Source organism: Eschrichtius robustus, chromosome 10 (assembly GCF_028021215.1).
Source record: "Eschrichtius robustus isolate mEscRob2 chromosome 10, mEscRob2.pri, whole genome shotgun sequence".
NCBI classification, from domain to species: Eukaryota; Metazoa; Chordata; class Mammalia; order Artiodactyla; family Eschrichtiidae; genus Eschrichtius; species Eschrichtius robustus.
Window position 1 is genome coordinate 37,314,911 of NC_090833.1, and position 247,359 is coordinate 37,562,269.

Genomic DNA, 247,359 nt, shown 5'->3' on the forward strand with positions numbered 1-247,359 from the left:
CAGATGCCCCAAAGATGATGTCCTTACTATGAGCTCCCTTACTATGAGCTTCTATGTTCACTTGTATCTTAACATTCATACTTTAAGTTGAAGTCATCTGTCTCCTTTAAAGACCACATTATCCTTGAGGGTAGGGACTATATATCAATGCCCCTCCAGTGCCTAAAACAGTATCCAGCATGTGGTATATTCTAAATAAATATTTTTGAATGAAGAAGTGATGCCCTAGTGAATAATAGGAACCCTGATATCAGAAGTCACACAACTTTCCAATGACTTCCTACCTTACTCTGTTAAAAGCCAAAGTCATTACCATGGGCTCTGACTTTATCTCCTACTATTCTCCCCTTCATTCACTCAGTTCCAGCCATACTTTGAAACCATGACTGGAAAAATATTTCAACCAAGGAGCCATTTAAGCATGTGCAAGAAGGAAGGAACTAAAATATACTGAGCCTCCAGCATGTATCATGCCCTGTGCCAGGCACTTTCACGTGTCATATCATAGAATCCTCACAATCACTCCGGGACAAAGGCATTGCTATTGCCATTTCACAACTAAGGAGACTACGTCTTACAGTAGATTTTTGAATTTGAACAGAGGGAAAACTGTATTGGAAAGAGTCCATAGTGGTGACTTTTCCTTCCCTAGATACCTTTTATGCTGGTTATTCTGTTTGCTGTGCCTCCGCCCAGCCAACTCCCTCTGCCCTGTTCTGAGAAGCTGACCTCTATGAACTACATTACCCAGACTACCTTGCCCCTGGGCTTCTTGAAGGTAGTAGCTGGAGACCAGAGGGCAAGAGGAGAAAGGTTAGGGTATTTATTTCTCTACTTCCATGCTGCCTTGTCTAAGTTCTTGCTCTTGTCAGGCAGTCCGTCTTTCAGATTGTAGTTCTAACTGGGCCCTGGTAACAACACTTCCCTTTCTTTCCCTTGAGGCCTAGGAGTGCTACTGACTCACCACTTTTGGGTTTCACCATTTCTTTCTAGTTTCTGTTAACACTGACCATACCTCTGTAAATCATCCTTTGGTTAAACTCTCTTCAATTAAATTCTTTTGAATGCACAAACTTTTTCTGCAAGGACTCTGACAGATAAACTAGGAAAACAATAAATGGCATGTTATTCTTCTCCTTTGTTCTTACATTCATTCAATATCCAGTATCTACAGTCAAGTTTCCTTCCTCTCCTCTGAATCTTCCCATACTTCCATGTCTACATGGCCTTCTAAGAAGTCTCTCTAAATACTCTATTACCTACAGAGCAACACTGCTATTACTGTTATTATGCTGAATCTAGTGTGACATTAGCACTCTGTTGTCCTTGTAGTTCTAAGACTGTTTAGCTTTGTTAGTCTGACCTTCCTGGCAGGGCAATAAGCTCATTAGGGGTAGGGAACTTTAGCAATTATAATCTCCAAACAAACATATTTTAGCTCGAAAGAACCTTAGAGTTTACCTTGTCTAACCACCTTATTTTACAGATGGGAAGGTTCAGGCTCACATAGGGAAAGACTCTCTCACAGCTGTACAGTGGCAGACTTAAGTTCATCATCTAGATTCTCCCTATTACTTCACCATGCTGTGATACTGTGCTGGGTACTTAGTAGGCACTCAACATGCTGATAACCCACTCCTAAATTCATACAAGGGTTTTTGTTTTGTTCAGTGCTAGGCTCCGTGCCTAGATGAGTACCTGGCACATATTATGCGTTCAGCAAATATTTATTGATTTTGAACCCAGGACACAGCAAGACAAGTTCCTTGTAAGTTATCAGAGCTCAGAGGATCATTTGTAATAATGACAACAATCCCTTATACATGTATAGTATAGTTTTCAAAGTGTTTTCACATTTAAATAAGCCCATTTGATCCCTCTGAAGTATATATGGCAGGAATTCATAGTCCATTTAACAGATGCAAGCAACAGCCTCTGAAAAGGTAAAAGTCAAGGTCCCCTGAGAAGTATGTAGCAGAGCTGAGACTACTGTTCATGTTTTCTGACTCCCACTTCAATACCATCTTCACTACTCCATGTTGCTTCTTCAGCTTAGCCATTCTGCTTCAAGATATGCGAGGTTCATTCACGGAGCTAGTCCAAATATTCACAATGACTAGGTGAGTTATATACTTATGCCGACAGAAACGATTTTGCTTTTTAAAAAATCCACTATTAAAGGTACGTCTGTTCTACTTCTGATTAGATACAGCCTGCAGAATACCCCCAACTCTTGACACTACGAGGCCTGTTATTTCCCACAGAGAGGAGGGTTACGATCTAGGCGTTCTGGAGTGAAGGAGACGGCACTTTTGAGACATCACTTCTGGTACTGACCAGAGCCAGGCCCTTTTAAAACCAGCTGTTCAAAGAGAAACAACGCCTTGTTCTTGGCCTGATCCCGCCAGAGAGGAGTTGGCACACGATTTCTTCAAGATCAAATGCACCAGGAAGCTAACTGCAGATATTTTGATTGAATTCTCTTATAAAAAACACTTTAATACAGATTTCACCCTGGGTTTTAGCTACTAGTATGATCTCTGATCCTAATCAGGGCATCACAGAAACCAAAGATAACCTAAACATATATAACATATATCCAACGTCTTTGAATTTCAGTTTCCATTAAGAGCTCAAAGTACTGGCACAGAAAATTACCAAAAGTCTTATATCAGGGATCACAAACTCAAGTGTCTACCACATACCAGGGAAATAACGTAAAGCCCAGAATGACAAAATAAGGAGTAATGGAGTCTATAATGAACTACAAAAAACTAATTTGCTACTTGCTTCTCAGCTCCAACCACCTGTCACTTTGTGGGAATGTCAGCTAAGAGTTAATAGTTCTTCTGATTTTTTCCTCAAAAGCTAGAAATACTCATTTTTAAAACGTAAAATCTGGTTTTAAAAAGTTAGCTACTAATTCAAATCTGCAAGCCTTTTGTAAGCTAGTCAGCCAGAGTTTGACTTTTCCTTATGAAGTAGGTTTCCTGCTCCATATGACAGAGGAATGAGAGCAAATGTGCCACTTTCAAGTCAAATATGGTATAGGATTCATGGCTTCCCTCTCAGACAATCTGGATAGTGCTGGAAAAGTGGACAAAACTCCCTGAGTTAATAGGAATGTACCTTAGCTGGAGGTTTTGGGGGTATCTGCTTTATGAGGTAACCAGATAAATGGATGCCCTCTGGGAGGTATTTGGGGGATAAAGATCCCCTTTGCTAGGTATCTGGGCAGGTAAGTCTTCTCTGGAGCATCTAGGAAACCCGTATACTCGAGTATGGGGATGGGGAGTACTGGGAGAACAGTTTACACGAAAGTATGAAGACGGACAGCTGTTGGGACGTACACAGAGTGCTAGGAATGCGAGATAGTATGGGGGTACAGTCTCTCTTCAGTGTTGGGAGGGAAGAGGCGATACCCTCTCCTCGGGCGCCACCTTCGGGCGCCTCTTGCTCACCATCGCTCCGCAGACGCCGACTCCAACGACCGCCATCTTAACGCACCTTTGTGCGCAGGTGCCCCGGAGCCACACGATCCGGCCAGAGTAGAGCCCCGCCTCCGGCCACGCCCCTCCTCCCCAAGCCCGCCTCCAACCACGTCCCCTTTCTCAGAAATCTGTCCCCACTCACCCAGCGGTTTGAGGCTCCACCACTTGGGGGTGGGCGGTGGTGGGTGGAGAGCAGGAAAGGACCACTTGTCTAAAACCTATCATTATATAAGGAAGTCATTTCTACAGCTTTCCACACTTTAACAGAATTATCAGACCCCAAAGGCTGCTATAAGATAATTTATTACAGACTAGCCAATAATCTCTTGTAACAATGGCACATACAATAATTTAAAACAGCAAAGATTCCTAGTTTCTTATTTCATGTAATGGCCAGTGGACAATGCAGAGTCCTCAGGAAGTCCAAGAGGCTGCTACTGAGGTTATCGAAGGCCCTTCTCTGAGCAACGGGCCTGGGAAGTCCACATGACCCTCTGGAAAAAGTTTTGTCTCTGACCTCCCAGGGAGTGTTGAGGCCCCCCTTCATCCAGCCGGTACAGAGGGATCACAGTCAAAGTTCCTCCTGTAGGGTTGAACGTCTATGAGGGGAACTGCAGCTGACCTAGATGAAAGGGAGTGAGGACAAAGGCTGGATTCTTTCTGCAAGGGGGAGGACCGCCAGAAGGCAGTGGCCATAGGTGAAGAGGACTCTTTCTAGATTGATTTCCACAACTTTTGGCTTTGTTCAGGGCTTATTCACGAAGAAAACAGTCCTCTCTCCTGGATCCTTCAACTAGCTCTCAGGTGCATACACTTAAGAAGAGCCTCTCATGTCCTGAAGAATCACTCCTCTTCCTAAAGGAGTGAGGCAGGGGGACTCCTGGGCAGGTGGCCCCTGGTGCTTGGGTTCCAAAGAAATTCTGCTCAGGGCTCTGAAGCACCATGGGAACCTGGTTCTACTCATGACAGATAATCTGGGCAAGGGATTAGCAGAGCTCATTTCTGAAAGGTTTCTGGTTCACTTTCAATGCCTTGTACTCACTTGAGCTACTCTACACCAGTAGATTCTGCTCAAGGGACAGGCTGAATTCCATTCTGTGTGCTCCTGCCCTGGCCATACTCCAATCCAGACCACAGGGCTCAGCAATACCTGTAGACTCAAATGATTACTTACCTAATTAGGCACAAGCTCCAGGCCTTCTAAACTTGTTCTTCTAATGACTGGTATGTTCGGATCTAACTGGATAAGGTGTGGTATGGAGAGGGGTAGAGAAGGGGTGTGGGAGTGGAAGAACCTCTGCCAAGAATGGCTGACACTCTCAGAAACGTCTGCCCCTCTGTGGAAAATCTCCCTGCCTGGTAACCCCCACAGCCTAGCTCCCAGCATCACAGACCTGCCGGTCAGGGACTCATGACCCTTTCTGTGCAAAGCCATACTCGCACCACCCCAAACTTTTCCTTAAACGTCCTTAACGGAATGAGTCAGCCTCTTGACTACGAGGACCCTAAGATACACAGTAACTCCCATTAGCCCTGACTTGTGGAACTGGTACCATCTGGTTGGCACAGGAGCCTAGGTGCTCAGCTCCCCTCCTCCACGGAACGAGACTCCGATTTGAGCTTCACAAACTCTCGGGCCACTTCGTCATTGCTCCTCTGAGACAGAATCCGGAGAATGGTCACGCCTGTCTCATCCATGTGGATCTTCCGGCCCAAGGGGCACCAACAGGCACAGCTGCCCTTGGCTGCCACGTCCCTCAGAGGCATCACAGCCAGCCCCAGAACACGATCCTCCCGGGCAAAGCAGTAATCCTTCACACAGATTTGCAACTCATAGGCTTCTGGCCCCTCTTCATTTCCCAGGAGGCTGTGAGCACAGGGTAGATGGAAGGTGGGAGACCAGAGCTGAGGGCGTCCTCAAATGAATTCACCCCAGCTGCCATCCAGCCCATCCCTTCTCTCCCCTCTCAATTCTTACCCCCCAGATCACCCCCATCCCAGAGTCCTTCAGGCCCCCAGCCCATAACTTACAAGTGAAATGTCTCATTGTACTTGGGGGCCCAGTTGTTGCTTTTTGACTTGGTTGTGAACTTCCTCTTCTTATCACTTTGGTGAGGGCCAACCATGGTTACTTCCACAAAGGGCCGGAACATACCGGCTGTCTGCCACTTGAGGTCATTGGCAGCCACCACTGCACAAACATGGGAAAACTGTGAGGGATCCCATCAAGCATTCCCAGTTCTTGAGCCCCTGGTGGCATTCCCCTTGGAGGAGGGCTAAGCTGAAAGGCTGGGATAAGCAGTCCCTGCCTTTGACTGATGAGGCCACTGGGCAAGAAAACGTCTGAGGTCTGTAAGTCCATGCCACTCACCTTTCACTGTGACCTTGTGCTCCCCAGTTCCAGGATGTGTAAACAAGTCCACCTGAATAGAGACTTCTCCCACAGGATCATCCACACCGGACCCTGAGGGACAGACGGACAGATGATTCCCCCATTGGAGAACTTTAAGACTTTAGGCCTAATTATTCCAGGTAAAACCGTGGAGTTGGGAGGCTACTATCCTACATCCTAAAGCAAGAAGTATCACCCACAGAAGCTACGGGGAAGTAAGTAATGGGAGAAGGAAAAGAACGGGGATAAAGAATGAGACTATATATTAAAATACAAATCAGGGTGACAACATCTTAGGCGAAACCTCTTCCAAAACTGCACCTGGAATCTCTCAGGTTCCCCAAACCTCTCCTAGCCTGCAGAATTTTTCATTGAAAGATGCTGGGAAAGGACAGTGTTGCCACCCTGTATTTTTGTCTGAGAATTATGTCCACCCCATGGTGTCTCAGCAGAACAATGCGGGTCCCGTCTAGCCAAAAGCAGCACCTTCCCGCCTGCGGAGGCCCCCTTCTTGGGAGGCTGCCCTGTACAGAATGACTTTTTCCTGCTCAAACTTGGACCTCTCTGCAAACAGCTCCCCAGCCCCTCTGGCCGATTTTCAGCCTCCCCTCAGCAGAGGCCTCACTCTGTTTTGGGAAAACACCAGTACCCTACACCCCAGATAAAACTTCTTTGTCCTAAGATGGAGGGGTGGGGGAATTCTGAGGACAACTATTGTTAACCCTGTCTCAGACTGTATGAATACACTGCCCATCTCTGGAACTTGGGATAGAGCCTCTGAACTTTGACACCTGGTTCCCCCAGCCCCAACATAAGCAGTTCATTCTAGTTCACAGGGGACAGTGTTAGCCCATATTAGATTCACATCTCCATGGTATATAACGTACCCTTTTCCGGCTGAATGTCCTCATTAGCAGTAAACCTAATACCTTTCCCATCATGCACTGAGTGAGGACAGGCAAGTCAAGAGGTAGCAGCAGTAGGACAGAGAAAGAAGAATCAGTTAGAGGTCTAAGGAGTTAACAGCCATTCAGAGCAGCTCTACACATATTCTGAGGGAGCACGGAGATGGGGTAGTGTGGAGAGAGAGGTCAAAGAACTGGGGTCAATGCTCGAATGCTCCAAATTATACTTAACAGTTTGAAGATCAACCAAATCATGGACAGAAGCAGTAGAACATACAGAGAGAAGGCTTCTGAGAGCCACAGGGTACAAAAGAGAAAGTTGTAGGCTCTAATTTCCTAGGCCCTTAAATGATAAAGCAGTGGGTAGAAAACGTACACTCACAGTTGCATCCTCCCTGCAGTCGCCACCCCTGCCTGCTGTTACTTCATGTGTGCCCATTCCAGCCCCTCCTCATCTTTATATCCAGCTTAAAGCTCAATGTTTCCAAAAGGCCTTTTGGATTAACTCCTATCCTCCCTGTTACAGGCCTTTACATGTACTCAGCTCTGTGAAAGATCCCCGTCTCCTTGAGCAAGGCTCATAACTTCTTCTGCTCTGTCTTCTTCTCACTCTGGACTTGAAATAAGAACATACGTGGAAAATGGAGCAGTACTGCAGGTCCCTTGTATTTTTCACCTTCCATCAACTCTATTCTAACTGCTTAGATCCCTCTTCCCCTCTGGGTCAGCTCTGTGCACCAGATCCACAGCTCAGTAAGGCCTAAGCCTTCCCACTCTCCCCTCCACCAGGTTCACTCCTCCAGGCAGCATGCCCAGGTTTCCCTGGAAGGAGCAACAACAACTGCGCCTTGAAGGTCCTTTCCAGGAGGACCTTCCCAGGGTGAGGGTCAGAATTTCAGTCTGAGCCATGTCTAGGCAGATGTGTTTTGTTATGAATGGGCCTGCCTGGAGGCAGGGAGGGGTTCTGAGAACTGGAAGTCACTGGGAGAAAATCAGCTGCCTGGGTTCCCTGTGCACTAGCATCACCCATGAGGCCGGAGTCTCAGCTCTGCAGAGCCCCATGATCCGCACCCTCCCTTCAACTGTTCCCGTGGTTTGCCTCTCTTAGTCTTCTCCTCACCCACACTGGAGAATCTGGAAAGTCTTTTGCTTTCTCTCCCCTGGACAGCTTCCAACTTAGGCTCCCAAAGCTGAGCCTTCATGAGCGTCTCAGCCACTCATTCTCAAGGCTTCCTCACAGATTTTTCCTACCAAACAGGGTATACGCCCTGAGCTCAACACACATGCACTGGCCAGGTGATGTCTGGGAAAAGAAAGCTCAGGCACATTTCCCAGGTCTGTGTGATTCCCCTATCTGGTATGAGTGTGGGGTGGGGGTAAGTACTGGGATCCATCAAGAAATCCTGGTGTCTGAGTTTGAAGGGCTTTCTGAAGAAGTACTTGGATCCTCCCTGAGGGCTACAGGATACCGACTCCCTAGGGACAGAGATGTATCAGGGAGGGGAGGCGGGGACCCAAAGCCCTTAGGCCTTACCCTGGGCAATCTGTGAGCGCACAAAGGTCTTGATGAGTGTGTCTGTGGTCTGTGTGTACAGAGACAGGGCATAGCGTAGGGACTGCAGATCTGGGCTCTTCTCCAGGAAGGTTTTCTTCAGCCCATTGCCTCCTGCATGAAAGTATTGCTGAAAGACAAGAATAACTGCTAACTGCTACTGCCTCATCCCCTTACACAGAGGCAGCTCTCCAACAATGTAACTCAGAGAAATGACATCTGAGCAGAGGCTCAGCGAAGATGCTGGAAGAGGATGGTGAGGCATTCAATAAACAACAATATCAGGAACACCACACAGAGCCAGAGTCATAGTCTCTCAGGTTAAGAGTATTATTTGAATATCTGGCAGGAGTGGTAAGGGAATGGCCACGTTTCTGGACGTGATGCTTGAAGGATGAATCTATCTGGACAAAGATATGCGACAGAAGCATTTCAGGAAGAGAGTAGTCAGAAGTGTTGCTTTACCCCTGGGAATCCTTAGAGCACTTTATACCTATGACATACCTCTCCGAAGTGCCCTAAATCACAGCCCACATGTACCCGCCTTATTTATCACTTTACCAGGTTATAAGTATCTTGATGCTAGGAACCATATCTGATTCTCTGCATCCTTCATAGTGTTTAGTGCCCGGAACACATGTTGCCTGGTTGAATAAATGAATGTGTAATAGGAAAAAAAATCCTTCGAAAACCCAAATGATTTTAAACATAAGTGAAGAGGTCAGCCAGATGTCGGGTATTAGGATCTGGAAGATTAATTCCCAGTGGAAAATATTCATGAACGACAATGAGGTACAAAGTGAACTAAACTGTCTGCAGAACCCAAGAATAATGTTCTAGGTCCGTGGCGATTCACCTGAGACCACACAGGAGGTACCTTTTTGGTTGGTCCCCAGCAGGAATATGGAATAGCAGAGAAAGATATGGACACAAAAATCACTCTCTTCTGGATGTGGGGTGGCAAGAGCCCGAGGGACACCTAATCTGGCAGAATGGAATGCCAGGACCAAGAGGGTGTGGTAGTAAGATTGTCTGGAGGAGGGGGAGGTCTCCACCTTGATGGTGTCCAGGGCGAGGTCAAGGACAGCACACTGCTTTGGAGTGAGACTCCGGGTTTCCTCTCGCGCCATGTGGTCCTAGAACCCCAGAGAAAGCAACAGCATCAGGACAGCTTATGGCTGTCATCAAAGTCTTTCCCCCACCTGTCAGCCACAGCTACATGTTCCTCTCCTTCCCCTCTGCTTCAGTCTTCAAAGCTCAAATTTCCTTCCTTCCAGGCAACCCCCAGCCTCAGAAGGACCCCACACATCCAGAGTACCTTGAGTTTGGAAAGGTGGCTCAGCTCCTTGGCAGCAGTGAAGATCAACTGGGTGCCCTGGGCAGAGAGCGAATCAGTCAAAAGCAGAGAACTCCAAACTCAATCAGGAAGCGTGGAGCAGGTTTAGGGAGACACAGCAGGATGAAGTGGAAGGGAGGTGTCCTTACCGTCTGGTCAGTAAGTGGGGGCAGAACAATCATCCTCTCCATTGTATTCATTACCACCCGCCAGAGCTCCTTCAGTACCCGCTTCAGGACCGTCTTCTCACACACAGTGGCAAAAAGTGTGAGGCTGCAGGACCAGGCAACAGGTAAGGATGGGGTGAGTGCTTGAGAGCTCCCCCTCCCTGAGAGGCTCCTCTGTCTGACTGCTTCTGCCCTGTCCGTCCCTACAGGACAGTCCTCAGCGCTGTACTCACTTGCCATCCAGGAAGTCCATGAGGGGCCGGAGCACACTATCTGCATCTTGAGTCACTGAGGCCCGGGCGCTGGGGGATGCATTCCCTGGGCCCCGCACCTGGCCCAGGATGTCGGCCATTTGTCGAACACACTCATCAATCCGCACCTGGAAACTACACATGTGCCCACAGTGCAGCCCTCCCTGCCCCAAATGCACACTGTCCCTAAAGCAGCACCAGCTATTTGGTTCCACTCCAGCATACTCAGGGTGTGGCTCCAACAGGGACAGCCGGCAGGAAGAGGGGGAAGATCCACATATGTGCGGCTGGATGGATGAGTGTGGGGCAGGGGATCTGGGATTGGCCAGGCACCACACCTGGCTCTGAGGGCCGTGTGTTCTGGGGCCACCGACCTGTTTCCAAACACCATGCTGAGCTCATCCAGAACCGTATTCAGTTTCACCTGCAGCTCCTTCAGACTGTCTGCAGCTTCAGGGTCCAACTGTATCCACAGGAGGCAGGCTTGGCTAAGTTGGTTCTCTTATGCTTTCCTCCCTTCCTGTGCCCCCACTCCTCCCTCCTAGGGCCTCTACCCCAATGCCTACTCAAATCTTTCAGCTCAAACCACTCCAGACCCCAAGCTAAACTCCTGGTCTATACCCAGTCAGGAGAGGGTGGAGTTCTGTGGCCAGGGAGCTCAGGAACAAAGGAAAAGTGCAGCAACCCCAAACCTTAAGACTTACCTCCTTGCCTCCCATGGCCTCAAACATTTTCTCCAGCTGGACCCTCAGTTGTTGCATGTTGTTCATCAGGATGCAAGGCTTTGGGGACAGAGGGAGGTGTTGAGTTTGGCTCTATTCAGCACAGAACTCATCAGTCTACAGTTCCTCCCTCTCTCACATTACTCCAAAAGCCACAGGGAATTTACAACACATATTACATGTGTCTCTCCCTAAGCACTGAGATCTGGAACCAATGCAGACAGCTCTCCTTGAATGAAGACTAGAAGCAAATGTTTCTGCTTTTAAGCCGGGTGGTGGGCCCCAGGTGTTCATGGGATTACCCTTTATAACTCTCTGAATGTATTAAAAAGAGAGAAAGAAAGACTAAGCAAAGGCCTAGCTCAGTAGAGAATAAACTACCAAATGGAGGCACAAAGGAACTCCTCATCAGGTTCTTATTATTTTGTGGCATAATCTCAAGCCCAGCCCTGCTGGGAATCACAAGTCAGGAGAATCACCCCACCCTCAGCTCTGAGGATAGCTTCAAAAGCAAAAAGCCTAACCCTCACCATTTTCTCCTTTGTGCAATAAGCTGGGAAGTTCTTTGATAAGATGTCTGCATATTCCATCAGCACCTTCCCGATGGTCTGAGAAAAGAGGAGAAAAGGAAAGGAGAAGGAACCCTTAGCTCTACCCACAAGGATCTTACCTGAGGTTGCACTTCTCATCCCAGAACAGTAACAACAGGTATGTAAAGGGGAATGTCAAAGTAAGGGACAAATCACCCTCTCAACCCCAGAACAGCACTGAAACAAACCCACCTGTCTGCCCCAGACTCAAGTAAAGGAGAATGGGTTAACGCCAGGCTTAACCCAAAGGCCATCACAAAGAGGGGTTGAGCTCAGGCCTGTGGCTAGGCTGTGAGTGTGATGGAGGTAAGAGGGGAGGGGTAGGGAAGGTCATGGTCACCTTAGCAAATCTCCTCATGTAGTGGGCAAGGATGTTGGGGTCTGGGCATTCCAACTTCCGGATGATCTCAAAGCTCTGATTGAGCTGTGTGAAGACGTCCACCACAGAGCAGGAAAAGAGTGCGTGCTCTGATGTCTGCTGGAACTAAGGAAGGCCACACACAGGGTCATCTTCAGCTGCTACCTTTTCCCAAGTCTGTAAGGTTCTAAAGGGCTCTCTGCCCAGCAGGGGTGGCTCAGTGGCCCTCGACAGCCCTCCTTACGGACTCCACAAGGCAGGGACAGCCATCCTGGCTAGAGCCCAGGAACTTCTGCTGATAGCCAATTGCTGGGAGACCTGGCCTGACCCCTGTGAAGCCCAAGCCCCCGACTTACCCCATCCTTCTTATCTCGTTCCAAGGCCCCACGCAGAAATTCCAGGGACACATCCTCATTCTCATCCAGCCACTGTAGGACAAACTGCTCAAACCACCTGCAGCCAGGCAGGAAAATTGGGGGTTGGAGCTAGTGGTTGGCATATACCATGTACCTGACTGTAAGGATACTGGCCTTGTCCAACCCCTAAGCGCCCCTCTTCCCTCGGTAGCCCCCACATGATGACTCACGCTGGGTACTCAGGCACCTGCCCCTGGAGGGCAGGCAGATCCCGCATGTATTCATTGTGGAGCCACTTCACCTTGAAGTGCAGGTTCATGTAGTCAGCACTCTTACACAGCCGGTCTTTCTCATGCTCTAGTGGTGGGGAGGAAGGCTGGGTCAGGTCCTGGCAGTAGAGGCCATGGTTCCTGAGCTTTCCCAAGGCGGCAGATCTAGTCAGGTGGCTCTATCAAATGTCTGAGAACAAGGGTGACTCCCAAGCACCTCCTCACAGCCATCTCCCTCTAACAGTGGGTACTCTGCTAAAAGCCTGGCCCAAATCTTTCTTTAGAGACTAAGCCAGACACCCAGATAAGGCCCACAGTCCTTCCTGTGCTGGCTTTTGGAAGTGCAAGTGAGGTACTGGCCTCTGGTGAAGAAGAGGAGAAAAGGATGTAGGTGCTAAGGCTGATTAGTGGGGGAACTGCCCAGGACTGGAGAGGCATGATGGTTTTCCAGGGCTTTTCTAATCCTAGTACCTGAGCCATTTCCTCAGATGGATTTAAATGAGATGAGCAGTCGTATATGACATAAATGGGTCACTGACAACCACACAGACACAGGGAAAACCAAAATGGGCCCGAGCTGACAGAACGAGCAGTTGAGCAGCCATGGTGTAACAGAACCTTGAAGTAAACTGAAGGGTCCCAGAGCAGAGCTGGGACACTGAAAAATGAACTCTCAAAGAAGTATGCAAATAAGTCAGTTTGGAAAGACAGCCAGGTGAAAGGGCCATCCTGCTACAGAAAATGGGATGCTTATGGACTTGAAAGGTTATACAGCTGAATCTGCAGAGCCTTCTGGGAAATCTAGGATAACGATCACCCACAGCTTGCCCAGAGAGTCTAGCACTGGCCACACCCACAGGCTTTCTTCATCTACCCCCTTTAGAGATGAAGCATTAATTTGGACAATAAAAGCCAACTGTGTGCTTACATATAACAATGGTGAAAGCAAGCAAACTGGGGAGCGTACTGAGCAACAGAGAAGGGAAGGTCATTGTCCTTGGGAACTCTACTGCTCAACTCAGAGTTGCCACGGCTGATGCTCCTCCTTGTCAAGGCAGAACAGCCAGTCTGGGGCCGCTGGCCCTTGTGAATGAGTACAGCAGACACTCAAGGAGGAAATGGGAGCCCGGGATTCAGCCTCAAAAGGCTCCCTCGTCCCAGGAATTTCATCTCCCGGCATTGTAGGCAGCACCATCGCAACCCGGAGTGGCATTTGCAGTCTCTTCTAAGAAGCAGTGAGCAAGAGAAGAGGAAACAGGAGTAAGACTAGAGGCAAAGGGACACCAACCAGAAGTTCTTACCACCCAGAAAGAGGACTTTTCGGATACGAATGGCAGTGGACGCTTGTGACAGAGCAGAGACACCAATGAGCGATAAAGAAAGTGAAACCATCAGGGACATCAGAGAGACTCTCTCAGGGCTTGCCCCTTCTCTCCCGCCCTGCTGTCCTTAAACCAGGCTAAGAACCTAGAAATGTAACACGGTTCCACCAGGAGGGCCCTTCCTCCTCCCTGTTCGACAACCCACTGGAAGTGAGGCAGTGCTGCTCCATCACTCCAGAGCTCCCTAACTGCCTTCTTCTAGGGACCTTCAAGTTACTGTATTTACAGAGAATTCTCCATCATCTGCACTCTGGTCCAAAACCCCAACTTCTAATTAACTTCCGTGGTACAAAAACTAACAGGACGATTGCTGAAACACTGGGCACACTTTAAACTATTCTAACAAGTCCCATGGAGTCAGGCTCCAGTAGTCGCTTGAGGTTGTTGGCGGTGGGGTGTGGTGATCAGGGCGTGGTTAATCTGTCAAAAGGGGCAGAAGGGTACCTAAACCTTCTCCTGCCCGTGACTGCCACAATCCTCCCTCCATTCATCTTTTATCCTTGGAGAGTTCTTTCAACCTCATGATTTCAACTTTCCAGCTTGCTGATATCTCCCCGGTTCTGGTAATGTCTATACAAGGCTTTGATGGAACATCTCACTTTGCCTGGGTTTAACTCCAGTCACCACCTTTTGCCATTTTAACATCTCCAGCTGAAGCTGAACAGGGTATACACACTAATCGTACCCTCTTGTTCAATGCTGAGCATCACCCTCAAGTCTTCCTTCTTCCTCTTTATTCACATCCAATTAACTCATCAATCGCTGTTGATTTCATCTCCAAAACTTCTCTGGGATTTATCCATTTCTTTCTAGTTACGCTTTTACCTGTCTAGGTCTCATTACCACCATCGCTAACCGGGATTACCACAACAGTCTCCAAACTGGTCTTTCCTCCTCCAACCTATTCTCCATACTGTAGCCACAGTGAGTGGCCTTTCTATATTAAAAATCTAGTTATGTTAATCCCTTTCTTAACATGGGATTGTTGTTCAATGCCTCTCAACTGCCTCAGGATAGAGTCCAAAATCCTAAACATGGCTTAAAACCTCCTGTATGATCTAGCTCTGTCCTACTTCTCTATCTTCACCTCTCACTCCTCTCTTCCCCTACACTCTAAAGTGCTAGTCACACTGAACTACTGCTTCCAGTTCCCCAAGCATGCCAGCTCTGTCTAGACCCCAGGTCTCTGAACATACTGTGTCCTCTGCCAAAAATGCCTGTCTCTCCCTTCCCTGTCACTAATGCCCTCCCTCCCCACCAGCTAAGATTTATCATCCTTCAGGTGTCAGTTTGTACATCACCTCCTCCAGAAAGCCTTCCCAGGTGCTCTTCCCAGGTCCAGGTTACATGGGTCTCCTCTCGGCACCCTATGCTTATTCCTTTGGTAGCACTTAACAACTTTAAATTGTAACTGCCAGCTTATAGGTCTGTTGTCTTGACTAATCTGGGAGCTTCTCAAGGGCTGGGGCTATGCCTCATTCATCTCAACTAGCACAGTGCGTGGCACAAAGAAAATACTCAGTACGCTTGGTGAATGGGGTGGGGATTTACTGCAAAGGGGCATGAAGAAACTTTCTGTTTATATTTTAATTGGGACAGTAGTTACACAGGTGTACTTATTTGTCAAAACTCATCAAATAGTACTCTTAAAGTGTTTTTATTTTATTGTATGTATATTATACCTCAATAAAGTTGACTTTAAAAATACTGGGTGAATGATAGCATTTTCACAGTTGGAGTCAACACTATCCTTTTATTAAACAGGTCTCCCTTTCTCTTGCCCTCCACCATTCTGACAATCACTCAGCCCTGTCACAACTTCCTTCCAATGTCTATCAAATCGCATTCTTCCTCTAATTCCTCTGCTCTAATCCCAGCCCCATCCCCTCAGCCCTAAATGATTACATTATCTGCACTCTGCTTCCAGTCTGTCCCTGTTCCATCTGCCCCCATTTTCCATTGACGTAAAATCTTATAAAAATACTACTTTGTTAAAATTGCATCTCTGCTCATCAGCCTTTAATAAATGCCGGGCAGTATGCTAAGTATGTCACATACATCTCAGTTACTTCATTAGCTCAATGAAATAGATGCTATCATCACTCCCATTTTACAGATGAGAAAACGGGAGCTCACAAAAGTTAAGTAGCTCAGTCTAAGAACACACTGTTGAGTAGGTGGTTAAACTGAGATTTGAAACCAGGTCAACATTAGTTCTTTCTCTTGAAGCAGTTCAAACCTTTTGAGTTTGTTTTAAACATATATATGTTTATTTATATATAAACATATATATGTTTTAACATATATAAACAGATAGGAAATGCAGCTAAATAAGTGAGCACAGATGGGTACTGGAAGGTCTGATACAGGTAGGGAGTGATATCTTTGTGGACCAAAGTGGGAAATGAATAAAAGAATAAGCTGGATGAACAAGATGAGTAATAATTGGTCTGTGACCCTGTTCTATAGGAGAAATGAGGGAAGAAGTATCTTTCTGGCTTTGTCACACCAATCCAGAACAACTTTCAAGGGAAGTCAGGCCAGGCAGTCTACAGCGTGAGAAAATAATCCTTACCTATCTATGTATTTAAGGTTCTGAGATTCTGTAAAACTGTAAAGATAAGTTTCATAAGACCATTCTCTAGGGAGCGGGCCACTTGAGAACACCCAGCATGGGAAGGGTTGATCTCTGGGAAAGGAAAGGGCTGGGAAAGTTTTAAATAGGCACTTGCTCTAAAGCAGGAAGGAGGAACCTACATCCACACAGCAATTTCCATTACTCCTTCGGCTGAAGCTTTGCCTACCCAACGCCTCCTGAGGCCTATCACCCACCAGGCCTAAAATCACTCTAGTTTCTCACTGTATTATTCACCCAGAACTTCTAGTTGTCTGGGAGAAGAAAGGGACAGCAAACAAGGTGCTTGGACTAGGGGTCTGCAGCCCACTGCCTTGGGCACACCCTTACCCTCCAGTGCATATTTCATGTCTTGGGCAAAGAGTTGCCACATCACTTCTGCGCTGACTTTTCCCACATTCAACTCCTGAGGAAACCTGGATGATGGAAGAAGCCACAGTCAGAGAACATGGCAAGAGCCATTTGATTTGATTGATTCCAAGGCTAACATGCCAAGTTCTTGGAGGTCAGATCGAAGAGAGGAGAAGCCTAGGAAACAGGGCTACTAGGCTCAAACTGCAGAAAAGGGACCCAGGGGCCAGTGGTAGGACAAGTGGGGGCAGAGGATCCCCTCAGGCAAGGTGGCCCTAGGGGAGATGATGCCTAGAAGGCAGGGAATTGTGGCCAAGAGGAGAAGTGTTGAGGTTGGAAGACAGGCCCAGGCTAAATAAGCAGGAGGAGAAAGGGCAAGGAGGTGGGTATAAGAAGGCCCACTTTATCCATAGCAGACAGACACATACACATATGCTCTCTGGATCCCCTGGGACTCCTATGGCAGCCATTCCCAGAGGTCTCTCACTCGAGGGAGGCTGGCTCAGTCTGGGCAGGGCCCCCCATTATGTTTCCACACATGTCTCCAGAAACAGTTACCCAGACAGATACAAGGGACAGAGGGACAGATGGACGAACAGGAGGAAGAGGTGGCACTGCAAACACATAGAGGTAGGAAAGAAAGAGGCTGTTAGACAGATGGACAAACCAACCACCAAACAGATAGGGCCAAGTGAGGTGATACTTACTGGTTCAGAACGAGTGTGTAGGAATTCTTATCTTCCTCTATGATTGACACAACAAGCGTGATGAGTTTGGGCCAGAAATCCAGGTTCCTAATGCTGGGCCCTTGTTCCTCTGGAGGTAGCTCCTGATTCTTGTTCCCAAGGAGATAGTGATAGACAGTGAGAGTCAGAGTAGAATATGGAGAGTCTTCCTCTCTCTCTTCCCCACTCCATGCCCCTTCCTTGAGAATCAGGGACCCTTCCTCTCCTACAGCCTGTCTTCCACAAGACCACACCTGTTCTATCAGAGGGGTGACCACTGGGAGGTCTTTGGACACGAAGAGTCTGTCCTTGAGAACTTCTCTCCCCAGCTCCAGGGCACTGTTCTGATAAGTTTGGTCAGGCATAAAGATGCCTGTCCCCCTTCCTCCTTCTCCCAGTAGCTATGGATATAGTGACTTCTTGGCTGAAGTACGCAGCCCCTCCAGTCTAAGTAGGTCTAGTTCCATGTGACCCCCACTGGCAGTCCTTCTCTTCTAGTGATGGCCCTCCTCTAATATCACCCCCTGCCCCACCACACACATGTACGTCGCAACTCTGAAAAGCTCCTTCAATTTCTGCAGGAGCTACGTAACAGACCTAGCATGCAGGTTGGCCCAGCCTTCAGTGAAGCAAAACTTCCCTTAACTTTCCTGAATGTTATTAGGGGGAAGAATTGCAACTAGAAAGTTATTTGCTTAGCTGGATAAGAAAAGACCATGGGGAGCCAAGAATACTCAATGGGGAAAGGATAGTCTCTTCAATAAATGGTAATGGGAAGACTGGATATTCACAGGGAAAAGAATGAAATTGGATCCCTATCTCACACCACCCACAAAAATTAACTCAAAATGGATTAAGGACTTAAATGTAAGACCTGAAACCATAAAACTCCTAGAAAAAAACATAGGGAAAAAGCTCATTGATATTGGTCTTGGCAATGATTTTTTGGATATGACAACAAAAGCAAAAATCAGTAAGTGGGACTACATCAAACTAAAAGGTTTCTACACAGCAAAAGAAACAATCAAAATAAAAAGACAACCTACAGAATGGTGGAAAATATTTGTAAACCATGTATCTGATAAGGGGTTAATTTCCAAAATATTAATATATAAGGAACTCATACAACTCAATAGCAAAAAAAAATCTGATTAAAAAATGGGCAGAGGACTTAGACATTTATCCAAAGGAAATATACAAATGCCCAACAAGTATATGGAGAGATGTTCAACATCACCAATCATCAGGGAAATGCAAATCAATACCCCAATGAGATATCACCTCACACCTGTTAGAATAGCTATTATCAAAAAGAGAAGAGAGGGACTTCTCTGGTGGCACAGTGGTTAAGAATCCTCCTGCCAATGCAGGGGACATGGATTTGAGCCCTGGTCCGGGAAGATCCCACATGCCATGGAGCAACTAAGTCCGTGCGCCACAACTACTGAGCCTGCACTCTAGAGGCTCATGAGCCACAACTACTGATCCCGCATGCCACAACTACTGAAGCCTGTGTGCCTAGAGCCCATGCTCCACAACAAGAGAAGCCACTGCAATGAGAAGCCCATGCACCACAACGAAGAGTAGCCCCCACTCGCTGCAACTAGAGAAAGCCCGCGTGCAGCAACGAAGACCCAACGCAGCCAAAGATAAATAAACAAATAAATTAATTAATTTTTTTTAAAAAAAGAGATAAATGCTGGCAAGGATGTAGAGAAAAGGGATCCCTGGTGCACTGTTGGTGAGACTATAAGTTGGTATAGCTACTACCAAGAACACTATGGAGGTTCCTCAAAAAATTAAAAATATCACTACCATGTGATCCAGCAATCCCACGTCTAGGTATATACCCAAAGGAAGTGAAACCACTATCCTGAAGAGATGCCTTGTACTCCCATGTTCATTGCTGCATTATTCACAATAGCCAAGACACATAAACGACCTAAGTGTTCATTGATAGAGGAATGGGTAAAGAAAATGTGGCACATAGACACAGTGAAATATTATTCAGTCATAAAAAAGAAGGAAATCCCACCATTTGTGACAACATGGATGAGACTGAAGGGCATTATGCTAAGTGAAATAAGTCAGACAGAGAAAGACATATACTGTATGATCTCACTTATATGTGGAATCTGAAAACATCAGACTCATAGAAACAGAGAGGAGAAAGTTGTTGCCAGAGGCTGAGGGGGTGGAGGAAATGGGGAGATGTTGGTCAAAGGGTACAAACTTTCAATTACAAGATGAATTAAGTTCCAGGAATCACAGGTACAGCATGATGACTATAGATAACAATATATACTGTACTGTATACTTGAAAGATGCTATGAGAATAAAGCTTTAATGTTCTTACCATAACAGAAACAAAATGGTATTTATGTGAGTGAAGGATGTGTTAACTAACCTTATTGTGGTAGACATTTCACAATATACACGTGTATCAAATCAACACATTTTATGCCTTAAACTTACACAATATTATATGACAATTATATCTCAATAAAGCTGGGAAAAAAGAAGGAAAAGGCCTTGGGTGGGAAGAAACAAAGGAATACAATGGTGGATGGCAAATCCCAGACAGGACAAGTAAAGGTCACCACTGACAGACTGGAATGGACATTATTTCCCACTGAGATAAGAGCAAAATTGGAATTGCCCAGGAGCACAGGAATAGGGCTTTTATGTAGGATGCCATATATCATCACAAATCTCCACAGTCCTTAATATACCTGCATTACCAGGAAATGACTAGAAACCAGGACAGAATCCACATTTGGTTGATTCTGCCTCCTTAATATCACTGAAATACATCTTTTGCTTTTCCTTTTTCTGCCAATATCCTGGCTCAGGCTCTTATCATTCAAGGATCTCCTAACTGGTCTTTGATCGTCAATCCAATCCTTCTACCACTCAGTTGTCAGTGATCTTTCTGGAAGGAATCTCATAGTGTTACTCGTCCACCCTTCAAAAAAGGTCCAGCTCCATAGCTTGAAATAAAGGTCCTTCCGAATACAACCTCTCTCTCAACCTCATGCCTAACCACTCCCTTCTGTTGCAGCCATCACCATACCACTACCACCAATTATTTGGTGCTTACTATATGCCAGGGACTCTGCTAAGAACTTTGCATGAATTATCTCATTTAATCCTCATAACAACTCCATTGGGTAGAAATCATTATCACCTTCATTTTACAGATGAGGAGACTGAAGAACAGTGAGGTTCCATGACTTGACCAAGGTCATGTAGCTATAAACAGCAGAACCAAGATTTGACCCCAGACAGCTGAACTCTAAAGCCTGACACTGTAACTAGCATAATTAAATTGCTTATACTCCTTCGAATTAATAAACTCATTTACAATTCTGTGCCTCCAAACATTCCGTTTCCTATATATGGTATCTCCCTCTTCCCCAGACCCTTTCTTTAGCTAATTCATACTCATTGCTCAAAATTTATGTTGAGCTCTACCTTTTCTGAGAAGTATTCCCTGACACCCCTGGTCTGGTTAGATGCCTCTCTCTGGGCTCCCAGAGCACCCTCTGTGAACCTCTCATATAGATGTAACAGACAACTACAACTACAATAGAATATAGTAACAATAAAATAACAAAAACCAATAAATGTAGTAATTTGCTCCCCACCTCCACCAAACAATGAGCTCCCCCAAAGCAGAAATGTGTCTTAATCATCTTTACATCCCTAGTGCTCGACCTGTTAAAAGAATGGATAGATGAATGAACCAATGACTGAAGGTCAGTAGAGGGAAATAAAAGACACCAAGGGTCTACTTCAGTACAAATAATGAGAAAATGAGAGTGAGAGAAAGTAAAAAACAGTTAGCAAAATACAAAGGCTAAAGAAAGTCCCTGAATGGTTTGTAAGGCCTCTTTCAAAGTCTAGGTTCATCTCATGCTAGGGAATAGAGACCAAGTATTCAGACAGACCGCTGCATACTTGAAAGAGAAAAGCTGAGAACAGTGTCTTTCCTCAACCAGAGAGAATCCACAGATGGATGACAGAGCCTCGAGTGTGGCAAGCTAAACAAAGACCCCAGGAAAACCTCCCATGGACTTCAGAACCAGCGGGAGGTTTTACAGACCTTAAAAGGAGAAAGTTGTGGGACTTCCCTGGTGACTCAGTGGTTAAGAAGCCGCCTGTCAATGCAGGGGACACAGGTTCGAGCCCTGGTCTGGGAAGATCCCACATGCCACGGAGCAACAAAGCCCGTGCGCCACAACTACTGAGCCCGTGAACCACAACTACTGAAGCCCGCGCGCCTAGAGCCCATGCTCCGCAACAAGAGAAGCCACCACAATGAGAAGCCCGCACACTGCAACGAAGACCCAATGCAGCCAAAAGTAAATAAAGGAAGAAGTTGTAAAGATAGTACCTGCACAAAAAGCAAATTTGACAATGCAAGGGGGGAGTATGAACAAGATTTTAGTCTCTACTAAGGCGCTCCTGGGAAGAATTACAAATTGGATGTCTTCACCAAAGGGTAAATGTCCCAGAGATTTAGGTTGTCCTCCCATCATTTGCTATCCAAATCCTACTGCCTTTCAAGGTCTATCTCAAATACCCTTGTTTTATGTAGCTTTTCCCAATATCTCATCAAGAGTGACTTCTTCCTCCTTCAATTTTATCTCTCTTTCAAGTCCCTTCTAACAGACTTTGGTTGGAGTTATACATATGCTTATGGGACTGTGAACTAACTGAAGGAGCACTATGCTTCCTCAGACCTGGCCTAGAACAAACATTCAACACATACTCGTTGGACTGAAGGGAATCTACTCTGCAAATGTGTGCTCAGCAAGACATTCCTAAAACAGCAACTGTAACTGAGTAATTAGACCCAGAAGGAAGTCCTGGCTTTGAAATAAGAAAAAAAAGGATACCACTGGAAGGATTTAGAAAAACATACAAAGTCACCAGGTACTGAGTTAGGATGCCAGCCTAAACCAGATGAAGTAGCTCAGCCTCCCAGAAGGACAGGGTTAGCCTTGATAGTCAGCTAATGAGTATGTCTCAGAAGACCATGCAGTGCAGAGAAAAGTGGTCAGAGGGAAAAGTTAAACAGCCACAAGCCAGTAGCTTAGATCTCAGGGGAAGGGAGCCTGGAACATAGAGGGGTTCACATGAGTCAGAATAAAATTAACCTCGGGGGAAACCAAAGACCCTGGGAAGGACTAAGAATTCACCTACTCACCCCCTGAACTGTTCTCAAATGTAGGTCACTTTTCTTCAATACCAAAGTGAAACTTATTGTTGCCACTTCTGTTCAACTCAGTTATGTCACATCTTGTCCAGTGGTTCCTGTCCATCCACAGATGTCTCACATGGTCTAGATGGTCCCCACTCCACAATTCACTCACTCTCGAGAACATCAAGGACTTTATCCTGAACTCCCTTCCACCATGGCCACAGCAAAGGGAAGCTGAGGCTCCAAGAACGACTGACAGGTGGCCCCACCTGATTCCGAACCTCTTACCAGCTGGTACTGGCGGCTGTACAAGTCATGGCAGTTGTTGAAGATATACTCATATGTGGAATTCAAACAGGCCTTCACACAATCCTTTACCACCTGGCTGGCTCTTGGAGGGCTCTGAAGTTCTTGCACCTGCCAATTAATAAAAAGAAATATGGGTCCAGGGTCCTGCTCACCCGAGTGGTTTCTCCTCCTAGAACTGCCCCCAAATTATTCCAGATTCCTTCACCCCTCTGTAGGTCCCTGGACCTTGCCCTGGGATGAAATTGTCAGGACAGCTGACGGGGAGAACTGCCTAGCCCATCCTCCTTGACCCGTGGTCTTCTTAGAAGTAACTCAGGAACAGATACATGGAAATGTGGGCTTAAAGGTGATAAATCCTATAGCCGTAGACTATGCCCAGTGATTCTGATTCTCCATGTCCCTGTGGCCAGGTCCCCAGCCTAGCACTGCCCAGCCCAGTTCATCTCTTACCTTCATTCTGAAGAAAGTAATGCTGGTCAGCAAATCCACTGTGGACTTTAAGTCCTGAAGTCGCTCAGGGCTCCCAGCAGGGAAATTATTCTATTGCAAATCAAGCAAATGTAAGAAAGGAACAGAAGAATATGAAAGCCTTCCCTGCCAAAAGCAATGAAATCAGAAGCTTCCCTAAGTGCTACCCACTGGGATCTTCCCTAGTTGAGAGGAACAAAAAAGCTGTAAGACTACAGGTCTCCCTCTCTTTTCCACAGACACAGGCCCTTGCCAAAAGCAGGGGTTAATAATCCCCAGCCCAGAAAGCAACACATCCTACCCCCAACCCTACTTCCCATGCAACGTGTGAGCATTTGCACAAATGAACATACACTCACACACACACACACACACACACACACACTTTTTTCTTGGGTGAAGATTCTTACACCCAATGAGTGAGTTCTTCAAAAGTTACAATCTAACTGTATATCCTGGAATATAAGTGGAGCCATACTACAGACCAGACTGGGACCCAAGACACGTACTTTCTGTATAATGGATCCCAGTTACTCTACCATTCTGGAGCCAGCAGATGGCAAAGCTCTGAGCAGAACTGCTTTTGGAGTGAGTTCCTTAGGATCTTTCCACCACGCCTCACTTCATTCTCTTTGGCAGGAGTTTTAGGAGGAAGCTGCCAAAGAAGGCTTAAGGACGATGCTGTGCCATTCTCCATTTTAAGCGTTGCTTTTTTAAACCTTCAAATGGCTACTTATATGCCAAATACAAGATATACAGTCAACTCTCCATTATTCGTGCAAACGGAGGGCACTGAAAGTGCAGATAATTAAAATCTCACTTCTTTTTGACTTTAAGATTGTTTTTATACTTACTTTTTAATGTGGGTATATTGCCTGTTCTGGAAATTCACAACACTTTAAAGCAAGTAATGAAGTCATTCTAAGAAGGCCTAACTTAGGAAGAACGGAAAAACTGCCCATTTCCCTGTCCTGTCCTAGGCACCCACCCTCCTACTACATCTATTTCCTCCCTCCATTCTAGAAATGGACATGACATCTGCTACAAATTACTTGCCCAAACCAAGATACTCTCTCTCCCCTTAGTCAGATTCTCACACCTCTCCTGGAAAATGAGGAGAATATGGAAAAATGCAATAAGGAAATATAATTATCTAATTTTGAAAGGGGGCTTTCTGGAAGAGATTATCCTTAGGAGACTCCTTGATGAATATGTCATCAGAGAGTTTGGCAGAGTGACATGAGTGGGGTTAGAAAGCCAACTATCTACAAAAAGCAGCCACACCTGCCACTGTTTACACACTGCATGGTCCTTGGAGTTTGAAGAACCACAGGTGTCAGTGACGTTGGCCATATATGTGGATGTGATGACAAAGACCAATTTTCCTTGCCTTCGATCTTTATAGTCATGATTGGTCCAAAGTCTCTCTAGACTGATCTTGATATTATCCTTTGTCCCACCCCACAGCCATGTCTTCACTCACCCTGTATGTAGAGAGGTCAATCCTCAGTGAGTTGTGCAGTTGGTCCAGTAGTTTTACAAATCTCTCTTTCTGAGGGTGATAAACAAATAATGAGGAACAGAAATAATCTATTTCCAAGCTCTCTAGACTGTAGCAAAAAGAGAATCATCTCTGGGTGAGAGGGAGACACTGAGCTGGGGACATACCCTGTCCCATATTTGCCCACGAGGAGAACAACAAACCACGCAAAAGAGAAATGGGATAGGTCTTTCCTGTTCCATCTCTTAGCACTTAAACTGGGGAATCTTCTCACGCTGGCAAGAGGAAAGCAAGTCTCTGGGAGGGGCAACAGCTTTCTATACACATCAAGAGGGGATGACCAGTGCATCTCCATCCCTTTGGGACTCTAACTCATCTTAGTCAGATAAAAGGAAACTCTAAACACATTCTCCAACTTGTTCCTATGTCTGTGGTGTCCTAACTTATCTTGGAATAGCTCTTAACAGTTAAACAGCCACAGCCTAGCAGTGACTATGGGAGAGAGAAATAGTGATGCATCTTGATCAGGGAGACACAAGGGGATTTCTCTTTAAACCACATTCTATATCATTTCCCTTAGTTTATACTTTTTAAATGTTAAAATAAACAACAAATACTATTTAATAGCTTATTTTTATAGAAAAGTATAATTAAACGTGGAATCATGTTCCTGTAAGCTGTTGGTGCAGCACTCCTAGAACTCACATATTGATAATATTATATATAGCATTAGATATTAGTTAAGTCAATATATAATGTGGAGAGACAGAATGGAACAGATATTTGACTGGCTTAATCAATGATACTAATTCATCTACAGAAAGACTATCAACAACATCAAAAAAGTGGTCAGTACCAATAAAAAGGGCTCAGAGATCCAGTAGATTTGGGAGTATCAGTAATTTTGTCCCTAAAGAGGTAATATTTGTGGTGGGTCTGATATATACCATCCAGTTTACACTGCACTTATGTCAGGTGACGTTATGAGCAATGATTCAACTTCACAAGTACCTTAACAACAGGAAAGGGCATACCCTGGATCAGGAAAACTGTCCAGACACTAGAAAAGGGACAGCCTCAGGTATGCAACTGGTATTCTTGCTTAGACATCAGTCTCATATGAACTTAAGTGGTATGAATCTGTCAGAGAGAGACTGAATAATATTAAGAAGGTTCCTTTGTGAACCTGCAGGACTGAGGAACATGGTGACTCAACCAAGCTGTTGGCCTAGAGAGGTTCTCCCTGAGCCCAGGTAGTGTCCCACCGCACAAACCACAGTGGTGCTATTCCACCTTTTCTCACTTATCCACGTCTGAGGAGAGCCTACTAGTATAGTCTAACTACCCATAAGGAAATAAGTTCATTATCTAGGTGGCAACTATCTGAATTTTAGGCATATCAGCTCTGCAGTACTGACGAAAAAATCAAACTTTGTTAACTGATAACAATCAGGTTACATGTTTTTACATCACACTCACCCCAAAGTTGGAGGCTGCAAAACGATCAGATGCAGAGACATTGGTGGAGGCGGTTGTGTGGGCATAGTAGGCATTGATGTTGGCCAGTAAGGTGCTCATCACTGCTGGCACACCAGGACACATGTACTTGGATGACAAACATGCAAAGTGCCTGAAAAACAGCACCTTCAGCCTCAAAGACTCTTCAGGGTTTGCAGCAAAGGTCAAGTAATCAAAAGATCTCACTCATGTGTGTGAAGCTTCTGATCACCTTGGCATACAAGGATTTTCATAATTTACTCACTCAAATATACATTCAGTGAACGTGTACTATGTGCCAGGCCTGGCACTAAGGGCCAGAATCCAAAGAGGTGACATTCTGGCAGAGAAAGCAAGTGTTAGAAAGTAAGTCAATAACCCAAGGCATGCTATGCAAAAATTCTGTGGACACACACAGGAAGATCACCTAAATTAGAATGGCTGGGGGCTAGAAGGGATTAGAAAAAGGCTTCCCAAAGAAGAGATGGTTGAAACAAGTCTTAAAGGATTAGTAAGAATCAATCAAATGGAGAAGTGTGCAGGCGAAGGGAAACTGTATTGCAAAAACAAATATACTCATGGACAGAGTCATTCATTTGGGAAACCTCACTCAGGGCTACTGTTCAGGTGTTTGATAGAGGAGTACTATGAAATTCGAGAGGAGAAGTAGACAGAGAACAGATAATAAAGGAGTTTATCCTAGATGCTATAGTAAGTTTTTAAACAAAGGCATACTGTGATCAGATTAGTCTTTCAGAAAGGTCACTTTGAAGGTAAAAATTAGAAACGAAAACTTGGGGAGAGAGAAGACTAAGAGAGAAAGACCAATTGAAGAGTTATTGCAATCACGCAGAAAAGAAGCAATGAAGCACTAAATGGAACAGAGAAATGGTTAAGGGCACAGACCCTAGAGCCAGACTTTGGGTTTGAGTCTCAGCTCCAGTGCTCAGTGACCTTGGATAGATTACTTAAACTTCTTCGTGCTTCAGTCTTTTTATCTATAAAATGGGAATAATAATGATATGGGGATTAAATGAGTTAACATTCATAAATTACTTAGACCAGTGCCTGGCACATAAGGAAATGGTACATAGGAGTTGTTGTTGCTGTTATTATTATTATCATTATTACTGAGCTATAGCAATACTAATAGATTAAAAACATTTTTAGGAAGTAGAATCTAGAGGTTTTAGAGACTGATTGAATGGTGGTAGTATGAAAGAAATGTTTAGGCTGACTCCTAAATTTCTGTTTGGATAACTGTGTAATAAATTGTTCCATTTACTAAAATAGGGAATATAGGAAGAACAGATTTGGTGGAGATAATGTTGATTTGGATTTTGGTCATGTTGAGTTTGCAATGCCTATGAGAATAGCCAGGAAGCAAATGAAAATCGATCCGAAACTCAGGAAAAGAGCTGGTCTGGAGAAAGAGATCTGGGAGTCCTAAGCTCAGAAGTAGTGACTGAGGTCATGGGCTTGAATGAGCTCACCCAGGGAGACTGAACAGAGTAAGAATGGCAGAGGGCCCATTCTCCAACCTCAATCCTCAACATGTTTCTTCCATCTAAACTAAACTTCTTGTAATTCTTTGAATAGTCTATGCTCTGTTGCATCTTGGCATCCCTGCACATGCCCTACCAGAAATACCCTTCCTCCTTTTCTGCATTTCAAGTGTCAACTCTTCAACAGCTTTCTTCACAGGCCTCCCCTAAAATTTAGATGCTCTCATGATACACTGTGATTACTTCTACTATAGCACTTATTATATTATATTGTAATTGTTTGTTTACTGGTCTGTCTCTCCTGCTAGACTGAGTTTCTCAAGCACAGAGGCCCCATCTCATTCATCTTTGTGTTCTCAGCATGTGGCACAACGTTTGACACACAGAAGGAACTAAGTAAAAGTTTGTAGAATAAGTGAAGCACAGCCAGGGCACCAGCTACCCTCTGCTTACCTAGTGCTGCTTCTAATGGCAGCCTCTCCAGTACACAGACTACACCTCTTCTCATAGTAGGTGGGAATTTCTTTTATAGGAGTCTTGGTCAACTGCAGACACAGCTGCTTTCCCTACAGTTCAGTGCTCTTTCCGACTCCCAGGCCAGTTTATGAAAGCTTGTCTGTCACACACATGTACCTGAGCACACATACCCTGTCTGCTCAGGCCTGTGATGTTTGGGCAAGTCTGTCCTTGTATACCCTCCCATGCCCTTTTCTCTTCCTACCTGTGAACTCTGGGGTAGACAGACAAATACCTTCTCCCTGAGTTACTGATAAACACAGTCCTTTTATACATATACTCTCTTTGCACAGATCCACCCTACCCAGCTCAGAGAGGAAAGCAATGAATCACTGTATACTACCCCACTAAAGACCTGTCCACTCTGTCAGTGTACCTCCATTGTTAGCTACTCCAAATGTTAGTAGCCATTTCCTAGAGCCCCAGGGGAGCCTTACGTCATGGCCTGATATATGGACTCGATGCCATAGCGCATGGCAAATTCATCCACAATTTCTTGGGCAGTCTCATCAAAGTACACCTTCCATGCATCGTCTCCTCGAGCCTCAGGGATGTGGACTCCTCCACTGCCCTGAATGTCTGTGAGGTAATGGAAGAGGTTCTGTAGAAGACAGAGTAAAATATATATTGATATTAAAGACTTAAATATATGTTGGAGAAAAAAAAAAACCTGCTGGTAAAGACCAGGAGAATGTGGATAGGGTTCCATAGAAATTCTGTCCTTCAAGTCATTGCTCAGTAACTCCTGTGGCCCCAGTAGGCTGTTCTCACATTAGTGAAAGAGAACTGAGGCTGGGACTGTTATGTGGGCTGTCCAGGGTAGCACAGTGAGCCAAGAATAAAATAAAAATAGGCTCCAGATCTTCAACCATCTAGCAATCCTACTTATTGTCAAAGGCCCCTCCCAACATTGCTTTCTGGCATCCCATCTACCAAGAGCTGGCTCACCTCATGGAGACACGTATACTGCACATGATACGGGGCTACCTTCTCCTCCCCCTTGATCTCCACATTGATTTGTAGTCGGATAGCTCCTGAGACGGCTGATTTGTCTGTCCTCTTCTCTAGGAAGGAAAGAAGACTGGAGATTGACACCAATGCAACCGCAGACAGCACAGACAGCCCCCAACCTGGCTTAACCCAAGGAAAAGGAGGCACTGACCCAAGTGTTCACCTAATAGGTGAACTCATTCCAGTGACCATATAGTCCACAAATACCCCAGAACTGGCTGGGTGGGAGAAAAGAAGTGCTCAAGGGACTAAAGGCATTAGGGCTGAGTATGAAGATAAAAAGGCCTTCTGAAATCTGGAAAATGTCCAGCCAGAGTGAGTTCCAGACACCCCCACTCCTCTGTCCCCCATCTCTATGCATGGTCGGTTCCCTGTAGGGAAGGCAAGGCTCTGTATAGAGGTATGCTTTGGGGACTGAGTGGTGGTTTTGGTAGATAGGAGTTTCCCCAGGTTCCCCATTCATGCTCTCCCTTCCCAGAAACTTTCTCTGGTCCTGCTTCCTCACCCAAGTTGTACCAGACGTCCATCTCGCCACTCAGTGTTCGAACCTCAATGATGGTTTGGCCAAGGAAATCATCAGACTCTCGCTTTAGCCGCTGCTTTACTCTTGACTTGATGTCATCATCCTCATCCCACACACGTACCTTAATGCGGTCGGAAGAGTTGTGGCACTCACTGTGAAAGAATTAGGAAGGCTCTGTTACGAAGAGACCCAGGAGCCCCCACTCTTATTACTTCCAATTCCCTCCCAAAGCTCTATCAGCTGCACTTGAGGCCCTGCAGAGGAAGAGAAGGAGTCAAAGAACAGTGGTACTCAAGTCCCAAGTGAGTCAGGCTATCCCAGCAAATGGCTCTTCATTCCTTAGCTTGGGTAGCTCTCTACATACCATTATCCAGTCCTTATTGCCCTGGGACAAAAGCGAGGAGGGGAGGAGTAATTAGGGACAATTCTGATTTCCTATCAGCTAGCTGTACCAACAAAACCAACAGAAAACAGCCAGACGGATGCCACAGAGCCCTAGGAAGCAGCTGCTAGTTGCCTCCCCAGAATCCTATATGAAGTCCCTAAAGGTGTTAAATGTTCATGGTAAGTCCATCTGGTCATATATGCTTTAGCTTTCTACCTAACACCCCCATCTGTCTAAGAATGTGCTTGGTGAATTTCTTTTCTTTTTTTTTTTTTTTTTTTTTGATGTCTGATCTTATTTATTTGTTACTCTTAGAACATCTCATTTTTGACTGGACTCAGACTTAGAAGTAGAAGCTCTCAGGGAGGACAGCCTCCGTCTCTTGGCAATCTGTTCCTGGCGTTTTTCTTTGGCCTCCTTCATTCTCTTGGCCAGAAGTTTAGCATATTCTGCAGCCTCTTCCTTATTTTTCTTAGTACGCTGTTTCTTCAGAGCAATTCGCCGACGTTTGTGTTGCAGAACACGTGGAGTAACAAGACGCTGAATCTTGGGTGCTTTGGTCCTAGGTTTCTTAACTTCTTTGTTTAGGGGCTTTCTCACAACGTACTGGCGGACATCATCTTCTTTAGAGAGATTGAAAAGCTTGCGGATTCTGCTAGATCTTTTGGGCCCCAGGCGACGAGGCACAGTAGTATCAGTGAGTCCAGGAATATCCTTCTCCCCTTTTTTTACAATGACCAAATTGAGAACGCTCAGATTGGCATCCACAATGCAACCCCGTACAGATTTGCGCTTTCTTTCTCCAGTCCTCCTTGGTCTGTAACAGGAATGCCCCTGACTCAGTAGCAGGCGGACTCGGCCATGGGTCAAGACACCCTGCTTCATGGGGAAACCCTGTTTGTCGTTCCCACCACTGATTCGGACCACATAACCCTTCCATTCTTCACCCAGAGCGTCAGCAGCAACTTCTGTGGCCATATGCTTCTCATAAAAGGTACGAAGTTTTCGTTCATCGTCCACTTCAATGAGTTTCTGGCAGCCAGTGGCCGGGAAAGAGATGTTCAGCTTCATTCTGAAGCGGCCGACCGCCTCTGAGGCGCCACGAAAAAGAGCTTGGTGAATTTCTATCATTCTTTAATATCCACTTGAATTATCATTTCCTCTATGGTGTTTGCTTTCGAGGAGGTAGTTTGCTCAGGTTCCTCCCTCACTCTCTCCTTCCCCAGCAGTTGCTTTCTGGATCCCTGTTGCCTTATCCAAAAGTTGTACTTGGCAGAATCTGCTGCTCCTTACCCTATGTTCTCATAATATCTTTGCACATTCCATTAAAATATTATAGTATAGCTACTGGTCTTCTGAAAAATAATAGACAAATCATCAATCAGCCTCTTGAAGCCAGGGATTGTCTTATACATTTTTCGATACACAACATCATGTGTAGTGTCTTATACAGAATACAAATTGCTTGCTAAATGATAAAAGTGGGCAAAATTGACTATACAGCCAATTCATTTAGAATTAATCATAGGTAATATTCAAGCAGGAACCATTCAGCTTCTTGAAAAACAAGTGCTCCCCCCAGTAACTACTGCCTCTGGATTAGAGACTGATTTTATAGGTCCCAATCCCTTTCCCCAATCCCCTTCCAAGGAGCCAACAGAAAAAGGTCTCTACATAAGCTGCCTGCTTGGCTGATTCAAAGTCCTGGCCCTAGGCATTAGGGGCTGTGACAAAGCATCTGGATTTACCAGACATTAGTCCAAGTCCTCGGCTAGAGCTTGCCGTTTTTCAACAACCATCCCTCATTGTCATATGAAATAGTCTACAAAAAAGTGAGATAATGAATAAAGGAGTAGGGAGTGAAAGCTGAGGCAGAAAGAAAAGCAGAGCCCTTAAGGAAAATGGAAAATTCTCCAAATCCCAGGTTTCCATCTTCAAGCCAGAATTATCCAGTTGTAGGACAAAGATGTTCCCTCCCCACTCCCTAGAAGAGACTAACCCTTCCTAGGCAGGATGGCAGGGCTGGAAGGTACACAGTTGGGTGGGCAGTCCTTGGCTCTGTCACTCAGCAGTAGTACAATAAAATCTTCCTAGCACTAAAAAAAGCAGTATGGGACACCCAAAGGCCCCTTTAATAGCCCTAGTTAAGACAGGGCTTGGGTACAGTAACCCTGATACAATAGTCCATGAGAAGAAACCCAGAGAAAGAATAGCTGCTACCCAATTGAAGTATGTGAGAAATGGGTTTTCTCCACTGCCTCTGACCCATCTCTCTTAGACCCCAAGCCCAGAAAAAAGAGATTTAATGCTGCTCCCAAAATATACACAGTCCCAGGTAAGACAAAACCCACTATGACTTACAAATGGAACTTCTCCTCCCAGACAGGATTCAGGTTCCCAAAAATGGTCTTGGTACGCTTCTTGGTTTTGCCTACTTGCACAGTCACATAAGGGTCACTGGATCCTGTCTTGTCCTTGGCTTGTAGGCCCTGGGCACACACCACTGCAACCCAAATGCACATAGAAGGAGGCTTCAGAGTACACTCCAGAAGTCATAAGCCCTCCAAAGTATGACTCATATTTCCCATCTTAGAGCAGCCTCTATCTGTTCCTTGCACAGGAGCAGATTTTCTCACTCCTCCACATCTATCCTTAGCCCTAAGCCACGAGGCTTTCCCTCAAAGCCTAGCCCAAGAATCCTACCTCCCCACTGGACCCTAACTGACCACTTACCCCTACACTTACCCCAATAGGTCCTTATCTGCTCTGATACATGCTTGCTTCAGCCATATCCACCCAGTTAGTAAATCACTGGTTAACTATTCACTGATCTCCTGCCTGTCCCCTTACCCCCACCCTCCCTGCTCTTATAATATCAAACTGTTAACCAAGTCTATAATATCAGACTGTTACCAAATCCTTGTAACAGTCATTCATATTGTTTGCAGGTGCCAGTCTTGCCTCTCCCAGCGCCCCCTGGCATCAGAGTCTAGGAGAGGAGCAGTGATGAACAATGAGGCCCTCCCTCTTCCTTCATTCTGTGCTCCTTCTCCCCAGCCCCTGCTCCCTCACACTCAGGATGCTTCTTCCCCAGGCTCCTCCCCATAGCCAAGGCCCTCCTGTCCTCTCAAACTCTGGCCTGCTCACCAGTTATGGTAATCTTGGCCGACCATTTGGAGGTGCCATCCAGCACACTCTGCTTCACTGTTTTCATCTGTTGCACATGGGCAACTTTGCTCACATTGAAGACATCCCGGATAACTTCAAAGATCTCCGGCTTATTCCGCTCTCGGATCTTCATGCGGTCCTTCATGGCCATGATAATGTTCTGTGTCCGGTCTTCCGCTCCATGTTTAGAGCTCTTTTCTGCAGCCCCTGAAGAATGGCCAGAGACAGAAAGTAGGGTAACCAACAGGCCACCTACCAGACCAAGGATCAGGATGAAGAATGGGGCCAGGGAGAGGTCACTGCGCAGTGGGAGAAGCTTAGGAAGACACTGGTATGTCTCTGGGAAAAGCTGATCTCTGTGGGGCCTGCTAGAGCTTAATGCCTAGCCAGTGGAGTTTAAAACACAACTCAAAGAGTAGCAAAAAGTTGATCATCGTTATGGGGGTGTATTATTCTATTCTCTCTATTTAGATATATGTTGAGTTTTTCATCAAAAAAGAAAAACAAAAAATGTAGCTCAGTCTGCAGTTGTCTTTGTCTTTCTTCCATCTGCATGCTTGTTGAGAGATACCCTCCAAGTCTAAGGCCAAAATATCAAAATGGGTATCCCAGTTATCAGGGAGGGGTTGTGGATGGGTACAACAACTCCACCAATCTCATCCGAATGCCAAGCCATGATACAGATCTCAGAATTCGTCACAGCACATAGCTGGGTTCTGCCCCATGGCTCCAGTGTCTTTAATCTCAGAAAATAGTGTGGTATGGTGAGAAAAGTATGGCCTTTGGTATCAGAGAGACTTGAGTTCAAATCCTGACTCCACTACTCCCTGCTGGGTAAGTAGGCTTCTTCTAAGAGAAGAGAATGTCACTTATCTCTCAGGATTTGTAATAAGCATTATATTAGATAGCATATATAAAGCATCTAGCCCAGTGCCTGCCATCTAGCACTGGGCTAGATGCTTTATTTATTGAGTAATAAACAGTCCCTATTATTGTTACCATCATTATTATCCTGGCAAGGCCAAGGGCCATTTTCACCAGCCATGACCCCAGCCAGCTCATCTCAAAGGTCAGTAAGCTTCTTCTGCTGTCCTAAGGATTATAGCAGAACACAGACTCCTCCAGTGTATTTCACCAACCAGGCTTCTCAGGGCAGAGGACCCACCCTTCCTTTATTGGTCCTGCAGACTGGCTCTTAACCTCTCTCCAGTCTCCAAAGACTTAGGCCTTAACTACAAAACTTGGAGCAAAGGACAAAGGTCAACATCTGCAGCCTAACCCTGGGAGGATGGAAAGCAGGTTTTCTGTCCAGTGAAGCCTACAGAAGGGCATTTAATTCCACTCTGTGCTTCACAGAAGCCTTAGTCAGAAGATATTTTCTGATAAATGAAAAATGACCTGGGCTGCAACCTACTCTTGCCATTTAGCATATCCCATGTAATGCTATTTACCTGGACTGGGACCTCTGAAAGGTTCTTAAAGGGAAGATGGACACCCTGGCTACAGAGCACCATTTCAGAGGCTTCCAGCAAGCAGCCCAGCCTATGCAGCCAGTTGCTAGTTCTCGCAATTAAAGCAGGGGCCTGCTGGCACCTGTGCTTGTCGCCCCCTCATGATGGATTTGGGCAAAGTCATCACCAGCATCCAACTTCTGCTATGTTCTGCCTGTCTCTTCATGTCTACTATAGCCATGCCCCTGGCACCAATCTAGCATTCTTCAAAGAAAGACATTTTAAGTCAACAATTCCTCGAGGCTTCTTCCTGGGCCCCTTTAATGTCACATATCTTTCCTTGGGATAATGAAGTGCTGTGAGTCTAAAGGTGACCTTCCTTTCTCCTACCACAATCCTTGAAGCTTTCATTGCTATGGCTTGGCTCTGAGTAACACCTGAAGACCTGGAGGGGTGAGAAAATACTTTTCCACATCCCACATCCCCTACCCCTGCTCTTCCTGGGGTCTAGCTATAGCAGTGCAAGCCCAGCAGGAGTGGAGCAAGGAGGTAAGAACTTGGAGAGCTACCACCTCCTGTGACAGAGACTTGCTGCTTTTCCTGCTCCTGTTTTCCCCATTCTATGATGGGAGCACAAGTCACATATTTAGCAAGGGCCTTGGGAGTGTGGCACATTCTCCATCTGGACCTCTGCCTAATCCATTTGAAACTTCTGTTCTTGGCACTGTTGTCTAAATGTTCCAACTATAAGCAAGGAATAAATTCCAGCTTCCCTGAGTCCTAGGGTCTAGACCTCAGGAGGTTCCTCTGTGAGGCCTAGAACCTCACAGAACTCTCTCTTCTCATTAGTTTTAAACATGCTCTAGTCATTTGGGCTGATTAAACATGCTCTAGTCATTTGGGCAATATGGCCACCATGGTGTGTACAACACTCAAGCATAGCCTCTGGGATCATCTGAATCCTGGAAGGGATTTTTATCTCCATCAGAGGACCATAGAAAGCTCAACAGATTTTTCCTAAAGGTGCTTAAGAGAGTGCTACAAGACCTGTTATTTGGAATGGCAATGTCTCTTGACTTAGGACCCTACTTTCTCTAAAAAGGAAAGAACTTCAGAATCAGGTAGAATAGAGGGATGATGTCCCAGCCACCCTAGCTCTTTGTTGCCAGACTATTTTGGAGAGGCCCTGCTGCCCATGTTCCCCACCCGTCACCCCACAGGGACACTCACGCTGCAGGCAGTCGGCATTGAGCAGGTCCTGGCACTTCTCGTGACACTTGACTCCACACTCGCTGCAGCGCATGCCCTGCCGGGCAATGCCCCAGAGCAGGCCTTCACACTCATAGCAGTAGGTCGGGGTAGTGGCCGTCCAGACCTCAAAGTTGTGGGGTGTGGTGCACGAGATGGGATAGATTAAGGCCTGCAGGGTTTTCTTATACACATGGGATTTCTGAAAGACACATATCCCATAACCCACCAGCGACTTCAGTTCTCTGCTGGGAGATACCAGAACTAAGAACCTTGCAGGGCTCTCAAGACCCTGGTTTCTCCTCTGGCAATGGAGGAGATGCTTTAGCTTGGCCCAGCCCACAGCCCAGCCTGGCAGAAAGAAGCCCTCCACATCATGTGCTCCTGGTCAGCCAAGATAGGTCTGACCTGAATGCTGGGCCTGAGCCTTGTCCCAGGATTCAGGCTTTTTTAGGGAAACAAAGGGTACTAGGTTTACCATGAAACCCTGACATTGGTGGTCACATACTCCAACGTGAGATTAAGGTTTACCCCTGGTCTGGACCCTTGCCTCTCCCAGTGTAGAAAACTTGATGCTATCTGTTTCATTAACAGAGTGTGCCCAACACTTTTGAATTCCCAGTAAGTTTGGCTACAGAGATGTTCACTGGACCATAGGCCAGTGGACTCTTGAAAGCCCATGGGTCACTTACCAGCTCTTCATCCTTGAGAGACGTGCGTGTAGCCATTGCAGAAGTAATTCCTGCCTTCCGGGACTGGACCAATGACTGTGAGAGAAGACTTGTTGTCAGCCCTGGCTACTACCAAGGGCTAGGCAAAGCCCTGGGGAGGGAGTTTCAGTGACCAAAGCTATTTGATGATAACTCACTATGTTCTCTCTATTTTTACTGTCATTCACAGGGGATTGCCATGGATAATAGGTAATAAGCACCTGAGGTCAATATCCAAATCCAAGGCCCTCAGGGACTGTTCTAACAATGACAGAACAGCACTTCTCTCAGGGTACCTATCATCCAAAGAGTTTTTAGGTATCTGACCCCACAGAAACTCCTTGTTTAAAGGAAGGCAAAGGAAAATGAAAAGTTTAGAATTACAGTCCGAAACGGGTCATTAAGAATAGGATAGACACACAACTCTGACAGAGTCACAGTCAAGAACCATCACTGGGAACTATGATTCTATTCTATATCCTCTATTCTCTGGTACCACCCCCTGCCACACAATCCCAGGAAGCTGTGGAGGCCAAAAGCCCAAATGAGCAGGGCACTTGAAAGTGAAAGGGGCAACGTAGCCTCATTGAAATCAAGCAGGGTAGGGGGTTAAATGTGACAGCTATGATGCCCTGCTAGCCAGGCTCTTATATAGAGGGGCCCATGAATCTGCCAAGCCCAAGCTTCAGGGACAGCCCCTGGAGAGGCACATGGTTTCCCTAAAGCAGGGACACTAGGCAGACAGAAGTCACTGTATCAGCCTAAGCGGGCAGAACAGCTGGGATGTGCCCAGGTGGCTTGGGATATGGACTCTTGTAAAGCACAGAAAGGGGCTCTGGAGACACTTACCATAGCCTGTGCAGAGGAGAGCAGAGAAAGGAACAACATGATGTTAAAGCCCCACAAGGGCATGAAAGCTTTCAGAGACAACTGAGAGGTTTCTTCCCTATAGTCCAAAGTAGGAAACATGTCCCAACCCCCTCTGCCTCTATCCGCTAAAAACTGTCTTCAACCCAGACAGACCAGGGCCCAAGGCCTAGAAGGCGAGTTATGCCATAAAGCGAAATATGGGCAAGGTTAAAAGACAGAGGACGGGAAACAAGAAGTGAATAAGATACTGCTATCCAATCAGTTAAACAAAAAAAAGCTGGTGAGCAAGGAGGGAGAAGATGAGAAAAAGTAGGAAGAAAAGAAAGGAAGAAGAGAAAAAAGAGGAGATGAAAGACAATGAAAGATGTAATAAAGAAGAGATGACATCAGAATTTATCTTCATCCAACCAGCTTGATGAAGAGTTGGTGGGAAAAGAGGTGCATTAGAAAGGAGGAAAAAGGGAAAGATACAAATAGCAGGGGGAAGAAGAAGGAAAGAAAGAAATGATGATGAAGAGAAAATGGCAGAGGATACTTCTACTCAGTCAATTAAGTAGGGAGAAACTGGTGGAGAAAAAAGAGCACAGTAAGGAGGAAAAATCAAAAAAGGAGTGGATAGAAAAAACAAAATAGACTGAATAGGGAGAAAAAAAGAAGAAAATAGGAGTAGAAAATGGTAATAAGAAAAAGGGTTCAAGTCTTACTGAATATCTGGCTCCGAGACTCTGAGATGACCTGGGTACCACTCTACCCCCACTACTCACTAAACTACAGAAAATTCCTTGAGCTGATTCTGCCTTAGGAGGTATGAGCCCAGATAGGAGCTTCTGGTCATGCTGGAGGTCCTGAGATCAGCTTTAACTCCTAAGCCTGTATCAATTCAATTCCACAAATTGTTATCACTACCTCCCAATGCTAGACACGAGGGTACAGAGATAGTCTAGAAAACCTATGTCTTGGGAGACTTCACTTGACCTCCAAGAAGGAGTCACATTTGTCATGCCCATCACACATGAATCTCAATTATCTAGGTCAGGACCAGAGGATGTTTCCATTACAGGTCATCAGAGAAGGCTATAGAGATACCTAGAGGAGATGAATAACTAGAAGATGACCCTGGAGCCCAGCTTTGAGGGTCCAAGCTACAAATGTTCTAGTAGGAGCTTCAGCTAATGAAGAACCTGGGGCTCTGACAAGGGAGTGAGGTAATGTAAGGTCCTACTGAAGCCATCACGAAGTCTCAGTAAAGCTTTAAATGATTGATCATCAGACTAATATTTGTCACTAAAGGCCTCACTTCCAGTCCTGAAAGCTTGCCAAGTCCCAATGGGGGATATCCCAAGGCTACAGCCTAAGCCTTCACAAGAGTCCTTACTCACCAGATCGCTGACAAGTGGCAGTGGCTTCTTTCTGCGTAGATCTGGCATGCTGTCAATGCCATAGAGCCCTCCAGCTGGCCTGAGGAGAGAAGAAAATATATCAGGACCTTTAGTCTCACCTTGAGTTACTGGCAGTTCAATGTTCCATCCTCCTTGCTCATCTTCTCCTCAGAGGAAGATGAACTGACCTCCACCTTGTGCCTTTAAGAGGGGTAAGGAGGACAGAAAGTGAGTGAAATAAAGCCATGGGATGACAAACAATGGAATCTGCTCTCAGTGTCTCCTTCTGAGGTTTTAGCCAAGGATTGAGAGCTCTTTTATCCCACTGTGCCAGTCCAAGGCTCCTTTGTTTATTTGAAGGCCCTTGTGCTCAAGAAAGCAAGGTGGGAATTGGTGGTTAAGATAACTCCTCCTTACACTCAGGCCAGACTCAAGATAAGTCTTTGCTGACCTGTGCTAGAACAGAGCCCACAGGAAGAGCTCTATAGAAAAGCTGCTGCCTAGGTGAGCAAGACTGACAAACAATAACATGTAGAAGGAGACCTTCTCCAACCTGAGTAAAAGAGTCACCAGTTCTGCCTATCCAAGCCTCCTGAAGAAAAAGGGTCTCCACGGAAAGAGGAGCCTGCATAATCAAATGGAGGCAGGGGAAGTGGATGAGAGACTTCCAAAAGATCATTTGGGGGAAAAAAGACCATTTAAGAAGGAAACAGCAAAGTGCCTCAGAGTCTGGCCTAGCCCTATGGTCACATCAACAGGGACCAGGAAAAAATTACAGCTGGAGAAACTTGAGATTTCTAAAACTTTTATACCTTTTCTATACTTACTAATTTTGTTGTTGTTTGTCTGTTCCTCCATAACAATATGCAATAAAAATACAGAGAATTTCCCCAAAAGAACACCCTTCTCACCTTGAGATAACCTGGATTTCATCCCCAACTCTTCTACTACTTCACTACATGTCCTCTGCCAAACTTCCTTCCTCTCCTTGGGTCCTGGTGTCACTTCCATAAAATGAGGCGGATGAACTATAAAACCTCTCTGACCTTTTGGAAGCTATTCTGAGCTTCAATTAAAATAACTCATGTACTTGGTTTTAATGAAAGCAACGAGGTGGGGAAAGCAGGGTGGCTGGGTTGTACACCACAGCTGGTCTGAAAAGAGAAATGTCACAGAAGAGTAAGTGTGTACTGCCAGCTATATAGGCCAAAAATGGAGCCACAAATCGGGTCAAGGCCAGGAATTGGAACAGGCAACCCGATGTGCTGATTTCTAATAATCTAGCTTCCTGAATACAGGCAGTGAACTTTGTTCTCAATGAGACTACCACACCTATGGTAGATCGAAACTTGAGACAACTTCCAAGGACTAAGCTGAAGGAAGGGAAAGAAGACAACAGGGAGGCATTTAGAAAATCACTGCATGGCTCCATTTAAAAATAGCCTGGATATGTTCCACTGGCATGTATGGATTTTAAAAGTATTTGAAGAAAAAAGCTAAAGCCCTGAAGAAGGGCTGTTGAAGAAGCAATTGGTGCCACAAGTTTTTGGCTAATTCTGAAAACTATAAAATGCACTCCTTAAGCCGAGAAGTTTTTTTTTGCAACACAAGTGAGCTTTTGACAAAAGAAGGGTGGCTCTTTCACATGTTTAGCTCTTGCTATAAAAAAGACAAATCACAAGGAAAAGAAGCATTTAAAAATATAGTAGATAACTTTATGATGTAATCTCTTCTCTTCCCTGGTGACGAGGAAGAGGAGGCAGCCACTGAGCATTTCGATGTCCGAAGGCCTTTGTGGGACAAGGAGGGAAGGAAGGTTCTCACGCTCCTGAGGAGTGTATGTGGGGGTGTGGGTGGCGCAGGCGCTTAAGCGCTCTTCTCTCTCAAGCACAGTCAGTGAGTTACAGGCAGCAGTCGAGCAGTTTGAAATGCCTCTCTGGTGCGATCACATGGGGCTGAAACTCCCAGACGGACAGAACACACAGAGCTCCTACGGGACGCTACTTACGTCTTCACTACAGTGGAATGGAGTAAGTAGGTGACTCACAACAGCTGAAGCAGGATGGAGCCCAGGGAGTAATCTAATCAGCAACACTATCAACAGTGGAATAGAAGGAAACTGTCTCTAAACGCAGATGTGTTTCTAGTTTCCTCATTCCCATACATAAAGGGTACATCACCACTATGATGCAATACATCAGAAATTCCAGAGGTAAGGATAGGGGAGCCCCAAAGTTCCCTCCCCTGCAAAGCTCTCTCTTCTGTCTCTGAGGAATCAGTCTGCAGAGTTCTCTCCCCTGCCCCAGAGAACCAAGCAGTCTCTACAGTGGAATCTCTTCCTTCCCCAGAATCCAGCTGATGAAGCTGTTTCTCCTGCTTCCCAAGGGAAAAGCTAGAAGCAGCATAAGATCCACAGAAACCTTGTAGTACAACACTTACCCTTCTGGGAGCCACTGGGGCAAAGAGGTATCACCATCGTCTGCAATCTTTAAAGAGAGAGAGAGGAAAAAAAGTTAGATCCTGGGAGAGACGGGAGATTGCCATATTTCTTTGGTCAAGCAGTGAGCAATAAAGTAGGAAGCTCAGAGCAGTGTAGGTCACATACACCACGTGGTGACATAACCAGCCTGATGTGTAAGCCAATTCCATGATCAGCCAGGGCAACAAGCAGGCTGCTGAAATGAGTGGTACTTCACCTCCCTTCTCCCCAGTGAATAGGGAGGATATAAGGCCAAGCTCACAGAGATCCCAGGACTAAGGTCCACTGGGAATGTGAGAGCTGCCAGAACTTACAGGCCCTCACACAACCCACTGGTATATATAATAGTAAGCCAAAGCCAGGAGAAGGGTCCATGCAGGCTTCCACGCCTCACTAAAGCAAAAGGACAATTTCACATGGAGTCCAGTCTTCTTCCAACTATATTCCTAAGTTCTGTTGGCTGCCCCAGAGTCAGACCTGGTCTTTCTGGATTCCTATCTCATCTTGTGATTTGACTTGGCCTAGGTTCCTTGAAGCTCTAACTCACTGACACTGAGTACAGTCTACATTTGATAAGCTCTATTTAACAAGAGAACCCAGGGCAGATTAGACACTCGGATTATCACTCTGGTGAATTTTATGAGCTCTACAATAAGAAGTTGAAAATTGAGGCACCAAATAACTCAAGGAAGGAACAGTTAGAAAACACATTTTAAAGGTTTCTGTAAAAAAACCCAAAGCAAATCCTTCAAGCAGTGTACAGAGAGAGTTCCAAAGCTGCCAGGGCTCTCCAGAGAACCAATGGTCCATGCTGTGAACCAATGGTCCATGCTGTTTAGGCTCAACAGACCTAGTGCTAGCGGGTCTGGGGCTTCCCATCCCTCCTTGTACCCCTCCACTCCCAACAACTTCCCTGCCTCCTGAGACCTGGGTCCAACTAACTATCCTGAGCAAATGAGCTCCAGAACAAGGGAGGCAGAAGTAAGCTGTTAAGCTCTGGACAGGGGGCGAAGTTTTGGGAGGGCTAAAGATGGGAGAAGTTACAGACAAAATGAGGCGAGAGTACAAAAAGGAGAGGTAGGACAGGTTAATGAGTGATGTAAAAGTGGGTAAGAATGACTCTGGATCAGCAGTAGGCTTGAGATGAACTTTGGATTTAAGACCGTTTTCAGTAAGACCCTTCTCAGGTTGCCTGTACTCTAATCAAGCCTATCTGTCTACTGCCTACAGCCCTTCATGACCACATTTCGCTGCTTCTGCCTGCTGTCCTGGTTCTATGAGTGGGATGATATGGTAGAGGGAGGGCCAGGCCCAAAAGGCAGCCAGAAGTGGTTGAATCAAGCCTCCTAAGGTTCCTGTGAGGAGTAGCCCATCCCTAAATCCCCAGATCCTACCAACCAGAACTTATCCTCCCTTTGGAAACAGTCACCGCACTGAGCAGATCTTTATTTCCTACCTAGAATTAGATGTTTGCCAGAAACCACTGGGCTTAAGGAAACAAAGTCACAAAAAAGCCTTTGGCAGCCAGAGTTCACAGGCTCAGATCATACACATTTCCTGTGCTTAGAGCGGACAATGGGTCTGCAGAAGCCTGCAGACACAGCATGGAGCATGCACACGCAGGGCACAGAAGGAGGGCCGGGGGAATGAGAGGAGGTCTAGACAAAGTGCCTATAGGAGGTACATTCTTAGACACTACTTGCACCTGAGGAAACACAGGTGAGCACAGATCCTGCACACAGAGCTACAGAACATGTGCACACACCCATCTGGGGGAGAATTCAGTATTCACTAGGGCCCAAATCACTAGCAAAGCAAACCCTTACTGTCTTCAGGAACCAGTGCTTGCAGGCACAGAGCATTAGTATACCATGCATTCACATGGCATGGGGAAACCACATCACAGGTCTACAGAAACTTGTGCTCACAGAGAGGCTAGGAAGCCTGCTCAGAAGCACAAAGCACACATTTAGGCCCCAGGCAAGAGGTACAAAAAGCCTACAGAAACTCCTGCTCTCAAATACAAAGTGTGTATGTATGCTGGGCTCAGCAGGGGTTTACAGCATATGCCAATCTGCAGCAATAAGTAGAAAATGGACACACACTGTGCAAAGTAGGAAGAGAGGAAGGCAATCAGTACCTGGCGGAGTCAAAGTGAGCACAAGTATAAGCACACACATGCTACATTGAATGTGCACCATGCTGGCACATACATTCTCACACTGCTCCAGGGATGTCTGCAGGAGCACACACAAGCATGGAGCATGCACACAAACTGCTTTCAGGAAAAACAGACTAGCTGCACGAGCCAAAGCTCATGAGGCACAGACCATAAGCACACATGCGTGTACACACACACACACACACACACACACACACACACACACTGTGCTCAGGAGGGAGAGGAGAGAATTGACAACAAAAAGGGCCCTAAAGGGCCAGAGCACAACCTGAAGGGCTCCTCGCTTTCCTTCTGCAAGGAGAGAAAGAGCAGAAAAAAAGGGCAGAGAGGTTAGTAGATTCAGTTGTAAGTCAGCTAAACCTCATGGGACATGGAGGAGAGGGAGATGTCCTCTGAACAACTGGGTAGTTCACAGAGCCCAGCTCCCAGAATCCTTACCTCCTGTATTTGCTGGCCCCTGCTTTTCAGTTGAGAACCCAGATTTGGCTACAAAAACCAAAGGACAAAGTCTACCTGGGAATTTCAGTCACCCTTTCCCCCCTTTCCAAAGTGGTCTGCACGCAGGGTCAGGGCCACAAGACCAGCTTTGTTTGTTACCAAGGGTCACTCCAACAGGCCATCTGAAATGACTGAACACAGAGTGGGCTCCTTCCTCAGAAGCTACATGAGTTCACTCTGAATCTGGGATAAGTCCGCAAACCCCAAAGGCCTGGTAGCTGAGCTCTTTCCATTTTGTAATACAGTCTTGGCCACGTGTTTGCCCAACAAGCTCTGGCTTTCCCAGAGCCTAAGTTAAGTTAGGCCAAGTTAAGGCCTGGAGTTAAGGCCTGGAATTTAGGCCAGGACCAGGATACTCAATGGCCATAGATTTGGAGGCACCAACTGGCCACTGCCCTATCACAAGTCACCATGATCTGGACAATAAAACCATAACTGCAATCCCAGGCTTGATTATCTACCAAATCCAGAACAATATGTCAAACGAAACTGACACTTCCAGAAGGACCCAAGCAAGCCACAGGAGAGGAAGAATAAAGTCCAGAGATTACTCCTTTCCTATTCGTCAGAGACTACACTGTCTTCTAGGCCACATGTGCTTCACGTAGGCTTCCTTCTCTAAGGAAAGTCCATTTACCTGGGCCCATCAACTCCCCTTTTCTTTTTTTCTCATCCCTTTTAAAGACCCACTGATATTACATAACAAGTAGAAGGGAGAATCATGGAAACTAACTCATAAGTTCCCAATTTTTCAAGCTACTTCTGATGACCTAATGGGTCCCCTGACTTGACAGAAGAATGAATTCAGGAACAGGAATCCTCCAAAACAGCGCAGCTTCAGAAAATTGGGTGAGATAAAAAAGACACTTCCTGGAAAGGGGACATGTCTCTTCTACATCTACTCCCTACTTCCTTAGAGCACTCTATTCCCTTTGAAAAAGAAAATTAGGCAAGGAACACTTTAACTGACCCTGTGACTCAAACTGGAAAGGATTCTCTCTTCCTCCACTATCTTAAATATCAATACATTGTACACATCATGTCAAAGTTACTTCGATTGCGTCCCTCTGTTCTTCCCAGAGTTCCCCATAATGCCTAAAGAAGAAAATTCAATCTACTGACAAGGCCGTCAAGGCTCTCCATGACCTGGCCTCTTGCATCTATTGGGTGAGCACAGACTGATTCTTAAGACTTAGCTCAAAAAAAAAAATTAATCTGCATGTGGGCTCCTCAGTTACTGAGTTATTGTAATCCTGTCTCAGTCCGTGGGGAGGGAAACAGTCTCAACAGGTGAACTACAGAAGCACAAAGGCCTTTTTCTCTTTTCTCTTTTCCCTACAACGTCCTCCTTCATATGGTACATTTTTAACTTGTGCTCGTCATTTTACCCTAAGGACCAAAGCTGAGCTGGCTTGAGAGGAGATTGTGTCTGTGGTTAAGAGACCACAGATTAGTGTAGGGAAGTGCATTTTGTGGTTCATATGGAGTTTTAACTTGGAGGCTAGCTTATTGGGTGTGTGCTGTTTGAGGGTTCCTTTCATTTTCAGGCACATAAAATGTCTTGGCACCTCTACCATGGCGCAGGGTGCTCCTTTTGAGAGTGTTTTCCGAGAAGCTTTAGGTAAGGGTGACCAGGCAGGGCCAAATTGTGTTGACGGGCTCCATGCACAATTAAAAGACAACAAAACAGTTCACGTTGACATCAGATGGAGGGCGTCTGGGAATCTTTGATCCCCATTTGAGACTTCTAAGTGTCTTCCTCCCTTTCCAACATGAAAATTCAGTAAACTTGAAAGAAAATCATCTGTGAGTTCCTTCAAGTTGTAACTCATAGTTGTGATAATCCAGAGGGAATATGCACTGGTGACTTTAAAGGCTACAATCTTTGACAGTCCCAAAGCAGTGCAGCTCTGTAGAAGGTAGTGGAAGGAAGTTTTCTTTCTACTTTGTTGAGGAAATTACTTAGGAATTTAGATGGGTAAAAGGTACCCTTGCCTTATTCCACTTTCTTATTTTCTTAGCTCCCTTTCCTTTTGAAATGTTTAACTGATTTCATGTCATAGTAGGGAATGCATTCTCCATCCCCATCCTTTGCCCTCCCAGGAAGTCAGTGTATTGATCATTTTCTTGGGCTTCCCCTCCAAAGGGCCTTTTTCTGCACTGGAAGCCTCCACACCTAGCTCTTTGTTTTGTTACTGATGTGTTTAGATTAATTTGGACAGATCTTTGTGCCACACAGGAATTTTTTGTTTTTTTAAGAAAAATCTATAGGTGAAAAATTACTAATGAAACTGTGTGTGTGTGTATGTGCGTGCAACATAAAAGTACAGTAGCGCCTAAGTAACTTGAATCTTGTTTCCTGTAAAACTGCAAATTGATGTGGTATTAATAAAAAAATAAAAGACTTAGCTCAAATATTAATGCCTCTATGAAAATTTATCTGCCTTCCTCTCAAAAACAGAATTAGATGCTTCTCTACTATGTATACATGGTACCCATGCTTTTGTGCCGCACACTTCTATGATAGTATGTTGTTAGTATGTTTCATTGTTAATTGTCTGTATAAACATCTCCCTTTATACACTGTGAATTTCTTGAGAGCAAGAATTATATATACTGTATTATTTCACCTTTGTAGTCTGAGGGTATAGCACATCTAGCGTTTTTCTGTAGTAAAAGGAACTTGAACTTTCAGGACTTAGAGACCAAGAGCCTTTCTAAGAACATGTGTCTTCCCTCCCATCAGAAAATGTGCACAAGCTTTTAAGATAGCCTCATCCACCAGAAGCAAGAAGAACTACAATCCTGCAGCCTGTGGAATAAAAACCACATTCACAGAAAGATAGACAAGATGAAAAGGCAGAGGGCTATGTACCAGATGAAGGAACAAGATAAAACCCCAGAAAGACAACAAAATGAAGTGGAGATAGGCAACCTTCCAGAAAAAGAATTCAGAATAATCATAGTGAAGATGATTCAGAACCTTGGAAAAAGAATGGAGGCAAAGATCGAGAAGATGCAAGAAATGTTTAACAAAGACTTAGAAGGATTAAAGAACAAACAAATAGAGATGAACAATAAAATAACTGAAATGAAAAATACACTAGAAGGAATCAATAGCAGAATAACTGAGGCAGAAGAATGGATAAGTGACCTGGAAGACAGAAAGGTGGAATTCACTGCTGCGGAACAGAATAAAGAAAAAAGAATGAAAAGAAATGAAGACAGCCTAAGAGACCTCTGGGACAACATTAAACACAACAACATTCACGTTATAGGAGTCCCAGAAGGAGAAGAGAGAGAGAAAGGACCCAAGAAAATATTTGAAGAGATTATAGTCGAAAACTTCCCTAACATGGGAAAGGAAATAGCCACCCAAATCCAGGAAGCTCAGCAAGTCCCATAGAGGCTAAACCCAAGGAGAAACACACCGAGACACATAGTAATCAAAGTGGCAAAAATTAAAGACAAAGAAAAATTATTGAAAGCAGCAAGGGAAAAATGACAAATAACATACAAGGGAACTCCCATAAGGTTAACAGCTGATTTCTCAGCAGAAACTCTACAAGCCAGAAGGGAGTAGTATGACATATTTAAAGTGATGAAAGGGAAGAACCTACAACCAAGATTACTCTACCTGGCAAGGATCTCATTCAGATTTGATGGAGAAATCAAAAGCTTTACAGACAAGCAAAATCTAAGAAAATTCAGCACCACCAAACCAACTCTACAACAAATGCTAAAGGAACTCCTCTAAGTGGGAAACACAACAGAAGAAAAGGACCTACAAAAACAAACCCAAAACAATTAAGAAAATGGTCATAGGAACATACATATCGATAATTACCTTAAACGTGAATGGATTAAATGCTCCAACCAAAAGACACAGGCTTGCTGAATGGATACAAAAACAAGACCCATATATGTGCTGTCTACAAGAGACCCACTTCAGACCTAGGGACACATACAGACTGAAAGTGAGGGGATGGAAAAAGATATTCCATGCAAATGGAAATCAAAAGAAAGCTGGAGTAGCTATACTCATATCAGATAAAATGGACTTTAAAATAAAGAATGTTACAAAAGACAAGGAAGGACACTACATAATGATCAAGGGATCAATCCAAGAAGAAGATATAACAATTATAAATATATATGCACCCAACATAGGAGCATCTCAATACATAAGGCAACTGCTAACAGCTATAAAATAGGAAATCGATAGTAACACAATAATAGCGGGGGACTTTAACACCTCACTTACACCAATGGACAGATCATCCAAAATGAAAATAAATAAGGAAACACAAGCTTTAAATGATACAATAGACCAGATAGATTTAATTGATATTTACAGGACATTCCATCCAAGAACAGCAGATTACACGTTCTTCTCAAGTGCGCACGGAACATTCTCCAGGATAGATCACATCTTGGGTCACAAATTAAGCCTCAGTAAATTTAAGAAAATTGAAATCATATCAAGCATCTTTTCTGACCACAATGCTATGAGATTAGAAATGAATTACAGGGGAAAAAACGTAAAAAACACAAACACATGGAGGCTAAACAATACGGTACTAAATAACCAAGAGATCACTGAAGAAATCAAAGAGGAAATCAAAAAATACCTAGAGACAAATGACAATGAAAACACGAGGATCCAAAACCTATGGGATGCAGCAAAAGCAGTTCTAAGAGGGAAGTTTATAGCTATACAAGCCTACCTCAAGAAACAAGAAAAATCTCAAGTAAACAATCTAACCTTACACCTAAAAGAACTAGAGAAAGAAGACCAAACAAAACCCAAAGTTAGCAGAAGGAAAGAAATCATAAAGATCAGAGCAGAAATAAATGAAATAGAAACAAAGAAAACAATAGCAAAGATCAATAAAACTAAAAGCTGGTTCTTGGAGAAGATAAACAAAATTGATAAGCCATTAGCCAGACTCAACAAGAAAAAGAGGGAGAGGACTCAAATCAATAAAATTCGAAATGAAAAAGGAGAAGTTACAACAGACACCACAGAAATAGAAAGCATCCTAAGAGACTACTGCAAGCAACTTTATGCCAACAAAATGGACAACCTGGAAGAAATGGACAAATTCGTAGAAAGGTATATCCTTCCAAGACTGAACCAGGAAGAAACAGAAAATATGAACAGACCAATCACAAGTAATGAAATTGAAACTGTGATTAAAAATCTTCCAACAAACAAAAGTCCAGGACCAGATGGCTTCACAGGTGAATTCTATCAAACATTTAGAGAAGCGCTAATACCCATCCTTCTCAAACTCTTCCAAAAAATTGCAGAGGAAGGAACACTCCCAAACTCATTCTATGAGGCCACCATCACCCTGATACCAAAACCAGACAAAGACACTACAAAAAAAGAAAATTACAGACCAATATCACTGATGAATATAGATTCAAAAATCCTCAACAAAATACTAGCAAACAGCATCCAACAACACATTAAAATGATCATACACCACGAGCAAGTGGGATTTATCCCAGGGATGCAAGGATTCTTCAATATATGCAAATCAATCAATGTGATATAGCATATTAACAAACTGAAGGAGAAAAACCATATGATCATCTCAATAGATGCAGAAAAAGCTTCTGACAAAATTCAACACCCATTTATGATAAAAACTCTCCAGAAAGTGGGCATAGAGGGAAACTACCTCAACATAATAAAGGCCATATACGACAAACCCATGGCAAACATCATTCTCAATGGTGAAAAACTGGAAGCATTTCCTCTAAGATCAGGAACGAGACAAGGATGTCCACTCTCACCACTATTATTCAACATAGTTTTGGAAGTCCTAGCCACAGCAATCAGAGAAGAAAAAGAAATAAAAGGAATACAAACTGGAAAAGAAGAAGTAAAACTGTCACTGTTTGCAGATGACATGATATTATACATAGGGAATCCTAAAGATGCCACCAGAAAACTACTAGAGCTAATCAATGAATTTGGTAAAGTTGCAGGATACAAAATTAATGCACAGAAATCTCTTGCATTCCTATACACTAATGATGAAAAATCTGAAAGAGAAATTATGGAAACACTCCCATTTACCACTGCAACAAAAAGAATAAAATACCTAGGAATAAACCTACCTAGGGAGACAAAAGACCTGTATGCAGAAAACTATAAGACACTGATGAAAGAAATTAAAGATGATACCAACAGACGGAGAGATATACCATGTTCTTGGATTGGAAGAATCAACATTGTGAAAATGACTATACTACCCAAAGCAATCTACAGATTCAATGCAATCCCTATCAAATTACAAATGGCATGTTTTACAGAACTAGAACAAAAAAATCTTAAAATTTGTGTGGAGACACAAAAGGCCCCGAACAGCCAAAGCAGTCTTGAGGGAAAAAAACGGAGCTGGAGGAATCAGGCTCCCTGACTTCAGACTATACTACAAAGCTACAGTAATCAAGACAATATGGTACTGGCACAAAAACAGAAATATAGATCAATGGAACAGGATAGAAAGCCCAGAGATAAACCCACGTACCTATGGTCAACTAATCTATGATACAGGAGGCAAGGATATACAATGGAGAAAAGACAGTCTCTTCAATAAGTGGTGCTGGGAAAACTGGACAGCTACATGTAAAAGAATGAAATTAGAACACTCCCTAACACCATACACAAAAATAAACTCAAAATGGATTAGAGACCTAAGTGTAAGACTGGACACTATAAAACTCTTAGAGGAAAACATAGGAAGAACACTCTTTGACATAAATCACAGCAAGATCTTTTTTGATCCACCTCCTAGAGTAATGGAAATAAAAACAAAAATAAACAAATGGGACCTAATGAAACTTCAAAGCTTTTGCCAAGCAAAGGAAACTACAAACAAGACAAAAAGAAAACCCTCAGAATGGGAGAAAATATTTGCAAATGAATCAACGGACAAAAGATTAATCTTCAACATATATAAACAGCTCATGCAGCTCAATATTAAAAAAACAAACAACCCAATCCAAAAACGGGCAGAAGACCTAAATAGACATTTCTCCAAAGAAGACATACAGATGGCCAAGAAGCACATGAAAAGCTGCTCAACGTCGCTAATTATTAGAGCAACGCAAATCAAAACTACAATGATGTATCACCTCACACCAGTTAGAATGGGCATCATCAGAAAATCTACAAACAACAAATGCTGGAGAGGATGTGGAGAAAAGGGAACCCTCTTGCACTGTTGGTGGGAATGTAAATTGGTACAGCCACTATGGAGAACAGTATGGAGGTTCCTTAAAAAACTAAAAATAGAATTACCATATGGCCCAGCAATCCCACTACTGGTCATATACCCAGAGAAAACCATAATTCAAAAAGACACATGCACCCCAATATTAATTGCAGCACTATTTACAATAGCCAGTTCACGGAAGCAACCTAAATGCCCATCGACAGACGAATGGATAAAGAAGTTGTGGTACATATATACAATGGAATATTACTCAGCCATAAAAAGGAACGAATTGGGTCATTTGTAGAGACGTGGATGAATCTAGAGACTGTCATACAGAGTGAAGTAAGTCAGAAAGAGAAAAACAAAATATCGTATATTAACGCATATATGTGGAACCTAGAAAAATGGTACAGATAAACTGGTTTGCAGGGCAGAAATTGAGACACAGATGTGGAGAACAAACATATGGACACCAAGGGGGGAAAGCAGGGGGTGGGGCAGTGGTGGTGGTGGTGGGATGAATTGGGAGATTGGGATTGACATATATACACTAATATGTATAAAATGGATAACTAATAAGAACCTGTTGTATAAAAAAATAAATAAAATAAAATTCAAAAAAAATTTAAAATAAAAAAGATAAAAATAAAAAAAGAACATGTGTCTTGCCTAAGAGAAAAATAGGTCTCTTAGCCAATAATCTGTACCATTTTCCAGACCCCAAAGAACTGCTGTACTAGTCCCTTCAGTTTGTCCCACCCACTGGACAAACATTTTCTTGTTTAAAAAAACTTTTTCTTGTTAGGAATCAAATTTTTTGTGCTTCCTAACTGCCTAAAATGCCTTAGGATTTTTCCACTCAGATTTAGTTTTTAATTTAAGTGACATGTCTATATAACACCTTCTTTGCAGGAAAATTCCTGACCCCTAAGAATGATCTCACTCTTCCAGATAGTCCACCTTATAAGGAAGTGACATACTTCCTCATTGTTAAAACAATCTTAACTCCATTACTTGGGAGTCAAAAGACTTGAGGCACTCATCTTATCTGAGCCTGCATTTCCTTATCTGTAAAAAGAGGATAAGACCTGCAATCTCCCAGGGTTATTGTGAGGATTCATCTCTTAAATACTTATTGAGAACCTACTGCACATTAGGTACTGTTCTCATGCTGATGCAGCAGTGAACCCTGATCTTGAGAAGTTTCTATTCTAGTAGGAGGAGCAGACAACTAATAATGATGATGAAGATGATGATAGTAGCTCACACCAAGTGATATAAATCTGGGAACACATTACACATCTGGCATTTTATTTGAGTAAGCTCATTTATTTCTCACAACAACCCTACTGGGTAAATACTATTATAATCTCCATTTTCTGTTGATTAAAATGAAGATCAGAGATGTTAAGAAACTTGCCTAAAGTCACAGCAAGTGGCAAAGCCAAAATTCAAAACAGGCATTCTGGTTCCAGAATCTGGAACTAGGTGTACTGTATCATGTATGATGGGGACTCTGCTGAAAAATTCAGGTAAGGGGAGAAGATATTGTCCTCTGTGGTGATGGTATGCTACTAAAATTTTATCAAAGATTGTCAGGGATTCCTCATCGATAAAGCGACATCTAAGCATCGATAAAGCGACATCATTTCTAAGAAAGAAATGAGTAAAGAAGCTATTCAGAGTGGTAGGAGAAAAGTATTCCAGTCAGAACATACAGCAAGTGCAAAGCCTTAGGTGAGAGCATGACTGGTGTGAAGGAACAAGTTTGCCACAGAGTTCCATTTCAAATAGGGCTCTACAGGCCCTTATAAGCACTTTGGCTTTCATTCTGAGTAAGACAGAAAAATCACTGGAAGGTCCTGAACAGAGAAGTGATATGATCTGACTTACGTTTTATGAGGATTACTCTGGCTGGGGAGAACAGACTGTAGAGGGACAAGGGTAGAAGCAGGGAGATCAGTTAGACTACCACAATCATCTAGACAGGAGAAAATGGTGACTTAGATAAAGATATTAGTGGTAAGATTCGGGATTTTTTTTTTTTTTTTAAATAAATAGGGCAGATTCTCTTAATGGCACAATGCTGATGAAACAGAACGAGGGTTAGCCCTTTCAGTGTCTATATGGATGCAGCCTGAGATGGTTTTTTATTTATTTATTTATTTATTTATTTATTTATTTATTTATTTATTTATTTATTTATTGATGGATGGATGGATGCAGCCTGAGATGGTTTTTTTTTTAAATTTATTTATTTATTTATTTATTCATCTATTTTATTTTTGGCTGTGTTGGGTCTTCGTTTCTGTGCGAGGGCCCTCTCCAGTTGCGGCAAGCAGGGGCCACTCTTCATCGCGGTGCGCGGGCCTCTCACCATCGCGGCCTCTCGTTGCGGAGCACAGGCTCCAGACGCGCAGGCTCAGCAGCTGTGGCTCACGGGCCCAATTGTTCCGCGGCATGTGGGATCTTCCCAGACCAGGGCCCGGACCCGTGTCCCCTGCATTGGCAGGCAGACTCCCAACCACTGCGCCACCAGGGAAGCCCAAGATTCGGGATATTTTTAAAGGCAAAGCAGGCAGAATTTACTAACTGATTGGATATGGGTTGTGAAAGAAAAGAAGTAAAGAATGACTCTATGTATTTGGGCCTGAGCAGCTAGCTGCAAGAATGGAGCTGCCATTTACTGGTAAGGAAGACTATAGTGGGGCTTCCCTGGTGGCGCAGTGGTTAGGAATCCGCCTGCCAATGCAGGGGACACGGGTTCGTGCCCCGGTCCGGGAAGATCCCACATGCCGCGGAGCGGCTAGCCCCGTGAGCCACAACTACTGAGCCTGCGCGTCTGGAGCCTGTGCTCCGCAACGGGAGAGGCCGCGACAGTGAGAAGCCCGCGCAGCACGATGAAGAGTGGCCCCTGCTCGCCGCAACTGGTGAAAGCCCTTGCACAGAAACTAAGACCCAACACATCCAAAAATAAATAAATAAATTTATAAAAAAAAAAAAAAAAGTAAGACTATAGGAAAAAGCAGGTTTGGCAGGGCTTAGGGAGAAGGATCAGAAGTTTGGTTTTGGATACGTCAAATCTGAGATGCCTATTCACATGGAAATGTGGATGTTAAGTAGATGTGGAATTTGCTGTTCCTGGACAATATCTGGGCCAGATATAAATCTGGGAATGCTTATGAAAATCATGAGATTGAAACATATTACCTAGGAGGTGAGTATAAATAAAAAGTAGTAGTCAGGATTGAATCCTGGGATACCACAAGGTTAGGAAGATAAGGAGGGACTAGCAAAGATGACTTGAGAAGGAATGGTCAATAATGTTGGAGAAGAACCAAGACAGAGAGGTGTTCTGGAAGCCAGGTGAAGAAAGTATTTCAAAAAGAAGAAATCAAGGGACTTCCCTGGCGGTCCAGTGGTTAAGATTCTGTACTTCCAACACAGGGGGCACGGGTTCGAAACCTGGTCGGGGAACTAAGATCCCACATTTGGCGTGGCGTGGCCAAAAAATTAAAAAATTAAAAAAAAAGAAATTGAGGCACATGAATAGACTAAAGATCAATGGAATAGAATCGGGAGTCCAGAAATAAACTCTTACATTTATGGCCAGTTGATTTTTGACCATTCGATGGGTAAAGCATGTTCTTTTCAACAAACGGTGCTGAGATAACTAGACGTACACATGCTTAAGAAGGAAGTTGGACCCTATCTCACACCATATACAAAAATCAACTCAAAATGAATCATACACCTAAATGTAAGAGCTAAATAAAACTATAAAACATTTAGAAAAAAACATAGGAGTTAATCTTTGTGACCCTGGATTAGACAGTGGTTTCTCAGCTATGAAACCAAAAGCAAAATCAACACAAGAATAGATAAATTGAACTTCATCAAAATTTAAAACTTTCGTACTCTACTCCATACCCATATTATGATGGCTATTACAAAACAAACAAACAAAAAAACCAACCAGGAAGTAACAAGTGTTATTTAGCAAGGATGTGGAGAAATTAGAACCTGTGTGCACTGTGGTTGGGAATGTAAAATGATGCAGCCGCTGTGGAAAATAATATGGCAATTCCTCAAAAAAAATGAGAATTACCATATGATCCATCAATGCCACTTCTGCGTATATACCTAAAAGAAATGAAAGCAAGAACTCCAACAGATATTTGTACACCCATGTTTATAGCAGCATTATTTGCAATAGCCAAAAGGTAGAAGAAACCCAAGTGTCCACTGATGGATAAATGGACAAACAAATGTAGTATATATACATACAATGGAATATCATTCAGCCTTAAAAAGGAAGGAAATTCTGACATATGCTGCAACATGGATGAACCTTGAAGACATTATGCCAAGTGAAATAAGCCAGCCACAAAAGGACAGATATTGTGCAAATACACTTATATAACGTACTTAGAGCAGTCAAATTTATAGAGACAGAAAGTACAATGGTGATTGCCAGTGGTTGGGGGGAGGAGAGAATGGGGAGTTAGTTTAATGGGTACAGAGTTTCAGCTGGGAAAGATGAAAAAGATCTGGAGATTGAATGGTGGTGATGGTTGCACAACAATGTGAATAAACTTAAAATGATTAAAATAATAAATTTTATGTTTTGTATATTTTACCACAATAAATTTTTTTTTAAAATTATGCTTCAAAGGACACCATCAAGAAAGTGAAAAGACAACCTACAGATTGGGGAAAAAATATATACAAAATATTTGTATAATTTGTATATAAGGGACCTATATCCAGAACATATAAAGAACTCTTACAACTCAACAGAAAAAGACAAACAGCTCAATTTAAAAACAGGTAAAGGACTTGAATAGACATTTCTCCAAAGAAAACATAAAAACGGCCAATAAGCACATGAAAAGATGTTCAACATCATTAGCCACTAGGGAAATGCAAATCAAAACTAGAAGATACCAGTCACACCCACTAGGATGGCTATAATAAAAACAGAATGGCAAGGATGTGGAGAAATTTGAACTCTCATACATTGCTGGTAGAAATGTAAAATGGTGCAGCCACATTGGAAAACAGTCTAGAAGTTCCTCAAAAATGTTAAACACAGAGCTACCATATAACCCAGCATTCCATTTCTAGGTATATACCAGAGAATCGAAATATATGTCCGTGCAAAAACTCGTACATAAATGTTCATAGCAACATTATTCATAATAGCCAAAAAGTGGTAACAAAACAAAACAAAACAAAAGTCCATCAACTGATGGACGGATGAACAAAATGTGCTATATCCATGTAATGGAATATTATTCAGCCACAAAAAGAAATGAAGTACCCATACATGTTACAACATGGGTCAATTTTGAAAACATTGTGCTAAGTTGAAGAAACCAGTCAGAAAAGGCCACATATTATATAAATCCTTTTACATGCAATGTCCAGAATCCATAGAAATGGAAAGTAGATTAGTGGTTGCCAGAGGCTGGGGACAAAGGGGATTGGAGAGTGACTATTAATAGATAGGGAGTTCTTTTTGGGGGTGATGGAAATGTTCTAGAATTGATGGTTGCATAACTCTGAATATACTAAAGCCACTCAATTGTACACTTTTAAGGGATTTTAAGGATGAATTTTATGGTATATAAATACCTAAAAAGCTGTTATAATAAAAAGAAGTAATCAATTACATCAAGTTGCTGATTGACTAAGAGAACTAAAAGTGGACCAGAAGTTTGGCAATATGATGACCTTGACAAAAGCTATTTTGGTAGTGGTAGGAATGAAAAAATGGAATTTTAATGTAATGCATGTGAGAGTACTTCAAATAGTGCCTGGTACGTACCCCACCCCACCCCCCAAAAAAGGAAGAAAAAGCATAAAAAAAAAATTTAAAAAAAAGAACTCTAACGGTAAGATACTACTAATAAGCTTAGGCCCTAAAAGGTCTTAAGCAGAGCAGTGAAAAAAGCTTTTTCAAATGTTTTGTTGTGGTAGCAATCACTGTTGTATTGAATCAGTTTACCAGGTTAGGGTGACTGCTCTTGTGGACTCTATAACCCGAGTGTATTGGTGGTGAGAGACCAGCCTGTGTGTTTATGTACCTTCCTCTATTCCTCCTGCTTTATGGCCTGGTGCTGCAGTCAGGCCGGACCTAGCACTGAAGAATGCTGCCACTGCCTGGCAGCCTCTCCACCACCCCCTCTGTAGCCCAGAGACCAGACTGGATCTTGGTAAGCACCCAGAACTCTGGCTTGATCTCTTACTGGTGTTTCAGAAAATCTCCTTCATCTCATTATCTCTGCTGCTGTCACAAGTTCCTGCATCGTCCAGCAGGATGTCAGCCCAGAAGGGAAGCTCTGCAACTTGAAGAACTGGGCCCCAGAGTTCTGGATGCTCATGCTAACATCAACTCTAGGCAAGGTTTAAAGAGTTAGTGAGGAAGTACTGTTTTGATATTTGTTGTTTCTACTGTGGCTGTAATATAATAATTTCTAAATGCCCAGGGAGAAAGAAAAGGGGCTGCAAAGTTAAAAGGAGACAGAAATCACTTGTAGTTGAGGAATTATAGAAAGCTTCCTGGAGGAGGTGATACTTTGGCTGTATGTTAAAGAATTGAGTAAATTTTGCTAGGCTGATCTGGTAAACACAGTACCTTAGGCTAGAAGGAAGGATGTATATGTCAGTATGCTGAAGACAAAGTATAAGGCAAATTTGTGAGACAGCAGTTTCTTTCTAGGTGGAGTGCAGTGGGACAATGGGAAATAAGCCTGGAAATGTAAACTAGAGACCAACTGTAGTGGTCTTGAATGCCAAATGAAGGAATTTAGACTTTTTTTGATAAGCTATAAAGAGTAGCTCTAGGGATATTTGAAAGGAATATGATTTTAATTTTTCAATTTAATTTTATGACTTGGTATTACATTCACATGATTCAAATTCTAAAAATTATAAAAGGGTATACAGTAGAAAATCTCCTTCTCATCCCACTAGTTTTTCACCTAATACCTTTCCCCATGGGCAATCCTGTATCAGTTTCCTATGTATCTTTGTGGTTTTTTGTTTGTTTGGGGTTTTTTTTGGCCGTGCCACGTGGCTTGCAAGATCTCAGTTCCCTGACCAGGGACTGAACCTAGGCCACAGCGGTGAAAGTCTGGAATCCTAACCACTAGGCCACCAGGGAACTTCCTCTTATGTATCTTTGTTAGATATTCTATACATATACAAACAGACATTGTGGGTTTTTGTGTGTATTCTTCCCCTCTCCTACTTATACAAATGTCAGCATCTTATACATACTGTTCTGCACCTTGTTTTTTTTCATATGTCAATATATCTTTCCATTTCAGTAAAGAGGTACCTCTTCCTTTTTATAGCTGCATGGTACTGTATTCCATTGTTTGGATGTGCCAATAAGTTATTTAAACAGCCTTTCTTAACGAACATTAGGTTGTTTTCAATCATCGCTATTAAAAACAATGCTTCAGAAATAACCTTGAACATACGTCCCTTCCACATGTGAAAATGTACCTGCAGGATATCTTCCTGGAAGTAGTGTTGGGGCTCAAAGGGTATACATAATTTTGATAAATTTTGCCAATTGCCTTCCTTAGAGGTTATACCAATTTCCACTCCCATCCCACTGGCAATGTATGAGTGCCTGTTCTCTCACACCTTTGCCAACACAATATGTTTCATAATGTTAATTCTGCCTTAGAAAGATTAATCAGGTTATATGCATAAGAGGACAACCCCATTTACATTTAAAATTAGATGAATAAAGCATATGCTCTTTGGATAAATTTAATTTTGATTGGGAGAAGTAATTTTAAAGCTACATATCATCTCCATGCTGCCTAGAAAAAAGTTTTCTTATTTCTTGTAGCCAAAAACCATTCCATTCTCTAGTTCTTAAGTAAGCACCCTTCAACTGGAGATGGAAGAAAGGGAATATGACCTGTAGAGAGCACAGTCAGGCTGGACAGCTCCAAGTTAGAAATAAGGTTCTGTATTGTCAACTCCAGTACTAGGAAGAAGACAGGTTGGGATAAGGGAAATTGCCACAGTGGCCTATGAGGTGGAGCTGCTGGAGAAATGGTAATCTTATCTCAGCAAGAAGCCCATGGAGAATAATTCTAAAATGCAACATAGGATTGCATCAGTCCCCTTAGCTCCTGTGAGAAACATGCCTCTTTTCCCCAGTCCTGCCTCCTACCCCACACCTACTTTACACCAGAATATCCGAAAAATCCTGCAGCTGTAAACTATTTTTGCCCAGATGCCCCTTCCTCTTTTGAAAAGGTATTTCTAAAGCTCCCGCCAATAAACTGGAAGCTCCCTGTGGACAAGAACTCCTTTCCTGTTGTTTTTCAACTCTGTCACTCCCAATTCCCACAGGATTCGCTTAACATCGATATTCCAGTAACTGAGACTGATTCAAGCTGTGGACCTCCCCCATCACCTTGTGAAACTCGCCACCAAGCTGGGTCTCATGCTGGCCTGATGAAGGCCCTACCCAGCCAGCTGTAGACCCATTAAACAGAGACTTGAAATACCTGGGTGCGTGTCTTCTACCGAGAGATGGTCTGTCTTCTGTACTAGCTCGTGCAAAAGTTTTTTCTGCCTCAGTCTTTTCTCTCTTAGAACATCTTTTAAATTGTTGATGCATTTGTTGAGGTAGACGGTCTCTGCACACACTTGCTCTAGGCTTAGTCTGCCCTGTTTGGGAGATTCAGGCCTGGAACAAGTTTCACTTCCCAGACACGGAGCCAGAGCAAAACCTGGCGATGAATATGCAAGAGGCAAGTTATTGGAAGCCAGAGAGAAGTTGCTGGGATCCTGAGAGGTTTGGTCTCCCTGTGTAGAGATGCCCACTCCACCAGACACCACACTGAGCAAGCTCTCACTCCCCTGACTCCCAGGGCTCTCCACTGAGAAATCCTGGGCACCCCCTGAACTCACTGTCCCAAGAAGTCTATCACTGTTCTCTGACTGGGAACCACTCTCAATGCTTTCCAGGTCCTCAGGAGTCATGGACCCACTGTTCTCCAGCTTCTGAAATACTCCCTGCAAAGCTGAACGAAAGTGGTAAATTGCTCGGCCCAGTTTACTTGTGTAAAACTTGATTTCTACATCTTCATCCTCCTGCGAGCCACCCAGACAAGAGGACTTTTCAAAGACATCTTTAAGGACCTGGGCAGCGCGTTCCTCCTCTTCATTCAAGTCAATATGAACCATGTCATTGAAAGTCTCAGGTCCTATGATGATTTCCTCCATCATGTTGTCACAGCTCAGAGTTGCAAACCTTCTGGACTTATCTGTCAAAAGGTCCTCTAGCTGCTTTGAGCTCAAAATATCAAGCCCAGCTTCACAGGCCAGGAGCTTGTCCTCTGTCTTCAGCAACCCAGACAATGATAGGCAGCTGCTGGCCTCACTTTTATCACTGCAGTTGTTTTCTACTTTTGCTGCTTTATATGCTTCAAGTCCTTGGTTACACTGTTTGAAAACCTGGGGTTTCCCAGAATCCTCCTCTTTTGAGATTAACTCTAGGGAAGGTTCCTCAAATTGATGAAGGGTGGACAGAGAAGCCTCTCTCCCTGTCAGTTCACCACAGGTGCCACTGATAATTTGGGGTGTTCCTGATGTTCCTTTTACTTCGTCCCTCGGCTTAGACTCATCACTTGGCTTTGCTAAATCGTTCTCGGGTGGGAAGCAAAGGCCTTGCTGTTCAGGAGTCTGGAGTTCTCTATGTTGATTCTGAGCCCTCATTTGATATACTCCTGTTATTGGTCCTCTGTCCCCTGTTTCCACCTGAAAAACTGGTTCATCCAGGTTTAAAGAATTCAAATTACAATCCTGAAGTTGTTGTTCCAAAAATGATAGAGACTCCTTTGGGGGATTCTTACAGCACTGTGGCCGGCTTGGTTCTTCTCTGGTGGCAATCCGGATCCCTACACTCTGCAAGAGGATGGATTTCTGCAATATAAGGTCTCTATGCTCTAGATGGGCAAGCTTCACAACAATAGGCCTGGGGGCTGGCACTTTGCCTGCTCTGTAAGCCTCTTTAATGTATCTATTGCACTGCATGCCATTAACACAGAGGTGTTTGGCCAGGAAGCTATGCACCAGCTCCATGGTATTTTCCCCATCTTGCTCAGGAAGTCCATACAGATACAGAATGGCTTCCTCACTGGGTCGGTCCACATGGGGTTCCTGGGCCTTTCCCCCAACACACACCTTGGCCAGGGAGCTGCTGCCCACTTGCAAGCCTTCTATTTCACTCAGGACTGAGTCTACACAGCTAGAGACTTCTTCCACTGAACCCCGGACTTGGCTCAAGTGCTGCCGCAACTCAGCAATTTCAGTTTGGAGACGGCTGATGCCTTGCAGCTCTCTGATGATATAGTCCACTACATCCCCCAAAGGTTCTTGCTGTTCATGGCTACAGCCTTGGCCAGGGCCTCTAGACAAAAGGGGCTTGGCTTGATCCCTCTCTGAGGGCTCTTGACAGCTTGTGGTCATGCTGGCAGATGAGAGGTCCTGAGAGCCAGACCCTGAAACACAGGCAGTGGAGCCCAGAGGAAGCTGGCTGCTGGCCTGCTGCCCAAAGCTGCAATGCTGGGCCAGGCCCCCATCTCTATCCCCACCAATGGCTGAGGCTGCTGACCCACAGTGAGGGGACAGGAAGCTGTCCTCCGGTAAGGATCCAGCAGGGCCTGAGGACTTGCTCTTGAAGCCACACAGAGTCTCTGCCTTAGCTTTATCTGGGGAAAGCCTGGAGGAGGATCCCAAGGTGACCATGATTTCTTCCTCTGACTCTTGCAACAATCGCTTCATTTTCTCCCTCAGGGTCTGAGGGATTCTCAGCTTCTTCCTCTAGTTTCTGGTCAGGATGGTTAATAGAGATTGTGTTAGAAGGCAATACCCTGACCTGTTCTTTTCAGTCTATTTTTAGCAATTATTGCTGGCTGATGCCTTGGGCTTGGCCCACAGTGATGCTTACAATGGTCCCATGTGTGGTCTCAAACCTGGCACATGTTCCTTGATCCTAGCTTGACTCTAATCCTGCAGCTAGTGCAAAAGGAAAATAGTGCACTTGGATCAGAAGGCAGCAGTATAATATGAATCAAGCTGTCAAGCAGGAATAAGAACATTACTTTCTAAGACTGTAGGAGTCAACAGTGACCTGCCTCCCAACGCTAGACTTAAAGGTTATAAGCAATCAGTTCTCTCTCCTTGGCTTCCCATCAGAGTTTTGATGTAAAATCAGATCAAGTCCTTGTGTTCTGAGCAAGTAGCCAAAGTCAACAGGATCGAAACAAACTCCTGGGAAATAGGTGGGGTGAAGTCAGCGAGTGACTGAACCTTTACAAATTCAACATGAGGCTCAGAAATGAACATATAGATGTTTAACAACCAAAGCTCAAATCACGTACACAGTAAAAGACAAGACGTGGAATGTTTCTTTTTTTTTCCCCCTCCAGTTTGTTGTTCTGGTGAAGGCTCAGCTACTTAAAGGTTTGCTCCTGCCCCTGCTTATAGCACAAAGTGGTTTCCCTTTGTTTAGTGATAGCAACCCTTCACTTGGAGAAAGGACCATGACAAGAAAGTGATTTCCTAGCACTGTCCACTGCTGGAGTAACAGAGGGTTGCTCTAGCCCGCTGAATGGCCTGGAGAGAACAATGCATGTGGCAGGCGGGGAGCTGATTACATCAGAGAGAGCTCCAGGGTGCTCTACTGTTCTCCAAAAAGGTGAAAAAAGACCTGCCACCAGTCTTGCCCCTAAACTCTGAGCTACCAGTGACTGTAGCTTGGGCAGAGATGATTGTTACCTTATGTGGGGTGGGCATGCATTCCGTTTTTACTGGGAACATGCAGCCTGTAGGGAAGGAGCACAGTGGAAAGTACAAAGGATGAAGCAGAGAGCCCAGGAATGCATGGGACTGCCAATACTCTCTGGCTCTGCTGGGTCAGCCCGGGACAGGTAAAATGAGTTGGTGGGAGACATGCTACCCTTCATGTTCTTCAACTGGAGACGGTTTCTCTATTTTCTAGATTTGACCTAGATTTCTAAATCTTCTAAAACCCCTGCCTCCTTTTCTTTTCCCAGTACTCAAGTTAACCCTAAAAAGTAAAAATTGCCTGTGAAGAACATAAGCTGACTGCTCCCATAGCAATTCATTTGCAGGAAAGGCCACCAACTATAGTCTGTGGGTCTGAAAATTAAAAGCACTGTGCTTCTTGAGTTACGTTTATCAAAAAAAAAAAAAAAAAAGCACTGTGCTTCTGCAGACTAAGAAGAACCAAAAGAACAAGTCACAAGACTTGAGATAAAGATGAAGCTGACCCCTTTTACTGGAAATAACTAGGCCAAGAATCAAGAGACAGAAACTAGATTAATTCCCTTTTCATTTCTTCCCTTCTCTCTAGCTCATGTAAAAACTCTATTTCATCTAGGAATTCTTCATCTAAGAACTCTATCCATCCTGTGAGGCATTGGAGAGGCCTAATTATTGCTTTTTAAGCATTACTGCTTTACTCTGATGTTTTAAGGAGCCAGGATCAGCCATACCCCTAATGTGGTCAACTCAGTCTAGTCTGTGTGTGTGTGTGTGTGTGTGTGTGTGTGTGTGAGAGAGAGAGAGAGAGAGAGAGAGAGAGAGACAGAGACAGAGACAGACAGAGACAGAGAATGCTCTATGTGCACAGTCAGAACTCCTGGGTCTCGGGCTTAGTGCCCAGCTGCCTAGATAGCAAAGTCCCCAATTCTAGGACTGACTCATCAAATTCTTCCCTCTCTCCTCCCAAAAGTACAAAATCTACATTTCCGAAGCCACCCATTTCTTTTCTCCCCAAGGTGCAAGGTCTGGGTACCCCGATTTGGTCTTGGCACCTGGTATTAGCTTTGAGCAATGTCCCTAGACTGATGGACTAGAGTTGGCAATTAGCCTTTCAAGTTTTTCTCAAAGAGAAAGACCACTTACTAAACCAAGATGGAAGCTCTGCATATGACCACATGAAGCCTTGAGCAAGTGCTACTAGACTGAGAATCCAGAGACACAAGTTTGAGTCTTGCTTCACCAGTGACCTTGGATTAAACACTTCTCTCTGTGCCTTAGTTTCCTCATCTGTAAAGTGGGGGAGATAGTCACAGGAATGTTGTAAAGCTAAAATGAGAGACTGGTAATTAGTAAACTGTAAAACGTTGCAGTGTTATTATTACTGACATGGCAAGACCCTGGGACAAAGAAGCAGGAAAACCAATATCTAAGCCAAGTGTGCAATTGCCTAAATGGTTTGACTTGAGTGAACCATGACTTCTAACCCAGCCCCAGACCCCTACCTTTCCCAGTCTCTTCTAATGGTCTGCAGCAATGCCTGGAACCCTACCATTACAGTGTCACTCTTTGTTAGTCTTTCTTTCTTCTAAAAGTTTTCTTTTTAAGGTAAGAAAAGGGAGGAGCAAAATAGTCACTCCCCAACATTTCATTCAGGTGACAGGAGGCTTGCCCTCAGGCAGCCTGAAAGCATGAGGAAGGAGAAAACTGCTACAGGAGGCAAACTTTTCCTTTCTAATGCTAGTGAGGCCCAGAACTCATTGCCAGGTCCTCCACGGCCAGCCCCACTTTGGTCTAGAGGAGGCAGTTTTTCAGGAACAAAAATGAAGCTGACTCTCCTGCTATGGCTTCAGTGCAGGCCAGGTTAACTTTGGGCCTACCTGCTTCTGCCCCTCAGATTAATATTCCAGATAGGGTTGGAGTCTCGCCAGGTTCCCCTCCAAAAGAGCAGTGCCTACAACACTGGCTGGCCAGCCACACAGAGGGCAGATGGCTCAGCCACTGTGTTCAGAGGATCCTGAAGGACTAAAGGCAGAGCTGCCTGGTTTCCTATATTAGTGACAAATAGGAAATTTCCAGCTAGAGCTGCCATAGCGACTCCTCCCAGCCTCAAACAAAGATGCTTGCTTTCATATTAAACAAACAAACAAAACCCTCTAAACCTTCTTCTGAATTGGTAGCTACAGCCCGCAGATGAACTCTAAACTTAAGAATCACCTCCGAGGGATATGGGTTCCCTAAAGGCACCAAACCCACTCAGTCATCCACATATTTAGGTTTTGAAACAGGGGACAGAGCTCACTGTGATGCCCAGAGAATCAACCAGTCACTTTGCTCAGAACCCAATAGGATACCAGAAGCCAGAATGGGCTGAAAGGGCAACCTGCAGAGCCAGGAGGTCCAATTCAAGGCCACCCCCTTCTTCAGCCTCTCTTTGCTACTACTGTCCACAAGAATGAAACAACAGGGACCAAAGTGTGAGAAAAACAGTTTGATCTCTAAATCAATTCAATCGATGTGCCAGGCACTAAGCTATGTGCCAGGGATATAAGGCACAGTTCCTGCTCTCTAATATATTAAAGCTTGGAAACAGAGTTAGGCATATAAACAATCACAAAATAAAGTGATACATGTTATAATAGAACTTGTAATAGAAAGCAAGCATTTAATTCCAGGGGTGGGGAATGGGAAGGTGATGAGAGGCCCAGAAAAACCACAACAGGAAAGGCCACGGAGAAGAAGTAATATTTGAGCTGAGATGGCATAAGGAGGCCTCGGGGCCCAACCAGCTCAAACCTAGCCCTCTAGTTTCCTTCAAGGTACCCAGTGCTGTCACTCTGCTCTATCCTGTTGGCCTATCCACTCAAGTCAACTCTCCAAACTTCATATGTACATGCTCGAAAATGACCATACCTTTCTGCAATCTTTTCCTAAGGAATGCCTAAGGCTGGGAAAAATAAGGCAGCCCTTTCAAGGGATATCTGCTTTTGAAAAGGGAACATACCAAAACAAAATGAATTAATCAAAAGGAATAAAGCTTCAGTGATGGAAAACTGAGAACTATGTCAGGGAGTAGACCCCTTAAATCACACCGAATCAGCACCAGCCTACCAAAAAAAAGTCAAGAGGAAAAAAATCCCTCAGCTTTCTGAAATGGCTGATTCTTTCATCTCTCTCTGACTTACCAGTTAAATGTTATTAGGAATGTGGGTACTCCTCGTAAAATTGCCTCTGACCCAAATCTTGGCTTGGAGGAAACAACTGGGAGACCTCTGGGAATAGGCCAGGGCTCTTTGTACATATATCAAGCAGCCTCTCTTTTTGTATGAAGCAAGCCCAGAAGGCAAAAAGCCAAGAGCTCTGAGCCTCCTACCCCACATATCACCCACAGCGGTCAGATCATTCCTGGGCCATTTACCAATTATGTTGTACAGCTAATATGGTGGGAAATGAATTTCTAGGGCCACAGCAGGTAGGGGTACTCTTAGGATATTAATCTTTGGGAAAGAATCAATGCTTACAGGGAATCTTGTCAGAGAAAATGATCAGGGTCACAAGGTATAAAGAGTTGAGATTAGCCAAAGGGAATAAAGAATACCCAAATTAAATGCGTAGCAAGGTCCCTGTCCTGTAGTTCCTAGGCCTTGCCATCCCTCCTCACCTGCATTAGGAGGAACCCCACTTATAGGCCAGAAGCTGGACATGGTAAAGGAAAGAAAACTTCATGCATTGTACCCAAGAGGGGAGATAGAACCTCAGGGAATGTACAGTAGCATGAAAGAGGATGTAGCCTTCAGAGGGCTGGTATATCAAGAACTCAGAATGAAAACTGAATGTCAGTCAGCAGAGCTGGGTACTGTCCGCCCTTCCCAGGGCTCCCTTTCAGCAGTACCAGGGTTTATTATACCAAGAGTATAACAAACCATAAAACAAATACATATGCACCTAGAATCTGATGCTCACGACAAAGACTCTCTTTGACTAAACTTCAGTCAGGCTCCTCTGAGTCCTCTTTCTGACCAGGCTCCTGTCCTTGGGCTCTGTTTAGTCCAATTTCAGCAAGAATCTTGCTGGGTCAGTTTAGTGAAAATTCCCCACCTTTGATATCTGACCAAATTCCTTATCCCTCACCCTGGGCTGATTCCAGAAAAAATCCTGTCAAGTCAGTTTAGCCAGATGCCTCCCTTCCCCGGATGTTTCCTCTTAATTTTCCATCCAGTGACCCTCACCCTGTGTTCCTTGGCTATAAATTCCCACTTATGCTTGTATTCAGAGTTGGGCTCAGTTTCTCTCCCCTATTATAATACCCCAATATAATAGCCCCCCTGAATAAAGTCTGCCTTACCATTTCTAACAAGTATCAGAACATTTTTTTTCTTAAGCACTCATCATGCTCTTTTTTCCTTACTACCTATGACTCTTGTGAGTAGACTGAAAAAGGCATGTGAGCAGGAATCTAGCCCCTGAACTAGAACTTCATAGAACTTACTACCACCTGATAGATCATATATTTGTTAGTTTATTATCTGTCTCTCTCCTCAACCTCTATCCTAGAATGTGAGCAGGGACTCTGTTTTGTTCATTGCTGTATCCCTAGCACCTAGTACAGTGCCTGGCATATACGGTGCTCAAACTAAAACAAAATAAATCTTGCCATGAATAAAAGGATCCGGGACACAAGATCAGAAAATGCTACAGTTGGAAGAGTTCTTTAGAGAATATCAAGTCCTGGAATCTCATACTGCATTGTGATCTAGCCTATGGAGTAGTTTTTTTCGGATACCATACGTTTTTCTAAATTTTAATTTTGGAAATCTTTAGGCAGGGCAGCTATTCTGGCTTCCCCAAAGCCCTATTACCCAAGTTTATAACACCTGACCTAGAATGACACTCTTGTTGTTAATCTGTTTTACTTTGGCAGACACCTAAATGGGAGGTTCTTGCTTAAAGACACACAGTGGGTATGAACTCCATTACATTGAAAACTGTGCCTTATTTGTTTTTGAGTTCCCAATGCCTAGCACAGGGCATTACTATGCCAAGCATATGGCCTGGCACACAGTGAGAACTCAGTCCCATGGAAAGAATAAATGAGTGATGGCAGAGCTGATTTAGAATCCAAGTTTTCTGCTTTCTAGTCCACTTCTGCTCCCATAAGAACATACCGCCTTCAAGTTCTAGGTTTTCTTCTAGACTGATGGCTTACAATCCCCTTTCATTGCAAAACTAAGTTGGAAACCTCTCCCCAAATATACTTGCTCACAATTTTAGGGGACTCACTCAGGGCAAATAAACAGAGTAGTGGCAGCACCAGCCTCTGCCAGACTGCCAGTTAGCTTGTGTCTTTCCAGCATACGACACTGGTAGAAAGAGACCTTGTGTGGCGCCTGTCATCCCCAGGGTTGCCATCATGGGGCTTCCACTTGCCCTCCAGCTGGAAGAGCCGCCCTGATCCTTGTGCTGATCATGGCTCTAGAACAGCACTGTTCAATAGAAATATAATGCGAGCCACATATGTAATTAAAATTTTCTAGTAGCCACATAAAAAGTAAAAAGAAACAGATGAAATTAATTTTAATACCTTTTATTTAACCTATTATCTAAGATATTATTCTTTCAACATGTAATCAATATAAAAATTTTATCAGGGCTTCTCTGGTGGCGCAGTGGTTAAGAATCCGCCTGCCAATGCAGGGGACACGGGTTCGAGCCCTGGTCTGGGAAGATCCCACATGCCGTGGAGCAACTAAGCCCATGGGCCACAACTACTGAGCCTGCGAGCCACAACTACTGAGCTTGTGTGCCATAACTACTGAAGCCTGTGCACCGCAACAAGAGAAGCCACTGCAATGAGAAGCCCGTGCACTGCAACGGAGACCCAGTGCAGCCAAAAAATAGATAAAATTAAAAAAAAAACAAAAACAAACTTATAAAAAAAAATTTATCATATATTTGCATTCCATTTTTCATACTGAGTCCTTGAACTCTGGTATGTATCTTACATTTACAGCACATCTCAGTTTAGACTAGCCACTCTTAAAGTACTCAACAACCACATGTGGCTGGTGGCTACTATACTGAACATCACAGTTTTTAAAGGTTAGAGCAGGGGACACTCTGAAGAGCCTTCAAAACCTGGCAGCAGATGCAAAGAGCAGACTGTCATCTCAGGGTCAGTAGAATGTTCTATTCTTTCAGTCTTCCTTTAACCTGCTCACTTTGATCCTAGCTCGAAGCACCATATTACCATTTTGTGACAGGCTCAATCCTCCTCAAGGCTGCAAAGAACATACTACTAAGGCCCCAACCTGCAGAGGATTAGACCTTATCTCTCTCAGCCTGACCCTTTCTAGATACCCTGTAGCTCTGTGTAGCTTCTGTCCAGTACTCTGAGCAAAACCACAAGATAAACCTAGTTACCTCAACAGAAGCTACACCTTCACAGGGAAGACTTAGAGACCTCTCACAGACAAGAGCATAATCTCAATGCAGCTGGGTCAAAGGTGTGCAATCCTAGACAACTCACACTAGAGGGACACATTACAATAGCAAAATTACATTTGTTTAGAATTTTACAGTTTACAAGGTTCCTATTTTATCATCACAGCAATCCTGTGAGGTAGGAGGGAAGGATTACTATTCTGGTTTCATAAATGAGAAAAATAAAGCTCCGAGAGTCTAAATGACCTGGCCAAGGTCACTGAGTAGAGCTAGGATTTAAAAGGGGGTCTTCGATCTACAAAGATAGTGCTTTTTTCACCATACATGCAGGACACAAATGGACACATTATCTGTTATCCATGTGTGCACACATTTAACACTGAGAAAACTCAAGATGACTTTTCTGTTTATATGGAATATGCACACGAGAAGGATGAATTAATACTCACATTAGACAGAAGGACAATATACACACATAAACACACTCTCACACATTGGAAAGATGGAAAGGTTTCTGAATATACACAGGCCTATACAAGAATAGGAACGTTACCTGGGTATATGCATACGTGTATGAGATAAAGGGACGTATATATCTATATACGTATGCACATGGAAGGAAAGATGGCTTGTGTATATTTATATAAGATGAATGAATGAGTTGTCTATGTATATGTAACACACAGGAGAGGAATGGACAGGTTATTTATAAACATATGGACATATCAAGAGGGAGAAACAGATTCTTCATATACAGGTATGCACATATCCAAAGGGCTGGATGGGTTATTTATATACATACAGGAGAGTACCAAGGAGGAATGGATGGTCAGATTATCAGCATATAAACACGTGCATGTGAAGATTCTACCCTTAGTGCTGAGTATGCTGTTTTTCACTCATTATAATGACCCCCCCACCAGCAAGTTGGCTCAAGCAGTTATGTAATTAATGTAGCTGCTCCATATTCCACCCACAAATGCTTTGCTTTTGTCCCTGCTTCTCACTCAGAGTCAGTCATACACTCAGTACCACTTACCTTGCTGCTGCAATCAAAATAAGAGTTAAGGAAATGAAAAGAAAAAAAACACATTAAAACCACAAATTCTCAAGTTTTAGAATGCAAGTGCTGTCTTTAAAAGGAAATCCATTCAGAAGCACTCCTTGGTTTGAGAGAGAAGCCACAGGATGAACTTCCTAAGCCACAGCACAGCTGCTTGCCCAACCAGCATACAGAGCCAAGGAGCTATTATTCTCAGCTGCACCCAGCTGGCTGGCTCCCCGGTGCAAAGTTGATGATAGGAAAAATGCCTGGCAGAGAAATTCCCCCAGGGCTGGGCAGGAGTCTTGCTGGCTGCACATCTAGGAATCCAATCTGGTCCACACTTCTCTGCTGAGGGGGATTCTGATGACCAGCCTGCTGAAGGTAACAGCAGCCAAACTTCAACTGGACGTGGAATTCTAACTCAGTCGATTCCGGGTTTTGAGACGGAGACAAAAAGCAGGGCAGCTACTGCTCCTGCTGCTGCTCCTCCTCCTCTCCAGCTGCTTCCTGCCTGCAACCTCCCATAGGGCACCAGCCCTCCTCACACGTCCCTGGCGCGCACACCCCCCTTCCCAGCACACTCACGCACACAGAAACCTCGCCAGCAAGCTCACTCACACACCCTTGGTGAGTGTCTCTCCCTCTCCCTAAATATAGATCTTCCTCTTTCCCCTCCCCTATTTCTTCCTCTCGTTCTTCTCCCCCCTCCTTTCTTTTCCTCTGCCTATCCACCTCTCTCATGTCTGGGCTATAGGATATAAAGAGACATAACACAGAGCCCTACACTCTGAGGAGCTCCCAATCTCAGAGGGAAGACAGAACACAGCAAGAAACAGCCAGAGCATAATACAAAGGGAGTCGTCCCTTCTACTGAGACAAGCTCTAGGTTTTTTGGTTTGGTTGCCTTTTGGTTTTTCGTTTTGTTTTTGTATATATATAATGTACTGTCCGCATTTGGCAAAGCTGGAGAACAGGTAAAGTACCAAGGGCAGTTAACATCAAACAACACCAGGTTCTCAAAGTAGGTACCTAGTCCAGTTCTTCCTGAACAGCCACAGCAAGAGAACCAAGTGGAAAACGAGAACTCCCTTAGGCTATGCCAAGGCAATGATTAGACAGAAGTAGAGGAAGCTGGGTGGGCTGAGGAAGACCTTCTACTGCAGAAGTCAGGACCACAGAATGTTTTCGAATACAGAATTAGGAACTAAGTAACCTAAAGTAATATCATATTGAGCTAAAGCTACGTACAGTTCAAGACCCTGGTTTCATAGTCCCAAATTTCCCAGTCCTTTGCCAGTTGCAGCCCCACCTCCCTGGAGACTGGTTGGTCAGGTGGTTCTCATGTGGCCCTAATTCCTAATAACTCAACAATTCTAGTTGAATTATCAGGAAATTCTAGTTGAATTTCATCAGGAAATTGAATATCCTTATCTTCAAAGAGCACTCAAGTTGTTCATTGCAACATAATGCCAAACATAAGCCAGGGACCCTTGAAGCCCTGGAGCATTGACAAAAACATGAAATATATGATACCTCTTTCTACTCTGCAACCACTGGACAGGAAAAACACTGTTTGAGCCCAGAGAACCTCAGAATTCTTCTCAATATAGGGCTTCAGTCAGCCAGCAACAGTCCAGTGAAGCCATTCCTATTCTACCTCCTCTGAGCCTGATCTAATAAGATAAGCCCCCCTCCTCTTCCTCAGGCTAACATCACGTGGGCAAGTTTGATTCACCCATCAGGCCCAAACCAGGCTCTCGCTACTTCTGCTGCCCTGCAACATTCCTCATGACAATGCACAATGGAACAAGACCCTGTTAGCCAGGAATCAAGTGGTCTATGGGGGCCACCCTGGAATCTGTCATTACAGAACAGGCAGCCCTACATGGTAGATAAAACAAGCTTTTAAATTAAGAATGATTTCCTTGGCTTATCCAAGATCCTGAGGAGAAAGCGTTGAATCCAGAGCCAACATTTGCCTCCCTACTGCCTTCTTCCAATAACATTGCTTCCCCCTCAACCAAGGAAAAAAATTTAGATTCCAAGAGACACTACACAACCCATTTCTTAACCATCCACCTCATTATGCAGCCAACACTGACAGCAAAGCAAATACCTCCTAACCCAGTCGGGAGCTGGCTGGATGACAGAAGGGATAAGGGCTGACAGTGCAACCATAACCACATCTAAATACAGAAAGAAAAAAACCCCCTGAAAACTGTCAAATTTCAGTGGAAGTCACTGCAAATTTACTGTGAAGCTCCTCACATATTTCAGCCAGGAGAAAGAGGTAAAGGGTTTAAAACAAGAAATATAGGGAAGACTGATTAAATCAGAATTCCCTCCCCCAACTCTGCAGCCACTCAGAAAGAGCTCAGAGCAGTGGCTGTCATGACCAGGTTTGGGTCTGAGCTTCCTAGACTCAAGAGAAGATCAAATTCTCAAGACTGGGAAAGATCCTCAGAGGTAGGACATTGCCCAAAGAACCTACTTCTTCCTGCCTCATCCACCAGTGGCTCCAGGACCTGGCTAGGACCTCCAGAGGCTATAACCGAGGCTAATGTGACTGTCTTGTCCATCTGCTTACTCAAACACATTCAGTTCATCTTCTAAGCAGTTTGGGTTTTCCAGAAAAACAAAGGCTCAGACAGAGAAAACGTGTTTAGGACACGAGGCACAACAAATCAGCTATCTCTAGTTCCAGTCTTCAAACTTCACAAGAGCCCTCATATGGCTCTGACCACAAATTACCTTTGTATCTTTCCACCTTCCCATGTTTCAGCAAAAGAAAGAAGGGGCATAAGTGGGAAAGTGGTAAATAGCAGTCACTGTAAACTCAGTAAAAAAGCAGGGCTCCTTCTGTCACTGTTCAACAGAGCACAGAGAGTGCCAGACATCATATGACCAAAGGACAATCAGACCTCCTTAGTGGACTAGTCTTTTGGGATAGACGCAATTTCTGTTTCCTGAGCCATGTGAGCAAACTGCAGCTCCCTTGTCACAGTGGATCTGTCTCTTGGGAATCCTGGGCAGGCCAAAAGGATGGGGGTGCATTATAGAGGTAAGAATTAGCACAAGCACCCACATTAGCTGGGAAGCTTCCTCAAAGCAGGGCTGTTCAAGAGCTGGCTGGGCAGAATTAGAAAAACAGATTGGGTTAAGAAGGAAAAGGCACTATCCAGAAGCTGTGAAATGCTCTGAACAGACATTCTCAAGGTCTGGTTCCCAATTTAAATCTTTGCAGGGATCTTAGCCTAGAGACAGATGAGTCAAGATGGAAATTCAACATGAGATACTGACACTCACGCAGAGTTGTGGGAAGGTTCAGAGCTGCAGGAGCTCTAAAGGGGAACCAAATGGGTGGGTTAGTCGGAAGACCACCTGGTGCACAAAATTCATCTTCAGCTAAAGCATCTGAGTGGTGTCACAAGGATACTAGAGGAGGGGCTCACCAATCACAATTCTCTCCTCTCATACAAACCAATCTAGGTCTTGCTGGGCCCAGATACAACTGGTTCTGAAGCAAAGAATGTGCCTGCTCCAAACCTGGCCTGCCTTTCAGGTGTCACTGCCAGAGAGTGGCTGGGTCAGAACCAGCAGGTGCCTACCTTTTCTTCCAGTGTTAACAATCACATATGCAAGGTGCAAAGGATAGGTGGAACCCAAGTCTGACTTATGCAGGAGTAAGCTTGTGATGCTTCCTTCTCTACCACTAAGTAAAGCCAGAAGCACACGAACAGGCCGGTATATGGTCACACAGCTGGGATCTGTTTCATGAGGAAAACAGTTTGTTCTGGTGGCAAAGGAAAGTCTTTTTTCCCTCCTGTAGAATTACATCCTCTATAAACTACTCAGAAATTACATGCAGCAGAGAATGATGGGCAACGGGAGGTGGTTTTCCTTCTTCCTTCAGAAACATGCCCCCCCAGGGGAGTGAGGAACCTGGCAGAGATGGGCTCACTTTACTGATGTGCTAAGACGTAGCTGCTACACAGCCTAAATCAGACTTGACAAGCTGCAAGGCAGGCCTAAGGAGTCACAAACTGCTGACAAACTTCAGCTCTATAATCAGGTCAAGCACCATCCCTGATAGCAAAATCGTGAATCTAAAGAGCTGATAAACTCTTCAGGACTGCCCAGCTGAACAGTTAGGTTTCCAGCCTATACCTCCAAAGCTTGTGGCCCCATTTCCATTCGAGGAGCAAATGATCAAAAACTCATATAAGCCAAGCAGTTTACATGTCCACTGTCCTCTTACATAAACCTAGTCAAAGTCATAGCTCCCAGATTTAGGACTAAGACTGGTGCTGAACTAGTATCTGCTTCTATATGTCCCAGTGCAATCCACAAAGTGCACTGAGCCTGCCTCGATCTCTATACCCCAAGGAAGCCAAGGGACCACAGGCTGAGGATTCTCTAACAGGAACCCAAAATTTGACTTTTCATGGGGAAGTGAACCTCTTGTACTAAAAAGAGACTATGTTCTAACTGGCTTAATATTGATCAGATATCCCCTTCAGCTCTTTGTGGCTTGTTCTGAGATATACCTTAGAGTGAACCCAATTCTGGAAAATTCTCTTGCTGTAGGCCCCTATTTCTATAAGCTTTTCAAAATATGTCCCTAGCCACTTCCCCGGTAGTCCAGTGATAAAGAATCCGCCTTACAACACAGGGGACGTGGGCTCGATCCCTGGTCAGGGAACTAAGATCCCACATGCCGTGGGGCAACTCAGCCCACGTGCCACAACTACTGAGCTCGCATGCCTCAACTATAGCCCTCATGCCACAAACTACAGAGCCCACACGCCCTGGAGCCTGCGCGCCACAACTAGAGAGAGAAAACCCGCACGCCACAACTAGAGAGAAGCCCGCGCACCACAACGAAGAGCACATGCGCTGCAATGAAAGATCCTGCATGCCGCAGGACATGCAATGAAAGACCCGACACAGTCAAAAATAAATTAAATAAATAAATCTTAAAAAAAAAAATGTCCCTAGCCAACATACAAATCTCAAGGGTCTTGGGACTCAATGAAGGGACCCCAAAGAGGAGGGTTTTTCCCTGTAGGATTCTCCATATATTCAGAAATATCTGGCATGAGGCACTGAGTTATAGGAAACTAGTTAATGTGCAAAGGGGGAAGAGAAAACTTAAGGGAGACCTAATCTTAGTTGGGGATCTCTGACAGATTAACAGGGAAGCATAGGGGAGAAAGGGAAGTACTCAACTAGGTAAGTCAGGAGAGAGAAAGAGCTAGATTTAGCCTGAAAGCAAGGAATGCCAAGGGAAAGCCTGTTGTTGGTGTTGGCACTGGAGCCCTAGGCTGCCAGCTCACCCACACCAATCACAAACAGAGATGACCTCTCTGCTCAGACACAAGATCCTTGGAACCCCTATATTCTAATTCTCCACCCAATGACAGAATCCCCTGCAAAACCCTTTGTCCCCCTATCTCGTGTCACCAAGACTAATCTATTTTACCTTCCTACCTATAAAATCTGTCCCTTTCTCTACAACCCTTAGTCTATGCTTCATTATTTCTCACTCCAGTTGCTGTAAAATATTCAACCTAGTCTCTATTCCTCCAGAACCACCTCCCTCTCACCCCTCCCTATTCCCAATCCATTCTTGACAATTTGTTAGAGGGATATCTCTAAAATGTAGATAGATTTTTGTCACTCATTTTCTTAAAATCCTTCTGTGACTGCTCTCAGAAAAAAGCCCATGCTCACTCCTTGGCATATGATCAAAGTTCTTTCTTGACCTGTCCATGTCTAGAGGGATCCAAAGCACCCTGATACCCTAAGTTTGGTCAAACCAAATTCCTTACACTCACTGAATGTGCCATCCCATTCTTCTTCTTTCCATATGACCCTGTTTAGAGTGCTATCAGAGAGTAAAAACCAGTATGGTGAGGATGCTAAAAACCTCATCAAGTGCTTGTCAGAAAGCAAGACTTGGAACCAAAACAGTAAAAACTGCTTTGGTGTCTGTTATGGGTTGAACTATGTTTTCCAAAATCCATGTGTTGAAGTCCTAATCCTCAGTACCTCAGAATGTGACCTTGTTTGGAGACAGGGTCTTTACAGATGTAATCACGTTAAAGTGAGGTCATTAAGGTGGGCCCTAGCCAATATGACTGGTATCTTTATAAAAAAGGAAATTTGGATATAGAGATAGGCATAGAGGAAAAACAGTATGAAGAGACACAGGAAGAAGAAGACCATTTACAAACTAAGGAGAGAGAACTGGAGTAGATTCTTCCCTCACGGTCCTCAGAAGAAACTAACCCTGCTAATACCTTGATTTTGGACTTCTGGCTTCCAGAACTTTGAGACAATAAATTTCTGTTGTGTAAGCCATCCAGTTTGTGGTACGTTGTTATGGCAGCCCTAGCAAATTAATACAGTATCTTTGAACATTACTAATACAATTCTACCAAAAAATTTTTAAAAATAAATAATAGAATTAATACTTATTAAGTACCTAAGCGTAATACCAGGCACGATGAAAAGATATAATCCTTGCCGTTAGGGAGTTCATAACCTAATGGAGGAAATGTTATGATATGAAGCACTGTTATACCCATATTATGAGGAGTGTTAGAGCTTGTGCTTGGGTGACTGATAGTACCATGTACTGATAAAGGACACATGAAAGGAGATGGAGGAGAAAGAAAAAACAATGAGCACAGTTTGAACATACGGCATCACGTGCCTGTGAAAATTCTGGTGACAATATCCATGGGCACCTTGTCGTAAGTCTGGAGCTCAGGAAAGAGGACTGAGGTAGAGAAAGAAATTTGGGACTCAACAGTGTATGGGTAAAAACATGGGTGAGATTATCTAGAGAAGAGCATGAGGTTGAAAACAGAACCCTGGGAATCACCAAGTTTTAAGGGGCAAGCAGAGGAAAAGAAATGCTGTAAGGGAAACAAAGATGGAGCTGTCAGAAATAAGAAAAGGACTTGGAGGGAGAGATATTGCAAAAGCCAAAAAGGAAGAGTATTTTGGGTAGAAACCAGTCAACAGCTTTGATCTCACTTGTTATAAGAAATACTCCAGGATGTTGGTTTTCATCCAGAATGCCCTTCCTAACTTGTCATCTTTGGCTATTTATGTCTGAATGTCCTCAGGTGTGGACCAAATAAACACATTTCCCTAGCATGCTTGAAGATGACAACCAGCAAAGGGAAACAGAAGCCTACAGAAATGGGGAAGATTATTTGTTACAACTTACCTCTTCCTTTTGGCTTCAAGATGTCTTATTTTATACACTGTGACTGTACTTCAGGACGTGCCTGTTTTGGAATGGTGGTAAATCTCCGCTGCATTGTTTATGGAAAGAACACAACTTGCCAGTTACAAGGAGTCATGGATCTCCTTAATGACATATGTTTGTAAACACAGGAAGCAAGTTACCCCTTGATTTCCATCTTTCTAAGCTATTACTTTATTTCTTGAACATTTCCTGATATTTAATAACAATTGTTGACTTAGCACCCTCTGGGAATTCCTCTGACAAGACTTCTCTGACGGTCTTAACTCAAAGAGCTTGCTCCTCACTTTAAAGTCTTATGACAACTATTTTGTTATAAGCATTTATCATTCCCTTTGCAACCAATTACTTACGGCCTTGTAATATCACTTCATACTTTTAAGCAATCTTCCCACAAACTTTGCTTGACTGTCTAAGTATCAGAAGCTATGCTAGGGATTGTAATTAGTTCCTGACCTCAAGTGCAATCTAGGAAAGGAGTTAAAGCCTACATATATGCAAGGACAATGCAAGTAGAAAGCAGAAGTAACAAGAAAATAAGTGGCCAGGAATAGGATCTCTGAATCACTGAACTCTTTTTTTACCTAAATGTACTAGTCCCTCAAGGCATATTAAACAGAGAAGATACTCCAGGTGAATATTCACTCTTAATTCTTAAGGCTTCAGACTCAAACTCCTGCAAGGCCTCCTACCTTGATAAATCAGGCTGGGCCATAAGGACATCTTGAACAGAAGAACAATTCAAAAGACAAGTCAAGCAGTTTGCAACTTGACCCTTTGCTCCTGGGTCCACATCCTTGACTAGACATCTGAATTTCTCCCTGTGCAGGAGGAGGTACTAAAAAGAATATCAAAGGCCCAAGTCAGTTTTCTCAACCTGCCTTTTCATGCCCCAGTTTACTCCAACTGCCAGTTTATTCCTTCAGCATTACAATTGGAGTGCCTATTCTTTGGGCCTGGAGTGAGAGGGCAGCCTTTGCAACTCCTAAAGGTTAGCATGAGTGACTAATATGTATCATAAGAGACCCAGGTGAAATGTATGAGAATTTGTAAGAGAAAATATTTTCATCGTTCAAGGTGTTGGTTTGGAAGAGAATCAGGGAACAATCTGTGAAAGAGGTGATAGCTGAGCTTGATCCTGAAGGATAAATAATATTTGGATATGTGGAAACTGAAGAGAAGAAAAGGCAGACGATACAGGATGAGCAAAGATATGAAAAGGACAAAAAGGAAGGTGTGATGCTGGAAAGGAAGGGAAACTAACATATACTGAATGTTAACAACATGCCAGGTCTTGCTCTATATGTGTTATCTTATTTAATCCATATCTATCCACTGAGGCAAATAATATCCAATTCAGAGATGAGAAAACTAAGTTTCTAAGATACTCAGTAACCTGCCTAAACCTAAGGTTACACAGCTAGTAAGTGGTGGAGCCATATTTCAAATTCAGGCTCTTTCTGATTCCAAGGCTCAGCTTCTTTCAACTGTATAATGTGGCCTCTGGGTTAACAAAGGTTAGAAAAGTAGGTTGGGCCAAATCATGGTTGGTCATGGATGCCAAGCTAAAAAGTTGAAACTATAATTTAACTACCAGTGAAAAGAAAAATTAATGTTTTTTGAGGGGGGAAAAAACTTTCATTCATTCATTCAATCATTCACTTATTCACTCACTCACATATCTGTTAAGACTTGCTGGATGCCAGGCATCAGGGATATAAAGTTAAGTAGGCACAGTCCCTATTCTGTATTTCCATGCTCTTTTCATCTAGCTTTTATTTAAGTTATTTATTGAATTATAACATACATACAGAAAAGTACACAAATCAAAAGTATATTAACGTAAACAGAATTCAGATCAAGGACAGAACATCATCAGAATTCCAGAAGCCACTGCACTTATATCTAGTTACTACCAACCCCCTCACCCCAAAATAAGCAGTATCCTCAAGTTTGACACCACAGATTACTTTTGCCTGTTTCTGAACTTAATATAAAAGGAATCATGTAGTAGATACTCTTTTAAGAAATACATAATCTTGAGGGCAAATGCTCACACAATTCCAGGACAGTGTGATAAACACTAAAATTGACTGTATATGAAATGCTATAGAAAGATAGAAAAATGAGTATCTAACTCTACCTGGGGACTTTCCGGAAGACTTCAAAGGATGTAACATCTAAGTTGAACCCTGAGCATAAGTGGTAGCCATGACTAGTGCTCTGATTCAGGAAGATAAATCTGATAGTGGTATACACAATGGATTCCAAGAAAAATAAATAAAAGCAAGGAACCCACTGGAAGACTAATACACTATAGTCTAAGCAGTAAAGAGGGCCTGAATGCAGAGAGGAACAAAGAGGAGACTGATAAAAGAAATCACAGAGAGAAAAAGAGCAAGATCTGGCAAACGATCTAATGTGGGAGGCAAGAGAGAAGGAAGAATGACACCATAATTCTGAGTGGGTGACTGGCAGAATGATGGTGACTTTCATACAAACAGAGAACAAAGGAAGAGGAATAGGCCCAGGAAGGAAGTTTCAAACACTGGGAAATTGTGGTGACAATAACTAGTAGATAACTAGAATGAAGGGTAGAACCTAAGGAAAAAAGGGAGGGTCAGAAGTATATATTTGGGAATCATCTGCTTAGAAAGGCTAGTTGGAAGTCTACTGGCTGCCTAGCACAGAGGCCAGGATCAGGCACAGTACCAGCCATACGGTAGTTCCATTAATGTACGTCAATTAATGACTCTGGATTAGAGGCTGAGGAAATGCAGATTTGAGATGAAAAGAGATGCTTTCTGTAGAAAGAAGAGACAGAGACAGACAGGAAAGGAGACAGGCAAGGTAAGAGAGGAAGGAAGAACTGGAAGAACCCAAGAAAATAGGAAGCTACAAGTAGGGAGTTTCAAAAACATTGTGGAATGCTGCAGAGAAAAATGAGCATGAAGACTGAAGAAAAGTGATGAAAAAAAGTGTTTAAATATTTAACTGTTAATTACTTCTATCTACTCTCTGGCCTACAAGCTCACAAATGATAAGAAAATGTCTTGCAAATGGCGCAACAGCACCCAGTGGTACCCACTTATTAGCTGGCTTGATTTAAAATGGAATAATTATATTAGCTGCTTCCTTTTGGATAACTTTGGCAAAAGAATTTTCCCTTACAGAGCAAGAATTCCTTCACAGCCAGGATCAAATGTTCCCAATCACTGTGTGGTCACATAAGCAGCAAGAGTCAAAGAAAGTAGGAGAAAGCAAGAAGGGCTGCTTTACTTGTTATTTGGAAGCAAGTAATTTTGTACAGAGGTATCAATCAGACTTATTCCATAAAAGTTTACAAAGTACCTCCCTTTATTGACACTGTCCAGAAAATACTGCCAGCTGGAGCTAAGGCCTGCTGCTGGTATCTGACACCCTCCTAGGACTCTAGCTAGGCTAATGATATCACGGCATTTCTCAGAAATGTTCTGATATGCTCCTCAGAAACCGGAGCCAAACTCCACCCCTTCAAACAAGCTGCCCCAAATTCCAGTCCCAGATGTGATGTCTTATAATTCACAAAGTTCAGTCACAGCCTAGAATGGGATCTAAGGATTATAGAAGACCAATCACAGATAAATACCCAGATCCAGGCCATAAACGTGTTCAGAATATTTCAGAGGGGGTGGGGAACCTGAGAAATGTTAAGCATTTCTCCTGACAAGTACACAAAAGCAGCTCTTGAAAAATATTCCCACAGTGCCCAGGGTAGCCTTTGGCCTGCTCCCCTAGACTCCTCAGGCAAGGCACTCCACTGACATTTTCCTCGCAGGTCCCAGAGAAGCACCAGTATATAGATAGCCTCATCTGAGTGATCCACATGGCAAGTTTTCCCAGGAACCCCCATGCCATCTGGTAGTCTAGATCCCTGTAAAAGCCTGAAATCCCATGGCACTGGCTCCTTGCCACTTTAACCATCAGAAGCAGTTTCACTGGGTTCCCACTCAGCAGCAAAGGCTCCAGCTGTGATCAGAAACACCTTTGGCAGGTCGCTAAGGCCTAGGCTAAGAAGGTCATGAGAAAGCCCTGAAAACCAACACTTCTGTAATAAGAGGCCCACTGGTGACTTAAGCAATTGTTTATAGAGCTTTGCCCTCAAAAATGCATTTTTCTATGATCTCACCAAAACTCTGTGAGAGGGGACAGTCATTATCCCTAATTTTATAGCTAAGGAGACTAAGAAATAGGAAGTGCTTTATTCAAGTTCTCTCAGATTTTGAGACTAAGCTACTGCAAGAACCCAGCTCTTTCTATTTCTAGTTGAGCCCTAAATTTTATTAGTAATAGGGATAAGAGTAAATGAATACAAAAGACACTGGGCATCATGAATGGGTCTGCATATACCAGCCTAGAGAACACATTTCCCACCAACTAGACCTCGGGAAATAAAGACTCACACGTGAGAAACACTGAAGCTTCTGTGCCATCTTCTTCCCCCTTCTGCCTTGTAAAGTATTCATTTGCTAGGGCTGCCATAACATAATACTACAGACTGGTGGTTTAAGGAACAGAAATTTATTCTTACAATTCTGTTGGCTAGAAGTCCAAGACCAAGGTGTTAGCAAGGTTGGTTTCTTCTAAGGCCTCTCTCCTTGGCTTATATAGGTGGCCATCTTCTCTCTGTGTCTTCACATGACCTTTCCTCTGTGTATGTGTGTGTCCTAATCTCTTCTTACAAGGACACCAGTCAGATTTCAGTATGTAATTTGGATTTTTCATCCAAATTATCTCAATGTATCATAATTACCTCTTTAAAGGCCCTATCTCTAAATACAATCACATTCTAAGATACGGGGTGTTACGACTTTTAACATAGGAGGCAGGGAGCGGGGGACAACTCAGCCCATAAAAGGTAAAAAAGGTAAAATCAGGGTTTTGGTGGCATAGGGAATTTAAAAGGCAGGGGAAGAAAGGAGATAATTCAGAACCAGAAGCCAGGCACCCTGGTGTTTTCCTTTCCTTTGTAGAGAGCCTTTGGGATAGAGGAGAAGGAACATTCCATCCAGCTGGTGGCTTTAGAGAAAGAGAACTAAGCCAATCTCAGCTTTCATCCCTGCTCTGGCCTGCTGCCTAACAGACATGGAGCTCATGAGCAGAAGGATCATTTGAGTCCTTTCTGGGTATTTCTGCTCTGTTCAGTGCCGATGGGGGTAGGAAAGGTAGAGGGCTATTCTTCATGTGTAAAAGAACACTTAAATCTTAATTTCTTAAGGATATCATCATTACTACCCACTCAGCTTCATCTCTGGAACTTCTTTCTGCCTAAGATTTTAGTTTTTACCAAAACAGTTAAGTGCCAAAGACTGAGCTAGATTTGTATATTAGAAGAACAGAAAAGGAGGGGCTGAGACTATCAGGCTATAGCAAGAACTGGCAGCTCAAGAGCATGCTTTTATTACTAACCAACTGGGCAAGCTTCTCCCACACCCTATAAAAACAAACAACTTCTTATTGCCTCAGAGGCTCAGGTGATATTGTCAATTTCCCCACAGACATTTAAGAAGGGAGCAAAGAGAGAATTCAGAAAAGGAAAATTAAAGAGACATCAGAGAAGATGAGCACTGGGGATGGTTTCTTAGATGTTAAAACAAGGAGTGTGCAGGAGTGTCAAATATTGCAGCAAGGTCCAATAAGATAAAGACTTAAAAACAATCACAGGATTAGGTAGCGATGAGCTCACTGACTGACCTTCACAAACATAGTTTTAATGAATTGACAATGAAATAATCTGAGACAGACTTTCCTAAAGCGCATTCCTTGGAAAATGATTCCTACAGGATGCTTTTCCGAAACAGAGTTTCATAGTCAAAAAAGTTTAATGCTGTGCATTTTTTATTCCCCTCTTGAAGAAACAAAAGAAGCCTAAATATTTTTAAGTTTCTGAGAAGTCCTTTGATAAAGCAATCTGTTGGTGTTGCACTCTACTGGAACTCAATGTTTTCCACATTTCTTTCACCATGAAACTCTTTATCACATGATAAAGAATCTATTAACATTTCTAGAAACTGGAGTCCTGAGAAACACGCTTTGAAAAACAGGGTTCTAAGATTATGGTGGTAGATAGTAGTGTTAAGAACATAGGCTCTGCAGTTAAATAGGTCTAGAGTTGAATCTGGTTCTAACTCTTGCCAGCTAGGTGACCCTGGACAAGTTTCTATCTTTCTAAACCTCAGTTTCTTAATCTATAAAATGGGCCTAATAACATAAGCCTAATTCATAGAATTATTGTAGGAATTCAGTTGGGTAATACATGTAAAGCACTGACAATAATAGTATTCAATAATGTGATTACTGGGCTTCCCTGGTGGCGCAGTGGTTAAGAATCTGCCTGCCAATGCAGGGGACACTGGTTCAAGCCCTGGTCCGGGAAGATCTAACATGCCGCGGAGCAACTAAGCCCGTGCCCCACAACTACTGAGCCTGCTCTCTAGAGCCCATGTGCCACAACTACTGAAGCCCGCATGCTTAGAGCCTGTGCTCCACAACAAGAGAAGCCACTGCAATGAGAAGCCCGTGCACCACAAGGAAGAGTAGCCCCCGCTCGCCGCAACTAGAGAAAGCCCACGCACAGCAACAAAGCCCCAACACAGCCAAAAATAAAATAAATAAATAATAAAAAAATAATGTGATTACTGTGATGATGATGATGATAACCACGAAGACTATGGAAAGTAATTGAGATTAGAAGGAAAACTGTGATGTACATACTAAAGTTTTCAGTGAGTGAACAGGGAGTTATGCAAAAGTTGGGATCTAATTTCAACAACGAAGGTGGGTGTGCGAACAGCTTATGCAAGGATCTAGTAATGGCCTCAAAGTGGCAGAGAGAGCCAGAGAAAACCAAGCCTTACTCCTGACCCAGAAATACATGGGGCTTTAAAAAAAGGCATAGTCTTCATACAAAACGGTTTTAGCGAACTGCCATGTTTCAGCCAGTGGAAAATGTATCTGTTCTGGTCTCAGATATCAGGTAAGGACTCCAAGGTTTGCCAAAGGACAGAAGGGGCCCAGAGGGCTCTTGTCCAAGAGAGGTCTGTCTGGTTTGTGAAACAGTAGTAGGGCCTTTCCTTAGGTAGGGCTTACCATAAAGTTTGAAGTGGGATGCTAAAAACTGTGGTTAAGAGAGGTCTGAAAGTATTGGGGCTTACTACAGGATTTGTATCGCAACACTGTGGTAGTAGCAAAATATTAGAAACAACTTAAAGATCCATCAATAGAGAACAGAGTGTACAAATTATAATACATCTACAGAAGGAAGTACTATGCAGCTATTAAAAAAATGCAGTAGCTCTATTTGTAATAAGGAAAAATCTCCAAGATGTAGCAGTAAAAGAATAAAAGGTGAAAGACAATGTGTATAATATACACACGCACGCATGTGCATACACACATTGCTTATAAATGCACAGTTTACCTCTGGACTGATTCATAAGACACAGGTAACAATGAGATGGGGGAGGGGGGGACTAGAGGCCTGGAGTCTGAAGTAGGAAGGAAACTTTGCATTATACATCTTTTTTATATAATTTTATATTTTTACATTTCTTACTTATTCGAATCATTCTTTAGTGTTTTTTTTTTTTTTTAAAGTGTTACAGTAGCAATGGTTAGGGAAAAGGCTGAGAGACCGTAAGAAAAAGGAGGGATAACTGTGGTCTCCACAAGGGCAATGAGCTGAGGTAGTAGAAGTTAAGACAGGCAGCCATGATCAGAGCAAAATCCTGGAGTTTAAAATTATAGAAAGATTGCTTTCCTTGTGCAACTAAGCCTAAGACATGGGGTCCTCAAGGGCCCTCCCTTATTTTCCCAAGGGGAATCCATTTTTTAGGGCTTCAATAATAGCACAAGATGGACATCTCTGCCTGGGAGAGAGTCACAAGTAAGAACAGAACTTGCGCGAGATGGCTGATTCGTTCTATCTTAATGATCTTTCTTGAGAAAATGCTGATCCATCTCTCAAGCTAACTGGCTGCAATCTTGGCTCTCCTGGGATGGCTCCATTTAAACACGTACTTTTTTTTTTTTAACATCTTTATTGGAGTATAATTGCTTTACAATGGTGTGTTAGTTTCTGCTGTATAACAAAGTGAATCAGCTATACATATACATACATCCCCATATCCCCTCCCTCTTGCGTCTCCCTCCCACCCTCCCTATCCCACCCCTCTAGGTGGTCACAAAGCACTGAGCTGATCTCTCTGTGCTATGCGGCTCCTTCCCGCTAGCTATCTATTTTACATTTGGTAGTAAACACGTACTTCTAATCTATTTGCTCAGTTCCATCTCTTCTTACTGACTCTCCTCCGTCAGCTTTCTTTAGCAACCTAAGAGCTTCTGTCAAGGCTTCTTCATGTCCTACCTCCGTGCCTTCTCCTTCACTGTCCCTTCCACCTGGAACACCCACCCACCTGCTGCCACTGCAGTCTCTGTTTCTAGAGCTAAAAAGTCTCACCTCCTCCCCCAGATTTTTCTGCAGCTAAGCCAAATAAGGTACAGAATCACATCCATTCCACCCACACTACCAACATTACTACCTCAACAGCATTAGCAATGTCAGACACTCATTAAGGACATATGGCCAGGTACTCAGCCAGTCCAGATACAGAGATGACCTATATGACCTCTTCCCTTAAGTTGCTGACAATCATACAGGAATGGCATAAGGGTAGCTACGTTCGTACGGCACTTACTCAAAGTCTATTGAATGCACTATCAGCTAAAGAAGTATTAATGACTTATAAACTTATGGGAAATATTCAAATCACAAATAATCAAAGAAATGCAAATTAAAACAATGGGATACCATCCTTCTGCCAAATTTGCAAAAAATTTCTAAAACGATAATACCCAGTGTTGGTGCAAGACATTTAAATATTGAAAGTATAAATTGGAAAAACCTTTCTGAAGACACATGTAGAAGTTTATCACAAGGCTTTAAAAGGTATATAGTTTTTTTTTTTAACATCTTTATTGGAATATAATTGCTTTACAATGGTGCGTTAGTTTCTGCTTTATAACAAAGTGAATCAGCTATACATATACATATATCCCCATATCTCCTTTCTCTTGCATCTCCCTCCCAGTCTCCCTATCCCACCCCTCTAGGTGGTCAGAGAGCACCGAGCTGATCTCCCTGTGCTATGTGGCTGCTTCCCACTAGCTATCTATTTTACATTTGGTAGTGTATATATGTCCATGCCACTCTCTCACTTCGTCCCAGCTTCCCCTTCCCCCTCCCCGTGTCCTCAAGTCTATTCTCTATGTCTGTGCCTTTATTCCTGCCCCTAGGTTCTTCACAAGCTTCTTCTTTTTTTTTTTAGATTCCATATATATGTGTTAGCATATGGTATTTGTTTTTCTCTTTCTGACTTACTTCACTCTGTATGACAGACTCTAGGTCCATCCATAAAAGGTATATACTTTTAAACTCAGCAATTTATTTGAATCTACTTTGAGAAAGCTAAGTTAAAGAAATAATCAGAAATGAAAAGAAACTTATGCATAACGATACTCATCATAATATTATTTATAACAGTAAAGAAATAAGAGGAATTGTTAAGGAACATCTATCGATACATGATGGAATATTGTAATCTATTAATAATCATTAAATCATGCTTTCAAAAAATATGTAATAACCCAGAATAAAGCTCACAAAACAATGCCTAAGTGAGAAGAATTCTAAGTCCACACACAGTATTGTCCAAATTCAGTAACTTTATATTAATGTATATATAAATTATACAACATAGCTAATGTTAATAGTTAATATTTTGTTGCTATTGGCTTTAGGTGCTAGGCCTTGGGAAACTTTGTTTAAAGAATTAATTAAGAGAAGATAAAGAAGTACACGGAGACTTCTGTGGAAATGCTAATGGGCTTTTCTGACGTCTTAAGCATCCATAAAAGATTGGCTAAACACTCTGCCAGGTTCTATATTGGGCTCTAGAACACCAGCAATAAAAACCATAGCCCTGGCGTTCAAGGATCTTACAAGTACACAGGAAAGATGTAACAGTAAACAAGTAACTCCATTAAATGCCAATTTAGCAAAAGTACAGTAGTCTCCCCTTATCCTGGGACTATGTTCCAAGACCCCCCAGTGGATGCCTGCATATATGTATACATATGATAAAGTTTAGCTTATAAATTATGCAGAGTTAGAGATTAACAACAATAATTAATAAGATAGAACAACTGTAACGCTAGAGTTGTCCCTCAGTATCCACAGAGGATTGGTTCTAGGACCCACCATGAATACCAAAATCCAAGGATGCTCAGGTCCCATAGCTGGCCTTCAGTATTCAAGGTTCTGCATCTGCAGATTCAACCAACCAGAGATTGCGTAGAACTGTAGTGTTTATTTTAAAAAACCCACATATAAGTGGACCCGTGAAGTTCAAACCTGTTTTGTTCAAGGGTCAATTGTATACTGTAATAAAAGTTATGTGAATGTGGTCTCTCTCTCCCTCACAAAATACCTTATTGTAAAAACGTAACGCTTTTTCCATTTTAACTAAGCACTTAAAATGTGGCCATAACTCTTTCAGTTTGAGGTATGACAGCAAAATTAGCATGAATTTCTTTTTCCTTTTTTGCAATTTCATGGATAGAAGATTCATCCTTACTATAGATCTTAGCAACTTCAGCATGTGATTTTTTTCTTTCCTTATTAAATCAATAACTTTCACCATTTCACTTAAAGGAAGCACTTTACAGCTTCTCTTTCGTATATATGAATTGCCAGACATATACACACACTATACATAAAAGATAACTAGTAAGAACCTACTGTATAGCACAGGGAACTCTATTCGGTGCTCTGTAATGACCTATATGGGAATGGAGTCTAAAAGAGAGTGCATATATGTGTATGTATGGCTGTACTTTGCTGTAGAGCAGAAACTAGCACAACATTGTAAGTCAACTATACTCCAGTGGAAAAATTAATTAAAAAAAAAAAAAGAGGAAAGGTAAAAAAACCAAAATGAATTGCCAGCATCATCACTCTTGCACTTTGGGGCCATTATTTTTTTTTTTTTTTCATTTATTTTTGACTGTATTGGGTCTTCGTTGCTGCACGCGGGCTTTCTCTACTTGCAGCGAGCAGGGGCTACTCTTCGTTGCGGTGCACGGGCTTCTCATTGCAGTGGCTTCTCTTGTTGCAGAGCACGGGCTCTAGGCACGTGGGCTTCAGTAGTTGTGGCTCACAGGCTCTAGAGTGCAGGCTCAGTAGTTGTGGCGCACGGGCTTAGTTGCTCCGCGGCATGTGGGATCTTCCCGGACCAGGGATCGAACCTGTGTCCCCTGCATTGGCAGGCAGATTCTTATCCACTGCGCCACCAGGGAAGCCCTGGGGCCATTATTAAGTAAAATAAGGGTTACTTGATCATAAGCACTGCCATCTCATGACAGTCGATCTGAGAACTGAGATGGCTAATAAGTGTTTAATGGGCTAGACAAAGGGATGATTCACATCCAGGGTGACATGGAGTAGGACAGCACAAGATTTTATCACACTACTCAGAACTGCATTCAACTTAAAACTTAAAAACTGTTTATTTCTGGGGACTTCCCTGGTGGTCCAGTGGGGTAAGACTCCATGCTCCCAATGCAGGGGGCCTGGGTTCGATCCCTGATCGGGGAACTGGATCACGCATGCTGCAACTAAGAAGTCCGAATGCCACAACTAAGATCCCGTGTGCTGCAACTAAGACCCAGTGCAGCCTAAAAATAAATATTTTTTTAAAAAAAGAATTGTTTATTTCTGGAACTTTCCATTTAATATTTTTGCACTGGGGTTGACTACAGGTAACTGAAACTGCACAAAGCGAAACCATGGATACAGCGAGGGACTACTGTATGCACAGAGTCTGGAAGCTTTACCCAAAAAACTGACACCTGACTGGATTTAAAAGATGTGAATGAAAAGTTAGCTATGTGGAGAAGGAAAAAGAGTATATTCCATACATGGAAACAGCGAGTGCTTTGAACAAAAAATTTTACATGTTGGAAGTGTTGACTAAACAGAGTAGCAGAAAAAAGTAAAACTGGAAAGGCATATAGGGTCTGTATCAGTGCCTTTCAAATTCTTTTTGCGAAGGATCTGGTTTTTTATTCCTAATATGTCATGGACTGATATTTTTGGTCTATACCCCATTCAGTGAGACAAGGCCAGTGATCATGTGCTTGATGTCATGGCAATCCAAATTGCCTCTAAATGCTCCCTTTCAACTTCAGCACTTATTTCATCAGAGACTAGAACCAAACAGTTCCTGGACTGGGCTTGTCCATGGACCACATCGTGAGTCCAACTGAGCTAGATCAAAAGGTTTTATTATATCATGAAGACACTGTGCAGTAATTGAAGTATATATATATATATATATATATATATTTTTTTTTTTTTTTTACTTTCCTCTTTTAAAATCATAGTTCTACTAGACAATTTACAATCCTAAGAGAAAGGTACTATTTTCTCCCCATTTTCTGCATTAGGAAAATGTGGCTTATTAAGGTCAAAAAACTTTATTATAATGGTACACTGAGAAAAAAATATTAGCAGCTCACACCACAGGCAAGAATTAATTTCCCTAAAACAGTAAAAAGCTCCTAGGAATCAAAAGCTCAATAGAAAAATGGGCAAAGAATATAAATAGACTGTTCACAGAAAAGTAATAGCCTTTATTTATATGAAACATGCTTAACTTTACCAATAATAAGATATGCAAATTTAAACTCTACTGAGACACCATTGCCTAGAAGACAAGCAAAAATCCAAAAGCTTAACAAGTCACTCTACTGGTGCGTCCGGGAAGAAAAAAGTACCCTCATGACATTACTAGTAAGAGTATACATTGGTGATGGTACTGGCACAAAAACAGAAATATAGATCAATGGAACAGGATAGAAAGCCCAGAGATAAACCCACACACATATGGCAACCTTATCTTTGATAAAGGAGGCAAGAGTATACAGCGGAGAAAAGACAGCCTCTTCAATAAGTGGTGCTTGGAAAACTGGACAGCTACGTGTCAAAGAATGAAATTAGAACACTCCCTAACACCATACACAAAAATAAACTCAAAATGGATTAAAGACCTAAATGTAAGGCCAGACACTATCAAACTCTTAGAGGAAAACAGAGGCAGAACACTCTATGACATAAATCACAGCAAGATCCTTTTTGACCCACCTCCTAGAGAAATGGAAATAAAAACAAAAATAAACAAATGGGACCTAATGAAACTTAAAAGCTTTTGCACAGGAAAGGAAACCATAAAGAAGACAAAAAGACAACCCTCAGGATGGGAGAAAATATTTGCAAATGAAGCAACTGACAAAGGATTAATCTCCAAAATATACACGCAGCTCATGCAGCTCAATATCAAAAAAACAAACAACCCGATCCAAAAATGGGCAGAAGACCTAAACAGACATTTCTCCAAAGAAGATATACAGATTGCCAACAAACACATGAAAGGATGCTCAACATCATTAATTATTAGAGAAATGTAAATCAAAACTACAATGAGGTATCACCTCACACCAGTCAGAATGGCCATCATCAAAAAATCTACAAACAATAAATGCTGGAGAGGGTGTGGAGAAAAGGGAACCCTCTTTCACTGTTGGTGGGAATGTAAATTGATACAGCCACTATGGAGAACAGTACGGAGGTTCCTTAGAAAACTAAAAATAGGACTTCCCTGGTGGCGCAGTGGTTAAGAATCCACCTGGCAGTGCAAGGGACAGGGGTTCAAGCCCTGGTCTGGGAAGATCCCACATGCCGCGGAGCAACTAAGCCCGTGCGCCACAACTACTGAGCCTGCGCTCTAGAGCCTGCAAGCCACAACTACTGAGCCCACGAGCCACAACTACTGAAGCCCACACACCTAGAGCCCATGCTCCGCAACAAGAGAAGCCACCGCAATGAGAAGCCTGTGCACCGCAACGAAGAGTAACCCCCACCTGCCTCAACTAGAGAAAGACTGTGCGCAGCAACAAAGACCCAGTGCAGCCAAAAAATAAATAAAAATAAATAATAAAAAGTCCAAGAAAAAAAGAAAAAAAACTAAAAATAGAACTACCATAAGACCCAGCAATCCCACTACTGGGCATATACCCTGAGAAAACCATAGTTCAAAACCCCAATGAACCCCAATGTTCATTGCAGCTCTATTTACAATAGCCAGGACATGGAAGCAACCTAAGTGTCCATCAACAGATGAATGGATACATAAGATGTGGCACATATATATAATGGAATATTACTCAGCCATAAAAAGAAATGAAATTGAGTTATTTGTAGTGAGTTGGATGGATCTAGAGTCTGTCATACAGAGTGAAGTAAGTCAGAGAGAGAAAAACAAATACCGAATGCTAACATATTCACTTTGAATGCTAACTGATTCACCTTGTTATACAGCAGAAACTAACACAACATTGTAAAGCAATTATACTCCAATAAAGATGTTTAAAAAAAAAAAAGAGTATATGTTGGTGGAAGGCAGATACCCTTTAGGATAGTCATTAACGCTTTTCACAAATATCCTTCCCTATCTATTTCAAGGTATACTGTACCACTTGCTTGAAGTTAGACATGGTTATATAATTTGCTTTAGCCAGGGAAATGTGAGCAAAAGTGACATACTGTGTCTTTGGGGCAGAAGTTTTAAGAGCCAGAATGCAATCTCCTATGTTCTCTTTCATTTGTTATTTTTTCTTTCCCTCTATCACCAATATTGGCAATGTTCTAGAAGCTGGCTGATCCCTTAGCCTGGGTTGCAGAGAAGATAACTTGAAGCAGAACTCCTCAACATACAGGATGATAAGCAGCATGAGCAAAATAAACCTTTGTTGTTTTAAGCCACTGATAAATGGCGAGCAGTATTTACTAAAATTACAAATGCATATCCCCTCAGATATACTTGCACGCAAGCAAAATGACATATGTAAAAGGTAATCATTTGCAACATGGTTTATTACAGCAAATGACCAGAAACAACCAAATGAACATCAACAGAAGACTAGTTAAATACTTGCAGTACATTCATACAGTGAAATATTATGCACCTGTTTAAAAAGAAAAAAATTCTCTTAGAGCTAATATGGAAGAATCTCCAAGTGAAAAGGCAAGATGTTCCCAGTGTGTATAGTATACCATCTTTTTGTTTCTAAAAAAAGGGGGGGGGATTAGAAAATACATTCATATTTACTTACACCTACATAAGGAAATTCTATAATAATAAGAAACTAACAAAAATTATCTTAGGGCAGATAGGTGGAACTTCCAATTACTCAGAAAAAAAAAAATTCTTGGTGCCATACTTAACTTCTTACTGTCTCACAACCTCAATCAATCTGTCAGCAAATCTCATCTTAAGTATAAATGGTATGCTTCTGCCTCTATCTTAAAGTGCTATCAGATCCTTCTTTAAACTCTGGCTTATCTTCCTCCTCTTGGGCACATCTAATCAACTTCCAGTTACATGACCTGTGTTAAGAATATATTTACTGTTGTTCTGGTATTCAATTAAGTTGCAGTGGTTTTTGGTTACTCTTAAATAAACCATGCTTTTCTCTAAATGATTCCAAGCTTTGGCAACTGTTTTTAGCTATTCTTTTTGAGAGACTCTGAACTGCCTCTTAAAAAGTCATAAAAAACTGCTCCAATATATTCTTGTTTTTCTCATTCAGAACTTTTCTTCTACATGGAAGTTATTTTACTTTCCTTCATTATAAGAATTATGACCCTTACACTGAAAAGTTAGAAATAAAAAATTGATGGGAAATCTCTTCCTTATAGTAGTATGCCAACTAATGAATGTAGAAAGGATAATGGAAATAGAAAGTTACCATTTGGCAACCACCATTAGTGGTGGTAGATTCAGACAGGAGTCATACATGGATACTTAGCCTGTACATGGAGATTTGATGAGGAACAAGATACTGGCATGGTCTCAGAGTATTGTACCACAAAACACTTACCAATTACAAAAGGAAAAATGGTGTCGGAACAGTGGAGAAACCTGGCTGATACAAACATAACTAGGTGATTTTTTTTTTGGCTATGCCGTGTGGCATGCGGGATCTTAGTTCCCCGACCAGGGATCAAATCAGTGCCCCCTGCATTGGGAGCACGGAGTCTTAACCACTGGACTGCCAGGGAAGTCCCTTAACTAGGTGATTAAAGTTAACATTACAGGGGGTAGGACAGTTTGACAACATGTACTTTCTGATGCAGTTCACTAAAATGAGTCCAACATCATTTTTGTGTAATCCCTGCCAAGAAAGTATGGCCTGAGTCTAGACATGAGGAAACATTGGATGGACCCAAAATGAAGAATATGTTACTGAATGAAAGGCCTGTACTATCTGTTGAAGATGCGAAAGACTGAGGAACTGTTCCAGATTAAGGGAGATTAAGAGATATGACTGCTAAATGCAACATGTCAGCCCGGATTGCATCCTGGACCAGAAAAGAGACATTGTTGAGACAGTTGGCAAAATCTGCATGGGGACTTGATGACAGTATTGTCATTGTTGATTTCTTGATTTGGATAGTTATATTGTAGTTATACTGGAGAGTAGCCTTGTTTTTGGAAAATACAAACAGGAGAACATCATGCCTCCAACCTTCTCTCAAATGGTTCAGAAAAAAGATTAATCATAATGGATGGAGGGCGATGAAGCAAAAATGTTGTAAAATGTCAACAACTGAGGCATCTGGTGAGGAGGATATAGGAGTTCTTTACTATTTTCGCAACTTTTTTCTAAGTTTGAAATTATTTCAAAATAAATTACTTTTTAAGTGTGTTTACACATGTGAGCATGCTTGCATTTTTAGTATCTGCCAGGTATTATACTACCGACAGCCACCTGTCATCATTTAAAAATCTCCTTTCACTAACACAACATTGTAAAGCAATTATACTCCAATAAAGATGTTAAAATAAATAAATAAATAAATAAAATAAAAACCTCCTTTCTGCCTGAAAAGTGACTACTGACACACAGATAAGGACACTTCAAACTTGCAACGCTGCAAATGAAAAATATTTCTATTTTTACTTTTTTACACTGTTTTAGATATTAATGTGTTGATGTTTGGGGCCTTAAATTAGGGGAGCCCGTAGAAATTTCTGAACACTAAATTTCTGAATAAAATTTCTGGCCCTGTAAAGGTCAGCCAGTGGTACTTGAACTGGCTGGCCAAGGGAAACAACAACTAATCCTAAGAGGCCTTGAAATAGTCTTCTATCCTAAACTCAAAATAAAATGGCCTCACAGGTGATAATGGTACTGAAAATAGCATTTAATTTTACTTTCAGGCTCTTAACCCACTAGGTCTACTTGATTTCCATTAATCAGCATAGAGGGAAGCCAATGGCTACCTGCCCATCTCTTAAGGCTCTAGCTTACTTGTCATGCATTCCCAGAAGCACACTGTAAGATGACTAATCACTGACTGCTTCTTCAGCACCATATGTCTCCCAATTTCAAAGGAAAAACTGTCCCATCTAGAACCAGAACAACAGATTTCCTACCTCCTGCAGCTGGAGTCGAACCTTGGTAACTGCTCGGATCCAGTGCGCTCTGGCTTGGGTAAATGGCGAAGATGCACTCTCCTCGGGAAAACTTGTAACAGAGAAAAGAATGTTCCTTAAAAATAAGCCCAGGCCACAAGATGACAGTGCTCAAGGCAAAACTGCCAAATACCTAAAATTAAAAGGTTTGTTGTATTCGTGCCTATACTTATCTAGTGATTCAAGCCACTAAAACAGCATAGTCCTGAATATCCAACGTGAAAAAAATTCCTAAAATGACAAGTCCTTTTAGCTTTTCATCTGTTCCCTCTTTTTCTTCCCACTTTTCCACTCACCTGATGAGGCAGCTCATTGGGACAGTCAGGGATCAGGATACCAGCAGCAATGGCAAGGGCCCTAAGTCAATGACTAACATAGAAACCATGCAGAGAGGTGTGGAGTAACCCTCTCCCCCTACCTCTCAAGACCACCAGTCTCCCTTGAGGGTTCTACATAGCATCCTTAGGGCAGAATTTTGTTCCTGCAAACTGTTCCTGCTCCATTAAGTATTTTGGAAGGCTTTCCCATTCCTAGACTACATCAAAGTGCTAAGAAAAAAGGCAGAGCCCTTGTCCTGCTATGATCTTGTTCCTTGAGCTGCCTCAGGACCACCCTCAGCGAAAGGAACAATAAATATAACAAAGTAGCTGTGAGACAGAAATACTAACCTGTATTAGAACAAATCATCATCTTAACTGTGGAATAGTGGTTAATTCTTGGTGAAGATGCTTCTCCTCTCTCTCACTGGGGTCTACTGACAAGGCAGTAAAAAAGGACCCACCATCTAGACACTTAAAATATATGCTAGGCTCTGATGCCACCTAACTGGTTCCATTGTTTTAAAACATTTGTGGGCACTTCTGAAACTGGCCTGGACGTCACTTGCACAGCTAGGATCTGGGAGGACAGAGCCGTTAGAGAAGGCCAGGCACCTTCTGCTGCTCGACCAAAAACTCTACCCAGACAACAGTATCTTTAAAGTCCAAGGTCGACAAAGAGCTATCTTTCTGTGGGTCGTCAATCCAGTAAAAGAGCTGGTCCAGAACTCAGTCTCCCTGATGTCTTGTCTACTAGACGAGCCACCAGAGATGATTAAAAATCAGGAAAACAAACAGAAAATAAGTTTCTACGTTCAAGTGGTGGAGTAGAGGCATCAACCATTCTCTAACTTTTACCACATAATCAGCATTCACTGCTCTGATCTTCTCATGACCTTGAAATTTGAGAATTTAAGTCACACCTAGCCCTTATCACTCTACCCCAGTGGTTTTCAACTAGGGACAGTTTTGCCCCTCAGGAGAAATCTGGCAATATCTGGAGGCATTTTTTGGTTGTCACACTGAGAGTTGCTCCAGGCATCTAGTGTGCAGAGGCTAAGGATGCTACTAAAATACTACAATGCATACAATAGCTCCCCATAACAAAGCATTATCTGGCTAAAAATGTCAACAGTGCTAAGAATGAGAAACCCTGCTCTGCCCCAACCTATCAGCAACTCACTGACCAATTTAGCTCAATAAGAACAACACTCAAACTCTGTACTAAGCCTCATTATGTGACTGTTAAAAGGACAAGTTTTAAATTTTTCTCCTTATGGGTACCAACTGCCAGACATACTGCTAGGCCCCAGGGAGACAGAAGGGTGGGTTAGATCTGGCTTCTAGACCAATTCATTAACTCTTTCCCAGTTTTGTCAGCCAGGGAAAAAACAAAACAAAAGAAAAAAACAATGTTCACAGAAGAAATTTAAACATTAATCGGGTGGGAAGCCTATTTCATTCAAAGCAGCTCCTCTGAATGAAATGACCTGCAAGGCTCAGGTCAGTTTCAGACTCAAAGGCTGTCATATGTGGGGTCAACTAGTAAGCCAAGAACTGCAGACTCTAGAAGGCCTGGTACACTGGAGTTAAAATGTTCTTCAGAGATCCTCAAAATACATTGGAAATCACACCAAAAAGCAAAGGAAGCAGTGCAGAGATAAGCCTCAGTATCCTGATCACAACCACACCCAGCTGCAGGGAAACAAACAAAAAGCAACTGCATTCTGTTCAACAATACCATAGGGCAGGTACTGAGGAAACCATGTGAGCTCCTCAAGGTAACCATCACCTACCTCTCCTGGGGGCCTACGATGTGGTCTTTGTGTAGCACCAGATCTGGGGGTGGAGGGGTTGTAGCATCTTCTTTCGTCTCCTTGGGTTCACATGCTCCTCCCTTCTCCTCTTCATGTGCCACCTCCAAGGCTTTCTCTTGTTCTCCAAAACCTACTTGGCTGTCTCTGGAGAAGCTGCCAGAGCTGTGGCAGGAATGGATCAAGTCCCTCTCCCGACGGTCTTCATCTTGTTCATGACACTGGTCTAGTTCACTCAGCTGAGAGCTTCCTTGACTCACATTACAGGAGGAGCCATACCTACTACTGCTGGTGGGGCTGTGAGAATGAGAGGAAGACACATCAGTAAATACATACAAACTAAGGACCAGAACAAAGTAATGGATAAATCCAGGAAATAATGATTCTATCAGTGGCAAGGATCACAAACAGGAGGTTCCTGGGAAGAGAGGACCAAAGTTCACAATCTAGAAGAACTAATCTCTGTTCAGCAAAATCACAACAGGAAAAATAACACAACATGCTGGGTTCTCCAATAGCACTTAACCTCAACCCTGCAACTGACTTTGAAGAATTCTTTATCTTAACGTGCTATTTTGTAAGTAGGTTTAAGAATTATTAAAATAGTCTGTTTATGCCTAAAATTCTCTACTCGGACTTCTTAAAAAACTTGTCCAGTGGCTGTGATTAAAGTTTTCTAATTTCCACAGAATAAAATGGATGGATGAAATCTACTCCCTTTTTCTACTACCTATTAAATTGAGATCCCCTTTTCTTCCTCTCCAATTGTAAATGTAAATGTCTGTTCCTCAGAATGAGCAAAGGAGAGTGAACATGTTCCTTCAATTATCTCTCAGCCATCTGTATGAGGTAATGGAAGCCACTGGGAAATGGAGGCTAGGACCAAGAAATTCCTCAGGGGAATGGTCTCATCAACATGAATGTTACAATGGTATCCCTGGCAGCATAGGGAGTGTCCCAAAGATGAACCTGCCCATCTATAGCTGAGTTGCTCTCAGGACATGGCTCAGTTTTGGACAAAGTGGACACAGTCCAACTCCAAGATCTGAGTCAGGGCCATATTAATGCATTTCTGTACCTGAAGAGAGGTCAGCCCACCCCTCTCTCAACCACCTGAATTCCCATACCCAGAAAGGAAATTTGTTGCCCTGGTATAAGAGGTAGCAGCTATAGCAGAGAAAGTGGCAGTGAATCGTGACCAGAAAGATTACTATTCAAAGTTACTCCCTTAAGCCGTATACTGAATTTGGGGGATTCAGTCCTATTCAAAATGGAGGGACTTGGGGATGATCTATCAATACAAGATCTATCCTAGCCCGTTTGGATAGTTCCATCCCAAGTCAGAGGCCCTTCGTTTTACTTCTGGTATTCTGCTGGAAAGCCTCCGTGCAAAAGGACAAGGAATTTCCTTGCCAAAGAGTCAAGCTTTAACTAAAGGGCTTATGTTTACTCTTGGTCAAATGAAGATAAATCATTATTGTTTTCCAGTGATATTTTCCCTATGATTCCTCCCAATTATCTGGTATTTCCAGGCTGATTTCTGATTCTTCATCCCATGGCAGCAGGACAGGTACCAAGCCACTGTTCTGAGTAGTTCCCAGCACACATATACACATGAACATGTGTGCGCACATACTCACATGATCTCCAAAGTACTTGACCAGCCTCTTTGGACTGGTTTGGGCCAGCGTTCAAGGCAGCATTCCTAAAATGCCCCGTATGGTGCTTCTTCTTAGGGGAAATAATAGTACCCTTTGCAGGTGGACCCTGCACAATGCTCCAGACTGAATAACTACAGCAAACGATAGCCCTGAGCTCCTGTGAGACTGTACTGAAAGCACTTATCAGACACCAGTCTCATGGGTAGTAAAATGCAGAGACTGGAAGACGCTGTGCAAATCCATATGGAATATATATAGTATAGGTTATTCCAAGCCATCCTTTGCATTTTGTATTTTACTTAATACCCTCATTGCCACTGGAGAAAGCATCTTAGAAGACTTGGAAAAGCCAAGCAAAGTAGGTCTCTCCTGGCTATTACAGATATAAGTGCCAAAGGCCCAAGGAAGCAGTCTAGCCTATCATGTGGTTGTAATTAATATATACCACTCAATGACTTGCTGCCTCTTCTTGCCCTCCCTTCTCCATTCTGCATTATTCAAGGCAGAGCAAACCAGAGTGAGTAAATCTCACGACCTAGCCTTCCCTTTAAGCAGGCAGCTCCTTGTTCCAATAAATGAATTACATTTGGCAGAGAGAAGAGAAGATGACAATATCCACCTATTATTTCTTCTTACTTAACCCCTAATTAACATGAAGCTCAGGTGCTGGGAAAGACAGAGGAAGGATAAAAAGCAGTCTATGATTAAGCTACCACTAAGTCATTGCATCATAAATGGTCAATTCTTTAAAATCATTTATGATGCTTCAGTTGAGAACAGGCCTTTTGCTGGTCCTTGGTTCCTTGATGTCATGTAGAGCAACTGGCTGCTGTACATTTGAAACAGAGTCAATGCTAGCAGGCGCTGCCTCCTCTTCATGTGTTTCTGGCTGGTGAAGTAGCTCAGAGACAGTGCAGTGTTCTTCCTCATGACTCTCTGAAGGCCAGGTGGGGTCAGAGAGGTTATCTTTGGTACCCCCGTGTTCTCCAGATGCTGGGATTTCCTGCTGGTTTTCCACTTCTCCAGGCCCTGAAAGCTCATGAGCACATATACTTGGCCTGGTCTCCAGCTGCCCAGAGGTCCCAGAGGGCTGAGTCAAAACCTTACCTGGTTCAGCACTGGCCCCAGACATTTGAGAAGACTCCAAAGTTTTGTCAGCCTCACTGAATTTAAGGTCCTGATCACTGCTGATAACCAAAACTGGAGAGGAGGATTCTGCAGGCATTTCTTCAGGGTCCCATTTGTTCTCTTTCAGCCATGGGAATGAAAGATCCAGCTTCTTTCCAAACCTTAGTTTTGAATCAGTTGCCACTGCACTACTCCCTTTCCCCTCATTACCTCCCTCAAAAAGAGTTGACAACTTCTTAAAACTGGACATTAAACCAGTCTCTGCTGCTCTATTGCCAGAGGAGGAAGGCGAGGAAAAGAAAGAGCTCAGTGGTTTCTGATAGTCAGTAGCAGAGGATAGGAAATGGAGTTTTGGCCAATTGATCATGTTTGGGATTTCAAAATGAGGACTTGGCTGCTCCATTTCCTTGGGAACTGCGGGTGGACCTTTCTGGGCATCAAGTATCCCATAGTTTTCTTTGGCACAAAGCACAGGTTCCTCCAACGGACGGTGAGAAAGGTACCCTTGGGTTTCCAGTGTGGCACTCCGGCCAACACTCGCCTCACTGAACACTGTAGTATTGGTTTCTAGTGAATTGGTTGCCTGTAGCTCTAAGAAGTCTTGGTTTGTGGAGGCAGACTGCATATCTGGCTCTGGCTCAAGAGGAAGAGGTAGGTGAATCGGAGGAGGAAGCTCTTTGGCAATCCAGGTAGGTCCTGGATGCAACTGTGTTGGCAATGAGATATGCTCTGCTTCCAATGATGCCTCTGTGTCTGTACCCTGCAACATCCCCATGTCTCCTTCATCACTCAGAGACAATACTCCTTGCCCAGTATCGTCCCCTGAGACAGAAGATGCAGCCTCAATTGTTTCAGAACGTTGGGGTTCTGGAATATTGTCAGGAATATTATTGTTTTCCATTTCAGTTGTTAGGTTAGGATCAGCCGTCAAGGTCTCCGAGTCTGACTTTGCACTAACCACAGTCATTCTACAGTCACTGACTATAGCTTTTGAATTGAGTGCTCCAAAGGTAGCTTCTTTCCACAAATTTTCGGGAGGTACTGATTCTTCAGTATCTCTGGAACCACCATTTTGAAGCAATGCAGTAGCTGGAATAGATGATTCTTGTTTGTATGTCTCTGGTTTGGGACTTTTAAAAAGTCCAAATAACTCACCTTTGAGAGGCTGAGATGATGTACCAGAAGAAAAAGAGAAAAAGGAGTTTTTCTTTGGAGGTTTAGGAGAAGAGAAAAGTCCAGAGAAAGTTTTAGGAGGTTCAATTAAGGACCCAGAGAAAGATTTCACTTTGGTCACAAACCCTGAAAGCATTTCTACTGAACAGTCCAACATTGATTTGTCTTCCACTTTATCTGCATCTTGACTCTGGAGGTGCCCTGTAAATCCTGGCTCCACAGAGGAAGAAGCTGGCTCCAGGATCTGTGTTAAGACCTCATCAGGGGCCTTTTCTAATGGCAAGTTCAGTGGGTCACTAGTAAATCTTTCACTTTGGTGGTAGGTAGTACATGTGTCAAAATGGTTAACCTTTTCAACCAAATGGCTATCATGTGAAAAAGAGCTGGCTGGTGAGTCACTCAGAAAGGTTTCCTGTATGAAAGCCTCTTCTTCATGGGGAGATACCTCAAGGGTCTCTGGACCAATGAGCAGTGTTTCAGACTGTGCCTGAAATTGTTGCGAATGAGGAACAATGTCTTTTTGTGACTGACTTACCTGGAAATCTTTTAAAGATGTCCCTGGTCCATTACTGGAACCTAGTTTTCCTGGATAGTCGTTTTCTACATTGAGCTCATCTGCAAGGGAGGTAACCTTAGTGGTGTTGCTAATGGAAACACAAGGAGCCATTTGCTGTTCATGAACTACCTCCTGGACTATGCTACCTCTATTGTCATTAGAACCTTCTCTAGTCATTGTATCACTCATGCCTACAAAAACACTTGGCTTCTTACAGGGCTGGGAAGTCACTGGAGCATCAGCTGAAAGGCTGTGTTTTTCCCCAGGAGTCTGCTGCTTTTCATCCAAAAAGGACAAGTTGAAGAAACTGAAAGAGCTATTACGAGAGGCATTCTTCTTGCTGCCTGAGTTAGCAGTGGAAAAAACGGAAGGAAGTGTGAATAGCCCTTCTCCTTGAGATGTGGTTCTTGGTAGAGAAATAGAGGCTCTGTTCTCAGATTTTTCGGATCCAGTCAGGAAAGAAAATATACTCTTTCTGGTTGGTAATTCTGGTTGGGATGGAGATGTTGTGGCAGTTGAAAAACTCTGGTCTTTGTCAGAAAAATGATCTTGTTCATTTGAATTTCTTCTGCTCAGAATATCTGATGATATTTTATCACTTCTTGGAACTTCTGTCACTGTAGACACACCACTAGTCTCTACTGAAGAATCTCTGGAGGATTCTTTGAGACATCCTGTTGAGAAAGATGAATTTGGTGACTGGTGGAGTTGGTGGTCTCTGGAGGGTGCCTCTTCGTCAGTCAAATGATCACCCTGGATCTCCCTGATTGATGGTTCCTTTAGCTCACTGTCATCAATAGTAGTCTGCTTGTTCAGATTTCTAACTCGAACCTTCCCTTTAGAAGAAACTGGTGCAGCAGGAAAGTTTCCAACATCCTGTTTAGTTAGATGTGCAGGATTAGGACTTGACTTGACCTCATCCTTATTAGTCATTGAAGAAACAGACATATTTTCAGTTGTCTGTTTAGGAGATACATTGGTTTTAAAGAAATCCCCAAGGGAATCAAAAACATTTGAAACACCAGGAGATTCATTCTTTTCCTGAGATGATATCTTTCTATTTTTATCACCATTCTTTTCTAAATTTGGTGATCCTTCTTTATTCACCTGGGTTTTAAAGAAGTTCAAAAATCCAGATGCCTGTTTCTCGTTTGCTACTGAACTTACTGAAGAGTCTTCTCCCTGACCAAAGAGTTTCAGTGCACTTTTATATAATGTTCTCTCAGACTCTTTGGAAGACTGGTCCTGAGGAGGCTCACAATTCTTGTATTCATCCCTACTAAACTGTGATACAAGAGGAATTGAAACAGAATCAGCTGTAATCACCTTGTCATCTTCTATATCTGATTGAGCCTGAGAAGTTGTTTGGTTTACCTGGAAAACAGATTTTAACAAATTTTGTTTTTTCACATGAATGCTTTTATTTAAAGGGAATTCTTTCTTCATATTTTTCGTAAATTCTGGTCGCTGAACACTGGATACCATTTGTCTCTCTGAATCCTTCTTGAGAAGACTTTCTTCCTCATTTTGGGAGTTACTCTCTAGTTGCTTACTCAAGATTAATGACTGAAGACCATCATTTGTGATCTCTGCTAAGTTTGACTGCTGATCTATTTTCTGCATGGCTGAAGACTCTAAGGATTCATTCTTATCAAAATTCAAAGTACTTCCAGTTGAAGCACCCAAAGCAGAAAATGACGAAGTCACTTTGTTCAATGATGACATCTCTCCTCTTTGCTGTGGGATGTTAGTCTTATTTTCAGGATGAACCAAAGAGGCAGCTTCTTCAGAAGACTGGATCCACTGGAAATTGGAAAGGTTAACTGATGAATCCTTCACTAGAGTCTGATTCTTATCTCCCTTTATAATTTGATATTTATTTAAGACATGATTACCAATCGTTTGGGGCTGATTTCTGAGATCCAATGTACACTCAAAGTCTTCAGAACCACCCAGCCTTTCTTTAAAAGATACAAAATCTCCTTTTGACTTTTGAGGAGTATAGCCTGAAAAATCTAATGGTTGATCCCTTTGGCCATAACTTGACTTTTCAAGTACTTGTGAAAACATTCCTAAATTTAGATACATTGGTCCCTCACTTCTTGGCAAAGCTACAGATAAATCAAGAGGGTCATCAATTGGTTCCTCTTCAACATACCACAGTAATTCGTCTTCCCTGTCAAGTACTTTAAAACTGTAAGCAGGAATAGTGCTATCATCTAATGTAATACTTGATAGATCATTTGTCTGTAAGTCACAATTCAAATACTCTTCATAAGAACAATCAGGTATAAATAAATATGCATACTGCCCAGTAGAATCAGTAAGGAAAGAATAGATATATTGACCATCGTGGAACATAAAATATCCATAATCTCCATCCTCCGATGGCCACCACACTCCATTTTCAAGACATGACAACCATTCCTGGTATTCATAACCAACACTTGAATAAACAAAGTTTTCATCCATTCTTAATGAGTCTAGATCAACTACGGGGCATGTACTCTTCTCATAACCTGAAGAACAACTTAAGTCAATGGGCAATTCTTCTAGTGAATTCTTAGTCTCATTAATTGGAAGATAACAAGAATTTCCATATAATGAGTTAGCTGCCCACATATCACCTCTCAATAAGTAATCTTCATTAAATGCTAACTGGTTGAATGATTCATGTGGTAAGTCACACCAAATGACACTGTTTAGATTTGTTCTCCACTCCAAGATATTTGCATTTTGATCTTTTTGGCAAAAATTTATTGCTGGATTTTCTGAGTCAGGCCACAAGAAAACATCGGCTGATGGAAATGTATTTTGATTCAACATATAATAAACTGGCTGAAGTTTTCTGGAATTTTTAGAGAAATCTTTTATATCAGAATCCCATTCATAAGAGAAAGGATTGTTCATCTCTTCAAAAGCCTGACAGTGGTTTGATTGCCTAAGAATGTTAGTATTTAGCATAGGTGAATTTAACTTGTTAGAATTTTCATGTAGTTTTGCCTCAAGAGCGTGGTGTGGTGTCTGCCTCTTAGCCAAAGATTTCTCTAATAGGTCCTGCTGAGCAGTTGGAGTGCAGTGAAGTACACTGTTCTCAGAAGAGGGGAAATTCTTTTCACATTGCTGGTTTTTCCGTGTAGGAGGGCAATAATGGTTATCAACCCAAGCATCAGATAATGGTATGTTTTCTTTAGGTAAAGATAAGCAGCTTTTTATGAAGCCAGAAGTTTCCTGTTTTTCATGGTTCCTCTGATTCTCAAAAGTCACACATGAAGTAACAGGGATCTCATCCAAGGATAAATGCTGTTTTCCATTCAAACCCTTTAGGTCACCTAAAGACATGGACTTTGCTTCATCTGGTTTACAATTAGTCATACTGTTATTTGATATCAAATTAAATATTCCAGAGAATAAGCTCAGTGTATTATTCCTGTGAGGAGAGTCATCTTTCTTCACATTTAATTCTTGTTGACTAGACAAGTTTTCAAGAGAAGAAAACCTGTTAAACAGGCCAGAAAGGAGGCCTCCTTGGGTTCTTTTCTTGGAAGCTTTATCTACAAGTTTGTCATCACTCATTTCATCAACCAAGGTGGGTTTCAAAATGGTGGAAGTAAACGCTAATGAAGAGTCTGGTACTGTTGAGGATGTCACTTGTGTAAAATTCTTACTTTCTCCTAAAGAATCTGAAGGTATATGCTCTTTGGACACAACTCCAGGAATGTTTAAGGTATCTCTTTCACAGTTCTCTATTGCTGTGTGGTCACTTGAGTGTAATTCCTCTATACTCCCAAATTTCCCAAGATCATTATTAATATTTGGAGCCGAATCAGACTTTATTTTATTAAGTGTGACATCTTCAGGAGTATTTATGTGGTCACTCTTATTAGATGTCTTTATATCACCAAATTTCCCTAGATTACTATGAATATTTGGAACTGAACTAGATTTTATTGAACTAAGTTTGGCATTTGCATGGCAGTTTCTTTGGATCTCTTCATCAGTGGTTACTGCTGAGCCATGAAAACTCTGGTCATTGACAGTTTTATGGCTGTCAGTGAAAGAAAATTTAAACAAAGGGAACATGCTTCCTTTCTCTCTTACATCCTGCTGCTTTTCAGAATGACTAAGAACTTTGAAAAATGGAATATCTAATTTTCCACTAAAGGAAAAGGAATGCCCACATTTCTTAGGGCCCCTTTCCCATCCATCTTCCTCCAACTGGTGAATTTTCATAGAGTCTGACAAAGTCTCCTTTGAATAGGTCTCAGGAGAAGTGAGCAAAAACTGGCTAAAGGATTTTCTGAGTGGCTCAAGGAAATCATCGTCATCAGTAATTTTGTCCCCCTCTAATGGCTTTGAAGATGGTTCTTTATTTGCAGTTCTGCTGCCAGCTACACAATGATGTCTTAAAGTATCTTTGGCACATATTTTTGGTTGATCTGATAACACAGACAGATCTGTACAGGGTTCTCTTTCCAACGGCCTCACAACATCATCTTTCTTACTTGCAGAATGAGCTAAGTTAGAATGTTCAATGGCTGCTTGGGAAGACAACAAATCCTCACTTAGGGGCATTTGGTAGTGAGGAGTTTCTCTATCACTCCTATCTAAAGTGACAATGCTACTGTCATTGCCAAGGGTATCTTCCCTTTGATTTGACTCCGAACCACACGCAACAAAGTTTTCCTTTCTTGCTGGCTTGCTCTGGTCATCATCTTTTCTGGTTTCATCCTTTTCCAAAAAGATTTTTAATGGATTTAGCATGCTGCAAACAGACTTTATAACTGAACTCTGACTCTGTGAAGCAGAGTCCCTTCCAATAGTTTCTGTTGGATCCTGAAAGTTTAAACTTCCAGTTTTACTGTCCATGTGCTCATTTTCAGAGGTTTTGTCATGTTTGCCAACGTCCTTATTGTCAACTGTTTGAGAAGATAATGGAGATGGAGATTGTATGGAAAGATCCTTCTCTGATACTGACTTGGCTCTGGGTCTAGATGGCAAATTAATCGCCTCTGTTTGATTAAGAGTTTCTGTTTTCTCTGGAACTAAATAAACCAGCTTTTCCACAGAGGTTGTTAGATGCTTTGTGCCTGAACCCACCTTTTCTGTGAGTGAACTGAATAAAGAACCAACAGCACATTTTACTCCATTCAGCTCAGGGAAAGAGATGGCTTTGTCCTTGTCATTCTTGACAATGTTTAAAGATGGTATTTGATCCCCTGGCATTTTCTGTTCTGCATTATTAACAGTACTATTGTGTTTAAGTGTTTTTTTAGTTTTTGAAAGGGAGCCAAATCTATTAATCTTCTCTTCCTTCTCTGCTAAATATTCTGACACTGTTTCTACCAAACACTGAAGCTCACCCATTGTATCAATATAGTCCTCCTTGGGCTCCTCAATAGAGGAAGGGGTCATCTCTTCCATGGGGCACCCAGACAGATTTCCAAGTGTGTCTGTAGCACAATTCATCCTTTGTGATGCGAATGCAGGATTTGCTCCATAATATTCTTCTGGAAAACCTCCAATACGATGGACATTGGATGGATGACATATTGGTGACAGTAAATCTTCCTGCTTATCAGAAACGGGGGAACCCAGAAGTTCATCAGAAGTACTGCTGGCAGAATCTTCAAGAATATCTAATGGAGTGAAATTAGTGACATGCTGGTTTAAGCCAGATGACTTTTCACAGTTCTTAAAACAACCAGGAAGATCATAATCATGACTTTCCAAGTTAGTGGTCCACATGCCACTCTTAACCACAAATCCATTTTTGTAGGGACGCAAAACTGGGTAATTTTGTTCCTTCTTCTCAACGTGGCAAAGGTCACAATTTTCAGTGTTAGGATATGTACTTTTCAAGTTAGTCTTAGTTCCTGATTTATCATCATATTGGCTTTTTTCACTGTCTTCAAAATGACTATATAAGGGTGTCTTTTTCCTTCTCCTATCTATTGTATCATATTTCTGAGGATATCTAGAGAAAGTAGATGTTTCAAACTTAAGGTCATAATGAAAGGCAGTAGAGAATTCTGTCTCTTGGCTTTGAGATGGTATCTTTTTCCAATTCTTATACTTTGGTTGTATTTGTTGGCTGTAATATTTATCAGTTTTTGAAAGAGTTCTCACTTCTTTTACCTCTGAGTCCTTTAAGTTTATGTTACTGTTTTCTAGAGCCTCTTGTGACATTTTCCCCTCTATCTCCTCATATATACCTTCTTGCTCTTCATAGTCAACATCAGAGAAATATGAAATAATCCTAATTTTGTCATTTTGAACGTGCAAGCCTTGTCTGATGTAAAGAGATAAAAATGGAGGAATAGTAAGGCAAGAAAAAAAGGAAAAACAGGGAAAAGGAAGAAAAATTATAAGATTTAGTACATATTCAATGAGAAAACTAAAATTAATAAAACTATCAATTTGATAAAAACCATTCAGACTGAAAAGACAAGATAAGGAAATCCACATGTCCTTAAATCAGTATTATAGCAATGTAGTCAAAAAGTTTTTCCACATTAGAAAAAGAATACCTATAACAACTTTAAAATACTTCACTTGCTACCATTAACTATTTAGGATCCTTCTGTTTTCTAAGAAAGAAAGAAACAAACAAACAAAATGAACACATTCCATCAATATTTAGAATATATTTACAATGCCAAAGTTTAGAACTGTTATATATTTCATGAAAATATATCAAGGGATTTCAAGAAATCTAAATTTGTTGATGAATTTGGATCTGAAAAGCCGCCAAGCTGTTAACTTGCTGAAGGTTGTATTTTAGGCAGTACAGCCAAGAATATAGTCAAACATACTACTTTTAAAAAGAAAAATATGTATAAAATATAATAATAATCTTTGACTACCATAAGTCAAACCCTGTTAGAGTACCACAAAGAGAAAATTATTTAAAGCATCATAATTTGTCGTTTGTGAAATCTAAAGGCTATGTGTATTGAGGATCACAGTGAAATGAAAATCTTTCCCTATACTGATTACAGAATCAGAAGCTACACGCCCAACTTAAGTCAGTGAATACAGAAGACAGCCAACCTTACTTTCACTGAAGTTAGAGACTGCCTATTTCCTGGGTACTGAGGTGCGGGTGGAGAGAGGGCCTGCAGACTCGGAGCTTGTCGGCTCAATGTGTTCTTTTATAGATCTAACAGCCATTAGCATTTATTTAGGAAACAGAAACAACATCAAAGTGGTCACGTCAAGAGTGAGACTAATATTCTTTTGACCCCTCTCAACACTAGAGATACTCTGGCTCTTTAATAGCTAACAAAGTCCAACAGTATTGTCAAACCTCAAACTATATATTTTTATACAATATACGTGTATTTCCCATTATTCTGGTTTAATATATATATATATATTAAACATGCAGTTTCATCACTCTCAGACATCCTCAAAAATTCAAACTAAACTAACTCCATCCTGGAAGAAGTCTTTATCGTTCCAACTTAAATCAGTAGATAGCCATGGCTGTAGTAACTGAAACTATTTATTTTTACACTTCTAATTTATTGGAAGGTACTACGAACATGTTTGTTCCCTCAAAGATTTTAAATTCTTCCTAAAAAGCTCTAACTTAAGGTCTTAGACTACTTCCAAGAACTTAGTATTTACAGAAATAGAAGTTTAAAAAGCAAACTAGTGATATAATTTCTTCAAAAATTTTTAAAGAAAAATCATTTCAAAAATTTAAGTTAAAAATGACTATAATACAACTTTACTTAAAAATCATGTTAACTTTTCCTCTGCTGGAGATGATAAAATATTTACTCTTTAACCTCATTTCATATACTGATACAGAAAACTAATCAGATTTATATGTGATCAATTAAAGAAAAATTTTAGGAAAAAAATTTGCAACTTGAAGTACATCACTAATGCTCCTCCAAGTGTTACTTTTTACAGCAGTGATAACAGGGTAATGATCAGGTAAACTACATATTCTTCTGGACAACTGCAGTCATTTAGGTTGATGTGCCATTATTATTGCTAGCCTGCACATTGAATGCTTACAAATACAGAGGGGAAAGAGGGCCAAAAGAATTTTTTTTTGCTATTATGTTTTTTTCTTAAAGACAATATAAACAACTAAAACCAAATGAATAAAATATGCAAATATGCAATCAATAAACCAGCAAGAAGTAGGGACCAACTTCAGTAGGATTCCTGCGACATTTCTTTTTAGATTCAAATTATGAAGAGTAAGAATTCTGCATGATGGTTGATATACGAAAAAATTTCACTGAAAATACTCTCAGAGATGATAGTAAACTGAGTCAGGATGTTGTCTAGCAGGTATATGACCATCTGAGGTTCAGGATAAATATTCACCAGTTTGGTATGGTGGGCAAAAAAATGAGATCATCCTATAGCATGGTCAATTTAAGCAACCAAAAGTATGAGCTAACTTGGAATGGTTTTTTAAAAAACTAACCTCCAACCAGTAAAATATTGATTCAGCCAAGGATCATCAATGGATGCTAAAATCAATGGATAAAAGGTTGTTGGAGAAACAGAATACTGACACAATCTCAGGTATCATCCCAGAGATCCTTAATTACAAAAAGAAAGGTAACTTTACATTGGAGAAATCTGGTATGTATACCAGATTAACCAAGAGATCAAACCAAACGTTAACAGTAATGAGACAAGGTAAAATGTGACTGCTGAGGCACTGTGAAGGAAACATCTATGTAGTGTTTTTGCCAAAAATGTTTAACCTGATTCTAAACATGAAAAAACAATCAGATCAAACCAAATTAAGAGGCATTCTCAAAACTGGTTGGGACTCTTCAAAAAATGTTAGTGCCTCAAAAGACAAAAAAGAATAAAAAAAAAAAGTATGGGAATTTTGTTAGGTTATAGGAGACTACAGAAACAGGGAAATCACATGTAATGTACCATAATCCTTAATTGGATCCTGCATCAAAAAGGAAAAAATATATATAAAGAACATTATTGGGACAACTGGAAAAATTTAAATATGGTCTATATGTTAAATAATATAATTGTATTGTCAAATTTCTTGAGTGTGATCATAATATTAAGGTTATGTAAGAGAAAGTCCTCTTTCTTAGGAGTTACATGCTGAAGTACCTCCTGGTAAAGTAACATGGTATCTGCAACTTACTTTCAAATGGTTCAGAAAAAAAAAATGTATGTGTGGGACTTCCCTGGAGGTCCAGTGGTTAGGACTCTGTGCTTTCACTGCTGAGGGCCCAGGTTCAAGCCCTGGTTGGGGAACTAAGATCCCACAAGCTATGTGATGCAGCCAAAAAAAAGAAAATATGTGTGTATATAAACATATATTAGAGAGAATGAGATAAAGTAAATGTAACAGAATGTTAATACAACTGGTAAATCTAGGCAACATGAATATGTGTGTTCATTGTACTGTTTCTCTAAATTTTAAGTCTGATTTTTTTTAAAGTTGGGGGAAGAGTAGGGAGCATATATGTATGTATTTCCTTTTATACTCATAAATATATGATGATGGTCTACGGAAGGGTAATAAGAAACAAGGGTGGTAAGAGAACTAGGAGACAGGAAGGTGATTTAGTAGAGGAGGACAACAGGTGTGGGTGGGAAATTCTTTGCTGTACACTACATAGCACACCTTCACATATTTTTACATGTAAATGTTTTATGTATTTAAGAAATTAATAAAAAGGTTTTTTTTTTTTTACGTTCCAGCAAAAGTACTGAATCTGCTATAGTGAGATCATATTGGTTTTCTTCTGAAGTTCCCAGGGAAGTATTTAGGTAGGAAGAATTATCCAAGCATGTAACATCTGTGATTTTCTTTTTTTAATCTTGGTGAAAGGTGTATCAAAATCACTGGGCTGAGCAGAGAGGTGAGCAGGTTTTTTTCAGCCATCCACCCCAAGTGGGCCTGCCCTCACCTGATGATCATAAAGAAAATTCTTACTGATGGATATGCATAAATGTGAACATATGGAAGAGGAAAAAAAAAGAATCTACATAAAATGGCTGCAGGTTGATCCACCATACTGCTATATTTCCTGTCACCTCAGGTTAAGGTACCCAAATCCTTGATGTCAGTTGCATCCTGGGACCTGCATACTAGGAAGAGAAAGTGCTTTGTTCTCAATACCCACCTGAGGGCCCGCCGCTCTGGATAATCGAGGTCATAACTTTGCACAGAGTCATTGCAAGAGTCCCGGGAACTGCCCTGAAGCAGCAGCTGCTGTGGCAATCGCACAGGCACAGGGAATTGGTGCACAGAAGCATTGGGCTGGGAAGTCGTATGGTAAAGAGGTGGGATGCTACTGCTGGCCTCACTGCGATAGTCACTATCTCGGTCATCAACGGCACTATCAGGATCTTCAAAAGCTGTGGAATAAGCACAGTCAGTCAAAGCAACCCAGCTTTATTTAGTTCTTCAGAATTTTTTTCTGCTTCTAACTTAGGTAGCCACAAGCCTGGACCTTGAGAACAAGAGCAAGCTGAGCTGCACATGAGCCCAGTGACCTCAAGTCATGCAAAAAACTGTCTCAATATCCACAAGTCTCTCTCCTTAACGAATGAGATAAGACACTTGGTTTAATTTTAGTGCTGATTCTTAGAGGAGTTCCAAGTTCCATTTTCCCAATGCAGAATTCTCTGGAATTCTGCTTCTCTAAACTCTCATAACCCTAGTAAAAATCTGCTTTTAAATGTCTTAAATAGATTCTGGCCCTGTACTATTATCAAAATGGGGCAAAAGGGGGAGAAACAGTTTTTCCATCTCTTAGAAAAGAGAAATTTTTGTTTAAAGTTAGCATGGTGTTTTCAGACTTTAAAAACACATGGTTGAATCAAATAAGCAGGTCCACCATCAGAAGCTGGTCCAAGAAATCAGGAAGGTCAAAGCCAAGACTTAGAAGTCAAGTTAAAAGTTCTAGATGCAGCTGAGAACAGCAGCAGTCTTACTGTCTTGCTGCAACATTGGGTTTTTCTAATAATTTCTGTCGAGCACCCACACCCTGGGCTCAGAATTCCCATCCCAAGCCTGGGCTGAAGAAGAGGAAAACACGTGCACTGTCAATGGGGTCTTACTGACAATGCAGCCTAGTTTATCTAACAGCAGTGACTACAATTTCATAGAATTATTTCTGCTTTTCAGGCCAGCACCTGACAAGCTACAGTTTTTTCTTGATGTTAGCTAAAATGACCACAGTTACAAATCCTGCTCCAAGCAAAAGTAAAAATATGCAATACTGTGCTTGGAAAGGGAGTTCAACCTAATAGTGCGTTGTAGTTTATTTTATATAGAAGCCATTTCTGATACCATATCCATATGTGTATAATTAATAAGGTCCCATATGTTCTTTCTTGCCAAGTTTCTATTAGGCTCACAATAAGGAAAAGGAACATTCACCATCCAAAGTGGAGATACTTTTAGCAGATGATGGACTCCTCATATTAGGAATTAAAAAAAAATCTTGGTAGCAATGTGGACAGTGGAAGCCTCCTAATGACCATAAAATTAGGCTTTTACAAGTAGGAGGTAAGAACATATATTGACACAGTGGAAACAGAAAAGAGTTAATGAACCAGAGAAAAAAATCCAGACAGAAATGATAAAACCTGGGGACAAATGGAAGGTAATCCCTATTACCTTGACCCCTTGGCTTCTACATCAGACAACTTGGTAGATAATCCCACTAAAAGAGACAGGGAACACACAACACGTGGGTTCCAGACAACACTTGGGGTCACAGCTGGGAGTAGGGGTAAGAAGATCTTTCGAGCTTTGCCCACTTGAGTTTAAGGCAACATGTGAACATGAGAAAAGAAGAGGAGAATGATCAGAACTCCAGCGGAAAAAAATCAGTATGAGAAAGAGACTAAGCTTCAAATGGTCAGGAACAATACCAATCAAACATAGGGGATGCAAAGCATTCTAATTACAAAGCACTCTGATCACACATTAGGAAAGAGAGACTTTGGAGGTACTGATTTTAGACCTTGTTGCATTTGCTGTTCTGAAGACAAGAAAGGATCAAGGGACAAAAACCAGTATGCCATCCAGACTTAATTCTTTCTGAACTCACGGAAGGAGTAAGTGTGAAGAAGTCAGTGCTGGATTATTCATGCATACAGATGAGGGGGCAGAGGCAACAAAAGAGACAAAGCCAAAAGTCTATTTAAACTCTGGCAGGAGAATATGCTATTAGTTTATAATCCAGAGAACCAAGATTTAGTCTCCAAAGAAGCAGCAGTGATAGACAATCCTATTGCTTATGAGTCCAGGAGAGGGTAGCTCAGCCAGAGGTAGGAGCCCAGGATCCAGAGCCAGAAACTACCTGGATAGACCCTTAGTTTCTCACTGCATCTGACCTTAATAATACTCTGCTTTATTCTGTTAAGCTAAGGGGAGGAATATTCCAAAACATTCCTAAAGGCTGACACATTTCCACACTGAAGGAATAAAGGGCAAATACTAAGAAATAAAGTGTCGGGACTTCCCTGGTGGTGCAGTGGTTGAGAATACGCCTGCTAATGCAGGGGACATGGGTTTGAGCCCTGGTCCGGGAAGATCCCACATGCCTCGGAGCAAATAAGCCCGTGCGCCACAACTACTGAGCCTGTGCTCTAGAGCCCGCGAGCCACAACTACTGAGCCTGTGTGCCACAACTGCTGAAGCCCGTGAGCCTAGAGCCCATGCTCCACAACAAGAGAAGCCACCGCAATGAGGGGCCTGCGCACTGCAGCGAAGAAGCCCCCGCTGGCCGCAACTAGAGAAAGCCAGCGTGCAGCAACAAAGACCCAACGCAGCCAAAAATAAATAAATAAAAATAAATAAATTTATTTTAAAAAAAAGAAACAAAGTGTCTGTGGAAAGAAGAGGCCAGGAGTAGAAGAAAAGAGAGTATGAAAAGTAGGAGGGGACAGGAAAAAGGAAATACAAGGAAGTGAGGTGAGACAAAGGACAGGAGCAGAAAAAGGGTAGGTCAAGGGCAACAGCCAGCTTTTCTCCCCCTATACCATCCCCAGTTTCCTTATAAAGTAAATCTCCTAGCACCACCAAAGCTGATTAGAAACTAAAGAGGCAAATTAAGGAAAAGCCTTGAATGAAAGAATTGTACTTTCAGTGTAGCAGCAACAATCTCTTACTGGCTCTACACTCTACCCCACAGTAGTATTTCACCTAGAACAGAAAACTTCTGGCTTCACTGAGAAAGAGAGACTGAGTACAGGTTTGGTTACTCAGCTTAAGGCGGACTTGTGAGCTAGTTTGAGGGCAAAATTTGAAAAGTCCCTTGAAATTAAAAGGCTGGGAAAATTTACTCATTCAAATATTTATTGAGCGCCTACCAGTGAAGGCCAAACAACACAGAAGACTCAGCATATAGAGTCAGTCTAATAGGAGAGAGAAAATATGGATACAAATACAAGGACGTATCTATCATGAGAACAGTACTAACCAAATGCTGTATGAGTTGACGGTTAGGTCATTTCCTGTTAGGGTGAACAGGGAAATCATTATGGAAGATACGACTCTGAAAGACTGTAGGGTTTTCAATAGGTGAAGATGGGGGCGGGGGAATACTTTCTAGAATCTGGACAAAAGCAATGGCATGAGTAAAGGCCTGATGGTGGAAAGGCTATATATATTTTGGCAAAACATTCTGTAGCTCATTTAGCAGGTACATAAAAGGACATGGAAGGGAATGAGAGAAAATAAACCTGGAAGAGCAGGATGGGGAAAGTAATTTAATCTGGGGCAAACATGGGCCCCAGGCAGAAAGCAGGCACTCAAACAAAACAGAATGAAATACTGAACAACAAGGCTCTCTAGTATGTGGTGCCCCTGGATTAAGTCCCCATCTTTAAATACAGAATACAGGGAGAATTTTATCAGAGAAGGAAAGAGAATTCAAACCTTTTTTTTTTTTCATGGCTTACTTTTTTCTATTTGAAAACCTTAAGTTATCTGAGCTCTCTTAGGCTGCCTTTGAGTAGTTTCCTGGTGCAAATACCCAGCATTCAGATGATAGAAAGTACATACCCCATGAGAAATTCTAGTGACAGGACAAAATTTGGCCTCTCTTAGCATCTAATACCTAATCATTGGGACTCAATCAACCCACCCACCTCCCCTGTCAGATAGGTAACACAGCCAGTAATGTCAGCCTAGGGCTGTGAATCTTGTTGGAAAGAACTAGATGCCCACTCTCTAAGGTCAAAGTTGAACAAAGCTGGGCTTCAGCCTAGCTGGACTGCTCCAAGGAAAGTCAAACCACGTCCTCAGCCTCTTGTTCACGTCACAAAACCAATGACCTCTCCTGGAATGAACCTTCTCCTTCTAGTCACTGCACTCCTTAGCTAAGAGACCAAAAGAGAGAGTTTCCTCCAAAAGGTGGCTGATGGTACTACTTGTCTCTGGGGAAGAAAAATCAGGAGATCCTGTCAGGATTATAACTGAAACTTTGGTTTGAAATGAAATTTCTCTCCCTCTCTCTCTCTCTCTCTCTCTCTCTCTCACACACACACACACACACACACACACACACACACACACACACACACACACACACACACACACAGAGTCTTCAGGAAACCAGCCTGAAAGGATATAACTTTCCACTGCAGGTAACTGTCTCCTGAGATTCAAGTAGGGGAAGAGGAGGGAATGGAATTATATATGCTTATATGCATGAATATCCAGCTTCATAGTCAGAGGGAGTATGTTAAAGGGTATGATCAAGAAAATTATAAGGTATTCAAATTCTTACGTACTCTGTTGGTCTCCCCAGCCCAAATAGGTCCAGTGACCTAAGAAAACCGCAAGTGGTAGCAAAGAAGAAGAGTGATAGAGACAATTTTAGGACAAATTCAAAGAACATTTTCCATCCCACCAATTATTATATACCTTACCTTACTTGAGCCTACCCTACTTGTATTCCATTTATTTTTCATAACATGTAGAGGGCATCTGCCTTCTACCAAGCATAAGACAAATCTACAAAGTACTCTTGCTCTCTGCAATTCACTATATAGAGAATAACAAAAAACTACTGCTTCCGGGGACTTCCCTGGCAGTCCAGTGGTTAAGACTCTGCACTTCCAATGCACGGGGCACGGGTTCGATCCCTGGTTGGGGAACTAAGATCCCACATGGCGCATGGCGCAGCCAAAAAATTAAAAAATAAATTTAAAAAAAACCTACTGCTTCCATACTCTTTTAAACCTCCTTCTGGCTGAGGTCTCTCTTAGAACAACATCACTGAGGAGCTAATATACCGTTCCATATTCAAAATGAGAAAAATTTAATCAGCTTCTAAGAAACCCTTCCTTATCTCTATGTTCACCAAACCTGAATCTACTACAGTATATCCATGAGAAGCTCAGACCTGGTTACAGTGGGAAAGTGAGTGATTCCCTTACCCAAGAGCGATGACATCCAATTTTGCTGCTCTCTATTGAAAGCTAAAAGGCCAAAGAATGGGCTTCCCTGGTGGCGCAGTGGTTAAGAATCCGCCTGCTAATGCAGGGGACACACGTTCGAGCCCTGGTCCGGTAAGATCCCACATGCCACAGAGCAACTAAGCCCATGCACCACAACTATTGAGCCTGCGCTCTAGAGCCCGCGAGCCACAACTACTGAAGCCCACGTGCCTAGAGGCCGTGCTCCATAACAAGAGAAGCCACCGCAATGAGAAGCCCGCGCACCACAACGAAGAGTAGCCCCAGCTCTCTGCAACCAGAGAAAGCCTGCGCACAGCAACGAAGACCCAATGCAGCCAAAACTTAATTAATTAATTAATTAATTAATTGTAAAAAAAGAATCAAAAAATTAAATTAAATTTTAAAATTAAAAAAAGCCAAAGAATGGTATTAATCTCTAGTCTTCCAATATGTAATAAAACACTGTAGCCCAATATGTAATAAAACACTGTAGCGGGGACTTCCCTGGTGGCGCAGTGGTTAAGAATCCGCCTGCCAATGCAGGGGGTACGGGTTCGAGCCCTGGTCCGGGAAGGTCCCACATGCCGTGGAGCAACTAAGCCCGTGCGCCACAACTACTGAGCTTGTGCTCTAGAGCCCGCAAGCCACAACTACTGAGCCCACGTGCCACAACTACTGAAGCTCGCGCACCTAGAACCTGTGCTCTGCAATAAGAGAAGCCACCTCAATGAGAAGCCCGCACACCATAACAAATAGCCCCTGCTCAATGCAACTAGAGAAAGCCCACACGCAGCAAAGAAGACACAATGCAGCCCAAAAAAAAAAAAAAAAAAAAACCACTGTAGCCTGTTGGGTGCTCAGAGATAGCCACTTTTTTCTGAATTGCCTATAAATTTTTTAAATAAAATCCATGAAAACACAGAAGCTTTGACAGAAGAAAACTGAAAACAATTCCTACTCATTTTTCAAGATTAAAAAATTCAATATTAATTAAATTTAAATCCTATCCCACAGCCGAACTGAATTTGAGGCAACTAATGTGACAAGGAAATCACTAAAAATGGGCCTTTATCCCAAGAAACAAGGAATAATGTGGCTTCATAGTTAAGAATATGGATATTGAAATCAAAGCTAAGTTCCTCTGGCTCTGCCATGTACTAGCTATAAGATCTTGAAAAGGTTATTATAGATGTTTCCTCATCTGTAATTTGAGAATGATAATGAGTCTCATTGGTTTCTGTAAGGATTACAAGAGAAAATCCATGTAAAGTACTTAGCACAGGTCCCCAGAAAATAGTAAGCAATTTGCATTTCTTGTTGTTTTGTCATGTTGCCAGATCTCTGCTTGCCTTATAGGTTCCTAACAAATAGGTAGCAGGAAGATCAGCACACTCCAACAGTTGTAATGTCAGCTGAGGGATCAACAACGTCTGGGTTAAAAAGTCCTCAGAGTTCTGAGGGTGCAGCTACCTTAATTAAATGTTTGCCATAAGACGCAAAATTCTGGAAGCACTGAATGATGCCAACACAGGCTGGTTTCACTACCTGAGTTAACTCCCAATCCTGGGGAAATGGGATTACAAATCAGTCACAGGCTGTTTAACTACACAGGGAGAGTTTTCTTCCTATGTACTTACATTTTTCCTACCACCTATGTCTCTTTCTTCTCATGTTAGTTTAGTGTGCAATTTTTAAATTTTTAATAATTTATTTAACTTTCTAACCATGGAGTGGAGGACAAAAATTCTCCTAGGCTATAGTACAGTTGCCATAGCAACCATGAGAGGGTAATTACCTTGTTTCTTTTTAAAAGAAAACTGAAAAATAATCACATAGAACTTCAGAATACACCTATCAAGCTAGATGGCTTCAGGCAAGTGACAATGCTGCGTCTCACTGAAACTCTGGGCCCAAAGAGTGCTCTCTTTGCATTACACAGCCTCATTCTTGAACGCCCAACAGCACTGCATAGCAGTTTCTTGTACATAGTAGGTGTTCAATAAATATCTCTTGTATGAATAAATCAAACGAATAATCTGATCCCATGTACTGGGCCCATCCCTAAACCATGAAAATAACAACAGTTATGCTCTCTGACTAACTAGTTCCCTATTCTCACTCCAGCCTGGTACCACTGTAAGAGAAATAACACCAGTTTAATTAAGCCAAGTTTCCTTCCTCACCCCAAAAAAGCACTAAAACATCTCACTAGTCAGTAGAACAATTACTGTGGATAGTTAGGTTTTGCTAGGCATAAGAACCAAGAAAGAAGGGCGGAAATGTTCCAGGAAAAGAAATTATACATTCAAAGGCCCATTCAGTGAACTGAAAATAGTTCCAGCATATCTGAATGAGAAGCTGTAGGGTTATGGAAGAACCTGATCAAAGTGAGTCTTAAGTATATGTATGTTTAGAAATTTAGTAATGTTAGGAGTTTGTAATTATCTGGAGGATGATACAGAGCTATCACAGCTTTTAAGCAGGGGAGAGACAGGATCAGATTTGTCATTTTAGAAAGAGAATGGTGGTACAGTGTGGCCACTGGTTGGTACAGTAGGTAGACTGAAGACGTGTCAGGGAGGCTAGTAAGAGGCTATTGCACTGACCTAATGATGGCTTGAACTAGGGAAGTAGCAGAGGGAGCAGAGAAAAGTAGATACATTCATAAGATACGTTGGAGGTAAAGTCAATAGGGTTTGATAAGTAACTGAATGTGGAAAGTGAGGAAAATAAAGCCTAGATAATATTGCCCAGGTTTTTAGCTTGAGCTACTGGGTGGATATGACATCATTCATTAAAAGAAATACAAAAGAGGGGAAGGTTGAAAGAGGTGATGATGAATTTAATGTTAGATGTATTTATCGGCTTTGTGGTATCTATGAGACATCTCAAATGACTATGTCTGGTAGATAGCTGGATATATGAGTAAAGATATGTGGAGCAGAAGACTTGGATGTTTTCAGAACACAAGCTCCCATGAGGACAGGAATTTTTCTTCTTTGTTCCTTGCTATATCCTTAGTGCCTAAACAGTGCCTGGTACAAAGCAGAATCTCAACAAATATTTGTAACTGAATAGATAAAAATTAAATAAAAACAATGAGGTAGAGAGTATAGGATAAGAAAAAGACTGTATATAGGAGAAGGGGGGAAGCTACAGAACAGCCACATTTGAAAAGCAGACAGACAAAAAAAAAAAAGAACTGACAATATAGTGTTGGTGAGGCTATGGAGCGTCTAGAACTCTCATACGTGGCTGGCAAGAATGCAAGGTGGTAGACCTCTTTGGAAAATAATCTGGGCATTTCTTATGAAGTTATACACACACCATACAATCCAGCAATCCCCTTCCTATATATTTACCCAAGAGAAATAAAAACATGTTCATACAAAATCCTATATACAAATGTTTACAGTTGCTTAATTCATATTCACTAAAAATTGGAAACAGAAGTATCCTTCAACTGATGAATAGGTAAACAAACCGTGGTACATCCATACAGTAGAGTACTACTCAGGAATAAAAAGGAATAAACTAGTGACACACGTAGATGAGTCCCAAATGCATTATGATAAGTGAAACAAGCCAGACTCCAAGCTACATACTATATAATTCCACTTATATGACTTTCTAGAAAAGGCAAAACTTAGGGACAGAAAACAGATTAGTGGTTGTCACAGGCCAAGAATGGGAGAGGTTGACTACAAAGGGTTGAAGGGAATTTTTAGGGTTGATGGAGCTGCTCTATATCTTGACTGTGGTTATGGTTACATGACTGTATGTGTTTGACAAAATTCATAGGACTGTACACTAAAAGGGAGAATTTTACTATATGTAAATTATACATTAATAAATCTGACTTTTAAAAAAAGGAAGAGTCCACAAAGGAGCCTGCAAAGAAGCTGGAGAGGAAGAAAACCATGGCATTGTGGTCCCTGAAGTCAGGAAAACAGGTTTCAAGGAAGGAGTGAGTGGTTAACAAGTAGCAGTGCTACAGAGCAGTCAAAATAAAACTGAGAAAGTCCTACTGAATTTAGAAACAAAAAAGTTACTCGTCATTTTTATGACAAATTTTAATGAATGAAAGCTAGAGCATAGTCTGTTCAGAAGCAAATGGAAGCACACGCAGTGGAAAAAGGAGATATCAAGACATTCTACAATTCATGCAGTAAAACGTTCAACGTAAGCAAGGTGGAGGGTACTGCTTATCACAGGACATCAAAAAGGTAGTAAGCAGAGAAAAGACACTGGCCAAACGAGTTGCAGAAAAACCTCCAAGTACATTAAGAGCGTATTAGAAAACCAGTAACATTCTCAAACTGGGCATTCACACATATCAAATGACTGTCAAACTGGCAATTTTAATGAACAGGCTAATGTTTCCCACCTCCCTGGAGCTTCAAACCTCTTCAAGCTCACATACTTAACAAATGAATAACCAATTACCCTCTAGCTCAGTGTCACCTGATGCTAAGAGAAAGGCTGTCTAGAAAACTAGAGCCTCTACTGGCAATGACATTTTATTTACAATGTTATCAGCTCTCTTCAGATATATTAGCATACCAAGTATACGACAAGTCCAAAACCACGGAACTCTGGACACTTCAAAACTAACACTTCAAAACTATTCCTAAAATTCCTCTCTACTTTATCTCCCATGTCCACTCTGTCAACAAGCTTAGTAATTAAGTCCATTTAAGTCTCCTTCCTACTGTCCCTTCCTCATAGGTTTTACTCTCCTTATCAAAGAACTTATTACCTCATGCCTGAATTATTACAGATTTTTGACTGGACTTAAGACCTTCTAATCTCTGTCCCATTCAATCTACTTAGCAGACTGCAACAAGACGAATTTTCCTAAATCCAGCTTCTAATCACATCATTACCCTTTTAACAACTTACAACTCTTTATAAAAGAGTATATTTATCTCCCTGGCTTTCAAACCCCTCTATAATCTGATATCAAATAAATATCAAACCTCACTGTTAGCCAGTCCTGCAAAACAAAGTTTTTGTTATGACAAACAGATTGTCATAGTTCCTATGCTTGCCATACTCAGAAGATGGAGAGACAAATGAGCCCAATTTCTCCTATCTGTCCCCCAACTTCTGAAGCTGGAATATCCTTCACTTCTATTCCTTCTTGGTGTAATGGAAATGGTATGAGCTTTGGAACCAAATAAACCTAAATTCAAAGCCATCTCTTACTAGCTGTGTAACCTTTGGCTGGTTAACTTCTCTACACTTCTCTTCATCATCTATAAAGAGTAATACCACTTACCTCTCAGATTTGCATAAGTATTGAAAAATCACATATATAGCATTTAATTACCATGTGCTAGACAAATGGTAATTACTCAATAAATATTCCTTTTCCTCCCTTACATAATTGGAATTCATTCTTAAGTTCCACCTAAACAACTCTCCTTAAACAATGCGCAACGACTCTAGTACAGTATCTCTGTTAACAATCAAAATAAGAACCATCTGTCTATTTCTTAAAAAGTTAAACATACACCAACCCATATGATCCAGCCATTCCACTCCTAGGTATTTAACCAAGAGAAGTGAAAACACATGATCATGTGAATGTTCATATTAATTATAATAACTGGAAAAAACCCAAATGCCTATCAACAAGTGATTGGATAAACAAAACGTGGTATACCCATATAATAGAACACTACTCAATAAAAAGAAACAAATTACTGATACACTCAACAAAATGGAAGAATCTCAAATCCTTCTGCTGAGTGAAGGAAGCTAGACGCAAAGGACTGCATGCTATATGTTTCTATTTTATATAAAACTCTAGGAAACCAAATTTAATCTATAGTGATAGAAAGCCTATCAGTGGTTGCCTGAAGCCAGGGGTTGGGAGAAGGATGAATTGCAAAGAGCATAAGGAAATGTTTAGAGAGAATGGAAATGTTCTGTATTTTGATCATGGTGGTAGTTTCACTGGTATACACATCTATCAAAACCAATCAAAATGTACACTTCAAATGGGTGAATCTTTTGCATGTACATTATATCTCAACAAAGTTGATTTTTTAAAAACACCTGCCTTAGAATTTGATTCATTTTATTGCTTGCCTTAGTCCTATGCATCCCATCCCTAGCCTAGGTTGTAAGTTCCCTGAGTATACTCCCTTTATGGTCCTTCCAATGCTCAGCACAGAAATCCTATACTGAAGGAGTTAACAACTGAATAAATGCAGGTTCTTCTTAATCTTAGAAAGCAGTGTCTTTAAATTTTAAGAAGAATTACTTGAGCCTCTTGTTTAAAATGCAGTTTCCTAGACCATACTCCCATAGATTCTAATTCAAAATGCCTGGAGTGGCTCGGGCATCTACATTTGTTGTTGTTGTATCTGCCTTTTCAATAAGCAACTAATGCCAAATGATTCTTGAATTACATTTTGAAAAACACAGCTACAGGATTTGCTATATGAAAAAAGCCAGTCTCTTAGACAGAAGCATAGTGCTCCTGCGCTGATGGAGGGAGGAGACAGCCAGATGAGCTATCCTACTGAGCTTGGAGACCAGCTCACTGCGATCATACAGGGAAACAAAACAATTCTGGCAGGTCCAGGACCCAATGAAAAATGAATCCTCTTTCCAGTAAGGCAAAGGTTCTGCACTTATCCCTGTTGACTAGGCTACAGCAACACAGGCTTCTTCTGCCTATTTCATCCTGTTTCTAGTGGAAAATGTAAGAAATCAGAAATAGTCACATTAAAAAAATAAGGTCCATAAGTATCAAACAAACCCCCCCCAAACAACTATTACATCACCAATTAATAGTCCAGTGCTGGTCAGTTTTTCTATGACAATGAAATGACAGGAGATTTGAGCCCTAGACTTGAAGTGAACAGCCATCTGTCTAGAATAGCAGTGACAGGACTCACCTATCAATTACTAAATTGTAGTAATTACCAGGTAGCTCACAAAGGACAATAAAGTCAAACATTAGAAATTATTCCCTTCCTTTTTTGAGACAGTAGATTTATTTCCATGGAAAACAGTAAAGAACCTATAATTAAGAAAAGTACTTCAAACCTGACATAGGGGAATAACAAAAAGAAACTATTGACCAAACTTCCTTGTGAATATAGATAAAAAAATCCAAAATAAAATACAAGCAAATCAAACATAGCATTATATCAAAAGAATACTTTTAAAAAATACTTTTACCATAATCAAGTAAATTAAAGGAAGGCAAAATGATTTATTAATAGAAATTGATTAATGCATTCATCGTTGTTTGTAAGTCAAAGGGAAATACCCATGAATAACTAGGTAAGTACTATTAAGGCATTTTGAAATGTTCAACATCCATTCATTTTTAATATGAAAGCTCTACTGAGTTATAAAATGCAGAAAAGTACACAAATGATAAGCATACTGCTCAATGAATATGTGAACAAACTCAAGTAACCAGCACGCAGATCAAGAAACAGTATTACAGCACCCCCAGCAGACCTCTTGCTACCCTTTTTCAGCCAACTTGCTACTTCCCTCACTTCCTCCAAGTCTTTACTCAAAAGTCATCTCACTGTAGCTTGTATACTAACCACCTTATTTAAAATTATAATTCAATTTCAGTTCTAGCATTCCCAATTGCTTTTCACCATCTACTCTTTTATTGGTCCACTCTCTAACATCCTGTATAATTATTATGTTTATTGTCTACCTCCTGCCACCCAGGATCTTTGTCTTTTTGCTTCCTGATATATCCTAAGCACCTAAAACAAAAGCTGGAATGTGCCCAAAATTCTCTGTAGAAGAAAAGGACTCAGCGATACAGGGACACGGGGAGGGGAGGGTGAAAGGGCAGTATGGCTGGATGTGAGAAAAGGAGTATCAACACCAGGAACATAAACAGGTACAATCTTTCTAGTGTATGATTTGGCAATATCTAACAAAATTTTAAATGTGCATATTCCTTAACTCAGTAATTCCACTTAACAGAAATGCATTAATTCAACTAATTTTACTGAGCAAAGTTACTGGGGATACACAGATAAGCATTTTCCCTACTCATGAAATTTATGGTCTAGAGAAGAAAATAAATATTAATCAAATAATCATACATACCGAGTAAGTGATGTAGGAAAGGTAAATACATAGATGTACTAAAAGAATATATAATATGGGAGGAGGGATCCATTTGCACATTTACAAAATCGAGGAAGTTACTATCATAAAGTCGGAATAGTAGTTATTTTTACAGAGGAGGAGACTGTGATTGGGAAGAGGCATGTGGAGGGCTTTCTGGGGTGCCTAGCAAAGGTCTATTTTTTGCCTTATATTAATTCATTAAAATAAACATTTGTTTTATGAGGTTTATATATTTATATATATTCATTCTACAATTAGATTTTTTTAATGCATCAAGCAAACTGCTCACCATCACTACAACCACCCACCACCTGATTGCTTCATTCTCCTGCATAAAGTCTTCAAAGGTTCCCCATTGTCTTCAAGATAAAATACAAACAGCTTGCTATGGCACTCAAACCCTTCCTGACATGAGCACTCTGTGCCTCTCTAGCCTCATCTCTAACCCCTTCCCCACTCATATCTCCTGCCTTCAAGCCATCCAGAACTTAACATACTTAAGTGATGCTTTTTCATCTTAGTGTCCTAGTACCATAAACTCTTTTCTCCTTTCCTTGACTGACTCTGACTCATCTTTTAAAGCTCAGTTTATTTTGGAGTTTTGCAAGGAGGGGAGAATGGATAGGTAGACCACAGGAGAATTCTAGGTTAATGAAACTATTCTGTATGATACTATTGGGGTGGATTTGTGTCATTACGCATTCATCAAAATCCATACAATATGTAGGGATGTAATGCACAACATGATAAATATAATTAACACCACTGTATGTTATATATGAAAGTTGTTAAGAGTAAATCCTAAGTTCTCGTCACAAAAATTTTTTTCTTTTATTTTGTATTTATACAAAATGATGGACATTCACAAAACTTATTGTGATAATCATTTCAGGATGTATGTAAGTCAAATCATTACACTGTACACCTTAAACTTATACAGTGCTGTATGTCAATTATATCTTAATAAAATGGGAAGAAAAAAAGAGAAAAACCCCATAGAATGTATAACACAAAGAGTGAACCATAATGAAACATATGGACTTTGATTTTAAACTTTTTTTTTCAATTTATATATCATTTTCTCTAGGAAGCTATTCCTAACCATCCCAAATTTGGATTAAGTTTTCTTCCCCTATACTCCTCTACCATTTACTTATCACACGGTACTAGCTACATGTTTCTTCCTCTCTGGACTTGAGCTCCTTGAGATCAAGGACTTTTAATCTCTATACCCCCAATGCCTAGCATGATTCTTGGCATGAGGAAGAGGTGTCCAATAACTGTTTGTGTAATTAACAAGTCTATCAATTGTTGATGTCTACCATAATTCTGTCAATCATGTTTTATCAATCAAACTCATTTCTTACCACTTTGTACCAATAAAATCTATAATAAGAAGCCATAAGATGACCATGCTTTTATGGGAATAACAGTCACTCATATATATATATATATATATATATATATACACAACACACACTATGCTCAGATTAGGTACTTAAATGTTATAATCAAATAAAACTTTGATACATTAACCTGACATTTTTAACATGCAAAATTGTGTAACATAGTAATTGAACAGAAATGATAATGAATTGATGTAATGACTGCAATTAGCCACATCAAATTCTTTCTGGAAGATGGCAGGATATAAATAAATAAGTGAGTCAGAAGACTACAATTAACATTATTTTTAACAGCCAAACCATATTGTATAGTCTCTCTTTTCTTTGTTAGTTTGCCAGCACCTATAATTAGCATCAGTATCAACTGCTCCCACCAATACCACATGTACAATGTATAACTCATCACCCACTCTTACTGACAGAAGTCCTAGACCCACTGCACTGCCCTACTACTAAAATAAGACTCCCTACACTCTAAGGAGGCCATAACTAGTATATTTTCCTGTCTGAGAGTCCAAGTCCTGGACGAGACATACCAGAAGATGTGGATTAATACTTTACTCCCACTACCCAGGAAAGAGTAGTTCTAGCCAGGAAGAGGTTCCTTGGCCAAGAGCGAGAGAGTGGAGTGGATTACCTTTTGAATTCTCCTTTCATACTTCTCATTTATCCTACTATGAATATCTTTCTTTTCAATTGGTACATTCTGATTAGCTTCTTCAAAAGTCATTTCTAAACTCATCTCTCTGGAAAGCCTTCCTGAACAAACTACATGCCATTCTTAACCATTTGCTTCTTTGCCTCCTTAACACTTCCCTCTCTATTTCCAAGGTATTACTACTGAAAACAAACTGAAAGGAATTGCCCAAAATTAAAATATAAGCAGAAACACAAGTTGATAAACCAGAGAAGGAAATTTGAACAGGACACCAAACAAAGAGAAGGGACCAGTTATCAAGAGCCAAAATAGGAAGTCAGGAAATAAAAGGCCCAAGATGGTAGAGGAAGAAAAGACAGGCTAAGCAGGCAAGCAGGAAGGAGATTCTGAGTGAATCACAGCACAGGAACTGTTGCTTGTGGCTCTCTGCAACAAGATTAGTAGGAAGGCTGGCTATAACTAAAGGCCAGGGAGGAGAAAGCACTCTCATACTTTGCTAGTGGGGGTGAAAATAGTACAGCTTCTAGAGAGGACTATTTTATAGTATCTTCCAAAATGTTAAATGCATTGTTAAATGTAAAATGCTTTGACCCAGTAATCTCACTACTAGCTATTCATCCAATATGTATACATGTATGAAATCATATATGTGAAATGATATCAACTTCAAGCACTGTACCAGCATATATTGGAAGCAACTTAAGTGTCTGTTAATAGCAATTCCAATCCTAAGTATATACCCAATAGAATTGAAAACAGGCATTCAAATACTTGCACATAATTGTTCACAGCAGCACTATTCACAATATCCAAAAGTTGGGGTAAAAAACAAATGTCCATCAACTATGAATGGACAGACAAAAGGTGGTATATCCATACAATGGAATATTCAGTCATTAAAGGAATAAAGAACTGATATGTGCTACAATTTGGAAGAATTTTAAAAACATGCTAACTGAAGAAGCCAGTCACAAAAGGTCACATACTTATAATTCCATTTACATAAAATATCCAGAATAGGTAAATCCATAGAGACACAAAGTAGATTAGTGATTGCCCAGGACATGGCATTAAGCAGGAACCAGGAGTGACTGCTTAAAGCCCACAGGGCTCCTTTAGGGGTGATGAAAACGTTTTGGATTCACATAGAGGTGAGAGCCCCACAGCGTTGAGAATGTACTAAATGTCACTGAATTATACACTTTAAAATGGTTAATATTATGTGAATGAATTTCATCTTGATTTCCAAAATGTCCATGTTAATAGGGACTGGATCCCAACATGTAGTATATATCATACATTGTTAAGTGAAAAAAAAGCAAGGCATGTAACACGGTGCAAAGCATACTACCATTTGTGAGGGTGGTAAGTGTATGTATATACTTACGTATATATACAGTAAATGGCAATAGTGGTTGCTTCCGGGCAGAAACTGAATGGCTAAAGGATAGGGTAGTGAAAAAAAACTTTGCCTCATAGCATGCACTGCATCTTTTGATATAAAAATGAACCTTATGCATGTGGTTCTTTGGAAAAAAAAATAATAAAGTGGGGCAGGAGGAATTAGCCCTAGGTTTGAGGTAATCAAGAATCAGTTCTCAGGGAACACCAGAATGATTAGGATGCTTTAACAAGAGCCAGAATAGGAGACTCAGATAAAAGTGTAAATAGTGGAAGAAAAATGGCGAAGAATGAATATGAGCTAGACCTCTGTCTTCTGGGATCTGAGAAATGAGAAGGGGTAAAGAGGAAAGTGATGAGGTGGGAGAATCTGCAGGATAGAGGCCAGCTGGCCATGCAATCCTACTTTCCTTCAGGGCATGTAGTCCTTGGTAAATAAGTGAAAGTAATCAGTGACATAAAGCTTGCTCTTCTGCTTCCACTGTTCACAGAAATAGGTCTTTAGTCATAGCCACAAAAATTTTAAGTGGCACAAAACTTTCAATCCTACAGCAGATTTAAAAGGAGAGAGGATGCTATGTGACAAGGACACTAGGTTCAGAAAGAAAAGAAAAGGCTCCCAAAAGAGTGAATCTGCCAAACTGGGCCAGCCGTGAATATCTTCACTCTTTGAAGAAAACTGTGTACAGCAGAGGGACTCAGTCCCTTCTGCAGATTAGCAAGTACAACTTTGACATCACTCTACTCCCTCTAAGCCAATATGCTCAGCATATAATTTGGCATTTTTAAAATCCTTTCCCCATACTTTTCATTTATCCTACTACGAACAAGCCTTCCTTTCAATCAATACATCTCAATTAGCTCCTTAAAAGTCATCTCTAAACTCATCTCCTTGGAAAGCCTTTTTGAACAAACTTATGCCATTCTTTACTATTTGCTTATTCCGTGCCACCTCAGCACTATACTCTCTCTTTCCAAGTTATTACTATGCACCCGCTGAAGGTCATTAGTTAAATAACATTCAAGGTGCTGCATTTGTGTATTTGTCCTCTTCTCACCTGTGTCTAGTTTATGAGCCAGGTCTCCCGATTTTTTGCATCCTCCCATTAATTCTTCCTTGGACCCCACAAATATACTCTCTGGTCTATGTATCTACTCAGTAAGGACAAGAATACTCCAAGAAAATAGAGAAACCTTTAGGAAGGAAGAAACAAAAAGATGTGATGGATAAACTTGTACTTAGGAGCCTTGGACTTCTTTTCTGTAAAGCTTGTCTGGAGTCTCAAAGCTTCACAAGAGAAATTAAGGAAAATATGACAATTCTCTTTCTGTCTGGCATCTGCTAAAAAGTCTTCATTTCTACTAAGGATAAACATGAGCACTCTCATGCTTATAAATTACCTTACAACATAGCTAACAAAGCTTTAGCTATTGTCGACCTCACATCTCAGTTACCAGAATATGAGTGTAGCAGCCTTAAATACAGAAGGATCCTAGGAATCTACAAGCTCTGGAGAAAATAAATTTCCAACCCTCCAAAAAAAGAATGCTATCTTCCAGCAAATACTGCAAATTACACTCTTTTTCAATAATAACTGTTTTCCTTTTTTTTTCCCAGAAAGGCCAAATTGTTTTTCCCTAAAATCCAGGTAGGATGAAGTCTCTCAGGCACAAACAACCAGGCTTCATTCCCTGGTATCTAACACATCAGAGAGTGAGACTAATAGCTGTGCAGATTCCAAAAGAAACAGAAGACCATGTCCCTACCTCCTGCAATTCACCAGGCTTGTGGAGAAAAAAAAATCCTGTCACTCGGGGAGCAATGGAAAGTCTAAGAAAGTTTAGAGTACATTACTAAACTCTATTAGAAAATAATGGGTGATGGGCTCATGGGTAGTAGTTCCATTATTATGCTCCCAAACTTATATATATTACATGTATTCTTTCACATATTCAAATAATCCATAATTAAAATTTTAATTTTTTAAAAATTAAAATGTTGGAAGAGTACACACTAAACTGTGAAAAGTAGTTATCTCATAGTAGATTGGACGGGGGTATTACAGAGAAATTTTTCATTTTCTATATTATACATTTATGAATCATTTTAAGATTTTTGTAGTGAAAATGTTGTGTTTCTCTTTTTTTAAGTTTAAAATAAAAGGCACTGATTTAGTATGCTGGAAAAAAATTCTTCACAACACCATGCAAAGTGACTACCAAGAATTCAAACTCAGTGAGGAAACTAACACATTCTGTGAAAATAAACTGCAGGAAGTTCTTAACCCAGTAACAAATGTGTGAAAGTCATTCTAGGAGGGTGAATGAGGACAGAGGAAATATTCCTATTGTATTCAAGGCCAGGATTTCAGGGAAACAGACTTTTGCCCTGGAAAGCAACCCAGAAAGTAAGCCATCTATTTCCCTATGGTTTCAATAAATTCTTAAAACATAGTAAGAATCCAAAAGAGTCACCGATCAAGAAGTATGCAAATCTCAAATATAGTAAGCTATGAAAATTTTATTGTAGTAAATGGTACGCAAGACCAATTCAAAGGATGGAAAGAAAAATCAAAAGATATCTCTGATGTATATATGTATGTTTAGACAAGTGTAAAACCTCTCAAATGACTCATAAGAAACTGCTAATGACGACTGTGAGGAGAGGGTCCAAACAGCTGGGTACGGGAATGGAAGGGACACCATTTTCTGTATTCCTTTTAACATTAAAATTTTTGGTACCAGTATACATATTATCTATTCGATAAATGAATTAATTTTAAAATAAAAAGGCAGGGACTTCCCTGGTGGCGCAGTGGTTAAGAATCCACTTGACAATGCAGGGGACAGGGTTTGATCCCTGGTCCAGGAAGATCCCACATGCCACGTAGCAACTAAGCCCATGTGCCACAACTACTGAGCCTGCACTCTAGAGCCCGGAAGCCACAGCTACTGAAGCCCGCGCACCTAGAGCCCACGCTCTGCAACAAGAGAAGCCACTGTGGCATCTACATATATACACTACCAAATGTAAAACCGATAGCTAGTGGGAAGCAGCTGCATGGCACAGGGAGATCAGCTCGGTGCTTTGTGACCACCTAGAGGGGTGGGATAGGGAGGGTGGGAGGGAGGGAGACGCAAGAGAGAAGGGATATGGGGATATATGTATATGTATAGCTGATTCACTTTGTTATAAAGCAGAAACTAACACACCACTGTGAAGCAATTATACTCCAATAAAGATGTTTAAAAAAATTACAAAATTAAAAAAAGAGAAGCCACCACAATGAGAAGCCTGTGCACCTCAAGGAAAAGTAGCCCCTGCATGCCACAACTAGAGAAAGCCCACGCGCAGCAACGAAGACCCAACACAGACAAAAAATAAATTATAATTAATTAATTAATTAATTAAAAAACAAAAAGGCAGTAGCCAATGTGTTTCTGAACAGCAAAATATTGGGTTGGCCAAAAATTCCTTTGGTTTATAAGTAAAAATAAAAGATAAATTTTTCATTTTCACCAAGAACTTTATTGAACAACATATTCACCCTTTTATTCCACTACCTTCTGCCATTTTTCAGGCAACCTTATAATTCCATCTTCCCAAAACTTTTTATCTTTTTGAGCAAAGAACTGTTCTAGGTGCCTTTTACAATCTTCCAGGGAATTGAAATTTTTTCCATTAAGAGAATTTTGTAAAGACTGAAATAAATGGAAATCCAAAGGTGCAATGTCTGGTGAATACGGTGGATGAATCAGAAATTCCCAGCCAAGCTGTAACAGTTTTTGCCTGGTCATCAAAGAACCATGTGGTTTTGCGTCGTCCTGATGGAAGATTATGTGTCTTCTGTTGACTAATTCTGGACACTTTTTGTCGAGTGCTGCTTTCAGTTGGTCTAATTGGGAGCAGTACCTGCTGGAATGAATTGTTTGGTTTTCCGGAAGGAGCTCATAATAGAGGACTCCCTTCCAATCCCACCATATACACAACATCACCTTCTTTGAAGACCAGCCTTTGGTGTGGTTGGTGGTGGTTCATTTCTCTTGCCCCACAATCTCTTCTGTTCCATATTATTGTACAGTATCCACTTTTCATCACCCATCACAATTTGTTTTAAAAACGGAACGTTTTCATTACATTTAAGTAGAGATTCGCATGCGGAAATACGGTCAGGAAGGTTTTTTTCGCTTAACTTACGTAGAACCCAAATATCCAAGCGATTAACATAACCAAGCCGGTGCAAATGATTTTCAACGCTTGATTTGGATATTTTGAGTGTGTCTGCTATCTCCCGCGTGGTATAACACTGATTGTGGTCAATTAATGTCTCGATTTGATCGCTATCAACTTCAACTGGTCTACCTGACTATGGAGCATTGTCCAGAAAGAAATCTCAAGCATGAAACTTTACAAACCACTTTTGGCAGGTTCGATCAGTCACAGCACCTTCTCCATACACCGCACAAATCTTTTTTTTTTTGCCTTTCAGTTGCGTTTTTACCTTTCTTGAAATAATAAAGCATAATATGCTGAAAATGTTTTCTTCCATCTTCAATATTAAAATGGCTACACAAAAATTCACCAATTTTGATGTTTTCTTTTTAAATGCACGCTGATATGACAGCTGTCACAATACGATCTAACAGAATTGCTTTGAAAGAAGTTAAAGACAACTAGGCACTACTAGAGCCATCTTACGGAAAAAAACCAAATGAACTTTTTGGCTAACCCAATAGACCCCATGAGATTTTTGCCATCAAGGGGTTGTACAGTGGAAAGAACATGGACCTTAGAGTCAAACGGAAGTTTTAACCCCAGTTCACCCACTTCCTAGAAATAAGTGATGCAGAAAAAGATAACCGGTTGGGAGATCTGAAAAAAATCTCTCCATGCTGCTCTTCCCAATACCATGTAAAGTGGCTACCAAGAATTCATAACTAACAAGGAAACCAATATATTCTGCAACTTTTAATCACAGCTGACTTGAGAAAGCAGAATTTTAACCTAGAGGGCAATAAACAGAACCCTCAAAATCCATGATATATATTGAAATTCACATTATGACAAAAACGACTGTGAAAGTTATAGAGTTAAAACATTTCTTTTATGAGGTAACACTGCAATGGATAGAGCTAAAGGTCAGCTGGTGTAGGGACTAAACAGCCCACTTATAAAGCCTTGAACTTATGAATAGCATAAGTATTATATTATGCTTTTGAGGAGTAGATAAATTTGTATTTAAATGCAGGGTGGCAGTGTCCCAGAGGAGACTGAGGTACAGGATTGAGTTTAATAATTTCTCCGGTCTCCCAGGACTATCTTGGGTACCTATACCCCAATTTCAGTGCAGGGCATGGTTTAGAAAGCTAATAGAAATCCTGACAACTCAATATCAGAAAAACAAACAACTTGATTTAAAAATGGGCAGACATTTTTCCAAAGAAGACATACAGATGGCCAACAGACACATGAAAAGATGCTCAACATCACTAATCATCAGGAAAATGCAAATCAAAACAATCTCACACCTGTCATAATGGCTATTATCAAAAAGATAAGAAACAAGTGTTGGTGAGAATGTGGAGAAAAGAGAACCATCGTGCACTGTTGGTGGGAATGTAAATTGGTGCAGTCACCATGGAAAACGGTTCCCAAAAAAATCTAAAAAGAGAACTACCAATGTTCCCCAAAAATCTAAAAATAGAACTACCAAATAGAAAACAAAAACACTAATTCACCATGTTTACAGCAGCATTATTTACAATTGCCAAAATATGGAAGCAACCTAAGTGTCCACTGACAAATGGTTAAAGAAGATGTGGGGGGTATGTGTGTGTATACACATATATATGGTGTGTATATATTTATACACATACATGCACACAATGGAACATTACTCAGCCATTAAAAAGAATGAAATCTAGCCATTTGCAGCAATGCAAATGGACCTGGAGGGCATGATGCTAAGTGAAGTAAGTCAGACAAAGAAAAACAAATACCATATGATTTCACTTATATGTGGAATCTAAAAAACAAAACAAATGAACAAGCAAAACAAAAAGAGACTCATAGATACAGACAACAATCTGGTTGTTGCCAGAGGGGAAGAGGGTAGGGAGATAGATGAAATAGGTGAAGGGGATTAAGAGGTACAAAATTCCAGCTATAAAATAAGTAAGTCACAGGGATGTAATATACAGCATAGAGAATACAGTCAATAATATTATAACAACTTTGTATGGTGACAGATGGTAACTAGATTTATTGTGGTCATCATTTCATAATGTATAAAAATACCGAATCACTATGTTATACACCTGAAACTAATATAATATTGTACGTTAATTATAATTCAATAAATAAAATAAAAATTTTAATAATTAAAAAAAGAAGTTCTAGCAGACCGTGCTAATGTCTTTTTTTAAATTTATTTTTATTGGAGTATAGTTGCTTTATAATGTTGTTTTAGTTTCTACTGTACAGCAAAGTGATCAGCTATAGGTATACATATATCCCCCCCTTTTTTTGGGTTTCCTTCCCATTTAGGTCATCACAGAACATTGAGTAGAGTTCCCTGAGCTATACAGAAGGTTCTCATTAGTTATTTATTTTATACATAGTATCAGTAGTGTATATATGTTGATCCCAATCTCCCAATTCATCCTACCCACCCCCCTTGGTATACATACGTTTGTTTATCCATACGTTTGTTCTCTCTGTGTCTCTATTTCTGCTTTGCAAATAAGATCATCTATACCAGTGGTCCCCAACCTTTTTGGCACCAGGGACCAGTTTCGTGGAAGACAATTTTTCCACAGATCGGTGGGGGGATGATGGTTTTGGGATGATTCAAGCACATTACATTTATTGTGCACTTTATTTCTATTATTATTACATTGTAATATATAATGAAGTAATTATACAACTCACCATAATGCAGAATCAGTGGGAGTCCTGAGCTTGTTTTCACTTGCCACTCACTGATACGGTTTTGATATGAGTCTGCAAGCAACTGATTTATCATGGTCTGTGTGCAGTCAAACCTCTCTGCTAATGATAATCTGTATTTGCAGCCACTGCCCAGTGCTAGCATCACCACCTCAGCTCCACCTCAGATCATCAGGCATTAGATTCTCATAAGGAGCGGGCAACCTAGATCCCTCGCATGTGCAATTCACAGCAGGGTTTGAGCTCCTATGAGAATCTAATGCTGCCACTGATCTGACAGGAGGCGGAGCTCAGGCAGTAATGCAAGCGATGGGGAGTGGCTGTAAATACAGATGAAGCTTCGCTTGCTCGCCTGCTGCTCACCTCCTGCTGTGCGGCCCAGTTCCTAACCGGTCTGTGGCCCGGGGGGTTGGGGACCCCTGATCTATACCATTTGTGCTAATGTCTTGAAGGGGCCTGCCATGGAACAGCAACATGACACTGCAAAAGGATATAGAGGATAGGCTGGGTTCTGTCCCTCCAAAAGTTATGGTAAGCGATTCTTTATCCCTTCAAGAAAGGTCTACCTACTACATGCTCTTGAAAGCTAATACTAGTTGTGACTGTGAGGTCACTAAGTTCTCTAACAGATGGATCTCTTGATAGGCAGGGGCTATCAGCATGGTGGCTACTGTCATCTGGAAAATACGTAATACAGAAAACAAATTGCTAAAGAACAGACTACAGGATCTGGTACCAGCCAAGCTTCCTTTTTATCTGGAGCTGTGCAAGATAGTTAGGTCTGATGGTCAGAAGTGTCAAGTCCTCTCACGTTGGTCAAGTTGGTAAAGTTGGTAAAGTGCTAGAGTGACAGACAGTCCCATAGTTTGCTGTACATGATCATGCCTTGACACAGTGAGTATTTGCCAATTGGGTCCACTCTTTCCGGCATGGACCCACCAGAAAGAGGTGGACAAAATTTCATGTTCTGGGCTTCCCTGGTGGCACAGTGGTTAAGAATCCGCCTGCCAATGCAGGGGACACGGGTTTGAGCCCTGGTCTGGGAAGATCCCACATGCCGTGGAGCAACTAAGCCCGTGCGCCACAACTACTGAGCCTGCACTCTAGAGCCCGTGCTCTAGAGCCCGTGCTCTGCAACAAGAGAAACCACGACAATGAGAAGCCTGCACATCACAACGAAGAGTAGCCTCTGCTTGCCTCAACTAGATAAAGCTCATGCGCAGCAACGAAGACCCAACACAGCCAAAAATAAAAACAAATAAATTAATTTAAAAAAAATTTCATGTTCTGCTAGAGTTCACCATCACCTGACTAGGAAAACAAGTCCTGTTCCTCGAGAGGCAACGAGAATACCCCACAAGCATAAATCTAGTCTTGTTTGAGGTAGGTAGAAATGGAACTAATAGCAGCATTGGCTGTACCTGCCCAGAGTTTTGTATTTGGTTGATTCTAGCAGGGGAATTACACCATCATCTGTAGAGCAGGCAGTAATCTAATCTTTCAGGTGAGGAATATCTGGTATACATATAGAATGGCCTATTTCTCTGCCTCCCCAAACAGGTAGAATATTAAAAATAAGACAAGTCATAGCATGGCAGTGGACAGTTTTGGATGGAGACCAAGAATAATATGACATAAGAGGAATATTTGAGTGTAGTGCAGACTAGGGATACAGCATGTCAGGCCTGATGGATTAAGAGTAGTGGGAAGCACTAACACCTCATGCTTCCTAAGGATCAATAATATCAGCACGATGGATCACCAGGAAATATAACACTAAGAGTTGAAAAGGAAAAAAGGGCAAGACATTTTACATAAAAGTGTCTCTTCTGGGCATGCTGGTAAAAGAAATCCTTTTGAAGTTAGTAGTGGTCAAATAAGATATCATAACAAGGTAGGCAAACTGTATTACTGACAATGCTTCTGAATGTTTGGTCACTGTTATTCATACATGTGACTAACATCCAACTGTTGTGAACTGACGCATTCGTTAAGAAAAATTTTAAACAATATGTTGAGTTATGCCCTATTTTACTAATTTAAAAGACTGATTCATACTCAGGAAATTTTGGTTTATGATCTGACACGGCACTATTAATAGGCAATATTGTAACAAAAGCAGTGAAGCAAACCTTTCATAGACAATCGGAGAAATCTCTTTGAAACATCAATGATGGGCTGTATCTCAATCAAAATTTCAAGCTCGCTTAAAGGTCATATTACAAATTAAAAAACAGGCCCCAAAACTTATTTCAGCCATAGTAATTTATTAGGAGAGACCTTACGGATATTACTAACAGAAGAGACACAACTTTAAGAGCTACTTAGAACTCTCAATGAAGGAATCACTAGTACTGTTGAACTAAAAACTGTGTCAACCTCCACAACCAACCATCATTCAATTAAATCTCAAATCCAAACTAAAAAAGTAAATCTACAATGACCTGTCTCTATATTGTCAGGCCTGGAATCTTTTTTTTAATAAATATTTATTAGTTTTTAAATTATCATAAAATAAATGCATTTGGAGAAAATTTAGAAAGTACAAAAAAGTATAAAGAAAAAAAAAATTTACCCACAATCCTACCACCAAGAGCCACTATTAAAAATATTTCCTAGGTTTTGTTCCTATGCTTATGAGTATATAATTTATTTTTTAGATAATTGGGATCCTACTTAATCAGTTTAGGTTACTCATTTTTAAAAACGTATTCACATAATTGTTTTCTGTATCTTAAAAAATTACTTAAAAACATATTATTCCATTATATGGAAATGCCACAACTACCCATTCCTCCATTAATTTTGCAATTTTTCTCCATTATAATTAAAACCTAATCATAAATCTCCCTTTGCATCTCAAGTTGTTTTCCCTGAATAGTTCCTAGAAGTGAAATTACTGAGTTAGAAGGGTTGTACTAATTTACACACCCTGGCAGAATATGTGAGTACTCATCTCATCAAGTCCTTGCCAGATGCTGATTCACTTTTGATTCATTTCTCAATTGCAGCCAGTGATACTGTCACTGATAATACAGTGGGTGGGCAAAGCAGACATGTATAAAAATTGAATGTAGCAGAAAGTTGTAGAACTTAGTAGTCATAAGACTATTTGGTGTGGCAACACTGTGCTGCTGCATTCCTTGACAAGACATAGGTATAAATATCCTTACTTTGATAGATTGAAGTCTGAAGATTGAAGTTTGAATACCTTGATTTCTAAATACCGTCCCCCACTAAAAGGAGCCAGGGTTCATTGGAGAAATGCCTTATTCTAGAACTGAGGCAGAGAAAGGACAAGATGAGCCTGGAACATCTTATACCAGGAAAGGAAGGAAATGGTCAAAAAAATGACGGGGTCACATCAAAAGAACACAGGATCTGATTTTAAAGGGACTCCCATAGGCCAAATTTGGGACAATGTGAGCATCAAAGAGAATGACAGAACTGGATTATAAAACATTGAGTTAAAAAAAGAATTCATGGGCTTCCCTGGTGGCGCAGTGGTTGAGAATCTGCCTGCCAATGCGAGGGACACGGGTTCGAGCCCTGGTCTGGGAGGATCCCACATGCCGCGGAGCGACTGGGCCCGTGAGCCACAATTACTGAGCCTGCGCGTCTGGAGCCTGTGCTCCGCAACGAGAGAGGCCGCGATAGTGAGAGGCCCGCGCACTGCGATGAAGAATGGCCCCCACTTGCCGCAACTGGAGAAAGCCTTCACACAGAAACGAAGACCCAACACAGCCATAAATAAATAAATAAATAAATAAATAAATAAAATATTAAAAAAAAAAAAACTTTAAAAAAAAAAAAAAGACAGTGCTGAAATTTAAAAAAAAAGAATTCATGAGTCCATAGTGATAGTCATAAAAAAGGAGGATAGGAGAGGGAAAGCTCTTTACAGAAGATTGACAGCTGTAAAGCAACTATACTCCAATAAAAATTAATTAAAAAATGGTTGAGGGTTTTGAACCCAGAAAAAAAAAAAAAGACTGACCGCTACTCGATGTAAAGGCATGATAGAAAACCATTATTTTGTGACCAGCAATGTATTGAATAATAATAAATTAAGGCCATAATCATAATAGATTCTAAAATTAATGGATGAAAGGCTATGAGAAAATAGGTTATACACACACAGTCTCAAAGTATTACCCACCTAGCCCCAACAGTTTACTTATTAATTACAAAGTGGAAAAAATACCTTAACAGTGGAGAGATCTGGATAACATCATCCGAACTAATAATTAACATAAGCATCACAAATAAAGGAACAAACTGACATCAGCTCTGCAGTAACCAGAACTAATTATGAAGAAACAATCAGACAAATCCAAATTTTAGGAAATTCTGAAAGGCAATTTAACTGGATCCTTGTCAGCTGTCCAGCAGAATGTTTATGCTGATGTGGGAATAAACAACCTTTTGGGAGAGCAGTTGTTGGTGAAGAGAGGTTACACAGTCCCTTCTCCTGTTTCTCCTCTCTGATTCCAAGTGAGGAGAAGTTCCAAGATTCACAGACTGGGGTTGCTTGCAAGAATGGGAGCCAGACAGGTTGGAGGTCTACTTGGGTGGAAGAATTGTTGATCTGAACCCTGTACCTACCTAAGTAGACAAAAAGGACTGGAGAGACGAAGCAGAGCTGGGAGATAGAGAATAGAATGAAATTGCCTTTGTTTCTCGGAGCAAGAATAAGTGAGCTCCTCAGGAGTCAAATAAATTTTGTGGAATGTGGTTGGGCCTAAGCTGTCTTGATATTCCCCCCATTCAAAAAGCCTCTATGGGCTTTCCTGGTGGTGCAGTGGTTAAGAATCCGCCTGCCAATGCAGGGGACACGGGTTCAAGCCCTGGTCCGGGAAGATCCCACGTGCCACGGAGCAACTAAGCCCATGTGCCACAATTACTGAGCTTGCACTCTAGAGCCCGCGAGCCACAACTACTGAGCCAGCATGCTGCAACTACTGAAGCCCGCGCGCCTAGAGCCCGTCCTCTGAAAAAAAAAGCCTCTTTGTGATAGGATACCAGCAGCAGCAAGCTAAGTACATCTGTTGGTGGAAGAAGTCAATAGTGGATGAAAGAGGCTGAACCAGAGCAATCTCTCACATCCAGGAACTGGACCCTGAAGAGTACTCTGAGGTAACTTCTGGAGAGTCACAAATGTACCTCAATGAGAGAACAAGCATTCACCTACCCAAGAGAGGACAGGAAGAATCAAGCAGTATCAACCAGACAGGCAGCAACAACCAAAAAGAGAGGCTCAAGACCTCTCCTAGGAGGACTGATGTTACTGTTCTTAGAAAACAGAAACATCTTCAGAATCTCAATGTATGTCTTACCTATCCATGAAGACTGCTCCAAACACTGACTTAGTGTGAGAATAAGACATTGCAGTGAAGTGACTGCTCATGGCATAGGTATGTCTTTGTGTAATGGCATTCACTGAAATATCCCAGATGGCCTCTAGTCCTTGGTCTTTAGTACACAGGAAACACTTGAGACCTCTCTTAATCCTGCCCAAGTGGCTTCATTAGAACCAGAGTCTCACTTGCTACTTCTAGAGAGCCCAGGACTCATTCTGCAGCATGTGCGACTTGTTAGAGCATGGGAATCTCAATAGGGACCCACTGGCCTAGAGATAGCATCCAGCCATTCCCTCTTTGGAGTCCTACTGTTCACTAGTACCACCCAGAAAGTAGACACAAGGTCCCAATGTGTCTACTCTGGTCAACCTTCTCTCCTCTCACTCAAGTCAAGGAAGGCTTCTCTTACTCAGGAATAGGGATATTATGGTGAATCTCTGCTTCTTCCCATAACAGTTATTCAAAACATTTTGAACATTCCCCTCAAGTCCTAGGCTTTCAGTTACTAAAGCCCCGAAGACCATTTCTTCAGCTCTTGCCTTCCATATCTTTCCCTGAAGTAATGGGAACAAGAACTAGCAATAACACAGGGGATAAAAAAAACATGTGGACATAATGTAATATCACCCTATGACATATCTACATATATTACAGTTACCAAAGGAGACTAAAATATCCTAAGATAAAAGTGAATGCGAAGTGTTTTTACTGAATGTTAAATTCACCATCAGAAAGGTTTGGCCCCAAAGAAAACATTGGGAAGAAGCATATAGTTCGCCCCAATACTTTTAAAGAATCTCATCATTTTTAAGATGTAATTGGGGCCAAAGAAACTTTCATATCAAAGATAAGAGTAAGGGTTTCTTTAGAGCAGTAGCCCAGTGATTTCTGAAAATATTTTGAAGACATGTCACAAGTGAATGCAGAGAACTGACCCTAGCGGAGAAGATAGTGGAGGGACCACCCACATGAAGAAATCTCAGGACTAGGAAGTTATAGGGTCCCATGATATTACAGCTAAAAGAGTCCTAGAGATCATTTATACCAACTCTCCCATTTTACACATCAAGAAATTGAAATAGACAATGGAAAGACTTCCAAAGTCTCTCAGAGAGACAGCAGCAAACCCACATCTAGAACAAGGATTCAACTACTCCATTACTCTTGTTAATAACCTTTAACTATTAAAACTAGTACATTGTTAAGTATTTAGAAAATGTAAGAAATGCAAAAAAGGGGTTTAAAAAGTCATAATCCCACATATCAGAGACAAATTTGGTTAGTATTTTAGTGTTTCTCTTTCTAGGTATTCTCCCCCTAATTGTACAGATATATTTACAATAAGTATATTAGTCTGCTCAGACTGCCATAACAAAATACCATAGACTAGGTGGCTTAAACAACAGAAATTAATGTTCTCAGTCTCTGGAGGCCAAAAAGCCAAAGATCAAGGTTCTAGCAGAGTTCAGTGAGAACTCTCTTCCTAGCTTGCAAATGGCTACCTTCTCACTGTATCCTCACATGGCAGAGAGAGCACTGTGGTCTCTTCCTCTTTTTAAGAGGGCACCAGCCTTATCAGATTAGGGCTCAACCCTTATGACTTCATTTAACCTACAACTCCTCTTCACAGGTTCTATCTCCAAATACAATCACACTGGGAGTTAGGGCTTCAACATATGAATTTTAGGGGGACACAATTCAGCCCTAGCATTCTGCCTCTGGTCCCCCAAAATTCATGTCCTTATAACATGCAAAATACATTCATTCTATTCCATCAGCCCCGGAAGTCTTAACTCATTCCAGCATCAACTCTAAAGTCCAAAAACTCATTTAAATATCAACTAAATTATATATGAGTAAGAATCCAGTTATGATTCATCCTGAGGCAAAATTCCTCTCCAGCTGTGAACCTGTGAAACCAAACATGTGCTTCCAAAATGCAATGGTGGGACAGAAAGATAATCCCACTCCACAAGGGAGAAGTAGGAAAGAAGAAGTGACAGGTCCCAAGCAAGTCCAAAACCTAGCAAGGCAAATTCCATTAGATCTTAAGTCTACAGAATAATTCTCTTCGGTTCAATGACACACCTTCCACTGGGGTGGCATTGTCACTCACTCAGCTCTACAGAGTGGCCCTGGCCCCATAGCTCTCTGTGGTGGCCACCCTTTGAAACAAAAGGAAACATCTCTGTCCCTTGGGCCTGTGCTAAGACTGGCAGCCCTGATATTCTCCAAATCACCTTCCGGGTCACTCTTGCCTTTCCTCAATAGCACACGTTTACGTCAAATAACTCTATGATCTAGTCTTGTAGAATCCAAGAAATCCAACAGCCTTCCTTCATTCCATCCCTCTTTCTCTGTCCCCTTTAGTTGAAACTGGCAATGTCTCTGCTGGTATAATTCCATCTCTATTCCTGGCTTCTGCTGATGGCTGGTTTAGTCCATGAGTCACACCCATGATCTCTTTAGTGTTTTCTTCAGAACAAGATTTCTCATTTTTCACAATATATAGGCTAAGGATAGGCTAAGAATTTCCAAATCTCCAAGTTCTGGTTCCTTTTTACTTAACAATTCCTTCTTCAATTCAACCCTCTCCTCTTGCATTTTATTACAAGCAGTAAGGAAGACCCAAGCCACACCTTCATTGCTTAGCTTAGAAATCTCCTCTGCTAAACACCCAATTTGATCACTTATAAACTCTACCTTTCACAAAGCACTCGAACAATTCAGCCAAGTTCATTGCCACTTTATAACAAGGATCACCTTTCCTCCGGTTTCCAATAAACCGTTCCTCATTTCCATCTGACACTTCTCCAGAACAGCCTTTAACATCCATATTTCTGCCAAGAGTCCCTTCATAGCAACCTTGGCTCTTTCTAGCATGCACCTCAGAATCCTTCCAGCCTTTTTGCCCATTACCCAAACTTCCAAAGCCACTGTCACAATTTTAGGTATTTGTTGCAGCAGCACCCCACCTCTCAGCACCAAAATCTGTACTAGTCTGCTCAGCTGCCATAACAAAATACCACAGACTAGGTGGTTTAAACAACAGAAATTTGTATCCCACAAGTTTAAAGGCTAGGAAGTCCAAGATCACGGTGCCGGCTGATTTGCTTCCTGATGAAAGTTCTCTTTCTGGCTTGCAGATGGCCACCTTCTTGCTATGTCCGCACACGGAAAGCTCTGTTGTCTCCTCCTTTTCTTAAGAGGGTATCAGTCCTATCAGATTAGAGCCTCATTCTTATGATCTCATTTAACCTATATCATCTCCTCACAGGCCCTATCACCAAATACTGGGGGCTAGAGCTTCAACATATGAATTTTAGGGGTATGCAAAAACTCTTAAGTTACATATGTACATATGTATATACATATACACATACACATATACAAAGGGTAAGAGTTTTGTATACTTTCTAACTTAGTTTCATGAAAATTTCCCCAATACATTATTCAAAGAATATTCAAATCTTATGACTATTATCATTTACTGTTGTTTAACTATTAAGTCATTTTCAAATTTTGCTATTTAAATAATTTTGCAATGAACATCTTTCTATACAAATCCTTGTCTGTTTCTTGATTATTTAGGACAAATTTCCAGAAATTCAACTGTTGAATCAAAGGTCATGAATTTTTAAAGGCTCTTGGTATGTATTGCCAAATGGTTTCCCAGAAACCTGTACTAGTGTACACTGCCATCTGCAGTAGACATTATAGAATAAAATATTTTTCTGATTGAAAAAAAAAAGTGTCATAAATGACTAAAAAGGCAAGTTTTTTTTTAATTAAAGGAGTCAAAGATTCAGGACAACCAAATAAAAATGTGTGATTCTTGATTAGATCATACGCTGGTGGGGGAGGATGGCTATAAAAATACTTGGGGGACAATTGGGGAATTCTGAATATGAACTGTATATTAGATATTATTGTAGCAATGTTAAATTTCTTGATTCTGATAATGGTATTTTAGTTATATAGACGGTTCTATCTCTTAGGAGACACATGCTGATGTGTCATAAAGTCTGAAGCTTATATTCAAATGATTCAGAAAATACACATGTGTATTTTTACATATGTATATAGGGGGACAGAAATGGGAAAGAGTGGTAGGGAGGAAGAGAAGCAAATGTGGCAAGATGTTAATTACTGAATCTAGTAAAGGGTAAATGCCACTTTCCTTTTTAAACTTACAGTTTAAAATTTTTCAAAAAAAAATATATTAGAGAGTGTCTCCCCACAACTACGGCGCCTGCCGGCAGCTGGTGAAGGGCTCTGACCCCCAAGGAGACGGGAGGAACCCCAGAGTGAGCCAGTAGGACGTAGGGGGACCAAGGGGAGAGGAGAAGTGGAGGCCAGACAAGATGGGTGCCCCTGAGGCCAGGGAGATCAGGAGAGGCAGGTGGGAGGCAGTCTGGCCCACTCAGGCCACAGAGCCTGCTGAGTTCCCAAGCTGCTTCCCCCCAAGCCCCGTGCAGGCTGCGTGGGTCCTGGGGGCACAGGAAGGAGGCCGAGGGGAGAATAGGAGAGGTAAGCGGGAGGGGCCATCCTGGAGGAGCAGAAGAGGAGAGGAGAGTGACTGCCCCGCCCACTCAGGCCCAGGGAGCCTACTGAGCTCCCAGGGCGATCCCCTGCCCTCCAAGCCCCCTCCAGGCTGTGTGGGTCTTTCTGGGCATAGGAGGGAGGCCGGGGAGATCAGGAGAGGCAGGCGGGAGGGGCCCTCCCAGACCCCAGACTGGAGTGGCGAGAGAGGAGGGCATTTGCCCCGCCCACTCGAGCCCAGGAACCCTGCTGGGCTCCCAGGTGAGGTCCCCTGCCCTCTGAGAGCAGGGGTGGGGGGCACACCTGGGCCCCTACTGTTCCTTGAGCCTAAGCCCCACCCCACACAGCCCCCAGGGCCTTTTCCAACCCTGTGAGTCCTGAGCCTTGGCCCCACCCACCACCCAAACCTCACCCTTGCTTAGGCCCCGCCCTCCACAGCCAAGGCCTTCCCCCAAAACCCTTTTTTTTTTTCTTTCCCTCCTCCTCTTTTTTACTATTGTGGTACTGATGTACCTTCCGGTTGTTGATTCATCTATATTTTTATTTTTACATTCTTTCTAACATATCTGTTAGTTTCCTAGTCTAATTTTATTTTTTACTTTGTTATTGTTCTCTTTTTTTTTTTTTTGCCAGCTCAGGGTCAGGCAGAAGTTCCTGCAGTGGGAGCTCCAAGTCCGAACCACTGGACTAACAGAGAACCTCAGACCCCAGGGAATATTCATTGGAGTGAGGTCTCACGGAGTTCCTCATCTCAGCACAAAGACCCAGCTCTACCCAACAGCCTACAAACTCCAGTGTTGGAAGCCTCAGGCCAAACAACCAGTAAAACAGGAACACAATCCAGCTCATAAAAAAAAAAAAAAAAATGAGACAGCAAAAAAATGTCACAGATGAAGGAGCAAGGTAAAAACCTACAAGACCAAATAAATGAAGAGGAAATAGGCAATCTACCTGAAAAAGAATTCAGAGTAATGATAGTAAAGATGATCCAGAATCTCGGAAAAAGAATGGAAGCATGGATTGAGAAAATACAAGAAATGTTTAACAAAGATCTAGAAGAACTAAAGAACAAACAAACAGAGATGAACAACACAATACCTGAAATGAAAAATACCCTAGAAGGAATCAATAACAGAATAACGGAGGCAGAAGAACAAATATGTGAGCTGGAAGACAAAACAGTGGAAATAACTGCCGAGGAGCAGAATAGAGAAAAAAGAATGAAAAGAATTGAAGACAATCTCAGAGACCTCTGGGACAACACTAAATGCACCAACATTCAAATTATAGGGGTCCCAGAAGAAGAAGAGAAAAAGAAAGGGTCGGAGAAAATATTTGAAGACATTATAGTAGAAAACTTCCTTAACATGGGAAAGGAAATAGTCACCCAAGTCCGGGAAGGACAGAGAGTCCCATACAGGATAAACCCTAGGAAAAACACACCAAGACACATATTAATCAAACTAACAAAAATTAAATTCAAAGAAAAAATATTAAAAGCAGCAAGGGAAAAACAAAAAATAACATACAAAGGAATCCCCATAAGGTTATCAGCTGATTTTTCAGTGGAAACTCTGCAGGCCAGAAGGGAGTGGCAGGATATATTTAAAGTGATGAAAGAGAATAACCTACAACCAAGATTACTCTACCCAGCAAGGATCTCATTCAGATTCGATGGAGAAGTCAAAAGCTTTTCACACAAACAAAAGCTAAGAGAATTCAGCACCACCAAACCAGCTTTACAACAAATGCTAAAGAAACTTCTCTAAGCAGGAAACACAAGAGAAGAAAAAGACCTACAAAAACAAACCCAAAACAATTAAGAAAGTGGTAATAAGAATATACATATCAATAATAACCTTGAATGTAAATGGATTAAATGCCCCAAACAAAAGACACAGACTGGCTGAATGGATACAAAAACAAGACCCATATATATGCTGTCTACAAGAGACCCACTTCAGACCTAGGGAAACATATAGACTGAAAGTGACGGGATGGAAAAAGACACTCCATGCAAATGGAAATCAAAAAATGCTGGAGTAGCAATTCTCGTATCAGATAAAATAGACTTTAAAATAAAGACTGTTACAAGAGATAAGGAGGGACACTACATAATGATTAAAGGATCAATCCAAGAAGAAGATATAACAATTATAAATGTTTATGCACCCAACATAGGAGCACCTCAATACATAAGGCAAATGCTAACAACCATGAAAGGAGAAATTGACAGTAACACAATAACAGTAGGGGACTTTAACACCCCACTTACACCAATGGACAGATCATCCAAACAGAAAATATATAAGGAAAAACAGGCTTTAAATGACACAATAGACCAGACAGATCTAGTTGATATTTATAGAACATTCCACCCAAAAGTGTCAGAATACACTTTCTTCTCAAATGCACATGGAACATTCCCCAGGACAGATCACATCTTGGGTCACAAATCAACCCTTGGAAAATATAAGAAAATTGAAATCGTATCAAGCATCTTTTCTGACCACAACGCTATGAGACTGGAAATCAATTACAGGAAAAAAACTGCAAAAAACACAAATACATGGAGGTTAAACAGTGCACTACTAAATAACCAAGAGATCACTGAAGAAATCAAAGAAATTAAAAAAATACATAGAAACAAATGACAACGAAAACACAATGACTCAAAACCTATGAGACCAAGCAAAAGCAGTTCTAAGAGGGAAGTTTATAGCAATTCAATCTCACCTCAAGAAACAAGAAAAATCTCAAACAATCTAAACCTACACTTAAAACAACTAGAGGAAGAAGAACAAAGAAAACCCAAAGTCAGTAGAAGGAAAGAAATCATAAAGATCAGAGCAGAAATAAATGAAATAGAAACGAAGAACACAATAGCAAAGATCAATAAAACTAAAACCTGGTTCTTTGAGAAGATAAACAAAATTGATAAACACTGAGCCAGACTCACCAAGAAAAAAAAGGAGAGGACACAAATCAATAAAATTAGAAATGAAAGAGGAGAAATCACAACTGACACTGCAGAAATACAAAGGATTATAAAAGACTACTACAAACAACTGTATGCCAATAAAATGGACAACCATGAAGAAATGGACAAATTCTTGGAAAGGTACAATTTTCCAAGACTGAACCAGGAAGAATTAGAAAATATAAACAGACCTATCACAAGCAATGAAATTGAAACTGTAATTAAAAATCTTCCAACAAACAAAAGTCCAGGACCAGATGGCTTCACAGGTGAATTCTATCAAACATTTAGAGACGAGCTAACACCGATACTTCTCAAACTCTTCCAAAAAACTGCAGAGGGAGAAACACTCCCAAATTCACTCTATGAAGCCACCATCATCCTGATACCAAAACCAGAAAAAAGGTATCACAAAAAAAGAAAATTATAGACCAATATCACTGATGAACATAGATGTAAACATCCTGAACAAAATACTAGCAAACAGAATCGAACAGCACATTAAAAGGATCATACACCATGATCAAGTGGGATTTATCCCAGGGATGCAAGGGTTCTTCGATATATGCAAATCAATCAATGTGCTACACCACATTAACAAATTAAGGAATAAAAACCATATGATCATCTCAATAGATGCAGAAAAAGCTTTTGACAAAATTCAATACCTATTTATGATAAAAACTCTCCAGAAAATGGGCATAGAGGGAACCTACCTTAACATAACAAAGGCCAAATATGACAAACCCACAGCAAGCATCATACTCAATGGTGAAAAGCTGAAAGCATTTCCACTAGGATCAGGAACAAGACAAGGATGTCCACTCTCACCACTCTTACTCAACATAGTTTTGGAAGTCCTAGCCACAGCAATCAGAGAAGAAAAAGAAATAAAAGGAATACAAATTGGAAAAGAAGAAGTAAAACTGTCACTATTTGCCGATGACATGATACTATACATAGAAAATCCTAAAGATGCCACCAGAAAACTACTAGAACTAATCAGTGGATTTGGTAAGGTTGCAGGATACAAAATTAATGCACAGAAATCTCTGGCATTCCTATACACCAACAACGAAAAATCAGAAAGAGAAATTAAGGAAACACTCCCATTTACCACTGCAACAAAAAGAATAAAATACCTAGGAATAAACCTGCCTAAGGAGGCAAAAGACTTGTACTCAGAAAACTATAAAACACTGATGAAAGAGATCAAAGATGACATAAACAGGTGGAGAAATAGACCATGTCTTTGATTGGAAGAATTAATATTGTGAAAATGACTATACTATCCAAAGCAATCTACAGATTCAATGCAATCCCTATCAAACTACCAACGGCATTCTTCACAGAATTAGAACAAAAAATCTTACAGTTCGTATGGAAACATGAAAGACCCCAAATAGCCAAAGCAATCTTGAGAAAGAAAAACAGAGTTGGAGGAATCAGGCTCCCCAACTTCAAACTATACCACAAAGCTACAGTAATCAAGACAGTATGGTACTGGCACAAAAACAGAAATATAGGTCAATGGAACAGGATAGAAAGCCCAGAGATAAACCCACACACATAATGGGCACCCAATTTACAACAAAGGAGGCAAGAACATACAATGGAGAAAAGACAGCCTCTTCAATAACTGGTGCTGGGAAAACTGGACAGCTACACGTAAAAGAATGAAATTAGAACACTACCTAACACCATACACAAAAATAAACTCCAAATGGATTAAAGACTTAAATGTAAGACCAGACAGTATAAAACTTTTAGAGGAAAACATAGGAAAAACACTCTTTGACATAAACCACAGCAAGATCTTTTTTGAAAAATGGTTCTGATGAACCTAGGGGCAGGACAGGAATAAAGACGCAGCCATAGAGAACGGACTTGAGGACACGGTGGGGAAGGAGAAGCTGGGACGAAGTGAGAGAGTAGCATTGACATATATACACTACCAAATGTAAAATAGATAACTAGTGGGAAGCAGCTGCATTGCACAGGGAGATCAGCTCGGTGCTTTGTGACCACCTAGAGGGGTGGGATAGGGAGGGTGGGAGGGAGGCTCAAGAGGGAGGGGATATGGGGACATGTGTATGCATATGGCTGATTCACTTTGTGTTGTGCAACAGAAGCTAACACGGTATTGTGAAGCAATTATAGTCCAATAAAGATCTATTTAAAAAAATGGTAAAAAAAAATACATATATATATTAGGGAGTAGTCAAAAGACAGGAACAGTCTATGCATATAAAAACAAATTAGCTGGTAAACATATAAAAAATGTAAGAGAATTAATAAAGTTGCTGATTATTATAGCCTCTTATTTCCTCCTGCCCTCTAGGCATTTGCTCTTTAATCACGTGAACTGCATTTCATCAAATGGACCCAGGAAGGAATGGCAAGAGAAATCTCAATCGTTCTATTTCAGGTCTCATTAGCAGTCCTGGAAAAAGATTTAAAAGATTAAAAACTCAAAATTAGCTCATTGCAATGAGTTTTGGAAATGACCTATAGACTTTAATTCACAACTTGGTCTTCAATTCAGATTCTTGTGGTCTCCCATGACCCTAAATATTTGATAAATCCTAGTTTCTAAATGGCAAAAACAAAAGTAATAAGTCATATGAAAAATAGGTTTTCTTTAAATAAAGAAAAAGTGTTGACCTCTGCCAGTGGTCTTACTTTTATCAGGAAAGTAAGTAGCCAATAGAATGGAAGGCATCCAATGGATTTATAAACCATGAATGGAGGTTTTCCTTTTCAGAAACAATATGAAGGAAATAGTATAACATAGTGGTTCAATGCATGGGCTATAGAGTCAGATTGTCTATATCTGAATATTTACTTCACCACTTACTACCTATGTGATCTGTGGCAAATAACTCAATCTCAGTTCCCTCATCTTAAAAATGAGGAAAACAGTAAAATCTATGTCTTAGGGTTGTTGTGAAGATTAAATAAGTTAGTATATTTTAGCTCTTACAGCAGCATCTGGCATACGATAAAACCTCAAAATACGTTAGCTGCTGTGGTTCTTATTATTACTAGTATTACTACAATAACTACTACCACTATCACCACCACTATCAACCTGCAGTTACTAAAAGTTTGGCATTGATTCAGAAACACCATAGCAAAACAAAAGAAACACAACATATGCACACCCACCCCCACAGGTTGAAAAAGTGAAAGAGAACTGATTTCAAGTCAGTCCTTCGGTATCTCTTCAAGCTGTTCTGAGAGAAGCTGAGAAGATACCAATATACCAACAATGCACGGCTCATTTCAAGAAGGAATTTGTGTGGTCTGGATAAGTTAATCTCAGAAGAAATGACAAGTTCTCTCACTCAGTTAATCGTTTATCAAACTTTACTGAGGCTTACTATACTATGTATCAGGTATTGAGCCAGATACTAGGAATACAAATGGAAGATTCTATACCTTTAAAAATTCTGCTTTCTTGTCAAAGAAATATACATAGATTATAATATATGATAGGTTATATGATGGATGTATGTACAGGATACTATGGAAGCAGAGGAAAGATCTAAGCTAGACTGTGGAGAAGGAGGAAACAGCATGAAGATTTCCCAGAGGGGGTAACATTTAAACTGAGTCTTAAAGGATAATAACAGATAAATGGGGACAGAATGGGAGAAATCATTCCTCCAGGGGTAAAAGCGGGCAAATGGAGAAAAAAAGAGTACCATTGCCCTACCTACAGCCACACAAAACCAAAAGATCTCTTCTTAAAGCTAAAGGACAGATAGCCATTGGCAGTGTGGGCCTGAATAAGGTATATTTCTGGAATATCTCCTGTTTATACATACCACATCTCCAACCTCCCCAACTCAAAATAAGCCACATTTGGAGAACTGACAGAAAGTTGTGATTAAGAAGAGATTCAAAGACAAGTTTCTCACTTACAACACTGGGCGGCAGCAGTAGGCAATGGTTTCCTCTGGCTTTCTTCTTGACTAGAATACTAGAGGCAGAAAGGAGAAAAAAAAAAAAACAAACATGGTAAGAGGCCCAAGTTAAGAAGAAGGAGAAAAACAAAACAAAACAACAACAAAAAAACTATAGCTACCTATAAAAAGGTTTAGCATTTGACTGGAGTCAAATTTCTTATCAAACAGAAACAGATCATCCTGCTGATTTCCCTGTGTGATCCTGACATACAGGCCAGACTATCAGATATGGCATTGGCCCAATGTAACAGGCTAAAGCAGGATAGCAGGAAGGCTGTTCTGACCAAGGGCACCTGGGCACCATTCCAGCTCTACCAGGCAGCTGTAGAAGGCTTAGCCTTAGAAGCTCAGAGGACTTAGAAAACTCAAATAATATATAGATTTCCCCATTTGGGTGATGGAACTGAAAAGCTCTCTGAGACTTGAGTTTTCTCCATCTTTAAAAAGATGAGGCTTCCTCCCTCACAAGGTCACGTGGGAAGTGAAATTACTTACGTAAGCATGTAATACAACATCTGGTATTTACTAGTGTCCCCTTCCCAGTTATACTCTAACCTCCCCAACACAACCCACCACTATCACCACCAAAAAACAGAGTACTGAAGCCATGAAAAGAAAGTTCAATAAAAGGGAGCCAAATTAAGTTCAAGTCTTGAAGATGGACAAGATTTGGAAAGGCAAAACAAAAAGAAAAAGGTATAAACAAATTAACACAGGTACACAGAGTCTGGAAGAAAAAATGGTTTGGTTCAGAGCCCATTGGAGGATTGGGAAAACATAACTTGGTCTAGCAACTTGCAAATATAAGTTGCAAATATGAGTTTTCATCCTGACTCTGCCATTTATTAATAAACTATAAGATTCTGGGCAAGACAGAGCTTCTCTAACACTGGAGGAGTCATTCATTCAACAGATATTTCTTGAGTGCCTATTATGTGCAAGGCCTTGTTCCAGGCACTGGGGGAATAGAGTTTGTAATCATGGTAAAGAGTTTAGATTTTACTGTAGTCTATTGAGAAGGTATGTAAAGTTTTAAACACCAGAGGGATATGACTTCATTATACTTTAAAAATCACTCTGGCTTCTGTGTGAGAAGAACTGTAGGCAACCAGAGGGGAAATAAGACTAATTATTGCAATTGTCCAGATGAAAGTTGATGGTGGTTTACACATGAGTGTTAGTGGTGAAGGGCATTTCAAGTGGTTGGATACAAAATACAAAACACTTTTTGTATATAAATATACTTTTATATATAAAGTACTTTACAAGAAACAAACTACAATACAAATATCAGAGGTAGACAGTGCTATTACTATTTCCTTTAGGGGAAGGATCAGAAGTCAAGCACAGTTTAAACAATATAAGAGTATTAGTAAAACTGTCAATCATAAAAAAGTTCAAAACTTCTTAAAGGCTAAACAACCCACTCCAAAGTAACAAAGGGACTTGGTTATAATAACTATTATAAATAATGGTGATTTTTATAGGCAGTACACAGGCACAACAGTGATGAAATCATAAAACTTTAAGCATTAAACTAGAAGAATTCAGACTTAATAGATGAGAGTAGATATTTCCAGCAGACATATTTAATGAATCTCTTTCAGGTCCAAAGCAGAAAGCTGAAGACCAGCTAGAGCCTAATTAATAATATTAAGAGAGCTAAGGAAAAAAATCCATAATACCTATGTACAAGAAAATAAAAGTAGTACAAGTAAGGAAAATTATAGGCCAATCTCATTTATGAATACAGATGCAAAAATCCTAGATTACCAAACCAAATCATATGACATTTATTTATCATAAATAAGTCTTTATATTTCTGTGTGAATATGTACGCATATGTATGAATGCTGGCATATAAATTTTCATGTATCATGACCAGAAGGACTTTAAATGAAAGGACAGTTCAATATCTGAAAATCTATTCATGCCATTCACCACACAAACAGACTAAAGGAGAAAAACTTTGTGATCGAACAATGCAGATAAGATCTTGATAAAATCCCTTACTTTTTCATGACAAAATATCTTAGAAAATCAGAAAGAAAATGGAATTTCCTTAATCTGATAAAGCGTACCTATCAAAATCTACAGCAAATATCATACTTCAAGATTTATGAAGCATTCCCCTTATAGTCAGGAAAAAGACAAGGCTTCCCCACTTTCACCATTAAAAATTACACAGGATGTTTTACACAATGAATTTTTAAAAATAAGGGGTCACCAAAAACAAGGAAAGTCTGAGAAAATATTACAGCCAAGAGAAGCCTAAGGAGATATTACAACTAAATGTAATCCAGTGTCCTTTATGGGGTAATGGAACCAAAAAAACGCATGAAATAAAAACTAAGGAAATTTGAAAAAAAACTAAGGATTTTTATTTAATAAAACAAAATAAATAGAAATATAAAATATTAACCTTTAGTTAATAATAATATATCAATATTGGCTCATTAATTGTAATAAATGTACCATACTAATGTAAAATGTTAATAATAAGGAAAACTAGAGGGAGGGGGCGGGTAAGATGTGATATGGAAGCCCTCTCTACAAACTGCTTAATATTTAAGTCTGTTAATAAAAACATATGTAAAAATTTCACTTAAAATATAAGACATAAGGATTGAAAAGAGATAAAAACTTATTATTCAAAGATGCAAAAACTAAAAAACCCAAAGGAATCTCTAAACTAGTAGAATTAATAAGAGTTGGTGAATAAGATCAATACTAAAAAAAAAAAAATTGAGCAGCATTGCCTTATATAGATAGCAATGACCTATTAGAAAGTGTAATTTTTAAATATACCATTCACAATGATTAGGAATAAACCTAACAAAAGAAGTGTAAAAACTGCATGGAGAAAATAGGTTTTCCTCCTATAAGACTTCTCAACTTTTGATGCTTAACTATATTTATTACGTTTCCTGCTTATTGTCTGTCTCCTCCTATTTGATCCAAGAGGACGTTGATCTTTGTTTTAACTTCTGATGTATACCAAGCACCTACGACAGGGCCTGGTACATAGTGCTCAATAAGTTATCTGGTGAATAAATGACTAAATGAATGTCACCAATAAACGGACAAATGCAAATTTAAATGATAAAGCTCTAAACTCATTAGATTAGCACAAATTTTAAATCTGGCAATAACAAGTATCAGTAAGGATACAGAGCAGCAGAAAAACTGGAATATAAATTGGTATAATTATTTTAGAGAACAACTTAGCAACATCTAGTAACATTACACAGAGCACATTCCACAACAAAGCAATTCTATTTCCAGGTATATAGCCAGAGAATCTCCCATACATAAGCAGAGAGAAACAGGGTCAGAGATGTTCACTGAAGCATGCATTTATAATAGTGAAAACCTAATTTTCCATGAGTAGGAAAAGTAATAAATAGTGATACATTTCCACTCTGTCAAGTGGTAGATCCCTAGGCCAGTCTTGACCCAAGAGGCTGCTGTGGATGGGAACTGTTGCACACCATCAGAAAAAAAAAGATAAGATTCTACATTGTGTTTTTAAAATGGTTTTGCAGCGAGTATGACCAAATTTTGATAATCACTGAATCTTGGAGATAAGTGTACAGGTTTCATTTTACTAGTCCTTCAACTTTTATATTTGTTTAAAATTTTTTCATGATAAAAATAGAAAAAAGAAAGGAAGACGCTCCCACTAACCAAAGATGAGACAAGTTTAGCATCAAAAAGAATAAAGATTGCAATGGATTGAAACACAAATATATCAAAATTCATAAATTGATAATAATATGCCACTAAAAAAAAGAAAACAACTCACTGGTCACCTTGAGAAGCTGCTTATGCAACAGCTCATTATTTTGAAAATTGCTAAAGAGAATGTTTTTCTTGCACGGACTTTATTTCAAGTGAACCAAATAGCTGATGAGGCAGACAAATCATAGATAATAAATGTTGAAGAGATGATATAATTAGAAAATCATCATTGTGCAACCCTAATAAAATAATGATTATTATTTGCTGCTAAAACCATTAGGTAAAAGGCTGGTAGGATCACTTTAAAATGGATGAAATAGGCTGACACCAAGTTGAGTCCACTGTGTAATTTTAACATCACTAAAAGTGAGGCAAGACATAATCTGCCTACAAAAAAAAAATAAAAAGATATGTTGTGAAGTCCTAATCCCCAGTACCTATGAATGTGACCTTATCTGGAAATAGAGTCTCTGCAGATGTAATCGAGTTAATCCAATGACTGGTGCCCCCACAAAAATCAATGGAAATTTGAACACAGACACAAAAAGAGATGAGAACGTATCGTGAGGATAGGCAGACACAACCCAGGAAGGCATGTGATAGTGGAGACAGAGACTGAAATAATGTGTCTATAAGCCAAGGAACAGCAAAGACTGCTAGGAAGCACCAGAAAGTAGAAGAAACGCCTGGGACAGCTTCTTCCTCAAAACCTCCAGAAGGAACTGATCCCGCCAACACCTGATGTCAGAATTTTAGCCACCAGAACTGTGAGAGAATAAATTTCTGTTGCTGCAAGCCACCAGTATGTGGTACTTTGTTTTGGCAGCCCTGAGAAACTAACACACTCATCAAATCACTGCATTTTGGCTTCCTGTACTAACCTGTGGATATTGATCATTAATTGACAAATCCAATGGCTCCACTTCATCACTCATCTTCTTTGCTCTCGGTAATATTTCACACTGTCAAGAATTTCTGCCTCAAAACTTTTTTTTCCCTTTGTTCCATAAACTTTTTTCTGGTTCTCCTACTCTCTCTTTCAGGCAGCTCTTCCTCAGTCTCTTTTGTTTCTCAGGATTCTACCTTTGATGCTTCCCAAGGTTTTGTCCCTGTTCTTCAATACTCTTTCTACATACTTTACCTGAGTGAGCTCTTCTATTCCTATGACTTCAATTGCTACAAATATGTTGATAAATCCAAACTCTATGCCCGACCTCATCATACCCTGAGCTTCAGATTCTCTCATGACGTTGCTTACCAGATGTTTCCTAACAGGTTGCCTACCAGACAAATTTTCTAATAGCCCAACATGCCCTAAAGTAAGAAAACTTATCTTTTCCCTCCACCACCACCAACAAAAACATTCCCCATTCTTGCTGGCCCAGGGTGAGCTGATTGTGTTCTATTCTGTGCACAAAACTCATCTCTGGAAATAAGTTAGGACAGCGGGACTAAGCAATGCAATAGTCTAAACATTCCTAAAAAGAGCACACAATAAGGATACATATCCAAAAATCTGGGAATAAGCAGAAAAAAAAGGCTTCTGCTCATCTGTGTAACAAGAGGACAGATTCCCTAGTATAAGCTTGCTCCCCAACAGTCTAGAGCCAGACTAGCGCCAATTCAGCCACTTCTGGGGGACAATGGGAAGAAAAGAAAAAGCAGATAGATCTTTCTAATAATAGGCAATCTTCTAGCTACCTTTTTTCTTTAATGCAGTTTAAATTCTGTCATTCTTCAACATGTTCCTGGGTCGCTCCCTTAAAGTGTCCTATAAAGACACTCTTTACATTGTAAAAAACAGTTCCTACCTCATTGTCAGTTCCCAAGGCATTGATTTGCTCCAATTTGTAGGTCCAATATCTGGCTTCCTCCTCTGGGATATCTATCACAAAAAAGAAGAAACCACATTACCAGGTTAATAATTTTATCATAGGTTGATAATACTTTATTCAATCAAACAATCTAAGTTAGAAGGGTGGTGGTGATGGACTAATTTTACTGATGGCTTGGTTCTTGCCATGAACATTATCTTGAATCTTCACAAAAACCAAAATAATATATTACTATTCCCAATGGATCAGAAGATTTAATATTGTTAAGATGTCAATACCTCCTAAAGTGACTGAAAGATCCAACACAGTTGCTATTAAAATCCCAATTTTTTTTTTACAGAAATATAAAACCCTATCCATATGGAATCTCAACAGACCCCAAATACCCAAAATATTCTTGAAAAGGAAGAACAAAGCTAGAGGACTCATACTTCCTTATTTCAAAACCTACTAAAAAGCTATAGTAGGGCTTCCCTGGTGGCACAGTGGTTAAGAATCTGCCTGCCAATGCAGGGAACACGGGTTCGAGCCCTGGCCCAGGAAGATCCCACACGCCACGGAGCAACTAAGCCCATGCGCCACTACTACTGAGCTTGAGCTCTAGAGCCCGTGAGCCACAACTACCGAGCCCACGTGCCACAACTACTGAAGCCCACGTGCCTAGAGCCCGTGCTCCGCAACAATAGAAGCCACAGCAATGAGAAGCCCACACACCACACCAAAGAATAGCCCCTGCTTGCCGCAACTAGAGAAAGCCACGCATGGCAACAAAGAACCAAAGCAGCCAAAAATAAATAAATAAAATAAATTTTTTAAAAAAGCTATAGTAAATCAAAACGGTATGCTACTGACATAAAGACAGACATATAGACCAATAAAAGAGACTAGAGAGCCCAGAAATAAGGCCTTACATATATGATCAAATGATTTTTTTCAAGGGTACCAAGAACATTCAATGGGGAAAAGCGTCCTTTCAAGAAATGGTGCTGGGACTTCCCTGGTGACGCAGTGGTTAAGAATCCGCCTGCCAACGCAGGGGACACTGGTTCAAGCCCTGGTCTGGGAAGATCTCACATGCCACGGAGCAACTAAGCCCGTGTGCCACAACTACTGAGCCTGCACTCTAGAGCCCGTGAGCCACAACTACTGAGCCCACATGCCACAACTACTGAAGCCCGGCGCCTAAAGCCCATGCTCCACAACAAGAGAAGCCACCACAACGAGAAGCCCGTGCACCACAACGAGGAGTAGCCTCCACTCGCCACAACTAGAGAAAGCCCGTGCGCAGCAACGAAGACCCAATGCAGCCAAAAATAAATAAATAAATAAGTAAATTTATTTAAAAAAAAAAAGAAATGGTGCTGGCACTACTAAATATAAACAGAAAACGGGGACCTGCTGTATAGCACAGGGAACTATACTCAATATTTTGTAGTAACCTATGAGGGAAAAGAATTTGAAAAAAAACAGATGTGTACGTATTATAACTGGATCACTTTGCTATACACCTGAAACTGACACAACACAGTGGATCAACTACACTTCAATTAAAAATCAAAAATAAATAAAATCTTATTTAAAAAAAAAATAAATTTTTTTAAAAAAAGAGAGAAAACATAGGCAAAACACTCTCTGACATAAATCACAGCAAGATCTTTTTTGATCCACCTCCTAGAGTAATGAAAATAAAAACAAAAATAAACAAAAGGGACCTAATGAAACTTAAAAGCTCTCACAGCAAAGGAAACCATAAACAAAATGAAAAGACAACCCACAGAATGGGAGAAAATATTTGCAAACGAAGTGAACAAAAAGGGATTAATCTCCAAAATACACCAACAGCTCATGCAGCTCAATATCAAAAAACAAACAACCCGATCAAAAAATGGGCAGAAGATCTAAATAGACATTTCTCCAAAGAAGACATACAGATGGCCAAGAGGCACATGAAAAGATGCTCAACATCGCTAATTATTAGAGAAATGCAAATCAAAACCACAATGAGGTATCACCTCACACCAGTCAGAATGGCCATCATTAAGAAATCTACAAACAATAAATGCTGGAGAGGGTGTGGAGAAAAGGGAACCCTCCTACACTGTTGGTGGGAAAGTAACTTTGTACAGCCAGTATGGAGAACAGTATAGAGGTTCCTTAAAAAACTAAAAATAGAGCTACCATATGATCCAGCAATCCCACTCCCAGGCATATACCTGGAGAAAACCATAATTCAAAAAGATATATGCACCCCAATGTTCATTGCAGCACTATTTACAATAGCCAGGACATGGAAGCAACCTAAATGTCCATCGACAGGTGAATGGATAAAGAAGATGTGGTACATATATACAATGGAATATTACTCAGCCATAAAAAAGAATGAAATAATGCCATTTGCAGCAAAATGGATGGACCTAGAGATTGTCATACTGAGTGAAGTTAAGTCAGACAGAGAAAGACAAATATATGATATCACTTATATGTGGAATCTAAAAAAAAAATGGTACAAATGAACCTATTTACAAAACAGAAATAGGGTCACAGTTGTAGAAAACAAACTATGGTTACTAAGGGGGGGAGGGATAAATTGCAACATTGGGATTGACATATGTATAAAATAGATAACTAATAAGGACCTACTATATAGCACAGGGAACGCTACTCAATAATCTGTAATGACCTATATGGGAAAAGAATCTAAAAAAGAGTGGATATATGTATATGTATAACTGATTCACTTTGCTGTACAGCAGAAACGAACACAACCTTGTAAATCAACTATACTCCAATAAAAATTAATTTTTTTTTAAACATCTTTATTGAAGTATAATTGCCTTACAATGGTGTGTTAGCTTCTGCTTTATAACAAAGTGAATCAGTTATACACATACAATATGTTCCCATATCTCTTCCCTCTTGCATCTCCCTCCCTCCCACCCTCCCCATCCCACCCCTCTAGGTGGTCACAAAGCACCGAGCTGATCTCCCTGTGCTATGTGGCTGCTTCCCACTAGCTATCTATTTTACACTTGGTAGTGTATGTATGTCCATGACACTCTCTTACCCTGTCACATCTCACCCCACCCCCTCCCCATATCCTCAAGTCCATTCTCTAGTAGGTCTGTGTCTTTATTCCCGTCTTGCCACTAGGTTCTTCATGGCTTTTTTTTTTTTTTCCTTAGATTCCATATATATGTGTTAGCATACTGTATTTGTTTTTCTCTTTCTGACTTACTTCACTCTGTATGACAGACTCTAACTCCATCCACCTCATTACAAATACCTCCATTTCATTTCTTTTTATGGCTGAGTAATATTCCATTGTATATATGTGCCACATCTTCTTTATCCATTCATCTGTTGATGGACATTTAGGTTGCTTCCATGTCCTGGCTATTGTAAATAGAGCTGCAATGAACATTTTGGTACATGACTCTTTTTGACCTACGGTTTTCTCAGGGTATATGCCCAGTAGTGGGATTGCTGGGTCGTATGGTAGTTCTATTTGTAGTTTTTTAAGGAACCTCCATACTGTTCTCCATAGTGGCTGTATCAATTTACATTCCCACCAACAGTGCAAGAGTGTTCCCTTTCCTCCACACCCTCTCCAGCATTTATTGTTTCTAGATTTTTTGATGATGGCCATTCTGATCGGTGTGAGATGATATCTCATTGTAGTTTTGATTTGCATTTCTCTAATGATTAATGTTGTTGAGCATTCTTTCATGTGTCTGTAGGCCATCTGTATATCTTCTTTGGAGAAATGTCTATTTAGGTCTTCTGCCCTTTTTTGGATTGGGTTGTTCGTTTTTTTGTTATTGAGCTGCATGAGCTGCTTGTAAATCTTGGAGATTAATCCTTTGTCAGTTGCTTCATTTGCAAATATTTTCTCCCATTCTGAGGGTTGTCTTTTGGTCTTGTTTATGGTTTCCTTTGCTGTGCAAAAGCTTTTAAGTTTCATTAGGTCCCATTTGTTTATTTGTGTTCTTATTTCCATTTCTCTGGGAGCTGGGTCAAAAAGAGTCTTGCTGTGATGTATGTCATAGAGTGTTCTGCCTATGTTTTCCTCTAAGAGTTTGATAGTGTCTGGCCTTACATTTAGGTCTTTAATCCATTTTGAGTTTATTTTTGTGCATGGTGTCAGGGAGTGTTCTAATTTCATACTTTTACATGTATCTGTCCAATTTTCCCAGCACCACTTATTGAAGAGGCTGTCTTTTCTCCACTGTATATTCTTGCCTCCTTTATCAAAGATAAGGTGACCATATGTGTGTGGGTTTATCTAAAAATTAATTTAAGAAAAAGAAAGAAAAGGTGCTAGGATAACTGAGTACCTACATGCACAAAATGAAGGTGGACCCTTATTTAACATCATATAGAAAAATTAACTCAAAATGGATCAAAACCTAAATGCAAGACCCAAAACTAGAAAACTCTTAGAAAAAAACATAGGGCCAAAACTGCCCAACACTGGATTTAGCAGTGATTTCTTGGATAGGACACCAAAGGCACAGGCAACAACAACAAAAAATAGACAAATTAGACTTCATTAAAATTAAAAACTTTTCTGCATCAAAAGACAGTATCAACAGAATGAAAAGGTAACACACAGAATAGGAGAAAATATTTGCAAATCATATATCTGATAAGGGATTAATCCCCAGAATATACAAAGAACTCCTAAAACTCAACAGTAACAAAAACCCAATTCAAAAATGGGCAAAGGACTTGATAGACGTTTCTCCAAAGAAGATATAAAAATAGCCAAAAAGCACATAAAAAGATGCTCAATCATTAGGGAAACTACAATGAGATACCACTGCACACTCATTGGGATGGCTACTATCAAAAAAACAGGGGGAAAAAACCCCAAAAAACAAAATAACAAGTGTTGGTGAGGATGTGGAGAAATTGGAACCCTTGTACACTGTTGGTGGTAGTGTAAAATGGTACAGCTACTGTGGAGAACAGCATGGCAATTCTTCAAAAAATTAAAAATAGAATTACCATATGATCCAGAAATTCCACTTCTGGGTATGTACCCAAAAGAACTGAAAGCAGTATCTCAAAGAAATATTTGCATACCCATGTTCACAGCATTATTCATAATAGCTAAAATGTGGAAGCAACCTAAATGTCCATCAATGACTGAATAGATAAGCAAAATGTGATATATACATACTAGGGAATATTATTCAGTCTTAAAAAGGGAGGAAATTTTGACATATGCTACAGCATAGATGAACCTTGAGGATATTATGCTAAGTGAAATAAGCCAGTCACAAAAAAACAAATACTGTATGATTCCAATTATATGAGGTACTTAGAGTAGTCAAAATCAGAGATAGAAAGTAGAATGGTGGTTGCCAGGGGCTGGGGGCAGAGGGGAATGGGGAGTTATTGTTTAATGGGTATAGAGTTTCAGTTTTGCAAGATGAAAAGAGCTATGGATATGAATAATGGTGATGGTAGCACAGCGTTATGAATGTATTCATACCACTGAATTGTATATTTTAAATGGCTGAGATAGTTAATTTTGTGTTACATGTATTTTACCACAATAAAAAAAAGAGTAAAGAAAAATGGTACACATACCCTCATTGTATATATTTAAGATGGACTATAACAACTTCCAAAAAAATGAAACATCTTTTAAAAACATCAAATGTGGGCTTCCCTGGTGGCGCAGTGGTTAAGAATCCACCTGCCAGTGCAGGGGACTCGGGTTCGAGCCCTGGTCCGGGAAGATCTCACATGCCGCGGAACAACTAAGCCTGCGCGCCACAACTACCGAGCCTGCGCTCTAGAGCCCGTGCGCCACAACTACTGAGCCCACGTGCCACAACTACTGAAGCCCGCACGCCTAGAGCCTCTGCTTCGCAACAAGCAAAGCCACCGCAATGAGAAGCCCGCACACCGCAAGGAAGAGTAGCTCCCGCTCGTTGCAAGTAGAGAAAGCCCGTGCGCAGCAACGAAGACCCAACGCAGCCAAAAAGAAATAAATAAAATTAAAATTAAAACTAAAAAATCAAACGTACCCATATATTCAGCACAAAAGAGAAACACTGAGACAAAATATGGATCAGGTCAACTTTGGTGACATTTAAACAGGTACACTTTTTAGTAGTCCACATGAAGGAATCAAATACAGTCCTTTCTCCTTTGTCCCTCCTATCCAAAATTTCACCTCCTTCCCCTCAAACCGCTCTTCAGCAATTGGTGGCAATATTTCAAAGTCTTATAATAAAACCTTCAAGTAATTTACTACCTAATTTGTACAGCACTCCTCAGCCATAAAATGGTTTACTTTGCACTTGTTGAAAAGAAGTGAGAGGGGAGGAAGAGCTGCTCTGCTGCAGTCTATAAGTTCTGATGTAGAACAAGTTCACCAAGATACATTGTTAAGTAGAAAACAGCAAGGGACAGTGAATGTGTTAGAATATGCTACTATTTGTTTTTAATAGGGGTTGGGGGTCTACATATATGCTTATAGATTCAAAGACTGCCCCTGGAAAGATATACAAGAAAGTATTAATTGTGGTAGCCTATAAGAAAGAAAGATAACTGATTTGTGAGGGAGACCTAATTTTCCCTGAGTAACTTTTTAAACCATTGTGCATGTATTACTGCCTCACCCCTCAAAATAGCTTTAAGGAGAAAAATACAGAGCTACAAGGATGTTTATTGCAGTACTATTTATAATAGTACAAACTTTGAACAATCTAAGTATCCAACAAGAGGAGTGGTTAAATATATTACAGTTTAAATTAAAAGCCTAGGCTCTGGAGCCAAATCATCCGAGTTTCAATGCTGGCTTTACCACTTACTATCTAAATGACCTTAGGCAAAAGATTTAAATACTTTCTGCCTCTGTTTCCTCATCTCTAAAATGGAAATAATATTTGGGTCTACCTCAAAGGATTGAAGTGAGGATTAAATGAGGTAACATTTGTAAATGCTTCGTGATATACCCACTGCACACAGTTACTGGTCAACGAATGTTATTTTTATTATTATTGTGCATTCATACAATAAAATAAAATCAACCACTGAAACACATTTTATATAACATTTATATTATAATTATGTTATTGGTAAATAAAACACATTAAAATGTAATATATACAGTGCCATTTTATAGGAAAAACTGTATATGTGTATTAAAAAAACTAAAAGAAACATAACATAAAAAACATCTCTAGTAGGTGAGATCACAAGAAATCTTTGTCCTTTTGCACACCTGTATTTTCTGAACTTACAACATAATTTTAAAAATTAAAAGTTACTAATTTTAAAAGATGATGGTATAAAATTTAATAGAATATTTCAGAGGTTTCTTAATTATCCAAAGGAAAATTCCTTTGCTGAAATATGGCATGCTGCAAGCCAAAATCTTCCTTAAGAAGGACCCTTTAAGTTTTCAAAAACTATATCCCAAACATGGTTATCATACAGACAAAAGCTTATTAGCACACTCACATTAACTCACAAAGACACTTATCTGAGAGTTTACCTTAACGTTTATTCAAAAAAAAATTTTATTAGGTGCCTATTACGTGCCAAGAAAACATTAGAGATACCAAAATAAACTATGCAAGTGCCCTTATGAAACAAAATCTAAATAGAAATGTATACTACTCCCTATGACACAAAACAAGTGATGCAGTTTTGAAAGAGAGGAATGTTTACTTAAAATGCAACGGGGAGTCGACTGACCAACTTCCAGCATGGCAGTGTGAGGAGCTCCACGGATCTACTTCCTAGAGAATATACTTTTAAAAAATACCATTTAAAGTCTCTAGAAATGGTCCTAAGAAACATATATTCAAGAAAATCTACTACAACTTTAAGAATAGCCAATTTCTGTTGTATTTGAACCAAGACCCATCCCCACCCACCCCCCTCCCAATTCAACAAGACAGAAACTCCATTCCAGACTAGTACAGCTGAGAACACAGCATTAAGAATACAAGCAACTAAGCCACAAGCAAGAACTCCAATTACTTTTCTCTTCACCTGCAACTTGGCCTACAGACACACAAGAAAGTCTTCTTTTCTATTTTTCTGAAGTAATAGTTGCTCTGAGTTTAGTTATTTCTGAGCTTACTGGAAAATCATGCCATTTTTGCTCAAATCACCATAAGGTACAACATATAAATAGATTGAAATCATAAGACAGCAGCAACAACAATAGTATACATGAATATCAGTAAACAGTCAAAATTAAAACTGTATAAAGTTAAATTAAATTAAACAAGATACCAACATTTAAAAATTGGGAAATTACAAAATGTTGGCAAAGATATGCAGAAAAGAGACACCTGAGACATAGTTGGTAGAAATATAAACTGGTACAATCTTTTTTTTTTTTAACACAAGCAACTTGGCAGTACTAGGAAGAGTAATGATGCACATACCTTTTACCTATTCTTTATTTAATTAATTTTTATTGGAGTATAGTTGATTTACAATGTTGTGTTAGCTTCTACTGTACAGCAAAATGAATCAGCTATACATATACATATATCCCCTCTTTTTTGGATTTCCTTCCTTTTAGGTCCCCAGAGTAGACTTCCCTGTGCTTTACGCAGTATGTTCTCATTAGTTATCTCTTACACATAGTATCAGTAGTGTATATATGTCAATCCCAATCTCCCAATTCCTCCCACCTGCCCTGCTTTCCGCCTTGGTATCCATACTGTTTGTTCTCTACGTCTGTGTCTCTATTTCTGCTTTGCAAATAAGATCATCTATACCGTTTTTCTAGATTTCACATATACGCATTAATATACGATATTTGTTTTTCTCTTTCTTTCTGACTTACTTCACTCCATATGACACTCTCTAGGTCCATCCACATCTCTACAAATGACCCAATTTCGTTCCTTTTTATGGCTGAGTAATATTCCATTGTATACATGTACCACATCTTCTTTATCCATTCCTCTATTGATGGACATTTAGGTTGCTTCCATGTCCTGGCTATTGTAAATAGTGCTGCAATGAACATTGGGGTGCATGTGTCGTTTTGAATTATGGTTTTCTCCAGGTATATGACCAGTAGTGGGATTGGTGGGTCATAGGGTAGTTCTATTTTTAGTTTTTTATGGAACCTCCATATTGTTCTCCATAGTGGCTGTACCAATTTTGTTTCCCATCAACAGTGTAGGAAGGTTCCCTTTTCTCCACACCCTCTCCATTATTTATTGTTTGTAGATTTGACCTATTCTTTAAATTCTACTTTAAGGAATTTATCCTAGATTCATAAATGGGCATAGATAAAGCTGTTCGTTACAGCGGTATATCAAAAAAAACTGGAAACAACTTACATGTCAATCAATAAAGGATTGCAAAAAAAAGGATTGCTTAGATAACTTATGATATAAAGCAGCTGTTGAGATCAGCAAGATAGATCTTAAAGTATAACATGAAATGATGTCCAAGATAATATGCTTTAGTTTATACAATACTATCACCATATATAGTACATAGAGTATGACCCAAATTTTGTCAAAATAAATTTCTAGAGAAGAAATTTCTTGTGCCTAAACCAAGACACAAGAAAGTTAACAGTGGTTTATTTCTGGGGAATGCAAAGGAGGTCAAAAGAAGTAGGAAGAGAAACTTAACTTTTTATCCAGGTACATTTCCATGCTATTTGAATTTTTATAAGGAACATGTATTTTTGTGTGATTTTTTCTTTTTTCTTTTTTTTGGCTGCGTTGGGTCTTCACTGCTGCATCGGCTTTCTCTAGTTGTGTTGAGCCGGGGCTCCTCTTCGTTGCGGTGCATGGGCTACTCATTGCAGTGGCTTCTCTTGTTGCGGAGTACAGGCTCTAGGCGCCCGGGCTTCAGTAGTTGTGGCTCGCGGGCTCTAGAGCACAGGCTCAGTAGTTGCAGCGCACGGGCTTAGTTGCTCCACAGCACGTGGGATCTTCCCGGACCAGGGCTAGAACCCTGTCCCCTGCGTTGGCAAGTGGATTCTTAACCACTGAGCCACCAGGGAAGCCCTTTTTGTGTGATTTTTAAAATTACTTTGTAAATTACTATTCTATTTATTAGTGCTACTTCAATGCTTAAATTGACAAATCACAAGGTATATATTCACTTCAAGGCAATAAATGTTAAAATATTATCAAAAGAATAAATCATTGATACTCTGACAAGCAGGTATTTTATTATAATAAACAGTTATAAGAAACTAAATGACTTGAAAAGAATGCTTTCAGTGTGGATTCTTTAATGAGCACCATTCTAGAGTCTACTTTGCACATTCCTGAGCTAGGTGTTATAGGGAATGGAGTGGAAGACAGAATGCCCTGAAAGGAGATGGCTGACAAAAGACACAGTAAGAAAACAACTAACAAACAATTTCAAACAATGTGGTAAAAAGTATTAAATGGTTTTTTAAATCTAATCAGACTCACCAAAAGGCAACTCAAATCTTGTATCCAGCAAAATTTTATGGGGAGTTGGGTTTTTAGTTCCACAGATCTCATCATCTTTCATTAATGTCTCTGCCTCCAATGTGGACCATTCCCCAGGCCCTTCCTAGAAAAGAGATCTAAGATTAAACTTCACTCTTTCATGATTACCCTCTTGGTTAAAAGGCCAGGTCTTTTTCTCTCATTTTCGTTGTCAGAGAGCTTCTGAGGGCCATTCACATATCCTAATGAGGCAAACACATCAGAGTCACCACCAGCCTCTGCTGTATGTGGCTTCTGTTCTCCCTCTTTGGTGGGAGAGCAGCTTTCACTGTGCTCAGCTTTCTGCCAGCCCACCGAGGATAGAATTTCCAGAGCGCTAAACTCAAAAACAAAGCATCTCCATGGATCAATATTTAATCTGTACAATTCTTAATGACTATGTCACTTAATGTGTCACTATTTCTAATCACTAAAGAGCTAGTAACATTGCTAGTTAAGTTGACCTGAACTGGGACCACAGTGAAAATATTCAAAGTGAGTGTCATAGGGAAATGATGCTGAGTTATGTTCTAATCTGGTAAAGTGGAGTGGAAATTCAGTCTTGAAAATAGTGTATTAAGACAAGTGTGAATACCAATTGCCAAGCCTGTAGTTCCTTAAACTCTGTTAAGGTTATATGTGGAAGAAGGAAGACCGAAATCAGGTCCCTGGTATAGGTGACTCAAAGAGCTGGCTGAGGAAGTTTAATGGGACTCCTCTCAGAACAGTGTCTTAGAGGGAATGCAGAAGCCACAGGTATCCTAGATCTCTCTCTCTCTCTCTCTTTCTCTCACACACACACACACACACACTCTCTCTCTCTCTCTCTTCCTCTCCCCCCACCCCTCTCTCCTCCTCCCTCACACTCCCCTCCTTCACCCTGCTGATCCCACCCACCCTACCACCACCACACACACACAGAGTACTCAGAAGGGGCTATCTACCTTATAAGGCTAAATAGGTACTCTGGTACCTCTGAGCTCAGTCACAGGGCAGAGGGAAGGCCAGACTTAAATAAAATCCCCTGAACCTCTGGGTGACATTAGGAATAAGCTGGTTTTATGTCCTCTAATTAGAAAGGGGGCAGAGAAATCTGAGCTATATGGATGAACATTAGCTGAATGGAGCTAGGATGCGGAGAAGCAAGGGCTAGAACCCTACCTCCAAATGGGCAATGCACTGACTGACCTCATCTGACTGACGAATAGTCTTCAGTGCAATCCACACAGTCCCCACCATGGTGTCCCAGATCAGTCCTTTGTTCCATACTTCCACACTTAGACCCAGGTCCAGGCGACTAATCTCACTGAAGGAAAGAAGAAAGCCCTTTTTTAGAAAACCAGGTAATATGAAAGAAACATCTACATCTCCTGTTTTGCTAAACCTTGAGTATGTCCTGATCAGGATCCTGTCATCAGGGAAAAATCAAAATGTCCCTGATGCTGCAACCACTCTTTAGGTTCCTAGAAACCTATGTAGGGTATGCACAGAAAAATGCCAGTCAGTCTGTTCCCTCTCCTTTGGAGCTACAATCATGGTTAGACTAATACAGTTTCACAAGAAAAATGAAGCCAAGCAATGAGGGCATTACTGCCAGGAGTGTCTGCCTACAATCTCCAAACTTAAGCAACAGTTTTATATGTTTTATTGTAATACTAGCACTGCCTCCAACTTATACCTCTGGATACAGGGAACTATGAGGAAAAAGCAAGGCTTCTTTATAACAAATATGAAAGGGAATCCAAGCAAAAGTAAAAGGGGCCATGAGAAGATCTAAGTTTGATGGGAACATGTGGTCAGAGGCAGTTGAGGGACACTGGAGTGTGCTAGTTCATTATCAGTTAAAGCAGGTACTGTCACTTATAAACAAAATGATCACAGGATAATGATAAACACAATGATTTTCCTGTAATAATAACAAGGAAAAATTATTTAAAAAGAAATTATTCCAGAGAGCCAGGTGACCACTAAGCAAAAGCAGTGTCATACATGGAAGAATATCAGCTTGGAAGGGTTAACTCAAAAATAATTATGGACTTAAGGTGAAACAAGCAAACACTTATGTTAATGCTAAAAACATTCTCCAGAAAGCTCTTATGGAAACACAAGGTTATTTGAGGGGAAATGTAAGAAAGATGAGAAAAGGCCAATTCCAGCAGGAAAAGCAGAAAGGTATTCTCAGGAAAACAACAGCTATTAATCACATGTAGAAGTTTCGAGTTTGTGCTTTAGAGATAGCTTGGCTTCCCTGTTGTACTATTAAGATACCTGTTCTCAGATTCACTAGTTTAGGATGTGGCCTTATAGCCATAAAATTCATATCAAGTGTGTTGAAAACAAGTGAAGCAAAGCAAATTTGCCCCTTTTACATAAATACAGCAGAATAGAAAAGTACTGAGTTCATTTTTTTCACTTATGTTCCCTGACATGTACAATTCATATGGCTTGGTACATTGGGGAAGACACACAATATAGGACCTAGCTCCTATCTCTAAAAACTTCCAAGCTATCTGGAGAGCTGTTCAAAACCAAAAAGTAGGTGACTAAACCCAGCCACTATGTTAGGGCATTCACAGTGGGGAAACTGAGCTTCTGGCACACAGTTTCATTCAGCCTAATTAATTGATTAGCCTTGGAAAAATATATGTAACAGCCCCAAATCTTTTGAATCTGGAAAAGAAAAATTGCTTGGGGATACATATACAATATTCCCAAAGCAAGTCCTAAATAGCCTCTCAAGCCAATAGCTAAAAGAAATAGCCAGAGGTCTTTACAGCTTGACTTGGACAGATAAAGAAGAAAATCTGTTCTTCAGGGAACTCTGGGGAATAAAGCCCAAACAATGAGGATATCTTCTGTGAGAAGTCTCTTATCTACATCTGCTCAGATGGCCCAACTAAGAGAAGTCTGAGAGCTCTGTTTATGCCTCATCCCCAGAGCTCTGGGGAAGTTTCTGTTCTGTTAACTCAATCAACAGTATATGTGCACACATGTATATAAGATTCTGAGCTAGGCAAATTCACAGTAAGTGAAGATGCCCTCCTTGCCCTTAAGAAATGAACAATCTAGTCCTGGAAATAAGACAAAGAAATACTAAAGATAAATGAGAAGTACCAAAATGAATGTTAGATGTTACCACATAATACATTAGGGAGAAAAAAAAAGGAGAAAGGGGAACAAGTGACCAGCAATGGAGTTACCAGTGACAGAAGAGCAGGATACGAGGAATAAGGAATAGGAGCAGTAAGGTGGATAATGTAGCTAATAAAACCTGTGTGTAGAAGGAGAGAGGACAAAATTCACACAGCATCTCAAGGTGGGAGACAGAAGAAAAGTCACACATATCACAGTAGGGTTGAAAGAGTAAGTGCTATGGGAAATTGGAAAATAAGTAAGAATAAAGCTACTATGCTTTATATGCTTTATTTGATCAGAGACTGCAGAAGATTAATATGTTTCACATGCTGGGAACAGTTATAACAGCGAGTGATTATTAGAGCCAACTGGAAATCAAGAGAAAGCAGGATTGCTAAGTTTATATACCACAGCCAGAACTGTGGTATGGCTAACAGGGAAGAGACTTGAAAAAACTGTTCATACTTGACTTTACATGAGTGAAGAAAGAAACAAATGGTCTCACTCTGATGTCAATATAACAGACAGGAAGAAATGAGGTTCATAATCTTGAGAGAGAGGCAACCAGTGAGAAATTTGACACCACTAGTCTCTTCTTGAAGCCCCAGTTCTTCAGCTTCCAGGACACTACTATCTCATTTCTCCTTCTTGCTCTCTGTTCACTCCTTCCTAGTCCTCTTTGTCCCCTCTTTAAATGCTGGTGCTCTCCAGGCTCTACCCCAGGCCCTTTTCTCACCCAACACACTCTTCCTAAGCTTTCTCGTCTCTGCCTATGGCTTCAACTGACCAAAATATTTCTCCAACCCAGGCTTCCATGAGTACCAGGTTCAGTTTCTAACTTATCTTCTGTAACTTTCTTCTTACCTGTCCTATAAGAACTTCAAATATAAGCTTGTTCATAACTGATATATTATTATCTCCTATCCTAATGAGTAGCACACCACTCACCCAATCATCCAAGACAAGTCTTGGTTCTACCTCCTTAACAGCTTCTATCCATCCTTTTCTATCTATCCTTCTGTTACTGTCTTAGCCCAAACCCTCATAATCTTAACCTTTAACTATTATAATAAAGTTTCCTAAATGGTACTATAAGCAGCAATATACTAAAAGCCCAGAGGATTGGAATGTTTCCCCATAAAAAGAGTCATCCTGTGTCTGAGATGGACTATAAAACTCGCAAAGCAATGTCACTTCAATCACAAATTTCACTGCAATTTTAATACATTTTCTTGGTTGACCCCCTTGTGCCCACCTTCCCAAAAAATAAGCATAACCTTGTAAGCGAGAGTAGACCTTTACAGATAAGGAAACTGACACTCAGAGAAGCTAAGTGATTTGGTCAGCCCTTCAAAATGATATTGTACATTTTTCTTCCCTTTCCTAGAGCAGAAAAAAAAAATTGTTGAAATTTAAGAGGAAAAAAGGAAATAGCAAGTTTTTGAAGCCAGAGCTTACAATCATAATATACTAAATTTTGTGTCATATGCAAGCACTTCTACTAATATTTACTCATTTTTATTAATTAGATGAAGGTAGAACATTTTACTCCATAAAGCAAAAGGATTATAAGCACAGACATCCTCATCTTCCAAAGCAGGTGACTTGGAAACACACAGTCCTCACATGCATAACCACATTCTGAGAATCAAAGAAAGATTAAGTTAGGTTTAATATCATGCTCCGTATGTTATACTATACCTAATTCTGACCACTAGGAAAATCTGACTAGGTAGTGTTTTCACCCATGTAAACTGAGCATTTACTCAAATTCATAATTCGCCTCTGAAAATAGATTACAAATCGGGAGACAACAAAACTGCAGATGTACTTTACCTACCACACACCTCACTTGTTCCTCTCTCTAGTTTTCAAAAAGAATATTTAACATGCTATTAAAATGTGTTTTTAAATATTTAACATATTTTATAAGTCTTAGATATACACAAAATCTTCAGCCTCTACTTGTTTAATCCAATGTGATTACCTTGGAAATATTGTCAAATATTGTAGGCATGCTGCTGCTGCTGCAAAGTACTTACAACATAAAATCTTGTTCCCAGGAAGGTTGATCGCCACGGACTGCTACAGTTGTGCTCTTCACATTTTGCACTTTCAGGGTCACATATGTGTTAAATTTGTCTTTGAAAAAATGCAAAACAAAGATATAATACTTAGTGCTCAGATGGTTATCCAGTCTCACAAAGTCCTTGGAATTAAGTAATGTCCAAATTACAGTATATGTAAGAAAAAATGGAATTATATATTGTACAATATAGCATCATTCTAAGAAGAGAGGTACAGAAAAATTAGAAAACACACACTGTTCTCAAAAGCATAATCTACAATAGTGTTTTTCAAATTTAAGGACTATATTTTATATTTGACCAGTAGATACACATACACACACATACAAACAAAAACAAAAGCTTTATGAAATGCAAGATGTGATACATTGATATTTTTATTCTAATTTTTAAAATATTAATCATAAGTAACTAAATTGACTTTATAGACCACCTGCAGTTTGAAAAAATAATAATCTAATTGATCTTACAGGAAAGATAAGATATGCAAATTAATAAAATGTATAAAGAAATAAGTACCACAGAGAAAGAGAAAAAGTACTAAAGGAAGGCAGAAGAGGAAAGAGTTACCTCTATTTGTTTACAGGGACAAGAATTGAGGAAAAATCCTCATAAAGGAAATGGATTTCAAGCTTGATCTATTCACCCTGGCCTAAAGCACAACTTACATAAAAAAAAAAATATTATCACAGAGTCGGAAAAAGGAAATTCTCTAACCTGAGAGTATAAATTGAGTACCAAACAAAGGTAGGTGGCCTGGATCTCAAAACTCAGAAATCTGACCTAAGACTTAACACAGCACATTTTGTTACTTCCTTTGTATCAGCCATGATGAGGGACACTGAATTGAGAGTTCACTTCTCTATGTAAGAAGTTAATCATAATTTTATAAAATGAAAAAAAAGACTATCATTTTTGACTCATCAAATTGCCAAAGATTGCTTAAAACAATTACCTATGTTAGAGGTGTGAGAAAATGGGCACTGTCATGCACTTCTAGCAGAAGGTAAATCTTTCTCTTAAGTATCAAAAAAACCTATGTAGTTTTATACCTACAATTAGTCTACAATTATACCAAAGATATATGAGGATACAAGCCCACCCACATGAGGGAATTCCCATACATATTTGGTAGTAGCAATGCAGTATACCCCTAAGCTGTTTTCTATCATAGGATTTTGTACTCCATTCCCCATATCCAACCATAGCTGACTAGACCAAAAGGAGATGCCACCCAAAAGCAGCCAGCCAATTCATAAGCTGACCAAAAGCTGAGACCAACATGATTCCCTCTCAAAAGATGTTCAGTAGGGAAAACAAAGAAATAGTAACAATTGATTGGTGCTGAAGCTTGAAGGAGAGGCATATAAATTCTATTGGAGCAGCCACTATGGGGTGTGTGCAAGACAGGTAAGCATAAAAAGCCTGCTGGAAGAGAAAGGAGAGCAGAAAAGCTTCTCAGAAAGAAGAGAAGCCCTAACCCAGAGCCACTGGAGAGAGCAGTAGGCCCAGAAACTACTTTAGTTCCTGTTGCACCCAGATTTGGTATTTCAGATTTTCTTGGCTTCCCAATCGTGTTTTTTCCCCCATAATCCACAGTACCCTCCTTTTGCCCCCAGAAGGAACTAGAGTAAGTCTTTATAACTAACTTGACATTCAGTTAAGAAAATGTGTATTAAAATAAGGAGATACCATTTTCACCTTCAGATGAGCAAAGATTAAAAAGTTTCATATTATCTAATATTGATAAGGATTGGGGAAAACAGACACCCATATACTTTTGGTCTGACTATAAGCTAGCAAAATTTTTCAGAAATGAAATTTGGCAGCAGCTACCAAATATGTTTAAAATACATACTTTGGCCCAACAATTCTCTACTTCTAGACTCTAGCATACAGATACATTTTCAAAAGCAGGCAATGATAAATGCACAAGAACATTTATTGCTTATAATAGCAAAAAAATTGAAATGACCTGAATATTCAATAAGGGACCTAGGGTACAACAAAATTCTGTATACTTTTTTTTTTACAGTAGGTTCTTGTTGGTTATCTGTTTTAAATATAGCAGTGTGTGTACAACACTTTGAAAGAAAGAACCAGATATATGTATACACACATATACACAAGAAAAGACTTTCATGATATGTTGTTGGAAAAAAAGCAGGTTGCACAAAGACATGTGTAGCTGATCCATTAGTGTATACATGCACATACAGAGTAAAATTCTGAAAAGGTATATAAAAGCCTCAAAATAGTTACTTCTGAGAAGCAGAACTGAGTTGGCCAAGAGGTAAGGAGACTAACTTTTCACCAGATTGATATAGATTTCTTTGATGTTTTACGATAGCACTGTTTTTTTTCAACTTTTTGAAGTGTAATTGGCAATTAAAAATTGTATATATTTAAGGTGTACAACTTGATGATTTTATATATGTATACAATGTGAAATAATCACCACAATCAAGCTAATTCACATTCCTCACCACCTCATAATTAGCATTTTCTGTGTGTGAGTGTGTGTGTGTGTGTGTGTGTTGAGAACACTTAAGACCTACCCTCTTAGCAAATTTCAAGTATACAATACTTGTTAACCATAGACACATTGTTGTACATTAGCTCTCCAGAAATAATTCATTTTGCATAACTTAAACTTTGTACCCCCTTGACCAATCTCTTCCCATACTGATTTTTAATTAATTTAATGAACTTAGTGAATTTAACTAATTTAATCAATGAATCAAATGAAATTAATGATTTTTTGAAAGAATGCTTTTACATCACAGCAAGTATGGGGAGAAGAACATAATAATTAAAGGCTGGCCTTACCTGGTGAACCCTGGAATTTGGCTCTTTTAACTGCAAGAGAGAAAAAGAGGACACCGTGAAGAATTCTTGCAAATTAATTTATTTAACCAGCATTTATTGAGTAACTACTATGTGCCAAGACTAGAGTTAGGACTAGATTTTCAAGTCTAAGTCATTAGAGAAAAGAAGCTGGGACTTCTGATCAAAGCTTGAATGCAGAGAGTTAGAAGGGCCCTTAAAAGTCATCCAATCTAATCTCATACTCCATGCAGAAATCTCTTACAGCTTCCTGACAAAGAGGTAGAGGGAACTAAATTACTCCTACGGCACCCAATTTCATGTCAGATAACTTTCTAAGGTTTAAATTATTTATGTTCCTTATTTAAAACCCATCATAGGAACTCCCTCATTCCACTCATGCCAAAAGAAGACCTTAACAGGCCAGATCTGGACAACAGGTTTTAAACAAGAGTGAGAAGTAACTTCTTTCTGGGAATAAGCAGATATCAAGAAGAGTTCCTGTCCAAATAAAAGGTATCCAAACTGGAAGAGAAGAGGTAAAATTGTCATTATATGCAGATGACATGATACTAAATATATACTGAAAACCCTAAAGACTCCACACAAAAACTACTAGAACTGATAAATGAATTCAGCAGGGTAGCAGGATACAAGATTAACATACAGAAATTGGTTGCATTTCTTTACACTAACAATGAAATATCAGAAAGGGAAAGTAAAAAAACAACCCCTTTTAAAATCACATCAAAAAATACTTAAGAATAAACCTCACCAAGGAGGTGAAAGACTTATACACCAAGAACTATAAAACACTGAAAAAGGAAATTGAAGAAGATTTAAAGAAATGGGAAGCTATTCCATGCTTTTGGATTGGAAGAATTAATATTGTTAAAATGGCCATACTACCCAAAACAATCTACAGATTTAATGCAATCCCTATCAAATTACCCATGACCTTTTTCACAGAACTAGAACAAATAATCCTAAAATTTATATGGAATCACAAAAGACCCAGAAATGCCAAAGCAATACTGAGGAAAAAGAACAAAGCAGGAGGCATAACCCTCCCAGACTTCAGACAATATTACAAAGCTACAGTAATCAAAATGGTGAAAGAAACCATAAATAAAATGAAAAGACAACCTGCAGACTGGGAGAAAATATTTGCAAATAATATGACCAACAAGGGTTTAATTTCCAAAATATACAAACAGCTCATGCAACTCAGTTACAAAAAAACAAACAACACAATCAAAATATGGGCAGAAGACCTAAAGAGACGTGTCTCCAAAGAAGACATACAGATAGCCAATAGCCACATGAAAAGATGCTGAACATCGCTAGTTATTAGAGAAATGCAAATCAAAACTACAATGAGGTATCACCTCACACCAGTCAGAATGGCCATCATTAAAAAGTCTACAAATAACAAATGCTGGAGAGGGTGTGGAGAAAAGGAAACCCTCCTACACTGTTGATGGGAATGTAATGGTGCAGCCACTATGGAAAACAGTATGGAAGCTCCTCAAAAAACTAAAAATAGAATTGCCATATGATCCAGCAATCCCACTCCTGGGCATATATCCAGACAAAACTATAATTCAAAAAGATAACATGTACTCATATGTTCATAGCAGCACTATTCACAATAGCCAAGACATAGAAGCAACCCAAATGTCCATCGACAGATGAACAGATAAAGAAGATGTGGTATATGTATACAACTAATATATACAACTCAGACATAAGAAAATGAAATAATGCCATTTGCAGCAACATGGATGGACCTAGAGATTATCATACTAAGTGAAGTCAGAAAGAGAAAGACAAATACCATATGATATCACTTATATATAGAATCCAAAATATGACACTAATGAACTTATCTATGAAAGAGAAACAGACTTACAGACATAGAGAACAGACTTGTGGTTGCCAAGGGGGGAGGTGGTGTGGGGGATAAATTGGGAGTTTGCAATTAACAGAAGCAAACTATTATATAGAGAACGGACAAACAACAAGGTCCTACTATATAGCACAGGAAACTATGTTCAATATCTTGTGATAAACCATAATGGAAAAGAATATGAAAAGAATGTATATGTACGTATAACTGAATCACTTTGCTGTACAGCAGAAATTAACACAACATTGTAAATCAACTATACTTCAATAAAATAAATTTTAAAAAAAAAAAGAGAGAGAGGGAGAGAATTCCAATCCAAATGATCTCAAAGAGCTTGGTTTCCAAAACATCAGTGAAGAATTGCAGAATCCTACATGCCAGCTCATAGGAAAGCTCAAAGACCACACAGGCAGGAAAACTGCTAAATTCCAGAAAGCACCAACTATCTTTCTGTCAATGAAGATTAAGCCTAAGTGCCACAGGGGGAAAAAAAGATAAAAGGAAATCCCAAGACACAAGGCTTGAAAAGGATACTCAGAGTACAGATCTGCCATTATCCTTCTCCTGCATTACAACTGAAAGCTTCACCTTAGCTGACATCCAAGCCCTGGTTTTTCCAAGAGATGGGTAATCCAGCACCTTTTACAAGGCCTTCTCCATTTTCTTAGTGCTAAAATCTCTCTCTCTTTTTTTGGCTGCACTGGGTTTTCATTGCTGCGCGTGGGCGTTCTCTAGTTGCAGTGAGTGGGGGCTACTCTTCGTTGCGGTGCACGGGCTTCTCACTGCGGTGGCTTCTCTTGCTGCAGAGCACGGGCTCCAGGCGCGCGGGCTTCAATAGTTGCAGCACGCGGGCTCAGTAGATGCAGCACGCAGCCCTAGGGCATGTGGTCTTCAGTAGTCGTGGCACGTAGGCTCAGTAGTTGTGGCTCGTGGGCTCTAGAGCGCAGGCTCAGTAGTTGTGGCACAAGGGCTTAGTTGCTCCGCGGCATGTGGGATCTTCCCAAACCAGGGCTTGAACCCTTGTCCCCTGCATTGGCAGGCAGATTCTTAACCACTGCACCACCAGGGAAGTCTAAAATCTCTCTTCATTGAATCAAAGTATGTCTCCCACTGGACTGCCCCTTTTAGTCTTGTGTCAATTTCTCTTCCCAATTATTCTTCAATTTCATCTAATTCAAGACTTACTGTAAAAGCTACAGTAATAAAGACAGTGTGGCAGTGGCATAAAAATAGACACAGACCAATGGAATAAAATAGAAATATATATATATAAATATAGCATAAAATATACTATGTAATTATATAAATTATAATAAAATAATATATATTATCCTTACCTCGTGCCATATGCAAAATTTAACTTGAAATGAATCATTAATAGAACTAAATGTAAGAGCTAAAACTATAAAACATCTAGAAGAAAACATAGGAGAAAATCTTCCTGGCCTTGGGTGATTAGGCAAAGATTTCTTAAATTGGATACAAAAAGCATGAAGTTTAAAAGAAAAAAATTGATAAACTAGACTTCTTCAGAAGTTAAAACATGTATTCCTCAAAAGACCCTGTTAAAAAGTTATAGACCAAGAGGAAATATTTGCAAAATGTATCTGATAAGACTGATAAAGGACCATAAAAAAAATCTCAAAACTCAATATTAAGAAAGCAAAGAACCCACATTTTAAAAATTGGACAGAAGATTTGAACAGACACTTCACCAAAAAAAGATACACAGGTGGCAAATAAGCACATGAAAAGAAGCTCAATATCATTATTCATCAAGGAAATGTTAATTAAAAACATAATGAGATAGCATTATACACCCACTAGATGATCTAAAATTTACAAATCTGACAAAACCAAGTGTTAATGAGGATGTGGACCAACTAGAACTCTCATATACTGCTGATGAGAATACAAAATGAAACAATCATTTTGGGAAACAGCTTAGAAGTTTCTTACAAAGTTAAACATATTTATCATATATTCCAGCAATTAGTCTTCTAAGTATTTACCCCAGAGGAATGAAAATTTATGTCCACATAAATACTTGTACATGAATGTTCATAAGAACATTATTCATAACAGCCAAAAACCTAGAAAGAACCCAAATGTCCTGATAAACAAATTGTGGCATATCTATACAATAGTATACTACTCAGCAATACAAATGAAAGAGTTACTGATACACACAACAAAAAAATGAATCTGAGAAGCAAATTTTGCTAAGTGAAAAAAGCTAGACACAAGACTACATGCTGTATGACTCCATTTATATAACATGTTAGAAAAAGCAGAACCATAATAGAAAGTACAGCAGTACAAAGAAACACAAGGAAACATTTTGGGGTGATGGAACTGTCTGTATCTCAACTATGGTCATGTTTACATGACTATATTTATTGGTCAAAGATCAAAACTCCTAGCAGCAATCCCACACTTAGGAATTTACTCTATAGATAGATTCCACAGGTACAGAAAGAAGTTTATACCAGTTAACAAGTTGAAGCAATGTTTATAATAGCAAAAGATTAGGGGATTGATTAAATGTTAAATTATCTAAATGCGACAAGCAAAGCTTTAGAATTTTCAGAAGAAAATATAAGGGAATGAATATCTCTGTATGATGGGTGAATGGATGGATGGATAGATATACAAGTTTTAGAATAAAAATCATGAAAGGAAAAACTGCATACCAACTTTGAGAGTGATTATATCCTGGGAGAGAAGGGATTGAGACTGTAAAGGATGTTTCAACTTTATCCATAATATACTATTTTTTTAACCTTAACTAATATGAAAAACATTAACATGTTAAATCTAGGTGGTGAGTACATGAGTATGTAATATATTATTCTCTATACTTTTCTCTTTTAAAAAATTTTTATTCTTGCATATGACATGGTCCTCTATGTTGAGCAGATGATATGATCATTTATGTAGAAAATCTGAGAGAATCAACCAAAAAGCTTCTGGAACTAAATAAGCAATCATGGCACGGTTGCAAAATACAAGGTTACTGTACAAAAGTCAATCACTTTCCTATATACCAACAATGAACAAGTGGAATTTGAAGTTCAAAACACATTACCATTTATATAAATCTAACAAATAGGTATAAATCTAACAAAATATGTTTAAGATCTCTATGAAGAAAACTACAAAACTGATGAAAGCTATCAAAGAAGAATGAAATAGATATTCCATGTTCATGGATAGGAAGACTCAATATTGTCAAGATGTCAGTTCTTCTCAACTTGATCTTTAAGTTCAATGCAATCCTAATCAACATACTAGCAAGTTACTTTGTGGATACAGACAAACTGATTCTAAAGTTTAAATGGAGAGGATAAAGACCCAGAACAGCCAACTCAATACTGAAGTAAAAGAACAAAGTTGGAGGACTGACACTAACCAACTTTAAGACTTACTGTAAAGTTAATAGTAATCAAGACAGTATAGTATTAGGAAAAGAACAAACAAACAGATCAATGGAACAGAATAGAGAGCTAGAAATAGACCCATGTAAATGTAGTCAACTGATCTTTGACAAAGAAGCAAAGGCAATACAATGGTAGTAGCAATGATAGTCTTTTCAATAAATGGGGCTAGGAGAAATGGACATTTACAAGTAAAAAAAAATGAATCTAGACAAAGACCTTCACAAAAATTAACTCCAAATGGATCATAGACCTAAATGTAAAACATAAAACTATAAAACTCCTAGAAAATAACATAGGAGAAAACAGATGACCTAGGGCATGTGATGGTTTTTTAGATACAAGAGGAATAATTCATGAAAGAAATAACTGATAAGCTGGACTTCATTAAAATTAAAAACTTCTGCTCTGTGAAAGACAATGTCAAGAGAATGAGGAAACAAGCCACATACTGGAAGAAATATTTGCAAAAGACACATCTGATAAAGGACTGTTATCCAAAATATACACAGAACTCTTAAAACTCAACAGTAAGACAACACACAGCCTGATTTTAAAATGGGCAAAAGACTTTAACAGACACCTTACCAAAGAAGATAAAATGATGGCAAGTAACCATATGAAAAGATGTTCAACATCATGTCATTAGGGAATTATAGATTAAAACAACTATGTATAAAATGGTGTTAAACAAGAAGGAAAAACTGCATTAAATGGATGAGGTGGCTATTTGTCCTTTGGGCTCCCTAGTACCAAAATACTCTCCCTTTTCTGAAGAAATCCCGAGAGAGGGGAAGCAGAACCCTATGACTCACTGCAAAAGCCGAAGGCAAAAGACCTAGGTGTAGCAATCACATGCTCCCAACCTGAATCTTGAGGGACTGAAACGAAGTTGCAGAGCTGGCTAGAGAAAGTTGCAGAGAAGTTGGGATTCCAGTAAAAGAGCATGAATGTCCAAGGCAGTGGAGTTCTAAAGGACAACAGTTTACATCCAGTAATGTGAGAACACCAAAATGTACCATTCCTGTTCTTGGATATTGGGGTTTTATGTCAATTTTCCTTTTTATCTCCATTTTACAGGTAAGAAGAAACTTGAGCTCAGAGAGGTTCTGTGGCTGGGTCACATTAAGAATCAACTGGGAACATCACATGGATTAAATAATGGCACTAGATAAAGGATTCAGGTCGTCTGACTCTAAGTCTAGTTCTTTCCATTTCACCAGAATGCCACCATGGAGGCAGCTGGAGGAGGAGAAGAAAAAGAAAAAAACATAGTCACTACCCTAAGGAAGGTGAGAGAGACAGCAAAAACAACGCAAGCACACAGAGGAAAAGAGCTAATCATATAATTCGCTGTCAACTTAGAAACCAAAATGTAATGTTAAGATAAAATGTGCCAAAGAGAAAGGACAGATGAGTAAGGTTGGGATTAATAACCAAAGCTGTTATCAAATAGATAGAAGTAGAACTGGGATTAAGGAAATGGATAAAACATAGATAGGCAAAGAGAAGAAGGAACAACATGAGAAAAAGGTACAGAGCAGTATTTCAGTCCAATGAGAGGCAAAACCCTTTAGCCCCACAAAATCTCTAAGAGTTTGAGTGCCAGGTCCTGGGGGCTAGTCAGGCAAAAGGCTAAAACAAGGGAATTGTGGTATCCTAAATCCAGAACTTTTCCTATTTAATTTCTTCAAGAATAAATCTTTCTACATCTCCTGCTTCGGAAAGACAGCATAAGGGAAGACAGAGGATACCAGGAGAGTCCAGAAATGAAGTAGATACATTTTGTTCCTTTTCAGTTTTTCCCAGGCATAGCCCATCTTTTTTATCATCACCTACTCCTCAAGAAACTGCACCAATATGCCTTCCCTCCCATCACTGTGTTAAAATAAAGTCTTAACCTTTAAAATTACAGACTCCTTTGATAATTTAACAAAAGCTACACACCTGCTCTCCAGAAAAATGCAGGTACATCCACAAAACACTGTGCATATCAAGGGGAAATCCATGCAGGTTAAGATCATCTGCTAATAAAAATGCTTTTATTACCAATGTTGTTCTCATTAAATTTGTTTTATTAGTTATATTCCTATTTTATATCTACAAAAGTCTGCTTTTACTAATTTGTCTTAGGTTTATTTGCTCTATTTAAATGGACTAATTACATGGTGTTTGGCTCAATAAGTATCTCTTTGGAATTGGATGGAATCATTGCTAATTCAGGGTCTTCTCTAGCCCTTGAATAATAAACATAGGCCCTTGAGAGAAATCATAGTTAGAGGAAAATGTTTTTCTAAGTATTTGTCATTATGAAGATACACCATCTAAAAACAAAGTGTTTTCCAATATTTCAATGATAACTTTTAAAAAGCTACATTAAGCCCATGGGAGTGGAGCAAAAGCTGCAGCTGCTAATGACTAGGAACAAGGAGGTCTTGATTCTAGACTTGGCTCTGACACTTCATTATGTGGGCCCTTAGACAAAAAGCGTAACTATCTTAGGCCTCAAGGTTTTCAGATAGAAATGAAAATTCTGTCTGTTCTGGAAAATGAAGATTTTTGTCAATCCAGTTTCTGTAAAATGAGGGGAAGAGGAGGTAAAAGAAATGATGTGAAAGGACACTGAAACATAAAATATTCCAGTTACCATTTTAAAATTAACTATTTTCATAAATTACAATGTTTTGATGATCGTATTACATGCACCAGATTTCAGTAAAATTCCAGCACAATTCACTTTTAAAGAAACATCAAATTGTGCTTGGTGTTACTTGCAAAATAAAATCCTCAGAATCCTGGTGGCCTAGTTTTACTAATTTATTCTGAATTTGGATATTAATACCTAGAGAGTAACAAAGACTGCTTCAGCTGTCACTACTTTAACCTTAGAATACTGTACTAAATTTGACATCCATTTTATTTTTCTTTACTTGTCATAATGTGTGCACATTTAAATATCAAGTACTCTATAACTATAATGTTATTTTTTAAATCTTGATACCAGGTAAGGCAAGAGACGCCTGCCTAGTTCATCAGTGCCTTGACTACTCTTTTTCCTGCATCAGTTGAAATAATAAGGATTTTTCTCTTTGATATTTTAATGTGGCTGTTACATACATGGGTTTTCAGATGATAACCAAATCTTTTTAAGTTTTAGAATCAGATTGGCAAGTTCCCAAAAATTAATGTTGAGACTCTGATCAGAACTACATTTAAATCTACAAATGAAGAGACTGTATGTTTAGAGACTGTATGTTTTTAAAATATTTAGGTTTCCTATACTTGAAAATAGCATGTCTCCCCATTTATTTACTCCTTTAATACCTTGTTTTATAATTTTCCACAAAATGGTCCCATACATCTTTTGTTAGATTTCTCTATGGCACTCTTTTTTGCTTTTATAAATCATATTTTTTTTTTAATATATTTTACTTATTTATTTATTTTGGCTGCGTTGGGTCTTCGTTGCTGTGCAGGCTTTTCTCTAGTTGCGGCGAGCAGGGGCTACTCTTCGTTGCGGTGCGCGGGCTTCTCCTTGCGGTGGCTTCTCTTGTTGCGGAGCACGGGCTCTAGGCATGCGGGCTTCAGTAGTTGTGGCACGGGGGCTCAGTAGTTGTGGCTCGCGGGCTCTAGAGCGCAGGCTCAGTAGTTGTGGCGCACGGGCTTAGTTGCTCCGCAGCATGTGGGATCTTCCCGGACCAGGGCTCGAACCCGTGACCCCTGCATTGGCAGGCGGATTCTTAACCACTGCGCCACCAGGGAAGCCCCTATAAATGGTATTTTTACTGCATAGAAATGCAGCTGACTTTTGAAAATTGATCTTGTATCTAATAATTCTGCTAAACTCAATTCTATTATTTATGCCTTGATTCTCCAGTTCCCTACGTAGAAAATCATATTATCTAAAATTACATTTTTTTCTCTTTTTAAACCTAAAATATTTTGTTTGTCTGATATTATTGCATGGGCTAGGCCAACCAATAAACTTTTGAATGTAAATAATGATAGCTGGCATCCTTGATTTTTTTCTGATTTTAAAGGGAATATTTTTAAGGTTTCAGTATTGAATATGATATTTGCTATAGGTTTTTCAACTTTTTATTTTGAAATAATTATAGATTTGCAACAGACAGTTGCAAAAATAATACAGAGAGGTCCCATGTAACCTTCACCCAGTTCCCCCTAGTTTTTAAATCTTACATAATAAAACTAGGATAGTGACATTGGTACAATGTGTATGGTTCTATGCCATTTATCACACGTGTAGATCCGTGTAAGAACCACTGCAATCAAGATATAGAACTACTCCATCACCACAAAGATCTTTGTGCTACCACTTTAGAGTTATACCTACCGCCTCCCCTCAATATCCCTAATCCCCGGTAACCACTAATTTGTTCTTCATCTCAATAATTTTGTCATTTTGAGAACGCTATATAAACAGATTCATACAAAATGTGATCTCTTGAGATTGTTTTTTTCCCACTCAGCATAAGGCCCTTGAGGTGCATCCAAGTTGCATGTATCAATCATATAATTGGGCTATGCTTTTATATCTGTTCTACCAAACGCTGTCTTTTAATTGGTATGTAGACTATTTATATTGTATGTAATTTTTTAAATGTTAGGGCTTAAGTCTGCTATTTTGTGGGGGGTTTTGTTCTCAGTTGTTGTTTTTTTTTTCTGTTTTCTTTTTCCTGCCTTACTGTAGGTTACTTGAACATTTTTCAAGAACTGTATTTTGCTAATCATCAGGGAAATGCAAATCAAAACCACAATGAGATATCACCTCACACCTGTTAGAATGGCTATTGTCAAAACGACAAGAAACCACAAGAGTGGGTGAGGATGTGGAGAAAAGGGAACACTCGTGCACTACTGATGGGAATGTAAATTGGTGCAGCCACTGTGGAGAACAGTATGGAGGTTCCTCAAAAACTTAAAAATAGAACTACCATATGATCCAGCAATTCCACTTCTGGGTATTTATCCAAGGAAAACAAAAACACTAATTTGACAAGATATATGCACCACTATATTTATCGCGGCACTATTTACAATAGCAAACATATGGAAACAACCTAAGTGTCTATCAATGGATGAATAAAGAAGATGTGGTGTGTGTATACACACACACACACACACACACACACGAACAATGGAATACTACTCAGTCATAAGAATAATAAAATCTTGCCATTTGCGACATGGATGGACCTTGAAGATGTTATGCTAAGTGAAATAAGTCAGAGAAAGACAAATACATATGATTTCACTTATATGGGGAACATAAAAAGCAAAAGAGGGCTTCCCTGGTGGCGCAGTGGTTGAGAATCTGCCTGCTAATGCAGGGGAAACAGGTTCGAGCCCTGGTCTGGGAAGATCCCACATGCCGCGGAGCAACTAGGCCCGTGAGCCACAACTACTGAGCCTGAGCGTCTGGAGCCTGTGCTCCGCAACAAGAGAGGCCGCGATAGTGAGAGGCCCGCGCACCACGATGAAGAGTGGCCCCCACTTGCCACAACTAGAGAAAGCTCTCGCACAGAAACGAAGACCCAACACAGCCAAAAATAAATAAATAAATTTTTTTAAAAAAAGCAAAAGAAATGAACAAACAAAACAAAACCGCAGATACAGGCAACAGAATGGCGGTTGGGGAGGCATAAAATGTATGAAGGGGGTCAAGAGGTACAAACTTCCCATCATAAAATAAATAAGTCATAAGATGTGATGTACAGCATGATTACTATAGTCAATAACATTGTAGTATATATTTGAAAGTTGCCAAAAGAGTAAATCTTAAAAGGTCTCATCACAAGAAAAAAATATTTTTTACAACTTTGGATGGTGATGGATGGTAACTACACTTACTGTGGTGATCATATTGCAGTGTATACAAATATCATGTTGTACACCTGAAACTAATATATCAATTATACCTCAATTTTTTAAAAAAGAACTGCAAATTGATTTATCTATAGTATTTTTAGTGTATCACTTTGTATAGATTTTTAATGGTTACTCTAGGTATTACACTTTACATATACAACTTATCACAGTTTATAGAGGTCAGCATTTTACCAGTTCAAGGAAGTACAGAAGCCATCTCTCTTTAAGTCCATTTTACTCTTCTTCCATTTATAATATAACCAACTTAAGTATTTCCTCTACAAAGATGAGAGCCACTAGGACAGTACTTCAATTGTCAAACATAATTTAGAAGCTCAAGGAAAGGAAAGTCTACTGTATTTACCCATATTTTTTCTCTTTCCATTATTCTTTCTTTCTGATGTTCCACGATTTCTTCTTCTATCATTTCCTTTCTGTTCCAAGAACTTCCTTAAGTCCTTCTTTTTTAAAATTTTGTTACATTTATTTTACATAAATAAATAAATAAATAAAAGACTTAAGTAGCACGTATTTATTGAGCAGTCATCTCTGACAGGCCTGAGCCTCGGGGTCAGTGATATCACTGCCCTCTGCAGGTTGTCCTGAGACTAAAGGAGATGATACCTGGGAAGCCCTCCCTACAGCCTGGCATATTCACCAGGCTCAGCAAGAAAATGTGAGCACTTCCACAGTGGCTGTCATCATCATCTTTGAAGTCAGCCTTTTTGATGGCTGCAGGGATGTTCATTACCTGATCTATTAGTAACAGGTGTCCCTGTTTCCCTCCCAATCTAGTCTCTACAGCGGCCTGAATGACCCTATTAAAAACTATCCAAAACACATCATTCCTCTGCTCAAAACCTTGCAAAGGTTCCTGTTTCACTCAGAGTAAAGCCAAAGTCTTTACAGCTGTGTAAGGCCCAACCTGATCTGTACCACTACTTCCTCCCGCCACTCTGACCTCATATCTTACCAGTCTCCCCTGACCAGTCTCCTCCACCACACAGGCCTCCTAGCTCTTTCCCTCCTGGCTCTGGGCCTCCCTCCTAGCTTTTCCACATGCTGGAAATACTCTTCCTCCAGATAGCCACATGGCTCACTCCCTTGCCTCCTTCATGGCTTTGTCCCATTTCACGCCTCGATTTGTTCCAGTGGCATTTCTATCTAATGTCACCCCCCACCATGCCCCTGCTCTACTTTTTCCTCATAGCATTCACCACTCTCTAACATAACTATTAAATTCATTTATTCTTCATCTGTACTTCTGTCTCACGCTCTACTAGAATGTACATTCCAAAAGAAACAGGGATCTTCCTGTCTTGTTCTCTGTTGTGTCCCAAGAACCTAAAGTAGTGCATCGCATTACAGTAGGCATTCAATATATGATTTGGGGACAAAAATCAATGACTTTTTTTGTTAAAAAAAAAAAGGTTCAATTCCCTACTGTTGAGTCGTTATCAGCTTTTTTCGACTAATATCCGCCATTGATTTAGCACCCACCTGGGGCCAGGCGCATGCACTCTGCACACGCTCTGAGGTCCCCCTCAGTCCTCTCAGCCGCCCTCTGTGACAGAGACCTCTTTGTAGAAAGGTTCGGGGAGGCTCGGGGACCTGCCTCATCTTCTGCCTGTAGCGTCTGCAGCCCAAGCAGTAGGTACCCTTAAGCCATTAGGGTAGTCTATTATTTTTCCTTCATCTAAGAAATACTGATTTCTCCTTTATTCCTGAAAGATATTTTCACTGGGTAAAGAATTTTGAGTTGACTGTCCTTTTCTTTCAGCCCTTGAAAGATGTTGTGTCACTTCCTTCTGGTCTCCATGGTTTTTGATGAGAAATCCATGGTCATTCAAATTGTTTTTCTCCTATATTGGTAAGGTCTAATTTCTCTTGTTGCTTTCAATATTTTTCTTTGTCTTTAGTGTATAGAAGTTTGATTATGATGTGTCTTGGTGTGGATTACTTTGGGTTTACCTGTTTGGAGTCTGCTCAGCTTCTTACATCTGTAGATTTATACCTCTTGCCAAATTTGAGAAACTTTCAGTCATTATTTCTCTGGATACTTTTTAATCTCCATTCTCTTTTTCCTCTCCTGGAATTCTTATGACATGAATGTCAGATCTTTTGTTATAATTCCACAGGTCTCTGAGGTTGTCTTCATCTAATTTCTCTCCCCAATCTATTTTCTCTCTTTTGTTCAAACTGGGTAATTTCTATTGTCCCATCTTTGTGTTCACTGAATCTTTGTCCTCTCCATTCTGCTATTAAGCTCATCCACTGAGTTTTTAAATTTTGGTTACTGTATTTTTTTAGTTCTAAATTTAACACTTGGTTCTTCTTTATATCCTTTATTTCTTTGCCAAGAGTTTCCAGCTTTTCATTTATTTAGTTCAGTTACAAATGTGTTCATAATTATTCACTGAAGCATCTTTATGATGGCTGTTTTTAAATCCTTGTTATATAATTCCAACCCTTGTGTCATCTCATTGTTGGCACCTGTTTTTATTTTTTAATTAGTTTGAGTTTACTTAAAATTGCTGGTATATTTTGGAGAAAAGAATTGGTCAGAACAGCTTAAGAAGCCTGGTAAGCGGAGAACTCATCTTGTTTTATTTAGATTGTTTGCTCCTAACCCTCTCTAGATTGCAGTGAAGTCAACTCTTACCCCAGATGCTCTTTTTTTTTTTTTAATTGAAGTATAGTTGATTTACAATATTGTGTTAGTTTCTGGCATACAGCAAAGTGATTCAGTTAAATATATATATTATTTTTCATATTCTTTTTCATTGTAGGTTATTACAAGATATTGAATATAGTTCCCTGTGCTATACAAGAGGACCTTGTTGCTTATCAGTTTTTTTTTTAATCTTTTCTCTTGATGCTTTATTTGCTTAAACTCCTTTATTTATTTATTTATTTATGGTTGTGTTGGGTCTTAGTTTCTGTGCGAGGGCTTTCTCCAGTTGCGGCAAGCGGGGGCCACTCTTCATCACGGTGCGCGGGCCTTTCACTATTGCGGCCTCTCTTGTTGCGGAGCACAGGCTCCAGACGCGCAGGCTCAGTAATTGTGGCTCATGGGCCCAGCTGCTCCGCAGCATGTGGGATCCTCCCAGACCAGGGCTCAAACCCGTGTCCCCTGCATTGGCAGGCAGACTCTCAACCACTGCGCCACCAGGGAAGGCCGCTTATCAGTTTTATATATAGTAGTTTGTATCTGCTAATCCCAAACTCCCAATTTATCCCTCCCTCCCTTTCCCCTTTGGTAACCATAAATTTGTTTTCTATGTCTGTGAGTCTGTTCCTATTTTGTAAATAAGTTCATTTGTATCATATTTCAGATTCCACATATAAGTGATATCACATGATATTTGTCTTTCTCTGATTTACTTCACTTAGTATGATAATCTCTAGGTCCATCCATGTTGCTGCAAATGGCATTATTTCATTCTTTTTTATGGCTGAGTAATATTGCATTGTGTATATGTACCACACCTTCTTTATCCATTCATCTGTCGATAGACATTTAGGTTGTTTCCATGTCTTGGCTATTGTAAATAGTGCTGCTAGGAACATACTGATGCATGTATCTTTTTTTTTTAATAATTTTTATTGGAGTATGGTTGCTTTACAATGTTGTGTTAGTTTCTGCCGTACAGCAAAGTGAATCAGCTATTGCATGTATCTTTTTGAATTATAGTTTTCTCCAGATATATGCCCAGGAGTGGGATTGCGGGATCATATGGCAACTCTATTTTTTAAATTAATTAATTTATTTATTTATTTGGCTGTGCTGGGTCTTAGTTGCCGTGTGTGGGATCTTCACTGTGGCGTGCAGGATCTTTAGTTGAGGCATGTGGGATCTTTTTAGTTGCAGCATGCAGGATCTTTAGTTGCGGCATGTGGGATACTAGGGTCCCCTGCATCGGGAGCACAGAGTCTTAACCGCTGGACCACCAGGGAAGTCCCCTGGCAACTCTGTTTTTAGATTTTTAAGGAACCTCCATACTGTTTTCCATAGTGACTGCACCAATTTACATTCCCACCAAGTTCCCTTTTCTCCACACCCTCTCCAGCATTTGTTATTTGTAGACTGTTTAATGATGGCCATTCTGACCAGTGTGAGGTGATACCTCACTGTAGTTTTGATTTGCATTTCTCTAATAACTAGCAATGTTAAGCATCTTTTCATGTGGTTATTGGCCATCTGTAGGTCTTCTTTGGAGAAATGTCTCTTTAGGCCTTCTGGCCACTTTTCGATTGTGTTTTTTTTTTTAATTTTATTTATTTATTTTGGTTGCGCCAGGCCTTAGTTGCGGCAGGTGTGCTCCTTATTTGTGGCTCGTGGGCTCCTTAGTTGCAGCTCAGCAGCTCCTTTTTATTTAGTTGCAGCACGTGTGCTCCTTAGTTGCGGCTGGTGGGCTCCTTAGTTGTGGCATGCATGTGGGATCTAGTTCCCTGACCAGGGATCAAACCCGTGTCCCTGCATTGGAAGGCAGATTCTTAGCCACTGCGCCACCAGGGAAGTCCCGTGTTATGTTTTTGTTGTCAAGTTGTATGAGCTGTTTGTATATTTTGGAAATTAAGCCCTTGTTGGTCGCATCATTTGCAAATATTTTCTCCCATTCTGTAGGTTATCTTTTCATTTTGTTTATGGTTTCCTTTGCTGTGCAAAGCTTGTAAACTTGATTACATCCCACTTGTTTATTTTTGCTTTTATCTCTATGGCCTTGGGAGACTGACCTAAGAAACCATTGCTATGATTTATGTCAGAGAATGTTTTGCTTCTCTTCTAGTTTTATGGTGTCATGTCTTATTCTTAAGTCTTTAAGCCATCTTGAGTTTATTTTTGTGTAGCATGTGAGGGAGTGTTCTAACTTCATTGATATACATGCAGCTGTCCAACTTTCCCAACTCCAGTTGCCAAAGAGACTGTCTTTTCTCCATTGTATATTCTTGCCTCCTTTGTCAAAGATTAATTGACCTTAGGTGTGTGGGTTTATTTCTGGGCTCTCTGTTCTGTTCCATTGACCCACATGTCTGTTTTTGTGCCAATACCATGCTGTTTTGATTACTGTAGCTTTGTAATATTGTCTGAAGTCTGGGAGGGTTATGCCTCCTGGTTTGTTCTTTCTCCTCAGGATTACTTTGGCAATTCTGGGTCTTTTATGGTTCCACATGAATTTTAGGATTAGTTGTTCTAGTTCTGTGAAAAAGGTCATGGGTAATTTGATAGGGATCGCATTAAATCTGCAGATTGCTTTGGGTAGTATGGCCACTTTAACAATATTAATTCTTCCAATCCAAGAGCATGGGATATCTTTCCACTTCTTTGAATCATCTTCAGTTTCCTTTATCAATGTTTTATAGTTCTCAGCATATAAGTCTTTCACCTCCTTGGTGAAGTTTATTCCTAAGTAGTTTATCTGGCAGGTTGCATTTTTATTTATTTATTTTTAAATATTTATTTTATTTATTTATTTTTATTTATTTTTTTTTTTTTGGCTGTGTCGGGTCTTAGTTGCAGCATGCAGGATCTTCGTTGAGGCACATGGTCTCTCTGTTGTGGCACATGGGCTTCTCTCTAGTTGTGGCATGCGGGTTTTTGCTTCTCTAGTTGTGGCACGCAGGCTCCAGGGCACGTGGGCTCTGTAGTTGTGGCTTGCAGGTTCCAGAGTGCATGGGCTCTGCAGTTTGTGGCACGCAGGCTCTCTAGTTGAGGCACACGAGCTCAGTAGTTGTGACATGAGGGCTTAGCTGCCCTGCAGCATGTGGGAACCTAGTTCCCAGACCAGGGATCAAACCTGTGTCCCCTGTATTGGAAGGCAAATTCTTTACCACTGGACCACCAGGGAAGTCCTGGCAGGTTGCAATTTTAAAAGTTACTGTTTTTTTACATTCCCTTTCTGATATTTCACTGTTGGTATAAAGGAATGGAACCAATTTCTGAATGTTAATCTTGTATCCTGCTACCTTGCTGAATTCGTTCATCAGTTCTAGTAGTTTTTGTGAGGAGTCTTTAGGGTTTTTGATATATAATATCATGTCATCTGCATATAATGACAATTTTACCTCTTGCCTTCCAATCTGGATAATTTTCATTTCTTTTTCTTGTCTGATTGCTGTGTCTAGGCACCTGCTGATTGTCTAACACAAATTGACAAAAATATTACCTTGAAACAATAGTTTCATAATAGTCTAAAGAGTATGAATAGTTAATATGAAAGGGTAGATCTGTTTTAGATTATGCCTCCCTAACAACATTTAACTATATGAATACCAAAGCATGACTGAATGTTCCAGGCAGGGTATTAGTTGATCTCAAAGTGGACGGATGCCTTATTAAAATGGAAAGCAAACTACAGCCTGAAAGTGATTGGTCTAGAGTTTTACTATGAATAGAGTCTGGAGAAATAAAGCAGCAGGCAGGGGTGACTGCAGGTAGACTCATAGGAAGTACTGCCCCAGAAGGAAAGTGTACAGATTGGAAAAGTAAAACCTTTCTTCTAACCACAGACTTTTAAAAGTATAAATGTATTGTCAAGTAAAAATATGATACATTTTGTATAAATATAATTCTACTTTGTGAAAGAAAACCAAAAACCCCATACCATATATAAAAATTAACACAAAAGAGATCAAAAACCTAACTGTAAAAGCTAAAACTGTAAAAACTCTTAGAAAACAACATAGGTGTAGGGGACTTCCCTGGCGGTCCAGTGGTTAAGACTCCATGCTTCCAATGCAGGGGGCATGGGTTCGATCCCTGGTCAAGGAACTAAGATCAACATGCTGTGTGGCACAGTCAAAAAATTTTAAAAAAAGAAAAAAGAAAACAATATAGTTGTAAATCTTTGTGACCTTAGATTAGGCAGTGGTTTCTTATTTATAACACCTAAAGTACAAGCAACAACAAAAAAATAGATAAATTGGACTTAAAACTTAAAATTTTTTCATGTCAAAGGACACTTTTAAGAAGGTGAAAAACCACAGAATGACAAAATATTTGCAAATCATATACAGGCATACCTCGGCACTGTGCAGATTTTGTGTTTTTTAAAATTGAAGGTTTGTGGTAACCTGCATGGAGCAAGTCTATCGGAGACATTTTTCCAACAGCATTTGTTCACTTTGTGTCTCTGTGTCACATTTTGGTAATTCTCAAAATATTTCAAACCCTCCACCAGCAAAAAGATTACAACTTGCTGAAGGCTCAGATGATGGTTAGCATTTTTTAGCAATAAAATCTTTTTAAATTAAGGTATGTACATAACATTTTAGACATAATGCTACTGCACACTTAACAGACTACAGTATAGTGTAAACGTAACTTTTATATGCACTAGGAAACAAAAAAATTCATGTGGCTCACTTTACTGTGATATTCACTTTATTGTGGTGGTCTGGAACCAAACCCACAGTATCTCCACAGGGTATTGGAGATACACCAGTATAATACATGAGGTATGCCTGTAACTGATAAGGGTTTTATATCTAGAATATATAAAAATTCTTACCACTTAATAAAAAGACAACCCAATTTTTTAATGAACAAAGGATCTGAATAGGTATTTCTCCAAAGAAGAAATATAAATAGGCAATAAACACATGGAAAAGATGTATAACATCATTAGTCATTACAGAAATGTATATAAAAACAAAGCTGTAAATCAAAATTGGTATTCACAAATGAGATACCATTTCACACCCACTAGGATGGCTAAAAGCAAAAAAACAGAATAACAACAACTGTTGGCTTGGATGTGGACAAACTGGAATCCACACAACACTGCTGGTGGAAATGAACAATGGTACACTTTGAAAATCAGTTCACAGTTCCTCAAAACATTAAACACAGAGTTACCATCTGGCTTGTAGGAGCAGTTATATATCTGAGGGAAATGAAAACATATGCACTCACAGAAACATACACACAAATGTTTATAGCAGCATTATTCACAATATCCAAAAGGTGGAAACAACCCAAATGTCCATGAACTGATGAATGTATAAACAAAAGGTGGTATAGCCATACAGTGGAATATTATTCAGCCACAAAGAAGAATGAAGTGCTGATATATGCTACAACATGGCTGAAACCTTGAAAACATGCTAAGTGAAAGAAGCCAGTCACAATGGACCACATTCTGTGATTCCTTTTATATGAGATAACCAGAATTGGAAAATCCACAGAGCCAGAAAGCAGATTAGTGGTTACCAGGGGATGGAGGGAGAGGGAGTGATTACTTAGTAAGTATGGTATGTTTTTCTCTAGTTTGAAAGCAAAAGGTGGCAATTGCACAACATTGTAATATACTAAATGCCACTTAACTGTTAAAATGGTTAATTGTATGTAATGTGAATTTTACCTCAATTTTTTTAAAAGTCTACACCAGATACTGTATACAGATATTCACAGCAGCATTATTCATAATAACCTAAAAGTGGAAACAACCCAAATGTCCATTAACAGATGAATGAATAAACAAAATGTGATACATCCAAACAATGGAATAGTATTCAGCCATAAAAAGGGACAGAGTATGATAAAACCTACAACTTGAATAAACCTCAAAAACATTACACTAAGTGAAAGAAGCCAGCCGCAAAAGACAAATATATTGTATAATTCCATTCATGTGAAAAATCCAGAATAAGTAATTCTGTAAAGACAGAAAGTAGATTAGTGGTTGCCTAGACCTGGAGAGGTTGGGAGAAAATGGAGAGAAGTGATAGCTAATGGGTAAGGAGTTTCTTTTGAGGGTGATAATAATGTTCTAGAATTGACTGTACTGATGGCTACACAACTCTGTGAATCCAGTAAGAACCACTGGATTGTACTTTAAATGGATGAACTGTATGGTATATGAATTATATCTCAAGCTGTTAGAAAAAAAGTAAACCAAAAAACCCTAATAGAGGGGCTTCCCTGGTGGCGCAGTGGTTAGGAATCCCCCTGCCAATGTCAGGGGACATGGGTTCGAGCCCTGGTCCAGGAAGATCCCACGTGCTGCGGAGCAACTAAGCCCATGCACCACAATTACCGACCCTGAGCTCTAGAGCCCGTGAGCCACAACTACTGAGCCCGCGTGTCACAGCTACTGAAGCCCACACGCCTAGAGCCCGTGGTCCACAAGGGAAGCCACTGCAATGAGAAGCCCGCGCACCGCAACAAAGACCCAATGCAGCCAAAAATAAATAAGTTTTTTAAATAAATAAAATTTATAAAAACAAAAACAAAAAAACACCCTAATAGATGTGTAAATATGCTTGTATAGTTGTTGTGAATAGGAAGAAAGGTATGGAAAGATACATATCAAGTGGACTGTTAACATTAGTTACCTCAGGAAATGAGATGGGGACAGATGCGAGGTTATCAGGTTTTCACAAGTTTTTAAATCTTTATTCACCATTATATTGTTCACTTATTAAAACTTTAATTTTAAAGTCTGAAGAATTTTGAGTTTGAAAAACATTAAATATATGATATTTAAAATAAGGAAACACTGTAAGGCTCTACACTATAAACTATTCCCACAAACTGTTAAAAAATAACAGATTGATCAACAAACTTGTTATCCATCTAAATATGAAGTTAATTTCAAAGTAGTATTTTCACAGTCAAAGCTGAGAGGAGCTCCAGCTACAGCACACAATTCCTCATCATCTAATTCCATGCTACTAACAGGTGTGAAAAGCAAGGAGAAAAGTAAAAGGTGCAAAAAAAGAGATAATCACGACTGAACACAAGCTCTTTAAGACTCCACCAAGCCGCGGAGCAACTAAGCCCGTGAGCCGCAACTACCAAGCCTGTGCTCTAGAGCCCATGAGCCACAACTACTGAGCCCACGCACTACAACTACTGAAGCCGACGTGCTCTAGAGCCCGTACTCCACAACAAGAGGAGGCACTGCAATGAGAATCCTGCGCACTGCAACAGAGTAGCCCCGTTCGCCACAACTAGAGAAAGCCTGCGCGCAGCAACGAAGACCCAACGCAGCCAAAATATAAATAAATTAATTTTTTTTTAATTAAAAAAAAAACAAGACTCTGCCAATATGAAAACCCGAGAAGTCAGGGCTAAAGAGAAAATGGACTGGCAGAGCATTTGGCTCCAGACTGCTTACAATTAAAAGCAAAAATAAGAGAAGATTATTTCTTTTTTTATTTACGCTATGCCTAACCTCAAAAACACTATAACTTCAGCTCCTGACTTTCCTTGACCTTGCTGAAGAATCAAATCTACAACTGGCACCCTTGAGATTACAGGAAATAATCCTATTCACACTGACTCTGCATCCAGTGACCTGGTTCCTCAGGCACTGGGAATGGCTAACCTGCCTTGTTCTAGCCTGTCCTTCTTCTGAAATAATTTCCAAAGCCTTGCGGCACTATTTCCCCTGTTTGTAACCTCCTGTTTTAGAATCTAGCATTAAAGAAGTGTCACCTGTCAAATATGATAACCACCATTTCCTTCTTATTTAAAAGTTAACATTTTAAAAGATAGGAATCATATATAATCCTACTGCCCTGTTTTCAATCTGCTATAGTGTATATATTTTTTTAATACAGTTGCAATTATTAATTTGCATATTTTGTTGTATTATACTTTTACACATGTCAAATATTTGGACATAAAGATGCACTAACTGTGACATCTGTCAAACAACTGAACACAGGAGTTGACTCCGGTGTTCTTACTGGCTAGCAAGATGTCCTTTTCCTTCCCTCTTCTTTATGATAAACTGTCAAGTGGCAGACCATTTTCTAGTGCAGCAAAGGTAGCTACACCAAGCAGATCCATTCTCTAGGAGAAAGTGGGACTATTCTGGTACAAACCAGCAGGGCAGCCATACCAGATCTGAACCTGACATAGCAACTTTGCCAAATACAAATAAAATTCTACACAAAGAGAAGTTTCCCCTAATAAGATGATTTGCAGCCAGGGCTCCCTCCTCACTTCCTGAGGTTGCTGGATCACTTAACTGGCAATCAGGGCCTTATGTTAAAATCTAAGTGGAGGTTTCTAACAGGAAATGGGAGAGTGAGGCCATCTAAGAAATACCCTGTTTCTAAAGGGGAAAAAAGCTACATGTGAATGAGTATCTCATTATTCTTGGGTGGAAAAAAAATTTTTAATTGTTTTTTAAGAATACCATAAAATGATTCTAAAACAATGTAATAAGAAAACAGCACTCAAAAGTAAACACTTTTAAAATTACGCATTGCAAAAACCAAAACTTAGTATTTCACAGCTTCTAAATATTTAAAAAATGGAGTCACAGAAGCAAAGTGAAAGACTAAAATAATAAGGAAGCCTGCTGGGAGGCAGATAAAAAAAGGAAGCTCAGTGAGATAAGAATATTAAGGTAAACATAAGAAAAATTATAGGGAGTTCCCTGGTGGCCTAGTGGTTAGGATTCTGGGCTTTTACTTTCGTGGACTGTTTTGATCCCTGTTTGGGGAACTGAGATCCTACAAGCCGCTGCACAGCCAAAAAAAAAAAAGGAATAAAATAATGATAAAAATTTTTAAAAAGAAAAATTATAAAAATTCATTATAAGTAGTGAGAGAAGAGTCAACCTTGAAGAAACCGAAGCGATGATTTAAAGAAGAAATTTAAGAAAATCTCCAAGAATGAAAAAGGAAAAAAAATGAAGAGATTAATTTTAAAGGGTGAGGGGACGGGGGAGAGAGTAGCAGAGCTCTAACACATTGATAATTGGAGTTCCTGAAGATGATACAAGAACAAATGGAACAGAGGTAATATTCAAATACAGAAGAAAGTTTTCTTCAGATGAAGAAAGAGCTCAAGTGTATCAGATAAGATTAATTAAAAAAAAATAAAAAAAGAAGGGATCAGTACCTAAAAATATTTTAGTGAAAAGCACCATCTATAGACATTCTTCTAATGGCAATCCAGGAACTCTATACCTAGCCACTTGGCATTCACCTATGAAAAGGAGTCCATTATGCTCTAGGTACCTTGCTAAAATAAACACTGTATCATTGACCCTGAGCTAGGAAAGCAACCCAATGCAATTCTTCATGTATTTAAGTACCTATATCTACAACATGACCCCACCATCCTGTCCCTCTTTGATTAAATCAAGGGTGATCATCAGCCCCAAGGGTAGTCAATCAGTAGACTACATAGCAGCTCAACAGATGCTTTGAAAGAAAAACTATGCTAGAAATAAGCATTTATAAGGGATAGTGACTGACCAAATCAATCAGCACCTCACTTAGGGAAGAAAAATATGAATCACACAGACAAGTCTGAGAAAAAGTGAGGACAAAAGTAGGAAAAAAAAAAATCAAGGAGAAAAACCAAACACTTATTATGTCTCCACTCCACACTGACAAATTCCTGAGGTTCAAGTGTTAACAAGATAGCCTGTTTATTACAATTGCATTCATACTGAACAACCTTTTAATTCCCCAAGTAAGCTCTATTCTCTTGAGGGTCTGATTCCTGTTCTTCCTAGGAAACCTAGATGTGTGGCTTTGCTGGTTTTCACAAGGGTAGGCTTACACTTGACAATTATATTCGTATCTTTACTCCTTATGTATCCAGAAGTGAGAAGGAAAACTGCATTTGAGGGATCTCTAGTAGTTCGATTATGGTTGGAACTTAAAGAGTGGGGACAGAAAATGGCAAGCGTAAAGGTGAAAGCCAGGGATGACCATCAAGTGCCTTGGAAACCAGTCCAAGGAATTTGGAGATCGACTTTATCCTAAGGGATTTTAAGCAGAGTAGTACCCTGATCAGATTTACATTTTAGAAAAGTAATTCTGGCTGCAGTATGTAGAATAAACTGGAGAGAAGCAAAAACCAATAAAAAGGCTATTGCAGAAGTCCAGGTGAGAGAGAGAGAATGGTAGCCTGTACCTAGGTAGGAAGAACTAGAAGGGAGATGAAGCTAAGAAGAATAAGGTGATGACATTCTTGACATGAAACACAAAGACTGAGAAAGCTGGAGCAACCACTACAACTCATGGCTATAATCTCCTTGTAGAACTGGAGATGCACTGAATGCTGGCCACCCTATACCCACAGATAAGATACAGCATAAAGAAAGCAAGGAGGAAAGAGATGAGGGGGAGAGAGTAACAAATAAATAGCTTCTACTTTAACACCTTGCTTGCCCTCGCCAAGTACTAAACAAGTTCGCCTTGAGAATTCCCTGGCGGTCCAGTGGTTAGGACTCAGCACTTTCATTCCCATGGCCAAGGTCCAATCCCTGGTTGGGGAATTAAGATCCCACAAGCCGCATGGCATGGTCAAAAAATTTTTTTTAATTAAAAACAAATTTTTTTTTAAAGTTCCCCTTAAAGAAACTTCTAATGTGAAGGAGGGCAGACTGCTGTTTGTGGTAACAAAATGTATAGTACTTACTGATTGACCCTTTAAACTATACACACATATAACTTTGATAAAAAATTTTTTTTTAAAAAAGCAATGTCTGGCAGGAAAGAACAAAGCAGAAAAAAGTTAAAATACAGATAATAGATATATGAGGATTAAGTTAATAAAGGTAAAGCACTTAGATTCTGGCACATAGTAGGCAGTCAATAAATGTTAGCTATGATGATAACTGTTAATGTTGTTACCAAAAATGGCAGAAAGCAATTATGCAAAAAAGAAAATCCGTTAATAAACATAGGCTCCTGTCCTTAATAAGGACATTCACAATACACTTCATTTCCACATGTTCAAAATATTCATTCTTCAACACCAAACATTAATATTATCTCTCTTACCAAATTTCCCAATTTTTTTCCAACATACTATCAGTCAAAGACAGTCTCCTTGCTCCAAATTCCCACAGCAGTTTATATGCATCTCTTGCTTTCTATCTCCCCCTGGCAGTTATTTGTATCAAAATCTTAACTCCTATAATGGGCAAAAACTCTTTAAGGCCAGAATTCTTTTTTTACTCATCAGATTATTTCTCTAAAATTCCTTGAATGTAATCTTGGTAAGGGGTCCCTGAGACAATTCCTTTTTTGGAACCCATAACACTCCCCCAAACAAATACCATAAATACTTCTGCGCAACAAGACTTTCTTTGGTAACCAGTTTGGTAACTACCAATTCCCTCACATAATTAGAAAATATGGGCGTTACATATAAAATTGATTGATGCAATGTAATTATAATAAGGCATTTTGAGTTTACATGCCAATGCTACACCTAAAATATAAACATGGAATTGGCTTTTACTTATATATTTTTAGGAATAATGGATTATCTGTGCCCAATCCTTGAATGCACAGACATATTAAAGAGTAAAGGCCACATCTAGTTGGCCCCATAAAACATAAGAACCAATGGCCATTTCTCTGGGATAGTTAGAGACAATAGAACTAGTGGTTGAAGGACTGAGGTTCTTTGGGGACCCAAAGGCTGTCAGAAGAACTCTACCCATCATTCTTTGATGTTGATATACAACGAAACAAACAAAAAAAAACCCTCCATTTTCATATTTGGCAAAGGAATCCTCCCTTTCTTCCCCACTAGACCTTGGGAGACAACGTTAAAGCTTGGTTATGCTTTATCCAGATTTTGTAAGTCTGTATTCTCTATACAAGGGGCCACTAATTTAGAGGCGTTAAACATTAGTCCTGGGCTTCCCTGGTGGCGCAGTGGTTGAGAATCTGCCTGCCGATGCAGGGGACATGGGTTCGAGCCCTGGTCCGGGAGGATCCCACATGCCGCGGAGCAACTAAGCCCGTGAGCCACAACTACTGAGCCTGCGCGTCTGGAGCCTGTGCTCCGCAACGAGAGGCCGCGATAGTGAGAGGCCCGCGCACCGCTATGAAGAGTGGCCCCCGCTTGCCACAACTGGAGAAAGCCCTCGCACAGAAACGAAGACCCAACACAGCCAAAAATCAATAAATTAAAAAAAAAAAAAAAAAAAAACATTAGTCCTTATTCAGATTAACCCAAATGTATATTGTGTGTCAAGTATACTAGGCGCTAGTGGAATACACATTTAAAAATGGGTGTCTTAAAGTCTGTGGGTAAATAGATGTAGAAATAGAAAGTTACAACACAAATGCTACAATGGAGATAAATACAAGACACTGGAATGGAATAGGATTATACTGATGATAGTGAGAACTGCGAAAACAACAACTACAACTAACAGTTTTGAAAACACAGTGCCACTTAATCCCTTAAATGCTGATTTAATCCCCACAGAAACTTTATGAGATAAGCAGTGGTATTATTTCCATGTTACACATAAGGAAACTGGGTTTGGGAAAGGTTTAAACAATTTGCTCAAGGTTACATAGCCAGTAAGTAACAGAGCTGGGGCTCAAACTCAGGCAGTTTGACTTCAAGACCTATCTACATTCTTAATCACTATGGTAAGTTGCCATTCTCCTGGTCTGGAGAGTATAGGTATCTTTCCAGTAGGTATCCTTGTTAGCTTCCTCCATTTTGATTGGAAGAAGCTTAAAGAATTTAGTAATCTTTTCATTTCTTTCCTCAGACCTAGAGAAGGGCTCAATAAGTGACACCATTATATGAAATGCATGTACACTAGAGGGCTTTCCTGAGGAATTAGATGAGAGGGTTGCAAAGGTATATTGACCTTTAAATGGATGTTTTAATTGGATCTGGGTTTTTTTTTTTAAAGGGAATCTTTATATATATATTTTTAAAATTTATTTATTTATTTATTTTTGGCTGTGTTGGGTCTTTTTTGCTGCGCGCGGGCTTTCTCTAGCTGCAGCAAGCGGGGGCTACTCTTCGTTGCGGTGCACGGGCTTCTCATTGCAGCGGCTTCTCTTGCTGCAGAGCATGGACTCTAGGCACACGGACTTCAGTAGTTGTGGCACGCGGGCTCAGTAGTTGTGGCTCGCGGGCTCAGTAGTTGTGGCTCGCGGGCTCTAGAGCTCAGGCTCAGTAGTTGCGGCGCACGGGCTTAGTTGCTCAGCGGCATGTGGGATCTTCCCGGACCAGGGCTCAAACCCGTGTCCCCTGCATTGGCAGGCGGATTCTTAACCACTGCGCCACCAGGGAAGCCCTGGGTTTTTAAAATATATTTGTCCTTCTCTTTTGAAGCTTTTCTGCCTGCTGCTAATGATGTTTTCTGTGTGTGTGTGTGTGTGTGTGTGTGTTTGGCAGGGGGGAGTAGAAATACTGTATAAAAGAATCTCTCGTTACCAGAATGTCAGCTCTCCTAACTCAGGAATGTAATAGATTTAAAAAGTGAGAGATATATACTGGGAAGCCATTGGAAGATCAGGGTAGACAGGTAACATGATCTGAATTACATTTTTAGAAGACAGCTCTGATTACTGTTTGGAGAATGTACCTCAGGGGAGCACAAATGGAAGAAAGAAAATACATATGTTGGATAGCTATTGCAATGGTCCAGACGAGAGATGATGGTGGCTTGCACTAATGTAGTAGAGGTAGAGATGGTGAAAAAGATCTGAGAAAATAAAGTATGTGAAAGGGATTAAGAATTAGTTTCTGGAGCCAAGGCAGAGCAGATGAGCATTAGCAGTCTCTGCTACGCAGATGTTTTTACATTTTAGGTTTATTACTTCAATATTTATTGAGGGCCTACTGTCAGGCACTGTGCCAAGTAACACGGAGATAAAGATACCCTCTCTGCCTTCAAGGGTCTCAATCTCAAACTAGTATAGGAATGGCTGCACTAGACAACGTGCTATTGATGCCTCAGATTCTGTTTGACTCTAATCAAAGCTGAATGACATTCTCCAATTTCAAGATCAAATCAACAGTTTGATTTGCATCCAGGACCTTGAAGGGTTACAGTACTCAACATCCAAAAAAATGAAAACCAGCAAAAGACCTGATATTCTCAACTCAGTCCCCAACTGTTTGCCTAGACCCATCTTAAACTCAATTTCCCAAACTGTAACTGAGCTCCTTGGCCTTCATTTCTTATTTTCACGGATCTAACTCATCCCTGCAATTTGATGATTGGTGCTGTTTCTCTAAATCTAAGTAGGCAGACTGAAGAAATTACAAAATTATGAGACTGGCAAATAGTAATTCTCTCTTTTCTGTACTCTTTCAACAGAGCACTGACAATGCCTTCTCCTTAGAAAGTCCCTGTGGCCCTAGGGATATAAGCAGTGCTAAGGCCAGAAGAAAGGAATCGAGGTAGTTTCTTAGGCCTGGATCTGCTCTAGGATTTAAAGGTGCAAGATAAAAACTGGGTGCTGAGATTTCCTCAGTTCCCTACTTTGCTCACTGGAGAAGGAAAGCAGAAAGCAGATATAGGATCAGGAATCAGGACAGAAGCCCTGGCTAAGACTAAAGAGTGTATATTAACCTGAATAATCTGCTGGATGTGTCTCTCTTAAGACCCCTAAATACAGTGAAAGGTATATAAAGGGAAAGCACAGAAATGTTCAAGGCAAAGGAACACTGAAAGGAAATGAGTAAAGTGGGAAGAACTTAGGAAAATATACTCACAATGGAGAAATAACTAGCATAAGCTCAAGACTTAAAAACCACCTTCGAGAAACTAGGGATTGTGAAAAGGGAATAACTGTGTTGATAAAGATGCCCACTAAGTGTTTTCATGGAAGATATACAAGAAAAAAAATTGGACAAAATTCTTAGAAAGGTAGAGAACATTTATAGGTATGAATGAATATAAAAACACCTTCAGTTCTTACCTTTTCAGGCTTCAGAAATGATGGCTAAGAAGCAGCTTTATACAAATGTAGAATAACGTAGAATAAACTGAACATATCAAGTATATACTTTTTTTAAAAAAAACATGAAACCATTTCATGAAAGGAGAAAAAAAGCATGCTCCAAAAAAAAAAAAAATCTACAGGACATAAAAAAATTTTCTTAGTAACAACCAAAAAAATACACTAAGAGGCCCTGAAGAATTAAAAGCAGAAATTTTTATAATAAATAGATTTGAAAGAGACTAATACTATAAAGTAAAATGGATAGTATGTTGTGCAAACTACAAGGTGTTTTATTCATTCAACATTTTATTGAGGGCCAATTATGTATAAGAGACTTAAGGGAGGTCAGAAAAGTGACTATGACATCACCACTGCCCTTAAAGAACTGAGTCTAGCAGGGAAGCAGCCATATTATCCAAACAGGGAACAAGAACTATAAGAGAATTGTTGACACATATTTATCTCTACTTCCCCACCTCCCAGTGATTCTTAACCATTCTAGTCTGGCTTCCACTCCCACTACTCCACTGAAACTGCTCTTGACAAGGCCAGTCACCTCCATGCCACCAAATCCAATGGACACGTTTCAATTCTCATCTGACTCTATTGTAAATGGACAACTCACTCTTTGAAATAGACTCATCTTGACTTTCATGACATCTATTGATTTGTGTGCTGCATATGAGTTTGCTCCTTTACAGTCTCCTTTGCCATCACCTCCTCCTCATCTACCAACCCCTCAGATTGTTGGAGTTCCCTTGAGCTTGGTCTCATACCCTCTTCTCCCTTTCTGTTTATTCTCTAAATGATATCATCTACTTCCACGGTTTAAAATACAATCTCTATGGTTACAATTTCCAAATGCCCATCTGCAGACCAGTCTTCCAGGTTTCTCAAACTTTGTATTTCTGTAAGTGAACTCTTGATTGATCCTCCCACCAAGGCTATTCTTTCACCCAATCTTTGGTACCTCAGTAAACAGCACTGCCATCCAGCTGCTCAAGCCAGAAACCTGTGAATCAGCTCTCAAGGACCCCTTCTCTGTCACCCTCCATTTCCAATCAATCAAGTCCTGTCAATCCACCTACTTAATAGTGCTCAAATCAATCCACTATTCTGTATCTCCACTTCCATTAACCTAATAGTTTAAGCCATCCTCATATATCACCTGGTCTATTGCAGTAGACTACTAATTAGCCTCCAATTTTCAATCCTGCCCTCTCCAATGTATTCTACACCCATTCTACCCCATGAGTTTTTTGGGTTTTGTTTTTTGGGTTTTTTGGGCACACCACATGACTTGCGGGATCTCAGTTCCCTGACCAGGGATTGAACCCAGGCCATAGCAGTGAAAGCCCGGAATCCCAACCACTAGACCACCAGGGTACTCCCTATCCCATGATTTTTTTTAATGTAAATTAGGTCCTTCAATGGCTGCCCATTAGAAATCGAAACTCTTTACCACGGCCTAAAATTCTGCCAGATCTGGCCCTGCTTACTTTTCAACTTCTCTGGCTTTACTCTCTTCCCTCTATTCTAGCCTATCATTGGGCGTTCTTTCAGTTCCTAGAATACTATAATCCCTTTTCACCCACAAGATCTTCCAATGGGACCATTTCCTCGATCTGGAAGGCTCTTCCTCCACCCCATCCCCAATAGTCTACTGATTAGCTCCTTCTCACTTTTCAGGTTTTAGTTTAAATGTCCACATTTCAGAGAGGTCTTCTTTAACCATTCATTGCAAATATAAAACCCTCTTATTTAATCCCAGTTCTTTTTCTTTAACAGATTTATGACGATTTATATTTACGTATTTATTTTTGATCACCTATTATCTCCTCACCCACTAGTCTATGACTTCCATGAGAGCCGGAACCATGTTCTGTTATCTACTACTCACTCAACCTGGCACCGTGTCAAGTGTCTACAACATAAAAGGCACTAACAAATACCTGCTAAGTGAATGATAAATGGATGTACGAACAGATGCTATAAGGGACCTAAAGAAAAAAAGATTCTGATATTCAATTGGGATTTTCTTTGGATTTAGTTTGGTTTGGGTTGTGGAGAGGGAGGCAGATATAAGCAGGATCACAAAGAGGTAGCCATTCTTCAGTTGGAAAATGGTATTCAGTTGGAATACAAGTAAGAGCATATGCAAAGGCATAGCACTATGGAAATGCATGCCTTCTACAATTAAAACAGTATTTCACACACCTCCTTGGGGCAGAGTCCCAAGTGAGTTTTCTATAAAGTCCTGGAACTCATGGTGCTTTTTACAAAACACTAAGAACACTTTTAAGAATTTACTGAAATTACTGTAAGGAGGAATTCTAACCACAAGGATATTAATCACAGTTACATTTGTATTATGAAGAAAATGAAAATATCCTAAATTATACCCATTCATAAGGAAATATTTTAGTAAATCATGGTACATACAATAGAATATTATGTAAACATTTAAAACAATGATATAGACCTATCTTTATTGACATAAAAAGATATCCAAAGTTACGTTAAGTGAAAAATCAATAGAAACACATGTAATATCCCACTCATGTTACATTTATAAACATATAAATACAGACTACACATACATATATATTTGTTTATATTCATAGAAGCTGTCATATAAAACAGCTAAACTTTCCTACAGGAAAAATAATAATAAATATTTACTGATTGCTACTAGTGGCAAGATACCATTCTAAGTGTTTTCAATGTATTTTGCCATTTATTCCCTACAATAGCCTTATTAGGTATATACTAATATTACCTCCGTTTTATAGATGGGAAAACATAATGTACAGATTAAATAACTTTCTCAAGATCACCCATCTAAGTTACTATGTCAATAAAACATCTTCTAAATCACTGAGACACAGTAATACCAAAAGTCATAAAGTGAATTTTTTAAAAATTAGACTCTAACAACTGCTATCTCTAAGAGACCTGCTTTAAATCAACATAGTGAGACCAAAAATAAAAGACTGTAAGGTTAGATACATCTGAGAAATAAGAAAATTAAGAGCCCATATCAAGGCATTAGACAAAGTTTTTTTAACCAAAACAAGAGATAAACAAGGTCACAAATATTACAGGAAGAAATGCCTACTACATTTTTTTTAATGTTTAAATTCTTTGCTTTTGACCTGGCAATTCCACTCCTAGAAAGGTATTATGGTTTTTTTATTACAAAACTAGTATATATTCATTGTAGAAAACATTAAAAAAGATAAACCTTTTCCATAATTCTACCATGTTACCTAAAGTAATTATTTTAACATTACTATATATATATATCTTCAGTTTTTTTCAATTAATATACAGTATTTCTACTTTACTGACCTAGTTTGGAACTTACTTTACTTAGTTGTTTTGCAATCTGTTTTCCCCATTAAAAATATTTTATAAACGTCTTTCCATGTTATTAAGTATTCATTTATAACATGGTTTTTATTAGTTGTTATTATAAACTGAATGCTTGTGATCCCTCAAAATTCTTATGTTGGAGCACTAACCCTCAGTGTGATAGTATTTGGAGGTGGGGTCTTTCAGGGTAAGTAGGTTTGGATGAGGTCATGAGGGTGGGGTCCTCATGATGGGATTAGTGTCCTTATAAGAAGAAACCAGAAAGCTAGCTTGCTCTCTCTCCACCATATGAGGACACAATGAGAAGGCAGCCGTCTACAAGTCAAGAAGAGGGCCTTCACCAAGAACTCAACCACACTGGACCGTGATCTCAGTCTTCCCAGCCTCCAGAACGGTAAAAAATAAATATCTGTTGTTTAAGCCACCCAATATTTTGTTGTAGCAGCCCAAGCTAAGACAACTACATAAATAATATTTATTTTCCACTATTACAGCACATTCGACTTCCTTTCAATCATCAAATACTACTGTTATGGGTTGAATTGTGTCTTCCTAGAATTCATATGTTGAAGTCCTCACCCCTAGTAACTCAGCATGTGATCTACCTTACTTGGAAATAGGGTCACTGCTGATGTAATTAGTTAAGATGAAGTCATTAAAGTAGACCCTAATCCATTATGACTGGCATCATTATAAAAAGGGAATATCTGAACACTGAGACATGCACCCGAGAACACCATGTGAAGACAAAAGAAGAGATGCTGTGACAAGCCAAGGAATGCCACAGATTGCCAGGAAGCCAGCAGAAGTTAGGGGAGACTCATGTAACAGGTTCTCAAAAGGAACCAACCCTGCAGACACCTTGATTTTGAACTTCAAGCCTCCAAAACTGTGAGACAATAAACTTCAGTTGTTTAAGCCACCTTGTTTGCAGTACTTTGTTACAGCAGCCCTAGCAAACTAATGCAATTGTAAATAATCTTTGATCACTATCCTTACAGATAATCAGGAATGTGTAAAAAATGTATTTTCCTAGGATAAAGTCCTAGAAGTGGAACTGCAATCAAATAAGCAGCACCGTTTTATGGCTCTTATTATAGCTAACCCTTCAACAACGCCAGAGTTAGTGGCCCTGACCCTCTGCACAGTTGAGGTCACTCCCTGTGCGCAGTCGTTCCGTCTGCGAGGTCTCTCCAGGCAGTTTGGTATCCATGGATTCAAACTGTGGGGACTTCCCTGGTGGTCCAGTGGTTAAGACTATGCGCTTCCACTGCAGGGTGCACGGGTTCAATCTCTGGTAGGGGAACTAAGATCCTGCATGCTGCACAGCTTGGCCAAAAAAATTAAAATCTGTGAATCATGTAGTACTATAGTATTTAGTACTACTGAAAAAAACCCCACGTATAATGAATCCCAGCAGTTCAAACCCGTGTTGTTCAAGGGTCAACTGTACATAACATCCCATGTGACTAGTCTTTTCTCAACAGGCTCTCATATATTCTTTAACTTCTCTCTAGGATCCCCAGAGGTGGTTAGGACAAGAATTACTAGTCCCCTTTTACATACAGGAGAACAGACTCAGAAAATTCAGTGCTAGTAATCAAACCTAGCCTTCTTTTCAAAAGACTAGAGCGGCACTGTCCAGTATGATAGCCTGCAGCCACATGTGGCTATTTAAATTTAAATTAATCAAAATTAAGCAAAATTAAAGATTCAGTACTAGGTTGTACCAGCCATGTTCAAAAGCTCAATAGCTACATGTGACTGGTGGCTGCCAGTACCAAAGAGCATCGATGTGGAACATTTTCATCATCACAGCAAGTTCTATCAAATAGCACTGGATTAGAGCGTACTGAGAATCTAGAATGCAGGCTTACAATGCTTAGCACAACAAATCTTTGAATAAGTACTAAAACTGGTTAACCAGGATCTTCAAGAAATTGCTCATGATGATTCAGCAGAGGACATCTCTAACACAATAAGGGCAGGAGCCACGCTAAGACACATTGAAGCACAACTATAACAAAGTCCATCTGAGAAACCACAGGAGCCTCTCAAGGGTAATCACAAATGCTGTGACTCATCCTAGAAGAGCAGTGGGCAAATAACATGCATAGTAAGGTGGTAGATTCACACGTACAAAGAAAAATGTCTAGGTTGAAGCTCTGGTTCCATATTATAAAAACCGACGCTCAATAATTCTACTTTCTGGTTTTCTAACCTACGTCTACACTGAACTGAATTTTCATCTTACTGGAAATCCTGGAATATCACCTAAGTAGGTTAAGCCCTAGTTCTCAGAAAGTTCATTGTTCTCTAGACCTCAAAACAATGTGCTATTTTTAATAGATACCATTGAGTATTTAATCTGTGCCATGAATTGTACACTAAACTTTGTAAAGAAATGTATGTTATTATTTAAATATTTTAAACATACAAAAAAAATTATGACCGCCCCTGTACCTAACAGCTAGACTGACCAGATCTCAACATTTTGCTATATTTGTTTCAGATCTTTTTTTCCCCCAAGATTTAATAATACATTACAGATACAATTAAAATACCTACTTAATCCCATTCCTTCCCTCTCTCCCTCCCTTGGAGTATCCATTATCCTGACAGTGGTATGTGTCATTCCAGGCCAAAATTTTTTTACTACATATATTTGTGTCCATAAACAATATATAGTACTGTTTGGATGTTTCTAAATGTTAAATATATGGCATCAAACTGTATCTGTCTGCAACTTGCTTTTCTACCCTTTTTGGTTTGAGATTTATCATTATTGATAAATGAAGCTTAGTTTATTCATTTAACTTAGTTTAGTTTAGCATTCTATTTGATGAACATACCACAATTTATTTATCCAAACTTCTACCGTGGGACTTTTAGGTTCTTTCCAAATTCTTGCCATTCAGATAATGCTCCAATGAACACCCTCCTGCATGTCTCCTTTGACATAAGCACATGGATTGGAACTCATTAGGATGTAAAGTATACGTATCTCAACTTTACTAGGTATTGCCAAATTGCGCTCCAAGTGGTCATATAATCGTTCACTTCCACCTACTGCATATAAAAATTCCCCAAACAGTACTTTCCCAAAAAACCTTTATGTGTTAAATAATTTTCTAAATAAGAAATAATTTTCCATGTGCAATAACATTTTGAAGTAACAAACCAGCTTTCAATTTTATAGCTCTTGGAATAAAGACCAAAACTGTATAAATACAACAAAATCCAACAAGGCCAAAATATCCCTTATGACTTCTCCAAGGCTGTCTTTCTTTCAATGCCTATCTATGAAACAGGAGCTATGGTAGGCACTTGATCCTAACAACATTATAGAAAAATGTTTTTCAAACTTTTTTTTAACCCAGCCTATAGTAAGAAACATATCTTACATTGCAACAAAGTTCCCATCTGCTTACATCCATTTGTATTAATATATATGTATACTATGAAACAAAAGTCTCACAGAATAATACTTTCCCTTATAGCTGCAACTCTATTCTCTATCTTTTTCCCCTGATGCTGGTCACTCACTAAGCTGATTTCCAGACTAATGAATTGTACCTACAGTTTGGAAAAAACACTGCAGTAGAGTGTACAACTTCCGCTTTACATATTAACTAAAACAGAGGTTAAATAACTTACCCAAGGTCTCGGACTCAAATAAACAGTGAAATCTGGAATTCAAACCCAGTTTCAAAAGCCACACTTCTTGCAGTCCACAGCATTCTCCCTGCAATACACTATTAGTACTAAATCCACACCAACTGAAACAGCTAATGCTTTAATTTATGCTCACATGAACCAAAGCAAAGAAAAATAAATTCTGTAAAAATATGGTGATATGATTAAACAAAAGTTGCAAACCAGTAATATACATATGATTTCATTCATGCATTATATTCCTGAAAGAGTCAAATATCAGTGCTAATCTTCCACTTTACTATGCTATTTATCATAACTTAAGTATGGATGAAGTATAAATATGTTACCCTGTCCTTGGAAAAATATAACTTAATTTCTCAAAGAATCAAAAATTTACTGCCTGTGAGCTCCTTCTCAAACCAAAAGACAAACAACTTACTTATGTCAAACTTGAACTAACAAAGCCAATGACTAATTCTAAAGTAAATACAGTCCAGGTTATAACTGAGCATGTGCAAGTGTGTAAATGTATCTTTTTCAATGTTTTCTAAATAAATAAACCTCAGTTGGAATTGAGTTTACATCAATACACAACCAAATTTCTATGGTTACTATTTATCAGAAATAATTCCAGCTTGGTTATACATGGATAGCACAAGGTCAGTCCAGCCATCTATCCACCTAATTCCTCCATTAGGCAGCTCGTTCAGGCTACAGTAGAATGTAAAGAAAAATTAGAACATTATTTGATTCATTTGGCTTAATGTTTTAACTTCAATACCTAAAATTATTATAGTAAAATCTCTTATTTTGCACATATATCATAACTACTTCTTGGTCTTTATTAAAATCCATTAAATATCCCACAGGGGAGCCCACAGGTTATTAATTGCTCATAAATAGCTGATACATACACATACTAAATCAAATCAAATGTTTATTGAGCATTACTTATTATGTGAAAGATTCTGTGGCCCTGTTTAAAATATCTCAAACTAGCTACAAGCTAGAATTCTTCATTAATATGTGTGTGCACGCACATCCACATGTGCTTGTGGTATAGTTTTTAACAACTCCCTTCTCCAGTTGCAACAAAAAGTATAGACCTAGATCTCAAGAAAGGTAGAGAACAAGTTTTCTGGACGTTATGGAAATAGCATTTACAGATCATAGCAAGAAACACCGGTTAACACCCTGACAGGAGAACAGAGGTTGTAAGTGACTTTAGACTGGAGTTCTGCTAGAAATGTCTGGATCATTCCAACCAAAGCAACAGCTACTGACACCACAAAGACATGTTTTGCAACTAATCCTCAAATATCAAATACTGGTATCATTTCATTTCAATGAGTTATTATGATTTCATTACAGTGATCTGTTTTGTTTTTTTTAATAAATTTATTTTTAAAATTTATTTTATTTTTGGCTGCATTGGGTCTTCGTTGCAGTGCGCGGGCTTCTCACTGTGGTGGCTTCTCTTGCTGCGGAGCATGGGCTCTAGGCACGTGGGCTTCAGTAGTTGTGGTGCACGGGCCTAGTTGCTCCATGGCATGTGGGATCTTCCCGGACCAGGGCTCGAACCCGTGTCCCCTGAATTAGCAGGCGGATTCTTAACCACTGCGCCACCAGGGAAGCCCTAATTACAGTGATCTCTTAACTGTAAGCAGATCGGCATTATTGATGCAGCAATTAATACATTCCCTTCCTTGTCTATTTTGGTTTTTTCAGAAACATTTTCGAATAGCTTATAAACTGCTATCACAACTTCAAATGAATCATTACGTTCACACCTCTTAGCTTACTAGAGGTTTAGCTTACTAGACATTCTACAAGATCCTTTCCAGTTTCCAAAAATTAAAGATATAAACCCAGAGAGGCCTTGTCAAGCTCTACTCTATATGGTAATATTCCACTAGGAAAAAATGTCAGGATAAATTGTATATAAAGTATGATGCAATTTTATGTAAAAGAAAAAGTTTATATATATATCTAAACACATACTACAGAGAAGACTGGTAGAATTATAATTTTAATTTTTCTCTTGATGTATTTTCCAAAATTTTTAAAGTGATCATATATTGCTCTTATAATGAGGAAAAATAATTGTCACCAAAGCTTTCCCTACCATCCCCCAGATGAAATCTGTTCCATTTTAGTTTTCCTCTGTAATGTCACTTATCATATTCTGTTCTATATCACAGTTACATTCTCTTATATCTGTCTTCCCTGTTAGAATGCAAACTAGTTGAAGAATGGACCGCATCTGTTTACCTTTGTAAGCAACATAATATAGTGTACACAATAACGCCTTATATGTGTTCTTTAAGGCTGTATTGTGCTTCAGCTGAAAACAGTAAGGCATATTAAGCTAACTTCATAGAGAGCACAGGACAAACTGTGAACTTTAGTCTTCTTGAAAAAACTCCCACTGAATCCACAACAAAAACTAATACATATACTAAATGTAAGCATGTACCAACATGAGTTCTCTTAATCAGATATATTCAAGGCTAGTAGATGTTAAAATTTTCAAGCATCAACTGCCTAAGAACAGCAGACCAGCACTTTGCCAGACCTAGCTAAGAAAGAAAGTCTACAATTTTATTTCTTAAAGTGACTTGGTATATAATATCCCAAGACAATGATTACCTTTCTCATTTTACATGAAAGGTGGCTGTATTTCAGGTATGTTTTATATCTTAGGTCAGGCTTTATGAATAGCTTCCAGCTCCTAAATTTTTCAAAACAATTATACCTACCATTCTGCACTGTCCGTTTTTGTTTTTGTTTTTTAACTGCAGAGTACTTTTATATTTACTGTCAATTTGACCCTCACTCCAACTGAGACTGGCACAAGTATTATCTTTACCATTTGACAAAAGATGATTGAGTGGAGAGACTTCTAGATAAAATTTTAATCATTATCTAGTGAGACTCAAAACGGTTCTCCAAAATCCAAAGTCCTGGATTTTCCATTATTCCACATTTCCTCCCAAGGGAGAAAAAAGGAATTTAAGTTGTGAACACTATTAAACTAGAACTATAATGAACTCCCCAGTCTATAAAACACCTGCTATAATGTTGCCCCTGAATACATCCTAAGCAACAGAAACCACTGCTATAGTGAGACTCATTCACAGCCAATAGTGCACAAAGCCATCTTCCCCTAAACATTATTTATAAAATAAGACTCTTTTCTTGCTCCAAAGCAGTATCCTATATATTAATTTTGTATTTTATGGTTTATAGTTAGGCAGAAAAATCTAAATTCAGCTCTACAGTACATAAAAGTACTAATTTCTGTGGACCCAGTGCCCTCATCTATAAAATGAGAATAATAAAGACAAACTAAAAAGGTTATCGGGAGAATTAAATTATTAATCTTATCTGCTTATTAGCAGACAGCTTGGCAAAGAGTAAGGGCTCATTAAATGTTAGCTTCAGTGTTTCACTGATCTAAGATGGTGGGACATTTTCTCATATTTTAACAACTCTGAAATTAAAATGTGTCTTACAATCAATGATGTGTCATAGCTCAATCAATAGTATTTTTTCTTAATGGTACATAAAATTATGCTTCTTACAATCTCTGGCACCTTATACTTGATGAAATATATTATAATATTATATTATATTAAACATATTATAATGATGCTGCTGAGTAAATGTTTACCCTGCCACCATTCCTCTACCCAAAAGATCCACAAAAAATGGACCAAATCTACATCTCTAACCCTGATCTTCCAAGTCATGTTTCCATCTGTGACACGTGGACAGATTGGCAGCACCTCAAATTTAACAGGTTCAAAACCAAAGTCATCAGCTCCCCAGAAGCTGTTATTCTTTGTTTCCTATCCCAATTAATGACACCTTAAAGAAAAACCTGCACCTGAAACATCGTAAATCATCTATACTTCAATAAATAAATAAATAAAAATAAAATATCCTATAAATATTGTTACATACCTACAAGTTCAAATATTAAAAATGTTTCTGCAGCTTAAAAAAAAAAAAAAAAGAAAGAAAAACCTGTCTCTACCTTTACCTCCTCCCTCTTCCTCTCCCAGCTGAGGCCTTTCCTGTCTCTCAGTTGGAATCAAACACTCCGTCTCTGCACCCGATTTATTTTGTACCTCTATTTCAGAAATTACCAAACTGTATCTTGCAACACATTTAGTTGTATATATGGATGTTTCCCCATCTTGGCTCTCAGTTTCTTGAGGGCAAGGTCCATTTCTTACTCATTTTTATATACTCAGGGGAAATAGTTCGATGCCTCACCCGTAGCTAAGTGCTCAATAAATGTTTATGGAAGTCATCACATCCTCTTTGTTTATAAGTTTCAGAATATTTAAGCCTCTATAAAGAGAGAAAAAGGGACTATCCAAGAGTAAAAGTTCCTTTAGCTTACAAAGGAATTTCACACACATGATCTCATTTAGGGTTTAATTCTCAACTCCTAGGCACACTGAACAGATAATAACACTTCATTTTTAAATTGTGGCTTAATAGTCAAGACGCCTGCCAAAAGTTTTCTGTGGTAGAAAAAAGAATTCAAACTCAAATCCAATTACAAACCCCATGCTTTCAGTTTATAAACTTTTATCCTTCTGCCCCTCCCCCTCAGTGTCATTCCCACTAACCTTCCACCCTAACATGGTCTACCAGGCCCTATAGTTGGGCCCTACTTATCTCCCTTGTCCTGACCCATGTTTTCCCTTCCTCTGTGCATACCAGCTATATTTGCCTTCTTTCAGCTCCTCCTTCTCACCACAAGGCCTTTGCACATACTATTTCTTCTGCCTAGAATATTCTTCTTCTTCCCTTGTCTCACTAACTCCTCCTCTTCTTCTAGATCTCAGTTCAATCTTCACTTCATTAGGTAATCCATCTCAACCTGAGTAGGTAACTTTCCCTATCACATGGTCTCATAACAACACACACTCTCCTTTATAGCACAAATCATGGCTGTATTTTTTTCCTAGTTGTAATTTTACATTAATTTGTACTATTCCTATTTGCTTAATGTCTAGCTCCCTCACTAGTCTATATAACTTCCAAGAAGGCAAGAAATTTTTTAAAATCACAATTCTGCCCCAAGTACCTGGCACAATAGCTGTTGAAAGAATATCCCCAAGCTTGCTAAATCATCCGAATCCCCCTCACTTTCAGCTAATCCTTGCATTCTACTTTGCAGAGAAATCAGTTATTTTCTCTCCCTACCCCCAACTCATCTTTGTTTTAAAATTATTATTATTTTTTATACAGCAGGTTCTTATTAATCATCAATTTTATACACAACAGTGTATACATGTCAATCCCAATCACCCAATTCAGCACACCACCATCCCCAACCCCCAGGGTTTTCCCCCCTTGGTGTCCACATGTTTGTTCTCTACATCTGTGTCGCAACTTCTGCCCTGCAAACCGGTTCATCTGTACCATTTTTCTAGGTTCCACATACATGCGTTAATATACGATATTTGATTTTCTCTTTCTGACTTACTTCACTCTGTATGACAGTCTCTAGGTCCATCCACGTCTCAACAAATGACTCAATTTCGTTCCTTTTTATGGCTGAGTAATATTCCATGGTATATATGTACCACATCTTCTTTATCCATTTGCCTGTCGATGGGCATTTAGGTTGCTTCCATGACCTGGCTATTGTAAACAGTGCTGCAGTGAACATTGGGGTGCATGTGTCTTTTTGAATTATGGTTTTCTCAAGGTGTATGACCAGTAGTGGGATTGCTGGATCATATGGTAATTCTATTTTTAGTTTTTTAAAGAACCTCCATACTGTTTTTCATAGTGGCTGTATCAATTTACATTCCCACCAACAGTGCAAGAGGGTTCCCTTTTCTCCACACCCTCTCCAACATTTGTTGTTTGTAGATTTTCTGATGATGCCCATTCTAACTGCTGTGAGATGATACCTCATTGTAGATTTGATTTGCATTGCTCTAATTATTAGAGATGTTGAGCAGCTTTTCATGTGCTTCTTGGCCATCTGTATGTCTTCTTCGGAGAAATGTCTATTTAGGTCTTCTGCCCATTTTTGGATTGGGTTGTTTGTTTCTTTAATATTGAGCTGCATGAGTTGTTTATATATCTTGAAGATTAATCCTTTATCCGTTGACTCATTTGCAAATATTTTCTCCCATTCTGAGGGTTGTCTTTTCGTCTTGTTTATGGCTTCCTTTGCTGTGAAAAGCTTTGAAGTTTCATTAGGTCCCATTTGTTTATTTTTGTTTTTATTTCCATTACTCTAGGAGGTGGATCAAAAAAGATCTTGCTGTGATTTATGTCAAAGAGTGTTCTTCCTATGTTTTCCTCTAAGAGCTTTATAGCATCCGGTCTTACATTTAGGTCTCGAATCCATTTTGAGTTTATTTTTGTGTATGGTGTTAGAGAGTGTTCTAATTTCATTCTTTTACATGCAGCTGCCCCGTTTTCCCAGCACCACTTATTGAAGAGACTGTCTTTTCTCCATTGTATATCTTTGCCTCCTTTGTCATAGATTAGTTGACCATAGGTGCGTGGGTTTATCTCTGGGCTTTCTATCTTGTTCCATTGATCTATGTTTCTGTTTTTGTGCCAGACCATATTGTTTTGATGACTGTAGCTTTGTAGTATAGTCTGATTCTTTGAAGAATCCTTGCATCCCTGGGATAAATCCCACTTGATCATGGTGTATGATCCTTTTAATGTGTTGTTGCATTCTGTTTGCTAGTATTTTGTTGAGGATTTGTGCACCTATATTCATCAGTGATATTGGTCTGTAATTTTCTTTTTTTGTAGTATCTTTGTCTGGTTTTGCTATCACGGTGATGGTGGCCTCATAGAATGAGTTTGGGAGTGTTCCTTCCTCTGCAATTTTTTGGAAGACTTTGAGAAGGATGGGTGTTAGCTCTTCTCTAAATGTTTGATAGACTTCACCTGTGAAGCCATCTGGTCCTGGACTTTTGTTTCTTGGAAGATTTTTTTTTATAAGTTTATTTTATTTTATTTATTTTTTAAATTAATTTTATTTATTTATTTTTGGCTGTGTTGGGTCTTCATTGCTGTGCACGGACTTCCTCTAGCTGTGGCAGGGGCTGCTCTTTGTTGCAGTGCGCAGGCTTCTCATTGCAATGGCTTCTCTTGCTGCAGAGCACAGGCTCTAGGCACACGGGCTTCAGTAGTTGCAGCATGTGGGCTCAGTAGTTGTGGCTCGCGGGCTCTAGAGCACAGGCTCAGTAGTTGTGGCGCACAGACTTAGTTGCTCCGCGGCATGTGGGATCTTCCCGGACCAGGGCTTGAACCCGTGTCCCCTGCAATGGCAGGCAGACTCTTAACCACTGCGCCACCAGGGAAGCCCCATCTTGGAAGATTTTTAATCACAGTTTCAATTTCATTACCAGTGATTGGTCTGTTCATATTTTCTATTTCTTCCTGGTTCAATCTTGGAAGGTTATACCTTTCGAAGAATTTGTCCATTTCTTCCAGGTTGTCCATTTTATTGGCATAGAGTTGCTTGTAGTAGTCTCTTAGGATGCTTTCTATTTCTGTGGTGTCTGTTGTAACTTCTCCTTTTTCAGTTCTAATTTTATTGATTTGAGTCCTCTCCCTCTTTTTCTTGATGAGTCTGGCTAATGGTTTATCAATTTTATCTTCTCCAAGAACCAGCTTTTAGTTTTATTGATCTTTGCTATTGTTTCCTTTGTTTCTATTTCATTTATTTCTGCTCTGATCTTTACGATTTCTTTCCTTCTGCTAACTTTGGGTTTTGTTTGTGCTTCTTTCCCTAGTTCCTTTAGGTGTAAGGTTAGATTTTTCATCTGACCTATTTCTTGTTTCTTGAGGTAGGCTTGTATAGCTATAAACTTCCCTCTTAGAACTGCTTTTGCTGCATCCCATAGGTTTTGGATCATCGTGTTTTCATTGTCATTTGTCTCTAGGTATTTTTTGATTTCCTCTTTGATTTCCTCAGTGATCTCTTGGTTATTTAGTAACGTATTGTTTAGCCTCCATGTGTTTGTCTTTTTTACGGTTTTTTTCCCCTGTAATTCATTTCTAATCTCATAGCATTGTGGTCAGAAAAGATGCTTGATATGATTTCAATTTTCTTAAATTTACTGAGGCTTGATTTGTGACCCAAGATGTGATCTATCCTGGAGAATGTTCCGTGCGCACTTGAGAAGAAAGTGTAATCTGCTGTTTTTGGATGGAATGTCCTATAAATAACAATTAAATCTATCTGGTCTATTGTGTCATTTAAAGCTTGTGTTTCCTTATTTATTTTCATTTTGGATGATCTGTCCATTGGTGTAAGTGAGGTGTTAAAGTCCCCCACTATTATTGTGTTACTGTCGATTTCCTCTTTTACAGCTGTTAGCAGTTGCCTTATGTATTGAGGTGCTCCTATGTTGGGTGCATATATATTTAAAATTGTTATATCTTCTTCTTGGATTGATCCCTTGATCATTATGTAGTGTCCTTCCTTGTCTCTTGTAACATTCTTTATTTTAAAGTCTATTTTATCTGATATGAGTATAGCTACTCCAGCTTTCTTTTGATTTCCATTTGCATGGAGTACCTTTTTCCATCCCCTCACTTTGTCTGTACGTGTCCCTAGGTCTGAAGTGGGTCTCTTGTAGACAGCATATATATGGGTCTTGTTTTTGTATCCATTCAGCAAGCCTGTGTCTTTTGGTTGGAGTATTTAATCCATTCATGTTTAAGGTAATTATTGATATGTATGTTCCTCTTGTGTTTCCCACTTAGAGAAGTTCCTTTAGCGTTTGTTGTAGAGCTGGTTTGGTGGTGCTGAATTCTCTTAGCTTTTGCTTGTCTGTAAAGCTTTTGATTTCTCCATCGAATCTGAATGAGGTCCTTGCTGGGTCGAGTAATCTTGGTTGTAGGTTCTTCCTTTTCATCACTTTATCATGCCACTCCCTTCTGGCTTATAGAGTTTCTGCTGAGAAATCAGCTGTTAACCTTATGGGAGTTACCTTTTATGTTGTCATTTTTCCCTTGCTGCTTTCAATAATTTTTCTTTGTCTTTAATTTTTGCCACTTTGATTACTATGTGTCTTGGTGTGTTTCTCCTTGGGTTTATCCTGTATGGGACTCGCTGCGCTTCCTGGATTTGGGTGGCTATTTCTTTTCCCATGTTAAGGAAGTTTTTGACTATAATCTCTTCAAATATTTTCTCTGGTCCTTTCTCTCTCTCTTCTCCTTCTGGGACCCCTATAATGCGAATGTTGTTGCGTTTAATGTTGTCCCAGAGGTCTCTTAGGCTGTCTTCATTTCTTTTCACTCTTTTTCTTTAGTCTGTTCCATAGCAGTGAATTCCACCATTCTGTCTTCCAGGTCACTTATCCGTTCTTCTGCCTCAGTTATTCTGCTATTGATTCCTTCTAGTGTAGTTTTCATTGTAGTTATTGTATTGTTCATCTCTGTTTGCTTTTTCTTTAATTCTTCTAGATATTTGTTAAACGTTTCTGGCATCTTCTCGATCTTTGCCTCCATTCTTTTTCCGAGGTCCTGGATCATCTTCACTATCATTATTCTGAATTCTTTTTCTGGAAGGTTGCCTATCTCCACTTCATTTAGTTGTTTTTCTGGGGTTTTATCTTGTTCCTTCATCTGGTACATAGCCTTCTGCCTTTTCATCTTGTCTATCTTTCTGTGAATGTGGTTTTTGTTCCACAGGCTGTAGGATTGTAGTTCTTCTTGCTTCTTTTGTCTGCCCTCTGGTGGAAGAGGCTATCTAAGAGGCTTGGGTAAGTTTCCTGATGGGAGGGACTGGTGGTGGGTAGAGCTGACTGTTGCTCTGGTGAGCAGAGCTCAGTAAAACTTTAATCCGCTTGACTGTTGATGGGTGGGGCTGGGTTCCCTCCCTGTTGCTTGTTTGGCCTGAGGCAACCCAACACTGGAGGCTACCTGGGCTCTTTGGTGGGGCTAATGACAGACTCTGGGAGGGCTCACGCCAAGGAGTACTTCCCAGAACTTCTGCTGCCAGTGTCCTTGTCCCCACGGTGAGCTACAGCCACCCCCCGCCTCTGCAGGAGACCCTCCAACGCTAGCAGATAGGTCTGGTTCAGTCTCCCCTGGGGTCACTGCTCCTTCCCCTGGGTCCCGATGTGCACACTACTTTGTGTGTGCCCTCCAAGAGTGGAGTCTCTGTTTCCCCCAGTCCTGTCGATGTCCTGCAATCAATTCCCACTAGGCTTCAAAGTCTGATTCTCTAGGAATTCCTCCTCCCGTTGCCAGACCCCCAGGTTGGGAAGCCTGACGTGGGGCTCAGAACCTTCACTCCAGTGGGTGGACTTCTATGGTATAAGTGTTCGCCAGTCTGTGAGTCACCCACCCAGCAGTTAAGTGATTTGATTTTCTGTGACAGCACCCCTCCTACCATCTCATTGTGGCTTTTCCTTTGTCTTTGGATGTGGGGTATCTTTTTTGGTGAGTTCCAGTGTCTTCCTGTCGATGATTGTCCAGCAGCTAGTTGTGATTCTAGTATTCTCGCAAGAGGGAGGAGAGCACATCCTTCTACTCCGCCATCTTGGCTCCTCTCCTCCCCTCAACTCATCTTAACTTTCTCCTTCTTATAGATCCCTTCCCTTTGGGCTACAAACATTCAAATTTCCTTTTTCTTAAGACCACTCTCACCCCTCTTTTTTTTTGTTGTTTTTTTGGCCACACACCTAGGCATGTGGGATCTTAGTTCCCCAACCAGGGAAAGAACCTGCGCCCCCTGCAGTGGAAGCACTGGAAGCGTGGATTTTTTTTTTTTTAAGATTTATTTGTTATTTATTTATTTTATTTATTTTTGGCTGCATCTGGTTTTAGTTGTGGCACACGGGCTTCTCTCTAGTTGTGGCGTGCAGGCTCCAGGGTGCATGGGCTCTGTAGTTGTGGCATGTGGGTTCCAGAGCCCGTGGGCTCTGTAGTTTGTGGCACGCAGGCTCTCTAGTTGAGGCGCAGGCTCAGTAGTTGTGGTGCGTGGGCTTAGTTGCCCCGCAGCATGTGGGATCTTAGTTCCCTGACCAGGGATCGAACCCGTGTCCCCTGCATTGTAAGGCAGATTCTTAACCACTGGACCACCAGGGAAGTCCCTCAACCCTTCTCTTTATTGCAAAACTTCTGAATGAGTAGCCTACACTTGCTGATTCCACTTCTTCACTTCCCAAATACTCTTAAACTGCTTTAATATGATGCCTACTCTCACACTACTCTAATGAAACTTGCTCTAGTTTTCAAATCCAATGACCTTGTTTTTCTTTATTCTCAACCAGTATCATTCATCTCTATCATTTGATCATTCCTTCTTGAAACTCCCTTTAGTCTAGGCTTCAGACACTGACACAGCACCTCCGTTTTCCTACAGTTCTGACCACACCTATCAATTCTTCTGCCCATTCCCATAGGTACAGCATTAGCTCATTTTTCTCCTCTCTTATCCTCTATATACAATTTTATTCACGCTAATGGCTTTATTACCAAATACCTACAACTCCCAAAATTTATCTCTAATGCAGGCTTCTCTACTAAGCTATAGATCTACAATTTCAGGTACCATTTTCAAGGGTGATCTGCAACAAGACAAATACTTCCCAACTCAACATATTTTATAAGTAACTTATCTTACAGACACCATGAACTCAACTGAACCTAACAACTTTCCTTCCTCTCTATATATTTTCTTCCTCAATTCAGAAGTCTAGGATGACTTCCTGACTTAGATAAATAAATGTCACAGAGCAGAATGAAGATCATTAACACTATTTTCATATTAAAATAAGTGCTCACTCAATGCCTGGGATAGTGCTAATCATCTTCCCAATTATCTCCGCAATACTTTGCTATAGCTATTTTCACCATCTCTAGTACTACTACCTTAGTACAAGCCTTTATCCATCTCTCACCTGGACACTCCAAGTGGACCCCCTGCTTCCACTGTTGCTAGCCATGGCTTCCCACTCCAGTCCATTCACTACAAACTGGACATTTGCAAAATATAAATCAAAGCATCTTTGATTTATAGTCTCTGCCTGCCTATTGGAAGAGTCTATACCACTCGGAACCAATAACCCCTTCCTTTTCTCCTTCACCTCAAAATATTTGCTTCCAATTCACTTTGCATGAAAAACTTACCTCAGGTCTCTGATTGATGGTTCCTTCTCATCAATCAGGTCTCAGCTCAAATGTTACCTCCTCAATGAGGCCTTCCTTGAAAATCCTACTTCAAATAGCTCTCCCACTCAGATCACTCTCAATCCCTCTTTCCTACTTTCTTATCTTCACTGTACTTATCATTGCCTGAAATCATAATATTTTTTATTTGTGTATCTCCTTTTAATAGGAGCTTCATAAATACTTTGAATGGATGTATAAATTTTAAAGATTTAGAAATTAAGGTTCAATGACGTTAAGTAACATATGTAAGGATATACAACTTATAAGTGGTGGAGCTGATATATTCACCAACTCAGGTCTGCCTAAAACCAAAACTTTTAACATCTACCCTATATCACACTAGTAAAGCATAGTAAGAGTAAAAGCTAGAAAGACAGACTGGGGAATATAATCAGATAGTCAGATAATGAAGTTTGAAATTATAAAAGCAGAGCACCATTCCAAGGAGTGACATGCTCTATGATGTGATCATGGGTTTAGATGGCTGAAATGAGGTGGACAGAGGTTTATATCTGTATCATTCACCGTCCTCTCCTTGGGAACCAGACTTCTTGTATCCATTTGCAGATGAAGGCTCTACAAATCTGGCTCATAACTAATACAGTAGACAGAAACACAAGTGAGCTAGCCCTTTGAATCATCTTTATCCCACTCTGAATCACATGTAAAAGCAATTACCTTCCCACTGCCCAGCCCCTCATTAGTTGCTAGGCAGATCTTCCTCATTCATGGCCCTCTGGCCTCTTCTCAATATCATTCATAATAAAACACTATGGAAATTAATAAAGCCAACAGTTATAAGAGAAAATTAATAGCCTAACACAATCCACAGGCCTATTTCTTCTCCAGTCTCAAGTAAGTACTAAGAACTAAATGGACAGAAATAGAAGAAGTAATAGAATTTAAAAAAAGATTTTTCTTTTTGGAAAGCTGTACTTCCTAATGATTAAGAATTGATTTTTCCCTATTTTATATATTTAGCAGAATACAGTTTGTATACATACACCTTAGCACAAACTTTCTCCTGTCATATTTTTACCACATATTTTATCACTATGGGGTTCACTAGCACAAAAAAAAGAAGCCCTGATGACTCTTTTTCCTTTGATGTCATGGGCTGCTCTCAAATGTTCAGTGGATAGTTGCTTTTGAAGATTACACCTGAGAATTACCAGTTCATTTTTACTGAAGAGACAAATAGAAGAATGAAACAATTTCCTTTATGAAGCTGAACACAAAATTCTACCACATGCCTACATTTTTATTTCATTTCTCAGTAATCACAGAAAGGATCACAACAAAGCATGAAATGCAAAGCTGGTTATCTAAGCTTCCTCATCAGGAGCAGCTACACCTAAGTATTCTATACAGAAGGAAATAAGTTATTTTTCAATAGCCCTAGGAAAATGGAGCTCACTGCTCTTCTGTGACAATTCAAATCTCATCAAAAAATTTCGTCCCTTAGTATTCTCCAATAATTACCAATTAGTTGCTGTTGTTTTCAGTATTATGAAGTCACGGATTTAAGCACAGTTGATATGCTTCAGTTCTTGTGGTTGTTATCCTTATTGATATTGCAACTTGCCCATCTTTGGCCATTAGGAGCCTCTCACTGATAACATCTTGATATGTATCTTTTCAGCCTTTTCCCCCATATAGTTACATACCGTTTGACCACTCTCCTCACCACTTTTTTCTTTTTTCATTGAGCTCCATTTTCACATGAATTTTCTCATGTCAGTAATTTTTTTAAATTTTTTATCTTGAAATTTCAGACTTACAGAAAAGTTGCAAAAATAAAAACATGTTAACTGATCTCTTTAGAAAACGATATTCTTTTTTAAAAGTATGTAATGCCACTAAGTTCAGGGGCTATGCTGTTATCTTGTTCAGGATCATAAACATGAACTCAATATTTCTTTCAAAAAATGAGGGCCACAAATGATGTGAGGCATCATTTTGAGCATAATGGATCTCGTCAGGTCATTAAAAAAAAAAAAAAAAAGACATTACCAAGCCTACAGGATTAACATGTAAAAAGTATGTATTAATGCCTGTGAAGTGGTTTGAGAACCTGGCCAAATTCCCTTTTTTTAAAAAATGAATATTAGGAATACAGTTACTAGGAGGTAGATTTTGGAAAACTGTTTTATATTATCAGCTACAGTTGAACATAACCAATGACCAAGAAATTTTAATCCCAGATATATATATATCTATTAGATATACATACAAAGGTAGGACTAAAAGATACAAAGTACATTTGGAGTGGTATTATAAAATCAGAGTCCAAGATGGAAAACAAATATGTCCAGCAAAGGTAAATAAACTGTGGCATATTCATACAATGAGATATTACACAGTAATAAAAATAAACTACTGCTAAATGCATCAAGAGGAAGCATCTGACAAGCATAATGTTAAGCAGAAGCAGCCCAAAAGAAATATTGTATAATTCCATTTATGAAAAGTTCAGTATGTCAATAATACCTCAATTTTAAAAAGCTCAAAAACAGGCAAAATATACTCTATCTTGCTATGAACCTAAAACTGCTCTTAAAAAATAAAGTTTATTAATTAAAAAAAACAAAGCTAAACTACAGTGTTAGAGTAGGATAATGTTACCTTTGGGAAGATGGAAGGGAGTAATGACTGAGAGGAAGGGTACGGTGGGCTTCTGGGGTGTTAGTAGTATTCTATTTCTTGACCTAGGTGGTGGTCACATGAGTGTGTTCACTTTGTGATAATCCAGTGAGCCATACAGTTAAGATTTGTGTATTTTCAAATATAAACTCAAAATGGATTAAAGACCTAAATGTAAGGCCAGACACTATCAAACTCTTAGAGGAAAACATAGGCAGAACACTCTATGACATAAATCACAGAAAGATCCTTTTTGACCCACCTCCTAGAGAAATGGAAATAAAAACAAACAAATGGGACCTAATGAAACTTAAAAGCTTTGGCACAGCAAATGAAACCATAAACAAGATGAAAAGACAACCCTCAGAATGGGAGAAAATATTTGCAAATGAAGCAACTGACAAGGGATTAATCTCCAAAATTTACAAGCAGCTCATGCAGCTCAATATCAAAAAAACAAACAACCCAATCCAATCCAAAAATGGGCAGAAGACCTAAATAGACATTTCTCCAAAGAAGATATACAGATTGCCAACAAACACATGAAAGAATGCTCAACATCACTAATCATTAGAGAAATGCAAATCAAAACTACAATGAGGTATCATCTCACACCAGTCAGAATGGCCATCATCAAAAAATCTACAAACAATAAATGCTGGAGAGACTATGGAGAAAAGGGAACCCTCTTGCACTGTTGGTGGGAATGTAAATTGATACAGCCACTATGGAGAACAGTATGGAGGTTCCTTAAAAAACTGAAAATAGAACTACCATACGACCCAGCAATCCCACTACTGGGCATATATCCTGAGAAAACCATAATTCAAAAAGAGTCATGTACCACAATGTTCACTGCAGCTCTATTTACAATAGCCAGGACATGGAAGCAACCTAAAGTGTCCATCGACAGATGAATGGATAAAGAAGATGTGGTACATATATACAATGGAATATTACTCAGCCATAGAAAGAAACAAAATTGAGTTCTCTGTAATGAGGTGGATGGATCTAGAGTCTGTCACACAAAGTGAAGTAAGTCAGAAAGAGAAAAACAAATACCGTATGCTAACACATATATATGGAATCTAAAAAAAAACAAAAAACAAAAAAGGTTCTGAAGAACCTAGAGGCAGGCAGGAATAAAGACGCAGACATAGAGAATGGACTTGAGGACACTGGGAGGGGGAAGGGTAAGCTGGGACAAAGTGAGAGAGTGGCATGGACATATATACACTACCAAATGTAAAATAGATAGCTACTGGGAAGCAGCCACGTAGCACAGGGAAATCAGCTCGGTGCTTCATGACCACCTAGAGGGGTGGGACTGGGAGGGTGGGAGGGAGACGCAAGAGGGAGGAGATATGGGGATATATGTATATGTATAGCTGATTCACTTTGTTATAAAGCAGAAACTAACACGCTGTTGTAAAGCAATTACAGTCCAATAAAGATGTTAAAAATATAATAAAATAATAAAAATGAATGACTAATCAAAAAAAGATTTGTGTATTTTAATATACATATGTTATAAGTCAATTAAAAAATTTTTAATACACAAATATCAAATCTTCTCTGAACTTTATTTAAGACAGTCCACTATAAGATATGTATAAAACACCTCCCAAACTTAAAGAATCTTGCTTTAAAAGTTAGAAAAAATAGTGCAGTATTTCCCCACTCTAGCAGGAACTTAACTTACTCTGCTTATCCCAAATCAGACCTAATAATCCTAAGGGATTCTGAGTGTATCTAAGAAAGGAGATATTTTAAGACCTATGTAGATTGCTTGGGCTCTTATCTACTATATAACAAGCACAGAGAAGGTACTCAACAAATATTTACTAATGATACACAGCCCAAACTTTAAACAAACTCACATAGCAAAATCTGAAATACCTAGCACTGGTAAAATAGGATAAACACTCTGTCTGTTGGCCTAGAGTGCAACTTCCAGGAACCCCACCTCTAGAAACTAAAAAAATTACAGAATGTACCACTTATATGGAAGAACACAATTTATGACACTATCTTTGGCAGAGGAAATTGGTCCTTTCCCCCTTCTGCCTGGCTCAGACAAGGCACAATCAACTTCCTGATGCCATAGCTAAGCAAAAGACACCCAGAAGCAACTCTGCCTGGAAGGGCAGGGACTACTTGAACGATGATGTGATGAAAACCTAGCAGTAAGGATTTAGCTGAGGCAGATGACAATGTTGGAGAAATAAGATGAGAAGAAAGCACTTGACCAACCTGTTCTTATACCTAAAAACTCTAAAATCATTACTATTCCTACTTTCCAGAGTGGTAGTAAATCAAAATATATCTTTGGAGTCTCCCCAGGCTAGAATTAACCCACAATCAATAGGTGTCCTGAGTGTCCATCAGAGTTCACCTCCTAAGAGTTTCCCAGCAGTATCTGTTCAGTTAGTTAGTTGGCTGATATGTAATGATAAATTATGATAAGCTTTTCTAAGGGCAAGTCACAACATACATCGACTTGGTATAGTTCTCATCACTAGTGACATTGTTTTGTTCTGTTTTTAAAACACAAGTAATAAATGTTCAATATAGAAAAAATAATTTTTAAATAATACAAAGAAGATAAACAAGAAAAGTACATGAAAATCACAGGTCAAACTTAAAAGAGCTGAGGTCTTTGGTATTTCTGGTAAGCATAAAATATTACCTACTGGTGAAGGACCTGCTTCTAATAGAGGATTACTGATATGAGAGATGCTGAGGCACTTGGTTTGCTAATGGGTCCAGGTGAGTGTAATTATTATGCCAAGAAAACAGCAATGAGCAAATCACACAGAAAGACCAGGTGGAAAGCTGATTGGCAATCTCCAAACATAATAAAACCATCTATAGGGATGTTCATTGTAGCATTGTTTATAGTAGCAAAATTATAAATTATATTGTTTATAAAGGCAAAATTTATAATAGCAAAAAAAATTCTGATCATCAATATGAAACTGGTTAAATTATATATGCTCGTATAAGGGAATAGTACTCCATAGCCATTAAAATGAACGATTTAAGCTCACATAAGCTGATAGGAGGGACCCCCCTCGTGGTCCAGGGGTAAAGAATCCGCCTTACAATGCAAGGGACACGGGTTCCATCCCTGGTCGGGGAACTGAGATCCCACATGCCACGGGGCAACTAAGCCCTCGCGCCACAACTACTGAGCTCACGTGCCTCAACTGGAGAGCCTGAGTGCTGCAAACTACAGAGCCCATGGGCCCTGGAGCCTGCATGCCACAACTAGAGAGAAGCCCACGTGCCCCAAGGAAGAGCCCGTGCACTGCAACTAAGACCCAATGCAGCCAAAAATAAATAAAATAAATAAATAATAAATCTTTTTTTAAAAAGCTTATAGGAAAATATATTATTAAGCTTTTTAAAAAGTTGAATAATATTGTATACCTCCAACTGTAGAATCTATATACTCATACCTAATGAAAATTTCTATGATGGCCAAGAAAGAGTAAACAGTAGTTATCTCTGGGGAGTAAGAATAGGGAATGGAGACAGGAGAACTTTTTCCTTTCACTTCACATCCTAAATTGTTTGAATTTCTTATCACGCATATATATTATCTCTATAATAAAAACAAAACAATGAAAGCAATGAACAAAAAACTTAACAATGGTGTTGAGTGGGTGGTAGGACCATGATGATTTTTATTCTCCTTTTTACACTTTCCTGCATTTTCTCAATTTTCTATGATTAACAATATATTAGCATACATTGCTTTTTATACCTCCAAGACTATTTTTTTGTTTTTGATTTTTTAACAAGTCAAGTGTAGTCACTTCTGGTTCAAATTAGGGAGAGAAATCCAGCGCTCAGTTATAAACACTGTGGCAATTACAAAGAAATATAGAAAGACTCAATTCTCAAAATGCTTATTTGGAGAAAATAGTCATGAACACCAAGACAACAAAAGTTAAAGAAAATCATTGATTTAATTTACTGGAGTTGTTTATGTGGTACTGGCTCCTATGGAAGCAAAAAGTTATCAGTATTGTGAAGAAAGCTGTGCCAAATGTTTGAAGAAAGACTAAGTGAATTCTATAAAAGGGTGTTTTTTAAAATTCAAGTCTAACCTCCCACTCAACGTCAAAATTCCTTTTACCACTCATTCAGTCTATGCTTAAAGTATCCTATGTCAAAAAATCCTCAAAAGTAGTCCATGCCATTAGTTAAGAACAACTCTGTTAAAGTTCTTCCTTATGTTAAGCTAAAATCTAATTTCCTATCATTTTCAATCACTGGTCAACTTGTCCTAGTTCTGTCCCCTGGAGCGATAGTTTAGACAATTTCCATTTACTATTATGATCCTCCCTCCTCTTAAATCTTCTCAAGAACTAAACCTCTCAATTCCTCAAATGGTTTCTACACCATTATTCTAATTATTCTCCTCTGAAGAAATTCCAGTTTCTCAGTGTGCCTCTTAGAATCAAATACCCTGACTGAACACAAAATTCCAGAACCGATCTGACTAGTGCTTTTATCTCCTTTGTTTGGGTCACCATGAGCATAGTACAGACTAGTTGCTAGGCGGTATACAATTCACTGTCAATTTAGCGGCACTGTTCAGACCATAAGTAATTTATGTTTTAAGGCATTTAAGAGTTTAAAGAGTGTAAAGGAGAAAGATCACTGTGGACTGAGGAACTGAGGACATTTTCAACAACAAAAGTAGACTGTAAGCTGGGAAAAGAAGAATACATTTTTGATAAGCGGAAAACATGAAAAGACTATTTCAGAGAGTATAAATGTGGAACACTGCCAAGGCAGGAATGAACAAAGTTAGTGCTAATAAGGATAGGCAAGAAGATAGGACCAAAAGGAGGGCTGGAGTCAGACTATTGAGAGCCCTTAACCTGCAGGGAATAGGCATGATTAAAGGGTTAGACCAAGAAAATGACTTCTTGATTGAGATATCTGGAGATGATTAAATCAATACCAGTTTGCCAAATTCTACATCAGGTTAAATACTGTTTGAAATTTTTTTTCTAAATTGAGGTATAATTTACAATGTTGTGTTAGTTACAAGTGTACAGCAAAGTGATTCAGTTATAATATATATGTATTCTTTTTCAGATCTCTTTTCCATTATAGGTTATTATAAGATATTGAGTATACTTTCCTATGCTATACAATAGGTCCTTGTTGTTTATTTATTTTATATATAGTAGTGTGTATATGTTAATCCCAAACTCCTAATTTATCTCTCTCCCCCAATCCCCTTTGGTAACCATAAATTGTTTTCTATGTCTGTGAGTCTATTTGTTTTGTAAGTTCATTTGCATCATTTTTTTAGATTCCACAAATAAGTGATATCATATAGTATTTGTCTTTCTCTGTCTGATTTACTTCACTTAATATGATAATCTCTAGGTCCATCCATGCTGCAAATTACATTATTTCATTCTTTTTTATGGCTGAGTAATACTCCATACTCTGTGTGTGCGTGTGTGTGTGTGTCTGTGTATACATATATATCTCACACCTTCTTTATCCATTCATCTGTCGATGGACATTTAGGTTGCTTCCATGTCTTGACGATTGTAAATAGTGCTGCTATGAACACTGGGGTGCATGTATCTTTTTGAATTAGAGTTTTCTCCAGACATACGCCCAGGAGTGGGATTGCAGGATCATATGGTAACTCTATTTTCAGTTTTTTAAGGAACCTCCATACTGTTTTCCATAGTGGCTGCACCAACTTACATTTCCACCAACAACGTAGGAGGGTTTCCTTTTCTCCACACCTTTCCTAGCATTTATTGTTTGTGGACATTTTAATGATGGCCGTTCTGCCTAGTGGGAGGTGATACATCATTGCAGTTTTGATTTGCATTTCTCTGATAATTAGCAATGTTGAGCATCTTTTCATGTGCCTATTGTCCACCTGTATGGCTTCTTTGGAGAAATATCTGTTTAGGTCTTCTGCCCATTTTTTGATTGGGTTGTTTGTTTTTTTGTTATTGAGTTGTATGAGCTGTTTGTATATTTTGGAAATTAAGGTATTGTCAGTCACATCATTTGCAAATATTTTCTCCCATTCTGTGGGTTTTCTTTTCATTTTGTTTATGGTTTCCTTTGCTGTGCAAAAGCTTTTAAGTTTAATTAGGTCCCATTTGTTTATTTTTATTTCCATTACTCTAGAGAAAAATATTGCTGCAATTTATGTCGAAGAGTCTTCTGCCTATGTTTTCCTCTAAGAGTTTTATAGTATCCGGTCTTACACTTAGGTCTTTAATCCATTTTGAGTTTATTTTTCTATATGGTGTTAGAGAATGCTCGAATTTCATTCTTTTACATGTAGCTGTCCACTTTTCTCAGCACCACTTATTGAAGAGACTGTCTTTTCTCCATTGTATATTTGTGCCTCCTTTGTTGTAGGTTAATTGACCATAGGTGTATGAGCTTATTTCTGGGCTTTCTATCCTGTTCCATTGATCTATATGTCTGTTTTTGTGCCAGTACCATACTGTTTTGACTACTGTAGCTTTGTAGTATAGTCCGAAGTCAGGGAGCATGATTCCTCCAGCTCTGTTCTTCTTTCTCAAAATTGTTTTGGCTATTTGGGTCTTTTCTGTCTCCATACAAATTTTAAGATTTTTTTGTTCTAGTTCTGTGACAACTGCCATTGGTAATTTGATAGGGATTGCATTGAATCTGTAGATTGCCTTGGGTAGTATGGTCATTTTAAGAATATTGATTCTTGGGCTTCCCTGGTGGAGCAGTGGTTGAGAATCTGCCTGCCAACGCAGGGGACACGGGTTCGAGCCCTGGTCTGGGAAGATCCCACATGCTGCGGAGCAACTAGGCCCGTGAGCCACAATTACTGAGCCTGCACGTCTGGAGCCTGTGCTCCGCAAAAAGAGAGGCCGCAATAGTGAAAGGCCCGCGCACCGCGATGAAGAGTGGCCCCCGCTTGCCACAACTAGAGAAAGCCCTCGCACAGAAACGAAGACCCAACACAGCCATAAATAAATTAATTAATTTTTTTAAAAAAAGAATATTGGTTCTTCTAATCCAAGAACACAGTATGTCTTTGACTATATGGAAAAAGTTTCTAATTCAATTCTACTCCAAGATGAACCGAAATTGAGTTGTTATATAATATCATTACACAGGTTTCTTTCTAAATATGAACAACATTCCTAACTGCCAAAATATAATACAAGGAATGTCACTTTAAAAGGATTTATTTTTCAGCTCGGTGCTTTGTGATGACCTAGAGAGGTGGGATAGGGAGGAAGGGAGGGAGGCTCTAGAGGGAGGGGATATGGGGACATATGTATGCATATGGCTGATTCACTTTCTTGTACAACAGAAACTAACACAGTATTGTGAAGCAATTATACTCCAATAAAGATCTATTAAAAATAACAAAAACAAAAAAATTTTTTTAATAAAAAGATTTATTTTGATCCATTTCTGTAAGCTTCCCCAGCATGAATACCTTGCCATTTAATATGACTACTTCTGTACAAGGTAGCCACTTGTTTCCATAATTAATCATCTTCAGGATCTACATTCAAAAGACAATGACCTGCTGGTCTCCAACCCTCCCGGTTCAAAAGGAGAAATATGACTAATGTAACATTAAAGAGAAAGAGCTTAGTTAGCTAAACAGAATTTCTAGAAAATGAAAGCTTCCTGATATTAGAACAAATGAGAACAGCAGCAGCTCCTTCTCTAAAGTTTAAATTCAATTAAATAGGAATTTCTGGTTCAATAATGCTCCTGCCTGAAGAATCTTTCATAAGGGCTAGTTCTGTAATACAGTGTGGCAGTAGAGATTTCAACTGTCCAAGAGACATTGCAAAACCCAACCTCTCCCAAATCCTGCTACTCAACAGCAGGGATCTAAAGGAATAAATAGATTCCCAGCTGCTGAGAGAAAATGTCTTACTAAAAGCAAAGCAAAATTCTCATTAATGAAAAATCAACCATGAAAGAAGAAAATTTCTGTGTGTCTCATAATCCCTGGAAAGAGCCAAATCCATTTTGGGTTAAAGCAGATTTAACAACAGTGGAAGAGAAGAGAGGAAATCAGTTCCATTTGCCAGAAGCTGGGGGAAACGCTTAACAGAGACCACAAACAACAATGCTTCTAATCCATAGAGCCAAAAGAAACATGAACCCTATCCAGTAAAAGGTGCCAGGAAAAGGTTCTTGTGGATAAATTCTCTCACTCACAACAAAGCCACCTTATTCCACCTAGCTCAACACAGATATGATAGGTTGTAACTTGAATTTCCCAAGATCAAATTCAATGGGTAATCCAAACCCTGCTTTTTCTAATCAGATAATCTCTAAAATCACAGTTCCTGCATTCATTCAAAACCAGCATTGAGCTTCTACTACGTCAGGCACCCGGAATACAAAAACCATCAAGAAACAGTCTCTACCCTCATGGAGCTTAGTCCATGCACCTTGCCTCATCTTAAACCCCAAAGCTATTGCCTTAAAATATTTTCTTACGGGGGTCAGTGGAAAAGCAATAAAGGACTTCACCTTTAGTTACTGTGATAGAAGTAAATAAATAAATCATACTTCTTATACTCTGCTCCAAAACGAGAGAAGCCGACACACCTTTCCAAGTCGAATATGAGCACATTCTTAGCCTAGAACCCACAGGAGGAGCAGGGGACAAAGACAAGCAATAGAGGGGTGCAAGCCAAGAAACGCTGGAAGAAGGGATGTGACAGCTGTACCACTACACGTTCAAAGCGTGATTAAAAAGAACCTGCTACTAAGCCGACTGAGGTTTTACGGTGCAGGGAGAAGGAAGAAAAGAATAGGGGGCTGCCCGCTATGAACAGACACCAACTATCCGCGGTCCCTAGCTCGTCCACTCTCGCTACAGGAGAGCGCCAGACACTGTTTAATAGGATCTGGGCCTGCCAGCCAACAACACTGTCACATGGCCACCGGAACGGAGAGCTGACAGTCCCTCATAGGAGCATGAGGAAAAACAAGAGAGAATGCAAAGAACTCTTTAAATGTTCAAAAACGAGTTAACATAATGGTTCCCCGAGGCACGGATTGGACGTAAAGTTTGGAAAAGGTGGTAACCCGACGCCCACTGGAAGCCCGTGGAGACCCCAGGGCGATGTCCGCCCTCCCACCCCAGTCCGCGCACTCACCGCGCACACAGAGCAACGACATGGCCGAGGCGCCGGCGAGCCTCCGCCGCGTCCCAGCCCCGCAGCTGCGCCGGGCCGCTCCCTCTTTCCTCTCAGCAGGTGCAGCAGCTGTTCCCGCTATCGACCCCACGGGTCTCTCCGCTCCTCATGGTCCCCTTCGCAGGCAGCCTCCCGCCGCTCCCTCGGACCCGCTCCAATTTTCACCGTCTGAGCGGGCTCCCGATAGTGGTGAGCACCGGCCGGCAGGCGGGAGACTGGGCGCGGCACCACGGCGCCATGGCTGAGAGGCAAGAGCGACCGGGACACCCTCCCCTCACTCCAGCCGGGATCCAGGAGAGCGCCGGGACAGAGCCAACCAGTTGCGCCCCGCCTCCCAGCCAATCAACTCACGCCCAGTCCGCCGACCCCGCCCCCTCACGGGCACGTAGGAGGTGGGGTCCCCTTCCGCTTTTCTTAGTGAAAGAATGAAGGCAGCTCCGCACACTAACTAGGCTGATGGCAGAGAGGGGCGGGCTTCCCCCTCACCTGTGTGGGCGGGAATTGAAGCCTTCTGCCCCTCTCACGTGGGCGGGGCTTCCACCCAAGAACAGATTCTTTTCATTGAGAATTTCTATCGGACTTCCTTCTGAGTCTATCCCTTGCAGCTTACTGTAACAATCTAAAAAGATCGTACCACACTTTGCTGTACACCTGAAACTAACATAATATTGTAAATCAACTATACTTCAATTTTAAAAAATGGACTTTAACGAGAAAAAAAAGCTTTTGTAACTTTGTATGGTGATGGATGGTAACTAGACTTACTGTGGTGATCATTTTGCAGTGTATACAAATATCAAATCATGTTGTACACCTGAAACTAACATAATGTTATATGTCAACTATAACTCAATAAAGAATGGGCTACTGTGCTTCCCTGGTGGCACAGTGGTTAAGAATCCGCCTGCCAATGCAAGGGACACGGGTTCGAGCCCTGGTCCGGGAAGATCACACATGCCACGGAGCAACTAAGCCCGTGCACCGCAACTACTGAGCCTGCGTTCTAGAGCCCCAGAGCCACAACTACTGAGCCCACGTGCCACAACTACTGAAGCCTGCACACCTAGAGCCCACGCACCGCAAGGAAGTGTAGCCCCAGCTAGTCGCAGCTAGAGAAAGCCTGCGTGCAGCAACGAAGACCCAAAGCAGCCAAAAATAAAAAAATAATAATAAATACATAAATAATTTTAAAAGAATGGGCTATAGTTAATTTTTAAATAATAATAATAAACTTTAAACAAATATCTCACCCTCCTTAAAAAAAAATAAAAAGACAGCCTAACGGAAGATGTCTGGAGACCTCAGTTCTCATCTAGACCTTTTTTCATGGTCTCCATTGTATTTCCAATGTCTGTATATAGTATATAGTGCCTAGTGTATAGTAATCAGTCCATAAATGTTTATTGAATGAAGGATGGAGAGAAGATAGTCATTTTAAACTGAGGACTTCTGGCAGGATGATGTACATACATGCGAGGAAGTGAAAAAGACCAGAGCAGAAAACAGGAATGCACATAATATCATGTACAGATCCAACACCTCATCCACCCCAAAATTTGGAGTTAATTGGTTTGCGGTAGAGCTCAGGCATCCTATCTTTTAAAAGCTCCCCAGATGATTCTAATGTGATGCCAGGGTTGAGCACCATTAGACTAGGTACTTTCTAAGTCCTCATTAGATCAGCTCAAGTTTCCGTGTTTGCAAGCCCTTGGCCCAGTTGGATTCTGCCTGTCAGACCCAGGGAGGGTCTATATTAATGTAACACTGTCTTTGCCCTCCAAAAACAAGCCTAGCTAGCATATGACTCCTCTCACTGGAATATAGCATTTGGAGAGAGTGACACTCCAAATGATATAAGTAGGAACCTGGAGAAGGAAAGAAGACTTGGCCTATGCAGTGTTTGTCCAAATTTGGAGAAATACCCTGAGAAAGATTTTGAGCAGGGCAGCTGAGCCAGGCTAGTCAACAAAGATGCCTGACCCTAAAAACAATGGGCATTATCTGGGCTGCTGGAGGTTGAAATATCTAGCTATTTAGCCCAGCTGTCCTAACCTCAAGAGCAAGGGACTAAAAAGGTGTTAAACTTCTGCATTCTGGAACTAAGAATGTAGACAACAAAAAACAAACCTCTTATGGAACCAGGGATTCTCCTAGGGGATGCAGAGGCCATCCAAGAAAGGATGGAAAGTCAACCTCACTTGGAAACAGTATAGAGTAGTGGGAAACAACCTAATAAAATTGTGAAGAGCATGAACTTTGAAACCAATCAGATTCACCTGGTATATTACCTGTTGTCGTGTAACAAATTACCCAAAAATTTAGTGCTTTAAAACAACATTTATTATCTCACAGTTTCTGAACAACAAGGTCCTACTGTATAGCACAGAGAACTATATTCAATATCCTATGATAAACCATAATGGAAAAGAATATTTTAAAAAAGAATGTATATGTATGTATAACTGAATCACTTTGCTGTACAACAGTCATTAACACAACACTGTAAATCAATTATAGTTCAATAAAAAATTTTTTTTAATTAAAAAAAAATTTTAGTGCTCTTTATATACCATGTTGACTTCAAAAAGTCTGTACAAGCATGTTTCCCATCAGCAACCTGGGAGTGATATACTGATATGTACTCTGTAACACTGAACAGTAACATTTAAAAAATCTTTGTCAATTAAAGAAATTATTTCAATATTATCTCAGTTTCTGTGGGTCAGGAATCTGGTATGGCTTAATCGGATCCTCTGGTTCAAGGTTTCTTACAGACTGCAAGCGAAGTTTCAGCTTGACTGCAAAAGGATCCACTTCCAATCTCACTCATATGATTGTTGGCAGGTCTCAATTTCTCCTGGGCTCTTTTTTTTTTGTTTTGTTTTGTTTTGTTTTTTATTTTTTTATTTTTATTTTTTTTCGTTTCTTTAATTTTATTAACCAGTTTCAGTTCTTTTATAGTTCTCTTTCCAAGTTGACAAATAGAATTACCTTTTTTTTTTTTCTCCTGGGCTCTTGAACTGAGAGCCTCAGTTCCTTCTTGGCTATTGGTTGCTCTAAGTTCCTTGTCATGTGGACCTCTCCAACATGGCAGCTTGCTTCCTCAAAGCATGCAAGGTGAGAAGTCAATAAAGTCTATGAGCAAGAGGGAAGTCACAATCTTTTGTAACCTAATAACAGAAGTGCCGTCTCCTCATTTTTGCTGTATTCTATTCATCAGAAGCAAGTCACACTCAAGAAAAGGGAATTCCACAGGACACGAATACCACCAGGAGGCAGGATCATTGGGGGGCCATCTTAGAAATCTGCCTGTCACACCTGGGTTTGAGTCCTAGCTCTGGCACTTGTGACCTTGGGCAAGCTACGTGACCTCTATTTCCCAGGAAATAATAACAGTATCTACTTCATAAGAGGGTTTGAGGTTTAAATGAGGAAATGCATTTAAATTACCTGGTACATACTAAATGCCCAATACATGTTCATTACTACTTAGGTTGTGGACATGAGGGGGGAATGCAGCTGGAAGGTGCTAAGCAGAGCAAGAGTCAGTGTCTGAAGGTTGTGATGTAGGCTCTGAGGCACCCCAGTTTCCCAGTTAAAAGTTCAGAGAAAGAAGGCACTAAGGTCCTCTGCTCTCTAGGCACTTGATCAGGACCAGCTATAATCATCAGCAAGGTAAGGATATCTTCAGAAGCAACTCAAACAGGGATAAAAAGCCAGAGCCTTCTTGTCCCACTGTCTTCGTTAGTTTTTCCAGTACACTACTTGAAAGTTCTTCAGCATTTGAGTGGAATTCACACTTAGATTTAGCTGGCAGGTAGCTGACAGCTAAGACTCTTTGAGATTCAGGAAATGAGGAGGAAGGAGAGAGTGATCAAAGAAAGTAAGTAATAAAGGAAACTCAAAAATCTCAAGACAATAAAGCCAAAATACCCAGGGTTGGCATTGCTGCTGTCTTTTCGGAAACTCTCAGGCAGAAGGAGCAGAGTAAGAACCCTGCTGCAGGGGAACCCTCTACTGACTTTATGACCATCTTTAAGTCATGCTCCAAGGCTATTAAAAGTTTGCCCTTCTTGCAAGTTCCATATCTTTTGGGAAATGCTTCCCAATGTCTTCACAGAGAAATTTAATATAAATAACTCAATTCAGGACTTCCCTGGTGGTCCAGTGGTTAAGACTCTGCACTCCCACTTCAGGGGGCACGGGGTTTGATCCCTGGTTGGGGAACTAAGATCCCACATGCCACACAGTGCAGCCAAAAATAAATAAATAATAAATAAATAAATAACTCATTTCAACAAATATTTATTAAATACCTTTTAAGTCAGGCATAGAGAGAGGATACAAAAGTAACAAATCATAGTTCCTATCCTTGAATAGTTTATAAGGTGATAGGAAAGATCTATAAGAGATAATGAGAAGAAACTAAACTAGGGCAGTAAATATGGAACTGAGGGGGAAGGAAAGGGACAATCCCCCAACACTTCCCTCGTGTTAAGGAGCCAGAAGTGCTATAACTTGGCACACAATGACTATGAATATAGTAGAGAATATCCTTTCTTTTGTAGCCAACAACTGGGTGAGAAGGCAAAGGAGAGAGTTTTAAAGTCAGATTGGGGAATTCCCCAGCGGTCTAGTAGTTAGGATTCCGTACTTTCACTGCCTTGGGCCCTCTTCAATCCCTGGTCGGGGAACTAAGATCCCACAAGCCGCAGGGTGCAACCAAAACATAAATAAATAAATAACTAAAAATAAAGTCAGATTGGCTAGGAAGATGATGATGCTACAGTTAATGTAGTTTTGGGGAGAAAGATGTGTTTCCTTTGGACACCTATATTAAGTTTGAGATTGCCTGGGATAACCTTCAGATATACCCATTAGACAGTGATGCATAACTGACCCTAAGAGAGCAGTCCAGGCTAGAGGTAGAGATTTCAATCAATAAAGGTATAACTATTTTAATCCCTATTTTGTTGATAAAGAAAATGAGGCAAAGCCAGAATGCAAACCCAGCTGTATCTCTCACCAGAGCTCAAGAAGTTAGCCATAATGCTATATCATCTTTCAAGTACTAGAGGAATTGAGCAGAAGCTGTGGAAGGAATCAAGATAGGTTTCACAAGGGAAGTAGCATACGGAGGAGATGGATCTCAAAATATAGATAGGACTGGACATGCAATGATGGAAGAAAGGGCATTCTATACACAGAGAATAAGTAGCACAAACAAATCAGGAAATGAAAACATTCAACCTGTACAGGTATTTAAGAAGAAGCTGCAAAGAGCTTGAGAGTTGGCGCTATAATGTTGCCAGGAGGCTATAGAATGAGAAGGGAACAAAGGTCGGCTTGCAGAGGACACCTACCAAGAGTAGGGAGACAGGAACGGAATGGTCAGAGAGGGAAAACAGGAAAATAAGTGAACCAATTGTATATACTTCCATTATAAATCTTATCTTATTGAAGAGTAATTGCACATCTGTCTTTTCTTTAGACTCAGCACGCCTCAACAGCAAAGGATGTTTTCTCTATCTTTCTGTAACACATAGCACAACATTTGGCAAAGGTGCCCCCAAAAGATTTGTTGACTAGAATAAATGAATGAATGAATGAGTGAGTGAGAATGCTTTAACGATTAGTTATTGTCAGAGATAAAGCTGAGGGACATCCCTGCTGGCGCAGTGGTTAAGAATCCACCTGTCAATGCAGGGGACACGGGTTCGAGCCCTGGTCCGGGAAGATCCCACATGCTGCGGAGCAACTAAGCCTGTGTGCCACAACTACTGAGCCTGAGCTCTAGAGCCCGCAAGCCACAACTACTGAGTCTGTGTGCTGCAACTACTGAAGCCCGTGAGCCTAGAGCCCATGCTCCACGACAAGAGAAGCCACTGCAGTGAGAAGCCCACGCACTGCAACGAAGGGTAGCCCATGCTCACCGCAACTAGAGAAAACACAAGCACAGCAACGAAGACCCAACGCAGCCAAAAATAAAATAAATAAATAAACAAATTTATTTAAAAAAAGATAAAGCTGGATACTAGTCAAAGTGGTAAGGACAGATTTCAATCAGTAATATACTATTGCAATAGGGAAAATAGTCTAGGGTGAACTGAACTCAACTTCAATTTGTACAGAGATGACTGGGAGAATGAAGGGACAGGGAGGAAGTTGGGGGGTTGGGCTCAGTAGAGTCAGAGAAGTGAAAAATTACAAGACCTAGGAAGGAAGGGGATTGGTCCATGCAAAACCCAGCTGGGTTTGCTAACTAGTGCTTACTGAAGTCAGGCTCCTACCCTCCCACAGAGACTGGGAGACAGGGACCCTAACTTTAGGTGTTGGCTGGAACAAAGAGTAAATTTTTTTGGCAGCCTTGAGTTTTCTCAGGCAGGTGCTTTAAGAGTCATCCTTAGGGATGCAACCTTGAGCTATTAGAAACTATGTTAGTGTTTTTTTCAGCGTTTGTAGGCTGAGGTTGAGGACAAGCCAAGAAGAGGGCTCAGAGGAGCCCAGCTAGAGTTCGGTCTACAAGAGAATCTTTGTCATTACTAAATATTGTTGAATGCTGCAGAGATTTCTTTTCAATGGCTTTATTGAGATATAATTTACATATCATAAAATCCACCTGTTTTAAGTGTACAATCCAGTGATTTTAGTAAATTTTCAGAGTTGCACAACCATTACCACAATCCAGTTTTGGAATATTTCCGTTGCCCCCTCCAAAGGTCCCTTGTACCCATTGCAGCCATTCTGTGTTCCGATCCACAACCCCAGGCAATCACTAGTCTACTCTATGTCTCTATAGATCCGTAAACAGTTTTTGGCAGGAAAGAGCTCTCTGCAGGAGGCCCTTTGTCTTGCCACTAACCTTAAACCAGGCACCCCCATGCTCTACTCAACTTCGGCCCTAGCACAGCTTTCAAATCTTTTCATCACAGAATACATTGCCTAACCTATTGGTGCTTTCCATAGATCAAAGAAATAGAAATGAAAAATAAGTAATTAACAGATGACCAGATCTCTTCCCTAGCTTCCCCTTCAGTAATCTCGCCAACAAACTATATGAACAAACTGTGTGACAAGATAGCATCTACAAGCCTGTGAGACAAGCCTGCACACAGTGGGGGACAGCAACGACTCTGTCCCCCTATCTCAATGATTAACTGAGATTACTTCCCTTTTACCCTTTAAAATTTTTCATCGCTGAGCAGAATCTTCAGAGGTGGTTTTTGGGAGACACTGAATCCACCGTCTCCCCAGATTGCTGGCATTCTGATTAAAAGCAACTTTCCTTTCTACCAACATTTGCCTCTCTTGAGTATTGATTTTTTTTAAAAAATATTTATTTATTTATTTGGTTGCACCAGGTCTTAGTTGCAGCAGGCGGGCTACTTAGTTGCAGCTTGCGGGCTCCTTAGTTGTGGCACACAGGCTCCTTAGTTGTGGCATGCAAACTCTTAGTTGTGGCATGCACGTGGGATCTAGTTCCCCGACCAGGGGTCGAACCCGGGCCCCCTGCATTGGGAGCACAGAGTCTTATCCACTGCACCACCAGGGAAGTCCCCGAGTATTGATTTTTGAGCGGCAAGCAGCCGGACCTGATTTGGTCACAGATTTGCTTTTCTGTACCTTTCATATAAATGGAGCTATACAATGACACAAAGACCTGTGTCTTTTGTGTCTGGCTTCATTCACTTAACATAAGGTTTTTGATATTTATCCATGTTGCAACATTTATCAATACTTCATCCTTTTTATTGATGAATAACCTTCCATTGCATGGGTAGAATTTTGTTTATCTGTTCATCATTTGATGGACATTTGAGTTGTTTCCAGCTTGGAGCTATTAAGAATAATGTTGCCATGAATAATCACATATAGGTCTCTGTGTGGACATAAGATACTGTCAAACTTTTTCAAAGTAGTTACACCATATTTCATTCCCACCAGCAATGTATAAGGATTCCAATTTCTCCATATCCATACCAGCACTTGGTATTACCTGTGTTTTTTATTGTAGCCATTTTAGATATGTATGTATGTAATAGGATCTCATGGTTTTAATTTGCATTTCCCTAAAGGCAAATAATGATGGGCACCTTTTCGTATGCTTCTTAAACATTCATGTATCTTCTTTGGTGAAATGCCTCCTATTCAAGTATTTTGCCCATTTTTAACTAGGCTATTTGTCTTCTTGTTATGCTGCAGAGATTTTGAGGACTGGGCAAACGCCTTTGAATTTGGCAATTTGAGGTCATTGCTATGGTAGACAACTGTCATTTTGGGAGCTTCACAATATCTCTAAACACATTATGGATGACACTTTTCTCGGAGCTAGAAATTCATTTTCCCAGTTTCCCACTGGCTTCCTTCCCCCACCTCAGGCTTCAAAACAGAAGGAGCCAGCATGAGGAGGCAGGTGCCCTATGGGATACATTTTCTGGAGAAGGCAGTGTTTGGGCCTCCAACTTTCAGAGTCAGTAGTGATAGATGGTCTGGTCTAAGTGACCACTGTGACATTTGTTGCGCAGTGGGGTCTTTGCTGGTGCAGTTCTGTGGTGTAATTTGGGTACTTCTTGTTCTTGACTGCTTAGCCTCTAAGCCTCCCAGAGATTAAATGAACTTTCCAATAACCCCAGTTTTTTTCTTCTTAAACTAGCTAGAGTGCTCATTTGCAACTAAGAATCATGACTAATATAACAGGTGACCTTTGAAAGGTTTCAAAGGCAGAGACCGAATCTGTACTGAAAAGTGATAAAGAGTAAAAGAAGTAAAGGTAATAAGTTGTAGACACTCCTTTAAAATGTCTAACATTTAGGAGAAGATTCATTAACCTATAACAAATTCAAAAGAAATTGCAAATTAAAACAGCCAACAAATGACTTTCAACCTATAAAATTAGCAAAATTAGAAAAAAGTTATAAATCCCAAAGCAGCAAAACTAGAGTAGAGGGACTTCCCTGGTGGTCCAGTGGTTAAGAATCCGCCTTCCAAAGCAGGGGATGCAGGTTAGATCCCTGGTTGGGAAACTAAGATCCCACATACTGCGGGGCAACTAAGCCCACACACCGCAACTACTGAGCACGTGCACCACAACTAGAGAGAAGCCCATACGCCGCAACTAGAGAGAAGCCCACGCAACTAGAGAGAAGCCCGCGTGCCACAACAAAGACCCAACGCAGCCAAATAAATTAAATTAAATTAAATTAAATTAAATTAAAGGAAAATAGCTTGAAATAATTTGCTTTTTTATTTTTTTAATTTTTAAAATTTTTAAAATAAATTTATTTATTCATTTATTTATTTTTGGCTGTGTTGGGTCTTCATTGCTGCATATGGGGTTTCTCTAGTTGCAGGGTGAGTGGGGGCTACTCTTCGTTGTGGTGTGAGGGCTTCTCATTGCGGTGGCTTCTCTTGTTGCAGAGCAGGGCTCCAGGCACATGGGCTTCAGTAGTTGCGGCACATGGGCTCAGAAGTTGTGGCTCACGGGCTCTAGAGTGCAGGCTCAGTAGTTGCAGCTCACGGGCCCAGCTACTCTGTGGCATGTGGGATCCTCTCGGACCAGGGCTCGAACCTGTGTCCCCCGCACCAGCAGGCAGACTCTTAACCCCTGCACCACCAGGGAAGTCCCTGCTTTGTTTTTAAATTGGCTACTGTGTTGCTGTTACTGGGGAAATAAAACAATCCTGCTAGCAAAAAGACCGATTCTTGCCAATATAGAAAAAGAACATACTTTATTATTTAGTAAGCACTAACAGATTACATGCATGTAAGTGACCCAGGAGGGAAGGGGACAGGGCACAACCATTAAAAGAATGACGCAGCCATTGAGGATACAACAAAAATTAGAACCAACTAGGCCCAAGATGGTGCAAGATTTGACTTCCAGTAGATCTTGAGCCTCATTATACACTCATTCTAACATATTAGCATGCTAAATGACACACCCACCCGTGC

At 40.2% G+C, this 247,359-nt stretch overlaps 2 protein-coding genes across 4 annotated transcripts; both read right to left on the minus strand.

The window, feature by feature from the left end:
- Positions 1-3,778: 3,778 nt before the first annotated feature.
- On the minus strand, positions 3,779-237,698 carry UNC13B (unc-13 homolog B). Of its 3 annotated transcripts, XM_068551974.1 has the most exons (39): positions 237,370-237,698; positions 177,410-177,439; positions 174,536-174,635; positions 170,547-170,664; positions 169,320-169,443; positions 158,869-158,942; positions 153,273-153,330; positions 112,630-112,864; positions 97,958-98,272; positions 95,806-95,896; positions 41,669-41,715; positions 39,230-39,308; positions 36,963-37,037; positions 36,253-36,472; positions 33,551-33,778; positions 32,765-32,906; positions 30,001-30,170; positions 29,433-29,548; positions 28,922-29,085; positions 26,446-26,596; positions 24,949-25,017; positions 23,448-23,537; positions 22,977-23,105; positions 17,465-17,592; positions 16,737-16,822; positions 12,351-12,477; positions 12,121-12,217; positions 11,747-11,890; positions 11,347-11,424; positions 10,799-10,876; positions 10,469-10,557; positions 10,077-10,229; positions 9,826-9,949; positions 9,659-9,715; positions 9,396-9,476; positions 8,323-8,470; positions 5,863-5,955; positions 5,523-5,682; positions 3,779-5,358 (listed from the first exon to the last, which is right to left on the minus strand). In XM_068551974.1, the coding sequence occupies exons 1-39, from the start codon at positions 237,389-237,391 to the stop codon at positions 5,073-5,075; spliced, it is 4,776 nt and encodes a 1,591-aa protein (XP_068408075.1). In that variant the 5' UTR covers positions 237,392-237,698; the 3' UTR covers positions 3,779-5,072. The 3 variants fall into 3 exon arrangements, with proteins under 3 accessions (XP_068408075.1, XP_068408076.1, XP_068408073.1); XM_068551975.1 differs by lacking the exon at positions 177,410-177,439; XM_068551972.1 differs by lacking the exons at positions 95,806-95,896; positions 97,958-98,272; positions 112,630-112,864; ... (5 more) ...; positions 177,410-177,439; positions 237,370-237,698 and adding exons at positions 6,771-6,827; positions 44,159-44,181; positions 60,164-62,444.
- Positions 30,698-31,509, minus strand: LOC137770649 (small ribosomal subunit protein eS6-like). The gene has a single exon (XM_068553446.1). It carries the CDS (start codon positions 31,472-31,474, stop codon positions 30,725-30,727), a length of 750 nt encoding a protein of 249 aa, XP_068409547.1. The 5' UTR covers positions 31,475-31,509; the 3' UTR covers positions 30,698-30,724.
- Positions 237,699-247,359: the final 9,661 nt, after the last annotated feature.

Coding starts and splice junctions, on each gene's coding strand:
- UNC13B (XM_068551972.1), bottom strand. CDS start 62,444: ATGAAGCGATTGTTGCAAGAGTCAGAGGAAGAAATCATGGTCACCTTG. Junction 33,779..36,252: donor CAATGCCGACTGCCTGCAGC/GTGAGTGTCCCT, acceptor GCCATTCTTCAG/GGGCTGCAGAAAAGAGCTCT. Junction 9,950..10,076: donor ATGGACTTCCTGGATGGCAA/GTGAGTACAGCG, acceptor CTGGTCCTGCAG/CCTCACACTTTTTGCCACTG.
- LOC137770649 (XM_068553446.1), bottom strand. CDS start 31,474: ATGAAGCTGAACATCTCTTTCCCGGCCACTGGCTGCCAGAAACTCATT.